We start from the raw sequence: 288,358 nt of genomic DNA on the forward strand, positions 1-288,358 counted from the left end.
AGGGACCTAGGGATTATGGTGGATGAAAGACTAGATATGAGTAAACAGAGTGCCCTTGTAGCCAAGAAGCCTAAGGACATATTGGGATGCATTAGGAGGAGCATTTTGAGATCTAGAGAAGTTGTTGTTCCCCTCTATTCGGCACTGGTGAGGCCATCTCTGGAGTATTGCATCCAGTTTTGGGCACCCCAGTATAGAAAGGATATGGATGTGCTGAAACAGGTTCAGCGGAAGGCAACAAAAATGATTAAGGAGCTGGAGCACGTGACCTATGAGGAGAGGCTGAGAGATTTGGGCTTGTTTAGTTTGCAGAAAAGAAGACTGAGGGGTGATTTAATAGCAGCCTTCACCTTACTGAAGAGAAGCTCTAAAGAGGATGGAGAGAAACTGTTCTCAGTGGTGACAGATGGCAGAACAAGGAGCAATGGTCTGAAGTTACAGGAGAGAAGAAGGTTGGATATTAGGAAAAAACTACTTCACCAGGAGGGCTCTGTAGCGAAACAATGAAGTTGCACACAGTGTTCCCTGCTCTTAGACGGGGCACTAGACAGATCCACATGTTGGGTGTGTGCCTAGAGGAGCCAAGCCAGAGGCAGTACCTGGACTTTATTCAGACTCAGGAGATAAAGGCTCTTTACTAGCTACTAGTGGAAGCACTGGAATGCTTTGCCTAGAGAGGTGGTAGAATCTCCATCCCCAGAGGTTTTTAAGTCCCTGCTTAACAAAGTCCTGGCTGGGATGACTTAGTTGGGATTGATCCTGCTGGAAGCAGGGGGCTGGATTTGATGACCTCCTGAGGTCCCTTCCATCCCCTTGATTCTACGATTCTATGATCATCTTTACCAATGACACTAAGCAGTTCCTGTCTGCTACTCAGAAAGTGTGGTTTACAGGGTACACTGAGGCACATTTGATTGCATGAGGCTTATTATATTGTTATAAAAATACTGGAATACCACATTTTAGCTACATGGCTACAGTCATGACACCAGCTCAAAGCAGCACTAGCCTCTGTAAGACTGAATGAGTCTCTGCATGTGCCTTAGCATGGCCGTCTGTGTGCACATGATTTGTTGTGTGTCTGAATGCACGACTCTCCGTATGTGCAGGCACAATTTTGTGCACATTTGTGTGAATATCTTTCTATATGTGAGTGGGTGGGAGAAAGACACAAGAAAAGAGGTACTGACTTGTTTTGCTGGTTTTCTGGTGCAATTATTGTTGAGTTTCTGAGATCTTAATGGAAGAAAGCACATTGTGCCAATGAAAATAAACAGCCATGTGGCAGTTTGCAACCAATACCCTTCATGTTCAAAAGCTGGAGGAAAGATTATTTTAACAAAGCAATTTTTCCAGGTTACCAATGTGTGCAAGCAAGATACTAAAAGGTGACTATGAAACTGTCAAAATAATGAAACCTTTCGTAGATGGAAAATGGTAAAAGCAAAATTATAAAGGGCTAAATTTTGGCGGCCTTCTTGGGTTTTCCTTGAGAGAGAGAGTCAGAGAAAAGGAAAAAAGAAGGGAATGAAATTCAGTTTTCTTACTGCAGTGGGTGAGAGTCACAGAGACATTAAAGTCAAACTTTACTGAACAAGCTGACTGTCGCAGAATTTATTAGTATGGCACTCGATGAAAGCCTTGATAGCCGTGACACCTCAGTCTCTGGTTTTCTGTCACGGTGCCTACATGCAAACTGTCTGTGACAGAGGAGACTGGATGCAAAACTGTTGTTTCATGGCACTAAAGGGGAGGGCATAAATGTCACAATGGATGCTTCAAAGCAACTTAAAGTAAATCTTCAGAAAACAGTGGCTAATCTGGCTACCGATGAAGCACCATCTATGACAGAATATAAAAGTTGTGGTTACGTAGCATTAATAAACTGCGTAAATGGATCAGGTTAGTGCCTGGCTAGTTTCTTCCCACTTCTGTGCTGGTCCTCAACATACATTTGCACATTGTACCTCCATTTGGTATACAACAAAATTTATGTAGTACATTACATTTTGCCTATACCTGGAAATACAATCAACATTCCTAGCAGCTAAAAGAAGAATTCCTTCAACCTGCTTGGTGATTCTGTGTTGTACACCGATGTGGGCTTGCTGTCAGGAGAGTTATTGGCCTTTCATTTGGCATAGGCACATTTAAATCCCTCAGAAAAAGTTACAGTATTGACTGTGGCATATTGATGGGACAGTCTGGGGGCAGGAAGGTGTTGGTTTGGGCAGTAGGGGTGGGTTTTTGTTTGTTTGCTGGTTTATTTACATTTGATGCCAGGCTCTTGCTTCTCTTTCATTGTAACGTAGAGCCATGTTTGGATCAAGCTTTTCCCGGGCATAAAAAGCAAACCATAAACACTAAGATGTTTCATGATCTTGCAGAAATGATCATTATAAAAAATATCCTAAAACAATTAAACTATTCTAAAGCAAACAAAAATGCTTCAGGTTTGCAGTTTGCAAAAGTGTTCTGAAAATTTCCTGTAGTTTCCCCTTTTTAAATAGAAAAACATTTTAAAATGGTCAAAATCAAAATGAAACATGTCAGTTCTGGTAAAATGGAGAGCTTCATTCAATCCAGAATATTTCCTGGTTTCAGTATCTGAAGAATTAGTTAGTAGCGGAAATTAACTGTCTAAGGCTTTGTCTACAAACTGATGAAACATCTGGTGTAGACAATGCTTTGGTAGATGGAGTTCTCCCACCAACATAGATGATGCCTCCTACGGAGCATATCTTCACGAAACTACAGCAGGTCATACACCAGTGCAGCTACAATACTGCAAATGTAGTTTTAAAACATACTACTTCAAAATGTTCTCCTGAAAGATGATTTTGGCATGACTACAGTTAGCATTATACAATATGCTGCTTGTGTTTAAAGCAGACTGCTTTAGCATACAGTAATATGACATTGTAAAGCAGAAAGTCTCATGTGTGACTCAGTTGCAGAGTAGTTTGCCAATGCAGACCTATTCAGCATATAGCTTGGCTGCTGAATAGGTTGCAAAAGACATAGCAGGGATTGTGATGGGTTCCATTCAGAATCTTTGTTGTTTTCACGTAGAGTCACAAGACTTTCACTGCAAGCCTTTCATAGAGCTGTATCAGAATCAAGTTGCACATGCATTGAATTCCTCTGGGTTTGGGGGACGATATTTAACTTGGCTCTTTCAGCTATTCTATTTTTTTTAAAGGGGACAGTAATACTTCCACTAATAACAATGGTGGGTTGTATTAATAATCCACTTTGTGATCCTGGGACCTCTTGGTGCCAGTGGACAGGGGCACAGGAGTACATAAAGATTTCAGAGCTCCCCTGGGAATGGGATCTCCATACTAGGTCATCAAAGAATGCCATGTAATGTCTCCAGTGAAAGTCAGCATCACACAGGTCATTTGAATTAATAGGAGATATGTGTACAGAAAATATGTGAAATGAGCTATTCTGTGTATTTGCTGAAAAATATGGTCTTAACCCTTGTAGTTAAGGACAGGTGTCTGAAAGGTACAATGCTTTCTGGCAAACTCTTCCAGACAGGAAATGGGAGACACTTAATTTCCCAGGGGATCACTATGTATTATCTGTCCTCCAATAGAAGCCTATTAGCATAGTGAGTCAAATGCTAATAAACAGCTTCAGTAGATAATTTCAGAGATAGTCTGTAGCTTCATTAAAAAAACAGTCCTGTAGCACCTTAAAGACTAACAATTTTATTTATAATTATATATGTTATTATTTTAGTTATATTTTGTTATATTTATAATTATATATAATTGTCCATAATCTGAAGAACTGGGTCTTCCCCATGAAAACTCATTACCTAACATATAAAATTGTTAGTGTTTAAGGTGCTGCAAGACTGCTTGCTTAATTTTATATATTAGGTAATGAGCTTTCGTGGGTAAGACTCACTTCACAAGATCTGATGAAATCGGTCTCACCCAGCAAAGCTCACTACCTAATACATGAAATTTTTAGTCTGTAAGGTACTACAGGGCAGATTGGGTAGACTTTTCAAGGTCATTAACAAGAGGTGGACAACAGGGAGAGGGAAGCTTGTTTAAGGGGATGATAAAAGACCCAGTCTGGCATATATGGTGGTCAAGGTAGATGCCCTAGCATCCCTCAGTGAAGAAGTGAACTGGATGTGGTTTGGCTTTACATAAAAAGGGATCACAGCCAGATGCAGCTGAAAATGCTAGAGAAAATGTTAGGTAGAATAAACTTCTTTAGAAAAAGAACAAGGTATTAGTTAAGTATAAACTATAAAGATCACATTTGGATTTTGTTGTCTATATGACCCTTTGTTTCCAATAGTTCTCTTTTCTGTCAGAAGACTCTCTGCCTTTTGTTAAAGAAACATATGTGCCCTTTCTCTGTAAGCACACCAGAGGATGGTGCACTAAACAGAGCAGGGATCCTGAGTTAATTTTACTACACTGGTGGGCATTGTTCCTATGGGAGCAGACAACCTGAGAGTTTGGCCAGTGTTTAGTGGACCAGAGGCTACGCATTCCAGAGGGATGCTTGGAGGACTCAGGAGTTGTGTTCCTACTGCTAACCTGTATAGAGAGAGTAAGGCTGGCAAAGACCTAGAAAGCCGCACTTTTTTATGAGTTGGGTGAAGTCCAGGAGCTGACCCTCAGCAGGCACAGACAAGATTGCTTCATATTATGGGCTGTTGGTAGTAAGATACATCACTACCCTGTGTATTCCTGGGAGGCACAAACTCACCACATTTATGGGAGGATTTTAGTTTGTTCTGACTAGCAGTGTATTTTCCAGGTGGGTAGCATTGCTACATTGAAAAATGTCTTCATTTGTAACATGACCTGCCCTTTTTGGCTCTTTCTCTGCACCCAAGTGGCTGGGGGATCCTGAGGGCACAGGGATGTAAGTAACACCTCTCTTTGCAGGCATGGGTCAGTATAGAGCATGGTTTCCCAAACTGGGGGGTGTGCTCCCCTGGTGGGGGATATGAAGAAATTGGGAGGGGGGCGGGGCATGAGGCAACCCAGCCCTCCCCCATCATTCCCCCCCCCTTGTTTCTGGCCCTCTGTTATGTGGTGACCTGGCACAGCCACTATAAAAAAACAGGCAGCCGGCAAAGATCCATGTGGGAAGGTGAGTGTGAGTTGCAGGGGGGAGGAGGGAGGGGTTAGACAGGGGGCTAGGGGTGCCTGACTCAAGTAAGGGGGATGGGGAAGGGGTAAGAGTGAGGAGCTGGGGGTGCCTGGCTTTGTGGGAGGGAAGGGGCTGGGTCGGGCTGCTTGAAGGGCTTGTGGGGCTCAGGTGGCCAGCCGGCTTGTAGGATTCACGGGGCTTGGGAGGCTGGCCCCGGCATCGCAGGGGTCAGGTGGTTTGGGTGGGAGGCTGGACCTAGTAGTGTGGGGCTTGGGGTGGCAGGTGGGCAGCTGGCCCCAGCAATGTGGGGCTCGGGTGGCTCAGGCTTGTGGGCAGCAGCTGGCCCAGGCAGTGTGGGGCTGGGGAGGGTGGCTGGCCCCAGCAGCTGACATGCAAGCAGGTGGCTGGCCCCGGTGGTGCAGAACTCAGGCAGGCAGCTCTAGCAGTGCACTTCTGAGGCAGGTGGGTGGCTGTCGCGGGCAGTTCTGGTGGCTGGCATGGGGCTCAGGCAGCTGGCCAGCTGGGGCTGCACCAGGCACCCACAAGGGATCAAGAAAAATGATTTGTGCTTATTTTTAATGTTAAATAACATTTTTATATCAAACTTTTGTGAGTATTTCAAATTACAAATTGAATTTTTGTTAAAGGGGGGTTGGATGATGGCAAAGAAGAGATGGGGGCGTGAGGGTTTCTCAAAAATCAAAAGATGGAGTGTGATGCCATAAAGTTTGGGAACCACTGGTGTAGAGGGATGACTCACTGCCACAGTGCCTCCTACTGGTCACACAGGGAATTAGCTCTGTCCATTGGAGGACACTGCCTTCTGGCTGGTTTGTTGCCCGTTGTCACTGTGCTCTGCTCTCTCCAACAAGGCGCTGTGGACCCATGTCATGCTCTGGACATCAACATCTTCTTCAGGGCACTGCCTTCCAGTGGTGCCCATTGTTCCATTCTCGCCCCCTCCAGGGCTCTCATCAGTCCTCAGGCAATGCACCTGCCACTATAACCAACTGCAGTCCCAGAGTCTAACCCCTTGCCTCAGGGGCAAGCTGCCGCCTGTAAAGGCCACATTCTGGGACCTGGTGCGGTGCAAGGGGGAAGGGACTCTGTGGTGGCAGACTGGTCCTGCTCTCCTTCACTCTCCTTAACTGCCCTCAGTGTTCCATGGGCCCCTCCACTCGGACCCTTGCACCTTCGTGGCCCTTGTCTCAAGGCCACAGCCTGGCAGATATCAGCCTGGAGCCTTCCTCTCTCTCTCTGCTCCCCTGAGCCTGCCTATCTCTGTTCTGCCCAAGATGCTAATCCCTCACTGGTCAGGATCCAACTGCCCTCTGTTCTATTGAGCAGTTCCTTATATAAGGGCTGCCCCAGCAAGCAGCCCTTTGATTGGGTCCCTATAAGACTCTCTCTGACAGGAAGGATTTGTGCATCCTTCCTCTGGCCTGCTTTCAACCAGCATCACCCTTTGCCAGAGTGGAGCAGCTGCCCCATTACAGACAGGCTTGCACTTGAGCTTGGAAAATTTAGTTTACATTATTTTTAAAGGCCTTACTGGCAAGGGCACCATTTTGGGCAGGTCATGGGGAGCGAAGGGGGCAACAGCCATGCATACGGAGGCACTGCTTGGTATTCGTCCCATTCCCCTGACAGTCAGGGAGGGAAAGGAAAGTACACAGCTTGTGCACATGCCCTCACTCCTGGACAGTGAGGGGAGGGGGCAAAGGAGTCATTCATAAAATCTGTGCACTTTCCCCTCACTCCCCAATCGTCAGGGGAACAGGAGGAAGAGCAAGCAGTTTCCCAGTGCACATGGCTACTGCCCACCCGGCCCTCCTGAAGTGGTGCACTTGCTTACTGGGAAGCATGAGCAGTCAGAACTTTTATATGAGGAGAATAAGTTAAAACTTCAACCCGCAGAAATATTCCAACCTAACAGATGACTGATTTGTTATCTGATCCCAGAGTAAGCACTTAACAGCCTTTCTCAGAACTGAAACTACCAGCTGCTTCCATTTCACTGGTGGTTTATGACATAGAAGGAAACATAAAGGATGCTACAAAATAGAGTTTGGGTCATTTAAGTGATATAAGCCACAGACACAAATGGAAGGAAGTGATTTCTTGATGTTTTGGAAGATGTAGTTCATCTCCTTCATATCTTGCTGAAATTACTGTTTGTTCTTTCTTAGTATCTTTAGATGTGACTTTGCATCTTCTGCTTTCATATGGCAAGGATTCAAGACTATAACATCCTAGCACAACGCTGTTTTCACTGCTGTTAAGTACTTGATTTTACATATCTTTCTCTCAGGGCACTTTACAAAACTTGTTTAATTAAGCCTCACAGAACACCTATAAGGTAGGAAGTATTGTTACAATGTAGGCAGGGAGCGTAATTTAACTCTTCTGAGTCCTTATATACCATGCTGATCTGGAATTCTGTCATCAATGCTTTAAATAAACTTACTGATGCTTTCAAACCTGTGTGTGCTTGTCCGAGTAAGGATTTAATCCTCTGTGTTCAGCCTGTACCTAGTCACAGAGGGGTACCCATGTTAGTCTGTAGCTTCACAAAAAACAAGCATTCATGTAGCACCTGAAAGACTAACAGATTTTATTTATTAAGTAATGAGTTTTTGTGGGTAAGACCCACTTCTTCTGATTGGAGTAGATAATAAGAATCTAGTGCTTATATAGCAGGGGGAAGGGGGAAGGAAGTAAGTAAAAAAAGGGAGGGGGTGTCAACTTTCATTAATAGGACCAGTAGAAGATAGGCTTAACATAGATCTCAATTATCTTATGTATTACAAGGGCAATTTCCCCACCTTTGATATTCTCAGGAATGGCGCCCATCACTCTTAATTTACTTCTTCCACTGGTTCAATCTGAAGAAGTGGGTCTTACCCACAAACGCTCATTACCAAATAAATCTTAGTCTTTAAGGTGCTACATGGCTATAAAATGGCATTGTGATAAACAAGAGCATAGTCCAACTTCTCTTCTCACAAACACTCCTGCGAGTCTATTGAGGCCAATGAGTCTCAGATGCAGAAACGAAACTTTCTTAGGTACCAAGTATTATACATCATCATCATCAACAATAACCGTAGGCTCAGTGCCCATTGGTGTGTGATGCATCCCTCACTATTTCCTTCCATTCTTCCCTGTCCAGCACAGAGTGGCTTAGTTTCTGTAGACTAGCTCTGCACCAGTCTACTATATCATCTACCCATTCTCTGTGGGGTCTGCCTCTCCTATTCGAACAGTCCGTTATGCTGAATAAGCAGTCTTGATTTTTCATTCGTTGTTCATTCTGCAGATATCCTCAAATAGCTGTAACTTCTGTTTTGTAATCTTCTGCAGTAGCTCCTCTTTCAGCTGTATCTTCCTATATAATTCCTTGTTGATGACCTTGTGTCCATCCTATACTCAGGATATTTCTAAAACAAATATTATACAGTCATGTAGTATTTAATAGTAGCCAAAGCGGTAGTTGGAAGCTGGAGCTCAAAGATACTTTTTTTCAAGGACTCGACAGAATTACAACAAGGTGGCAGTTAGTAACTTGCCGATATCTTGGCAAGAAAAATAGTGTGGTTTATGATTAGCCTTTCACTATGCCAGACACAAAATGAATCCATTAAGTACAGTTATCCATCTACTCTGACATCCACAACACAGCAAAGTTCATCACAGACAGGACAGGGAATGAAAAAGTGTTGTGTCACATTAAAGCAGAAGAATGTAATTGCTATGTGCTCCCAGGCAATAAATAATAATACATTGAAAGTCAACAGCATTTTCCCTGCCACCTACCTCAAAAGGAACACTCTGATATAGTTAGTAGCATACGCATTATACAGATGGGTACACTGAGTCACAGGGTGGCAAACTGCTTTGGCCAAGGTCACAGTGAATAAGTAGCAAAATTTGGCATAGAACCAAAGAACATTACTCCCGCATGGAACATTCACTGACTTCCCAGGTCATCCTGCATATGGAGATCTACAGTGTCAGGACCAAAGTCTATATTCTACTATCTTGAGCTATGTCACTTGCTGTTAACAATATTCTTTACACATTCATGGAGAGTGGAAGGCTGCTCCATTTGGTTAGACTGGGGATGTTTATCCATAAATAGATCAAGTTTTGCTACATAAATCAGCTATGTACCCACCAAGTGTGTTAGCAAGTTGATTGGTTAAGTTACTTTTGCCATATCTGTGGTATTATCTCAAGCAAGGACTTTCAGAGCATGACATTCTAATGCTGCACAGATTGGTTGGCTGAGGCTTAGATTTCATTTCTAAGTGGGTTGTTATCAATGACATTTGGTCAGCTTAAGTGGCTGTAGTGAAGTGGTAGACACTAGAAGCCAAGTTGACGTCCAGGCTGATGTTTGGAGATTCAAGCAACACAAGGCAGCAAACCAGGTAAAGAAATTAAATGGAAATGAATCTGAGAATCAAGATATTTATCCAAAAACAATGATGTTTAGTAACCATAACTGCTGAATGTCAAATGTGTATTATAAACTAGAATCTGTTGTGTATATACTGATAGAATCTCTTCTCCACCCCTTTAAAATCTTTTGTCCATTTATTCATTCTTGTCATATTATATCATGGTAGTTTTCCGCATCTTCTATTTGAATATTGCCATTGTGAGGGTTGAGATGTGGAATCATAACTGAACCATTTCCCTTGTTTCCAGCCAAGGATGAAACGAATCCAGAGCCACTAAATGGACTTTGGGAATTGTTTAGGGATAGACGTGGAAGGACTCTGATCTAAAACTGAGGGCAGATAAACTGGCAGCTCCCCATTCTATAAATGAATCCATGAGTTGGAAAATGAATATATTCCCTGTATGCAGTGTTGCTCCCGGGATATTTGCCCCAACCTTCAGAAGAGCTCTGTGTAAACTCAAGTCTTGCCATTCTTATCTACAGAAGTTGCTCCAGTGGAAGATGTTACCTCGCCAACATTTTGTCTCGTGTTTTCTCTAATTACACCCCCATGAGGGTCGTTGGTTCAGTCCCCTACCCTCTTGGCAGGGCCAAACACCAACCTTTTTTTTTAAATGCCCTAAACAGGGCCCCTGAAGGATTGAACTCACCATGCTGGTTTTAGCAGGCCCATGTGCAAACCACTGAATGATCTCTCTGCCTCTCACATCCTGCTGCTTTGATTTTGCACAGCCACGCTAGGTGTGCAAAATTGAACTTTTGGAAGATCAACCCTGACTGAATTAATTTCCTGGTAAGTGTAGATGTCAGGGTGTGTCAACATGGGCACAAATCTTCGAAATAGCCATGCTAATGGCCATTTCAAAGATTACTAATGAGGCACTGAATTGAATATTCAGCGCCTCATTAAATTTAGGATGCTTCCGGACGTGGCACGGCTACACGGGGGTCCTTTTCGAAAGGACCCCACACCTTTCGAAATCTCCTTATCCCGCTCACTGATCAGAATAAGGGGATTTTGAAAGGTGTGGGGTCCTTTTGAAAAGGACTCCCATGGAGCCGCGCTGAGCCATGCACTTTCAAAAGTGGTGCTTTCAAAGCGCTGCATCTGGAAGCATCCTAATGCTAATGAGGCACTGAATAGTCAGTTCAGCGCCTCATTAGTAATCTTCTAAATATGGCTAGTTCATAGATTTGTGCCCATGTAGACACAGCCTCAGTGTTCCCTGTAAGCTGAGGGGAAATCTATGACATATGTGATTACCAATGAGGGACTGCCTGGTTCCTACTTTGCAACTTTAGATGTCTTACAATACCCTGTTTATAGCAACTTGCACCTGGGATACTCCCAACAGCCTTCCTGCATGCAGGTTACACCTTGGCCGTTTCTACACATGCCACTTTCTTTGAAAGTGGCATGCTAATAAACGACCCAAAATATGCTAATAAGGCACAGATGCAAATTCCCCATGCCTCATTAGCATAAGGTCACATGATTTGGAGTCCAGAAGACTTTCTTCCGGACTCCAAAATACCATTTAGAAGCGCAGCCCCCGGGGAAGGAGGGGTCTTCTGGAGGGAAGTCCTTCTTCTGGAGGCCCCTTCTTCGTGAAAATTTTTGGGAAGAAGGGGCCTCTGGAAGGAGGACTTCCTTTTGGAAGACCCCCACCCAGGGGCCATGCTTCTGAACGGCATTTTGGAGTCTGGAAGAACATCTTCTGGACTCCATATCACGTGACCATATGCTAATAAGGCATAGGGAATTTGCATCCACACCTCATTAGCATATTTCGCTCTGGAAGTGGACTGTGTATAAACGGCCTCTCAGTCCTGAACTTTTGCATAGAGATATGTCTTTTACTGATGACCCTCCTTTAAGGGAACAATATAAAACAATTTAGCACCTTAAATGGAGTTACCCAAACACTTTAACCCACTAGATTAGATAAAATAATAAATTTTATTAATTACACAGAGGTAGATATTAAATAAGTGCAAGCAATGAAGTGTAAAAGTCAGAAATGGTTACTGGAAAATGCTTTCTAGTGTTTAATGCTATTTTTACACAGCAGCATTATTTTGAAATAAACTATTCTGAAAGAAATAATAGTGCTCAGCTATTTCAAAATAGAGTGTCTGCACACAATAAAGATTATTTTGAAGTAGAGCCTTTGGAACCACTATGGCTTATTTCAAAATTGGCTCTATTCCTTGTCTGCACAGTCCCTATTTCAAAATAGTTATTTCAAAATAGGCGCTATTCCTCCTGGAATGAGTTTTATCTATTTCAAAATAAGCCAATCACCATTTCAAAAGTATTTCAAAATAGCGGTTGAATGGCGTAGATGCTAGCAAATTTATTTTGAAATAATGGCTCTTATTGGCTACGTCTACATTAGCCCAAATCTTTGAAATGACCATTACTAATGAGGTGCTAAAGTACATATTCATCGCCTCATTAGCATGCCGCCAGACGCGGCACTTCAAAATTGCCACAGCTCGCTGCCACATGGCTCGTCCAAATGGGGCTCCTTTTCGAAAGGACCCTGGGAACTTCGAAATCCCCTTATTCCTGTCATCAGATAGGAATAAACTTTTCCATGCTAATGAACTTTTCCACTGGAAAAGTACCATTAGCACTAAACTGAAAGTCTGATCAATCATGCTTTTAGAAGCATTTGGTGAGAAAATTTGCTTTAAATCTAATATTGTTTGTTAAGTTAGTGTATGTCAAAGTTACTGTATGTCATAACTTTGACATACATTAACCTAACAAACAATATTAGATTTGAAGCAAATTCTCTCACAAGCGAATGGCCATTTCAAAGATTACTAATGAAGTACTGAAGTACATATTCAGCGCCTCATTAGCATGCCGCTGGCCGTGGCACTTCGAAATTGCCGCAGCTCACTGCCGCACAGCTCATCCAGACGGGTCTCCTTTTCGAAAGGATGCTGGGAACTTCGAAATCCCCTTATTCCTATCAGCAAATAGTAATAAGGGGATTTTGAAATTCCTGGGGTCCTTTCAAAAAGGAGCCCCGTCTGGACAAGCCGCGCAGCAGTGAGCTGAGGCAATTTCAAAGTGCTGCGGCTGGCAGCATGCTAATGAGGTGCTGAATATGTACTTAAGTGCCTCATTAGTAATCTTCAAAATGGCCATTTGCATGGTCATTTCAAAGATTTGGGTTAGTGTAGACATGGCCATTTTGAAATAACTTTGCTCTAACATACATAAACTTTGACATCCACTAACTTAACAAACAATATTAAATTTAAGCAAATTTTCTCACCAAAATGCTTCTAAAAGCATGATTGATCACACTTTCAGTTTAGTGCTAATGGTACTTTTCCAGAGGGAAACTATTTTGACACTTTTCAGACTAGCTTGAATCATGAAGTATCAGACTTTGAAGCCATGATATGATGATGTATAGATAAACTACTTTATACCACTTTTATGTGTGTTTGTGGGGTGGTTACTGTATCAGGGTTTTGTTGACAAACTGGTGGAACATCCACACACAAATGTGTTTTGTCAACAGTATGTCCACAAAAGTTGGCACTTCTGCCAACAACCTTCTGCCTCCCCCAGATGAGGAAAAGCACCTTTTGTTGACAAAAATCTGTGTGGATGCTCTAGTAGAAACCTTCTCTTGACAGACAGGGCATTGAGAACAATGAGCAGACCAATCTGCTGTGCTTCTGAGGCCCTGTTTTGTCAAGAGAGCATCTGGGCAGTCCAGCCACTCTGTCAACAGAGCAGAGTGCTCTTCCAGTTGGCTTTTGTGTATGGCTGCACTCCGTCATCAGCAGTTTTATTAGGAAATCTCTTCTGACAGTGATGTCTGTCAGTAGTAGTAGGCATCCTTCAGTCTGCATAGACGATGGATCGCGCCCTTTATAGTTTCAATTGAGGACTTCATTTACAGCGTCTACTGTGACTATGAAGACCCACATGAGAGTGACAGTCCCTGCTGCATCTCTTGCAGATGTGGTGGGTGTCTGGCAAGTCCTTAGTCCTCGTCTGCTAGCTGTCTGATCCTCATCTCGCCCTTCTGAAGGCCCTTGTTTAATCCCTGCTTCCATCTGCTGCGGTCGTCTGCTAGTTCTTCCCAGTTGTCCAGCTCGATGTCTACCTCTCTGAGGTCTCTCTTGCAGACATCTTTGTAGCGCAACTGGGGGCGGCCGGGAGGTCTTTTGCCAGAGGCTAGCTCACCGTACAGGATGTCTTTTGGAATCCTTCCATCATTCATCCTGTGGATGTGGCTAAGCCAGCAGAGCCAACGCTGCCTGAGGAGGGTTTGCTCCAAGCTCAGGCTGAGACCCAAGAAGCTGTACCGCTCTAAACCTGCTGGAAGGCCCCGCATTGACACCAGAAAGACGGCAAACTCGGAGAAAGCTGAAAAGTTCAGAGAGACCCTCCAGGAAAATCTGCTCAGTGGCCCTGGGGGCGCTGATGTGACATCCGAATGGCAACATCTGAGGGATACAGTTTACAACATGGTCTTGTCGGTGTTTGGAAGAAGAGCTAGAAACACGAACAACTGGTTCGAAGCTAACTCCAACGAGATGATTCCAGTCATTGAAAAGAAGTGCACTGAGCTCCTGGAGTACAAACGCTCACCGAGCCAGAGTACCCAGCAAGCACTTAGAGCGGCCAGAAGAACAGTACAGCAGACAGCCAGTTGCTGTGCCAACAACCACTGGCTCCAGCTATGCAGCAGCATCTAGACCTGTGCTGACTTTGGTAATCTCAGAAGAATGTACGAGGGTATGAAAAAGGCATTAGGACACACCCAGAACAAGATGGCACCTCTGAAATCCAAATCTGGTGAAGTCATTGCTGAGAAAGCCAATCAGATGGAGCGCTGGGTTGAGCACTACTCCGAGCTGTACTCATGCGAGAATGTTGTGGTTGACGCAGCCCTCGATGCCGTCGAGCTCCTACCAGTAATGGACGAACTGGATCAAGAACCAAATGTGGATGAACTGAAGAGAGCCATCGACAGCATTGCAGCAGGAAAGGCCCCTGGTCAGGATGGTATACCACCAGGGGTAATCAAGTGTGCCATGGACACACTCCTGGAACCCCTACATGAGCTACTGTGCCTGTGCTGGAAAGAGGGTGAGGTTCCACAGGATGTCTGTCAACAGATTTCTATAGTGTAGCTGTAGCCATGTGATGAAGGTAGCTGACTTTGGAGTCTGATACAAAACCCAGGCAGGTAGAAAGATTTCATTTACTTTGGATCATGTCCACTATTTGCTGCATTTGTTTCTGAGCATAGATTAGATATGATAGATATGTGAACATACACATTCATTGGTCATTAGACCAATATCTTTTACTGGCTCACCTTCTGTCAAGATTAAACATTGCTCCCCTTCAAAAATGTGTCTCTTTTGCCAACACAATTTGGTCCAGCAAAAGATATTTCCTCACCCGCCTTGTCTCTCTAGGTCCCTGAGACAGGTACAGCTACAACAACTCTGCATTCTCTGGAAAACATAAGCTTTTAATTGAAAAACCTAAAAACCAAAAGGGCCGAAACATTCATTTTTGTGGATGACAGTGTCAGAATTTTCAGCAGAAAGGAAAAGCCATTTTCTGATCAGACCTACTGTTACCTTTTGGTGCACTCTCTTAAGAATATATCTTCCTTAATAAGCATGTTTTCTTTTTTTTCTGCATTGTGTACTCTTTGCTGTCCTGAAATCAGAGCACAGAGCTCAGTGGATGGGGAGCTAACTCGGAAGTCGTGTATGGGACAGTAGCAGCAAGTTGTTTCATACATCAAGGGAAGGATAGTTATACTGGCCTTCAAGAGAGGTCGCAAGCACAGAGTCAGGACAAAATGATGCCCTGATCTTGGTTCTGGACTCTAAGCAAAACTGAAATATAAACAGTAATAGTGTTGATAGTGTGTTCAGCCATTACGATTTATATTTTAATAACATCTAGAAATCTGAACTGATATTAAGACCCCACTCTACTAGACTCGATCCAGACACAACATGAGAAAAAGTTCCTTCTTCAAATAGCTTAAAAGCTAAAGGCCGAGGAAGATGTGGAGAAGTCACCTAGTCAAAGTCACAGGTCAGTGGCAGAGCTGCCATTAGAATGAAGCTCTCCAGACCGTGTTTTATCCTTTGATGTATACTACCTCTTTTGGTCCACCTCTTACCTCATAAATTAGACCTTATTTTCTGCCAGACTGCTAAGAACTTTGAATAAGAAGCTGACCTTGCCTTATTTTGTAAGTAGTTTGTGGTGGTGTTCTCTAAAGCACAAGGCATTGCCACACTATTTGCAGTGAACCCAATATACAATTTGTTTGATTTAGTGAGATCCCTCTGGGATTAATATAGATGCACTTCTGATACTTTCACGTCCAAGAACAGTAAACAGCACTCAATGCGCTGGCAGGGGGCCCTCAAATAGCACAGACGAAGAGTAAGGTCACACATAAGAGAGAAGAGGTCACTACATTATTGTTCTATTCTTCATTTTATTGATGGAGCCCTGAATTGCTAGGGAAAGCACGAGGTTTTTCAAGCTGTGATTATTTCTTTCAGCTCAAGTAGGCTTTATTTGGCTCCCAAAGCCAGCTTGTTCAAAATGTCAGTGTCAGCTGACTGCTAACAATGATTTGCATCTACATTCATTTTAAATTAAAGTAAATAGTTTGGTTTTATCCATGCTATTGTCTGACCAGCTGCCTCAATGAAAAGAAATATGGGAAAAAAATACTGCCATCAAAAATACAACCAAGGAATGTGCATATGTTTATGAACAATTTAGGCACAGTAGATCTGCTTGCCCCATGGTGATTTTTCATTCCACTTTTTCTAGAAACAGGACAGGTCCAAATTTAAAAAAAAAAAAAAAAAAAAGAAACAGAAATTGAAATTTCCACTTAATCCAAAGCTATCACTCCCTGCTCTGGTTCATAGCTATGAAGATACCTGCTTCATCCATGCTTTATGGAAAAACAAAATGTGTTTTCTGAAAGAGACATGGATTACGCAACTAACTCATCTAGTTCACCTTGCTCCTAATCTTGCAGATATCGCTCAGGAAAAAATGGCACAGATAGCAGATTCTGACCAGGCAGATTCTTGTATTGGCACCAGTGCCATAATGAACAGGCAACAAGCAGTTCTATGGCATCTTAGAGACTAACAAATGTATTACGTTATGAGTTTTCATGGGTGAAACCCACTTCCTTGATCCATAGGATATCTACTGTCCTCGCTTAGGTAAAGTTTCTACTGAAGCCAAAGGGAGTTTTGCTCAGGAAAGGACTTCAGGATTGAACTCCTGATGCAAAGCCTATTTAAGTTAATGAAAAGATGCTTACTGTTCTTAGTGGGTGCTGGATCAGGCCCTTGGGAGCATAACAGCTCTTATTCGGTAGGGTTTTCAAGCATGTGGCTTCAGTGGAATTACTCAGGGACTCAGTTTTAAGTGTATACTAAAGCAACTGGCTGAACTTGAAATCCTATCTGCATTAGAAATTATGCCCAAAAATTTCCAGTGATTGCAGTGGGGTAAGGACTTCAGCCAATCTGTCCTGAATCCAAATCTGCAATGCCTGATACGGTGGCAAAAATCCAATTGATTTTAGGGGAAGCAGGGTCTGGAATGTCTCATCTGTCTGTTATCAGATCTTGGCGTTTTGCTCCATTTACTGTATTTTCCATAAGATTACAGATTCCACAAATGGCAGCATAAAAGAAAGCAATAAAATCTAGGATTAATATAGAAGAGCACATCATTGTAACCAAACTGGAGGCCAGACACATATATAAACACATAAATATCCCTCTTTTTTCATTCCCATTTTGCATATGAGATTTCCTTTTCCAGGTGCACACTCCTATTGGCAGGTATTTAGAAAATAGCAATTAACAATATAATGAGATGGAATGAAGGGAAACAAATAGGATGACAACACAACAAACAAATCAGGACAGGGTTGGGGGTCATAGGCAGCTAAATAAAATGAATACTCAAATATCAGGACTGTCTCTATAAAAAGAGAAAGAGATTGTTTATTAAAGCTGTTTTCTTGTACATCTGTTTCTGTATTGTGTGCTCTATGCTTTTGTAGGGGCTGTCCCTATAAAACTGGGACATCTAGTCATGGCAGAAACAAAGAGAGTATGTGTGAGAAGAAAAAAGAAAGCAAAAAAAACCTGCGTGGATGAAAATGGAAAGAGTAAGGAGATCAGCTTACATGTGCTAGTTTATTTTCCTTAAGAAATATAAAATCCGAGATACACATAAATGCTGCTTTCTCCTATAACTGGAAGGTGGAGAGAGTGGAAATAATGTCCAAAGATAGGGGAAAGGTTTTTTGTTTTTTGGGTTTTTTTCCCGTCCTAATGAGAATCTGGTAAACGTATCATAAGCAGACATGTTCTTAAAAGGGTTAAACCAGTTTAAGGGATGAAGGAGCTAATGGTGGACCTGTCCTCACACTTTGGTCCTCAAGTAATCCTATTAAATGAACAAAATTTACTACACATCTATCTTCAGAGATTTTATCAGCACTGAAAGCTTTTAAAGTCAATATGTGATTCAATAAACCTTGTTCAACAATGTGGTAAAATATAACGGACAGTGAAGCCATTAAAAGACCTCCTAAATTAATGTATTTGCTCTACAGCCATTTCCTGAACAGAAAAAAGAAATCCCCTATAATATAAATGAAGGAAGGAACAGATAAAGGATAAGATTTTCAGACTGCTGGGGCTGCAGTTTTAAAAGGTCAAAGATATAATGCATAGTCTTATGTCAGTACAGGCACCTGGCCCTGACGACCTATCAAGTCCTACATTTCTATTTTTATATTCAAATTAATAGTGTTCTCCAGAACTCTAGTGATCACAAGTAATTCCACCTTTATCTCACTCTGGCTACATCTACACTAGGACACTATGTCAAAGAAGCCTATTTCGAAGTACGAACATCGAAATAGGTTACTTCGATGATTATCGTCAACACGTCCTCCAGGGCTGGCAACATCGACGTTCAACGTCGAAGTAGCTCTGGGGAACATCGAAAAGAGCCGCCCTGGAAGGAAAGACGGAGCATCCACACACACAAGATCCCTCTTTCGAAATAAGGGGCCAGGAAAGCCCACAGACTGGGTCACAGAGCACACTAGCCCTTCCGGGGCAGCTGCAAGCCACTCCCTTAAAGGGCTCCTCCCAGACACACTTGGCCTTCACCGCACGAGCAGCCCTGCGTTGGTGATACAAGCCTCGCAGACCTCGAGCCCACAGACATGGATGTCCAGCAGCAGCTGGAAGCCCTACAAGCCGCCTCCCATGGAGCAGGCGCCCTTCTAGATGCTGCCTGGGCAGCCACCCAGCAGCTTCTGGAATGGGAGCCCGCACCAGGAGATGCCCCCGACCATCGGGCCCTCCTCACCACCCCCCCCCGCCAGGTGCCTCGACAACTCTGAAGCTACCCCTCCAGCACCGAGTGGTGGGAGCACCTGGTTATGGGGGAATGGAATGATGGAATGTTGACCAGTGGCTGCGGAACTTCCACATGAGCCGGCAGACCTTCATGGTGCTCTGCCAGTGGCTCACCCCCGCGCTCTGGCACCACGACACCTGGATGCGGTGCGCCCTCCCTGTCGAGAAGAGAGTTGCAATAGCTGTCTGGAAGCTGGACACTCCAGACAGCTACCGCTCTGTGGGACAGCAGTTTGGAGTGGGGAAGGCCACAGTCGGGGCTGTCCTCATGGAGGTAAGGAGGCCTGGGGCTGAACCCCCTGGGGAGGGGGGCCTGGGTGAGGGGGGCCTGGGAAGGGGGCCTGGTGAGGGGGTCACACTCTGCAAACCCTCACAGGCACCCATGTTCCCTCCCCACAGGTGGTGCATGAACTCAATGCCCTGCTGCTGAAGAGGGTCATCCGAGTTGGGGACCTGGACGCGGCCATAGAGGGATTTGCCACCGTGGGATTCCCCAACTGTTTTGGAGCCCTTGATGGGACCCACATCCCCATCTGCGCCCCAGACCACAGTGGTGGCCGCTACATCAACAGGAAGGGCTACCACTCTGTGGTCCTGCAGGCCATGGTTGACAGCCATGGCTGCTACCAGGACATCTATGTGGGCTGGCCCAGCTCTGCCCACGATGCCTGCGTTTTCCAGAATTTGGGACTATGCCTCCGACTGCAGGCAGGGACCTTCATCCCCCAGAGGGAGATCCCTCTGGGGGAAACCACCACTGTACCCCTCTGCCTTGTCGGGGATGCGGCATACCCCCTCCAGCCCTGGCTTATGCGGCCCTATACAGGCCACCTCACTGATAGCCAGGAGTGCACAACGCCCGACTCAAGCATGCCTGACAAGTGGTCGAGCGAGCCTTCGGGCGCCTGAAAGGCGCTGGTGTTGCTTCCTGGCACGCCTAGACCTGGGCCTCCCAAACATCCCCCAGGTTGTGGGGGCCTGCTGCACACTCCACAACCTGGTGGAAAGCAAGGGGAAGCCTTTGTGCAGGGCTGGGCACAGGAGGCCGCAAGAGCCTACCCCCAGCCAGCTGCCACCCCGAGCCGCCAGGCCTACCAGGATGGGGTCTGGGTCTGGGAGGCCCTAAGGGAGTACTTTGACCAGGGGGCCCAGTGAGCAACCCCCCAGCCATCCCTGCACCCCGCCCCAGCGCCTACACCCCACCCTCATCAAAAGCACACAGGACACAGGTTTTTGGAAAAACAAAACTATCATTATTTACAGGAACAAAAATGTCGCCTCTTTTTGGCATATAATATTAGCAAATAAAACAGATTCAATTAAAATAATAACTATATACAAGTGGGAACATCACTAATAAACTATGTACAGGGGGGTCAACTATAAATAACTATATACAGGGTGGGGACAACTATGTACAGGGGGGAGACGTGGGCAGGCCACACATCGGGCCATCATTCTGGGGCGGCGGTGGAAGGGCGCGAGCCCTGCCACGTTCGGCTGGCTGGTCCCCCTCTCAGCCGAGGTCCCCGGTGAGGCCGGCTGGGGGCCAGGAGGATGGGGAGGTACGGCCGAGGAGGGTCCTCAGCCCCGGATGGCTCCTGCCCTGAGGAGATGATGGGTGGGGCAGCAGGCAGGGCAGCAGGTGGGGCAGCAAGAAGGACATCAGCAGGTGGGACAGCAGGCGGGATATCGGGGGGGCAGTTGGGCCACCAGCTCCTCAAAGGTGTTGGCCAACCAGTTGAAGGTGGCCATAAACTCCCGCCAGGCTTCCCAGCACCAGGTGGCCTCCCGCTGCTCAAATTGGAGCCTCCACTCCATGAGGTCCGCCTGGCGCCGGAGGGCCGCAGCCACCTCGGGGTCATAGTGGTGCAGCGGTGGCCCCAGCGGGGGTGGGCCCGTCCCGGGGCAGGCGGTGACCCTGGGCGTTGGTGTTCCGGTGGTCTCAGAGGGCTTTCTGGGACCCCAGATGGTGCGGCTGCAGAAATAGGGGAAAAGGGGGAAGGGAGGCCGTGAGTACCCAGCCTTGACCCGTGGCCCACCCCTCCAACCCCCCAAGGACCTGTGTCCCCCCATCCATCCCCCATTGGTGCATGCAGCGATCCTGTGGGTGGCCCCTTCTAGTGGTCTGCCCCTCTCCCCTCCCACCAGGGGTGGGGCACAGAACTGTCCATGGGTGGAGGTGCTGCTGGGCACTGGTGGCTGTGGCACCGTCCCTGTGCCATGGTGTGGCCGGGCCATGGCAGGCTGGGGTGTTGTGGGGAATTGTGGGGACCCCGGTCAAGTGGTGCCCCCGCCCCATGCTCAGGGGGTCTGTGCCCTGTGGGGTACGTACCTGACGGTGCACTGCCAGGATCAGGAGTTGCCCATCTAGCAGACACCCAGCTGGATTTGTGGGATGGGATGTCCAGCATGAGCTCCCCCTCCTCGCTGGACCACTTGGTGGCTGGGGTGGAGGATCCTGGCTCTAGCCCTGGGGGGGCAGGGCTGGCCTTCGGTCCTGACCCTGGCTCAGAGGCCGGCTGGGGCTCATCAGCCATGGTGTCAAGGGTGGCTGGGGGGTCGGAGGTGCCCCGGGGGCCTAGGATGGCCCTGAGCTCCCAGTAATAGGGGCAAGCAGCAGGGGCAGCCCCAGACTGGCTGGCCAAGTCCTGGGCCCAGGCGTAACCCTGTCGCAACTCCTTGACCTTACTCCTGACGTGGTCAGGAGTGCGGATAGGGTGACCCCGGGCAGCCAGGCCCTCGGCCAGCTGGGTGAACGCCTCTGCGTTCCGCTGCTTGCTCCCCATGACATGCAGCACCTCCTCCTCACTCCAGAGCCCCAACAGGTCATGAAGCTCAGGGTCACTCCAGGAGGGGCCTCCCTTCCTACCCCGCCGGCTGGAGGCCTGGGATGGCCCAGAGGGGTAGCTCTGGGGGGCGCTCGGGAGGCTGACTGGCTGCCATGGTGTCCCCCTGGGCTGTGCAGGGACACCTCGTGGCACGGCTGCTGTGTACATGCTGCCAGCTTCCTGCTACAGGGTTTCTGGGTCCCTGCGGCTTTAAGAACCAGTGGGTGCAGAGATCATAGAGCCCCGCAGGGGCTGGCCAGCACGTCTCAACCCCTCAGCTGATTGCCGCCATGGCGGACCCCACTATTTCGAAGTAGCAGGACGTGGATTGTCTACACACACCCTACTTCGACATTCAACGTCTTCTGATGGGAATAGCGATTTTGACATCTCGCCACTTAACATCGATTTGAACGTGAATATAGCACACGGCCTGTGTAGACGCGATGCATGCTATTTCGACATTGTGCTGGCTACCTCGAAATAGCCGGCTAGTGTAGATGCAGCCTCTGTGTATTTGCAGCAGAGTTGAACAGACTGAGTCATGCTAAATGAACCCTCTCATCTGATCCTCCCCAAACTCTGGGGAACAGCTGACTCAGGTTGTTTTTTTTTTTGTGTATGTGTCTAAGGCCCAGCACTCTGCTCACAGACAAAGGGTGTCAACCCATCACCTGAAAGAAGAAGCAGGTTAGAGCTGAAGTTTGGTTAGGCCTCTCTGCACTAGTGACCTTCCACATTTGATTATATAGAATGAAGAGTTGAGAGCCTGTTTTTTTTTTTTCCACTGATGTTCATGATTGGGCTCTAGCTACTATCGAGATATGAAGGGCACAATTGCGACAGAGAAAACGTGGGTCTCCATTCTGCTCTCTGGAGAACCGGTCGATCAATGGACATTCAGTAGCTAGCGTTGTCAGTTAGCATGGTTGTGTGTTCTCCCCATGTGCTTTCCCAGTGCTGCGCAGATAACTGTTTCACCAGACTTCAGACAGTATGGGTTGAACCTCTCTAATTCAGCATTCTCTCATCCACCAGCATCCATAATTTGTCATGATTTTAGTTAGCTGGACAATCACTTATCCTGGGTGTGGCCATGTTTCCTGCCATTCCATAAAGGTTGTTTGCAGCCACCACTCCTGGCTCTCAGGCTATGTTTACACTAGCCCAAAACTTCAACATGGCCATGCAAATGGCCACGTCGAAGTTTACTAATGAAGTGCTGAAATACATATTCAGCACCTCATTAGCATGCGGGCTGCCGCGGCACTTCAAAATTGACGTGGCTCGCCACCACGCGGCTCGTCCAGACGCGGCGCCTTTTCAAAAGGACCCCGCCTACTTCAAAGTCCCCTTATTCCCATCTGCTCATAGGAATAAGGGGACTTCGAAGTAGCCGGGGTCCTTTCGAAAAGGAACCCCATCTAGATGAGCTGCACGGCGGTGAGCCACGTCAATTTCGAAGTGCTGCGGCCGCCCGCATGCTAATGAGGCGCTGAATATGTATTTCGGCGCTTCATTAGTAAACTTCGAAATGGCCATTTGCATGGCCATTTCGAAGTTTTGGGCTAGCGCAGACACAGCCTCAGTGTTCTGTGCTGTTACTTAGCTGTAATTTACCCCTAAATGTCTCTGAGAGCCCAGTAAGCAGTGGAGGTGTTGGTAATGTGCTAGAAAATATAGACCTCCCGTGGACTGGCAAATTCTCTTGTTTGGCATCAGTCAGGTCCTGAGGGCACACAATGAGAGGTTCAATCTGTATTATCCAGAAAGACCACCGACTCAGTTTGATGGTGAAAGCGCTTGACCAAGCTTATTATCAAAGTAGCCTAGTGTTAAACAAGAGCTATGGACTGAAACATACATAAAGATGGATGCCAAACTGTCGGGCAGTTCTTGTCATCACCACTCTGCTGGAGTTATCCCCAGCTGGCTGGGGTGGCAGGAGGAGGCCCAGGGCCCTGGCCCGGGTCCATCACTCTTCCTAGGATGGATGGTACTGACTGCTCCTGAATACTGTACTGACAAGAGAGCAAGCTGACAAGAAAGTCATACGATCAGCTCACTGCCCCAGATTCATGACTGCAGGCGACACTCTGGATCCACTGTGTCTGAGCTTCCTCCACTGTCCTTTTGCACCTGTTCACCTGTGTGTGTTTGCTTGTGTAAATGTATGAGTTCAGAAGGGAATGAGTGCATGTGGGTGTGTGCTTGAAAACTCGTTCCCCTGATGTTGAATTTTTTTCATGGTCATTTTTGCATATAACCTTGAATCTTACCTTTGATCTTCCTCTTGTTCTCGCCCCACATGACAGTTCACCGAAGATGATTATTTTGGGAAGATATTTGTCACTCATTCTTCTCACATGACCAAGCCATCGTAGTCTTTTGCTGTTGAGGATCACAGTGGCATTCAATAAAATGCATATGACTGTAACTCTGTGGTGGTCTCCAGTGAAAATAAGGTAGCAGTTTTAATTACCAGCAGTACAGAACTGATATAAGCATGCATTTATTTTTTGACTGGAACTGTAGTTGGGTGTAGTAACCCACAGCTACCTTAGAATTTTATTAGAAGAGTGTCCTGTATCTCAAATTCCAATGGGATTGGCACCCAACATCTCATCACTAGCAGCTGAAGAGTTTATAGTTACAAAAAAAGAAGTCAGGCACAGCGTAGGAAAGAGATGCAAAGTACTTGCCTTGGGTTACACAGTAGGTCAGTGATAGACAGGAATAGCAACCGAGTCTGGCTCCCTATCTACTAGAACGCACTGCATCTCTTCTTGAGGTCTCCTGTATTTGTCTCACAAAAAAGTAGGGAGGAATGAGGCCAATGACATAGAAAAGAGGGCTTGTTCTGCCCCAATCCATGTTAATAGTTACATTTAGCAGGCATGGTTAATAAAATGACTATTAATGATACCAATAAGTTTCCATCTTGTGGCAGGAATAAAAATAAGGTATTAAAATGCTTGGAAACTTGCAGTCCCTTTTGATGGGCAGATCTCCTGGGCTTCGCTCATATGATGATGCATTTTCGTCCTTGGCTTGTTCTCTTTAGGACATTTTTCCCTTCTGTTTCAAGGCACTTGATTCTCTGTTGATTTATCTCTATTTTAAGGTCCCTTATCTCTTTCCCTTTCTATTTCTGCTTTCAGAATCTCTATCTTTCTTTTCTTTGGGGGTCTATTTCTCTATGTTCTTTCTCTCATTTTCCATGTCTGACACTGTAATTCCCGCCTCTCTACCAACCTTAAACAAACAATGTGATAGAGTGAACAGTACTGGAAAATGTTTCCATTCTTCCATTGAATGGAAAAGTGACCTACAAATAGATGAACAAAAATAAAGCAGATGTGGTTTTATATGCTAAATGCCCCTTATAGCAAAAGGCACAAAGCACTAGGGGTGAGCACAAAACACAGATTAAACTAACCTCGTTCTCCTATATGTGGTCCCTTGAAAGTATGCACAAGTATTTATTTGCCTTTACGGCTGGATCTAAATGGAGCTCTGCCCAGTGCTGCTGCCTGCAGAGCTATGCAAAATGAGCTTCTCAGGATTTCAAATGGCTACCTATTTGCATACTCCTGAATCTCATTACCATAGCCACATGAGAGTTTGGCACCGGCAGACAGCGTTGCCAGCACTGCAGAGGCCATGTGGATGTGCCTCTGCTGGCTAAACCCCCCTTCTGTCACCAGTCCCCTATGCCTGAAACTTCCTGGATTTTTTTTATCAGATAGACAAAACAGACTTTGATGAACCCCTCATGCTTTATGGAAAATGGGTTATGAATATAAATACACATAACTCAAAGATGCTTTGGACAAAACAGCTCTTGTGGTATATTGTTTTATTGTTAGAATCTACAGAATCTCTGTCGTGTGTGTGTGTGTGTAGTTAGAAGTATGGAATGTATATCTGTTTATAGTTGCAAATGTATTCAAGAGAATCATTAATGGTGTTTCTGAGACTATGGGGACTGGGCAGTCAACCTGATGCTTGCAAATGGCTTTGTCCTGTAGGTCTGGACAGTGTTTGGTCTAGACAGATATATGAACATACCATCTGGTGTAGGTCTCCATTCTGGAATTCAGGTTGTTGTTTTTTTCTGTCCGAGGGAAGGGGAATGCTAAAACAAAGAGTTCCTGCCCGGGGGAAAGTCCATAGAAGCAATGGGAATCTTTCAGCTTCTTTGTATCCAGCCTGCCTTGGAAATTGCCTGACACACCATAAGAGAGAGAAGGAACTTCACAATGAACTGGAGACCTGGTCAGGATCAGAACATTTCTGACTTGAAGCTTTCACCTGATATAAGAACATGTAACTAAATTTTTAGTGGACTGAAACTAGCGATGCATTTCCTTTTATTTTAATGCAATTCTTGTGTTTATGATAAAGCCCAGTTTAAGTGCTTATCTTCTAGGGAGGGCTACCACCGCGCGTATCTCCCTTTCATGGATAAAGAGGGCTTACCTAATGAGCTTCTCCTGTGCAAATCTTTTGCACAGACAGAGAGATTTATTTGGGGGTTTGATACCTTTTGGGTGTTGATTTTCTGGTGCTGTGGCCTAGAACTGCAATTTCCCAGACAGGTGGTAAATCAGTGTCTGCACTGCTCCACAGAGAGCAGTAATCCCAATTCTGTGCCTTGGCAGAGGGAGAGCAGAGGATTCAGCCCAGCAGTACAAGGTGATGGTGAGCCCCAGAGAGCAAGAAGGAGGGTATCATTGGCATGATCAGCATGTGGGGGAACACCACAAGGAGTGCAACACCCCTGTGACTGCACCCCATCACATAGATGCCTTCATTACTGTTTCCTTGTGCCATGGAAAGCAAAAAAAATAGTTTGTCAAAAGTCAGTTTTATGTCAAAAGCAATTTAAATTGAACAGTTACAACCAGCCCCCAAACTGTGTTTAGTTCTGCTCCTCCTTAAGGGAAGACACTCATAGCTATTTAAGCAACTAGATGTCCAGGCCTCAGATAGACACTCAGATGTATCACTGTTCAGATCAGAGTAAGCAACCCCTGGCACACATGCCAAGAGTGGCATGTGAGCTGATTTTCATCAGCACATGAAGCGAGAGCTCAGCCATGCCCCTCGTCCCCCATACAGATGGAAGCTTGCTGAAAACAATGCCACCTATGAATTAACAAAAGACCAGCTAATGCTACCAACTATTACCTAAATGGCACAGCTCTGCATCTTAAGTTATTTATTAATAAAGTTGTTGATAAGTAGGACTATTAGTGATTTTAAAAAGTATCACCTGTATTGTGACCATACATAGAGGTCAAAAGGTCAGATTTCAGCACCCCACCTTGGAAAGCTGGTAGATGAATGTGAGATGTAGGAAGAAATGTGGCATGGTTTTAAAACTGCATTATAATCCTACTACTAGCAGTAGGCATCCTTCAGTCGTGTACCTCGGTGAGATAAAGAACATACTCACTTGATCTTGTGGCACCTGTGCTTCTGGATGAGGAGACCCACTCAAGAGACACAATCTCTATCACATTTAAAGATGATGTTTCATCCCTTTGGGATTTGCCTGCTGGGATCTCTTTTCTTCTCTGCTCAGCTGGAATATTCCCTTTGATAACGCCAAAGACCTTTGTTGAAGTCTTGTTTTCAAAGGCTGCAGCCTTGAGTGTGATCTTCCCAGTTTATTCACATCCATTTCCAATTTCTCTGAGGTTTTGCATGCATCCTTGAAACATCCTGCAGGTCTTCCTCCAGATGCCAATTCACAGTTGAGAATGTCCATTGGGTCGTGTCCTTCATTCATTCGGCACACATGCCTGAGCCAGGGGAGATATCTTGGTTGAAGGAGTATTTCAGACGTACCAGCCTGCCTGAGAAACTCAAAGATCTGACTACGGCAATTCTCTCCTTTGCTGAAAGGGTATAGGTCATAATGAAACTACACTATAAGGGCTACCATTTTTTCCTTGTTTTCTATCAGCCATTTGGTGAACCAAGAGCAAAGATTTGTTCCCAATTCTGTTGCTTGCGTAACCACCTTTTTGAGCCAAATTTCAGCAGCTTTATTTAGAAATGGGAAAGTTGACAAGAATTCATATTTCGCCTTTCTGTCACTGAAGCCATTGATGTCATAGTTCTGACACACGTAAGGAGTGATGGATAAAGTATGAAAGAGCCTCTGCTGGTTTGCAAATAAGGACAAGTAAACCAGATCAGATTCCATAAGGGCTAATCGGATCCTTAGCCCTGAAACTCACACTGAACCTTTACCCAAGTTCAAATATTTTCCAATAGCTCATTTCGCCATTTTTTCTTTTTTTCTGTACCTCAACATTTCTTGGTAGCCCAAGCCAACGCTGCTTGCTTGACTCCCTTGAACAGTCCCACTGAAAATCACTCACATGAATATGGTCTACAAAACTGAATTGCAGAAACATGAGAGGGGTGTTGCAGAGGGAATTTGTAAGAGGGAGTCCCAGTGACATCAGCCAGTATGCTTAGGAAGGGTCCCATCACCTATGCCACAACTTCTCCTGTCTCCTCCACCTGTATCTGTAGTCAGACAGATCACCTGACCCTGGATACCTCTATCCAGATCCTAGTGTGACTTTTCAGAGACTGTGGGCTGCCTGTCCCACTTATAGAAAACCATGGTGGGGGTATCCAATATGAAAGGTGCCTGTGGGTGGAATGTCTCAGGAAGCAGGTGAGAGAGCTACAGGAGGTGGTGGCTAGGCTGAGGAGCATCTGTGCCTACAAGGAATTCCTTGGGAGTATTCTGTGGAGACTTCCATGCCTGGGGAAGTTACAGAAGACTGCTGACATGCCGCTGTGGGGGAGAAGGAGATTGTTCTCTCACAGGGAATTTGCTGGCAGCTGTTCACCTATGGCATCAGTCATGGCATCCCTGCTTCCAGCCCTCCCATCATGGTGCTGTGGAACCATTACACTGTCCTCGCCAAAATAGAGGAGGAACCACCCCTTAGATAGAGGAAGAGAAGCCATGCACTCCACAGCAGGGAGGCCTGAAGCCACCACTCCCAAGAGGAAACGCAGGGTAATGGTGGTTGGAGACTCTCTTCTGATGAGGACAGAAACACCCATCTGTCACCCTGACATGGCATCCCATGTGATATGCTGCCGGCCAGGAGCCCATATCTGAGAGCTTATGGAGGGATTATCAAGGATCATCTTGCACTCTGATTACTAGGCAATGCTACACATCCATGTGGGCAAATGATACTGCAAGATATAGCCCTGAGCAGATCAGAAGTGGCTACAGGGATCTGGGAGTACAGGTGAAGGAGTATGTAGCTCAGACAGTGTTACCTTTGATCCTTCAGGTAAAGGACAGAGAGAGATAGATGCATCCTTGAGGTGAATGCCTGTTAGCAAAGATGGTGTCCCCAGAAGGGTTTTGGCTTCCTTGAGCACAGGATGCTGTTCCAGGAAGAAGGATTGCTAAGTAAAGATGGGGTCCACCTATGAAGGAAGGGGAAGAGACTATTTGCATACAGATTGGCTAACCTAGTGAAGAAGGCTTTAAATTAGCTTTGACAGGGGCAAGTAACCACAGCCCACAGGCAAATCGTAAACATGCAGATCTGGGAGATTGGTCAGAAACCAGGTGGGAGCAAGGTTGTAATAATATGGATAAAAGCAGAGACAAGACAGAATGGGTGGGGGGGGCAAAATCAAATCAGGATCTTTGTTGTCTCTATACTAATTCAAGAAGTTGGGGAAGAACCTGGAAAAAATTGAAATGCTAGTAAATAAACACAACTATGACATTGTCGGCATCACAGAGACTTGGTGGGATAATACAAATGATTGGAACTTTGGTCTAAAAGAAAGGAGAAAGAGAGGAGGTGTTTCTTCATGTGTACTAAAAATGTATACACTTGGACTGAGGATGAGAAGGACATAGGAGACAGACTTCTTGAGAGTCTTTAGGTAAGAATAAAAGGGATAAAAAAAGGCGATGTCATGCTAGGAGTAGTAATACACACTAATTAACTAGGAAGCAGAGGTGGCTGAGGCTTTCCTATTCAACAACTAACAAAATCATCCAAAATACAGGACTTGGCAGTGTTGGAGGACTTCAATTATCCAGACATCTGTTGGGAAAATAACACCAGGACACAGATTATTAGAATGTTATATTTCAGAAGATGGAAAAAGCTGTTAGGGAATCCTGGTGTAGATTTCATTACAAAACAATAGGGAAGAACTGGCTGAGAATTCGAAAGTGGCAGGCACCATGGGTGAAAGAGATGGTGAAATGATGGAGTCCATGACGCTAAGGAATGGTAGGAACGAAAACAGCAGAATAAAGACAATGAATTTCAGGAAGTGATAGCCACCCTGAGAAGACTGATCTGCAGAAGCCATGTGGGACAAGAAAGTATGAAAGGTCAGCAGATGTACTGGAAGGAGCAAGAAACCCAGTAAAAACACACAACTGAGGGAGTGGAGCTAGTGGTGGAGAGGGTGGGGCTGTTTCCGCTTCCAGAGGTAAATAAAAAGCAGAGCTCACAATGCTCACTACCTGGAGAAATGCTTTCCCAAATTCTCAGGGCTTTCAGGGGGTGCTGTGCAGTCCTTTCCCTAAGGGGTTTGACTCAGCTGAGGAACAGAAGGACCTAGACAGCGATGCTGGCTACCTTTTCAAATTCCTGGGGCTTTCAGAGTGTATGTTCAGGGTGAGGGGTGGGGTGGCATCTTGGGATATCTGGGAAAGAGGCAGCAGAGCTCACAGTGCTGACTAGATAGACTACCTACCTGTGAGTGATAGAAAGCCTCCTTGGAGCATCTCTGGAACCCAATAAAGTCAACAATACTTCTGCCTGGTACACAAACACTCAATTTCAACCTAGAAGGGGTGAGGGGTCAGCAAAAGTTGTTCATTGGGCTGGAGTAATTATTTCAAGGTACAGCCCTCTTATCCCACATTCTCAAGCTTGGCGGTGTGACCTCTCAGGATTTTCTTCTGAAAAAAAGGGCTTTTTTCTCAAAAAAAAAAAAGCAAACAGTGTAGACAAACCCTAAGACAGATGATAATAGCAGGGGTGAGAATTGTTTACACCCTCTTCCTAGCTTGTACTCTACATGGCAGACTAAAGTTATAGGGGATTTTGAAGCAAATATTTGTTTGGCAAATACCTCAGGCTAGTGCAACAAGTATAGAAAGTCAGAGCCTGTGTCTGTGGAATAGAGTCATTACCATTATTTGTTCATCATTATCCTTGATTAGGTGGGATAGCTCTGAATTTTAGTCCTGTGGTTTTAGTGCTTAGAAACAGCTGCAAAATATGGCTGTATTTCATAGGAGACTCCTGGAAAAACTCAACCTTTGGCAGAGAACAGAACTGCCTTCAATAGAAACCAGAGGAAGCACTCATTAATGATAATGTGAGCTCTGAATGTGTTTTTACTTTTTCTTTCCTCCTTGTTGCCTGCTGCCTGGTGGCTCTAAATTGATCTCCAGATGGTTTTCCATGTTAATTCTTATCAGGATTCAGATGTAAGCTAGAAGAGTGCAGAACATTGTCAGGGATTCTTCCCAGCTAATAATGTGGAAACTTTAGCTTGTTCAGAATTGGCGCGTAAAGTAATGGTTTGAAGGTCCACCTCTTGATTTTATCCTGTTATAAAATATAATCAAATCCTTATAAACATTGTCACAGTGTATGAACAAATTAAATCAGTCAACTAATATTGTGAGCTGGATGCCACTGTGAGAATGTGGTGTAAGAACCAGAAAAGAACAGAAAGGAAGCATAGTTTTGGAATCAAGACCTGAGCTAAAGGGAAGAGAAGGTGCTCAAGAGGTATGGGACTGCCTTGGGACTTGAGGGACCTTGGTTTGATTTCTCACTCTGCGATATAGACTTCCTGTAGAATCTAGGAAAAGTCTTTTAGATTCTCTGTGAGTGAAATCCCCATCTGTAAAATGGGCACAACAGCACTTCCCTGTTTCACAAGAGTGTAGTAGACTTAGTACATGGAATATCTGAAGCTGGCAACCTTCTCTGCTTATTGTCTTCATTTTGTAGATGGAAGCACTGAAATACAGGTCTCCTCCAAGAGATGTCCTGGTGGCTGCTCTCCTCCAGGTCCAGGTGCATTCCTGTGTCTTCAATTACAGATTCTTTCAGAAATTCCCATACGAGCCATGCACATGTGTAACTGCCCACAAACAAACTTGAACCTGGGTCCCTTGAAGCTTCATGCAGGTGCCTCGGCAGCTTGCACTAAAGGCTAGCTTGCTCTCAGCTTAGGCTGTAGAGGACACTTATTCTCTGTGAAGTGGTCTAGGTGCCACTACGTGGGACAGTGAACCACACATAGGCATGTGGGTTACATATACACGCTGACACACAATGCTGACACCAATGAGCCTCAAGCCTAGTCTCCCAAATTTTTACAAGCAGTGTAAAAAGTCACAAGGTCTCCCCTATGTTGTGTGGGTTACACACACAGTGCCTGTCTTGTGAACTGTCAGTGGCTGAACAGCATGTGTGCCGCCCAGACATCTCAATTTCTTCCGCTTCCTCCTGAGAAGAATTGCCTCCAAACTCTTCTAAAGACATAAAAGCATTAAATAACGGCTGGCTTTCTCCCCTCTCAGGGGCATACGTCTGCCAAAAGATCCCAGACAAATTTGGCTCTGTTAGTTCCAGCCATCCATGGCTCAGCACATGCAATTTTCCTGGCACCTCCGTCCCTAACGGCTCTTTGGCATCTGCACACCCAGTTGCTGGGACTTAGAGCTGTCTGTTGGTTGCCCATCAGAACCCAGTACCTACATGTGCTATGGCACCAATGCCACAAACCGCTCCTGCAAAGCGACACACAAGACTTCAGCAACGATTCTGTGCCTGTAACTTCAGCTAAGGACCTGAGCAATGCCAGGTACATCTGCTAGTCCAGTCCATATAGGTTCTTTTATTGTGCTCTTCATTGTAGTATCTGAGCGCCTTCCAATAGTGCATCAAGCAACGTACTACAGAGCTGTAATGTGTTGGTCGTTCTCTCATCCTCTAATACGGGGGAGAAGTGTCTGCACTGTAGTGTCTTGCTTTGGCAGGTTTATTACGGCATGAGGATGCTGGGGAAGTTTAATCTACATGGTTCTATGTATTTATGTTACAAAATGTGAAGTCGAAGAATGAGCCTTGAAGCTGGAGAAGATGGTACTGAGCTTTCTGATTGTCCTTAATTCCAGAGAAAGCTCATTCCACAAATTCAGATCAGCCCCTGAGAAAGTTTTATCTCCTTCCCTTATTGTAGAGGGTTCCATTATGCTTGGCTGACATCACTGAGCCTGGGGTTTCACCCACAGAAATGGAGGGTCAAATAGTGACAAAAAATAGAATCCAGGAATGCTCACCTAGGCCCATCTGTAGTGAAAACTGTCACATGGACTATGGGGTCTTACAGCTTACAGCCGGCCAAATAACAAACTTTTGTCCTTCCGAAAGTAAAATTACTAGTATTATTGGGAAAACTCTGGGAAAATTAAAGAAATGATTCATGATCTGGACAACAGTTCTCACTGAAGAAACTTGGAGCTTTTAGGTAGTCTTCACAGATTTGGAAATAATAAGACAACCAGTTTTCTTCAAAAAATATTACTTGGGATTTTCAAACAGCTGTCTACTCACTCATCTATTGAAAAGAAAGTTCATTGCTCTCCTGGGAAAGGATGTGGGGATGGAGTTGAAACCAAAAATGTTTTCAAATGCTTCATTTTTAAGTTTACTATAACTCTCGTAAGAGAGCAGAGACTCTTAAATCCATTAGCTTTCACACTGTGTAAACATATATTCTGACTTTTCCTCTGGGCAGTTCCTCATTTCAGTTCTAGTTTTAAATTATAGATATTCTGCAAAGAACAAATAATCATATAACAGAGCCACTGTATAGCATGGCAATTAAGTCACTATAAAGGCAAACTCCACCTGAAGATGCGATTGTATTTGTGAAAGCAAAATTTCTTGAGGCTACTGATAGTGACGAAAACATGGCAATAGGTCCAGCTTTTCAGTACTAACATATGAGAGCTCATAATTGCGCAATAAATATTTATCTGATTTATTGATCCACGTTTCCTTCACGTATTTATTTTTCTTATCTCTTGGATTTTATTGAAGGCAATTTTTTTATAACAGAAGGCGGGGAAAGCTACTGGGGAAAGGCAGTTCTAGATTTGATTTTGATGAATAGTGAAGAGCTGTTGAGAATGCGGAAGTGAGGGCAACTTGGGCAAAGGTGATCTGACAAGTGTGGAGTTCGTGATTTTACAGAATGGCAGGAGAGAGAAAAAAATAGAATAAAGATAGTAGATTCAAATAAGGACGACTATAGCGAATTCAGAAGCTGCTTCTAAACAAGCAAGTTCTTTCTAAAGATCCAGTGGAGCATCTACACGCAAAAAGCATTCTTTTGAAAGTAAATTGAAAAAAAATGAGGTGCTCCTTTTGAAATCACTCTTCCTTTCCAGTTTCAGGGTGCATGCCCCCTTTTGAAAGAAAATGTGTGTAGATGCTCTGCAAGCCCTTTTTTTCGAAAGAGCAGTTCTCATGGGGGTTGATATTTTGATCCCTGGCCCATTCTTCCGAAAGAGCAGAGGGGCTGTGTGGACACTCTTTCGAAAGAGCAGATCACTCTTTTGATCTGCTTTCTTATGTGCGGGAGCACTCTCTCTAAAGAAGGTATTTCAGAAGAGATCTACTAGAAGGGCTTCTTTTGAAAGATTTCTGTAGCGTAGACATAGCCAGGGAGTTGGTAGATAAGATTCTACAGAAGCAAGTTGAAGGAAAAAAGGTGTTCAAGAGTTGGCAGTTTTTCATAGAGACATTAATTAAAGGCACAAGACCAAACTAGCCCATTCTGTAGGAAAGATAGGCAATAGATCATGATGGCTTAGTCAGGAGAGCTTCAGTGATCTGCAGCTCCATAAAGAATCCTACAAAAAGTGGAAACTAGGTCAAAGGACGAATATTAATAAATAACAGTACATAGGATGAAAATCAGGAAGGCCATAGCACAAAATGAAATTTAACTAACTAGAGACATAAAGGGTAACAAGGAACATTCTGCAGATGCCTTAGAAACAAGAGGAAGACCCAGGACAGGCTACTCTTACTCAGTATAGTGATGGCAGTGGATGGGAAGAGGAGAAACAACAAAAAAATGTTGAAATAGCAGAAGTGTCAATTGCCTTTTTTGTTTCAGTTTTCACAAAAAAAAACGGTTGGCAGCGGTTGCACATCAAACATGCTGAATGCCAGTGGAAATTATGTATGATAAGAGGTTAAAATAAGGAAAGAAAATAATTAAACATGACTGAGATGAATTAGATGTCTTCAGATCATCAGGACTTCTGAAATTCGTCCTAGAATACTCAATGAACTGACTGAGGAGGTTTCTCCGCAATAAGCTGTTATCTCCAAAAAGGTCATAGCAGTGAAGATACGAGAGATGCCCGAGGTCTGAAACAGGGAGAGTATTGTGCCCATATATAAAAAGGTAAATAAGGCCAAAGTGTGGAATTACAGACAGGTAACTTTAATTTCAGTACCCCAAAAAATAATGGAGCAAATTATTAAGCAACCAATCTGCAAACACCTAGAACAGGGGGGTCAGCAAACTTTTCGAAACAGAGTTCTGAAATTTGACCTTTTGATTTGTATGTATGGCCTGAGTGCAGTCATACTTTTTAAAGCCACTACTAGTCCTACTTAGAACAGTTTCATTAATAAATAAAGATGCAGAGCTTTACCGATCAGTGCAGGGGTTGGCCACAATATAGCACTGATTTTTGCAAACCCTCAGCTTTCAGAAAGGAGAATCAGGCTCTGCTCACCTTCCACACGTTAGCTTGAAATCGTTGGTTGGGGGGTGGATTCTTACTTGCCTCCTGGATTTTATTTCCTTATTTTGAATGAAATCCCATTTAATTCTATGTAGCCTTTTATATAAGGTGTTTGTTTTCAGGGTGGAAACAAATTAGTGGCACATTTGGTTCAAAGCAGTGAGATTTGAAGAACATCCCACTCCTGCCACTGCCAGAATTTCCCTTTAAATGCATGCCTGGAGCAGGCACATACAACAGAGTCCAGTTTTCCAGCCCGGTGGGGTGGGGAGCCAGAGAGCAGGCAGGGTCTGTGGGGTGTAGAGAGGGTTGCGAGGGCTGCTTTGTGCACCTGCCAGACAGGGCATTGCTGTGGGGGCAGGGTGCACTCCCAGCCTCCAGGCCCTCAACCCCCTCAAAAAACATGTGCAAGGGAGCCTGCTCCCTCAGGGTTGCAGGCTGCATGCTGGGGAGACTGAAAGCAGATCATCCACTGGGGTTTCTCACTGGCTGTAGTCCGAGGGCAGGGGTGAGTCCAGGCTGCTCACCTGGGCTCGCTATCTCTGGGTGGGCTTGGGGAGTGGAGAGCTGTGTCCAAGGGGTGCATGCTGTGGGGGGAGGGGCTGCACATGGGGGACCAGGGGCCCTCGACAGGAAGAGGCCATGCCAAGGAATCAGCATCTATCTGAGGGACATGCAGGGCCTGGGTCTGATGGTCCTCTGAGGCTTTGCTCTCCAGGGGCTGGGGAGGCAGCTTAAGCTGGGAAGTGTGGGGCAGGGCTCTGAAGCCAACAGTCCGCAGTCCTGATGCTGCTGGGTCTCTGAAACTGGCAGCCCACATGTAGGATTAGGGGCTGCAGCAGCTGCAGACCCATTTTATCAGGGTTGGAGGAGCATGAGGCAGAGAAAGGAAGTAGCATAAGAGGTCAGACAGAGCTACTGAGAATTCCCCCCTCCCCAATGTCAAGGGGATCCCCTGCCCCCACACCCCACCTGACCGTGAGGAGCAGAGCACTGACAAAAGTCTGGCCTGTAATGATTGGACTGAAGTCGCACAGAAAGGGGGAAAGCTGGGACCACGAAGCTTGGCCCCAGCCCCACCTCCCATCCCATCCCAGCCTTGGGAGCAGACTCCAGGAGTCCTGACCTCCAAGTTCCCTCCCCTACTCACTGCCTTCCCTAATTCCCTCTCTCTAAACCTCTGTAGGTTATAGGAAAGAGGGGATTTCGAAGCATGTGGGGTCATTTTGAAAAGGACCCTGTGCAGACGAGCCGTGCGCGATCAAAAGCAGCACTTTCGAAGTGCCACGGCCACCATTATGCAAATGAGGTGCTGCATATTTATTGCAGTACCTCATTAGCATATCCTGAAGTGTCTCATTAGCATCCCCCTTTCAAAAGGGGAAGGGCTAGTGTAGACATAGCCAGGATGTGACCGACTGACCAGACCCCTCCCTTTCTCCTCGTGGCCAACATCCTCAGCTGGTGCATTGTGGGCTTTCCTGGGGTGCCAACTCAGCCAGTGGCTGGGGGGGAGGAATGAGTCTGCCAGGAAGGCTCTTGGCGAGCTAAGCACTCCAGCTGGAAACTGGCTGTTCAGAGAGCAATGGGGGAGGGCCTTGCCCCACCAGGGACATATGAAGATACAGATTTGGGGGATACAGAATAACAATGGAGATGGGGGAGAATGCGCAAAGCAAGCAGAGACCAGCAAGAGGAGAACATGTAAAGAACAAATAGATGGGCAGGGAACCAAGGTCCAAGAGGGATACTCAGTGATTAGAGCAATGGCTTAGTAAACCCGACTTATGAGCTCAATGCTTGAGAAGGCCTTTCAAGGGTCAGGAGCAGGTTAGATTAAAAAAAAAGAAAAAAGTTAGAGATGGTGGTAGGTCCTGCTGTGAGTGCAGGAGACTGGGCTTCATGACCTCTCAAGGTCTCTTTCTGCTCTATGAGATATGTATAGTGGAGACAACATAGAACTGACTTGTTCATCTGTGTCTAATGTCTACCACTGGACCCCCAAATATACTCGTTGCTGGTAAGTGGTGAGAGGGATCGATCCAACAGAAGGGCCCACCAATACAGATGGGTGACAGAAAATGTGGGACGATTTGCCCATTTTTCAAAAAGAGCTAGGACACCTTCTGGCTGTCTTAAATACAGGCTTGTCCCTCTGATAAGGGGGTATCTAGTCACCCTTCATTTGAACAATACAGAAACAGAATCATAAGGGGGTTCAGTTTACCTATCATGGAAAGATGAAGGGGTGAGTCAAAGATGCTAGTCTAGATACTTCAGTCCCATTATTTGGTCCTGTAAGTCCCTTTAACTGTTTCTGGCTTTGTTAGAGGATTGGATGAGTAGGCAAACAAACAAACTGTAAGTCCCTTTAACTGTTTCTGGCTTTGTTAGAGGATTGGATGAGTAGGCAAACAAACAAACAAATCAAATACCCACTGCCCTCCTCTCTTGTAACTGGCAACATCTCACAAATGTTATCTACTTTAACTCAGAATATTTTGTATTTATAAAGAAATCCCCTGAATCTTTAGGGTTCTCTGAAATCAGATTAACCCAGCCTAAAGTCTATCCACTATAACTCCAAGATCCTTTTCCTGATCTGTCATAGCTAAATTTGACCCCATCATGTTGTATGTGTAATTTGGGTTATTTTTTCCAATGTGCATTACCTTACACTTACCCACATTAAATTTCATTTGCCATTTTGCTGCCCAATCACTCAGTTTGCTGAGATCTTTTTGTAGTTCTTCACAATCCCTTTTGGTTTTGACTGTCCTGAACAACTTGGTGTCATCTGCAAACTTTGCCACCTCACTGCTTACCTCATTTTCTAGATCGTTGATGAACAAGTTGAACAGGATCGGTCCCAGGACTGACCCCTGGAGAACAGCACTAGTTACCCCCCTCCATTGTGAAAATTTACCATTTATTCCAACCCTTTGTTTTCTGTCTTTTAACCAATTCCCAATCCATGAAAGGATCTTTCCTCCTATCCCATGACCGCCTAATTTACATAAAAGCCTTTGGTGTGGGACCGTGTCAAAGGCTTTCTGGAAATCTAGGTATATTATGTCCACTGGGTGTCCCTTGTCCGCATGTTTATTAACCCCTTCAAAGAATTCTAATAGATTAGACAGACACGACTTCCCTCTGCAGAAACCATGCTGACTTTTGCCCAACAATTTGTGCTCTTCTACGTGCCTTGCAATTTTCTTCTTTACTATTGTTTCTATTAATTTTCCTGGTACTGATGTTAGACTTATCAGTCTATAATTGCTAGGGTCTCCTCTAGAGCCTTTTTTAAATATTGGCGTTATATTGGCCGTCTTCCAGTCATTGGGTACCGAAGCAGATTTAAAGGATAGGTTACTAACCACTGTTAATAACTCCGCAATTTCACATTTGAGTTCTTTCAGAACCCTTGGGTGAATACCGTCTGGTCCTGGAGACTTGTTACTATTCAGCTTATCAATTAACTCCAAAACCTCCTCTAATGTCACTTCAATCTGGGAGAGTTCCTCAGATTTGTCACCTAAAAAGGCTGGCTCAGATTTAGGAACCTCTGTAACATCCTCAGCCGTGAAGACTGAAGCAAAGAAATCATTTAATCGCTCTGCAATGGCACTGTCTTCCTTGATCGCTCCTTTCATATCTTTATCGTCCAAGGGCCCCATTGCTTTTTTAGCGGGCTTCCTGCTTCTAATGTATTTAAAAAACATTTTACTATCATTTTTTGAATTTTTGGCTAGCTGTTCCTCAAACTCTTTTTTGGCTTTTCTTACTACATTATGACACTTAATTTGGGAGTGTTTGTGTTCCTTTCTATTTTCCTCACTAGGATTTGACTTCCACTTTTTAAAAGCTGCCCTTTTCTCTCTCACTGCCTTTTTAACATGGCTGTTAAGCCATGGTGGTTCTTTGTTAGGTCTCTTACTGTGTTTTTTTATTTGGGGTATACATTTAAGTTGGGCCTCTAGTATGGTGTCTTTAAACAGTTTCCATGCAGCTTCCAGGGATTTTAGTTTAGTTACTCTACCTTTTAGCTTCTGTTTAACTAGCTTCCTCATTTTAGTGTAATTCCCCTTTTTGAAATTAAATGTCGGAGTGTTTGACCGTTGCGGTGTTCTTCCCAACACAGGAATATTAAAAGTTATTATATTGTGGTCACTATTTCCAAGCGGTCCAGTAACAGTTACCGCTTGGACCAGATCCTGCATTCCAGTCAGGACTAGATCGAGAATTGACTCTCCCCTTGTGGGTTCCTGTACTAGCTGCTCCAAGAAGCAGTCATTTAAGGCATCAAGAAATTTAATCGCTGAATCCCATCCTGAGGTGACATGTACCCAATCAATATGGGGATAATTGAAATCTCCTATTATTACTGTGTTTTTTATTTTGATAGCCTCTCTAATCTCCCTTAACATTTCAGCATCACTATCACTGTCCTGGTTAGGTGGTCAGTAATATATTCCTAATGCCATATTCATATTAGAGGAATGAATTGCTATCCATAATGATTCTATGGAACATTTTGATTCCTTTAGGATTTTTGCTTCATTTGATTCTATATTATCCTTCACATATAGTACCACTCCGCCACCCGCACGACCTGTTCTGTCTTTCCGATATAATTTATATGCCGGTATGATAGTGTCCCACTGATTGTCCTCATTCCACCATGTTTCTGTGATGCCTATTATGTCAACTTCCTCCTTTGATATGAGGTACTCCAGTTCACCCATCTTATTAGACAGACTCCTAGCATTAGTGTAAAAGCACTTTAAAAAACTACCACTATTTATATGTCCACCTTTCACAGACGCCTTGGATTTTTTATATGCGATTGTTTCACATCTGATCTTGCCCATATATTATTTCCCACGTTCCCTATCTGACTAACTTCTAGGGAATCCCTATCTATGGAGCCTCGTGTAAGAGAAGTCTCCGTCCAATCCAGGTGCTCCCCCGCACCAATCGGCTTTCCCCCACCTCTTAGTTTAAAAACTGCTCTATGACCTTTTTAATGTTTAATGCCAGCAGTCTGGATCCACCTTGATTTAAGTGGAGCTCATCATGCCTGTATAGGCTCTCCCTACCCCAAAAGTGTCCCCAGTTCCTAATAAATCTAAACCCCTCTTCCCTACACCATTGTCTCATCCACGCATTGAGACTCTGAAGTTCTGCCTGTCCATCTGGCCCTGCGTGTGGAACTGGAAGCATTTCAGAGAATGTCACCATAGATGTTCTGGATTTCAGTCTCTTTCCTAGTAACCTAAATTTGGCCTCCAGAACATCTCTTCTACCCTTCCCTATGTCACTCCTGGCTGGGGAACCATAATAATGACCATACTGGCATAGAACAATGGTCTTTCTAGCCCAGGTACCTGTCTTTCAACAGTGCCCAATGCCAGCTGCTTCAAAGGGAATCATCAAGTGAACCTTCCTCTGTCACTTTTTCCCAGCCTCAAGCAAACAGAAGCTTGTTTGAACCTTCAGGACTCCACCCAGATCAAATTCCTGATTTCACCACCACTTTTTCATGCACGCCCTACCCAGGTTTTTGATGACAATGGAGTCTCAGAGCTCTGGATCTAAAAGGGCTGCCTGAGCTATCTGACCCAGGTATGATAACTTAAGGGCTGTCGCTCACTCATAAATCTCTGTCATCACTAGCCAGGGCAGATAGGGAACCACAGTGTGAGTGTAACAAATATCAGATGCGTGTTAGTGAACAAGGAGGAGTCCTGTGGCAATTTCAAGGCTAACAGATTTATCGGGACATAAGCTTTCATGGGCAAAAGCCTTCATGCATCTGACAAAGTTGGTTTTAGCTCATGAAAGATTATACCCAAATAAATCTGTTGGTCCAGGGGCCATCAACCCCCAACATGTGTGCCATGTGTGACATGTGAGCCAATTTGCTTCAGCACATGAGGCAGGAGCTCAGCCCCACCCCTCTTCCCCCATGTAGCCGGGAACTTGCTTGAAGCCTGCGGATTAACAGAAGAGCAGCTAATGCTACCAACCACCACCTAAAAGTTAAAGCTCTGCCTTCTAATTTATTTATTAATGAAGCTGTTGTAAGTAGGACTAGTCTTGTTCTTCTTGGTGGTCGCTCAATAGCAAGTAGGACATCTTCATGTCACTCTCTTATTTGACGTTACAAAGTATCACCAGCACTCTGACCGTACATAGAGGGCAAAATGTCAAATGTCAACACTTCTAATGCAACAGTATTCCTGGTTGTTTTGTGTGAGTGCAGGTTTCATAAGATTAACCCTGCCCACTTTTATGGAAAATCTGTAGCTCTTTTTTCCTGGAGCTGCCCATCTCACCCCACACCCTGGCACCTTTGCTGTCTTCCACAGGAAATACAAAGAGTCTCTATTTTCACGCTGAGATTGCTGGATACCTTCTTTTGTCACTTTCTTAGGAATGAAAGCTAACGATTATGCAAGAAACTGTTCCCCTTCAGCGCGGACTCTTACGCTCATTATCTTTTCAGAAAGGAGACATATGCAGGCTGCTGCCATTTGCCTCCCAGAATATACGCATGACAACTCTATCTGAGCTAGTTAAGTATTCTAGAGGAATGTGTGTTTCCTGTTATTCGGGGATTTTTCACCGAGCTGTATTTTGCATGTAGGCTTTCTCTTCTCCCTCCTGCTGTGATGCAAAACAAAAGTTGTTTGTTGACTCTTGTTGCTTACAGGGAAATTGCCAGGGTCTGGCATGAAAACCTCAAATAATGCTAGATTTTGGGGAGAAGTACTGGCAATATCTTAAACTGGAAGAGGAATCAGCAGACAGAAAGCCTAAAGCTACTGGTAAATCACCTGAGACTAGCTAGGGATTCATTCTGTTGCACACTGTCCTATTGTTAACAAGCAGCCCTGGGGCATCTTAGGGTATGCCTACACAGCAAAGTTATTTTGAAAGAGTATCTACAGAAAGCAGCCACTATTTCGAATGCCCTATAACAGATGCCTTATTCTGAAATTGGTAAACCTCATTGTATAAGGAATAGGTATTTCAAAATAGGGGCTGTGTAGACAGGGAATAGAGCCTGTTTCAAAAACAAGCCATAGTGCATCTGATGGCTGTATTTCAAAATAGGCTGTATTGTGCGTAGATGCTCTTTTCGAAATATCTGGGTGCTATTTTGAAATGCATCTTGTGTGTAGCTGTGCTATTTTGGAGTAAGGTATTATAGAAAATCTCTTCTGGAAGATCTTATTCTAGAATAATGCTGCTGTGCAGACATAGCCTTAGAGAGTAACACATTTCTTATTTATTACCCACTAAATCTCATGATGTAATACATTTGTTAGTCTCTAAGTTACCACAGGACTCCTTGTTATTTGTGAAACTAGACACTAACATGGCTTCCACTCTGAGAATGTTTTTTGGGATTTTTATATCAACTAATCACCATCATATCCAAACCACTATGGTCTCTGGCAGCAGAAAAGATTGGAGGACTTTCACTCCAAAACACAGGGCCTTACAACTTCAGCTGAAGATGAATCTCTATGAGCTGTTAGTGATATGGACTATGTGACAGTCATACACATGAGCCTTAGTGTTTCATTTATCTTCTCACTCCAGCATTCCCATGTCAGCTTTAATTAGTTTTTAAGTAACCTCAGTCTAAGCTCAGTCAGCTGTTGCATGCAGCAAACTTAGCTTTAAGGAATAAGGTGGGAGAGGGGAAGCAATCTCCTTTACCAGAGTCATTTCTTAATATTTGTTCAAGCGTCAGTCAGAACATTGCTGCAAAACAGAATGAATAAGAGCATCATGTTCTTTTGAAAGGTTGGTTTAAAGGGTTTTGAACTGAGTCTAGCATATATGTCTCTCAGGGGCCTCTTTGATTTCTACATTGTTCTCCTGATCACACTGTGCGTTGCCAGAATGAGATTTGTTCCACTGTGTTTGCCTTCTTTTTCTTATTGGGCCCAGGGTGTAGGCAGAAAATCTGTCAGAGAGGAAAGGCTGCATATAAATGTTATTGTTTATATGATGGCCCTCGATATTATATCCCCACATGTCTGGAATATTGATCACAGAGCTGAAATTAGCAATTAAAAGCATAATTTCTTTTGCCGCAGATTTTTGACTAATTTTATGCAAGAGACAGCCCAGGAATGACAGAAGGACAATATTTTTTTTTCAGAAGCCACACCAATGTAATTGTTAAACATATGGCCACATGCCATGCAGTGGGGACAGGCAATATATTAACTGAGGAAGGAACAGGAGTATGATGCAGTTTTGATAATAAGGAAGTCTGACTTCTCAGTGAGTCCATTTTCCTTCCCTCTCTCATTATATTCATATTCCTTACCCTCTGTGTTTGTTATTTAGCTATGTCAGGATTGATCACCACTCTGACACTCCGGCTACGTTTACACTAGCACCCCCCGGCTCCAAATCTGTGACCCTTTCAAGCAGAAGCCTACAGGAGTGAGGTATTTTTAAGGTCTTTTACAGGCCCTCGCCTTCTAAGCATAGAGTCTGTATCTGCACTAGCACCCTGATTTCGAAAGGGGGATGCTAATAAGACACTTCCAGATATGTTAATGAGGTGCTACAATGAATATGCAGCACCTCATTAGCATAATGGCAACCATGGCACTTCAAAAGTGCCACTTTTGATCATGCGTGGCTCGTCTACATGGGGGGGGGTCCTTTTCAAAAGGACCCCGCACACTTCAAAATCCCCTTATTGCTATAACAAAATAGGAATAAGGAGATTTCAAAGTGTGAGGGGTCCTTCTGAAAATGACCCTGTGTAGACAAGCCATGCACAATCAAAAGCAACACTTTCAAAGTGCTGTGGCTGCTATTATGCTAATGAGACACTGCATATTCATTGCGGCACCTCATTAGCATATCTGGAAGTGTCTCATTAGCATTCCCCTTTTGAAAGGGGGGTGCTAGTGTAGACACAGACTCCATGTTTAGAAGGTGAGGGCCTGTAAAAGACCTTAAAAATACCTCACTTCTGTAGGTTTCTGCTTGAAAGGGTCTCGGATTCCCTGACCCTGGGAAGTATCTACCACCACCCAGCTTGGAAAACCTTTCTTTAAAACCCAGGAAGACACACTTGGGATGTCTCCCTGTGGGGTAACTCCAAGCTCTTAACCCTTCTTTAGGAGACAGCTTGAAAACAAAGAGGAATAAATAAAGCTAGTGATAGCAGAACTTTCAGTCTTCAGCATGCATATACACAGACCTTTCTCGAGGACAAGGGAATAAAATCATTGCATTAAAAAAGTGATTTATTCACAAAACAAAGATCTACGTGATAAAGAATGCTTGGTTACTAGGTATTACAGAGCAACTTTAAAAAAAAAAGTAAGTTAAAGCACAGAGAATTCCTTCCCTGGGATTTAGATTAAAAGTTACAACATAAAGGAGCAACCGAGGGGTATGGGGAGCATCAGTCAACCAGTGAAGTCCCACACCAAACCCAAAATAAATAATAAGCTGATCACATTTGACTAGACATTTCCTTTCAACCTACATATCTGTATGCCCAGATCTCCTTGGACTGGATATGTTCTGAATTCCTTGAGCCTGCTCAGGATTAAACATCTCTGGGTCTCTCTCCTCCAGCCACGCAAAAGAAACACCCCTCAGCAGGTAACTGCTTCAATTAAAAAAATCCCCCTATCTCTTCCCATTGGCTCACCTGGCTGCTTGCCAGCAGAGAACCCAGTCTCTGTGGATTTCACTCTTTACATAGGGTGACCATCCATCCTATTTTCACTGGGACAGTACCCTACTTTAGGCATGCGTCCTGCCTTTTTATTAACAGAAAAGTGCATTGTCCCATATATTCACTCCCCAGCTGAGCTGCCCTTTTCCCAAGCTGCAGCTGCAAGTAAAATCAATCAGAAGCTAGCCAGACAGCACATGCAGCATGTACTGATCTCCCAGCACAGGCAGTTGCAGGGGAGGGAGCCAAGGGCCCTGCCATAGAGGTAAGACAGAGGATCTTGCAGGGGTCATAGTGTGCTTTGTCCCCTCGTCTAAGATTTTAAGGGGGACCTGGTGCCCCAGCAGTGCTGGGCAGCCCCTCCATGGGGCAGAGGCCCCAGCAGCCTGGGAGACCACTGTGGGAATGTAGCCCAATCCAGTAGGATAGCTGCCTCCACAGCTAGGGAGCCCCCACAGCTGGGGAGCTCTCCCCGGAGGAGGCTGCAGTGTTGCCAAAACTCCAAGGCATGGGGCAGCCCCAAAGCTCTCCTGCAGGGTGGCAGCCCCATTGCTGGCGCCGGAGGTGTGAGGCATCTGAGGAGGTCCCCAGCATGGCAGCAGCCTCATTCTGGGGCCCCAGAGGCATGGGGCAACCTGGGAGTCCCCCTGCAAGGCTGCAACCCCATTCCTGCCCCCTCCCCAGGGTGGCAGCCCCCACAGGACAGCCACTGCTGGAGCCAGGGAGCATCCCTGCAACATTCCTGGAACCTGGCAGCCTGGGCAGCTGGCAAACACCCCTCCCTCTGCAGGGCAACCACCCCTGCAACTGGGGAGCTCTCCTGTGGGGCGGCAGCTCCTCTCCAATGCCCTGTGGCAGGGGGCAGGCAGGGAGCTGCACTTGCTTGGCAGCCACAGCCAGGGAGCCACCCCCACCCCATATTTAGCACAGGGAAATATGGTCACCCTTCCCTTATAGGCACTGATTCATGAAAAGCTATCAAGAGCTAAATCAGCTTTTGACACATAGAGATCCTGAGAAATGCTGATTTCAAGGCATAGACTGGAGAGTGTTATATTCAACTGCTTTAGACCAGAGTTTCCCAACCTATGGGTCCGGACCCAAACATAGGTTGCTATTACATTTGAAAAGGGTTGCCAGCTGGGCTGGGCGGCTGCCCAGGTGGCTCCTAAGGAGCCATCGATATTGAAATGGTACTCAACTTCTTAATTGGCTTAACAGTCATCAGGCAATTAAACCAGTCAATTAACTATAGTACCATAACAGCCATGCAGGGCAGGGACCTGCGCACTTGCATGTGAAAACAGTATATGGCAGAGAGCTAGGGAGCCAAAGGAGCAGCACTCAGCTCAGGTGTGATAGGTGGGGTGGGGTTGGCAGGCTTAAGCCTGGGACTGGGGGCTCAGAGCCTGTCAGGGCTCCATGCTCCTGCCAGTTTCCAGTCAGGCATCCCCCTCCACCTAGCTGGGGTTCCTTGGCTGGCACTGCCAGTCCAGTGCTTCATGGGTTGGAGCTCCCCCAGCAACTGGCAGGGATTCCTGCAGCTGGTGGTTCCGTCCAGGGTGCCACGCTGCATACAGCTTCCAGCTGTAGGGGTCAGGGTTCCCTCCTGCAGCTGGCCAGGGTTTCTGTGGCTGGCGCTGGCAGCTGGGGCTCCGCTGTCCCAGATGGCTTCTGGCCATAGTGGTCCAGGGTCCCTGTGCTTTCCCTAGCCCCCTTCAGCCCCTGAGTGACTCCCAGCCCCTGAATGTGACTCCCTTAGCCTCCTCTAGCCCTCTCCAGTCCCTGAGGCTAAGTCTACACTAGCCCCAAACTTCGAAATGGCCACGCAAATGGCCATTTCGAAGTTTACTAATGAAGCACTGAAATGCATATTCAGCACTTCATTAGCATGCGGATGGCCGCGGCACTTCGAAATTGATGCGGCTTGCTGCCATGCGGCTCGTCCCAACAGGGCTCCTTTTCGAAAGGACCCCGCCTACTTCGAAGTCCCCTTATTCCTATGAGCAGATGGGAATAAGGGGACTGCAAAGTAGGCGGGGTCCTTTCGAAAAGGAGCCCCATCGGGACGAGCCACGCGGCGGCCGCGTCAATTTTGAAGTCCCGCAGCCTCCCGCATGCTAATGAAGCGCTGAATATGCATTTCAGCGCTTCATTAGTAAACTTGGAAATGGCCATTTGAGTGGCCATTTCGAAGTTTGGGGCTAGTGTAGACACAGCCTGAGTGTGATTCTCCTAGCCCCCTCCAGCCCCGAGTGACTTCTAGCCTCTCAATGTGACTCCCCTAGTCCCTACTAGCCCCCGAGTGTCACTCTCCTACCCCCTGATTGTGGGGTTTAAGCTGGGGAGAGCAGTTTGGGAATGCGGTGTCTATCCACCACCACCACTCTGATTAACTATAGTAAATGTGGTGTTATTTTATTGATATATTTCCCGTTTTCTAAGAAATACCTATTCTGGATATATAAACATGAGGGGACACAATTTTATATTCTTGCCTCAGGCGCAAAATTAGCTAGTTACAGCAGTGTCCCTTCCCCCACCATTTTTGAATTGCCCTGAGTCACCAGGTCTTCCTGAATTGTCAGCCTGGGTCCCATCTAGGAAAGGTTGGGAACCACTGCATTAGACAGATACTGGAAACTTGATTTTATGTGCTGATTCTAAAAATAGGAATTCTAACTCAATAGACAGTGGAGGAGGGGTCAATTGTAGAGAAGGCGATTGTAGGTAACATTTAAAAAGTCAAAATTAGTTGGCATGAAACATTTTGATTTTATAAAAACGGTTCATCCGACCTGAAACCATTTCTCCAAAAAATCTTGTTTTGCAGAAAATCTTGATTTTTTTTCTTGTTTTGTTTGGTTTTACTCCAGGTTTGGCATGGTGAAAAAAAAAAAAATCAGCATTGCAGAATTTCCCATGAAGCAGATCTAATAGTAGGTATTAACAGGCAGGTGAGATATTTTAACACCGAACGAGATGTTTCTTTAAATCTTTGCACTGGTGGAAATAAACGAGACTAAACAGGTGTACACACGTATGCCATAGTTTCATCCTTGGCAACTCTGTAATTGATTTCTCGATAAATGATATCTTACTTAGGCTGTGGGATTTTTTTAATTCTTTGTTGCTCAACCTTCCTAAAACAGTACAGAACTGAATAACTGTGTGGTATTTCATGTACATCTAATGGAAAAAAGACAGATGAAAATAAGATGGTAGGGCCTGCACTCTTTTAGAACTCATTTCCTATTATGTTTTTCAAGAGTAATTAACATAGCACAGCAAATAAATGAAAATGGCTTGAAATCACTCACTTTTATGATGATGCGATGCCTTTAATATTTTTCAGTAGTTTCTATTAACAGGGGGCCTCATTAGAATGTTTAGAATATTATATTGTGCACTGCACTTGCATTTGCTCATTATTGATGTTCCCCTGAAATTTGTCAAATGCCTGTAATTTCATTACACCCCGCCTCTTCCCTAAACACCTTAATTGGTTGCTCTGTTGAGTTATTTCCTCAGGTGACATCGCTGTGGGAAAGATTAAGGAATACCAGAACAAATCTTTAAAAAAAGCCCCCAACATTTTCTTAGTGACTCAAAGACTCAAATACCAGGACTTCTGTGCCCAGTAAAAATAATTGAAATATGGAGATACACATATCTCATAGAACTGGAAGGGACCTAAAGAGGTCATTGAGTCCACTCCTCTGCCCTCACAGCAGGATCTGCATTATCCCTGACATTTTTTAACTTGCCCTAGGCTCTTCAAAGGCCCCCTCAAGGTTTGAATTTACAGCCTTCAGTTTACAAGGCCAATGCACTAATCACTGAGCTACCCCACTCCTCTAACAATCTTAACAATCATGCACCATAGGAGGCCTGGATAAGGGTTTTTTTAGGAATATGATGGTGATTTTTCAATCTGAAAAAAATGCCAAAAGTAAATAACCCTGTGAACTTAAATCATTCCCTCTTGACTGAGTTTTTGACTTGGCCCGAATGGAGTGATAGAAACCAACTTGTAGATACCAGTTCTATAAAGACAATAATTGGGACTACAATGCAAGCATTTAATGATTTAAATTTAGCTCAATGAAGCCAAAACCATCTGGTGCAAAGGACACTTTGGCAGCTTGAGTTAAGTGTGAATGTTGCTCTTGTTGCTGTTATGGTCCAATAACAAAGAGATAATACACATCCAAACCCATTAAAACAGCATTTGCAGTCTATCTTCCAACCAAAGTTGGACCAATAATAAGGGGCAGAGATGCTGAATTGTAATTGCACAGCCTTGTCCAACAGAGACCTTGTAAACCAATTGCCACTTGTGAACTTGCAAACATTTTTGCTACATGAATCATTTGAAAGAGCATTCACTCGTGATATCTTTTCATTTCTGTGATAATATCATGCCTGTCTATTTTGCTTGTCAGGTGCCTAATTCCCACCAGGGCAACACAGTTCAGCTCAAACTGGAATATCACCAAATCTTCCCACTGTTTTTAGGCCTGCAATTGACCAGATTTTTTTTTTAATTTAAAGTTGCGCAATGATTGAGGCGGAAAATGGGTTGAAATTTTCGTTTTCCAGGTGGGACTGGGGTAAATACCAGGCGAAAAGCTTTTCTTGATGAATTCCAGATTACCAGTGACAATGTCTACACTAGTGAGTTTTGTCAACAAAACTCTGGTTTTGTCAACAAACCTCATGGAGTGTCCACACAAAAAATGTGTTCTGTCGACAATATGACATATTGTCTACAGAACTCTGCACTTTTGCTGACAGATTTCTCCCTCTTCGCTATGAATTAGAACAACTTTCTCAACAGAATTTGTCGACAAAACAGCTATGTGGATGCACCAGGGGGCCCTCCATTGACAGACAGGACTTCCAGGTCACTGGCCACTCTCTGTTGACAGAGGAGATCAAGACAGTGACCCCTTTCATGTATGGCCATGATCTGTCAACAGAAGTTTCGATGGAAGATGTCTTCCAACAGTAACTTCTGTCATCAGATTTCTGTAGTGTAGACAGAGCCAATAAGCAGTCCTATAGCACTGTAGAGATTAACAAATGTATTAGGTCATGATCTTTTGGGAGTAAGACCTAATACATTTGTTAATCTCTAAAAGCAAAGATATTTTGCAATAACAACCACTATTTCAAAATAAATTTGCGAGTGTCTACACAGCAAAATCACTATTTTGAAACAATTTTGAAATAGTAGACAGATTATTTTGAATTCTCTAAATCTCGTTCTATGGTCGTGTCTACACTAGCCCCAAACTTTGAAATGGCCACGCAAATGGCCATTTTGAAGTTTACTAATGAAGTGCTGAAATGCATATTCAGCGCTTCATTTTGCATGCGGGAGGCCGCGGCACTTGGATATAGATGTGCCTCGCCGCTGCGCGGCTTGTCCTGATGGGGCTCCTCTTTGAAAGGACCCTGCCTACTTCAAAGTCCCCTTATTCCCATGAGCTCATGAGAATAAGGGGACTTCGAAGTAGGCGGGGTCCTTTCGAAAAGGAGCCCCATTGGGAAGAGCCAAGCAGCGGCGAGGCGCGTCTATTACCAAGTGCCGCAGCCTCCCGCATGCTAATGAAGCACTGAATATGCATTTCAGCACTTCATTAGTAAACTTTGAAATGGCCATTTGCGTGGCCATTTCGAAGTTTGGGGCTAGTGTAGACGTAGCCTATGAGGAATAGCGCCTAGGGGCTGTATAGACAAGAAATAGGGGCTATTTCAAAATAAACTATGGTGCTTCCAGGAGCTTTAAGCTGCAATAGGTTCTATTGTGTCTAGATATTCTGTTTTGAAATGGCTGAGTGATATTTCAATGTACACTTTGTGTGTATATGATCTATTTTGATAGTTTACTCCAAAATATTGCTACTATGTAGACATAGCCTCAGGTGCTACAGGACTGTGTGCTATTTGTGAAGCTGCAGGCTAACATGGCTACATCTCTGAGATGATTTACCAATGGGAGTGAGGCATGTTACAAACAAAGCAAGTTCCTGTGAGGTTTCCCAATGAGTTTGCAGATTAAAACAGTTTAAACATACCTTCCGTGTCTACACAGCACTCCCCTTCTGGAACAGAATGCAAATGAGCAAAATCAAAAATGCAGACGAAATGCAGATACACATATCTTTCACCTCATTTGCATATTATCGCATGACTGCACTTCCAGAAAAGACTTTTCTGGAAGCAAAAACAGTCATGTGGATGGGTTTCCTTCAGAAAAAAAAAATTGTTTTTTTTTAAATAACCTTTCTTCCACATTCATTTCTTCTGGAAGGGGAGTACTGTGTAGATGAGGTTAGTACATCTACACAGCAGCAGTCTTATTCCAAAATAAACTATGCCAGACGAGCTACTCCGAAATAGCTTATGTCAGAGTAACATGGCTACACACAAAAATCCATTTCAAAATAACACTTAACTTACAAACAAGCCAGGTTGCTCACTGTGATGGCCCTGTCATATTTACAACTCCACTAATACTTGTATTATGCACCAGCTTTCTCACCCTTGATTTTATATTTGCTTTAAAATCATTGATGAAAATATTAAATAGCATCCAGCCTGACTAATCTCCATAGAATCCCTCTGGAAGCACACCCGTTTGATAAAGGTTCCCACTTTATTATTACGTTTTGAGATCCATCTTATGAGACGTTCTTAGCTATTCAATGTATTTTCTTCTGTAGATGTTGAATAATGCTATTTTTAACCAGATTGACATGTATTACTAACTCATAGTCCTTGCAAACATTTAAGTATATTACAATCAGTGGTGAAAAAAGTACTCCAAAAAAGTTACCTACGTAAACATACTGCTACTTTGAAAAAAAATTAACCAAGTAAATTGAAAGTATCCTTCTGGAAAACTACTTGAGTAAAAGTACAAACATGTTGCTGCTTAATTGTATTCAAGTATAGAGAAGTAAAAGTAGCTGTTATGTGGAAATCTATGTTTAACCACCTGAGTTATCATAGGGAACCATAATTTTTCATGTATATATTATACACACAGATACTTATAGTTATGCATGTATAAGCATACACACACGTAATCATACTGTACAATCATAGAACACTAAAACTGGAAGGGACCTGACGAGGTCATCCAGTCTCATGCCCTCACAACAGGATTAAGCACCATCTGTATCATTCCTGTTGGATATTTATCCAGCCTGTTCTTAAATATCTCCAATTATGGAGATTTTACCACCAATGTAGGTAATTTATTTCAATACTTAATCATCCTGACAGTTAGGAATTCTTTTCCTAATGTCCAACCTAAACCTCCCTTGCTGCAATGTAAGCCCATTGCTTCTTATTTTGTCATCAGAAGTTAAGGACAATAATCTATCTCCTTTCACCTTGTAACACTCTTCAGGTACTTGAAAGCTGTTATCATGTCCCTTCTCAGCCTTCTGTTAACAAACCCAGTTCTTTTAATTTTCTCCATAGGTCATCTTTTCTAGAACTTTAATTGTTTTAGTTGCTCTTCTCTGGACCCTCTCCCATTTCTCCACATCTTTCCTAAAATGTGAGACCTGGAACTAGACTTCAGCGGAGGCTTAATCAGAGCAGAGTAGAGCAGACAAATTACTTTTCATGTTATGGTCATGTAGCAAGGCTGTGGCCTTCCCCTGACTCAGGGGCAGAGGAGGCCACTCAGAGACCCTGTGGGCGGGCCCAGAGTTGAAACACTTGTGGTCTGCCCCTCAGAGGGCAGTGCCTAGAACCAGAAGGGCCAGTGGCAGGGCTCAAGGCCCATTAAAGGCCAGGCCTCCAAGCAGGGCGGAGGGCCCTGACTAGGCTCCTGGGCACCAGGAGTGGGGGACCCGCTGCAGACCAGCCTGCCGGTGAGAGTTGCCCCCCAGCTGCTCAGGACAGCCCGGGCAGCCACAGATAAGCCTGCCCTTGGGTTACTACCCCAACTTCCTGGATCCACCGGGGCTCTCGCACTGGTGGAGGGCCCCCCCGCCGAGGATCTGCCAGGACCAGAGAGACTGCCCAGGGCTAGTTACCTGGAGGTTCCAGGAAAACCAGATCCTGGAGTCCTGTCTGATGCCCACAGCGCTGAGACCCCCGACCATCTGCAGCCCACGATCCTGCCACCGGTGGGCTACCCGAACGACGTAAAGATGTCCGACTGGTCAGAGCCACTGAGGGCGGCCTACCCAGATCAAAACTACCATCCTGGATCAGCAGACCAAGCCGACTGGGACCCCCTTGCTTCTCCGAAGCCACCCTGTTTAGGGGCTAGCAACTGCCCCCCCACTCCCTGGACTGAGGGCTGGGCTCACCAAACTGCCTGCTTATGTGCAGCTCTGCCCTGAACCAACGGCTGGGCTTCCAAACTGTTTGTGTGACTGCTGCCATGCCCTGGATTGAGGGCTGGGCTCCCAAGCACTTCGCTTGCCTCCAGCCATCTCTTAAAGGGGACAAAACCCAGGGTCAGCCGGACACGGAGGGATGAGCTGTGTTGGCCCGCGTCACCCAGAGGGGGCACTGCCGTGGGCTGAGGTCACTAGAGGTCACAACACTCCTGTTCTTGTATCCCAGAATCATGATTGCTTTTTCAGCAACAGCGTCATGCTGTTGACTCATACTCAGCTTGTGGTCCACTATGATTCCTAGATCCCTTTCTGCAGTACCCTATCCGATGGAGTCCCTTCCCATTTTGTACGCGCAAAACTGAGTGTTCCTCCCGAAGTGCAGTATTTTGAATTTGTCCTCATTGAACTTCATCCTATTTTCCCCAGATCATTTTTCCAGTTTGTCCAAATCATTTTGAATTCTGGCATGAGGCACCAAAGTACCTGCAACCCCTTCCAGCTTGTTATCATCTGCAAACTTGATAAACTCTATGCCATTGTCTGAATAACTGATGAATACGTTTAACAGAACTGCCCCCAAAACTGACCCCTGTGAAACCCCACTTGTTATTCCCTTCCAGCATGACTGAACCATTAATAAATACTCTCTGTAAACAGTTATCAGACCAGTTACGCACCCACGTGTGTGTGTGTGTGTGTGTGTGTGTGTGTGTGTGTGTATTATATACATCTACTATACATTTATATTTCAAATCTGGAATTTAAATATAGTTGGAGCCTTCATTTATAAAGCTAACACATGACCAAATTAAATACAGGAGTCACACTACAGAAATTACAAATTACTAGGGGGTGCACCTGGGGCCATCAAGGATAGGGACTGCTCTGGCCCAGCTGGAGCACCTCACCCTATGGCACACCCCAGCTGCTGTGGACAGGGGTGGCTCCAGCCAGGGCGGGGGTGCTTCCAGGCTGGGCTCCTGTGGATGGGGTTGCTCTGGCTGCATTGGTGTGTGCCCTCCTCCCACAGTGATGCCACAGGCAGGGATGTTCCTAGTGCATCATGAGCAGGGGCACCCCATCCCCATCCCCCATTTAATCAGTTAGCTGGTTAAACTTCGTGTTTGACCGATTAACCAGTTGAATGGGATTTTCCACCCCTAGTTTTGCGGGAGGTAGGATGCTGGAGCAGTCTGGGAGTGGGGTGTCTGGGAGGGTGCAGGAGGTGAGCTGGGGGTGGGGTGTCTGGCCAGTGGGGAGTGTGGAGGAACAAGGGATAGCTCAGGAGCAGTCTTGGAGTGGGAGAAATGGGTGGGAGTGGGGTACAGGAGCTGACTGGGGCTAGGAAAACTGGACAGCGGGGAGAGGCGGGAGAGAGGGATGAGGATGCAAGAACTGGTCATGAGGGTAGTGGGAGAGCAACTGCAATTTCAGCTAATTAGTCAACTTAGGTATCTTGTTACCTCCTAGTTTCCCTGCCACAATCATTCACAATGTTAGCAGGCTAAAACAGGTGCATTTAGGAAACATTGGTTCCATTTGCATCTGACAGTGGGCTGCTCATATTTAGTATGGCATTAAGCCCTGATCCTGGAAGCATTTACTCATGTAAATTCCTTTACGTGGCTAACTAGCCCCTCTGAATTCAGCTCAGATGTTTCAAGATACTTGTTCATATTTATTTTTGCAGTCTTGGGACCCTATAGGGTATCCTCCACACTCACAAGTCAACTCTGGCATCACTTTTCACGTCCAAATCCCTTAACCATTTTTAACATCTTCAGCAGAGGCTTTTTTAAAAGTTGCTAATTTCATCATTAGTGATTTTTCTTGTGATGCACATCTGAAAATAATTAAAGACCAAGACTGCAAGGTAATGTCAGAACGATTAGTATATGCAGAATAGTAATAGGGCAAGCTAAGTAAAAGAAATTGAACAATAATGAAGCTGAAAGGTCACCCTCATCTCATTAAAGTTCATGCAGCCTGTTACCAGTCAATTTTTTAATATGTAAGATGAAATTGATGAGCTGAATAGCACGCTTGCTTGTCTTTTTCCATCCATGAAAAAAATATATCTCAGACTAGTGTCAGATAAAAATAACAATTTGCGTAAAGCCATTGTGAAACATATGGTTTGAAAACAAGATTTTAATTTTGAATCACAATGAAAAAGTAATACTTTATGGCACAATTTTACAGCAGATGTATGATTTCCCCCATACACTTTCTGACAAGGAGAGTTAACTCTGCTAAACTCCTTATATTATGCATGGGAGGAAATAATTTCCAGGCATGAATAAACAAACAACTTATTTTATACTTTCAAGTAGTTAAAAAGAATTAATTAGATCCTCCAATTTTATCACTGCAAACATTTTCTTCATTTGACAACTTTACAACAATGTAAAGTACCTGTGTGAACAGATAAATATTGTTTTTTTTTCATTTAAGCCTCTCCTTCCCCACGATGTTTTAATTACATAATTAATTAGATAAATTAAACTGTTTCTCTGCGAACCATTCGGCAGAAGTTTGTGATTTATACTAGTGCACTTTGCTATTTATGCATAAAACTGATTTTGGTCATAAAATTATACAGGAGGGATTTTTTGAATGGGGTTTCCCTGAAAGGCTTGAAAAATATAATGCATGATAATTGTAAATTATTTGTAAATAATGGTAAATTGCTGTATTCTCCAGGGCTATAGCTGAAATCTTCCAGCAATATGTCTTGACAAGCAATTTGTGCCCAATCCTCTAAGTTGGCCAACCTCTCAGTGAACCTGCAGTTTCATCCACACTACAGATGGAACAGTGATACAGCTATGGTGCTACCTGCTCTGGAGATTCTTGTTAGACTAATGAAATTCTTTTCCCCCATTGGAGTAGCTGATCCATCCTTTGTAGCAAGGGAGATCAGTAAGTAAGTAAGTGATCGAGGGTAGATGCTAAATATATTTGTGTTTACATATATCTGGTTAGGAAGTGATCTGATTACCTTGTAGTACTACAGTACCATTCCTGTCTTAAGGTTTCATCACTGGATTCTAGTTCCTCAATTATCAAATACATAATGCTACAGTAACTAATAGTGTTATCTGCATTATTTTCATCTTAATTATCTATACTGTAATGCAGGGGCGTGAAAGTGGGAAGCATGTGAAATTTCAAAAGGGGGACAGGCATAGAGAGATTGTTCTCCCTCCCTCCATGGCCTCCACTGGCTTCCCGGACCTCCCCTGACTCCTGCCTCTCCTGCCTGCCCAGCTCCCTCCCCTCCTGTCTGGCAGAGCCACAGGCAAGCAGAGCTGGCTGGCTGGCCGGCAGTGTGTGAGCAGCTGCAGCCGTTGCTCCATGTGCACCCTGCGCTCACTGCTTGCACACAAAATGCCATGCCTCCCAGGGAAGCCAAGCAGGGGGTACCAGAAGACTGTTGCTGAGCAACCCCTGACCAGCACCAGAGGCAGTGAGGGAGGAGAGTGAGCCATGTGTAAGTGAGCTCCACTACTCCGTTCTTGCCTCGCATTCCTCTGCCCTGCCCACACTGTTGGTCCCCCCAAGACCGGGGAGGAAGCCTTGAACTTTGCAGCCAACTTTGCAACTTTTCCGCAGCTCTCATTCCCTATTACTGCTCGTTTACTTACGTTACACTGATGACATCTTTATAGATTGGATTCACAGTAAACAGACTCCAGAAGAATTCCATAGAGATTTTAACAACATGCATCCTACCCTTAATCTCAGCCTTGACCATTCCATATAAGACATCCATTTCCTGGACACCACAGTACAAATCAGTGATGGCCAGATCAATAACACTCTCTACCAGAAACCCACTGGCTGCTACACTTACCTACATGCCTCCAGCTTCCATCCAGTACACACCACACAACCCATCATTTATAGTCAAGCCCTTAGATACAATAGCATCTGCTCTGATCCTATTGACAGAGACAAAAATCTTTAAGATCACTACCAAGCATTCGTGAAACTTAATTACCCACTGGGAGAAGTGAGGGGGGGGAAACATATTGACAGGGCCAGACGAATACCCAGAAACCAGATACTTCAAGATAGGCCCAAGAAGGTCAATAGCAGAACACCCCTTGTCATTACCTATAGCTCTCACAGCTCAAACCTCTGCAACGCATCATTAAACACCTACAAATTATACTAGAACATGATGCTACACTCCAGGAAGCCCTAGGTGAGAGGCCTGTCCTTTCCTATAGACAACCTCCTAAACTAATGAAAATTCTCACTGGCAATGGCTGATCATACCACAAAAACATTAATCCTGGAACTTTTCCTTGGAACAAACCCTGTTGCCAAATTTTTCACCCATATTTATTCTGGAGATACCATCACGGGACCTACCCACATTAATTACAAGATCAGGGGCTCATTCTCCTGTACCTCAACCAATGTTATGTATGTCTTCACGTGCCAACAATGCCCCTCTACTATGTACATCAGACAAATTGGGCAAACACTTTGAGAAAGAATGAAAGGGCACAGAGCAGACTTTAGGATCTGCATACACATCTGTCAGTGAATACTTCAATGGAGCAGGCCATTCTGTTAAAAACCTGAGAATGTGTCCTGCAACAAAGAGACTTTAACAACAAATTACAAAGGGAGAAGTGTGAACTGGGGCTCATACTCAAATTCGATACATTAACATTTATTCTCAATAGAGATAGCAATTATCTCATGCATTATAAGGACTGTTTCCCTTCCTTTGGTATCAATAATGATCTCAAGCAAGACACTTAACATCTTGTACCTCTCACCCTGCTTTCAGTTGTATGTATCTGATTTGTCAGTTTTTATTTGAATTTCTTTTTTGGACCTCTGTGCTATGTAACTGTCAGTCTGTACTGGAAATGTTATAGATCTGAAGAAGTGGGTCTGCCCATGAAAGCTCATCACCTAATAAATTATTTTTTAGTCTTTAAAGTGCTATATGACGTTTTGTTTTGTTTTGTTTTGTTAGAATAGACTAACATGGCTACCTCTCTGTTACTGGGCTTCTCTGGATGCCCTGTGAATGCCGGAGGGTGCAGATGCAAGCACTGGGCATGGTGGGAATGTGAAAGGGGTGTGTAGAGGCTAAGGCAGCAACCGGCAGGGGTGAGCCCCGGTTATGACAGGGGAGTGTGTGAGGAACCCCAGCCAACCCCTTGTTTTTGAAAGGCAGGAGCAGGGGTTCACCCTGTGCTTCAGTTAGGCAGAGTGCTACCTCTCTTAGGAGACTTGTCTGTAGTGCGAGCCCTGCTAACCATGACACCCATAACTTCCTAGTGCTGGCGTGTGCAAAGTGGGGAGGTGTGAAATTTCATAAGGGGTGGCAGTGCAATCAAACTCCCTCCCTTGCAGCCTCTGCTGGCTCCTTCACCCTCTGCTGCCTCCCTCACCCCAATGGCCACCATGGGAGCACAACATAACACTTCCAGGAGGCCTCCACTCACTTCCAGGGCTGTTGGGGGTCCCCTGCTAATGTCAGGGACAAAAAAGTGGGGCCCAATGCAAAAAGTTTGCTCACTCCTATTATAATGAAAAGCCTTAAAAGTTTGAAAAGCTAATTGCCTTATGTGAATGGATGAAGCTAATTTACTCATGTATGTAAAGAAAATAGAAGATTAATTTAAAACTTAAACACTCTACATTACCTATTCTTCTATTATGACAATTGCTCTCAAGAAGCTTATCAGCTTGCTAGAGCACTACAATGTCCTTGGCCTCATCCTTTTCATCTCAGGTCTGCTTAAACTTTGACATAAGCCTTGAGACTGAGGTCTCCAGGTTTACTCTGGTTTATCCTGAAAATCTCATGGAAGAATTGGAACAAACTCTACCTGTAGAATAGTAACAGAGACATGCAAGGCACTACATTTAGCTGTTTGGAATGGAGATCCATCAACTACATGAAAAAACTCACCCAGAATCAAACAGACATCATCTACATGTAGAAGACCTAGTGGACAGACTTTACAAATCAGCCACCTCTCCATCTCCCATGTAGAAACTGACCAAAGAACTTTGCTCATATCTCTTTGTATATTGATCTCTTGACCACTTCAGCTCTCTTCTGTTTTCCTTTTATTATTAAAACTTTAATTTTAGTTACTAAAGCTGCGTCTACACGTGCACGCTACTTCGAAGTAGCGGCACCAACTTCGACGTTAGGCGGCGAGACGTTGAAGTCGCTAACCTCATGAGGAGATAGGAACAGCGCCCTACTTCGACGTTCAACGTCGAAGTAGGGACCGTGTAGACGATCCGCGTCCCGCAACGTCGAAATTGCTGGGTCCTCCATGGCGGCCATCAGCTGGGGGGTTGAGAGATGCTCTCTCTCCAGCCCCTGCGGGGCTCTATGGTCACCGTGGGCAGCAGCCCTTAGCCCAGGGCTTCTGGCTGCTTCTGCGGCAGCTGGGGATCTATGCTGCAGGCACAGGGTCTGCAACCAGTTGTCAGCTCTGTGTATCTTGTGTTGTTTAGTGCAACTGTGTCTGGGAGGGGCCCTTTAAGGGAGCGGCTGGCTGTTGAGTCCGCCCTGTGACCCTGTCTGCAGCTGTGCCTGGCATCCCTATTTCGATGTGTGCTACTTTGACGTGTAGACGTTCCCTCGCTGCGCCTATTTCGATGTTGGGCTGAGCAACGTCGAAGTTGAACATCGACGTTGCCGGCCCTGGAGGACGTGTAGACGTTATTCATCGAAATAAGCTATTTCGATGTTGGCTGCACGTGTAGACGTAGCCTAAGTGATTAGCATGTATGTGATCATCAGGTAAGAGCTGAAACTCATATTGACTTGGGGATCACTGTGGGCCTTTGGAACTGGTGGACCTAACATATGGTACGTCTCGTACTCTGTTACTACTCACTTTATGAGACTTAGGTGGGCATCAAGAGCTGGGATTCTCAAAGGAGACTGGCATAGGATTCTTGGTATCCCGTGTGCCATTGCAGAAGCTGTGATTCTACCATCTTGATAAACCTAATCAAAGAATAAAACATCAGTTTTGAGGGTTGTCTGTCTTATTCCTTGCAGGTTTCCTTGAGAACAGTATCCTCACTGCGGCTCATTCAGGTACCAGTCAAAATAATATAGAAAGAAAACATCAAAACAAATGACTTGCTTCTAATTTGGCTGAAATTATTTGTTGAATTGTACCCGAATTTGTGAATAGTTTGTTACCCAAAATTTACATTTTTGGCAAATTTACTCTTCAACCACAACATTTTGCCTATCTTGACTCAAAATACACAAACACAAATAAACCATGTTAGGATGTAAGAGGCTCTATATACCCCCGTCACCCTTTGCGGGGATAAGAAAAGAAAAACCAAGAGGGGGCAACAGCTAATGGTCCATCTGCACTGGGGAGAAAGTTGTGTGCCTGTCAGCTAACACATGGTAAAAAACATGTAAACTCCTAGTGAAGACAAGACAGCTGTTTTCAAACATGCGAGTTGATCACATTAAACACTGGGGGGGAGAGCATTAGGTTAGTTACCTTGCTATTAGCTAACATGCGGTCAAAACACATTTTTATTTTCCTAACAAAGGCCTCAGAGGTACAAATGAGGAGGAAGAATTCAGGGAAGACAGGGAGTCAGGGCAGGCTGGTAATGCTGAATATTGGCATGACAGCAAATGAACTGGGAGAAATGGCGGGAGAGTCAAATAGCTGTTGAAAGAGTCCGGCATGTTGGATTGCCTGCTGATGGACTGGTGCTTATCTGGATGGAGAATAGACAATGGCATCAAGGAGGCTTAGACAGAAGGAACAACTGCAGTCCATCAGATGTGAAAAGGGGGCCACAGAGTCTAAAGCCAGAAGCAATAGGAGAGACCAAGGTGCACTTACGCCTGAGCCTTTGCAATGGTAGGGAAATAATTATGTGAGACCTACCTAGACATTACTGGCAAATACAATCACCTACTCTCCAGGATTGTGCTGGAGTTGCCAAGCATTAAAAATGAATCTTTAATTAAAAGGTATGTCATGTGAAGAAACCTCCGGGAATAAGCCCAACCAAAACTGGCAACACTACAGGCAAATGACCCACACCCATACACTGCAGAAGAAGTCAAAAAAACACCATGCTGATCAGACATGGGGGGAAATTCCTTCCCCATGCTTACCTACAGTGGTCAGTGACAGCCTGAGCATGTGAGCAAAAGTCAGCCAGCCAAGAAGCTGAGCAAAGGAATGGTTTGTGTCACCTCAGACCACTGGCCCACCCACTACAGTACTGGGAAGGTGTGTCAGGGGATGAGTCACTTGATGATTCCCTGTTCTGTTCATTTCCTCTGGGGCACCTGGAAGACAGGATACTGGACTAGATGGAACTTTGGTCTGACCCAGTACGGCCATTCTTATGGTCCATCTCAAGCCATCCCAGATGTCCCAGAGGAAGGAGATTTTAAAAAGTACATGGGGAATAGTGGGGTTGAGGAGGGAATCTCTTAACCCCTGCATTGACTGGCTGAAATCCTAAGGACAGTGAATCTTTGGGCTTCTATGCCTTGCCTCCAACCATCCCAAGCAATGCAGGGGTATGATGCAGCATGGCCTATCTCATTTCTTCCCTCATATGTTACCAGCCATTCTGCCACCATTGCTTAAACATAATCCTTAATGTAACATATTGCCTTTCCACCAGGTTTTACTGCCTTCCTAACATTGTGAGCAACATATAATTGCATTTACTGGAATATCTAGAAGGAAATTCTGTCCCAGATGTTCATTACAGACTCACTAGGTATTTCATTTTGCCAGACTCTAATTGAAAATGGGATAATTCATACAGGCACTGAGCAATGCACACAGTGACATCAAGGGTGTGCGAGTTGGTAGTTTGTAAAATAATTTGCTGGCATATTTTTACAGCCGGTTATATCTAGTAATAGTAAAATGTGCTAGCAATTATTTTGCAGAAGATGGCACTAGATATAACCTAGTTCTCTTTTCGTCATGTAACTTGACATAATTTTCACATCACATTGGAAAGTCACTGACAGATCTCTCTTAATGCAGGAAATTCTCTGGGGCAAATCATCAACTGGTGTGAATTGCCACAGTTCTATTCAGGTCAGCAGAGCTATTACAATTTATACTATCTGGCAATTGTCCCCCAGATTTCTGCCCCTGATTTTTTTTTAATCACAAAAGAGATATCAGCAGTAAAGAACAGACCCTCCCCCCCTTACATAATCCTTGTACTTCTATTGGTAAAGATTTCTTTTCTGCTAAATTCTTTCATCTTATAACTGCATTTTTTGGTATTTTAGGTGGTTGAAATGTTGCCTCTGTTGTTGCAGTAAAGTTTGGCATAGGAACAATGTAAAGCCTTTAATGCAAATCATACTGATTTCCTCAAATTCACAGCAAAGCCATTTAAACTTCATAGTGAGTTCTTTTTTAATTTCCATGTACCTCTTCCTATCTCAACTTAGTATAACACCAGCAGAAACAACATTCATTTTGTCCTTGTTTCTTGCTCTACCGAGCATAGGAGGCAGCAAGGACGAAGCCAACCAACTACGAAACTTTTGAGAAAAGCAACATTTATATTTTGTAAAAGCAACAAGGGGTCCTGTGGCACCTTACAGACCAACAGAAATGTATGAACATAGGCTTTCGTGGGCAAAGACCCACTTCGTTAGATGCAGGTGACCTGCATCTGACGAAGTGGGTCTTTGCCCACGAAAGTTTATGCTCATACATTTCTGTTGGTCTGTAAGGTGCCACAGGACTCCTCATTGCTTTTGCAGATCCTGACTAAAACAGCTACCCCTCTGATACTTATATTTTGACGAGTACAACCAAAGGGTTATTTGATTTCTTCATTGATGTTAACAAATAATTGTTTGAAGTAACTACATTCCGGGACTGCGATCCTGCCCCCATTTAAGGAGCAGCACCCCTCAAGGGAAAACATGCATAATGCCAAATATAAGCAAAACCAGTCTGGCATTGGTGGAGCCTAACAGAGTTAGGAACACAAAGTTCATAGTGACTTAGGTACTTAACTTCTATGAGCCCTTTAAAAAAAAACCTTACACCTCAGTTTCTAACTCCCACTCTTTACCCTGAAGCAGACAAGGAGCCCACACACAGTATATGACAAAAGCAGTTTCTCCGCTCTTTATGTTCACACCTCCACATTAGCAACTGACAATGGGCCACACTCTCCTGACTGAACTGACTTGATTTCTCCTCTCTTGGGCTGCGTCTACACGTGCACGCTACTTCGAAGTAGCGGCAGTAACTTCGAAATAGCGCCCGTCACGTCTACACGTGTTGGGCGCTATTTCGAAGTTGAAATCGACGTTAGGCGGCGAGACGTCGAAGTCGCTAACCCCATGAGCGGATGGGAATAGCGCCCTACTTCGACGTTCAACATCGAAGTAGGGACGTGTAGACGATCCGCGTCCCGCAACATCGAAATAGCGGGGTCCTCCATGGCGGCCATCAGCTGGGGGGTTGAGAGATACTCTCTCTCCAGCCCTTGCGGGGCTCTGTGGTCACCGTGGGCAGCAGCCCTTAGCCCAGGGCTTCTGGCTGCTGCTGCTGCAGCTGGGGGTCCGTGCTGCATATACAGGGTCTGCAACTAGTTGTTGGCTCTGTGTATCTTGCACTGTTTAATGAAAGTGTGTCTGGGAGGGGCCCTTTAAGGGAGCGACTTGCTGTTGAGTCCGCCCCGTGACCCTGTCTGCAGCTGTGCCTGGCTCCCTTATTTCGATGTGTGCTACTTTGGCGTGTAGACGTTCCCTCGCTGTGCCTATTTCGATGTTGGGCTGAGCAACGTCGAAGTTGAACATCGACGTTGCCAGCCCTGGAGGACGTGTAGACGTTATTCATCGAAATAGCCTATTTCGATGTCGCAACATCGAAATAAGCTATTTCGAAGTTGGGTGCACGTGTAAACGTAGCCTTGATGTTCACAACTCCACATTAACTGCCAATAATGAGCCACATCCAACCTCACTGAATAGACCTTGTCAGCTCTGGCCCTTCCCTTTTACTGAGACTCCATCTTTAAATACTTCTCTGAAGGCCCAGCCCCCACCCACTCATGCATCTGACAAAGTGGGTCTTTGCCTGCAAAATCTTATGCTCCAAAATATCTGTTAGTCTATAAGGTGCTACAGGACTTGTTGTTTTTGAAGAGACAGACTTACTTGGCTACCCCTCTGATACTACACACAGTACAGAAGCTCTCAAATCTTGTTTCCACAGGGCACCAAGTATAAACCATAACCCCACAGTCCTCTACAACCAGAGAAAACTGGTGGGATTAACTCTATAGTACCCATTGGAAGAATTTGCATGAGCTACTTTAGCATGATGTGAGGTCAACATAACTACCAGGATGGTGTTGCAGTTTCAGAGAAGATTCTTCAACAGCTTCAGTGATCTTAGCCCAGGCCAAGTAATATTACAAGTTCATTTCCATCTGTACTGTCTATATCCTTACATCAGATGTATTCTTTTCAGGGTTTGTTTTTTAAAGGAATTATTTTGACCATGATAATGTCCTTGACAAGGGGTTCATCCCATCAAGTTCCATCCCCTTTTCAAAATGTTGCAATAAAGTCTCACCTTAGAGGCTCATTAGTCAGAGAAGCCTGGCTTGTCAAATGCAGAAGAGAGAGAAATGAGATGTCTGGCTGATTCAAGCTCCCTTTGCCAGAACTGGCATAACAAGCCTACTAATGTGTCTCCTTCAATAGCTTGGGGTTTGGAGGCAGTTGTTACTTTCTGCTCAGTGATCAGGCTATCTTTGTGCTAAGAGGCTGATAAGATCTTTTTGGTGGATAAATAAAGATGTCCTATTTTTAGATTCTGACTGTGTAGCTTGTCTTTCTCTGTAGAATAAGCTTTTTCTCCTTTGTCCAAGGCCAATTTATTGTCAAATGTCCCTACACTACTGAGATATTTTCTTTCCACACAGCACACTTTGATGATCAGCTCACCTGTCTGAATTTTGGTTCTTATTCTTTTCCCTATGGCTAAATTAACAAGGGCCATTTGGAAAGCCCCACAGTACTGGAATCTCCTGAAGCCAAGCCATGTCAGGCTAGAGGAACAAAGGATTAAAACATCTAACTTCTGGTTTAGGCACCTAAACACCAGAATCAGGCTTCCTTGGGATTCACAGTGCTCCTGCTCAGCTGTCTTCAGAGCTGGTCCAGGAGGGTTCAGTCAGTGGGCAGGGACCAAGGTGACAAGCTAAGAATGGGGTCTGGCTCATGGGTGGTTGGGCAGCTGGCAGTACGTTGACAGAAGGACCAGCTGGTGGATGTGAGGCCCTGAAGGCCTAGGGCTCAAGGCAACCACATTGTTTACCTTGCCCTAAGGTTGGCCCTGAATACCTCAGAACCTCAGGTGCCTAAACTCACTTGGTATCAAGACTGCCACAGCAGAAGCTCCCTAGGTGCCTATGATTGGGTCTTTGAAAGAGGGGCACAGTCTAAAGAAAGAAAAGAATTCTGCCATCTAACTCTCCTGTAGGACCTGATTCCGTGAGCACACTCAGCCCTCACCCAAGGGATTGTGCCCCTACAGATGAGCTTACATAAAATGGTGGAGAAGGAGCTTCTTTATAACCTTAGCCCTGTGGCCATGGCACTCATACGGACATGGGGAAACCCATATTCAATTCTCCTCATCCCCACCATTCCCTGAGAAGGAAGTGGGATTTGAACTAGGTGAGTACCCTAGTCAGAGGACTATCACATTTCCTGACAGGAGGGTGCTCAAACATTGCTGTTGAAGCTGTTCCACTTTGGATAAATAAGTTTAAAAAATTGGAGCAAGGGCCCTGGATGCTGGATCTGCACGTGGGGAAGTTCTCTTGCCATTGTTCTCTTGGACCAAATGGAAATATTTGTTCCTGAATTATTTAATTAAAACAACACCTTGTACATTGTGTGCCCATCGGAGAGTGTCAGAGGTGCTCACTCCAGATTCGTTGGCTGCGTAGTTTTATTTTTGTGGTTTTGATTTTATAATCTGAAAAATCATTCTTTCATTTCAGCTCCCAGTAGGCAAGGAGCAGCACTAGGCAATGTCTGAGTGTCTTCTCTGCTTGCATTCCTGAGTAAACATCTCCTTGATCAATTTGTCATTTTGCTGATGGACATCTCATACACCCAGGTATTTATAGCATTCATTATCGGCATCATGCCAAAGGAAGCTTTCCTTTGCTGGAAGGGTTTTTATTAGTATTATTTTGTTCCCTCCCCGATGCCACACTGCTAATATGCTCTGTGATACCAGCTGTATGTGTAAAACTAGAATTAAGCTTCAGGATGACGTAATAGCTATCAGTGTGCTTACCACCAGAAACTCAGTCCCAAACATCCAGAACTAAAGAATGAGCCATTATAGCTGGACCTCAGACCACAATGTTTAAAACAGCACAGCACCCACAACTGGAGGCCAGGAAAATAAAGATAAGTCTCCTTGTCCATAGGACCGCTGCTGGAAAACAGGGCTCATGGGATTCCACTACTGGGCCACAAGAAATCTGATGATGTTCAATAAGGACAAGTGCAGAGTCCTGCACTTGGGCAGGATGAATCCCAAGCATTGTTACAAGCTGGGGTATGACTGGCTTAGTAGTAGTTCTGCAGAAAAGGACCTGGGAGTTGTAGTGGATGAGAAGCTGGACATGAGTCAACAGTGTCCTGTTGTAGCCAAGGAGGCTAATGGCGTATTAGGTTGCATCAAGAGGAGCGTTGCCAGTAGATCCAGAGAAGTGATTATTCCTCTTTATTCAGCTTTGGTGAGGCCGCATCTGGAGTATAGTGTCCAGTTCTGGGCCCCCAATTATAGGAAGGATGTGGACACACTGGAGAAGGTCCAGTGGAGGGTGACCAAAATAATTAGGGCGATGGAGCATATGACCTATGAAGAAAGGTTGAGGGAATTGGGTCTGTTTTGTCTGCAGAAGAGAAGACTGAGGGGGGACTTGATAACAGCCTTCAAATTACTGAAGGGAGGTTGCAAAGAGGCTGGAGAGAGGCTGTTCATAGTGGTCATGGATGGCAGAACACAGAACCATGGTCTCAAGTTGAAGTTGGGAAGGTCCAGGTTGAACATTAGGAAAAACTTTTTCACTAGGAGGGTGGTGAAGCATTGGAATGGTCTACCCAGGGAAGTAGTGGAGTCTCCATCCCCGGAGGTGTTTAAGTCCCGCCTTGACAAAGCCCTGGCTGGGCAGATCTGATGGGCAGGGGGCTGGACTTGATGGCTTTTTAGGTTTCTTCCAGCTCTATTGTTCTATGATTCTATGACTGTACTGCCTCAGTTTACCAGGGATTTACCCACATTCTAGGGAGCTACATTGGCACTTTCACAATCTAGCCTGAGTAAGTGACAGCACATAATTACACAGGCTTAGGAGCAGATTGGTTGCTTCTGTTTTGCTCTGCTGGGGAAGCTTTCTTCTCTTCCAGGCCTTTTAACGGTGCAGCTTGGGTGCAATGGCTGGTGCTTCAAAGGTGGTATAATGGAAGATCTGCTCATCTCCTACCCCTGTTTTTAGGTGGAGAGTAACAGCTGTTTATTGCCCTCCTTTCCACCCATGCTGCAACACAACCATTTCATAAAGACTGGTAGGGGGAAATCTGTGGGTGACTGTATTCATAGCTCACGAATGTTGGGTAGATTACTATTAAGCTCAAAGTGAGGTATAACTAAAAAGTATTGCAATTCTTTATTTTCAGCTCAAAAGAAGATGCCCATTTTAGCTTTATGAGAGACACCTTGCTGGGGAAGTAAAGGCAAGTCCCACATTGGTCTTTGCCTACGTTATCCTATTAGACTTCCTGCATCTTGTTTATGCTGCTGCAAGACTGTGAATCAATGGCTGGGAGTTGGATTTATAACTCTTCTGGCATTTCACTGGGTGGGAAGCCATTGGGTTGGCAAGCCCATGAATTTAAATTACAAACCAGCTGGGCCAAATTCCATAAAATACAGGCAATATAACACATTTTGTGCTTCAGGGGCAGTTATTGCTGTCTGTAAAGTTATAGCCTTTCAGGGGTGGAGGGAGGACAATGGTAGCTATTTCCAGTTTCTACTCTGTTCCCTGTTATGCATATTACTCTACAGATGCTGGCAGAAATGCTTTGCAAATTCAAGCTGACAGTGACTGTCAATGGATAACTTTATTCTTTTCACACAGGTCCCATTAAAAGCTTGCAAGAGTCTGACACAGTGGGGAAGCATTTCAGTATGAAGCCTCCCTTAGATCCATTTGCAAAGCTCAGTTTTCAGAGAGTATGGCCAATGCATTATGGGAAAATAAGGCTACCCAGAACACAGCGCTTTCTTTCAAAATGTTCGAATACTCTTTGATGCAGAGTGAGTGCCACCGCAAATAAACAACAAAAGCCACCCCAGTCTTCTCAGCTGAATCACCTTATTCCCACCACAAACCCACCATCTACCTACTTTTAAAGTGTGAGATAATCTCTTTTCATCTTACTGTAATAATCAACTCAGTACAAAAGAGTCAGATGCAACCGTGGGGATACAGGTATGTATAGATGGAGTTGGTGGTAGACATGCCCTGAAATATAATATGCATAGCATCTTTTTCCTTTCCCCCACGCCCCTTTCTCTTCTTTTCTGTTCAGACTGTGTGCTCTTCAGGAGAGGGACAGTCTATTATGTATCTTTATAGTGCCCACATAATAGTGCCCTGATTCTGGACAGAGAATGGAGAAAATGGGGACAGAGAACATTACGTGTTATCCTTTCCCTGATGTCATCTATGGGAGGGGAGAAGAGGGTTGCTATTGACTATAGACAAATTCTCCCCCATCTCTCTGTTTGCAGATGACATTCTATTACAAGGTCCCTCGCCCCTTCCTAAAATTTGCTAAAGTATCTTCAGATTTGATACATGAAGGGAATTATTCTGGTTTCTGGATGAATTGCAGAAAGTCAGTCGAGATTCTTGATAATATAAATAAATCTTTGGAAGATTACAACTACAACTGATACCTGAGAATTTCAGACACTTGCAGATCCGGTTGTCCCTAAAGGAATCAGACCTGATTTATTTTAACATTAGCCTTATCTGCTTATTCCCATCTCTCTCTTTTCTCCATTCTGATTGGACAATTTCATGTCACTAAGATGAATTCTTCCTGTTTTCGTATATTTTCCAAAGCTTCCCCATTAATACCCCAGATCAGATCTCTCCGTACTGACAGATTTTTTAGTCTATCTCTGTGCTATAAAATCCCACAAGCAAATTTGAAATGCCGACTTTGTTTTGTATGACAAGAGATCCTTTCCTTACAGATGCAAGTTAGGGCAATTTCTGTTGCCATAAAATTAAGTCTTCTGTACTACAGAAGACCATAATCACTCCAACTCCACACTAGTCAAGGTCAGTAGCAGTCTCTTGTTCTCCCCACAGGGAATATAGTTATAAACCTTAACCAGGATAGACTTACAACAGAATGGTTATTTTATCTAGCATAAGGTGTTAAAGCTTTGCAACGCACACTTAAATAGAGCTCCCCTTTGGGCTTCTAAATATATTTATAGACATTAATTATTTTTATACAAAATGTTTTCCATGTGACTTTCTGAACCTAGACTGCTTCAAGACTTCAAGATTCTTTACCACTGAAGTATAGTTAAAAAGAGACATGTTGTCTATCCCATATTTTTTCCAGATATATTACAGGGATGATATAGATGGTGCTTGGTCCTGCTGTCAGAGCAGGGAACTGGATCTGATGACTCTTGAGGTCTCTTCCAGTTCTAGTATCCTATGATAAATTACTACAGACATAAAACAGGAAGTTAGGAACAAGGAAGGGAGGATTTTGGTGCCTGCAGATATATTTTATTTGCATTGCTGTGGACACAATACTGAAGAAAACAATTCACTGGTTGCATAACCTTGAGCAATACAGCTGTCCTTTGTATATTGGTTAACTTTGTGGTGGTTATCCTTAAAGTATTAAACTTTTATTATTTCACTATTATAAAGCCTAATAAGTTGTACTCACAGATTCAAAGAAATATAAGGATGGAAGGGCCCTTATGAAGCCATCTTGTCCAGTTCCCTGTGCTGAGGCTGGACCAAGTGACACTAGAACAGCACTGAGAACAAGAAGAAGTCCTGTGACAACTTACAGACCAACAGATATTTTGGAGCATAAGCTTTTGTGGGCACAGACCTGTTTCATCAGACGCATGAGTTGTGGGGGTTGGTTCAGAGGAATATTTAAAGAGGGGGGTCCCACTAAAAGGGAGGGCCAGAGCTGACAGGGTCTACTCAGACAACGTGGAAATGGCCCATTATCAGTAGTATGTATCAAAAGAGGAATAAACAAGTCAGATCAGATGGGGTGATGTGGTCCTGTGGGGCAAAAAGGAAAAAGAAAAACTGCTGTAGGGGTTAAGATTTTTACTTTTCCACAGTAACCAGACCCCACTCTGTGAGAGGAAATTAGGGGGTCATCTGCACCTCTTTAAAGTTGTTACCTTGTCACTTAGAGACAATTTACCCTGAAGACTCCTTTGTTTTGGTCATCATGTACCTTTGTTGGGTAAACTGAAGTCAACAGAGCTGGTGTTTGCAGACAGATCTCAGGATAACTTGGCTGAGACTTTGGTATGTTAAAGAAGACAATTAATTACCAAACTATCTAAACAAACTGTATAAAAAGGCCTGAAAACTGATTCTCAGGGCTCCCACTTCTCTGGAAGCTGGCAGCCTGCATATATGCAAATAAACTTTCCTTTTGGATCTCTCTCTTGCCTCACTGCTTTGACCTCCAGCCTCGGACCTTTGGGGAACAGTGTACCCCAGGGAAAACTGGCTTCCCCGACAGTCCATTGACAGAGGTCAACATGGAGATATTAACACCTAGGTCAGAGAAGCTGCTTTTGTAAGGGGCCAGCCACTCCTAGTCTCTGTTTAATCCTTGGTTGATGGAGTCAAATTTGCAAATAAATTGCAGCTCAGAGATTTCTTTCTTCACTCATGCATCTGATGAAGCGGGTCTTTGCCCATGAAAGCTTATGCTCTGAAATATCTGTTAGTCTATAAGGTGCCACAGGACTTCTTGTTGTTCTCAAAGATACAGGCTAACTCGGCTACCTCTCTGATACTATAACAGCACTGGATGAGCTAGGTTATTGATAGTGCTTCATGGGTGGCCTTCCTTCACCTCAGTATACTGCAAGACTCTCATAAGCAAGAAGGTCACCCTGGATAAGATAGTTTTTCTAACTGCACTTGCACACCTAGAATTGACACTGATTGAACCATAGCAGAGCTTTGATTGGATGCAGAGGGAGTATATGGTTCTCACAGTCAAAGTTGTGTGCAATCAGCAGGCACTGCACTTTAAGTGTCCCTGTTTTATGGGCCTGCCACTGTAGGAACAGTGGTAGGGGAAAAAACCCTGTGTTGAAATGCACCATAGCAGTCTGGCAACCCTGTGCATGGGCAAAGGTAAACACAATGTCTCCAGGACCATTGGGGTGCAGATTGTCCACCACTGCCCTAGGCCATTCCTAACACATGTTCATCCAGGTGTTCTTGAAAACCTCCAATGACAGGGAACCTCAACTTCTCTTGGAAGTCAAGTCCGGTAATAAATTATCCCTATACTTTGAAAGTTTCTTCCTAATATCTAACCTACATCTCCTCATGGACAATTAAGACCTGCCTCTCTTGCCTTCTACCTTCAGTGGACATGGAGCCATGATCACAGTCCTCACTATAACGGACATTCATGTGTCTGAAGATTTACCAGGTTGCCATTCAGACTTATTTCTTGAGACTAAACATGCTGAATTTTATTTTTTAAATGTAGTTTTCTAGGGAAACATCAGTGTAACCAACATATTAGCTGTTATTAAAATATGGTGGAGCTCTAGTACACCGAAGGCCAGAGTCCATTAATCCGGGAGAAATTACAGTGTGTCAGAGACACAGCAGTAATTAATCAGGGTGCAGTGTACAGACTTATGTAAAGAGCCTGCAGTGACGCTTTAAGGTGGCTAGCACTAAACATGCATTTAATTTAGATTAGAAAATGTATGTTGGTCAAATAACTATAAAGCAGTTATTACAAATCTATCTGTGCCAACTCTTATTATTTATGATTTCTATTACAGCAGTAACCAGAGCACTCAGCCTGGATTTCATTATAGACAGCATAGGACAAACATATACAAATAATTCCCCACCCCATGGAGTTAATTATCTATGTCACAGGTGCATATATAACACTAGTTAATCATCAGGTTCAAAAATCATTTTATTTGTATGCAGCCTTATTGTAGCCAGGCTGGTGCCAGGATATGAGAGAGACAAGCGGGGCAACCAACAGAATTTACAGACCCCAGGATAACATAAGGGTGGTAGGACACGGGTTTGAGAAGGAGCGAGGCTTTAGGCAGAAGGATCAGAAATGGTGGCTAAACTCAGACAGCCAGCCCTTCAGCACTTTAAAGGGGCCGAGGCGCTGGCTTGCTCCCTCTTCTGTGGCAGTGGTGGCAACAGCAGCTGGGATCCCTTGGCCCTTTTAAATTGTTGGGCCCTGTGGCAGCTGACCCTCCCCTCTCCACCATCCCATTTGTGGTCCTGGAGACAAAGCAAAAGTGGTCATACATTTTATTGCACCAACTTCTGAAAGTGAAAAAGACCTGGAAAAGAGCTTAATAGGGATTAAAAGATTGCCTTCTTCACCAACAGAAGTTGGTCGAATAAAAGATATTACCTTACCCACCTTGTCCCTCTCTGGGATTATTTTAACATTCAACAGCTCTTTTAACTAGAAAGGTATTACAGTACATTTGTCACTCAAATTGTTTCTCTTGGTAATAGTGAACATTTTTACGTAGCCTTGGTCCTCAACCTGCTTTACAAGTTTTAGTTAACTAAACCTCAGAATCTCTGAAAATTACTGCAAGGAAGGGAAGTATTGGTTTTCTCATTATATACATAAAGAACGAGCTTCAATCCATCCTTTAAGAGGGAATCACAAGAGGAGCATCAGAACTCCTGGGTCCTAGACCTCTGAATTAAGCATCAGACCATGTCTTTCTGATATCAAAGGGCTGCTGCCAAAGCAGTAGAGCTCTTGGTTGACATTTTACCACATCGTCAGTTGATCATCAGCTGCAGTCTCCTGGTTTGTGCTTCAGCTCTTAAATCAGTCTGCAATATATACAGATCAGGAGGGGACCTGTGGGAAGCCCATAATTATGATCATACATCTGCTGACTATGACAAGTTTCAGAAAGGCAGCCTCGTTAGTGTGTTTCAGAAAAAATAACAAGGAGTCTGATGGCACCTTAAAGACTCACACATTTATTAGGGCATAGGCTTTTGTGAGTTGTACCTCATTTTGTCAAATGTATGAAGTGGGATTCTTACTCTTTCTGCTGAAGGTCTGACTCTGGCCAATCCCTGATAAAAGATATGGAACCAGATGAACCCTGGGTTTAATCTTCTTTGGCAGTTACAATGATTGGAATGTAAGAGTATAAGAGAGGTAAGATGGGTGTAGGGTGCGAGAAGACTTTGTAACGGTCGAGAGTGCAGTCCGACCCCTCTGTGAATCCTCAGGAGAATCTAAACAGACCAGTCTGTGCAAGCTGAAAAGCTGCAAAATAACTGCCATGGGAACTGCTGCAGAAGAAGGGGCGCTTGCCAAGACTTCAAGGCTATGCTGGCAGTAGGCCACAAGAGATAGTGATAAGAAATGCATAGGCAATTTTAGGCAATCTTATGTTAATGAGTTCAGCTTTATCAGCTAGTGTTAGGAGGCCTGTTACAGAGCCGCTCCCCGAGTGATGCTCCGACGCATCGGGTTTTCCCCCACTGGTGACTGCAGCGTCTCCGGGGCTCCCGTCACGGGTGTCACGCGCTTTCAATAAACCAAATATAGCATTCGCCTTCTGGGTGCAGCCTCGTTTCTGGGGAACCCGAGCCTGGTTGGCTTCAGTGGGGGTTTATGTGCTACTCTGGCTGCTGAGCTGGCAGACCCTAGTTCCTCCACTGGACTTCCTCCTGTCTCGCTGCAAGTCAGTCTCAAACTGAGTCAGGCTCCTTGCTTTTCTAGTCCCTCCAGACATGGCGTTGGTTCAAGTAAAGTGGGGCGGAGCTAGCTGGGCCCAGAGGTTCTTTTTAACCTCTGGGATGCCAAGTCTTTCTTTCTCCTCTCCCTCACAGGCACTTGTAGATGAGATCCTGTTGCAAGAATATCTAACTTCTGACACTTGTTACAACAGAGCACACTGGAGAGTCCCAATCTTTCTCATCTCCAGCAGTGGCTCCAGGGAACTGATGGTATCATACCAATGGCTGTAAGAGAAAGGAGAATCAAACACCAGATATTCAGAGATTTGATTGCTTCTTGGGACACATATGAGGGTGCTCTTTACTAATTAGCAATATTGCACCTGGATCTGTCACAAACACACTGCCTGTACTTTAAAAGTGATATGGACATTTGACCGTAGGGGGCTGTCTGTAGCAGAGGCTGCCCACCTAAGGAGGAAGATTGTTTCTATAAACCATCAACCGACTTACAATTAAGGGTCATTATGACACAATGCTGGGTGAGCCAAATCGGTTTGAACAGAGTGGACTACACTCGAAGAAGCAGCCTGAAAGTCTCAGACTGACAAAAATCTCTGGGTTTATTAGGAGCATCTAATTTGTTTCTCTTCTCATCTTGCCCTGTAAGAGGCAAGCCCATCTGACTGAGCTTGTAAGGAGGTGTAAAATTAGATAAAACAAAACATATATTCAGGCTGTTTATTTTATAACCCCCCCGCCCCTCTGTTCGTGTGTTCCAACTGTGAAATACAAATATTTTGTTATCAGAAGGACATGGGTCACCAGCTCCACAAAGGAGGAAATGCAGATTCCCAAAACCCACTGTTGAAGCAAAAGACTTCTCTGTGTTTAGGCAGCTAACATTCAGCTTTATTGAATTCAATAAGGCAACATATGAGCCAAACTGGACACCGGTAAAACCAGGTCCAACAAGGCTCCTTGGTACAGCTAACCCCAGTATTTTATACCCTTACACAAACAAAGCCCAGTGTTGGAGGCAATTAGTTAGAGAATCGTAAATCACTTCTCAAAGAGAAACCGTTATCAGCAAAGAGAAACAGGTACTGGGGAGCTGGAGACTTAACTCCAAACAGCCTATTAACGCATTCCATAGAGCTCATCCTCCCTGCTGTTCCCAAGCAGGTCAGGGAAAGTACAAGTTCTTGTGTACGTGCAGAAGTAGGGGATGTGAAATGGCTTCTTATACAATATGGTTTCCACACCACCCATTGGTATACACAGATAACTGTCCTGAGAGAAGAGTTGTGACATTCCCCTTTGAGCTCTGACCCCATACAGGATTCACTCAGAAAGAAACAGAGGTGCATTTAATCCTATAACCCTGGCACTTACACTCTGTATTAGACTGAGAGGTTCATTATTAAATATTTGTTCCCTAGCTAGGTACTGATAGACTGGGATCAAGTTACTGTGCATTCATTTCTGGCAGGCAATGGTCTGCAATCTGTGGTGTGCACCTTTTTAGGGAGGTAATGTAGGACTGGGCCTATGAGGGGTGGGAGGAAGAGTCACCCAGCCCATTCTGGCCCAAACTCTGCCTCAGCCCCAGTACCAATTGAAGCTCAATTTCTATCCCCAACTGTGGACCCATTCCTGGCCATGGCCTCAACTACAGCTTCATCCTCTTCTTGGCCTTCACCTCCCATCCCAGACCATGCTCAGCTCCCAGCCCTGCCAACCAACCACAGCTCCTGGGGCAGAGAGGGAGGGGCAGACACAGATTATATTTCCGATAAGGGGGCATATAGAAAACATTTGAGGATCACTACTGTGTGGTATGTTTTCTAAACCTTTATTCGTTATTGTGATTCTGCTCTGAACTCTCCCCAATATGTCAATATCCTCCTTGATTTGTGGCCACCAGAACAGGACACAGTTTTTCAGCAATTGTTATGCCAGTGTTAGATGCAGAGGTAAAATATTGCCTCCACTCCTACTTCCCCTGTTTATCATGTAATGTGCTGTGACCACAGCGTTACACCAAAGCTCGTGGCCAACTCATCATCCCCTCACATGGTTTTCAGAGTTACAGCTTCCAGGATAGAGTCCCCCTGTGCTTGTAAGCTTGGCCTATATTCTTCCTTCTCAGATGTATATATTTCCCAGCCCCATGGTACTCATCCATGTGAGGACAAATTATATTGCAAGGTATGCCCCTGAACAGATCAGAAATGAATATAGGGCTTTGGAGTTACAGATGGTGTTGGGAGTGCAGGTGGTGGTCTCTTTTATCCTTTCCGTCAAAGGTATAGGTGCAGGCTGAGACAGATGCATCCTTGAGGTGAATGCTGGACTGTGAAGATAGTGTTTTTGGTAGAGCTTTGGCTTTCTTGCCACAAGATTCTGTTCCAGGAAGAAAGACTGCTCAGAAGAGATGTAGTTCACCCATTGAGGAAGGGCGAGAGAGAGTATTTGGATAGACGCTGGCTAACCTAGTAAGGAAGGCTTTAAACTAGGTTTGACGGGGCAGGTGAGCAAAGATAATAGGTAAGTCATAAACATGAAGTGATGGGGAAAGGGTCAGAAATTGGGAAGAGCATGGGCTGTAATAGCAGGGATCAAGGAGAGACAAAATGGACTTGGGGGGAATCAAATCAGTTTCTTAGTTATCTGTAAACTAATGTAAGAAATATGGAGACTAAGTAGGAAAAACTTGAAATGCAAATAAATAAATATAACTATGATGTCACTGACATCACAGAGAGTTGGGATAATACACGTGACTGGGATATTGGCACAGAAGGGTGCAGTTTCTCAGGAAAGAAGGGTAGAGTGAAAAAGGGAGGAGATGTCACCTTATATTGAAATGTATACACTTGGAATGAGGTAAAATAGACATAGGAGACAAACTGACTGAGAGTTTATGAATATGGTTAAAAAGATTAAAACATGAGTGATGTCATGATAGGGGGTGTACTACAGACCACTTTGCCAGGAAGTAGAGGCGGGTGATGCGTTAAAAAAAATCATCCAAAGCATAAGACTTGGTGGCCATGAAGGACTTCAACTATTCACATATCTGTTGGGAAAATAACACAGCAGAGCACAGATTATCCAACAAGTTCTTGGGAAAGATTGAAGAATTTTATTTATTTTTTTTTTATTTCAGAAGGTGGAGAAAGTTATTATCGGGGAGTTTGTTGCATATTTGATTTTAGCTTATGTGGAGAAACAGAAAAGTCGATTTTGTGCTGCCTTGGACAGACAAATATAGAAGAAAATTTCCAATGACCCAGTCCCAGTTAAAGGGAGAAGGGGGAAAAGAAGTAGCAGTTCCTTATTAAAACAGGTGAGATACAATTCTGCAAGGTAAACAAGCACTCATATAGCACTTTAAAGACTAACAAAATTATTTATTAGTTGATGAGCTTTCATGGAGTAGACCCGCTTCTTTCTACAAGGAGATATGCCAGAAAATATTGAAAGTTGAACATGTGTGACACCTTTCAGGAACACTCAGTACTTTGCAGATCTACAGAGTATGGAATATGTTAACCAGGAGTAGCAGAAGTTCCATAGAACACTCATAAATATATTTTAAGATTCCGTGATTCCATGGAAGGCTGCTGGTAGACAATCACCTGATAATCAGCAGAAGGCGCATTTTAATTATTTTAAGTAGGTGAGATATGTCCAGTCACCTGACAGATAAGATTTCAGATAAAGGATCACAATTTACAATCAATTTGTGGAGGAGTTTTATGGCTTCACCTGACATCTAATTATTTCCATTTTCCAAAGCCGCAATTCAGAAAGTGATGGATGCCATCTGGAGAAGAAGAATGCTTTTAGCAGGATCACACTAAAAGCATGTACAAAATGACTAAGCAGCTAATGGAAGAGCTAAATTCAGTTATTCCAGTAGTAGCTTAAGGTTGTTTGCCATCAGGCATGAGCTGGGGACAGAGGGATTTGAATGTACTTTCTACAGAGGTGATGCTGAAATAGCATCCTGCCATTGCGCATGGCATCACAAAATGTGTATAAGGAATGAGGATATTCCACCAGCCAGGGCAGGACATGATGGTTCAGTGCATTTGCAGTGTGAAGTGGAGCAAAGCAGCTTGCAGAAAAACTTACTGTCACTTTCACAGGTAGCCACATTTCCAGTATTCTAAGAGGCCTGTTCCAGAACCCACTGAAGTTCTTTCATCAACAACCATGGACTCAGAACCCATTGGTGTCTGATGCCTGTCTCACTATTTCCTTCCATCTTTCCTTGTTCAATGCACAGTAGCTTAGTTTCTGTAGACTAGCTCTGACCAATCTGCTACATCATCTATTCATTCTCTGTGGGGTCTGCCTCTCCTATTTGAACCACCCATTATGCCGAATACCAGGGTCATGATTTTGCATTCATCATTCATTCTGCAAATATGCCCAAATAGCTGTAACTTGAGTTGCATAACTTTCTGCAGTAGAAAAAAGCAGTCATGTAGCACTTTAAAGACTAACAAGATAATTTATTAAAGCTCATTACCTAATAAATTATTTTGTTAGTTTTTGAAGTGCTACATGACGGCTTTTTTGGTTTTGATAGAATACAGACTAACACAGCTATCTCTCTGTCACTTCTCTGCAGTAGGTTCTCTTTTGGCTGTATCTTGCTATATAATTCCTCATTGGTGACCTTCTGCATCCATCCTATTCTCAGGATCATTCTATAACACTCCTCTTGAATGCCAATACTCTTCTCTTAGAATCTTTCGTTGTCACCCCTGTCTCACAATTGTACATCATGCTGCCGAATACACACATTTTCAAAATTCTCAGCTTTGCTCCTACGCTAATTGTTTTGCTTTTCCAGATCATATCCATCACCTTCAAACTCGCTCTTGCTTTCGCTGTTCTAGTTGTTATTTCCTTCTTATAATCTATATCATATGTTGTGTTGCTCCCTGGATATGTGAACTTCTCTACATTCTCTAGTTCAATCTTATCTACATGGATCTTCCTTCCTACTTCCTTATCTCCAAATACCATTGTTTTTGTTTTAGCAATATTCATAATCAGGCCATACCGCTTCCCTTCCTCATTTAGCACTTGCACCATTTTCACTAGCTTCGCTTCATATTCCTCAATGATGTCTATTATCTGCGAACCTCAAGTTGTTAATTCTTTTCCTGTGCACAAATATCTCTTCCAACTCTAAAGGAGTTCTTCCTTGCTCTTGTCCATTGCTCTCTCTATGAGCTTGATGAAGATACTCGGCAATATTGGATCTCCATGTCTCATACCTCTACTCATTCTAAACCAGCTTCTCAACTCTCCACATGTTCTCAGTGCTGTCTCTGCATTGCCACTGATATCCTTCAACAACTGTATGAGTCTGCTTTCCACTCCATACAACTCTAATACTGCCCAAGTAACTTTCTGATCTAAACTGTCAAATGCCTCCTGAAAATCGACAAAGCAAGTGTAGATGTTCTTATTCTTTTGTCAAGCTTTCTCCGCTATTAATCTTAGTGCCAATATCTGCTGAATGGTAAAAACTTTCTAACTTTCCTGAATCCTGCTTTCTCATCCACTATATGTTCTTCTTTCTGTGATCTGAGTCTTTCTGTCAGTATCATCATCAACACCTTGCCTAGATAACTCACTAGGACAATCATTCTGTAGTTCTTGCACTCCAATGCACTTCCTTTCCTGTGTATTGTCTCTAGCAAGGACTTTGTCCATTCCTTAAGTGCTTTCCCTTCTTTTCCTGCTATATTACATAGTTGGTGTATTTCCTGAATCACACTTTCTGCACCATATTTAATCATCCCTCCCATGATCTTATTGTTTCATAGGTTCTGCTTCTGGAAGGCGGACAGTTAGGGTAAGAAAAGGGGTCTCCTTCACTGTCTTTCCCACTAGCATCCCTACTGAATATGGCAGCATTCATTCTATGTGTGCTTGATGTGATTTACATGTCTAAAGCTGCGTCTACACGTGCACGCTACTTCGAAGTAGCGGCACCAACTTCGAAATAGCGCCCGTCGCGTCTACACGCGTCGGGCACTATTTCGAAGTTAACTTCGACGTTAGGCGGTGAGACGTCGAAGTCGCTAACCTCATGAGGGGATCGGAATAGCGCCCTACTTTGACGTTCAACGTCAAAGTAGGTACCGTGTAGATGATCCGCGTCCCGCAACGTCGAAATTGCCGGGTCCTCCATGGCGGCCATCAGCTGGGGGGTTGAGAGATGCTCTCTCTCCAGCCCCTGCGGGGCTCTATGGTCACCGTGGGCAGCAGCCCTTAGCCCAGGGCTTCTGGCTGCTGCTGCCGCAGCTGGGGATCCATGCTGCATGCACAGGGTCTGCAACCAGTTGTCGGCTCTGTGGATCTTGTGTTGTTTAGTGCAACTGTGTCTGGAAGGGGCCCTTTAAGGGAGCGGCTTGCTGTTGAGTCCGCCCTGTGATCCTGTCTGCAGCTGTGCCTGGCACCCTTATTTCGATGTGTGCTACTTTGGCGTGTAGACGTACCCTCGCAGCGCCTATTTCGATGTGGTGCCGCTCAACGTCGAAGTTGAACATCGACGTTGCCAGCCCTGGAGGACGTGTAGACGTTATTCATCGAAATAGCCTATTTCGATGGTGCTACATCGAAATAAGCTATTTCGATGTTGGCTTCACATGTAGACGTAGCCTAAATGATTCTTCATGCACTAAATGAGCTGAGTTCTCCTGCAATGCATTGTAGATACTAGCCTTGGTTGTTTACTCAACAGTGTCTCAATTTTAATTGCTTAATTAATTTCCAGACAGGTTTATCACCCATGTTTTCCTTTTATTTCAGTTTTTTCTTCTATGCTTGCTCAACTGAGTAAAATCTCACAACATTTTGTATACACATAACAGCAAAGGAAATGGCATCAGAGGGTTGCCACCCCTACCCCAGTCACTGTCTTGTAAATCAATCCTTACGCCACGTGGGATGGTGCAATGTGGTTCAGCATAGAAATTTTAAAAAGCACTGTAATCTGGAATGCTTACAACATAGCAGAAGGAAGGGGAAGCTGGGGGACCATGATGGGATTTGTACACACGCTTCGTTGAAGAGTCGTGCTGGGTTTAGCATGGAACTTAGTGTTGGGAATAAACGTTGGGAAACAGAATCCCAAGGCCACCCACTTGTGGCTTAATCAGTTTTTGCCTTTATTTATACAATTTCACACAGAACTATTCTTACTTATAGTGCCTGGATATGTATTTATGCCAGACAAATAACAACCAACTGGAGAAGATTGGCATATGGCCCCTTATTACCACATTTCAAGGCACCAGAAATTCTTTCTTCCTTCCATGGTAGCCACCATCTTGACTGTTCCCTTGGTTTGGTCCTCCAATGACATCCTTCAGTTTCTTGTCCAGTGTTTCTTCAATTTGGGCCCATGTTCTCTCAGGTCTCTTATGTATTTCTACATTACAGATTACTTAACCTTTATCTAATTTGCTTTTAGCATAATAGCCCATACATTACACACATGCAGGGTAACCAGGCATCTGATTTTTGACCTAACACCCAGCCAAAAAGAACCCTCCTCAGCCCTCACAAACCCAACAGAAATGAGTGAGTGAGTGAGCAGGAGCATGAGTGACAGAGGGACAGGGGATGGTGTGAATATGGTTTGATCTCAGAGAAGTGACAGGACAAGGGTGTTTGGTTTTGTTCAGTAAGAAAGTTGGCAAACCTACAACCCATACAATCTTAATTACTCAATGTTGGCATTTTTTTCTTCTAGTATTCTTTGTTGTTTCATTTTATGTCTATCTTCCCCGAATCATCTCAGAAAACGAGCCTTGTAGTTTTTATGGGTGTGTGTGTTTTTACCTCATTTCTAACACAGTATATTGCCATTGTTTTGTCAGCAATAGCATCATTTTAAGGTCAGTATTTCTATGTAAAAGAAAAACTGGCAAAACCACCCTTCTGCCAGTGGCCATTTGTACTCACTTTCCATAATTACAACTTTTTCAGATATAACAAAGCTTATTTTTTATCATTTAACAATCCTTTGTTTTCATGTTTCAGTGTTGCAAGTCAACATAGGTTATCCCCTTCATGTATTTGGAGAAGAGAGTTTGGAAAGAGCACACAATGATTCTTTGATGTCAAGGTTTCTTATCTTCTTTAAACACAGGTTTTCCCTTGAAAGTCTAGCTTTGCTTGTGAATCATTACAATGAAAACTCATTAGAATTTTTTTCTGTCAATGCATTTTGAGGGGGTATCTGTGTTTTAGCACCTTGAGATTTATTTATTTTTAATAGTATCCCAGGAGAAGGTAGAAAGGAACTCTGAATTGTACAGCCAGCAGGGATTCTTAGTATATGTAGAAATGGTTCTCACCCTGGGTAAACCACCTGGTTAATGGTGGGTCAGGCAAGGATGACTGACTACAGCAGGCTGTCTTTTTATTCCGAGGGTATGCTACAGGTATGGTGGAACAATGGCACTGCTGCTTTAGTGCTATATTGCAGATGCTTCCTGTGTTGACAGAAAGGCTTCAGCATCGAGAGGTTGGTAGCTACATCAATAGAAGAAGTCTTCTGTCAAGGTAGCTACACCTACAGATGGGGTTAGTTTAACATAAATACAGCACAGAGGGTGTGAAATTTTTCACAGCCTCCTGGTATGTTTCAGCTGTAGACATATATATCTTATAGAGCTGGAAAGGACCTCGAGAGGTCATCAAGTCCAGTCCCCTGCACTTACAGAAGGAATTATCACCGTCCCTCACAATTTTTTTCCTTTAAATCTAACCTGCCCCAGAACCTTGAAAGGCCCCCTCGAGGGCTGGGCTCACAACCCTGGGTTTACATGTAGACCAAGCCTGAGATAAATTGGGACTAGCTTCTTTTCCACAAGTCTTCTTGGCCTCTTAGGCCACGTCTACACTAGCCCCAAACTTTGAAATGGTCACGCAAATGGCCATTTCAAAGTTTACTAATGAAGCGCTGAAATGCATATTCAGCGCTTCATTAGAATGTGGGCGGCACTTCAAAATCGATGCGGCTCGCTGCTGCAAGGCTTGTCCTGACGGGGCTCCTTTTCGAAAGGACCCCGCCTACTTCGAAGTCCCCTTATTCCCATGAGCTGATGGGAATAAGAGGACTTCGAAGTAGGCGGGGTCCTTTCGAAAAGGAGCCCCATCAGGACGAGCTGCATGGCGGTGAGGCACGTCAATTTCGAAGTGCCGTGGACACCCGCATGCTAATGAAGCGCTGAACATGCATTTCAGCGCTTCATTAGTAAACTTGGAAATGGCCATTTGCGTGGCCATTTCGAAGTTTGGGGCTAGTGTAGACGTAGCCTTAGAGTGTTAGTACCTCTGAATTAAATTACTTGCTCATGTGCAATTCCCCACAGACATGATAGGTTTGTGAATTAAGTTTCAAGCTGATTGGAGAGTAACTAATCCAAGTAGGTTGCTAGAGCCAGAGGGTGCATTATCAATTGTTGTTGTTGTTTGTAGTGCACAGTGGATCAGGAGTGCTGCAAGCATCAGATCTGAGGCCCAGTTCCTCAAAGACATTTATGCACCTAGGTCCCAGTATGAGATAAGTCCAAAGATTGTGCTCAGTACTGTCCCTGTCTCAAGGAGGCCAACAGTCAAAGATTTCAGAAGCAGGCAAAGCAGGAAACAAAGGGGAGACCCAGTGAAAGGTATAATTTATTGGCACACAGGCATCTGAATATGTAGGGGGCTGGTGGATTGGCTGGACTGGGCACTCCATACCAGGGAATGAGAAACGTGAGTGTACACAGAGCGGTTCAAAGGTGTCTGAAGGCAACTGCAGCCTGGGCAGCCCATCCATGGATCCTCTACTCCCATGGCTGGAGCAGCCCTGCCCCAGAGCCCCCCTGCTTTGGCCCAGCCCCATATTTCCCTTTACACTCCTGCTCCCCACCCATTGTCCCAATCCCCTCTACAGTACCTTCATCCCCAGCCAAAGCCTTTGTATCCCAAACTCCTGTCCCACCTGAGAGCCTGCACCTCTCAGCCAGAGCCATCACACTCCTGCTCCCCAACCTTCTGCCCCAGGCCTGAGCACCCTCCCATAGTCATTGCCCTCTTGCCCCACCCCCACCACATGAGGGTTTTTTTACATGCACCAATTCAAAGGTGAAGTGCTACACATTACTTCTATGTTGGTCAGTGTTACAAAATTCATTCCACTCAGGGTTGGGAAAAATTAAGAGGGAACACTTTTCTAGACACACCTCATTGCTGTGTTCTCCTCCTCTGGACACTGCACCGTGATTCCCTGCAGGAAAGATGGAATTCTGAGCTGACGGTCATTAGGAGTTGATGGTCCCGTCACTGAATCATCCATTCAAATGTGCTAGTTCCAGCCACTTCTTGTTAACATCTCTGGTTTCCACCCAGGCAGACCCATTTGTTTAGGTGAAATCTAGCCTTGCTTAATTCCCCCTGCCACCAGAGTAGGAATCAACCTCTGTCCACTTAATGGGTAAACTGAGTCACAGATTGTTCACAAAAGTATTAACAAAAGCTTCCCACATTTTTATGGATGGAGAACAAGGCCCTGATGTTTCCTTTTATTTCAACAGACTCACAGGAGCATCTTCCCTGATACTTTTTAGAAACATAGCCATGTCAAGCAGAACAGACCAATTTGTACAAAATCCTGCTTCCTCTGCAGCCTTTGTCATTAATAATGCAGGAGTCTACATTCCCCAGGGTGCAATGCTCCCCTTGATTAGCCTTATAAGAATCAAGCCCAAGAGTTACATACTATTTCTGCGGGCCCCAGCTCTGCATCAAACATTGATGCGATATGCACCCTGAGCCACGTAATGCAAAGCTGCAAACAAAGGGCCGAATTCTGATTCCACACTACTGGAAAGCTGGAGTAACCTCATTGTGCACAGTGGAGTCACTGGTTGTTTGCCACCTCAGAAAATGGCCTGAAGACAGCACTGTATTTTAATAAGTAGTCTTGTGTAAGATGCAGCATATTGCTCCACCAGCCTAGGAGCATCTCAAATAATTCTTCAATGGCTTCTTTCTTGGTCCCTGAATGTGGCTCACAGCAGTAGCGATTCACTCCTCCTTGCAGCGCACAGCTCCTGCTGCCCCCAAATGGGTGATTTTACATATCATGTTCCACTGTCAATTGGAAACAAAGGTGCCTGGAACTTAGTGATATATGTTAATGTACACGTATAACTCTATCCAGGTACACCTCTACTTCATACCAGCCAGCACGAGCCCTTCCAAAACAGGCTGACAACGAAATCCCATCCATTTATTTCCTTGGCTGTATTTTTTAATAAGGATTATTCAAAAAAGAGAACTCTGATTCCTCATTCTGTCAAGCAAGCACAGTGCATTCCACTCTGTCATTTCTATTTGTTTATTTTACTTATACCTGGCGAAGTTATCTGCCGTGGGTTCATAGGAATCCTATGTAACTGCAACGGCACCCCTAGTAACAATTCTATTTTCTGCTGTGTATCAGACAGATCTTGCAAGATTAAGGTTGTCACTGGTTTGCCATCACACACCCTCCATGCATCTATACATTTTGCTGAATAAATTGGTTCTTCTGGCCTCTGCTGGATGTGTCTTTCTATCAGGTTATAAATCATTCCTATGATTGTAGCTCACACTAGAGCAGAGGTCTCAAGCTCACAGCCCGTGGACCATCCCCAGCCCAGGATTACCAGTGGGAAGGGGGTGGAGCCTGTAATTTCACATGTCCCGAGCCCCACCCTTTCCTGCCAACACTTCTCCCTCCCCACGGCACCTCCTCCCCCAGGCAAGCAGGCTCGAGCACTAAGTGGGCCTGGTGTAGGCCAGCAGCAGCAGCCAGGGCTCTCTCCACTCCCCACAGTGGCTGGAGCTGCGGGGAAGGGGGGCACACATGCAGAGTGCACTTACTCAGCTTCCCTGCAACTCTCATTGCCATGGAGTGCAAGGGACAGGGGGCAACCACCAGCACCATCCCACCCATGGGACCGTCAGGTCAGGCATCTGCAGGGCCTACACTTTGAGGGAGGGGGGCCCACGGCAGCTGCCTCAACTGTCCCATCATTTGGGCTCAGGTTGGCCCAGAGGATTACCTAAGGGCCTGGCACAGGCAGCAGCAGGGCTCTCCCTCACCCCCAACACATACACTCACTCACTCACTGTGGAGGCAGGAGCCGAGACCAACGTGGAAGTCTGCTCCACTCTACCCTGCCCCACTGCCTTGCATTCCTCTCTCAGCCCGCTGTGCTCTGCTTCAAAATGGTGCAGTGGAGTGCAGTGGGCTAGGGGAGGGTTGCATGGCAGGATGGAGCAGGCTGTCGGGTCACTAGGGGGATCCCTGCCCCACCAACTGCTCAATGCCTGTCCCCTAGGGGCAGCCCTGCTAACCACTGCTGCTGCCCTGCAGTTATCCCTCTCACAGAATCATAGACTCCTAGGGCTGGAAGCCCAAAATCATCCCAGCCAGGACTTTGTCAAGTCTGGACTTAAAAACCTCTAGGGATTGAGACGCCAGAGGTTTTGAGTCCCAGCTTGACAAAGTCCCCTCCCTGCCACCAACCCCAAGACCACGCCCCTAGGGGATGGGGTGCGATGGGCAGGAAAGGACAGGGTGGTGGCAGGAAAGGGTGGGGCTTGGAGCATGGAGAAAGCTCCTCCCCCAACCTGTTGCTACTCCCAGGCTGGATTGCACACCTGCTGCCGCTGGGGATGGCACCATGGGTCATGCGTTGGAAATCCCAGTGCTAGAGGTTTCAACTGTAGTGGTTGATATGCTTTCAAAGTTTTCATTAAAAAGGAAAAGGGTGGTCATGTGCTTCAAGCCAGGGCTTAGGGCTCCTCAGACCTAAGTTCAAATTCCATCTCTGCTCCAAGTTGCCTACCTGATTGTTAACTGTGTGCTTAAATTTTGTCCCTCTGTAGATTAGAGGCAATAATATTTCTGTGTTCTCAAATTAGTCTGTGAGGTACTGAAGCAGGGACTGGCTTTTACGCTGTCTGCATAGCCCCTAGCACAATAGGGACCCAATCCTCCTTCTGCATTAACAATAATAAATAAATCAAGTACATATCCTCTGTCTATTTCTTTGGCTTTGCTATGTTTCTGCATCTGTGCTGCCCATATGACACAAAGAAGATCTTGCTGGATAAGTGTCACCTGATTGCTCTGAGAAACAAACTCCAACTCTCTGTTGTCATTACACAGAGGACAAAGGTAGTCAGTCCCTTTCTTCATAGTAACCGTATCAGCTCATATGGCAAAAGACTTTGGATAGCCTAGACTTGTTATAAGTTGTACAGTAGGCTCTGGGCAGATAATACATTCTGTCCAGATGGTGGATTCACCAGCTGAACACAGTCCCTCTGTCCACTCCTTATGAAGGCTATTAAAGTCTGCTAGTTTGATTGCTTAAACTGGTTGTTTTTTAACAGCCGTTAGAGTGACAAGGCAAAGAACAGCCCATTGGAGGTAAACATTTTGAACTGTATGTAACTGGAATCAGTGGATCCTGATCTATTTGCATATGATGCATCATGATTACACTATCTATGTGTGTGCATGCCTGAAAAAAATGAAAAGCAGAAATTAGTTCCTGTAGAGGGAGAGAGAATAATCTTGCATCCCATCACAGGTGCTCACTTGGGTTTTTCAAGTAGAGATTTAACTAATAAATTCCAAGTTGTTCTCTCTACACAGCTATTGATCAGATGCTGTATCAATGCTAAAAGACCAACTCTGGATTAAATCTGTCACTATTACACAAAATAGAATTCCTTTTCTGTACAATTTATAAACATTCTTGCCCTCTAGTGGAAACTCCAAATACAAATTCCAGTAATCCAAACTATTTCCATAAAACACAAGCAAAACTGCCAAGTTTTGCTGTGATTTGGGCTCAAAATGTGGAGATACCAAATGCTAAAATCTGGTAACTTTTTCCATACCCCTTCCTAATTTTGTTGCACTATTTTGTACCTTTTCCAATTTTAATGTATATTCTCTTTGACCTGGAGCAACCAGAACTGCATTCAGTACTCAAGGTGTGAGCAGACCATGGATTTTCATAGTGAAATTGTGTTTTCTCTCATTTTCTATCCCTTTCTTAATGATTCTTAACATTTTCTTAACTTCTGTGCCACTGATGAACATTGAAAAGATGTTTTTGGAGAGTTATCCATTAAGACTCCAAGCGCTCCTTCTTGAGTGGTAACAGCTAATTTTAACCCCATCACTTTGCATGTACAGTTAGGGCTATATTGTTCAATGTTCAATACTTTGCATTTATCTACACTGAATTTCATTTGCCAATTTGTTGTCCAGTCTCCCAGTTTTCTGAGATCTCTTTGTAATTCTTTGCAGTTAATTTTGGACTTAACTGTCTTGTGGAATGTCTGAAAACTTTGCCATCACATTGTTTGCCCCCATTTGGAAGATCATGTAAAATTCCTTACCTCTCTTAACGGGACCACTTACCATTAATTCCTACTCTCAGTTTCCTATCTTTTAATTATTTACCAATCTACAGAATGACCTACCCTCTTATCTTACTTTGCCTAATAGCCTTAGGTTTGGTTTAGCACATTGTACCTCAGCATGACTTCCTGTGTGGAGTATAAGGGGAAAAAACTAATGGAAAAGTGGCTAGTCAGGGGTCCCATTTTTCCACTGGTTTACATCCCACTGATCCTCAATTTCCTTATCAGTTCCTTGGGATCCCTGGTAGAGGTGAAAGTAACTGCACCCTTCCATCTGACTGGGCATTCTGGGACACCGAACTATCATGCAGCCTGCCCAGAACAGAGGGCAGCACAAATATATTGGGAAGTTCCCTTTGGGCCTAAAAACCCAGCTCCCAGCTCCCCAATCAGGTCTCTCTTCAGATCTGCAGTCTTTTGCTTTAACCACAAGGCAATCCACTTTGCTTTGTATAGTGTATTTTAACCTAGATGTCATATAACAAGAAAAACCCATTGGATTCCTTTTGTCTCTGTGATATAACATGCGGTTTTCAATCCCAGTCTGTTTCATTTCATTGTATGCTTTGATTCAGTAAGTTCAAAGTCTGACTCCCTCGTCCCACCTTAAACAGATAGATATGTTCAGTGTAATGGAATATCGTGTCTGTAACAACCAGCTGCTCTCTTATTTTGCCTCCCCACAGAAGCTGTATCTGATACCAACAGGGAATTTTCCATCAGCTTAATTATTTTATCACATTGCATTTTTGGTAGCAAAGGGCGGGATGGGGAACGAGACTAGGTAGGTTTATTTATTTTAATGGAGGACGGAATAGTTTGGAGAATGAATCTCTGGCGAATTTCTAATTCATCTGATTTTCTGGCTGATAAGGGCTCTTTAATTTGACCATCTGTTTATCAGTGTTTGAATATGGCTGAAGATGGGAAAGCTTTTGCGTTGTAGAACTAGAGAATGGAAGCCTCTAAATGCAAATAAAATAAACAATGCCACCTCAGCGTCGCACAGTATCGGTCTCACAAGCTGTGATTCCTGTTCAACAAGACACTGAATCACGTGTCACTTTTGTCACACGAACAGCCCTCCCCTTAATTTCAGTGGGACTGTTAGCGACTTACAGAGAGACACATAACTGTGGTGGGCAGGTCTACTGTTCACAGAGGCTTTACAGATTTAAAGTATGGTGAAAATTAAGTAATTGACAAGTTCCCAGTTCCCAGTCCTTTAGCCAGCTCTGCATGGATATCTCTCCATGAGCACAAGGATTCATTTACATGGATCCACATAAGGAGAGGAGCACAGCAGTGGAATAAACCATTTCCTTGTATTCCTGGTTGTCAGTGGGCTGTCTGGCTACATAAGGATGGCAACAAAATTGATTACGGGGCTGGAACACATGACCAAAGAGCAGTTTTCACTGTAAGCTGAGTGCTTGGATGACCACCCAAGAGAGATTCAGGTGCCGCCCAGTAGCCGAGTGCCCATAGTCACCCACAGTGGGTAGCATGTGTTTCTTTTGGAGCTTCACATCCACACATACTTTGGTGCCGCAACAAAATTTATTCCACCCTGGGAGGGAAGAAAAATAGAGTGAACACAGCTTATGCAGAGAGGTTGAGGGATTTGGGCTTATTCAGTCTACAGAAAAGTGAGGGGGAATATGATAGCAGCCTTCAACTACCTAAAGGAGAGATCGAAAGAGGATGAAGAGAGGCTGTTTCCAATGGTGACAGATGACATAAGAAAGAGCAATGGTCTCAAGTTGCAGCGACAGAGGGCTAGGTTGGATAGTAGGATGGTGGTGATGCACTGGAATGATTACCTAGGGACATGGTGGAGTCTCTATCCCTAGAGGTTTTTAAGTCCCGGCCTGACAAATCCCTGGTTGGGGATGCTTTAGTTGGAATTGGTCTGGCTTTCAGAGTGGGTTGGACTCGATGACCTCCTGAGGTCCCTTTCATCACTATGATTCTATGACTTCTATGAATGCAGGATCAAGGAAGAAGAGAGATGTCTAGCAATGGTGATAAAAATGTTTTGAGATGAGACTAGAAAAGAAATGGGGAGCTGAAGAGCCAGGTAATGTGTTTCAGAGGGAATGAGGGAAAGGCTCTAATGTCAGCAGTCTCTATATTGTGGAAAAGGACTGATGTCAGTAAAGTAAATTGAAGAGGACTTTAGAGGGACAAGTACCCAAAGTTCAACTATGGAGGATTTAAGAAACAAAAGTAGAACAATATTTGAACTGAATCTTGAAGCGAATGAAGACCATCTGGTGTTGCTTCAGGTTAGTGGTGAAGTCCCACTGTTGGACATAGAGCCGTGACACCAAAGCGGTGCCGTTACAACCATCTCATTTGATCTTTTGCCAAACAAACCACACACCCTTAACTAGCCATTTCTGGACTGAGCCCCATAATCTACATTTGCTCCTGTACTTATGGGATGGGATTAAACAAAGGCTTACAGCCTGGTCAGAACTGGAAAAGATCCCCCAGGACAGGTGATGTTTTTGAATGGTCATCAGTGGGCTACACTCCAATATGTAGGAGTGGAAGGGGCTCACTACTACTATGGCCACACTACAGAGTTTGCTGTGGTATAGCAAGTCTGGTAAAGACACTCCATGCTAACAAGAGAGCACTTTCCCATATGCATGGTAAAACCACCTCTGGATGTGGCAGTAGCAAATCTCCCACTGACATAGCTCTGGCCAGATCAGCAAGTAAGTCGGTGTGACTTGTTTACACCCCTGTTCAACATAAGGTATACTGACATAAGTGGTAGCCTATATGCCCTATGCTGCTTGAACTTCCACAGCCTTTTCAACAGTCTACAGATAAAGTTTGTTCCTAGTTCAGTTTACCATAGTGATTGTGATTATAAAAATTCTCAACACTTATGGATGATTTCTGGAAAAGGGAGAAGTGGTAGATGTGGTTTACCTAGATTTTAGTAAGGCATTTGATATGGTCTCGCATGATATTCTTATCCATAAACTAGGCAAATACAACTGAGATGGGGCCACTATAAGGTGGGTGCAAAATTGGCTAGATAACCATACTCAGAGAAGTTTTGAGCATGAGCTTTCATGAGCACAGACTCACTTCCTCAGATGCTCTGTGCTCACGAAAGCTCATGCTCAAAACTTTTCTGTTAGTCTATAAGGTGCCACAGGACCCTTCATACTCAGAGAGTAGTTATTAATGGTTCTCAATCCTGCTGGAAAGATATAAAAAGTGGGATTCTGCGGGGATCTGTTTTGGGACCGGTTCTCTTCAATATCTTCATCAACAATTTAGATATTGGCATAGAAAGTACACTTACTAAGTTTGCAGATGATATCAAGCTAGGAGGGGTTGCACCTGCTTTGGAACATAGGGTCAAAATTCAAAATGATCTGGACAAATTGGAGAAATGGTCTGAGGTAAACAGGATGAAGTTTAAAAAAGACAAACACAGAGTGCTCCACTTAGGAAGGAACAATCAGTTTCACACATACAGAATGGGAAGCAACTGTCTAGGAAGGAATATGGCAGAAAGGGATCTAGGGGTTATAGTGGACCACAAGCTAAATATGAGTCAACAGTATGATGCTGTTGCAAAAAAAGCAAACATGATTCTGGGATGCATTAACAGGTGTGTTGTGAACAAGACATAAGAAGTCATTCTTCTGCTCTACTCTGTACTGGTTAGGCCTCAGTTGGAGTACTGCATCCAGTTCTGGGCACCGCATTTCAAGAAAGATGTGGAGAAATTAGAAAGGGTCCAGAAAAGAGCAACAAGAATGATCAAAAGACTAGAGAACATGACCTACGAAGAAAAGCTGAAAGAATTGGACTTGTTTAGTTTGGAAAAGAGAAGATTAAGGGGGGACATGATAGCGGTTTTCAGGTATCTAAAAGGGTGTCATAGGGAGGAGGGAGAAAACTTGTTCTTCTTGGCCTCTGAGGATAGAACAAGAAGCACTGGGCTTAAACTGCAGCAAGGGAGGTTTAGGTTGGACATTAGGAAAAAGGTCCTAACTGTCAGCGTGGTCAAACAGTGGAATAAATTGCCTAGAGAGGTTGTGGAATCTCCATCTCCGGAGATATTTAAGAACAGGTTAAATAAGTATCTGTCAGGGATGATCTAGACAATACTTGGTTCTGCTGTGAGGGCAGGGGGCTGAACTTGATGACCTCAAGGTCCCTTCCAGTCCTAGCATTCTATGATTCTATGATAGTCATCCTTGGTATAACTCCACTAAAATCAGTGGATGTCTTTGATACTTATGTCTACAACTAATAACATCTTACAAAACAGAACAATTGAAATAAGTTGTTTATGCAGCCAGGAGAGTCTATTAGTTACATGGGTCTATGACCACGAGTAAGGATGGTCCAGTGCAACTCTGGGATTCAGGAAACCTTGGTTCAATTTACAGTTTTATCCAGACTTACGGTGTGACCTGAGACAAGTTACCTCAACTTTCTGTGCCTTAGTTCCTCATCTGTACAAAGGGCATAAGAATATAACTCACTGATGAATATGCACTGCGTGTCCTGATCTGCAGACAATATATACAGTCCTCAACTGGGGAGCTATAACAACCAAGGTTTTTTGCTCCAGAATCTTCCAGTTCAATCCTGAGTGTGTCACACAACTTTGACAACTATCACAATAGCACTTCCCAACCACACAGGAGTGCTGTGAAGATAAACACATTAAAGAGTGTACCTCACTCAGATATTATGGTGAGAAGGCTGTAGAAGAACCAGAGTACACGGTATTTCATTTCCTGAAGACTGGCTATAGTGTGAGAAGACCAGTTCAGGCAGGAATGACCCTACTGAATCACACTGGTAACCTATGATCCATTTAGCCCAATATCCTGTCAACAACAGTGATCAGAACCAGATATGTTAGAAGAAGGTGCAAGAACCTGACATTAGGCAGTATTGGGATAACCCACTCCCAAAAAATGTTTTCTTGGATATTTACAGATTAGGTTCTACATTCAGGAAGGACAGTTTATTTCCTTTTAAAAGCCCATGTGTCAAATGTCATAATGGCTTGCTAAGGCCAGAGAGAGGGGAAAGAAACCCAAACAAATTGGGTTTATTCAGATTCTGGAGCACTTTCAAATATAACATCAAGGCTACGCCTACACTAGCATACTATGTTGAAGTAGCCTATTTTGTAGTTAGGACATCGAAATAGGCTACTTCGACGTCTATCGTCTACACGTCTTCCAGGGCTGGTGCCATCGACGTTCAACGTCGAAGTAGCGACAGGGAACATTGAAAGGAGCCGTCCTGGAAGGAAATGCAGAGTGTCCACACACACAAGCGCTCCCTGTCAAAATAAGGAGCCAGCAAATCCCCAAGCTGCTCCCTTAAAGGGCCCCTCCCAGACACACTTGCCCTGCATGGCACAAGATCCACAGAGCTGTCAACTGGTTGCAGACCCTGTGCATGCAGCACAGACCCCCAGCTGCAACAGCAGTATCCAGAAGCCCTGGGCTATGGGCTGCTGCATGTGGTGACCATAGAGCCCCATAGGGGCTGGACAGAGCATCTCTCTACCCCTCAGCTGATGGCTGCCATGAAGGACCCCACTATTTTGAAGTAGCAAAACACAGATCGTCTACACACACCCTACTTCGACGTTAAGCGTTGAAGTAGGGCGCTATTCCCATCTTAGGATGGGAATAGCAATTTCGACGTCTTACCGCCTAACGTCGATTTCAATGTCGAAATAGCATATTGCGCATGTAGATGTGACGCGTGCTATTTCGACGTTGTGCTGGCTACTTCGAAGTAGCCGGCTAGTGTAGACGCACCCCAAGGGAGGTAAAGATTTGTCAGATAAAAAGTGTTTTCTAGAATCAACACAATTCTGTCCAATCAAAAGTAAAAAGTTTATTGCTGGTTTAATTACATTTCAAAGAAGTATTGTCACAGGCTTGATGATGTGCTGTATTTGACATATACTTCATACCCATGGATGACGGCTTGATGATATAAAGTTTGAGGTTATTATCAGAAACACAGTGGGGAAGGTGGCATTTTGGTCTGGCTTGGGAGTAGGGGGAGTATCACTTTGTCCACTTCAATAGAAGGTCTAGAAGTGGACATAACAGGGAGACAAAATGATATCTCCTTTGTCAAGAGCAACCCCGACGTCTGCAGAGCTGTGCAAAATGTTTCATATATAAAACAGAAAATGTGCACTAGGACATTTTATTGAATGAAAGGATAAGACACAAATCACTCTTCACTTTGATCATTTTGCCTGGTGTTTGGCTCTTCAGAGAAAGCCATATTTGTAATACCGTGAGATAGATCTTCATCCAACAGACAATCCATGCATGCAAGTGGTGATTGCACAGGGAAGATGGAAACAAAGGTCAAAGCATAAAATCCGTTAGTTACACCTCTCTTTCTTCTTTTGAGTTGCCCTCAGTGGATCAGCAATACTGACATTAATATAGCGATGTTGAGCTAGATACAAAAGGGAAACTAGAAGGATGCAGTATTGTCTGTAAGTAGCTTAAATACCATTGTCTTGAATCAATAGCTTCCAAGGCACCGGAGTGGTCAGTGTAAGGTTGCCAATCCTCCAGGATTATCCTGAAGTCTCCAGGATCTGAAGATTAATTTTTTATGAAAGATGATGTCATGTGATGGAACCTCCAGGAATACCTCCAACCAAAACTGGCATGCATAGCTCAAAACTATGAGGATGGAAGGGATGTCATGAGACTGGCTAAAAGGAGGTGGTTGCAGATTTTGGTGAGAGTAGGATCAGCTAAGGGATGGGACAGAAACCCAAGCTGAGTGTGTTAGACGTGGGGAAGTCAATTCAATAGATTTAAATAGCCTCTCCCCTGAGTTCAGACATGAAGGAGAAAAATGAGAGACTCCTGATGGTAGTTGAGGACACCGTGGAGTAATGGGTAGCTTAGTTTAAGGATGGAACAAAAAAAAGCATGAAGTCACGTGAAGTTGTTGAAAGAGTGAAGCAAGGAGTGGGTGAAAGCTGGAAAGTGAATAATTGGGGGGAAATTGGCTGGCTGGATTGAAAATGGAAGGCAAGCAGGTAGCTACAGTGATAGTGACCGGAAAGAAAAGTTTAGAAGGGGAAAGATCCTGAGAGATCTTATCAGTTTTCTCCTTGAAGTATTAAGTAAGGTCCTGGCCAAAAAGACGTTTGATCAGGGTTATGTCTTTAAATAGGGCAAGACAGATGACAGAGGCTTCTGTACAATCTAATGGGTCCCCTGCAATTTTTACTCCCTCAAAAGTACAGTATAGGAGTAGAACAGATTTTATCCCCTCCTTTCTTCCTCATGCTAAGGGCCAGAGCTCATTGGAAAATGGAATTTCCATTCTGCAGAACAGTCTGGCATTTAGAAATTTGTTTGCATTCCAAAATGGAATGATAACTCAACATCCCATGATTTTTGTGCAATAAAATTTCTAAAAATGAATTTGCAATCATCAAAACATTTCATTTTCATTATGCTACATTAGATTCTAACAGCCTATTAAATGATAAATATAATATGTGAGATACAAATAAAACCAAAACCAAATAAAACTATAAAGTCAACAAAAATTATTTATCTTATCTAAAAAGAACTTTTCAACCTGACTGAAATGAAACTAGAAAGCTGAAACAATTATTTTCAATATTTCCCATTGAACATTTAGTTGAAAGCAAAATACTCCTGCAAAATATTTTAATTTCAACAATTCCATATTTTTCAGTGGAACTTCTATCAATTCTATGTTTTCAATCGGTCCTACAGTGCAGTCATTTATTCCCCAAGAAACCCCACTGAAATTAATATATTACACCATGTAGCAGCTTGGCATGACCTTAATGAGAATCATAATAGTCACACACAAGCAATGCATTTGTTTTTTTTTTCTAGCAAATACTAGCCTCTCTTTTTAGTAAAACATGTTTGCCATTATTTTTCATACTATTTGTACCAGGTCTTCTCCAGCATAAATGTGCCTGCATACAGGAAAGTCAATCAAGTTCTACTTATTAAATTAAAATAACGGGTATTACCACCAACTGACTTCCACTCTATGTTCTATATTGGTTTTTAGAAATCAGAAGCTTATAAAATCCTAAACAAGACTTGCGATCTCACTGACTCTATACTATTTTTAGTTTAGAGGGGTAAATCATAGTATATAAACTTACAATTAAAAAAAATGTTAAGCAATTACAAGGAAGCATCTTCTGCTCTCAATCTAGGAAATAAATATCTGTCATGACATTCTCGATACAATTTTTGAAGGTAAAGATCTGTGGACTTCATTCAAAAACAAGCTGATATTCTTCTATAGGAATTAATGCCCCATAAATTTGTTAGTCTTTAAGGTGCCACAGGACTGTTTGTTTTTTGTGACACTACAGACTAATATTCCCATATTAAGATGAATAAGTTCATAAATCCACAGAGCTCATCTGTTTGGTCCTCTCTCCCACCTTTGATATAGTTGATCTTCCTTGTGATGTTGTGTTTTTCAGTGAGATTATAACAGTGGATACTAGTCAACTGAAAAAAATTCAGATCTGGGATTTGGAAACAATAAATCTTTCCCATCATAAAAATAGTTGTTGTTTTTTTCCTGTCTGAGCCACCTGCTCCACATAAAATAAAATCTTAGGCTATTACTATGCAGAAGAAAACTTCTGAATACAATGAAAAAAAGCCATTTCATTTACTAGTAAAAACAAACAAGGGTGTAATTATATGTGGTTTTACAGGTCACATCAGTAAAATTACTGGGAAAGCTGACTCCAGTGCACATGGCACCAAAACTGTCATGTGGTTTTACCTGGAAACAGTTATTATTTTATTGTTCCACTTGAGTTAACTTTACAGAAGTCTCTATCACAAGTACGCACAAAACCGAAACTGAGTGAACTTGTAAGGTACACAATCAATGGAAAAGCAGTAAGCATTACAAACACCAGTGACAGTTCTACTGACCATCAAGAGATGTGTATGTAAACTGAATTCAGCTATGGCTTGATCCTTAACTCATTGATGCAAAGAGGAGACATATTAGATTCTACAGGCTTTGGATCAGTCCAATAGACAACAAAGAGTCTTTCAAATTAATAATAAATTAGATTTTTGCTGACCTCAGTATTGTATCTGTTGGAGAACAGTAAAACACTCACTAGGATTTCATCAAGAAATGCTAAATTTTCATTAAACAAAGATTCACAAGAATTAAGACAGGTGTACCAGCTGTCAGAAACTGTTCTTATTTGGAGAATTTCGTAAAATAGTCCTTTCTTTAAATGATAAAACAAATGCTAGTTGTAATATTAGCTACAAAAGCAGTCTTTTTCTCTGAGCCTAATGTCACTCAATAGGTCATTGTCAGAAACAAGATTAGAATCCAACATGACACTGTTTGACCAGATGCCAGCTCATGCAAAAGCTCCTTGGTCTCACTGACAATGCACAGATGGAAACCATTCTCTCTCATCTCAGTTTAGGACTGTTAAAATAGATATTAAATTTCTTAGAACCTGTTTACTCTTCAGACTATATAGTTGATCTGCTTGTAGTATGTTCTGTGTATCATTCTCACTTAGAACATCTGTATCCCATTATATAAATGTACAATGAATGTTTGCATGATAAACCTGTGTAAATTATCAAACAAACAAAAAAAATAATACAAAGGGCTAGTCCTGGACTCCAGAAGGCCCATTTAAACCAAACAAGCCATTGTGAAACATCAAAAAACTCTTTGTTCGCCTCCCCCAACACACACATCCAGGAAGAGAAGATGGCCCTAAAATTTCTCTCATAAGTTTGACCATTGGGGAAAGGGAATAAAAATTCTTGACGAAAAGGAACTGTATCACTGTGCTGCTTAGAATTTGGAGACAATAATATTTCTAAGCGTAAGCAAGGGATCCCCATGCTGCTTGATCTGGGTTAGTTCTAAAAGGTATAGAAAACTTGCATATCACAACAGCTTCTATTATCTTTTGGATCATAGGACTGTAACTCATTTCTGTGTGGATGTTTGCTTGCTTTGACTAGGCAGATAACTCATTTTCTTTTAGCTGATATATCTTTAGCTTCTTGGCTATCTATGTCATCTTTGGTGAGAAGTCCAGGGTGCAATTTGCCTGGGAAAAGTGACTGGTCTTCTAGAACTGGAAGTAATGTGAATATTGTTGTTGGGTTGGTTTTGGGTGTTTGTGCATGTGCACAAGGGACCATCTATCATAAAGACAAATTTGTCTGGGCAGCAAGATACACATGGTTTGAGTATTATAGCACATGAAGAGCTCACCCGTTTTACATGGGTGGTGAAATCTAAGGACAGAACCCACAACCTTCTTCATATGGCCTGCCTGGAGGTTGACTTTCATGAGCTACTTCTGACAGCTAGACACCCAGCTCTCAACTCTGCTCCACATTGTAAATGTTGCCTGCAATACACTTTCTGAGCCTCCGATTTCTTATTAGTACTTCTGGAGCAATGAAGATTTAAGGTGATCTGTACATAGCTGTGGGCAACAGAGTGGCTCTATTGTGTCCATTGAACACATGGGAACAATAAGTCTTATAAAGGTAATATGACTCCCTCCAAACCCAGAACTACCATTTATCTGAGAAGGAAGACCAACTTTCAAGTACTGAAAAGGATGTGTTACAAGAAGGAGGGAGAAAAATTATTCTCTTTTGCCTCTGAAAATAACACAAGAAGCATTGGGTTTAAACTGTAGCAAGGAAGGTTTAGACTGGACCTTGTGAAAAATTTCTTGATGGTCAAGGTGTTTAATTGCTAAAATAAATTGCCTAGTGTGGTTGTAGAATCTCCCTCATCAGAGATATTTAAGAACAGGTTAGATAAATACCTAACAGTGATGATATAGATGGGGCTAGGCCCTGCCATGAGATCAGGGAACTGGACTTGATGCTTCCTTGAGGTCCCGCCCAGTTCTAGTGTTCTGTGATTCTACGTGGGCTGCTCAGGTTGTTAAATGTTGCACTGTGAAATGTTTGCTGCTTTTATGTAAGCGCACACACAAACTGCATTCTTGTCTGCATCAGGGCTATCCCAGTAACTGCATACTATTGCCTGGAGTAGAGAATTTAATTAGGAATATTGTTTTGGGTGTTGGCTTGCCCATGTTACCCAAGAATTTCTAAATTTACCAACCACCCCGGACTACAGGTATTAAGAGCTGAAAGTGCTCATTGTCTTGAGGCAGGTCTCAGGACCTGCAGCAATCCCACATACACTGTGAGCAGTACCAAGCAGAAAAAATTTATTGCAATCAGCAATAAAAATCATCCACAGTCAGATACCTAAGGCGATGAACACATAAATGGATTCAATAACCCCTGCCTTCGGTCAGTAACATAAGTGCCGCCTAAGTATACAATTACAAAACCTAGTATCGCACCATACTCAGGCTCCCTACTGAAGACTTGAGGAGCTGAAGGATCAGCCTCAGTCTGTTAGTGGTAAGACAGTATTATAGCAGAGGACATAGAAAGCTTTAAAGAGGTATTACTGCTAGTGAACAGAAAAGATAAAAAAAAGAGTGTGAGGAAGAAAATGCTTTCTTTGAGGAAGACTCTTTACTTTGAGGAAGGAGAATGCCCCCAAATGCTGTGCACCATGAGGTGCTCTAGGGCTTCTTGCATCACGTTAGCCATGCCCCCTAAACCAGACTTCCCCACCTTCAGATTTTGAGGGACTGCACATTTGATTGGCAGATTAACTTAAGACACCCCCTTTGAATATGAATGAGATATCACTTTATGTCCTCAAATTCCTAAATTCCTAAAATGAGCATCTGTGGCTAGAGTGCTGAGCAGTGCCACATGATGTTCCCTGCCTCTACTTCATAGTAAAACAAGACATCCAACCTGACATGGCCATTTAATTTTTAGCACCTTCAGATAGCACACAAGATAATGTCATTGCATCACAGAGTGTGAGGAGACCACAGGAGGTTCATCAAGTCCAGCTCCCTGCGCAAAGAGATGGCAGAGATATTGCATTCTCTGTCAGCACACTGACCCCTTTGTGGTTAGACTAACCTAGTTAGAAGGACTAGAGATTTCTACATACTGTGGGCAAGTCAGCCTCATTCCTGAGCTCCAGACTCCTTGCTCTACTTAGCATCCCACAGGCAGCCCATGTCCCATGCAGTCTAGCTGTAGTTTGCCCCAATGTCCCTGGGCTGAAGGGTTCTCCCCACCACCCCCTGGTTGTCTGGGAAAAGGGAGGTCCCAGACGCTCTTCATACAAACTCTTCCCTTCCCTTGCTGTCTCTGGCACCTCTGAAGTTCTTCCTCAGATCTCTAACTCACTCTCTCCTTGCCACTCCAGCCTCTTCTTCCCTTCTTCCCCACAGTCCTGGGAGGGGAGGCCTAGAGCAGCCTCAAGTGGGCTTACCTGGTTCTAACTGATTTGTAGCAGCCCCTCCTTGGCTGCTTTTCCAGCTCAGCTGTTCCTCTCTGCCCTGAGGTAACATCTGTTCCTTTGCCAGGTGTTGCCTCTCTTTCATGGAGCTAGCTTTCTGGCCTGACCCTGTCACAATAGTCACACCTATCTGAATATAAAAAAAGGTGCCAAAGCTAACTTCTTATAGACCTTACAAAACTTCTTACAGACCTTCTTACAAAGCTGATTTCTATAGTGGCCTGTAGGTCCGTGCATTACAGCAAGAACAGAATAAAACAGTGAAGGATTTAGAGAATAGATAGGACTGACTATAGGCTTGCAAGCTATAAATGAAATATACTGTGGTAGCTCTGAAATTGCCAGTGGGCCCGTCTGTGCTTTGTACAGGTTGTTCTGTCCTCCTGGATGTTAATGGTTTCATAGTAACTGTTTTGCTATTGCAAAATGTGCATATCTCATTGCCAAACTCAAATAGACTTACACATTATATGTACAATCACACATGGAAATCTGGCCTACAACTAGTAATTTCAGGTGCCTTAATTTTTGAGGGTCCAGCCAGAGGCTGCTTAATAGATGCTGATTTTCAGAGGGCTGGTTCTCAGCACTGTCTAGCAAGCTGGGCTCTTTAGGTTGGTCAAGATGAACATTCCCAAATGGATACTGCAGTGTTCTTGCAGTAGAGTTGTGGCTCACTGGTCTATGGCGTCTCCCATAATGAACCCAGAGTTGTGCGGCTCTCCTGATGCACCCTGTAGCTGAGTCAAAGGGATTGCAGGCAATAGGGTGGAATGGGCTCTGGAACATCATCTGCAATATCAGAATTGCTAACCCTTGGGATTTTATCACCAGTGACGGGATTTCACAAGGTTCTCAAGCTCATCTCCTGAAGACGCAAAAAGCTGCAGCTCACCCTTGGCATACACCCTGCCACAAGCCCGTAATGTCTCTCTTATTTGTGTTCTCACAAAGAGCCCAGGAGCTCAGGGAAACTGCTCCCTCTTCCTCCATGAGAACTTCAGGAAGGATTGTGCCCCTGCTCTTCAAACTCTGCCCTGTAGCACCCAGACTTGGAATGGTGTTGGGGTGTGTGGAAACCCCTGGACTTACCCGCCTCCAACCTGGGAAAGGAGAGATGAGAGGGATACTACCGCAGACCCTCGTCCTGGAAGACAAGGGGGATATGTGTGAAGATCCCTAGAAGGAGTATAGGTGAGATAGGGCAGAAGGAGGCTGAATTTGGAGGAGGGGGAGTAATGGGGGTGGAGCTGAGCTGATGGTGAGGGCTGTCAGTTCTACACAGTTTAGGGAAGGGGTAAAGTAGCCTGCATTTTGACAGGGATTAGACTAGATAACCCTGGCAGTCCCTTCTAACCCTATGATACTATTCTATGACACTGCAGGAGAGTGATTAAGCTATTTGGACAATAAATTATGCGATGTTTAAAAAACATATATCTCTATCTCTGCATTACAATGTAACATTTTGCAAATAAAGAAGAATCATTTAAAATTTTACTTCAAATATTCTGCTATCAAGTTGATTATTTATGAAAAGGAATACGCAGGGGTGTTTACAATTATTGCATTGAAATACAGAAAGCTCTGGAAGTGGATTGAGGTTGTATAGGGCTTCTGTCATGCAAAGACCTTTGCCTCTCACATAAATGTTTATTGCAAAGCAATTGGAAAACTTGATACATAGTGATACTAGTGATAATGTGCTTTACTGAATCGCTTAAATTATTTTCTGCAGCCCTTGGGCTGGTCTTCAGAGACAACTGACAAATCTTGCAGAAGAAAATTTGTGAGATTAAAAGAAAATCCCTGAAGAGGTTAGATACATCTTTCCACCTTAAATTTGCTCACAATATATTTTAAAGTGCTAAAAAAGGTAGCTGTGCTGTTTTTTGAAAATACATCCAGTTTTTTGAGTGTACATTAGAAGTTTATCTAGACTTACATTCTGAGGTGGGGAGAACTAATGCCAGCTTATGCCAAGGACCTTACACCTCAACTGAATGCTGATCAGTCTGGCTTACCTGTATGCTAGCATTATTACAGTACATATCGGCTATGGCTACATTAGCAAGTTTTGCTGACAAAACCCCAGCTCTGTTGACAAAACTGGTGGAATGTCCACACATAAAATCCATTGTCCTGACAAAATTTCAACAAAAGCAGACACTTCCACCAACAACCTTGTGCTTCTCCCAGATGAGGAAAAACACCTGTCGTTGATAGGTTCTGTTGACAATAAAGCTGTGTGGATGCTCAAGGAGGGGGGCCTTCTCTCAACAGACAGGGCTTCCAGGATCCTGGGCAGCCCTGTCTGCTGTGCTTCCAGGTGTCTGTTTTGTCAAGAGATCATCCAGATAGTCCAGCCACTCTGTCAATAGAGCAGAGAGCTCTTCCAATTGGCTTTTGTATGTGGTCACACTCTGCGGACAGAAGTTTTGTCGGGATATCTCTTCCGACAGTAACTTCTGGCAAAAGATCACTGTAGTGTAACCATCGCAATAAAGTACAGCAGAAGATGTTTCGTAGCTAGGCTTCATGAAATTCTTGTACAATGTCTCAGTGATTAATCTCACTTGTAAAAAAATGTGCCCTATGTTATACAGTTAGGCTGGGTCTACACTACAGAGATTTGTTGACAGACGTAGCCTTCTGTCAACAAATCCAGGGAACATCAACACTAAAAAATGTGTTCTGTCAAGAATCTGTAGACAGAATGTAGCTTGTTTCCTGGCAGACTTCTGTTGTGACTGTTCAAGGCATAGAGCCTCTGTTAACAGACTCTATCAACAAAAACTAGTGTAGATGCTTTGGGGGACTCTGTCAATAGAGAGGGCTTCCAGTTAACCAGTCAGCCCTGTTTGCAGAGCTTCTGGTTGGCTGTTCTGTCAACAGAGGGCTAGGCAGGCTGACTGCTCTCTGCCAACAGAGTGTGTCAGTAGGGAGTCTGTATTAGGTGTGGACGCATTCTGTCTTCAGACGTTCTGTCGGAAACTATCTGTCAACAGTGACGTCTGTTGACAGAACGCTGTGGTGTAGACACAGCCTTAAGGTATATCTACACAGCAAAGTTATTTCAAAATAACAGCCATTGTTTCCAAATAAGTTTGCTATCATCTACACAATGCAACTGCTACTTCAAAATAATTTTGCAATAGCAATTGGCTGATTTCAAAATAGGTTAACTTCATTCCATGAGGAATAGCACCTATTTCAAAATAACAATTTTGAAATAGGAACATTGTAGATACGGAATAGATCCTATGTTGAAATAAACCACAGTAGGTCCAATGGCCCTATTTTGAACTAACCTCTGGGGCTGTCTCTACATTAGCAAGTTCTTTTGAAAGATTTTTTGAAAAAAGGTGGGTCCTTCAAAAGAGCCCATGGACCATCTACACACAAAAAGAACTATTTCAAAAGAAAATCAAAAGAATGTGGTGCTCCTTTCAAATCACTCTCCCTTTCCTGTTTCAGGAAGAGCACCCCCTTTTGAAAGCTTCTTTTGAAAGAAAATGTGTAAACACTCTGGAGGGCTCTTCTTTCGAAAGAGCAGTCTTCATTTTTTATCCCTGGCCTGTTCTTTCGAAAGAGTGGGGGCTGTAAGGACACTCTCTTTCGAAAGAGCACATCACTTTTTCGATCCACTTTTTTTTGTGTGTGTGGACACACTCTTTCGAAAGAAGCTCTTTTTGAAGTGATCTTCTGGAAGAGCTTCTTTCGAAAGATCTCTGTAGTGTGGATGTAGCCTATGGCTGCTTCTACACGTGCCATTTCTTCTGAAAGCAACGTGGTAGTGAGAAGCCCAGAAGATGCTAATAAGGTGCAGATGTAAGTTTCCTGTTCCTCATTAGCATATGGCCACGTGATTCAAAGTCCAGAAGAAGCTCTTTCAAACTCCAAAATACATGTGCAGACACACGGCCCACAGGAATCTTCCAAAAGGAAACCCTCCTTCTGGAAGCCTCCTCTTCCTCAAGTGGATGTACACATAATATGTACAGACACACATGGTCACGCCTCATACACAGGTTGGACCCCACAAGTCAGATCCAATTTTGAAAGATCTCTGTAATATACATGTAGCCAGGGTGTATACTCTTAGGTTAAAGCAACACCATTGTATCCCAAAATAGAAACTGTGCAGCCAAACACTGAGCTTGAAATAGCAGGGTGTTTCATTCCCAGTAACCCTTGTCCGAGTTCAGGGAGTTTGAATGAATCACTTATTTCGAACTCTGGTATAGTGCCTGCACTAGGTTCAAAATAAGATGTCTTGGAATAAGTTACACAGTTTGCAAGGGACAAAGGGAAAGATAGCTCAGTGATAGCTACTTAAGGATCTGAGGCAAAGTGATTTAAAAAAAACACTGTTAGGGGTGGTGCTGAGTCCTGCTGTGAGTGCAGGGGACTGGGCTCACTAACCTCTCAAGGTCCCTTCCAGTCCTATGAGATAGGTATAGCGCCACATATTTTCCAGTAACGCAACTTGCATAACTTACTTTGAGCTAGGGCTTCAGTGTAGCCCTAGCCTGAGTGTCTGCCCACCACAAATGTTGCACCTGCTCATTATAAAACACTTACCACACTAACCTAATAACTCCACCTTCATGAGAGGGGCATTGTTTAGGTCGATGTAGCTAGGATGCTGCATTGTTTGTGTAGATACTGCACTACTTACTTTGCCGGCTGGCTGTCAGTTCACAGCTGGTCTGTCAGGGTGGGCTTCAGCTGTGAGTTCCCAACAGAGCTCACTTGGTGAGAACCAGCACTGCTGACTGATCGGCATAGAGTGGACATGAATTGCCACAGCAGTTATTTAGGGCAACTTCATTTCGTAGTGTTGATTTGCCCTCACACACATGATTAGATCATTCATTCATATAAATAAATATACTGCCCCAAAGTCTGCTTTGGTGTGATAATTAACATCTCTGGAAGATCTAGCTCCTTCTATCAGCCTCCAGAGACATGTCACATGTTCTCTTTTCTGCCCTCCACACTCCATCTATTCTTTTCTCCCTCAGGCACCTTATAAATTATTGATATACTTTTTAATATTCCTTTCATGCATAATATATGCCGCTTATGAAGAGAAGTATATTAACATGTGGTTTATGACTATTTTGTGGGCACACATCCTGATCTTAGCTGCACCCGTGTAAATCTGGAGTAAGGCCAATGAATCAATGGAATTACTCTTGACTGACACTGGTGGAACTCAGTTCAGAATCTGGTACTTTTTATATTGGAACTTCTCTCATTGTATTCTCTGTACTACTACTCAGACTCAGACTGAGAAGAGAGAGACAGTATATTTTAGAGACTGGATGAGGGGATCAGGTATTAGCTTTTTCTTTTGCTGACTTACCTTGGACAAAACTTTGATGCCAATGTTTTCCATCCCGTATGCCAAAACTGGTGTCTCTGTCTGAGCCAAGGTACTCCCCAATCTGCTTTAAAATTATCTGAGAATGATTTTTTTTTATTTCTGCAATATCTAAAAACTCCACAAGAAATCTTTGATTATTGAACCAAATTGCTGTAGGTGGAGATGTAGCCTTTCAGAATTAGTTTGATATAAGCTGCCCTACTACTTTATACTACTTACTTCTTCCACTTCCATTGAACTGCAGAAATATTTACTTATATTATTATTACTTATACTATCATAGCACCCAGGCACTCTAGTCAAGGACCAGGATCCTATTTTGCTATGGGCTGCACCTCTCAGGTTCTTGGTTTATTAACATTGATTAGATACTTGTAGACAATAGGCCAGATCTTCAGAAGAGCTACAGTTACACTACCAGGTTTTGTCAACAAAACCCCAGTTTTGTTGACAAAACTGGTGGAACATCCACAAACAAAATGTGTTTTGTTCACAGTTTTTTTGTCAGAAGTCAGCACTTTGCCCAGCAGCATTCTGCATCTCAGCCATGAGGCCATAATGCTGCTGTTGACAAAGTCTGTGGACAACAAAACTATGTGGATGCTCTGAGGGGCCTCCTCTCAACAGACAGGGCATCCAGAACAGTGAGCTGCCCTGTCTGCTGTGATTCTGGGTGCCTGTTTTGTTGAGAGAGTGGCTGGGCAGTCCAGTCACTCTGTCGACAGAAGATTTGTCCAGAAATCTTTTCTGACAGTGACTTCTGTCGGCAGATTGCTGTAGTGTAACTTTAGCCCTGAAGCAAATAGGTTTTGCTCCTTTAAACGTAAAGGAGCACTTCATATTCACACTAGCTGAGATCAGTAGCTGTACCTTCTTTAGTGTTTGTACCTAGAACATGGCCTATTGTGGATACTACCAGAAACGTTGAATCTAATTGAAAAGTGCATAAAATGCACATGTGGTGCAAACAGCTATTGCAAGGCCTTTTGTGCTATGTGAGCCTTTCATTGGGGCTGCACCGGGGGAGCTGAAGATGGACTCAGTGTGCAGGGTTATGTTACACACCATGGAAGGGGCCCTGGCGCCAACAGCTCAGGCATCCTTGGAAGTCAGGCCAGGATATACCCTGACCCAACTGGGAGTTTGCTAGGACTCATCCTCGTTACATGGGGTGTCAAGATGCAGCTGCTATTCCAACCAATCTGAGCAGCAGTCCCAAAGCTGATGCACACCAGCCATGTTCACCAGCCCTTGATTTGGGGAAGGATATTTCATCTTCACAATCCCGTGTGTCTGGTTCTGATATCATGTGGTACTGTGGACTCCATGAGGTGTGATTGAGACTATGTTAATGTCTCTTCCAGGCTGACTAGAAAAAGCAGAAGTATTTGATTTAAGACACAGCACAAGCCTGACATTTACATGATAAGAGGGAGGCCAGTATGCAATTGTGATGAACTATAATGCAAAATTGTCTATTGTTTCTGGTCATCTTCTCTATTTGTGCTCCATAATTATCAGCCCCATTCTCTATCTGTAACTTTGAGAATATGAACAAGTAACTGATTTCTCTGGATAATTATGCCCGTTCTGCATCTATCTTCCCTATAATTAGTTCAGAAAAACTTCAAGACCAGCTCTCACTTATGTTTGTAATGTACTATTGTCTTTAAAATTGCATGTTAAACCCTAACAATGGGAGGAGAGGGACCACTGGAATTCAGGAGAGATAAAAGTTTCCTAGTTCCTAATAGTTACTATTTTTGCCTTTTATTTTTACTAATACCCAGTGGCTAATTGCCCTTTCCTGTAGTTAAGAAGATGTCACGTGCACACAATGCAATAAACTGTGAGCCTATACATTCAGAAGTGTGCACAACTTCAAGAATAGGCCATGTATTCTAGTGACCTGAACATTGGACCGGTGTCAGGAGTACAGAGCCATAGAATCCTAGGGCTTTGAGAGACCTCAGGAGGTCATCGAGTCCAGCCACCTGCCCAAAGTGGGATCATACCTAACTAAATCATCCCAGCCAGGACTTTGTCAAGTTGGGGCTTAAAAACCTCTAGGGATAAAGATTCCACCACGTCTCTAGGGAATGCATGCCAGTGCTTCACCACCTTCTTAGTGAAATAATTTCTCCTAATATCCAAACCTAGACCTTCCCCACTTTAATTTGAGACTATTGCTCCTTGTTCTGCCACTCTTCGCTACTGAGAACAGCGTATCTCCATCTTCTTTAGAACCCCTTTTCAGGAAGTTGAAGGCTGTTATCAAATCACCCCTCAATCTTTCCTCTGGAAATTAAACAAGCCCAAATCCCCTAGCCTCTCTTTGTTGGCTGGGTGCTCCAGCCCCCTCTTCATTTTCGTTGCCCTTTGCTGGACCCTCTCCAATGCATGCACACCCTTTCTATACTGGGAGGCTCAGAATCGGATGCAATACTCTAGATGTGGCCTCACCAATACTGAATAAAGGGGAATAATAACTTCTCTATATCTATTGGAAATTATTTATTTCTGAAAAAAAGCACTTTTGGTTGATCCAAGAATGATTTGTGAACTTGATACAAATTTGCCAAATATTTTCAATCATCAATGTCTTTAAGAACTTAGATTCCATTCTTGAAATGGGTGGAGCAGTTGGTATGCTTAGTAAAGCATTAGCTAAGGATTTGGGTTTGCATTGTTTCTCTGGGTGTATTTATATATACCGACCACTGCCTTATATGAGCACTGCCCGATCTCGAATATATTTCCCACTACCCTGCCCAACACTCCAGAGAGGGAGGGAAGTGCTATTTTTCACATTTTACAAAAGAAAAGAAAAAAGACTAAGGCTATGGATTCAAAGTATCCATAACTTGAAATAATTTATGAAATTTGAAGTTAACCTTTTTTTACCCTGCACCCAAGTTCGAAATAAGCAGCTGTTTTGAAGTTTCTGCTAGCCCTCGTGCGACAAGGTGAATTGGAACTTCTATTTTGAGCATGGTGTTTACCTGCAGAATTGGAATTTTGGCATATGTTTGTATCCTAAAATAGCAACTATAGGCTGTGTCTACACGTTCCCCAAACTTCGAAATGGCCATGCAAATGGCCATTTCGAAGTTTACTAATGAAGCGCTGAAATGCATATTCAGCGCTTCATTAGCATGCGGGCGGCAGCCGCACTTCGAAATTGACGCTCCTTGCCGCCGCGCGGCGCGTCCAGACGGGGCTCCTTTTCGAAAGGACGCCGCCTTCTTCGAAGTCCCCTTATTCCCATGAGCTCAAGGGAATAAGGGGACTTCGAAGTAGGCAGCATCCTTTCGAAAAGGAGTCCCGTCTGGACGCGCCGCACGGTGGCAAGGAGCGTCAATTTCGAAGCGCGGCTGCCGCCCGCATGTTAATGAAGCGCTGAATATGCATTTCAGCGCTTCATTAGTAAACTTCGAAATGGTCATTTGCATGGCCATTTCGAAGTTTGGGGCACGTGTAGACACAGCCATAGTGTAGCCACAGCCTAAGTGGTTTATCCAGAGTCTTGTAGCATAGCTAGGAATTGAACTCACATTTCCCAGGCCAGAATTCTAACCACTGGATCATCCTTCATCTTTCTCTCTCACTACTAGAGTGTGTCTACACTTGCATTCCTCTTTCAAAAGAGGCATGCAAACGAGGTAAATTGAAAATGAAAATGTGTCGTAAATTTACATATTGGCACCTCATTTGCGTATTTGAATTTCAAAATACCTTCCTTTTGAAAGAAGAAAGCCAGTCTAGGCACTGCTCTTTCGAAAGTAAACCCATCTTTGAAAGAATCCTTCTTCCCTTTATTTAATGGGAAGAAAGATTCTTTCAAAGATGGGGTTTACTTTCAAAAAAGCAGTGCTTAGACTGGTTTGCTTCTTTCGAAAGAAGATATTTTAATATTAGAATATGCAAATGAGGTTCCAAATATGCAAATTATGACACACTTGCATTTTCAATTTACCTCATTTGCATAGCTCTTTCAAAAGAGGAATGCAAGTGTAGACACACCCGTAGGCTATGTCTACACTAGCCAAAAACTTTGAAATGGCCACGCAAATAGCCATTTCAAAGTTTACTAATGAAGCGCTGAAATACATATTCACTGCCTCATTAGCATGAGGGCAGCCGTGGCACTTTGAAATTGAGGCAGCTCACCGCTACACAGCTCATCTAGATGGGGCTCCTTTTGGAAAGGACCCCGGCTACTTCAAAGTCCCCTTATTCCTATGGAATTCCTAGCAATAAAGGGACTTAAAAGTAGCTTGGGTCCTTTCGAAAAGGAACCCCATCTGGACGAGCCGTGCAGCAGCGAGCCGTGTCAATTTCGAAGTGCCGTGGCTGCCCGCATGCTAATGAGGCGCTGAATATGTATTTCAGCGCTTCATTAGTAAACTTCAAAATGGTTATTTGCATGGCCATTTTAAATTTTTTGGTTAGTGTAGACACGGCCCTAGTGTCATATGCGCAATAATATGGAGAGCATTAAAAGACCCTGGCGAAAATATCCGTGACCTGAAAATAGCTGCAGTAACTATTCCATAAGGAGAGAGTGAGAAGTTTTAAGCTCCCTGACCTCTCTCTCTTCTCCTCATCCCTTCCCATCCCTTCAGGTGATGAACTGATGGCTTCAGAGGGGGAGATGCTACAACATACCCTGGCAAGAAGTGGATTCTGTTATTTACAGGGATTACAGTTTGGTTCAGTGGCTCTCAGCTAGTGGGACTGACAGCTGATGTGGGCACAAGGCACAGTAGGAGGGGGGCCCAGCTCTGTGGCATGGAAGGGGCAGGGCCAAGGATGGATAGGGTGGGGCATAGGGCATTCAGCCCTCAGGGCTATTGTGACACTGAGCCCCCCACCCTTCTCTTACAGCCATGCACAGCAGTGATGCTGCAGCACTTCAAAGAGGCCTGGAGGTCCAGCTGCCGCCTCTGCTGAAGCAAAAGGGACAGTTTGGGCCCTTTGACATGCCAGGCCTGGGGGCAACTGCCTCCTGCCCCCCTGTTGGCAGAATTGCTCTCAGCACCCCCAACATAAAAATTGCTCCAGCACCCTGGTTCCCTCCAAACAAATAAAACTGGTTCTTCTATGTCTCCTCACATCGGAGCTGCAGCGCCAGCCCCTTCCTGGTGTGGGGTAGGGGGCTGAGGTGAGGCAGACATAAAATGTTGGGGGGTGTCATCTTTCCTTTCCATAAGGCCCTGTCCATTCCATTCCATGGCCACACCTCATACCCAGGTTGGACCCCACACATCAGATCCAAGCGGTGTATGGCACTGGCTGATTGCAGCCCGTCAGAGATGTCCTGGCATGGGGACCTGGTTCAGGGGCTGGCAGAACCACCAGTGAGTGGGAAAACAGGCCGGGAGTTGTGTCCAGGCACCCTTGCTCCAACTCACCCCTCTGCTGTTGCTGAATTTAGCTCCTAACCAGTAGCCAGCACTCAGAGCTGGGCAGCTGGAAAGCAGCAGTAGCTAGTGGGATTAGGGTAAATTTTAGGGTGGCTATAACTCCCCCCCACCAAAAATAAAGCAAACATGTAGCATTGCCCCCACTTCACAGTTTTTCTCTTGATGGAAAAGTATTTTTCTTCCCAGCTTCTGTCATCTCAAAACACTGATCACCTGTATTTCTGCCTCATCAGCTCTCCATCTTTTTTTCAATATCTCATCTCAAAGCACACTTTCCTTCTCTTGCCTTTAGCTCTTGATTTCTACTATTATTGAACCATATCATTTAGCTCCAAAACATACTTAGAGATACAACTCATGATACAAACAATATGAAACTATTACATGAAACCAATCCCTACTCTGTGGCAAACTCCTGAGTAAGGGACAGTACAGCTAATAAATATTGTACAACAATAACACATAATATTTTAGACCAGATAAATGGTTTATAAAGTTATTCATGATCAAAGAATCACAAACCGAAGGAAGCACTAAAAATTGTCCCCAAATAAAAAGCTACTTAATTTGCAGTGACTAGAAATAACGGTTGCATAAAAGGAGAGTGCTTACCTCTACTTCAAGTTGATAAGACCTAGTGATATTTCTTCTTAAATCCTTGAGACTTCTCCACCTCCTTTGCCATGACAGACATACACAGTTTTCTGCTTTGGTATGCTGCCTATGTTGATGTGACAAATCTCTAATGTGTATAATGAAAGTGAAAGAACATCTGATGTGTGGATCACAGGTGACCAAGGGTCTACAATGAGTGACCTTGGAAATGAGTTCTATTTACATGTGTTCTTCAATGCATGACAAGATCTATCCTCACTTCTCTGTTTTCAGTACACCAGTTAAATACAGCCACCTGTCTCTCTGTGGTCTCTTTAATTGTTCTTACCTTGATGCCTTCTTATTTGTACTAACAACAGGGTTTGGTGTTGTGTTTTACAGCCCCAAAAGCCAGATATGATCAAAGATTTATTGTTAATTCTCACTGGGAATTTAGAAGGCATTTTCAGCTATTTTCTCGTGATTCATTTCTTTGCTTTTGCCTTTGGAAAGGGATCTTTCAAGGAAGAAATATACCCAGAAAAGGTGCTCCTCCTGGAATCAAAACTTGTATTTTTTCTAGTAAAAAGTGGTTGCTGTTTTCTGTATCTTATCTTACCCATACAGCTTAAATAACTGCTACTAATATTTAGCACTTATTGATGACAATGGAATTATTCAGATTTATACCAGGTGAGGAGCTGGCCCATACATTGTAATACATTGCCTTTTCAGAGTAATTGAAAAGCATTCACTCAGCCCTGCAGAACAATGAATGAGGCCAATTTTAGTTATGAAAGAAATTAATGGCCTGTGTCCACTCTGTCTTACATCAGTTGAAACTCTAGATCAGGAGGGGCAGAAACTTGAATCCAGATTCCATCCCCCTCCCTTGAACCTCTAATCACTATTTTCCATTCTCCAAAGACTTCCAGTCTTTTCTTTTTAATTTGAAGATTCCTAAGAAACGTCAACTGGAGGTGTGGATCCCACTGGAAATCTTACCTATAGTTTGTGGAAACCCTCCACTGGACACCATGGAACACAGGATGAAAGTGATTGCCCCTGTGCGGTGAGCAATAGCTCAGTGATTTGAGAATTAGCATCCTAAAACATCTGTTGTGAGTTCAGGTGCCATTTAGGGATCTGGGGCAAATATATTTAAAAAAATTCTCAGGGAAGCTAGTAGGTCCGGTTGTGAGGGCAGGAGACTGGACTCAATTACCTCTAAAAGTCCTTTATAGTTCTGTGAGGGCTTGTCTACACTTGACCCCAACTTCAAAGGGGGCATGTTAATCAGGGTGATGGGAGGTTACTAACGAAGCTTCAAAGTGCCAGCATGTGTAGCTGTGGGCATTTTGAAGTGCCCACACTACTTCAAAGTACTTTACTCCTCAAAATTTTGAGTGCCTGTGGCTACACGCATGCTGGCACTTTGAAAATTGATGCTTCAAAGTTGCCACGGGGGAGAATTAGCCTAATGAAGTGCTGCGTATTCATTGCAGCACTTCATGAGTAATCTCCCATCACCCTGATTAACATGCCCCCTTCGAAGTGGGGGGAAGTGTAGATCCAGCCTGAGATAGGTATATGTTTGTTTCATTTTAACCTAGACCAATAGTACCCAATAGGAATTCAGAGCTTGCCACGCTTGTAGTCACCAACTTGCCATATTCGCCATATTATATTATAAAAACTTGTTAAATAATATTAGAAAAATAAATATCATCTGGCCTTTGAATTTGCACAAAACTGTAAGATGATATAATCATCACAAACACAAATACAGCAACACGACTTGTTGTAGCAAAGAAAGGCTAGCTATGTAAAGGCTTTGAACCCCCCATAGCCGGTAACAACCACGCCCTCCCCACTCGGGATGACTGGGGGTAGCATATATGGCATTAACCATGTTTTGTTTTGTTTTTTGTCCCAGGGTAACATAATTCACCAGTAACATGTAGAGAGTCTTTCTTTGTTTAGACAGTACCCATTTTATGAATTTTGTCTCTGGATAAAAATCTAATGTCAGGGCAGCAGATGGTTTTAAGTTTGAATTATAAGTTCAATTATGATAGATTTGGCCATTTCCTGCAATACTTTTGGGCGGTCTTACAGAATTAATTTATAGCACATTTGGGGTCCATTGTTTTAAGTGACTGTTTATTTATATTACGCAGCAAGATTGTATGTAATTTCTCTCAAGGGTGGGGAATGGGATGGGATGTGAACCCACAAAATTATTGCAAATGTCAATGGACTGTATTAAATAGTGTGCCAGACAAAGATGGATATGGGGAAAAACAGTGCAAATGGTTTTCCTGGTGAGTATCTTGCAGGAAGTGAATGCAAATTCTCCTCCTCCTCCACTTATGGAGAAAAAAAGAAAAACTTTTGGAAGCTAGGAGGGGACCATTTTCTGCTGAATATCCTGTAATATCCTGCTCCTAAAGCTCAAGATCAAAGGCCCAAGTACAACAAAGATTCAGCTAGATAAGGAAATAGTAATCTGTTCGTGTGTTCTACTTCTGAGCTGAGGCTATTATGAACTTGTACCTACACAAAAAAATCCTGATGGGATTTGAAGGACTGACTCCTACCAGAGCAAGTGCTGGAGTTTGGGGTAGGGCTGGGAATAATCTCTGGTAAGCTTATTAGCATGTGTATAAGCTCTTTTATATTTTAATACATTTTCTCTGTAATGCTTTTACCTTAACAATCAATGCGCTTGCTTATAAAGAATTCTGTCCTAACTAGTGACCACTGACAATTACATATGTTTATAGCTTTCAGAGAGAAAGCAAAGCATACATGCTGGCCTGTTTACTTGTGTGGCTTGCTGGGGATATTGTAGTATAAGCAAGGGAATGGGAAAGGCTGGAAAAGTAGCCATCAGAAGGGAGTCAAATGTGGATCACTAGTCAAGAGAGTTGCTGGCTGAAAAGCCTGAAGCCTACAGTATTGATCTGGTTGCTATTATAAGAGCAGTAGAATAGCCCCAAATCAACACCTGTGTTTAACTAGAATATAAAATCTATAGGAAAGTCAAACATGTGGTGCTATTGAGAACTAGGGTCATACTGCAAAAATATACTCATTTATTTTTTATAATAATAATACTTTACATTTCAAGTGCCACACAACGAGCATTTATCCAGTTCTGTGAATGCCTTTGACCTAAATGTAAAACCACAATAAACACATTGCACACCTCATCCCGTACTCCCACTAATCAGCAGTCTGCACTTATTTGTACTAAAGTGTCATACCCAAAGGTCCTAAACAGGAGCAGGGTCCAATTACAATACCATTGTCCAGCTACAAAGCAATGCAGTCCATGTTTCATGCAGAGTTTGGATAAGGACAAAAAATGATAGACAATTGGGTGAGGATAGGGAATTGAAGGTGAATTTACTAGTAATGGAAACAAAATTGCACACCATCATTTAACTGTACACTCCCAAAGACAGAACAAAACTTTTCCAAGAGGCAGCTACAATTTTAATCCTTTTCTTATTAAGCCACATTTGCTAAGTAATAATACCAGTAGATTATATGGTACCAATGAATATTTTTTACTACTCAAATCCCTGGTGAAATCAATGGCTGAGTTCTGATCTACACAAGAAAATTAGATGAACCAAACTATATCACTCCTGTGTGCCACTGTTGTGCTTTAAATGGAAATATAACCTCAAAAGGTTCTATTTGTTCAGGGAGACTTTGGATACCAACTGCTCAAGATGATAACAGAACAATGCTCTAGTTATGCCTGTAAGTATTGTATTCTTACCATGCTGCATTTCCTTATGCAATATAAAGCAATATTACAACACAAGATTTTTCCTATGAAAAGTTCTATTAAAATCAATAATCCCAGTGCTATCCTTCTTACTGCTAAGACATTGTATTGTAAAAATAACAGGTATTTTCTCTGTGTATATAACAGAAGAAGAAAAAGGTTTTACTGACTGTTATGGAATACACACACGTAAGATTTAAGTCTGTTCTTTTATTTTCTTTAATAAATAAACGGAAGACATTCATACTTCCCAGAAAGCCATTACTAGCTGGGAGTTAAAAGCAGCAGAGGAAACCAAGAAGGCAGATTGTCACCACAGAAGAGAGGGGAAGACCACTGAAGGAGAACAGGGTAGGTTCAGGGAGGCTGTCCCCTGCCTAACGGGAAGCAAGGCTGATGGTACCTGTGGGTGATTTGAACCAAGTGGTAGAGCCTGATCTCAACTGCGGAGCAGAGTGGGCAGGAGAAGTTGATGAGATAACATATAAGATCAGAGAAAGCATGTAGTCGTCCAGGTGCAGGGGGCCTTCAGGCTAACAAGTAAATGTTTGTGTTTGATGTGGTGGAAAAGGGAAAGCTAGTGGAGGAGACACAAAAGAGGGGGTGACGTGGTGAGCACAAGAGGCCAGGAGGATGATCCGTAGCAGGAAAGTTTTGAACAGGCCTGAGTGAAGTGAAGTGAGCGTCAGGACAGCTAAGAAAAGGAGGGGGGAAATCAGAACAGAAAAGAAAAGTACCCGGACTAGGGTTTTAACAGTGGGACCAGCTCTGGGAATGCTATACAGGGAGACACTACATAAATTCATACACTCATTTGAATAAAAAGCCACAAACTACATTTTCTTGTTTTCCTTAAACATTCTGACAAGTTGAGTCGGCTTCCCGGATTGCTCTTGTGAACATTGACATGACTGGGAACTCACATGGGGAGCATTTACATGATTCTCTTGACATCTCATTTCTCTCCTCCTTCCAGCAGTGGTCCATAAACAATGCTAAGGGATTTAGATAATCCCTCTGTCAATAATTTAAGTAAAGAGCAGCCAAAGAAAACCATTTGAAGTGCACAAGAATAAGATATATTCCTTCTACAAAACCCAGGAACTGTGCACTACATCCTGGAACTCCATCTGTTGGTACCTCATCTATTGGCAGGTAAAGATCACTCCTGTCACATTATCAAACATCCTGAGAGGAGATTATTGCATAATAAATAGCTGGAGACCAGCTCATCAGCTGAACTCTCCTCCTCTAATGTATTTGTCAGACAATTTTTAATAATGAGCAAATTACAGGTTGAACTTCTGTAGTCAGTCATGCTTTTTTCTGGAGACATCCATAATCTGGCTGGACAACCACAGTCCCATAAAGTTTGTTTCCAGCCATCAGTCCTGGCTGTCACTGTTCAGTACTGTTATTTAGCTGTAACATACACCTAAATGTCTTCTAAGAGTCTGGTAAGCACTGGAAGTGTTGGTAAATCTGCTAGACAATATTGACCTCCCGTGGTCCAGCAAATTCTTTCATTCAGCACTGGTCAGGTCCTGAGGGTCCAAAACTAGAGAAGTTCAACCTGTATCAATAAAATTTGAAGTCTGTTCCTGGACAACTTTCAAGGAGATAATAGGGATAAATCAATCCCATGAATCATTAAATGTGAATTGTATTGGAGGGGTAGCAGTGTTAGTCTGGATCTGTAACAGCAACGAAGGGTCCTGTGGCACCTCATAGACTAACAGAAAAGTTTTGAGCACGAGCTTTCGTGAGCACAGACTCACTTCATCAGATGCTGGTCTTGGAAATCTGCAAGGCCAGGTATAAATAAGCCAGAGCAAGGGTGGGGATAACAAGGTTAGCTCAGTCAGCAAGGGTGAGGCTCACCACCAGCAATTGATCTGGAGGAGTGAACACCAAGGGAGGGGAAGCTGCTTCTGTATTTAGCCAGCCATTCACAGTCTTTGTTTAAGCCAGAGCTGAGTTGTTCACCCAGTTGTGTTACAGGTTCTCTCTTTTCAGTGCCCTGGCCTGCAGAATCAGTTGGAATGCCATATGTCAGTGTCAGGTATATTGAAACCTGTTAAAATTACACATTATCACTTTAACTATAAGGTGTTCTTTGAACCTGTTTGCAGGCAATGGAGCTCTGTAGGGAAGCATGAGATCTGGGCTTTGATCAGGTTGTATACGGAATGCTTATCCTAGAACATTGGGGGTTGAGTTGTGCTTCTCTGTTTCAGGAACACTCTGCTATCTCTGTTTTGGGAGTTTTGTGTCTTGGGGTTTGTAATGACTTTGGCCCTCATCAGGGCCAGCTCTTGGCAGGTGTGGGCCAATACCACTCACCTTCTGGGTCGGGCTGACCCTAGGCCTGGTCCCCTTTAAGGGCCAGCTGGAGGCAGGCGAGCAAATTGGGAGCCCAGCCCTCAGTTTGGGGCAGGGCAGCAATCACACAAGTGGTTTGGAAGCCCAGCCCTTGGATCATGGCAGGGCAGTGGTCAAACGGACAGTTGGGATCCTGGCCCTCAGTCCAGAGCAGGGTAGCAAACAAATACACCATTTGGAAGCCCAGCCCTTGCTTCAGGGCGGGGTAGCAGGTAAATAAATGGTTTGGGGAGGCCAGCCCTCAGTTCAGGGTGGGGCAGGAGTCAGGTTGCTATCCCCTAAATGGGGTGGCTTTACAGAGGCGAGGGGAATAGGGGATCGCAGGCCCTCCCACTCCACTGCGACTCAGCCGGGGGCCCTACTGATCGCTCATGCCTGAGCTTGGCAGTGGGGATCCAGACCGCAACACACCATCATTGGCTCAGGGGGAGCATTCCCCGGGCCACGTCCTACCTCTACTTCCATCGACGTGGGGTCCCAGTTGGCCTGGTCTGCCGGTCCCAGCTGGTAGGTTTTGTTGGGGTATACTGCCCTTGGTGTCTCCAGCCAGTCGGACATCTCTATGTCTTTAGGACAGTCCAGCAGTGACAGACCGTGGGCTCCAGACAGTCAGAGGACTCAGCACTGCAAGTGTCAGGCAGGACCCTGGGGCCTTGTTCTTCTGGAACCCTCACCTCAAAAAAGATATATTGGTGTTAGAAAAGGTTCAGAAAAGGGCAATTAAAATGATTAAGGGTTTGGAACGGGTCCCATATGAGGACAGGCTAGAGAGACTGGGACTTTTCAGTCTAGAAAAGAGGAGATTGAGGGGCGATATGATAGAGGTATATAAAATCATGAATGGTGTGGAGAAAGTGAATACAGAAAAGTTATTTACTTTTTCCCATAATATAAGAACTAGAGAACACCAAATGAAATTAATGGGTAGCAGGTTCAAAACTAATAAAAGAAAGTTTTTCTTCACACAGTGCACAGTCAACCTGTGGAACTCCTTGCCAGAGGACGCTGTGAAGGCCAGCACTCTAACAGAGTTTAAAAAAGAGCTCGATAAATGTTTGGAGGTTAGGTCCATAGATGGCTATTAGGAAGGGGTAAGGTATGGTGCCTCGCCTTTTGTCGAAGGTGGGAGATGGATGTCAGGAGACAAATCACTTGATCTTTGTCTTCAGTTCACCTCCTCTGGGGCACCTGGCATTGGCTACTGTCGGCAGACAGGATACTGGGCTAGATGGACCTTTGGTCTGACCCACTATGGCTGTTCTTATGTTCTTATGTTCTAACCCCCGGGTAACTAGCACCAGGCAGTCTCTCTGTTCCTGGTCGGGCCCTGGGGAAGGGGGTCCTCCACCAGCACGAGGACCCTGGCAGATCCGGGAAGTTGGGGTAGTAGCCCAACAGCAGCCTGATCTGCGGCACCCAAGCTGGTCCGGGCAGCTAGGGGGCAACTCTTGCTGGTGGGCTGGTCTGTGGCGGGTCCCCCGCTCCTGGTGCCCAGGAGTCTGGTCAGGGCCCTCCACCCTGCCTGGAGGCCCAGCCTTTAATGGGCCTCAAGCCCTGCCCCTGTCCCTTCTGCTTCTAGGTGCCACCCTCTGAGTGGCGGGGCACAGGTGTTTCGGCTCTGGGCCTGCCCACCAGTGTCTCTGAGCGGCCTCCTCCACCTCTGAGTCCAGGTGAGGTCACAGCACCTTGCTACAGGGTTCTGAATTCCAAGCAAGGTAGTATTCTGTATAAATGTTCTACACACAGAAAGTTCATAAGGTTTGCTTCCTTTATCAATGAAAGTGAGACATACGCAGCTGCCCTGTTGCCCCAGTAATAATTATTTACACTTGGATTGACAATAAACAAAAGTAATTTGATTCAGTATAAAAAGTAGGTTTTGAGTGGTTGCAAGTGATGAAAGAAGGTTAAAGTAAGGCGCTAAGCTAAAATAAAATACACCTAGTCTGTGGCTACGCTGCCCCTCCTTTTTGGAAGGGGCGTGTCAACACAGCTGATCAGAAATGCAAATGAGGTGTGAATTTAAATATCTCATGCCTCATTTACATACTCACGCAGGATCTCTATTCTGGAAGAGCTGATTTCAAAAGTCAAAACAGCCATGTAGACAGGGTTCATTCGAAAAGAAACCCCGCTTTTGAAAGCACTCATCTTCCTGAAAATACTTACGAAGAAGGGTGCTTTCAAAAGAGGGGTTTCCTTTCAAAAGAACCCCATCTACAAGGCTGTTTTGGCTTTCAAAATTAGCTCTTCTGGAATCAAGATACCATGTTAATATGCAAATGATGTGTAAGATATTTAAATTTGTGACTCCTTTGCACTTCTGATCAGCCACATTTGCAGGCCCCTTCCAAAAGGAAGGGGTAGTATAGCCACAGCCTAAGGCTATGTCTACACCAGCCCAAAACTTTGAAATGGCCATGCAAATGGCTATTTTGAAGTTTACTAATGAAGCACTGAAATACATATTCAGCGCCTCATTAGCATGTCGGCAGCCGTGGCACTTCGAAATTGACGCGGCTCACGGCTGTGCAGTTTGTCAAGACAGGACTCCTTTTCAAAAGGACCCTGGCAACTTTGAAATCCACTTCAAAGTTGCCAGGGTCCTTTCGAAAAGGAGCCTCGTCTGGACGGGCCATGCAGTGGCAAGCCACGTCAATTTGAAGTGCTGTGGCTGCCAGCATGCTTATGAAGTGCTGAATATGTATTTCAGTACTTCTTTAGTAAACTTCGAAATGACCATTTGCATGGCCATTTTGAAGTTTTGGGCTAGCGTAGACACAGCCTAAGGGTATGTCCATACAGCAGGTTTATTCTGAAATAAGATATTCCAGAATATTTATTCTGAAATAGTTTATTTTGAAATAATACTGAAACATATAAAAATGCATTTCAAAATAATGCTTAGCTATTTCTAAATACATTGTCTACACACAGAAAGCCTATTTCATAAAAGAGCCATTGGATTCATGATGACTTATTTTGAAATAGGTGCTATTCCTTGTGAACATAGGTTTAAGAATTTTGAAATAGGGCGGCCGCTATTTTAAATTTATCTGCAAATGCCTTGATGCACGTAAGTAAAGGTATTCCACCCATGGATAGAAAAAAAATAGCAGGGACACTGGTCCACTGCCTTGGCTTTGAAATCACCCTTTGTGCCAACCATTAATACCCTGATTTAGCATGCATAACCCTTAAGCAAATGGATGAGTACCCATTGATTTCATATGCTTAGAAGTCTGCTGAAGCAGAGACCTAAAAATACCTCTCTTTCTGTATCATCTGTACACCAGGAATGAAAATCACCCCAGGAGATATGAACGAACCAGAGTCATGCATTCGACCATTTCAGAAAGCTGCTTTATCAAACTGGTTCCAGAGAATTTGCAAAATCCACAATATTTTTAAAGACTTATAGGCATGCAGAATATTCCTCACATTTCTCTGAACAATGCAAAGAAGTACGTAAAGCACTTTCTGAATGTGTTTCTGACCAATCAAAATTTTACATGCTGTTTTCATGTAGTGCCAGTGAGTTAAGTGTCTATTACTATCTGGAAAAAAAGCAGCAGAAATGTAACATTTTAAAGACTAACGAATGATTTATTCGGTGATAAACTTTCATGGGACAGACCTAAATGTCACCACCAAATAAATCATTTTGTAAGTCTTTAAAGTGCTACATTTCTGCTGCTTTGTTTTGTTGGAGTACAGACTAACATGGCTACCTTTCTGTTGTTACTATCTAGGTGCCTGCAGTCAACATACATTAAAAGTTTGAGTTCAAGCTTCAATACTTAAATTTGCTATATTTAGTTTCAGTGAGATAAATAAAAAGAAAACCCCAAACAATCCACATGGGACACTAAGCGTGCGTCTACACTAGCCGGCTATTTTGAAGGAGCTGGCACAACGTTGAAATAGCACGCGTCGCGTCTACACACGCTGTGAGCTATTTCGACATTGAAATCGACGTTAGGCGGTGAGACGTCAAAATCACTATTCTTATCCAGAGATGGGAATAGAGCCCTACTTTGATGTTCAACATCGAAGGAGGGCATGTGTAGATGATCCACATCCCGCTACATCGAAATAGTGGGGTCCTCCATGGTGGCCATCAGCTGAGGGGTTGAGAGATGCTCTGTCCAGCCCTTGCAGGACTTTATGGTCACTGTGTGCAGCAGCCCTTAGCCAAGGGCTTCTGGCTGCTGCTGCTGCTGCTGCAGCTGGGGGTCCATTCTGTGTGCACAAGGTCTGCAACCAGTTGTTGGCTCTGTGGACCTCGTGCTGTGCAGGCTGAGTGTGTCTGGGAGGGGCCCTTTAAGAGAGAGGCTTGCTCTTGCCCCAGAAGGGCTAGTCCAGCCTGTGACCCCGCCTGCAGGCTTTGCTGGCCCCTTATTTCGATGGAGAGTGCTTGTGTGTGTGGACGCGCCACGTTTCCTTCCGGGGCAGCTCCTTTCGACATTCACCATTGCTACTTCGACGTTGAACATTGACGGCACCAGCCCCAGAGGACGTGTAGACAATACGCGTTGAAGTAGCCTATTTCGATGTTCGTACTTTGAAGTAGGCTACTCTCACGTAGTGTGCTAGTGTAGACATAGCCAATGTGATTTTTCATTTGAGTCTTACCATAGCATCCCTATGTAACCGGATTTGAATGCTGCTGTGAGTACATTTACTAATAGAAATAAAAATGAAAAAAAAAAAATCAAACCTTGTCCCAAATTGTCTGCCAGTTAAGTTCAGTGAAATAATTTACATGTGAATAGAAGTGGAAGATAAGAGCCATACTGGGTTAGACCAAAGGCCCTTTTTCATTTGAGTCTCACCTTTTTTTTTTCCCTTGAAGTGTAAATAAATTCCTCATTAATGCTGTTAGGTCTTCTCATATTTTCTGCCTGCCCCCTTGGAACAGATGATTAATTTAATGTTTCATTAGCATGACTTAGCGTGGTCTCATTTGCTTCTAATAGCTTTGCCTGCAAAGCCTGTCAGAGGGACACTGACAGAAGCTGAACGGATTCTTTCTTGCATAACAATGACTCCCCAGTGGCAAGGTCTCTCCATTAATAAGAGCCAGTGGAAGTCTCTACACATTTCACTCCCTTTTCAACCTCACAGGCCTGAAAATTGAATTAGAATTAGCACTCATGCTACATTGGTCTAACCTGTCACGGGTATGACCTGAGTGAGAACTTTTTTAATTAAGCAGCAAAATAACCAGACCTAACCTTTGACTCTGCAGAGCAGAACAAGCAGCAGTGGAGATGATTCTCCCAACAGTAATATGCACTGACTTCTTGCCCTTACCCCTTGTATCAGGTTATACCCCTTGTGTTGTTGTGAGTTCAATGTGCATGAGTAGTTGGAAAAGGATTCAGGAGGTCAATGCTTGGGGCATCACAGAAGATCCAGTATGTTAGCAGAATGTACTGAAGCTGCAGAAACTCTATAATTCTCAGATAAATACCCAGATGGGATTAAGAGAGTTGAGAAGTTGAAGGGACCATTCTGTAGAAGAGGAAAAACCCACTACTAGCCTGGTTCTATGTGGTTCTTGTGTTCCCTCTTATTTTTTTCCAACCATGGCTGAAATAAATTTTGTCACATGCACCAAGGGCTTTGCAGATTTGCATCACCATAGAAATGCATACTGCCAGCTGTGGGAAGATATGGGAACTCTGCTAATCAGCTGGGTGGCACCTGAATCTCTCCTGGGTGGCTGCCCAAGCACGCAGCTTACAGGGAACAATGAGCATCTTCATAAGGGAGAACCTGTCATAATCGATTGGAACGACCCCGAGTTTCCCGTTACTGTGCTGTTGCTTCACACTGTTCCAGCATAAGGACACTAAGCATCTGCACATCACTTGTTTCCAGATTTGTAAGCACTTCACAAAAGTAGCGTTCTCCCGATTTCACTGATGGGGAAAGTAAGGCACTGGGCCCTTAAGTGCTTGTTCAAAGTCATTCCACAAGTAAGTGGAAGAACCAGAAAAACACTTCAAATCTTGTTATTCCAAGATGGTATGCCCAATGTCCATGTTGCCAGCATAACAGATGTGAATAAAGATGCCTAAAGTGGGTTCTAACTTCCTGGGCCAGCAAAGTCTGGGAGTACTGAAGGGATAGGACATTCAGTCCTTAAAATGAAATGAGTACTTTCAACACTGCAGGTTCCCACTGGCCAATGTGTTAACAGTTTCAAAGGTAGTCCTGTCAAGCCTTCTGTGGCTGGAATAAAAGATATCATAGACATGGTGAGGTATCCAGTAGGCCTGAAGAAAGTGGAGAATTCTTTGAGGCACAAGGGAGCCTCCATGGAAAACAATCAACCCTTCTTCCTTAATTTCAACAATACCCAAATATCTCTGATAATTAAACAGTTATGTATTTTTAAGAGAGAAACAAAGACACCTCATTCCCATTGCTGTTGTAACCTTCCTAAAAGCTATATGTGAGGTATTAGATCACTATATTTGTCCCCTGCCCCAACTTCTCATTAAAGTATTCAAGAGCATTTTCCAGTCATTAAGATGGAAATCAAGAAAACTTTAGCAATTAGTTCAGTAGAGATCCCCACTGAAAATGGATAAGATTATACAGGTATTTAAAAAAGACAGCAGGGCCCTGGAATAAACCATACCACATTCCAAATATCTCTGAGGAGCATATTCAGAACTAAGAGGTAAAGCAAAGGCCAGGTTGTTTTAATGTTAAGAAGCCTAATTGCATTATGGACAGAGCTGGAGCAAATAATGTGGGTTATGGAACTAGAGACTTTGAGGTTTTCTCTACTAACAGAGAGAGGTTAATTTTCCCATTCATTCTTACCCACTTCCAGTTTATGTAGCATCCCTATGTAACCGGATTTGAATGGCTGCTAACTATTTACTAACAGAAATAAAAATGAAAAAAAAATCAAATATTGTCCCAAATTGTCTGCCAGTTAAGTTCAGTAAAATAATTTACATGTGAATAGAAACGGAAGATAAGAAGAGCCATACTGAGTTCTAGAGTTAATAGCACTTCCTTATTTACCAGTCATGATTTTATAGACATCTCTAATACCCCTGATAGCTGTCTCTTCCACAAACCGAAGAATCCCAGTCTTAATCTCTTATATGGAAGCTGTTCCACATTCCTACACATTTTTGTTGCATTTTTCTGAACTTTTTCCAATTCCAATATATCTTTTTTGAGATGGGCTGACCACATGTGCACACAGTAGTCGAGACATGAGTGGACAATAGATTTATATAGCGGCAATAACATATTTTCCATCCTACTATCTTCCACTTTCTTAATGATTCCCAACACTCTGCTAATTAAAAATTATTGCTTTGGGTTTTAACCCTTATACAGGGAGTTTGCAGAGTAGCCAAAGAATGTATAAATAGCTTTATCATGTACCTCTACAGGCCTAGATGCTCATGTGTACGGGGCACTGTAGAGTTACATCTTCTTGGTGACATGATACAATCCCTCCTGAGATCTGTGATGAGAAGTTGCTCTATGCTTTCATTGCAAAAAGTCACACTATTCAGTGGTTCTTGGGTGCTCCTGGAGGAAGAGGAGGAGGAGAAATAATGCATGCTTGCATGAGTCAGACAGCAAGAAAAGATGTGTGCAGTAGTTTTGTAGCCATGCCAGTCCCAGGATATTAGAGAGACAGGCTGGGTGATTTCATATTTTTTATTGGACCAACTTCTGTTGGTCAGAGACAGAAGTGTTAGAACTTACAGCTCTGAAGATGTCAAAGGCCACCTTTTTGGGTCACACCAGCTAATGAAGAATCCCTAGTGAAGGAAAACCTGATGAGGGACTGGGTGAAGCAGAGGCTACAGTGGCAAAAGGAATAACAATATTCCCTCTGCCAGGAGAGGAGTGACCCAAGAGTGGGATGTGTCAGGTTGGTCCAATGGGAGGAGAGGGAAGGAGGCTGTAGCATAGGGCCTTTCCATAGCTTCTTCCAGTGGATCACATGTTTAGGCCTGGTGGAACTTACAGATGCTCCCACCATGGTGTGAACCCTGAGGGACAGATGGATTGGTATACGGCCTTTCCTTCTGGAACAATACAACCCAATCATGCAGCCAGAGATGACAGCTAACTCTTGGTGGAGGAACACAATTTAAAGCGGGGGAGGGAAACTACAGTCTGTGGGCCAAATCAGTCCCAATGATTGCCTAGATCCAGCCTGCCAGGCTTGGGGCTCAGCCCACCCCTGCAGCTGGGAGCCCACATTGGTGCTACACCCCTGTCTTTCCTCCTTTTGTGAGCCCCCAAGTGACTAGAGTGCCAGCACTGGCTTCCCACTGCTTCCACTGGCTGGATTCTGTTCAAGCAGCCTCACTCCCACCCAGACCTCTCACCCCAGCCCCCTCCTGAACCTTTTCTCCCACCCAAATCCCACCTTCTCCCTCCTATCAGACCTTGCACCCCCATCCCACTCCCCAGCAGTCCCCACCTGCACTCTGAACCAGTGTTCTCCATAAGCTGAGCTCTTGGGCAGCCGCTCTGGAGAGATTCATGTGCCACCCAGCTGATTAGCAGATTGCCCACAGCTGACACACTTGGCAACATATGTGTCTATCGGTGGTGCACATCAGCACATGCCTTGGTGCACATAACAAAACGTATTCTGCCTTTAGACTTCACAGAAGAGTTAATCTGGCCTGGGGGAAGCCCTGAACCTCAGTCCGTCCTGCCCTGACCCATGGGGTTGGAGCCCAAGGGGAGTGTGGTGTCCCTATTAAGGGTCGCATCAATCATGGTTGGCTTTTGTTTGTCACTTTTGTGTGGCTCTGACTGAGTCTTCTGTGGCTCAGTGACCCCTGGCCCAAAAGAAGTTCACCACCCCTATTTAGAGGCTAAGGGACGGGGATGAGACATGACTGCCCAAAGTGTCACCTCTGGGACTTTGAAACTTGCCTGCTGACTTTGGCTGGATTTTTGCAGGCTGCCCTAGCAGCAATGTTCACAGGAAAGAAGCTCCATCCTTCGGGGTGCCTGGCCAGTGGGCTGGCAGGGGGAGACAGGTAAAGCCATGGCTGGGAGCTGTTTTGTAGGTGTGAGCATAGGAGCAGTGGTGGAAGAGAACACAGTCCAGGGAGTGGGGGAAGTAGGAGGGGACCACAGCACGGGATGCGTTCCTGTTGGATCACGTCCATCATTCCCAGGTGGAGAACTCAGAGAATAGAAAGTGTTGGGTTGCTAGGGGGTCAAGGGCTTGGGTGAGCTCATCTGCTGCAGCAGCACTTCAGGGAGCAGTGCCAATTAGAAGGCAGAAGTTGGGGGGGAATTGCATCCCCTGTGAATTGACTCTGGGTGCAGACAGGTTTTCTAGGGAGGCAGAGGGAGAATTTAACCCTGCAGCTGATGTGTAGTTGCAGAGCACGCACTGCCAGAGACTGTGTTCTGAGATGAGGTGGGCTGTGCCATGTAGCATGAGAGACAAGTACTCTCCCACCTTGGACGCTTTTCACTCACAGTGAAGTCAGTGGGGATACCTTAGATGTACCTGAGGTCAAAGTCAAATCTGGTAATTTTTTAATTTTCTGTTGCTATTGGGAGATGTTATGTGGAGCTTGAATTAGGAGAGCAACCTGAACTCCCAAAGGACCCTCGTTTTGAGCTTTAGCTACACAGCAAAAAACAAAACCAAAACAAAACAAAACAAAAAAACAAACAAAAAAATAAAAAAACCAAAACAAAACATCCCCTTGCTTTGTACGAGCAATAAAGACTCATGAATTATTTTATAGACGGAATGAATCATTGGCTCCCACAGCATTGTAAACAGGCAAAAATAGACTACATCTGCACTAAAAGCATCTGTCGACAGTAACGTCTGTTGACAAAGTTGCGTCGAAAGAAATTCTATCAACAGAGTGCATCTACACACAAAAGCACCAAAGCAATCCGCTCCATTGACAGAGCCCTGTCCTGCCCTCTGTCAATAGAATAGCTAACCAGAAGCTCTGCAAACAGGGCTGCCTGGTGAACTGGAAGCTCTCTCTGTCTACAAACGTGTCTACACTGCACTTCTGTTAACAAAAGCATTATTCCTCAAATTTTTGAGGGATAACACTGTGAAGACAAATGCAGAGTTCTGTTGAGACTCTGTCGACAGAACAGCTTATGCGTGTGGATGCTCCCAGAGTTATGTTGACAGAAGGTCCCTCAGGACTTGACCAGTGCTGAACCAGAAAATTTACTGGACCACAGGAGGTCAGTATTACCTCTCACATTACCAACACTTTACTGCTGCCTGGGATCTTAGAAGACATTTAGGGATATGATACAGCTACATAACAGAACGGAATACTGAGAGCCAGGTCTGGTGTCTGTAAACAAACTTTATGGCACTTCAAGAAATTAAGCTGCACCCTGGCAAATTGTCATCCAGCTAATTAAAATCAGGCCAGACCACTAATTTTGCCTGGCCAGAGAATGCTGAAGGAGAAAGGTTCAACCTATTCAGTGACATGTTAGAGTGAGCAAAGAAGACAGCAGGAAGTTCCCAGCTCTCAGGCACTATGACTAACTCTTCTGTTGGATGGGGGTGATAAGAGGAGTCTCTACCTGTACTCAGAGAAAGGTTGTTAGCATTAAATAAATAAAGGTTGGAAACAGGGTGTCGACTTACCTCAAGGCAATTTAATTCAGCTATTTAAATCACCAAGTGAATCTTTTTATTACAAAGGAGGATGCACTCTAACAATATACGCTAATTTAAGTAATGATATAGCTTAATATTTCCAGATTGATATTAATTGCACCTTTTTAGCACATTATAAAATATTGAATGATATATTGTTTATTTGCTAGATAATTACCTTTTTGCACATGTTTGTGTCAAGATGTGTTGGAGTGATAACTGGAAAGTAATTAAATACACCCCAGAATATAAAATTTATTAAGTAACATGGGTCCTTAATGCAGCATATGACCTGTTTTGTCATATCTATGAAGGTTTATGTGCAATGTTAGATGTTCCCCCCTTTCTCTCTTTATACAGAAAAATAGCCTTTACCTCAAAGTTTTTGATAGATGCTCATGGATTCACCATATTTTTTCTATTTAAATGATCTAAGAGATGATATGTCTAAACCTTAAACTTAACGTAGCATATTACATTCAGATTTCTTTTTAAACTGGTTTATTTTTGAAAAAGCAAAACATAATTTAAATAAAAATGTAATTTAAATTTAAAAAAGCATTGATTTCAATAAAAAAGTCTGATCTATTTCATTTTTATGAAGAATCAACTTTTATCCACCCTAGTTAAGAAAGCAACTTGTAGTCTTTAAAAATACAAGCCATATGTGAATTGAAAGGTAGCATAAAAGTAAGAAGAGAATCCTCCATTGTTACCACGATTATAATAGCACCTATATGCCTAAATGAAGATCAAAGCCCTGTTGTGCTAATCCAGTAAGACATGGTCCTTGCTACACACAACTTTCAGGCCTGGTCTACACTAGGGATCAAAGCTGATCAGAGACATAATTCTAGCCACGCCATTTGTGTAGCCAGAATTGATGTATCAAGATGTAACTTTCTTCCCTGGTGTAGATCAAGGAACTTTGGGCTAACAGCAGTGTCCCTGACTCTACATGTCGGTGTGGCATACCAGGGCTGATGTCCAAGCCCCAGAGAGATCAATTTTGCCATGTCTTCACACATGAGGCAAAATCGATCTCTGGAAGATTGCTCATAGTGTGCCAACCCCTCCACCTGTAGGTATAAACGTACCCTCAATCCCAATAGACAAGAAAGACTAAGGGAAACAGTCACAGAGAGGTCAGTGATAAAACTGAGGCTAGAAACCTGGTGTCTTGGCTCTCAGGTCAAAGACTTGAACACCAGATCCAACTGCTTTTCCCATAGCTTACACCCAGAAATCCATTAACTGATATATATTCCACTGATTCCCACCTTTCTGACCAATAGCACAATAGTTCCCTTCTGTGTTTGCAGGCATCAGCTTTTCCAACCACAAAGAAAATTTGGTTATAAACCATTGTTTCTGTATTAAACAGTGACAGCCAGAAGTAATAACTCAACACAATGTGCATGAACTTCACTGTGTTACCTCCAGGGTGGAAAAAGCAAACAACTATTGCGTGTTTTCTGTGCTGTGGCTGTCTGTAATGTGCGACAGACAGAGAGACTAACTGCGTTTGGCAACAGTTCAGGAAAAGGTAAACCAAGGAAACAGGACGGGCCAGGAGATTAAAGGAAAATGCTTTTCACACAACAATGTCTTATTAGATGTTCTCCACTTTTATTAGTATCTTTGTCCCATCGTCTCTTTTCCCATCTACCCAACTATCTTGGCAACAATAACAGGCTTTGACAGGTGCAAGAATAAAACCCATCTTTACAAGAAGAAAAAGCAATTGATACTTTTGAAAGTGTTTCATCAAATTCCATAGTGGAGCCTGAATGCACAAAGAGGATGGAGCAGCCCTTTGTGATCGATGCTTTTTGCACCCAGAGAAGATTTACACAGTGTTCCTTTTCACACTCAAATGTCTGTTTTCAATCTTCAGAGTGCCAGGAAAATAAAGCTATACTTATGGTCAAAAAAGAATTAGGGTCTGATAGTGCCCTGGGATTCAGCTGGTTTATGAATTTGCATCTAAGGTAATGCTTGTACTTTCATTGGTAAGTTTCCATTGGCACAGATACATAATCCAACAAGAATTAAAAAGCAGTTATTAACCATTCTGTAACAGTTTTTTTTCAGGAAGTTTTGCAAATTATGTGAATCACAAGTAGTACCCAAGGAATACATAGCATTAGAGTTCATAAATATACAATAAGCTCTTATGAACTTAGCCTCATCTCTGGCCTGCTGGGAGTTGGTATAATGGAAGCATACAGTATGTACTAACAACTAGGTCACAAGCTCTGCAGAGGTCTTCAGTTGGGACCTTCGACAGAAACACCAGTGAAGAGGCCTGAACACTTGTCAAATAGGCAGACAAGATAGTAGGAGGAGAATGTTTGTCCTCTCATACCAAACCCAAATACAGGAAGTTATCCTGGATGAATAGGCTGAAACTGTCAGGTCTTTCATCTTCACTGCTATTGCCCCTAAGAGTTACTCAGATGTACTAAATGGATCTTTAGTCTTCCCACTGTAGAAGGCTAAGGCATGACTGACATCCAAGAGGTGAAGTTGCTGCTCTTTTGAATTTCTGGCTGGTTTCAGGTAGAAAACTGGCAGGAAAAGGGCTTGGTTACTATGGAACTGTGAGACCACCTTTAAAAGGAAGGGTGGTGGGTGGGAAGAGTTGAACTTTGTCCTTGAAGAGCCCAGTTATATTCACTTTGTGTCAGTTTGCATTTATCAGAATTTAACAGATCTGAAGAAGTGGGTCTGTCTCACAAAAGCTCATTACCTAATACACTATTTGGTCAGTCATTAAAGTGCTACAGGACTGCTTTTTTTGGTTTCATGACCATATACTGTGGCTCTAACATAAGGGCCCTGATTTCTGAGGCCCTTCTAGCTGAGGTAATCACTACCAGAATGGCAAACTTCAAACGCTCATCTTTATCCACTGGACTGTCTTTAGCATCTACATTTGTAACTGCTCCCCCGTCTCTGCAGTGCTCTGATTGACTCAGCTGTCAAAGGACAAATAGCTGTGGGTCTTACTCAATAGCTTCAGAAGCAACTTCTGAGCATGCCCAATAACAGTCACACCCTATTTCTGGATATGACTGGACAATTCCAGTTGAGTTGTCCTGAGATGCATTCTGCACAGGAGTAAACACACAGAGCATTTCAGTTTGAATCCAGGTCTCCCACACATCCCTTTTCTCCCTTTCTTTCAGTCAAGCACAGTCAAATATTGCTTTTGAAACCATGTTGAAAACGTAGGTGTAGCATAAGCAGAGAGGAAACAGGGCCTAGTGATCAAAGCTGTGGAGTAGGTGGCAGGATTCCTGGATTCCAGTACTAGTTATTTCCCAGCTGGTAGCTCTAGGGGGTGGTGAGGGGTGCAGACAGAGATAGAAGCGGGGGATGCAGCTCCAAAAAGCATTGCAGTGCCACTCATTACAGTGGTCCCCCCCAACTTAGAATCTCTGAATGTCATTTTGAAGAACAGGTTGAACCTCTCTAATCCAGAACTCACTCATCTGGGAACATCCATAATCCAGCATGATTTTAGTTAGCCAGATGACCATTTATCACACATATGGTGGTCAAGTGTCCTATGGTCACATAAAGTTTGTTTACAGTCACCAGCCCTGACTGTCAGTGTTCTGCTCTGTTACTTGGATGTAATTTGCCCCTAAGTGTCTTCTAAAAGCCCAGCAAGCAGTGGAAGCATTGGTAATGTGCTAGATAATATTGACCTCCTGTGGTCCGGCAAATTCTCTCATTTAGCACCAGTCAGGTCCCAAAGTTGCCAGACAAGATAGTTACAACTTGTAGTTAATCTGTTCCTGTCATGGCGGTAGTAAATGGTCACATGGTTAAATGGCAAAGATATGTAGCTGTTTTAAAGTTTAAAGAACATTTAGAAATTGCAGCAAGTGAGCTTCTTTACATAAACTCTTTCTTTCACTTTAAGATCCATTTCGTGTCCTTGCTTTATAAAACACTCTTCGTTTTATTCCATTTTTTCTCTCTCATGCCCCCTTCCTTTCTCCCTTCACTCATGTACCTTCAGCCTTCTATTTCATCACTCATGCACCCACTGTGCAAACAATTGCACGCATGCTTAACTTTATGGCTAAAACACTGCAAATTACTTGTCATAGGCCAGTAGTCCCATTGCACTCAAATGAAAAGTTAAAGTCCTGTTTAAATGAGCACAATCAGTCCTTGGTATGAAAACCTCTTTCTCTGCAGCTCTGCCAGCAACAACAGCCTTCCTGCGTCCCTCTACGCTCTACAGGTATAGTCTCATTTGTATATATGTAGTTTCTGTCTTGCCTACAGCTCTAACTCCTTTCACTATTTGGCGGAGGAGGGGATTAGGTGTGACTGTTATTTTAGACTGGCAAACAAAGTTAGAGCACAATTTCTATTTGTAAGTGTGCAGCTTTTCCAGGCTCTTAGTCAGATGTTTTGTGAGTATTCAGTTAATGATGCCATGGAACTTTATGTGGCTGATTGACAGGTTACAATAACAACAACATAGTACTGATCATGGTTGTTTAAAAGTCCTGGTGATGAACTGGATGAAACCACTTTTCTTGTACAGGTCTTTTCCCACTAACGAGCTGAAATAGCCCATACAAAAACCTGCTTACTGCGGCATATACCCACCCATAATTTCAAACATCGTAACTAGCCTGGGAGCATGTAACACTGGTATCAATGCAATTGCTAGAATCACCAACGTAGATGAGTAGTATTAAAAAAGAATTCTTTCCACAGTAAATAGTACTGGGTGAAATACTCTGACCTGAGTCATGCAGAAGTTCAGAGCAGATGACTGTAGTGGTATTTTTTGACCTGGAAATCTACAAATAAGCCTCTCTGTGTCATGTTCTTGACTAAAATCTGATCAACAGAGCAGCTGTCTTCACGTGACTTTAACTGTCAAAATGCACGGCCTTATTCCCAGCATGACTGTCTCATAGGAAGAAACAGTAGAGGGCAACCTACTTGGCTATATAGCTGGAACTATTCTCATTTACCCCCACTGAAGATCTTTGTAAATTGTAATCCCCAGGACACGTGCAGACTCCCATGATACATTATCCCATGCATTTTAAACTACATTCTATATCCCCAGCTATACCTAAGGGCAGGTCTTCTCAATCTTACCGAGAGAGGTGGTGAAATCTCCCTAGAGGTTTTCAAGTTCCAGACTGACAAAGTCCTACCTGGGGTGATTTAGAAAGGGTTGGTTCTGCTTTGGGCAGCAGGCTGGACTCAATGACCTCCTGAGGTCTCTTTCAGCCCTATGAGTCTATGATTCTAAAATTCTATACCCATCAGGCAGCATCAACTGTCAACTTACAGCAGTGAAGATATCACAGTAAGTAGATCTAAGTACATTGACTTCAGTTACTCTAGGCTACGTCTACACGTGAAGCCTACATCGAAATAGCTTATTTCGATGTAGAGACATCGAACGTCTACACGTCCTCCAGGGCTGGCAATGTCGATGTTCAACTTTGACGTTGCGCAGCCCAACATCGAAATAGGAGCAGGAGGGAACGTCTACACACCAAAGTAGCACACATCGAAATAGGGATGCCAGGCACAGCTGCAGACAGGGTCACAGGGCGGACTAGCGCTTCCGGGGCAACAGCTAGCCGCTCCCTTAAAGGGCCCCTCCCAGACACACTCAGCCTGCACAGCACGCGGTCTGAGGAGCCATAGGCACACAGACCCCGGGCGCCGCAGTCATGGACCCCCAGCAGCAGCAGCAGCAGCAGCAGCAGCAGCCAGAGGTCCACCCAGCCCTCTCGGCAGGAGCAGGGCTTGCCCTGCTCCATGCCATGAGGGAGGCAGCTGAGCATCTCCTTGCTACACCGGAGGAGGAGCTGCCCCCAGGGCAGTAGGGCTCAACCCCCAACCCTGCAGCAACCCGCCCCCACCCCCGCCTCACACGCCGATGGCTGTGGAGCTACCCCACCAGCACCGACTGGTGAGAGCGGCTGGTGCTTGGGGAGTGGGACGACGACTGCTGGCTCAGGAACTTCAGAATGAGCCGGCAGACATCTATGGAGCTGTGCCAGTGGCTCACCCCCACACTCAGGCAATAGGACACCGCCATGCGGCGTGCCCTCACAGTGGAGAAACGGGTCGGCATCGCTGTCTGGAAGCTGGCCACTCCCGACAGCTACCGATCCGTGGGGCAGCAGTTTGGTGTCGGCAAGGCCACCGTCGGGGCTGTCCTCATGGAGGTAAGAGAACCCACGGGGGGAGGGCAGGGCAGGGGAGGGGGGCCCGGGCAGAGGAGGGCAGGGGAGGGGAGGGGAGGCCAGGGCAGGGCAGAGGAGGGGAGGGGAGGGCGGGGGAGGGCAGGGCAGGGCAGAGGAGGGCGGGGGAGGCCAGGGCAGGGCAGGGGAGGGCAGGGCAGGGCCACGCACACCCTGCTCACCCCTCATTGGTGCTGTCCCATGTGCTTTCTCTGCAGGTTGTGCGTGCCATCAACGTCATGCTCCTGCACAGGCTCGTGAGGCTGGGGGACCCAGATGCCACCATCGCGGCCTTTGCCACCCTGGGCTTCTGTCACAGTGGAGGACGATACCTGAATCGCAAGGGCTACCATTCTGTGGTCCTCCAGGCCTTGGTGGACAGCCGGGGACATTTCCCGGACATTTATGTGGGCTGGCCTGGCAGCACCCACGACGCCCGGGTTTTCCGGAACTCGGGCCTGTGCCGCCGGCTGGAGGCGGGGACCTACATCCCTCAGCGGGAGATCCCTCTGGGGGACACCACCATGCCCCTCTGCGTCATCGCAGATGCGGCCTACCCCCTCCGGCCATGGCTCATGCACCCCTACACGGGCCATCTCTCTGCTAGCCAGGAGCGCTTCAACCAGCTCCTGAACCACATGCGCCAGGTGGTGGAGCGCTCATTTGGCCGCCTGAAAGGACGCTGGAGATGTCTCCTGACCCGCCTGGATGCGGGCCCCAACAACATCCCCCTGATTTTGGGTGCCTGCTGCGCCCTGCACAATTTGGTGGAGAGCAAGGGGGAGGCCTTTTTCCAGGGCTGGGCTGTGGAGGCCGGCAGGGCCAACGTGCAGCCACCCACTGCCCCCAGTCGGCAGGTGGACCCCGAAGGGACCCGGGTCCAGGAGGCCCTGCGGGGCCACTTCGATGATGAGGCCGCGGGGTGAACTCTGCCCAGGCCCCCCTCTGCCCGCCCCTTCCTCCACCACACTCCTGCCCCAACGCCCACACCATGGAGCACCTAACCGCACCCCCCTCCCACTTTTCCTGGACAAATGACAGCACGCACTTGTGGCTGAACTTAAACTGATTTTTCTTTGAGAACTTTTTTTTTTAACTATAAATATATAAAACAAGAACAAACTATATACAACATGTGGAACCAAAGTAATATGTACAAATAAAACAATAGTAAGAAAAAAGTGTGCTCATTAATAAAAAGAAAACCAGGGAGGATAAAGGGGAGAACTATTTACATGGGGGGGACGGGGCAAAGGTGGGGGCACAAAATAATAAGTTCAAACTATATACAAGGGGGGGGGCACATCCCAGGCCCCTTGCCCCTCCAGTCTGGCACTGGGCGTGGGCGGCCAGGAGCCCCGCCGTGGCCACAGCCCTGTCCGGGGCTGGATGGGGGCGGGCCGGACCGGAAGATATGCCCGGCGAGTCTCAGCTGGCTCCAGGGTTCCCTCGGCGCTCCGGCCCTCGGCGGTGGGTGGCGGGGCAACGGCGGACGAGACGGCGACGGGCGGAGCAGCTGGTGGTGCGGCTGGTGGAGCAGGCACGTTGGGCACTGCGGAGGCCGGCGCAGCATGGGGGGCCAGGTAGTCCACCAGGCGGTTGAAAGTCTCCATGTAGGCCCCCCATGCCTCTTGGCACCAGGCCAGTGCCCGCTCCTGCAGCTGCAGGTGCTGCTCCGCGACCTCCAGCTGCCGACAGTGGATGGCCAGCAGCTGGGGGTCCGTCGCCGTTGGCTGGTGGTGGCGCGGGGTCCGCCGTCTAGCCCGCCGTGGGGCCGGTCGGTCCTCGGCCGAGGGGCTGGCCTGGAGCGATGGTCCTGGAGGGCTCTCCGGGACCACTGATGCCTCGCCGGCGCTCTCTTCCGGTCCTTCTGATGGTGCAGGTGCGGGACACAGGAGAGGAGGAGGGGAAGAAGAATGGAGACAGGCGTTAGTGTGGGCCCCGAGCTGTGGCCTTTGTCCCCCCAGCCCTGTGCTGCAGGTTCCCCATCCCCGTGCCCGGGAGATTCTGCTGTGATGGATGGGGTCCAGGGGTCCCCCTGCCCTGCACCCCGTCCCCTGGTGGGAGCGACTCTCACTTCACACCGCAGGGTCTGACAGCAGGAGAGGTTTCTTAGGCCACAGATGCCAAGTTTCTCCCAGGAGTGACAGCACCAGCTGTCGGAAGAGACAGTCCTTCCAACCCGTCCTGGGGAGAAGACCTCAAGGGGTGCCCCTCTGGGATGCAGCTTTCCCCCTCCTCAGGCTGGCTGCCTTCCAGCTCTCCCTTCCCCTAGCCTCTACCTGTGGCCCCCGCCCTCCCCCCCCAATTCCAAGCCAGCTCGGCTCCTCCCTCCTCTTTGTTCAGGGCAGAGGTGTCACCTGCCAGCTGTAGCCCCAGGATCATCCTTTGCCCCTGGGAGCTATTTGGCTCTTGTTGCTCATATCTAGCCTGAGTCTCCCTTTTGTACTCCCCCCACTCCATCACATGCTGCTGCTGCTGCTGCTGCAGGGTGTCCCACCCCCTCCTCCCGGGGGCCCCTCGAGGTTCCACTCCCCCCTGCCCTGGGGATGGGGCATGGCACTGTCGTGCGGGGTGGTGGGGGGGGCAGGGGCTGATGCACTGCTGTGAGGGCCATGGCCCTGCTGTCCTTGGGGCCATGGCCATGTGAGCATGTGGGGGGCCATGGACACATATCTATTACCCCCCGCCCCTCAAGCCCAGGGGTGTACACCAGAGGGGGGTACATACCTGTCGGTCCACTCCCACGGTCTGGAGATCCCCGGTGGGGGGAGGCCCTGCTGCTGCTCCGGGATAGCAGGAGGAGGATCTGCAGCCCGGATTCTGCAGAGGAGGATCCCCCCTCCTCCTCCTCCTCCTCCTCCTGCCGCGATGTCCCGGGGGTGGGCTCCGGGGGGGGCCCCCGGGGTGCGGGGCTTACCTCCGGGGTGTACTCCGGCTGCAGGGCCTGCTGGGGCTCGTCGGCTGAAGTATCAAGGGTGGCCGGAGGGGAGGAGGTGTGCCGGGGGCCCAGGATGTCCCTGAGCTCCCTGTAAAAGGGGCAAGTGACGGGGGCGGCCCCAGATCGGCTGGCCGCATCCCGGGCCAGGGAGTAACTCTGCCGCATCTCCTTCACCTTACTCCTGACGTGATCAGGAGTGCGGGCAGGGTGACCCCGGGCAGCCAGGCCATCGGCCAGCCGAGCGAACGCATCCGCGTTCCGCCTCTTGCTCCCCATTACCTGGAGCACCTCCTCGTCGCTCCAGAGCCCCAGCAGGTCCCGCAGCTCGGCCTCCGTCCAGGAGGGGCCCCGCTGCCGCTTGCCAGCCTGGCTGCCCGCCTGGCTGGGCTGGCTGCCCTGGCTCCCCTTGGGGGGGGTCCCCTGGGGGCGCTGGGGGGGCTGCCGGGCAGCCATCGCAGCTGGGTGGGTGGCTGTGCTGGCTGAGGAACGTGCAGGCTGGCCGCGTGTCTGGGCTGCCGCCTGCACGTTCCCTCAGCTTCCTGCACAGGAAGGGAGGGGGAGGGGACCTTTAAGGGGCCGCTCCATGCGGCCACCATTGAGCTGAGGGGCTGGAGAGAGCGTCTCTCAACCCCTCATCTGATGGCCGCCATGGAGGACCCCGCAATTTCGACGTTGCGGGACGCGCAACGACTACATGGTCCCTACTTCGACGTTGAACGTCGAAGTAGGGCGCTATTCCTATCCCCTCATGGGGTTAGTGACTTCGACATCTCGCCGCCTAACGTCGAAGTTAACTTCGAAATAGCGCCCGACGCGTGTAGCCGTGACGGGCGCTATTTCGAAGCTAGTGCCGCTACTTCGAAGTAGCGTGCACGTGTAGACACGGCTCTAATCTCCTTGCATAACATAGAGCACTGGCCCATGATAGCGTAGACTATGCCCAAGAAACAGAAGAGACTTCACATTGAAGCAGGGGAGTTCCACAGTCTGACAGAGTAAATGTTTAACTTGAAGCATCTATGTAGTCCCATTGACTCCAGTAGGACTTAATCTTGTTCTTCAAATTAAGGGCGTGCTTGAGTAGCCCCTCTGAAGTCAATAGCACTGATAACTAATGGCTTCCCAGGCTTCAGAGTTTCACCCTGCTTAACTCCGCATTTACTACACCATGCAGCAAGTGGGACATCACCAGTACAGATCGATCCTGGTGCTTCAGGAATGAAAAACTTAGGCTGCTGTCGTGTGAGCTAAACAGTACCATTCTATCAGCCAAGCCTACAGTAGGCTCCCTAATCTCTTCCTGTGGCCCAGCCACTACTAGAGAGGGGCAGGATGTCACACTGAGCATGTTACCCCCTGAAAGGAGAACTGAGATGCACAGGTGCATTGCCATATGAAACAACTGAAAGTTTTGTCTGCTGATTAAGCATGGCATGGTTCTCAAAGCTCTTTTGGGTATCCACTTTGATTAAAACATATTGGTTTATTTGTGTTTTCAGGGGTATTGCTCAAGTCAGCAAGAACACTCTTGGCAAAGGGTTTCCATTTGTTAGGCCTTCTGCAACCTTTATGTTTTCAAATTAACACTGTGGGTAGCTCTTTCTAGATTTACAACAGCATGCAGATTAAATAAAGCCAATCACTTTGCAAAATATCATTCTCCATAGTGAGAGGCTATCTGAACTGATGGCTTTCACATCTCATAAAATAGAGGGATTATTCCGCTAATCTGAAGTTTTTATAGCCCTGCAGGTTATGATGGCCAATAGAAACAAACATTTCCTGAAATACAGCAAAATATATTTTTTGGATTGAACCCCAGAAGAAGCTCTTTTTAAATGAAACAAAAAGTGGAAGATAGAAAGTAGGTGAGGGAAGATGTTGTGATGGACCAACTTTCATTGGTGGACAATGCAAGCTTTCAAGCTACAGAGAACTCTTTTTCAAGTCTGGGGAAGGAAATTAGCATGTGAACTAAGCACAAGTTGGGAAAGATTGTTAAACATACGGGGCCTGTGAAGGTGTGTTCACCCCATACTTATGCTGAAAGGTTTAACATTGATTGACAAGAAGGCTAATTAACCCAACAGGTCACAGCTGCATGAAATCAGGTGGTCAAGTAATCCCATGACTGAGGAAGCAATGAGATGGACTGAAGTTATAAGGATAAGAAAGTGGAAGCTTAGACAACTGTTGGGAAAGTCTCCTGTCACTCTTTGGGAAAGAGAAGTATCAGATAGGTGATCGTGTTAGTCTGTATCTGCAAAAACCACAAGAAGGCTTGTGGCACCTTATAGATTAATAAATGTATTGGAGCGCAAAGCTAGCTAGCTTGTTCTCCAGTACATCTGTTAGTCTATAAGGTGCCACAGGACTTCTTGTCATTTTTTAGGAAAAAGAGATGTGCTTTGGTGCCGGCAGACCATGAGCGGGTACACCAGGAAAGTAGGACAAAGCTGAGGTAAATTAGTAAGGCCTAGAAAGGAAGGGACCTTGACTGTTGGCTAGAAGTTCCTTAAACCAGAACCCAGAGCAGAGGGCTTGGGTTCCCCTGCCTGCCCTAGAGGTAGTGGCATTATGAAGCTGTGAATAGGTTTGTTGAAGGATACCTTGAAACCTTGAAAGGGGGAAATAAGTATATTGATAAAGCCAGAGAACTGAGTCACAAGAGTCACAAAGGGGCAGAAGCAGCAAGAAAGGCACTGTTGACCTCAGCAGAGAGATGGAGGATGGTGCGCAACTGCAGGAAGAGCTGTTGACCTCACAAGTTATCCCCCAGAGTGTAGAGGAGGAGGTGCTATCCTAATTTTGAGTGGTGCACCCTGTCAGCATTTGAAAGAGAATGCGGGCATGGCAGTCACTACTGATACCAGGAAGGCATGAGAAATTGTGAGACTATATGATCCAGCTGCCCCTGATATGAGGGAAGTGGGAAAAGCTGGAGAAGACATGACTGGGTGAAGGCCAAAGGGTCTAGAAAAGAATCAAGCTGTATATTTGGACAGTTCTGAAACTAATTATTTTAAAGAAGGTTTTTGAGTCTTGAAATTTGTTGACTTTCTTATAAAACATTTCAGTTTCAACTAGTCATCGTTTATGACCAAAAATATAACATAAAAAAATTTCCAATCAGCTTTACCATTTCCTCCATGTGACAAAGGGGTTAATAAACAAGCTCTTAACAGACCATGCCTATTTCTTTTCTTTACATTTAAAGAGTGATTTTGTCTTCTGCCACACATTTGGAAAGATCTAAGAGGAGGAGTTTAGTATAATGCAGCATGCTCACTTAGGCTGTGTCTACACGTGCCCCAAACTTCGAAATGGCCATGCAAATGGCCATTTCGAAGTTTACTAATGAAGCGCTGAAATGCATATTCAGTGCTTCATTAGCATGCGGGCGGCAGCGGCGCTTCAAAATTGATGCGCCTTGCAGCCGCGCGGCGCATCCAGACGGGGCTCCTTTTCGAAAGGGCCCCGCCTACTTCAAAGTCCCCTTATTCCCATGAGCTCATGGGAATAAGGGGACTTCGAAGTAGGTGGCATCCTTTCGAAAAGGAGCCCTGTCTGGACGCGACGCGCGGCGGCAAGACGCGTCAATTTCGAAGCGCCGCTGCCGCCCGCATGCTAATGAAGCACTGAATATGCATTTCAGCGCTTCATTAGTAAACTTGGAAATGGCCATTTGCATGGCCATTTCGAAGTTTGGGGCACATGTAGACACAGCCATTCAGTCCTAGCACAATGTATCCAATTTTATTAAAGCCCTCTTGCGCCAAGGATGAATTTGACTTTCACGGTTTTATTTTGAGTTCTAATATGCACAAATTCCCTAAAGTAAACAAAAATACTATTGCTCAAAGTATTAGAAATGAAGATTAATTATGTGATACATTTTTCGTCATCTCACTTTCATTTAAATCAGTATAATATGGTCAGGAGATGATTATAGAAGGAAAAAGTCTTTTAGAAGAGGGTTTCTGAACCAGGGATATGAGTACCCTTGGGGCTACACTGAGCTCTTCAGAGGGGTACAACAACTCATCTAGATATTTGCCTAGCTTTTAATCCGGCTACATAAAAAACACTATTGAAGCCAGCACAATCTAAAAGTTCCTTCAAACAATAACTAGTTTCTACTGCTTCATATGCCTTACTCTGAAATGTATCATTTATTTGATAACATGGTAGAAAGTCAGCACGTTTTCAGTAGTAATCGTCTGTGGCATTTTTGCATGTTTTTGTAAGTAGTTTTTTAAGTGTAACCTGGTGGTATGCAAAACAAAGCTGAATCCTGAAAAGTTTACAACGATAAGTCCTCCTGTAGTAATCTGGATAGGTTGAATGGCAGCTGTTTCAAGATCTCAAATTACCTTAGAACCATGTTTCTCAAATGGTGGTACGCCTACCTTTAGTGTACGCGGGAGAAGTCTGGGGGGTACTTATAATTTTAAAAGGGGGCACTTTATAAAAATAAGGCTAAAACACTATTACAGAAGATTGCAGCACAGTTTGTGTAAAGTCATAATTTAAAAAAATCCTATTAAAAAAGACATTTTTCCTTACGTGTGTCTGTGCACTGAAGCTAATTAGAACCCACAAACATTTCAGCGGGGTTTGGACTGCATGCACCAAATTTTTAAAATCTGGAGTACAGAAATGACAGATTTTAGAAGTAGGAAAGGATCCCCTTTTTCCCCTCAGTTATGTTAAAAGAGATTCTCCTCCATATCCAGTACAAGGGGCCCATGTTCTTGAAGCAGAAGGGAACCTCAGTTCTACGTCCTGTGTTTCTGTGAAGTTCAGAAAGACTCCTTAAGGGGTCATAGTGACTTCCAAAAAGTTCTGAGCTGGCCTGTGTATTTGTCACAATATATAACCTATGCGCTGTTCCTTTGAGAGAGTGGGGGGAACAAAGGATTTTCTTAGGTAATTTGTCTTTTCAAAGTTGAAAAGAAGTAAATAAAAGAGAAAATAAAAGTCGGTTGAATAGTTCTGATGATGCCTAGTTTTAATTTACAGAATATATTTATTTTGCTTGATTAAAATCAGCATTTCAGTACTTCAACACCACACAATAGGATGTTGTAATAGATGTGGAATAACTGTGACTGTCTCTACACTACAGAGAGTATCAGCGCTCTGAGATCGAACACCGGGGGTTGATTTAGCTGGCCTACTGAAGACCAGTCAAACTGCACACAGATGACTCTGCAGCTGACCCCTGTACTCTACCTTCAATGACTGGAGTAAAAGTAAGTAGATGGGAGTTTCTTCCATTAACCACCTGCAATGCTGACCCTCAGATAACTTGACTTGTTGCATATCATTCATGTAGATGGAGATGTGAACCTTCGGTCGACTTTCTGCAGTAGTGTAGACATAGGCTAAGTGACCAAGGGGTCTAGTCCACAGCCCAGGGAAGTCAGTGTCAATCTTTCCATTGAGTTTTGAATCAGCCTCTTAAAACTCAACAAGGATAGCTCTTCTGGACTGTCTCTGTAGAGAAGCAGGTTAAATTACATGTTGCTACACGATTTTGTTTATCTGCAAATCATTCACTGAGCATGATATACTGTATTAGCTGAAACCAGCAATTTCTTGTTGCTACTGTGATATAAGCTTTGGGGGCCACTCTTATCAAGGTAGCTTGGAAACCATTAGACTGCAGTGACCTGTTCATCAGAGTTTAGGGCTGCTGAATAAGGAGGAGGAGCAGATTCTCAGCTTGTGCAAATTGCCGTGACTGTACTGGAACTGTGACAATTTACCTGAGCTGAGAATCTGCCCCTGAGAGCTTACCTTAACCCTAAGCAATTGAATACTTTTCTTTCTACACATACACAAAATACAACTTCAATCATGCATGGAATTTCATGCAGAAACTCAGCTGAACCGCAGCCACACATGTGGCTCCCTGCAGAACTGCTTGCAGAATTTGGGCCAGCTGCATGGCCCATGTGTTTTCAATGACATGAAATGGCTTGGGGAGGAGGGGTTCTTTACAACTTCCAACAGTGTCTTTAAATGTTGAGGGGATCATTTTAATACAGTGTGGAAAATAACCATTTCCACATCGGTTTCCACATCCCAAATTTGGCTTAACTGGGATTTTTTTGTTATAGCTAAAGCCATAATTCTGCAAAGTGCTTAAGCACATGCTGAAATCTTAGTCACAATTAAACATATGCATAAGCACTTCAGTAAATCAGAACCTAGATATTGTTAGTTTGTCGATCGTACGGAACCCTTAGGCTGTGTCTACACGAGCTCCCAACTTTGAAGGGGGCATGGTAGGTAGGGTGTCAAGAGATTACTAATGAAGTGCTGCTGTGCATATGCAGCGCATCATTAAGTTAATTCTCCCCTGTGGCAACTTCGAAGCTGCAGACTTTGAAGTGCTGGCTTGCATGTAGCTGTGGCTAACCTGCGGGTACTTCTAAGTGCCCAGGCTACTTCCAAGTCACTTTACTCTTTGAAATCTTGAGGGATAGCTCAGTGGTTTAAGCATCAACCTGCTAGACCTGAGACTGTGACTTCAATCCTTGAGGGGGCCATTTAGGGATCTGGGACAAGCAGATTTTTTTTTTTTCAAAAAAGGGATGGTGTTTGGTCCTGCCAAGAGGGCAGGGGACTGGACTCAATGACCGCCCAAGGTCCCTTCCAATTCTATGAGATGTGTATCTCCTTACATTTTATTTATAATCTCCTAGGTCAGGGGTCTGCAACCAAAATAGCGAGAAGAACCATTTTTTTTCAAATTCAGTTACAAAATCAATACTTCAAGAGCCCGCAATGCATGTGACTACGAGACAGTCCTTAATAAATAACTCCAAAGTTTTGAACTCATTTTAGGATGAAGTCTGCCCCCCCGATGCCAGGATAAGATATTTTTTGCACAGAAGATCTAGGGCCCATCTACTCTTCATGCTTTTAAAAACATTTGTAGTATCAGGGCTCTAAACATAATTGTGTCTATAACCATGCTTACTACTCATGTAATAAGTGGCAGCAAATAGTGTTTCCCAAACACCAGAAGATTTAGGGAGCTAGCAGAGCTTATTTTCTTGGAGCTGCTTCAAATCATTAAGAGCTGTTCTGTGACAGGGTTATGGCTGCATAACCCTATGGCCAGTTCTCCTATTTAAGCCTTTTGGACACCAGAGACTGGCTCTCTGCCTTCTTAAATTGTCAGGGAGATTTCAGTGATCAATACTGGTCCCTAGACTGGTCATTGACATACACTGTCCTACAAAACAAGACAACACAGAGCTCATTGCCTTATGTACTCACAGTGATGCTCTGCATACATTTAACCAGTGGTTTTTTTTTTCTAGAAAAAAGGATGGTAGAACTCAACCCCCCCACCCCCAGCTGCCCCTCACCAGAACTCAGGCTCTGAACTGCCTCCTCCAGGCTTAACGCCCCCACACACTCCAATGTGCACCCCCTCTTGCCCCCAGGTGGCTTACCCTCCTTCAGCCCCAAATTGCCCCCAGGTTTCACCCCCCACGAACCCAGTCCTCACCCCATTCTAAATGAATGCCCTCCCCCTCCCCCACTGCCAGTCATACCCAGGCCCCTGATCTAACCCCAAACCCATCCCTTCTTCTAGAGCCAGGCACCCCCAGCCCTCCCTCTAACCCAAAAGGAGGGAGCTAGTGTAGACTCGGCCAAGGACTAGCACCCATTTCAAAATAACTATTTCAATAGATGGGCTGTGTAGACAGGGAATACAGCTTAATTTGAAATCAGCCCTAGTGCATCCAATGGCTCTATTTTGAAATAAGCTCTGTTGTATGTAGATGCTCTATTTTGCAGTAGTTGAGTGCTACTTCAAAATGCATTTTGTGTCTGCCAGTGTTATTTTGAAATAAACTATTCTGGAATAACTCTTCCAGAATAGCTTATTTCGGAATCACACTGCTGTGTAGACATACCCAGGGGCCGTCTTACATTAACCCTTGCCTTTCAGAAAGGGCATGCTAATGAGCCACGTCACATATGCTAATGAGACACTTCCATGAATATGCAGTGTCTCATTAGCATAATGGCAGCCATGCAAGTTTCAAAAGTGCCACTTTCGAAAAGCACGCGCCCTGTGTAGACAGGTTTTGGGAAGAAGGGGTTTTCAACATCCGGGGATCCTTTCAAACGACCCCTGTCTACATGAGCGGTGTGCATTTCAAAACCAGCACTCTCAAAATGCACACGTCAGCCATTATGTTAATGAGGTGCTGCATATTCATGGCAGCACCTCATTAGTGTCTGCAAAGTGGCTCATTAGCATGCCCCTTCTGAAAGGCAGGGGTTAGTGTTGCTATGGCCAGGGGGTGTAAGTTACATCAGTTCCATTGTTTCTAATTTCTTGCAACCTCGGCATCACTCTTCATTTGAAAGTTAGAGAAAGAACCGTGTTTTTATATGTTTTAAGACAAAAACCTATATGACAGAGCTGGTTGAAAAGAGTCATCTTTCAGCATGACAGTGTAATAGGGTTTCTTCATCTCGAACAAACAGCTTCTGCTGTAGAATTGTGAATTCATAATAGCTCTTATGTACAAGTATATAGGCTTCTCAGTTCTGTGCGTCACTACTGCAGGAGCAATGGATCTTCCAGGGCCAGGATCCAGAAAGTAGCTTGTGGATGCAATTGTCCAATAAACATGATGCATTCATTTCCTTGAGATACTTTTCTGATATCTTAATAAATTTCTATAACTGTTTCAAAGCAAATTGGATGACCAACATATATATGTTGCAAGTTGGGGATATATATATAGAAAGAGAGGAAGTGCCCAACTTAAAACTGGGTTGTGTTCCAAATATTAATTTGTAAGTCAGCTGTTTGGAACTGAATGCATTTTCGTTTTGAAACAATACAATGAATGGTAGTTAGGTTCCCAGTCTAGCTCACAAAACCCATAATGTAGCTGTAATACTGTGTCTTTGTAATAAAAAATTATAGAAATGGATTTTTAGTTAACCTTGAACGCATGGAGAAAGGCAGATTTAATTTTGTAAGGATGAGGAGGTAGGTGGAGATTCTGAAGGGGACTTCTGAGCCTCATTTGGCCACCACCCCAACCTGCCAGGGGCTCTGTACCAGCTCCTGTGGCCAGCCCCTTCCCCCGTTCTACCCCCGCAACCACCACCACCAGCTTCTGTGGGCATAAGGGCACCAATCTACTGGTATTGAGTTGGGTCCCATAAATCCTAAAGATGTTCCTACCTGAGGTTGCAGGTTAGCTTTTGTTTGTATGTGTGGATGTTGGAACCTGAAGAGTGCCTGTGTGTGTGTCTGTATAATTTTTTAAAGGAAATTCCCCTTCCCCTCATTGGTGGGTCTGCCAAGGCACCTGATATTATAGGAAAGCAGTGCTTGGAAACGTTCCTAAAATGCTGCTTGGTTGTTGGCTGTTGGTTGGGTTTTTGGTTTTGATTGTTTGTTTCAAAACTTCCTGTCAGGCTTGGCACTGCCCAAAAGACTGTGAAATCTGAAGAGACTCTGAAGAGGCATTTAACTGGTCACTCTACGTGTTCCATGAAAAAATAGAATCAAGAAAAAAACAGCAAGGCTTGCTTCTGCATATGCTGCTTTTGGAGGAAGGGGCAGGGTAATGAGCATCCCAGAAAATGCTAATTAGACACGTGTAAATTTCCTATGTCTCATTAGCATATGGCCATGTGATTCTGAGTCTGGATGACGCTCGTCTGGACTCCAAAATAGCTGTGTAGACATGTGGCCCAAGGGAATCCCTTGGAAAGACACCCTTCTTCTGGAAGCCTACTTCCAGAGGGAGGGTTTCCTTCTGGGGGATCCCTGCAGGCCATCTGTCTACATGGCTATTTTGGAGTCTGGAAGAGCTTCTTCTGGACTCCGAATACCATGGCCATATGCTAATGAGGAACAGGAAATTTACATCTGTGCCTCATTAGCATCTTCTGGGCTGTTCATTACCATGACTCTTCCGGAGGAAGGGACAATATAGAGAAGAGGCCTAAAAGTCAACCAACTATGAAAAGTATAAGAGGGGTAGCTGTGTTAGTCTGTATCTGCAAGAACAATGGGAAGTCCTGTGGCAAAGTGGGTCTTTGCCCACAAAAGCTTGTGCTCCAAAATATCTGTTAGTCTATAAGGTACCACAGGACTTCTTGTTGTTCCAACAATGAAACAAAATTACTCGCTGGCATAGGCAATTTATTTATGGTACAACAAACAGACAAGTGAAACTAAGATTTCCTGCAGTGATACAATATGTAACTGACAGCCACAATATACAGTTTATCAACAGAAGGTTGCGAATTTTCCGCCATCTTTTATCCTCTTGAAAGTATCCAAAACAGAGTTTTGCTGTAAACTACTGTGTTTCCCTCTGAGATTCTCAAAGACCAAAAGTTTTGAGTACTGCGGTTTTAAGGCTGTAATACAAAAATGTTACATTTCTGCCATTTACCCCTTTGTTATTATACTCTGACTTGTCATGCAGATTGTGCCCATTTGTGATATTCTGATGGATTTTGTCAAAAGAAGACTTGTCTCACATGTACAGCTCCCAAACACTGTGATGTGATTTACTTCTGCGATCTTTTCCATTGAAATACTTCAGTAAAAGATGGCTGGCCTATGGACTCTGCATGGCAGGATATTTCAGTATAGTGTGTGTGTTAAATGATACATTAGGTCCTTGATCCTGTGAAGAATTATGCACATGATTAATTTTACATACTTAGGAGCTGTCTTCTTGACTGTGGTGGGAGTTTGCAAAGCTTAGCCTGTGCTAAAAGTATTGCCAGAATCATGGCAAAAGTAGTAACCTTAAATTATAGCACAAATGCTACATTTGTAGATAATGCCCATGCACATTTTCACATCTATACTTTGATTTGTTTTCAAAAGTGGGGAGTATCTACCGCTCCTGTAAACATCAAGTAGGGTGAAAGCCTGGGTCAACTAAATGAATGGGAGTTTTGCCATTGACTTCAACTGGGTCAGGATTTCAGCCTTAGCCTATGTCTACATTACACCTCCCTTTCAGAAGGGGCATGTAAACACAGAAATTTGAAAATGCTAATGTGGGACTGATATGAATATTCAGTGCCTCATTTGCATAATGGAACCCACACACTGTGTCAGAAGTGCTTTCAAAATGCAAACTAGCTGTGTAGACAGGGTTCCTTCAAAAGGAACTGTCCCTGTGGACTGAGAGCAGGTGACAGAGACAGGGCTGTGGCTTTCCAGGAGGAAGCAACATTTTTGCAGTGATTGGAGCCCTCCTGTCACAATGGCTTAACTCTTCTAATTTGCCACAGCAGGCAACAGGGAGTCACAAAGATGCAATGCACAGCCATAAGCAGCACAGCTAACCAATCCACAGCTGAGGCAACTGTGCTTTACCCAAAGATGGCGTGATGCCACAATGCCATGAAACTAGACTGTTGGATCTCTCACACGATAGGTATTCGCTATGCTTGAAACTAGTTCTTCCCACCGAGCATATTCCCTGGAGGTCATATTGAGGTTCTTTCTGGCAATTGTCTAATTGTGGTACGCTGAGGTGCTGCCTTGATGAATTAAACATGTTTTAACAGGGCTAGATGTAGGCTTGCAGCTTAGGGAGCATATTGTGTAGTGACCCTTATCACCAGCTCCGTTGCCCACCAGGTTTTTCATGAAAGAGACCTGCATGAGACTTCTAGCAAAAGAAGGTGCTAACTGTCTCATAAAGAAGCTGTCCCTAAAAGACCTGCCATGTCAGAGGCCTTGCTTCCCAACAACTGTACTGCTTAAGCTCCAAGCATTCCTGGTATTGATGACTCCAATACAGTCAAACCTTCAGGTATTTCTAATCCTCCCAGTAACTAAAACCTGGTACCAAAGTCTTCCTCATAATCACCCAAGTATGACTGAGGTGCTACGGAATCTAAAACTCTGCAGTCAGGAAGACTTTCCTCTCACTGTCTACAATACCCAAGTTGACAACACAATCCACTCAGCCATCCCATCCCACATGATGCCTGGTACTGCCAACTTCTACTGACAAGCCCCTCCAGGCTTCTGGACAAATTCACATGGTACCAAGGAAATTCAGGCTCTCCAGGGACTACAGACCACTGAACTCTGTATCATCAAACACATCTCCCTACTCTAAGACTATGCCTAGACTGCTGAGAAATGTTGGCAAAAGATAGGCAAATTGTGCTACGCATTTGCACACCTTTTGCCAACAATTCTGTCAGGAGAGGTTTTTTCCAACATTTGGCCTCTCCACATGGGGAGAAATGTCAGAAAGAAACCTTCTGTCAAGACATCTCTTCTTCCTCGTTGAACGAAGTGTACAAGGATGCTGACAGAATGCTCCCAACCAGCAGATCTTTTCTGAGAGATCTGCAGTCTGGATGCACACTTTGTAGGCATAACTTCTGTCAACAGTTTTGTCAATAGACGCCTGCAGTCTAGACATAGCCGTAGTGAATGACAGTGGCCTACTTCCCTGAAGCCCTCTCTGCTTCCGATTTCTCAGTATAAGCCCCTCTTGTTCCTACACAGGTGAGCTTATTAGCACTATTCTGCCAGAGCTAATTCTCCCAGGCTTCAGGCTAACTGGCTGATTGGGACCACTCCGTCCAATTTAGCTCTTTCACAGCAAGTGTAGGGAAATACACCACTTTACAGCCAAATACTTGCAAGCTTTTTCCATTGGCAAGGGCTGTCTGGATTTCTCATGGATTTGAATCATGTCCTTCCCCCAGAAGTTGAATGGGTAAGACATTTGGTCTAATACATTGGACTTGATTACCTTGATTACACAGCCACCCGAACCACTACTGCTGCTGTTGCTCTGCCTTTCAGATTGGCTAGATACTTCTTCAGAGTGGGAGTTCATAAAGACTCAGAAATGCAGTTAACAAAATTTCAAGGACCATCTGATCAGATGTAAGATCACAGGCTAGTGCTATATTACTGAAGTAAGGAGCAAAAAAAGTTTGGCCAAGGTCCCACGTGATTTAAATTATTTGGCATTGCTGATTTTCCAAACTGCACTCTAACCTATAATGTACCTGAAGGCTCAGATCATCTTATCCTGTCCTGTTCCATTGGCTCCACTTGCCAGTTCATGCAATGGGGAAAGTGCAAAAAAGAGCCTTGCTTTCACTCGGTAGCGCTGTTAGCAAAGTCAGCCTCACATCACCTCAACAGATGTTTTGCTGAGATGATTAGGTGAATTCCCATCACATTTTTCAGCTGATGGCATTGTATTTCAGCTTCATTAAATGAAGTTTAAGTAGCGCAAGAAAAGCCATTCCTAGGCTATTTCATGCTCCATATAACCTTCAGTGTGCTGGGTTTTTTTTTCCCCACCAATATTGAGGAGAGAGGAGAAGAAAGGAGACTGTTGTTTTGGCATGTAGCTGGAGAGGTGCTCTACAGGCTGTCTGGTTACAGATAGCCATGTTAATAATTCGGCTGAAAGGGGAAGATACACCTAGGACTGAATCAATAAATGAACAGAACAGAGCAGTAGCTCCAAAGCCAAAGAATAGCTTTTTTACAGCACAGTGGGAGCTAGTAAGGTCGTAGTAGGTAAGGTAATCCAAAATGCAGAAGTAAGGAAGGAAGGAAATTATATAAAAAAAAAAATCACTGCATGGGGACTTCCTGCAGTTAGTTATTGTACTATTACCTTGGTAACATGTAGGCCCGTCAACAGCAATTTCAGGCCCAGGACAGATCAGTCCGTAGACCTCCAGGCATGTACAAGCCACAACTGTGCTCATGCAGTTCACCCGGTATTTGAACAGTGCTACAAAGGGTGGCTGGTGCCCAGTGAGCTGCCAGCTGTGCTTCTGGGTGCATTCTTCTGGCATAGCCAGAGTTTCCACATGCCTACCCAAGAGAATTGCCAGCTGTCTAATCATGCTAACCCAAGGACCCATCCTGAACCCCTGCCACACCGATTCCCTGAGATTATATTCATTTTCTGCCCTTTCTCTGAGGCTCCACCTCCACTCACTGCATCCCTCCCTCCACCTTTCACTCTCCCCAGCCCTTACTCACTTTCATCAGAGTGGGGCCAGGGGTTGAGATGTGAAAGGTGGGGCAGGGGACTAGGTTTTGGGAGGGAGTTTGGATGCATGAAGGGGTGTAGAGTTTGGGTTCTGGATGGGAGTTTGGGTGCAGTTTCTAGGTTGCGAAAAGGGGTGGTGTTCAAGAGGCTGTCAGTATTTTCCTGCAGCTGACAAGCGACCGAAAGCGACCACAAAATCCATCTAGCAAAGTCTTTTAGGCAAGGGTAGGGTTGGGAGTCTGCAATGAGAACTGCAGAGTTGGCAGTCAGGGTGGGGCAGTGCACAGAGTCTAGGAGACCTGGGTGATTTTAAAAAGCCAGGAGGCTCTTGGCTTCCACCACCACTACTACAGAAGCAGTAATCACCAGGGGACCACAGACCCTACAGACCTGGTTACGTGTGTCATCCTTTGGTGCTGAGTAAAACGAAAGGACAGAAGTTGCCTTAACTTTAAGGGATGTGCACAAAACAGGAGTCCGGTACCATCAGGAAAACTAGATCCACTTCTCCTGCTGCCCATAAAAAATGGACACCCAAAGAATAAAGACACATTTGTCCCTCCTCAGAGCCACAGTGCCCTTCCTCCTTGGGTTCCAAGGAACATGTCCAGGATCAAAATGAGCTTATAATTATAAACATCCCTTCATCACACACACATCCCACAGTTCCTGGAAGTCCCTGCCTTCCACTAGCCTTTATAGCAAACCCTGAATATTCAACAAAATCAGGCTATTTTACATAGGTAGAGGAGTAATTTTTTGAGCCAAGGGTCCTGTATAGAAAATGTCCCCCACACACAATTCTTACCCAACACCAATGGCATTTAATTATCTTACCTCAAAAGATGGGAAAGAGATTTGTGGATAAGCTTCTGTCTGAGGGGCTCTGCTGCAGGTTTCCTTGTACTCTCTGAGAAGTCCTTTCATCTCTTAATTCCCCAGTTCCTGGTTTCCAAACCAAGGGTGGTGCTACTTCTTCCTCCTGCCTCTTTTTCCATCTTGTCACTTTAGCTGGTAAGCTCTTTGAGGGATGTCCTGTGTCTCAGGGCTTGTCTACACTTACTCCCCTGCAGTGGTATTGTTGTACCACTGTAGTGCACAGCAGGCCTGGCCTTAGGGCAAGGCAAGCAAGGCAGTTGCCTTAGGCCCCATAGCTTCAGGAACCTGTACTCTGGCCTGATTGCCTGTGTGCTGCTTTGCGTCCCACCTACTGGCCAGGCCCCACTGTCAGCATACGTCCTTGAGCCCCACAAACTCTTTGGCCAAGTCTGGTGCTCAATGCCTAGTGAAGGCTCTCCTTACATTGACAAGAGAGTTGGTCATGTCGATGTCAGTACACCACCTCTCAGAGATGTAGTAGATCTGTTAGTGGGAGAAGCCCTGCTCTGGACATAGCACTGTCTACACCAGTGGTTTCCAGCCTGGGGCCTGCGGACCCCTGGGAGTCCATGAGGGTATTGCAGGAGGTCCATGAAAAAAAGGTAAATAAAAATGATCATAGAAAATAGAATTTTCTTTGAGGGTCTGTGAATGGTTTGGGAAGGGTGAATGGGGGTCTGCGAATGGTTTGGGAGGGGTAAATAGATGTCTGCACTAGTGAAAATATTGGGAACCACTGGTTTACACCACAGATTTGGACAGAGTAACTATGTCGCTTGAGGGTGTGAATACTCCTGAACAACATGGCTATATTGACATTAGTTTTTAGTGTGGAACAGAGCTCACTATCTCTATGCTCAGTGCCGAGCACATTTGGGACAGTAGGATGTATACTGTAAAACAATAAAAATGACAATTATGGTTGGGTGGCATGGAGAGAAAAGTGACGGATGTGACAATGAGCAAATGGAATAACAATAATATAAAATAATAAGACCTGGGAAATTCAGAAATTCATTTTCTATGTTGTTATATTTTCTTATTTCATATGGAAAGAAACAGCCAATATCCTTAGAGAGTTACATTCCAACTACATTGAAAATAACTTTTTATTGAAAAAGAAATGATTATAATGATGTACACATTTTTCAAAACGTTTAGGGACAGCATCCTAGGAGTATCAGTGGGACAGGCTGAATACTCTAGCAGGATATGTCTATCTATAATCTCAGAATGATTCTCAGAAATATCTAGGGGTAAAAAAGTGTCCATATCTGTCTGATATCTAGGACTCCCCCCACCATATCCAAAAATCGGGGGGCGGGGGAGAACAAAAAAAGTAGTCTGGAGAAGTCTAATACAAAACTGACCTATTCATTCATGAGGGAGTTGTGAAACAGAGTTAAGCCAACCTCTGAGACCTAGGGTGACTATCCATCCCGTTTTGGGCAGGACAGCCCCATATGTCGGGCATCATCCCAGTGGCAAAATAAATTGGGACAAAGGAGCTAATTGTCCCACGTTCCACTTTTTTACTAGCACAGGTGTCTAGCAGGGTAGCAGCCTAGTTCCTGGTTCCCCAAGTCATGGGGCAGCCATGAGCTGCAGCTGCCTTCCCATCAAGGTGGCAGCCCCCACAGGGCAGCCACTGGCTGACTCCCAGGCAGGGTGACCATTTGTACCATTTTGGTCGGGACAGCGTCATTCCCCCATGCCCTGTATTTGGCTGGGAGAGGTATGGTCTCCTGACTGATACCATCACACAGCACAGAATGACATACTTGACCCGATCATGAGCTGTGGTTCCCAGAACTGACACCTCCTAGGCTATGTCTACACCAGGCAAAGTAAGTTGACCGAGGATACACAATTCTAGCCATAGTAACTGTGAAGGTATAATAGACATATCTACACTTGGCTAACTTGACCATCTCTGCTGGGAAGGCTGACTGGGGAGTTTCTCCCCTCGACCTCCCTTATTCCTCATGCCTCTTGAGGAGTACAGGTGTCAACTCTGACCCCTGAGAGGTTAATTTCTCCTGTCCACACTAGATGAGTGAAATCAAAATTGAGCTGGTCAATCTTCTGGGGTAGTGTAGATGTAGCCCTAGAGAATTTAATTCCAGAAATTGATTGGAAAACCTCTCAGGAGTGGCCACCAGTTCAATGAGTGCTCTCAGCTAGAAATCATTTGGAAGCCTCACTTTAAACACCTGAGAGTCCAGCTCACCCTCAGTCCAACCTACTGAGTCTATTTTGTTATTAATTTCCCTCTGCCCACAAAGCAACGTGTAGGGCAATGGAGTCTATCATAGTTATGAGTTTCCCTTTACGATGAGATATTCCACTGTGACTAGAGTATACGGGAAGCGTGCTTTGCAGTGAAAGCTGTCCACTGATTTGGTACAGTGTACTCTGTGTTCACATTCATTTCAGACAGCGAGTATTCACAACCGCAATACATAATTCATTCAGTATCATCCAGCTACCACCACACTTGAGCTGTCTGCTCTAATATGCTCCTCTACGATATGAATCTATCCATTTCAAACTCTCAGCTTTCATTATGACTGCTTCTCCCATGTCAATATGTGTCAGACAAGAAACTCTGACCCTTGATTTTGTACTGTCTTAACTGGGACCATTCATCTTTTCTCCAGCCAACACTTCCCTTCCTTCTGCACTAAGTCATTTCTTTTGATGTTTATATCATTAATATTGCAGCCTTTTATAAACTGGCATCCAACTGCCCTTTGATTAACAACATCACTGGGATTCTGTGAGGGATTGAGAGGTGGGCCTGGAGGTGCAAAGGCTAAACAAGGCCTTTTTAGCCCCTTAGCCCCTCCCCGTTTCACCTGCAGCCGGTGCCAGGCCTTGAGGGAAAATAAAAGGAGGGAATCTGGCTCAGTTTGGGGCTGACCAGTGTAAAGAAAAGAGCTGTTTCTGCTCTCTAAAGGACCTGAGACAGAGATGCCCACTGGGTGGCCTCAGGAAGATGCAAGTCTCCAAACTGTCCCACAGACACCAAGAGAGACAACCACAAGGAAACCCCACTAAGGAGAGGGAAGCTGGACTCTTAGGGCCATCCCCCAAACTGAAGGAACAGAATTTGGTAAGCTTCTGGAAGCCGTAACCCTAGGCTCTCAGTTAACACTGGGACCTAACCAGTAGGCCACCCTGCTGCCCAGGGGTCCCAGCTACGTTTTCTCTGACATAATTCAGTCAATGCACTTCCTTATGCTCGGTTCCCAGCATTCTTGCATTTAGTTACCCTTTATCAGAGTGCTTTACAAATGGATTTATGACTTTGTGTTCTAAGTCTTAGCAAATCCCTGTTTTAAGTAACAGTGTAAAAAGAGATTTAAATTCCCGCCCACCCATCAAGTTACAAAGTATAGGAGGGAAAGAGTAGGCAATTAATAATGAAGCAGAAAAATCACTTACTAGCTCTGCACAGTTTTATCCTTGGAGCAGGGAATGTGTGTATCACAATAGCAGGAAGTTCCTAGTATCCATGAAATATTTGTTACAATCATTTATGCACTTTAACTAACAAACAACTGAAATGACAATATGGCCTCATGTGCATTGAAACAATGAACCACAGCTACACAGTTTCGCTTGGCCAAGTCACCAGCAGAATTCTGCTGGATATACAACAAAAAACAAGAGTGACCTTGTATGACCCCTTCTGCTTTCTCAATCAGGGTTTATCAACATTACCCTGGAAGATCAACCTGCTCAGGGTTAGTCTTCTGGGGTTTGATTTCACTTGTCTAGTCTGGATGCATGAAATTGAGCTCTCAGGGGTCACAGCTGACTTCTGTACTCCTCACAAGATGCAAAGAGTAAAGGAAGTTGAACTCTCCCATCAACTTTCCCCTGTATAAATAGACAACGTAGCCGAGCACAGATATGTTGATTTTAGCTATCTAATTGATGTTCTAATAGCATATCTACGGTTGATTTTCTTGGTCTAGTATAGACACAACCTCAGCCTATGAAAACTGAAATTGCAGAACTCTGTTAGATCATCACATACCTTGAAATTTATTGTGGCTTCTAGTCTAATCTAGTTTTAAAGGAGCAGGATTTCCCTCCCTGGCAAGGTAATTCCATATACTGATTGATCTATCTGTAAGGCACCTAACACATTCCTCGTTGTTTATATTATTATAAACCTACAAGCCTCAGGCCTGAACTAGCACCCTCCTGTGATAGGTGTTGTACAAACTAAACAAAAGGATGATTTCCATCCCTTCTTAATTTCATTTAATTTCCTTTCTTTATACTAAGTTATACCTTTAAGGCCTCACTTAATCATTTCTGTCACACTCTTCACAACCACAAACATTGATATTATTTTAACTTCTCTAAAAATATTTCTCATAGTTTATTGGATTATTTTTTAATTAATTAATTTTATTTGAAATGTTTTCACCAGCTTCTAGCTACAGGTTGAATCTCGCTAATCCATCACCCTCAGGCTGAGAGAATTTGCTGGACCATGGGAAGTGAATATTGTCTAGCTGCATTATCAACACTGCTTATGGGGATCTTAGAAGACATTTAGGGGTAAATTACGGGAAATAACAGCACAGAACACTGACAGCCAGGACTGCCTGCTGGAAACAAACTTATGGAACCACGGGAAACTTAACCACACCTATGATAAGTGGTTGTCCAGTGAACTAAAAATCATGCCAGATTATGGAGGTTGCCTGATGAAAGAATTCCAGATTAGAGAGGTTCAACCTATAATAAAATAGAAACAACAGTTGCATAAGTTATTTTCTTTTCATTAACATTTCTTGCACTTTTAAATTATTTATGTAAAAAGGAGATGAAAAAATATTGAAAAATCAAAATGGTAATTTTTCTGCCAGTTTTAGTTATATCCCATCTCCATTTTCCCCCACACAAACACAGGTATATTTAATTATTATGCTGATTTTCACCAGCTGAGTACAGCACACTTTGTAAGAGTGACTTTTTAAAGTTGATCATTGTATTTAGTTCTCTGTTCATGACTCTATCCCCTTGCCTCTGAATAGGTAGTAACACTCTAAAACTGCTCTAGAGATGACACTGTGCTGCTCCATGTCTAATGTATTGCAGAGATTTTTAGATCAAATGTGCTCATTTTATGAATAAATAATGTCCCTCTACTATCAGCCCAGTGTAGGCACTGAATGTCAAGCCATGTTCTTACACTTGCATACATTCATAGCTTCTCAGGCCAGAGACTGCCCTTTTGATTCTCCTCTATACTCCTATATAATACAAGCCATATAATTTTAACAACATAATTCTTTTGAATTAATCCTTTTAAAAAAACCTAGTCATGAATTAAAATATTCAGAAATACATATTTCATCAGATACTACATGTCAAATGCCATCCTCATTTACACTCGGATAACCATCAGTGTTGCCTCTAATTTCCCCCCCATGTGTGGCATAAATTTTGTTACGTACACTGAGGAATGTTCGGCTGTGCACCAACAGAAACATGTGCTGCTGGCCATAGGCATCTGGGAAGCACCTGAATCTCTCCTGAGCAGCTGCCTAAATACTCACCTTATGGGGAAGAGTAGTAACCATGCTGTCTACCCCAGAAAGGACCAGGGATAACAGTAGGCAGAATCTAGTCAGGGAATTTAAACATACCTGTTCTGCTGATGCTGCGTGGGAAGGAAAATGAATCAGCTCATACTCATGCTGTGCTGGCTGTGCAAATCTGACAGGAGGGGGAAAAGGTAAAACTTATGTCTGTCACAAAAGCAAACAGATCAAAAAATATTTCTCGGGTCTCTAGCATCTGTCAGTGTACCTCTGCTTATCATGCTTCAGTGGATTTATGTGTAGAGTTTCATGTCTGCAGAGACCAGAATTCTTACTTGCATTCGAAATATTGTCTGAAGACTAGAACTCCGTGGAACATTTATGCTGAAACATGGTATCATCTCTGTCTTCTCTACAACATGAAACCTTTGTTCAGGTTTGCTGGACAGCAGACCAGAACCATGCTGTTCTGTTTTTTTTGTTTGTTTGTTTTTTTGTTGTTTTGTGTTTTCTTTTCAGACACAGCTTAATTGGTAAACAAAATGCAACTGAATCCTGAGGGTAGTTAGTGGGTGGATCCAATCACCAAGGGATGTGGTGAATTCTTTATTATCAATTCTGAATTCTTTATCAATACTTTTCTGGAAGACATGATCTCACTCAACTACACGCTGTTACTTGTAATGCAGAAACCACCTGGTGTTACTCTGGATGTCAGATGAGATTATTACAATGGTCTCTTCTTCCTTAAAATCTAGAAAGATTTTCACAGATCAGTTTCCAGTTATGAGAGGGCTATTTGATAAACTATCCTAGATTTCCGGTTTTGATATGAGACAAAGCACTATATTTTCATGAATACAGCCAGATACATTTTAGGACAGATTCAGTGCTGTTACTAAAATCTTAGGACTTGATTCACCAATAATGTTAGACAGTAGAATTATATTGGGATAAAACTGGAAGAACACAGTGGGGAATTAAACTCCATCAAGGTTTAAAACTTAGGTTGTCTCCACCACCTTGTGATACACATTCAGCTTGTCAGAGAGTCTTGAAACCCCCTTAAACCATGAAGAAAACCCAGCCAAAGCCAAGGGATTAGCCCTGTACCAAGCAAATTTAGCTGATCACTAACCTGAACCTGCATCCTCCCTCAGTTTAAGTTAATTACTTGATCTGAACTCACACTTAATGCTCCAGTTTTCTCCTGGGGAAAGAGGGACAGCCAGATCTGTGAATGTTCTATCTGGCCTAAAGAAAGTCAGTATTCATTTCAGATGATCCCCTATCATTTAATGAATGCACAGCTGGTTGTAAACACTTATTATAGCTGCAGACTATTATTTAATTATAACAGCACTAATAAGTTACAGCCTTCATTGCAATAGGCTTCTGAGTTTGTATTCTTTGATGTTAAAAGTACTGCAGGACTTTCAGGGTTTGTCTACACAAAGTGGAAAATCAATGCTGCCGTGGTTGGTCTTCCAGGATTTGACATAGCATGCCTAGTAGGAACACACTAAATTGAACACTAAGAGCACCCCTGTTGACTGCAGTACTCCTTTCTCTTGTGGGAAAGTTTCTCCTATTGACTTCCCATAGTGAGGCCACACTGGAAATTCAACTTTAGGTATGTTGACTCCAGCTATGCAATTCTCATTGCTGGAGTTGTGTATCTTAGGTTGAATTTCTTTTGTAGTGTAGACCTGCTCACATAGTAGACAATTAACAGGCTAAATACTTAGGAATCATGTATCAGATCAGGACTGATTGAGCCCCCTAAGATTTTTTTTTCACAAGGAAATCCTCAAGTGGCATACAGTGACCATGTCATGGTACCTCCCAACCCCTAGGATAAAGCATGTGACTAGGACAAAGTTGTCAATCATAAGGCATTCTTGTGGCCTGGTGATTCTAGTATGCTGGAAGCTCTCTCCAGGATCACGGGCATTTGAGACAAAGTCGAGGAACATTTTCAGGATTGCACATCAATGGAGCAAATATGTATCATCTCAGAAGTAACTCATGCCATTGTACATCTGTCCAGAATATGCTTCTCTTCCACCTCAAGCAAAAACAAGTATCTTCTAACAGAAATAACATTCTGTCCACTTTTTCCTTTTCAAATAACAGTATCTACTGCTAAATAGGCATTTTCAGCATTGCTGTGGCTGTAGGACATGACAGAGACAAGGTAGATGATGAGATAATATCTTTTACTGAACCAACTACTGTTTATGAGACAGAAAAGTTTTTGAGCTACAAAGAGCTCTTTATCATGTTCATGACAGGTAACTGGAGTGTCACAGTTAAGTATACTGTCACTTGAAAGTTCAAGAGTTGTTCTTGGTGCTGCTGCTTGCAGGCTAGTGAGCTCCTCAGGAATGCCTGTGATCTGAGCCAATTTACAGACCACCTCAGAATGAGGTTGGGAAAGTGCTGCCCTTCTGTTTTGGGAGCAGCCTGCTTTCTTTGTCTCTGTTTTCAGCTTCTGGTGTGCTATTGTTCTGGGTTCTATGAAATATCGTTGCACTGCAACCTTCCACCAGGACTATTTATGTTTCTAACTTGTCTCTTGAGGCGCATCTACACTGGCAAGTACATTCAGAAGTGAGGTCAAAAGATGGCCGTCTTTGTAAATAATCTGCAGAGCATCTACACACACTCTGTGAACATTCAAAAGTAACTTCGAAGAACAGGGCCATTGCATTGAAATTGGTCCTCCGTTCCTGCCGTGGGAAGAACACCCCCTTTTGAAAGATTATTTCAAAAGAGAGTAAGTGTAGATGCTCTGTGGCCTGCTGTTTTGAAAGAAAGAGTCCTCCATGGTGGGATCAGCTGGCAGATGACGGTGCTGCTCACAGCACAAGCGGAGCTCTATGTCCGGCCGCACTTAAAGATGCAGGCTCCCACAAAGCCTCAGGCAGGAAGCTGAGAGCATGCAGGCAGCAGGGAGTCCACATTGCCGCACAGACTGCTGCCAGCCACAACACCCCAGGTGCAACAGCATGCGCCTCAGCACCTTGGCCAGCACCCAAGACCCCTGCCCACATCAGGGCCCTGCAAGATGTTGGGGAGTCCTCCCAGAAAGGGAACCAGGCACTGAAGCTCCAGGCTCCCTCGTGGACTGATGCTGAGTTGTGGGACTGCCTCACCCTCTGGGAAAATGAGGATGTCCTGCACTAGATGGGGGTTCAGCGCTGGAATGCGGTAGCATTTGAGCGCCTCACCAAGGGCCTCACCGGCTGGGATCACCTCACTCACAACTTGGACCAGGTGAGGTCCAAGGTAAAGGAGCTGCACCAGGGCTACTGCAGAGCCCACAACACAGCTGATTGGTCGGGTGCAGTGCCCACCAGCTGCCCCTACTTTAAAGCACTAGAACGCCTCCTTGGGTCCAAAGAGGCAGGAACCTGGCCATGGTCCTTGACATAGTGGACCCTGAAATTGACCTGGAGCTCAAGACGGAGACCAAGGGGGAGGACTGCCCAGGACCAGAGGCTGGCACCAGGCTCCCGGAGAGGCTCCAGGCCATAAATGATAAAGAGGGCTTATCAACGTCCTGTCTGGCCCATTCAGCCTGTCCCTCCCCCTGATTGTGCCTCACCTGAGGAGGGACCCAGAGATATTTCTGTGCATAGCAGTGGTCGTGGGTCTTGGGGAGGGGGCACACAGTCCTGCCTGGGGTGGCCACAGCCCACCCACACAGCCGTCAGCCCCAGAGCGTAGGCAGGCAAGATGGCCCTATTGGCCCAGTCTCAGAGGGCCAATGTGTGGCACTCAGCACCATGCAGCTGGGACAAAATCATGGGCCGCCTGGCCACAGAGGGACCAAGGGAGGCTGAAGAGAGCTAGCGCTCCCAGCACCCATATGGGGAACCCTGGGATGTGGGCCCACAGGATGGGGTGGGGAGGGAAGGGGCCGTTCATGGTGGCCTTTGCTAGGGACTAATGGACAATTCCTCTCTCCCTTATGTTTCCACAGCTCCAGCAGCCAGCAGCCAGACCAGCCCCGCGACCGTCCTGGGAAGCCCAGCCACAAAGGGCGAGGGTTGCAGCCCAGACCCCAACCAGGTACAGTGCAGGGCCATGGCTGGGCCATCCACTGGTGCCACCATGGCAAGGAAGAGAAGGCAGGGGATGCAGCACACTTGGCGTCCCTGTGGGACTTGATGGGTGTGCTGCAGGAGTGGCTCTCCAAAGAGCAGCAGGCCGGGGACTGGGTGGTGGCCAGCCTGGACACCCTGACCCTGATGTGGCTGGCCACGTGGCCTTGGCCGCTGCCTCACCATGTCCCACTTCTGCACCCCCCTGCCCCTGCCCCTACCCTACAGTCCCCCATGCCCCCGTTGCTCACATGTCCCCTTCCCTCCCCCTGTAGTTTTCCCCCACCCCAATCCCCCATTCCACTATCCCTCCCACAGCAGCACACCCACATGAGCCCGTCCTGCTCCCACCCCACCTCTCCCCAGTCAGCCTCATGCTCCTGACACACATGTTACTGGCCAGGGGAGGCTGGCTGGAAACCTTACCCCCCACTTCCCCCGTGCTGACCCCAGCGAGGACATCTCAGCCATTCCACTATCTTCCCATGCCATAGGCTCTGGCCTGGCCCAGACAGGGCCCCTGGGCACAGGGAGGAAGGGGAAGGTGCAGGTGATGGGGATTGCGGCCATCGAGCTCCCTTGAGGGTTAAGGCCCCCACTTTGAACCTGGCCCCTTGGGGCCCACAGGGCTCCCATCTGGGGCTGCTACACCCCTGTAAATAGTTCCCACTGGTCCTCTGTTTACTGTTCCCCCTCCTGCCTGTAAATAGTTCCCTCAATCATGGAGGGGCACAGTTAACATTCAGTAAAAAGTTTATAGTTCAGTTTTACCCTATGACCCCCATACATGTGTGGTGCTGGGTGTGCATGTGTGCAGGGTGCTGGTGGGGTGTGTGTGTGCAGGGTGGGGGGGGTCACTGCAGCCCCTGCTTGAAGAACTGGTGCAGGGCCTCCCATAATTGAACCCCATCCTGCTGGGCTTGGCGGCACGGGGTGGCAGGGGTCTCTTCATACCCGCGCCCCACCTCATCAGCCCATCCCTGCATTAAGAGATCGTGTTGTACCTCCACCAGGTTGTGCAGGGTGCAGCAGGCCCCAACCACCACCGGGACGTTGGAAAGGCCCACATCCAGCCTGGCATGGAGGCATCTACAACCCCCTTTCAGGCAGATGAACTCCAGTTCTACTGTATTTCGGGCTCTGTTCAGCCACTCATTAAAAATGCTCTGGCTAGTCTGTGTGTACCCTGTGTGTGGCCTCATCATCCAGGCCTTCAGGGAGTAGGCCACTTCCACCTTGATGCAGAGTGACATCATTGTGTCCTTGATGGTGAGCTCCCATAAGAGATGAAGGTGCCCTCAGCTATGCGGTGTCCCAGTCCTGGGTTCTGGAACACTCCAGCGCTGTGGGTGCAGCCAGACCAGCCCATGCAGGTGTCATGGAAGCGACAGTTGGCTTCAATGCACACCTGCAGCCCTTGTGGTTTACATAGGCCCTGCAGCTGTGCTCCAGGGCCCGGATGGCAATGTGGGTGCCGTCCAGGGTACCGAAGCAGTTCAGGAAGCCCAACTCCTCGAAGCCCCAGATGGCGTCATATAGGTCCCCGACACAGACCAGCTGCCTCAGGAGCACCTTGTTGCTGGCTTGGAAGACCTGAAGGGCATGAGGGCTCATGGGTGTGGGGTGAGGTGTGGCTTGCCCGCCTGTGCCCATCCTGTCCCCTGTGTGCTCACCTGTCCCCATCCCCACCCCAGTCCCCTGCCTGCCCACCCATCCCCGTCCCTGCCTCCACTCCTGGTGGGGGCTGCCCCCTCAGGTCTCCATGGTGTCCCTTGCCAGGGTGCCCCCTCTGCATGGCTTGCATCATTGACAACAGCCCTGATGGTGGCTCTGCCCACCCTGAACTGGTGTCTGATGGCTCAGTGACTGTCCGGGGTGGCCAGCTTCCAGAAGGCGATGGCCTCTCATTTGTGGAGTGTGAGTGCCAGCCTCAGGCATGTGTTACGGTGCTGGAGGGCTGGAGCAAGCCAGTGGCATAGCTCTAGGAATGTCCCCTTGGTCATGATGAAGTTCTTTAGCCACTGGTCATTGCTCCTGTCCTCCAGCACCAGCCAGTCCCACCAGTTGCTGCTTGTGGAGAAGCCCCGCATGTGGCGGATGACCCAGGGGACCGGGTGGGGATGTCGTGCCATGAGGACGGCCTCCGTGAGGGTAGCTACTAGGATGGCCACCTGGAACCGCTGGTGTACAGCAGCCAGGACTGCAGCCAGTGCGCAGGCCACAGCTTCAATGGGGTTGGGGGGCTGCTTGGGGTCCATGGGGGCCCAGGATGCCTCCTCTGTTCCCTCTCCCTAAGTACCTGGGGATGGGTAGCTGGCACTTGGCATGTGCAGGCCGGGGCATGTGGGGTGGGGGCACCCTTTAAAGGAATGGCTCATCCACCATGTGACCCTGCCCGCGGGACTTCTGACCCTGTTCTTTCGAAAAAGCGCCCTGGAATGTGCGGACATGCTCTCTCAAAAGTGCACTGGGGGCCTTTCGAAAGGATGGGTTGAACCTTCAGTGCCTGTTTCTCTGTGTGGGCGCTCCATTTGGAAAGGCAATCTTTTGATGTTCTATTTCAAAAGCCTTCCTTTCGAAATGGAGCTGTAGCGTAGACGCACCCTAGGTGTTGTGTGACCATAATACGATATTACACCTTCTGTGCTAGTCTCAGTCAATTAGATTCAGATAATCAGACAGAAGCTGCTTTTTCCACCAGGCATACTTGAGCACTATTAAATCTTGGGAACAACAAGATGATCTTATTTTGGCTATTCTTGCCTTCTGAGAGTGTTCTGTGAAGAAATAGCACAATATTCTCTCTCAGTACGTCTCCCTGTACACAGCAACCCAGGACGGTGCCTTCCTGCCTCTTGCTATCTTCAGTTACACTAAGCTGCCCAAAGCCACACATGCTCAGTGTAATGCTGTGTACATCAGGGAGGAATTAAAGGGACAGACACTTACCACTGAGCAGTTAAACTGCCTATAATCTTAACACAGTTTTACCAGATAGGTTACATGCAGAGACCTTTTATAGGTCTGGCTTGGATTTCAAGCTTAGGTAACAGAATCAAATGTACTCACCATCTGAGGGAAGATAAAAAGCAAACAAGCAAAATGCCAGATGCAGGAAACAGATGCATTTTTACACAAAGTGCAGAACAAAGGGATCAAGTCATAGCTACCAAAAAAAATGTTATTTAAAAACACCATAGAATCTCTATGTTTTGCATCTATAATAGTGAATCTGTTCAAGGGCAGCTAATGGTCTTTGGCGAGGGGGTAACTCAATAATGTCAGAGACTTAATGGGGTTCCTAGTGTTAGCAAATTAAGAGCTCAGTAATTAGTAGAGCTTGGAGAAAGTACCCATGATGATCACCGAAAAGATTTTCTGCAACAGTGCCGTCTCCCTAGATGAAGGTGAGAATACAGTTTAAGTTTTATCTCCTTATTAAATAACATCATCTCTGGAAGCCTGAAGTCTTGCAGAGTCCCAAAACATATGGTGTAGAGACCTTTGTACAGAATATCATTTCCAGCATGTGTCAAGATCCCAGACAATGACAGCTGCCATGCTGGCTGAGTTCCAGTATAGCTATACTATTATCTTCTCCTAGACTGAGTCAAATGTAAGGTTCACAGCCAACTTCTTAAAGTTCTAAGGCAGCGTGTGATCTGTAATAAGGTGCCCAGCTTCTGTCCTCCAATTTTCTCAGATGTTTTGCAAAACTGGCATTAAAACTATGAGGCCAGTACAGGTGGAAATGGCTGAACTTGCCAAAGATTCCTGAGAATGCAGGTCCCATAGAGATGAAAAGCACCATACAGTCATGATGGATTAATCTGGCCCATCAGAACCATCCCTGAGCAACCAGGGAAGATTTATTCTTTTACATTGCTGTATAGGGATGGAGCGATTGACTTGTGTCTTAGGCCATGTCTACATAACAGATTTCTGGTGCATTTCTCCCCATAAAACTCTGGCACAGAAACCCAGAATGGATTGGGGCTGCACAAACTGCGGGAAAGGTACCCACAATGCACTGCTGACACAGTTAAACTTAGCAAAGGTAATGGAGACACACTATGTCAACTTTCTGGACATATGTGGATACTCACCGTTGACTTTATAAACTCTAGCAATAAAAAGTCAGCTTTAATAAATTCAGCTTTTTTCATAGTGTAGACATAGCCTTAGCTATGTCAGTCTGGGGTGTGAAGAGGTGTGACTCTGACCACCAAAATTGTTCCAATAGAAGCCTCCAGTGCGCATGCAGCTATATTGACAATGCTATACTTTTATGGGTCTAGCTTGTTTCATTCATAAGGTGTTGTTTTGTTGTACTGGTCCAAACTGCGCCACATGAGGAGTGCTTTGTCTGTTGGCCATACTGGAATTCCTATACTGATGAAAACAACAAGAAGCCCTGTAGCACCTTATAGACTAGCAGATAGTTTGGAGCATAAGCTTTCGTGGGTAAAGACCTGCTTCGTCAGATGCTTCAGTGGGGGCATTCTAGAGGAGGGTTTAAAGAGGGAGTCTCAGTCAAGGGAAGAGCCAGAGTTGACAAGGTCTTTTCAGTCAGGAATGATGTGGCCCGTTATCAGTAGCTAATGGGAGGTGTGAACATCAAGAGCGGAGAAACTGCTTTTGCAATTGGCCAGCCACTCTCAGTCTGTGTTCAGTCCTTGGCTGATGGTGTCAAATTTACAAATGAATTGCATCTCTGTAGTTTCTCTTTGGAGTTTATTTTTGAAGTTTTTTGTTGTAGGACTGCTACTTTTAAATATGTTACTGAGTGTCCAGGGAGACTGAAGTGTTCTCCTACAGGTTTTTGGATGTTACAGTTCCTGAGCACTTGTAATGTCTATACAGTCATAAAGTGTAGCCCTGAGATTTGAAATGCCACCCATCCTGCGGGAAAGGGACTCTTCCACAAATTTCAGAAAATCAGTTATTAACCAGAATTGACCCAACAGAACAGAATATGTCCTATGGTCCAAGTGGAATTTTAAAACTACAAAACAGAAGTAAATCATGTCGATGAATATCAGTATCAGTTACAAACTAGAATTTGAAGTTTTTCATCATTAGTTTCAAAGTAGAATAATGAACTTCAAACTACCATTTCTGCAAGTACCTAAAGTCACATTTCAGTCATGCCGTACAAGACAATTATGGAATGAACACTACAAGTATTTTACTCGATAATAACCAAAGCCATGTTGTTCCTGTATTAGTACTTTTTAGAGGGAAGCATCATATTCCCTTTCTAATCTATGGCTTTACTCACGTATTTTTATTCTCAGCTTCCTTCATCTAAGCTTGGCCACCTATGGCGAAGACTTGGACTGGAGTGATACTGGGTAACATCCCTTTATCACTTTTTCTGTGCATTATGTTATTTCTCTTTTGGTTAAGGTAGAAGAGTGTGACTTGGGGAAGTCCCACTGGTGGGGTGGTATCAAAGTGGGCAACTGCCCCATGCCCAGTGATGGTGGTGGGACACCCAGGCCCTTTTAATTGCCACAAGAGCCTCCAGATTTACACTCTGGGAGTGGTGCTGAAGGGCTGGCAGGGAAAGTATACCTCCATCCCTCACTCTTCTGCCAGAGGCCCCTCCTGTTTTGGGAGTGGGGAGATGGGTCTTCTCCCCTTGCCCAGGAACCCAGCAATTATATCAGCCCCACTCTGACTAGATGGAGCTAGGTTTAGTTCTGGAAACTTTTACAGACCTTCTGTGTCATCTTGTAACAAGCAGCCCTGTGTCACCTTAGAGACTAACAAATTTATTAGGTCATGAGCTTATCTGCCATATCTCATATACCACACTTACCACTTTCCCTCTTCCTCATCTTTGCCCATGAAAGCTTCTTACCTAATACATTTGTTTGTTTATGATGTGCCACAGGACTGCTTATTATTTGTGAATCTACAGACCAACATGGCTACCCCTCTGAGGCTATGTCTCCACTGAAACAAAACTTAAAAATGGCCATTCTAATGGCCATTTCGAAGATTACTAATAAGGAGCTGAAATGTGTATTCAACACCTCATTAGCATGCCGCCAGCTGTGGTTCTTCGAAATTGTTGCGTTTTGCTGCTGCATGGCTTGTCCAGACAGGGGTCCTTTTCAAAAGGACCCTGGGAACTTTGAAATCGCCTTATTCCTATCAGCAGATAGGAGTAAGAGGATTTCGAAGCCCAGACGAGCTGCATGGCAGCGAAATGTGACAATTTTGAAGAGCCGTGGCTGGCGGCATGCTTATGAGGCGCTGAATATGCATTTCAGCGCCTCATTAATAATCTTCAAAATGGCCATTAGCATGGCTATTTTGAAGATTTGTTCCAGTGTAGACACAGCCTGAGACTATGTATCATCTTCTGTGAGTCACTGAAGCCCATGTTTTCAAAAGAGCTCGGTACGTATTCTCTTTCTCTGTTCCCCAGCTGTAAAAGTGGCGGCAATAACACACTTTGTCCAGCTTCTCTGTTCAGATTTGGACAATGATTGTCTTTACTGTGGGTATATACAGCATACATTGCAATGGGGCCCTGATTTAATCTGGGGCCTCAAGTCACAGTTGTGCTCACAATAATCAATTACTTTTTTTTTTTGTTCTTGGGGTATGGGGTAGCAGATCAGTGTCCTGAATCTATGACTGACATTTTCTGGCTGACATGATAAATATATCAAAAGTTAGAAGCTCAAAAAAATACCTTACCTCAACTTCAGAAGTGGTATTAGCTTCAACCTGTTACAATGGATGACACGATAAACAGAATAATGGAACAAATGAACCATTAAATCTGCATGGAAATGTATTCAAGTATTCTAGGATCATCAAAGGAACTCAAAAGCAGTGTTCAATATTGTGTAAAATTTCTCTATTGAAATACCTTTACTATTGTCTGCCCCCTATTACTTATGCAGCCTTATCAAGAGCCAGTTTTCAACAAGGCATATGAATTCTGGAAACAATGTGGTGTTCTAGCTCTCTTCATCAACTAAATCAGAGCAGATTTTTAGATTAGAATGAAGTTTTAAAAGAGTTGCACTTAAGCTATGTCTATACTAGACATAGAAAGTCAACCATGGAGATGCAATTTTAGCTATGCAAATTGTGTAGCTAAAACCAATGTATCTGCACTTGACTAACCTGTCCGTCTTTACAGAAGAAGGTTGATGGGAGAGTTTCTCTCTTTGACCTCCCTGACTCCTCACATCTCATGAGGAGTACAAGGGTAAACCGTGACCCCCTGAGAACTCAATTTTGTGCATGTGTGAAATCAAACCCCAGAAGATTGACCCTGAATGGGTCAATCTTCCATGGTAGTGTAGATAAGCCCCTAGACAAAGCTATTAAGTAAGGATTTTCATATAGGAGCCAAATCCCAAACTGGTGTTAATCAGTGCAACTCAGTTGATTCCAACTGAGGACCAGGCTTTTGTTTCAATGCAGAGTTATTAAATTCAAAACCATAAATGTAGCTGCAACTAGGGTTGCCAATTTTGGCTGGACATATTCCTGGTGGTTTCATCATATGACATAGAATCTTAACATAAGAGCATGCATAGTACCCAGAGAGCAGTGTTCCCTGTGGCCAGTGAGGCCAAGATTCAATGCCACCTATCTGATTGGCACAGTATCCACAGATAGGTTTTGTTTCTACTGCTGGTGTACCTTCACACATGCCTCAGTGAACGTACAAATATTCTGCACATGGATAGAAAAAATCCACACATGGCGAGCAAAGATTAGAATGAACATTGCCTGAGAGTAAGGAAGTTTTACGTAATATCCAACCTAAACCTTCCTTCTTGTAATTTAAGCTCATTGCTTCCCGTCCTACCATCAGAGGTTGAAAAGAACAATTTTTCTCCCTCCTCCTTGTAAGAACCCTTCGGTACTTGAAAATTGTTGTGTCTCCTCTTAGTCTTATCTTTTCCAGACTAAACAAACCCATTTCTTTCAATCATGTTTTTTAAAGCTTTAATCATTTTTGTTGCTCTTCTTTGGACTTAATTTTCAATTTGTCCACATCTCTCCAGATATGTGGCATAGAGAACTGGTCGCAATACTACAGTTGAGGCCTAATCAGAATGGAATAGAGAGGAAGAATTATTTCTCATGTCTTACAAAACTCCTGCTAGCACATCCCAGAATGATGTTTGCTTTTTTTGCAACAACTTTACACTGTTGGCTCATATTGAACAAGGAGTCCAATATGACCTCTCTGGTCTCTTTCTGCAGTATTCCTTCCTAGACAGTCATTTCCCATTTTGTACGCATGAAACTGATTATTCCTTTCTAGGCAGAGTACTTTGCATTTGTCCTTACTGGTTTTCATCCTATTTACCTCAGATCATTCATACAGTTTGTCCAGATTATTTTGAATTATAATTCTATCCTCCAAAACACTCACAATCTTTCCCAGCTTGGTCATAAGTGCACTCTCTATGCCATTGCCTAAATAACTGATGAGGATATTGAACAGAATTGTACCCTGCACTTATCCCCACAGGATACCACTTTTTATGCTATTTCAACATGTTTGTGAACTGTAATAACTGCTGCATGGGAATGGCTTTCCAATCAGTCGTGCACCTACTTTTCAGTATCTTCTTCTAGATTAAAACAAAAAGCAGTCAAGTAGCACTTTAAAGACTAGCAAAATAGTTTAATAGCTTTCGTGGGACAGACCCACTACTTGACTGCTTTTTGTTTTGATAGTGTATAGACTAGCATGGCTTCCTCTCTGTTACTATTCTTCTAGATTGTATTTACCTATTTTGTTTAGAAGAAGGTCATGCAAGTAATTAACACTTTATATTGTATATGGGATGTAGGGTGGCATTTGCAAAGCTATTTATGGGGCCCAGTGCCTGCTTACTTAAGGACCCAAGGTGTGCTCTGGCTACCTGTGTGTGACATTCTTGTCCCAGTGAAATCACTAGCAAGAATGCAAGTGACATCAGAAGGGCCACAATTTCACCTCAAGTGGACATGGAAATTTTTAATCTCCCTTAGTCCTCTGTGTAGGTACATATAGTCCACATTGTAATACTGGACTGCCATTTTAGATTCAGAGATCATATGTAGACAAATCCATTGCGCAAATCTTTCAAAGTCACTTCCAAAATTCATCACGAGAAACTTTGCTATTTTTTGCTTGAAATCCCTAGCAACAGCTCTGATTTGTTATATCTACTGACAAAAACACCTGTTAATTTGACGCTATTTCCTGATGTTAATTCAAAATCTATTACTACCAGTAAAAGCATAATCAGCAATAAGAAAAACAGTTGCATCCACTCGCTAGCTTTTATGTTATCATTTGTGCTTGCTTATGATACTGCTATGTCTCCAACATACCATTCTCTTTCGTAATTTAGCCCCCTCAAAAATATGATTCAGTGACTCTAATGGAAATCACATCAACACGGTCTATACTATAATACTCTTTGCCACTCTATGAACTAACCATTTAACAATGAAATCCCAATCAATGCTATGTCTGCTATCAGTGCTATTGCTGATACCCCCAGATGGGAAGTCATGGTACTGGGATTTATGTTCTAACCTAGCTGGATAATAAGAATCAAAATCAGGAAGTATAGGAAGCTTTTTCTGACCTCAGTCTAATGATGCTGAGGAAATTAAATAGCAGAGAAGCAACTGTTTTGCCATTTCAGCTTTCAGAAACGGATACCTGTTCTTGAAATGTTCAAAGAGCTGCAACCATATTTAATGTTTTCTTTTTTGGAAATTGTTTGACAGAGGGATTTTTAAAAAGGATGTAATGGGTTTAGGAGCACAAATGTCACTGGAAGACTCGTGCTACTGAATCCCTGTGAGGAAGGTAGGTGTGTTCCATAAGGATATTTCGTCTATATCCCAAACTAATGAAGAGTTAAGTTACTGGAGGAGAATTTCATCATACTCCTGCTCTAGGTAGAAATAACTGTAAGACCAATGTTGGCAAGCTGTTAAGTCTTAACAGGTCTAACAACACAGACATGGGAGTAACAACCATAGGGTGTTCTCTTAGGGTTGATCGTGATTAACTGGTTGATCCTGGGGACTCTCCCAGTTGATCATGGTCTCTGTTGGTACAGCAGGGCTGCCACTGAGGCAGCCTTGTTCCCTGCCTACCACTGCTGCACACCACTCCCTGAAGTGGCCAGCATTGCCCTATAGTACCAAGGAGAGGGATGGAGATCACAGCACACCTTACAATGTTAGGTTCATGGAGTTTAGTCTCCTTATCCTAACAAAGAGAAGGTTAGAGAGTAATTTGATTATGGTCCATAGGTATCAACACTGGGAACAAATATTTAAAAGTGGTCTCTTTAATCTACCGGAAACAGGTATAACACAATGCAATGACTGGAAGTTGAAGCTAGACACATTCATGCTAGAAATAAAGTATACACTTTTAATGGTGTGTGTAATGAACTGTTGGAACAATTTACCAAGGTTTGTGGTATTCCACCATTAACAATTTTAAAATCATGACTGGATTTTTTTTCCTAAAAGATCTGCTCAAGGAATTATTTTGGGGCCTGTGTTACACAGGTGGTCAGATGAGATGATCGCAATGGTCTCTTCTAGTTTCTTCTGGTTAGATGCACGTAGTGAAGATTCCAGAGGCAGCTCTAAATACATAGGCTCATGAAAGGGTGGAGTTCTGATCAATAGGAAGGACAGAGATACTGATGTCAATTCAGTAAGGCAGGATGTGGCCCACTTCCAGCAGCTGACATGGAGGTGTGAACACCAAGAAAGGAGAAGTAAAAAAAATCAACAGGGCCAGACGAATACCCAGAGACCAGCTACTCCAAGATCGGCCCAAAAAAGCAAAGAACAGAACACCACTGGTAATCACCTACAGCCCCCAGATCAGACCACTGCAACGAATTATTAAAGGCCTACAACCTATCCTTAATCAGGATGCCACACTCCAGAAAGCCCTGGGTGACATGCCTGTTCTCTCCTACAGACAACCTCCCAACCTCATGAGGATCCTCACTAACAGCCACAGTCTATAGCCCAGGAATACCAGTCCCGGAACCTTTCCCTGCAACAAAGCCCGCTGCCAGCTTTGTCCACATATCTTCTCAGGAAATACCATCACTGGACCTAACCAGGTTACTCACAGAATCATGGGCACTTTCTCATGCTCCTGTACTAACATCATACATGCCGTCATGTGCCAACAATGCCCAGGTGCTTTGTATATTGAACAGACTTCTAACTCCCTTAGACAAAGGGTCAATGGGCACAAAACAGACATCAAAACACTCCAGATCCACAAACCAGTTAGTCAACATTTTAATGGAATGGGGCATTCTGTCAATGACCTAAAGGTATGTGTGTTACTGAAAAGGAATTATCGCACTGTTCTGGAAAGAGAAACAGCCGAACTGGCTTTTATATTGAAATTTGGCACATTAACACATGGTTTAAATCATGATAGGAACTTTCTGAGTCACTATAGGGGCTCGTCTGCATACTTGGCTCAATCTAATTCTTGACTTTCCCCCCGACCCCTCCACTCTCTGATTTGCTCACCTTGATTATCTTTTTCTGATTTGTCCTCCTTGCTTACTGTTTTTGGTTCTCTGTGGCTTAAATATTGAGTCTGTTCTGGTCTGGCTATGTTCTGAAGAAGTGGGTCTGTCCCACGAAAGCTCATCTAATAAACTACTTTGCTAATCTTTAAAGTGCTACTTGACTGCTTTTTGTTTTGATAGTGTATAGACTAGCACGGCTTCCTCTCTGTTACTATTTAACCTGGGACTTAATGGAGATCTCAATTATCTTATGCATTACAAGGGCAATTTCCCCACCTTTAATATTTGCAGGAATGGAACCCATCCTACTTATTTTTTCTTCTTCTATTGGTCCTATTAATGACATATGACTCTTCCCTTCCCTCCTCTCTTTTATTCCACTTCTTCCTTCTCCTTTTCCCTGCTGTTTAAATGCTGGATTCTTATTTTCACTCAAGATCTGATGATGTGGGTCTTACCCACGAGAGCTCATTACCTAATAAATGCAATGGTTAGTCTTCAAGGTGCTGCAGGACTGCTTCTTCTCCTTAGTTGTTTAGCTAAAACATGAAATAATTAAATTGAGCTATAGAATATTAAAAGCAGCCTAGGCTATAAATATACATGAAAGCAAAAAGCCAGTGTCCGGGCCATCTTCAAACCTTGTCATCCCAAAGATCTGAACATGGACCCTTCATTTCCAAGCATAAGAGCCAGTACCTCTGTAGCTAAAGGCTTCATTCTAGCAGCAGAGACCTGTAACAGACTCAGCCTCTTGGACTAGCATCTAGAGGGAACTTGCACATGAACTGTGAGCAGTGTGTGTCATACTTACTCAGGCTAAGGAGTTCATTCAGGATCCCCAGTAGTTGAAACCCAGGATGAAATCCTGTCTGGCAGAAGGCACAGAGTCTTGAGCACCCCGTCCTTAGCACTGCGCAGACTGTGGCATGTCCTCCTCCCCTCTCAGTGCTCAGTGGTTCTCTGGTGGCATTGCAAAGGGGCTCGGTGCTCTGGCTGTACTAGCAGCAGTGGCAGCTTGGAGCTGAAGGCCCCTTTGAAGCTCCAGGCCTTGGTGCAACTGCCACCCTTGCCCATCCTGTCAGTGGGCCTGTCCAGGGACTAACAGCAAGAGACTCTTCCCCTTGCTATAAAGGTATACCTTTACGAGCACACTCGTGTCTTCATTGGATCATGTACTGGACTCATTACCCATTGAACAGTCGGGTACAAAGTGATGTGAAAAAGAGCACAGTTGATTCATATTTTGTACAGCTGAATGCCGCTTAGCAATTGCAAGGCAGAAAAAAAAAATCTGTTATATATATCACAGCCCCTCCCGCTCCATGTTTCCTTTAACAGAATCGAGCAATTTGCAGGCACGGGTGAGAAGATTGGAAACTCCTCTTTTAGAATGTTCAGCACCTAATTGGAATTCTTCCTCACTCCAAGCTGGGGTATTAATGTCCTATTTTGTACTTAATGTGCTTCATTATTTGCTACGTGTGCACATACATTTTTACAAATAAACTTGATATATCTGTAAGTGCAGAGTGCAACTATTTCTAATTAGTTTGATCAAAGATCACACATTCATTGCTGAGTAATGGGAATTAGGCTAATAAAAATTCTATTGCTTCTGACAGGGCGAAAAAATGCCTGCAGAGAGCTCAGCCCCCCCATGCAGCCTTTTGCAGGCCCATTTACATACAAAGAAGATATTTATAATGTCACATAAATGTCACAGGGTAGGAGCTTATAATATTATTTTCAAAGAAACTGTAACATTTTTGCTGGTACATCAAGTTCTTTTAGCAGTTGGTTTACCCTGGTGCTTTTATGATTAGAAGTTCTGTAGCACCTAGGGAATGTCCATTCAATCTGTGGCAGCAAGTACCCCAGATCAGGCTCAGAGTCTTGGGCTCATGCTGCCATGCTAAAAATAGATGTTCAGCTGTTGCAACTGGATCTTGATAGCCTGGGGAAGGGATTGGGTGTCAGAGCCCAAGCTCTGGCCTGAGGTATACCTTCAAATGCATATCAATACCTCGTTCTAGAGAGATATTTACCTAATTGTACTAGGCACTGTATAATCACATAGTGGAGACAGTCACAAAGGGATAGTCATGTCAATCTGTAGCTTCACAAAACAAAGCAAGCAGTCCTGCAGCACCTTAAAGACTAACAATTGTATTTGTTAGGAAATGAGCTGTGGTGGGTAAGACCCACTTCTTCAGGTTTCTGAAGTAGATGAAGTGGGTCTTACTCACCAAAGCTCATTTTCTAATACATAGACTTGTTAATCTTTAAGTTGCTATAGGGTGGCTTATAGTGGAGGCAGTTCCTGCTGAGAAGGGTTTGTAATTAAAGCAGGTTAGAAAATGGACTTTCTGTCCTGTGAAAAAAATCCAGATTTTGATATTCCCAAAGTTCCTGAATTAGGAAAAAAAGCCAACATTCTTTTTTTTTTTTATATCTAATGAAACAACGTTTTAAAGAATTCAAGGGTCACTATGAATGTTTTCTTTCCATAAATGTCAAATGTTTAAACTGAAATTCTGCCCCATTTTTTCTCATGTTTAAATATAAAATAAATTTCTTTATAAAAATCTGTTTAAAAATTAAAAAATCAAACTTTAATTCCAAAGATGTCAAAATGGGACATTTCAAAAATTTTTCAACTCTTTTCATTTTTTAAATAAAATTCATGTAAATCAATTTGATTTTGTGAATCTTTTTTTATCAGAATAGCATTTTTTCCAGGGGAAAAATGTTTAAAGAAAAACTTTCCAATCAGGTCTAAGTAGACAAGACAGATAACAGCTGGAGGGAAAGAGGGATAATAAGATGTGCTTATTGTCACACAGTTGTCGAACCACAGTAGATATGACATTAGACTGGGTATGACTAATTTCTATTTTCCTCCAAACCAACCAAACTCATTGAGTAATCCACCTACATCTGACAAACACCTGAAGGGTGTCTCTCTTTTTAACATGGTGGCAACAGTTGAATGCCTTGTCATGATGATAGTGTCAAGAAGCTGAACTGAATTCAATCAGACAATCTCCAACCAGCCCTGTTATTTACCCAGATTTACAATGTGATTGGAAATCCTCAGAAGGAAAGCATTGTGTAGCATGCTTGCACCACAACCAGAAAGACCATACAGGCAACTGTCCCACCGAATAGCGCCCTAATAACTGGGCTACTGGCTTGTCCCACACCCCAACTAAACACCTTTCGCAAGGGACTTTTGGCTAATACTGCAGCCCCACTGAGTTCCCAATGAACTGTCTGTTCTAGGCTCTCACACACAAACACAAACATGGAAAGGTCTCATTTTACCCTGAGGCAGAACAAAACCAAATGACACTTTCTAAAGTGTTATCCTCTGTTTGTTTACTAAATAGAATTCCTACTGCATTGATAATCTGTTTTGCACTGTACAGAGAAGAAACTGGTAGACTTGGTATAAAAGTGAAAGGAAATTTTTCTTCTTAATTTTATTTCTCTCTCTCCCCACCCCATCCTGCGAGTGTGTGCGTGAATAATTTTGTAATAAAATGATTTTAAACAAAGCCATATCCTCGGCTGATGCTAATTGACACAGAGTCTTTGATTTCTGTGGCAAATTGACAATTGTATCTGTGCATAACTTACAAATTAATGATGTTCCGGAGTTGCTTTGAAACTCTCATATCATGGAATTCCTGAGGGTGGATGGGAATCTACCCTATTTGCTGATCAGAGATGTAGTATGCTTGTGCCATAACAAAAAAAGCAGTCCTGTAGCACTCTAAAGACTAATAAATTATATTGTTAGGTGATGAGCTTTCATGGGATAGAGGCACTTCTTCAGAGCTGGAAAATCCTGACAAATGTTAACTGAAAAAAATCATTTTAACAGAAAGATAGAAAAAATGAAACAAAATCTGGCAAATCAGCTAGATAGGACAGAAGCAGGGGTGGAGTAAAGGGAAGAAACAGTTTCTGCAAGTGGGTATTAAGTTAAGTGGGCTGCTTGGGATCACTACAAATATCAAAGGTGGGGAAGCTCTCATTGTAATGCATAAGGCTATTGATATCTTTATAGAGTCCAGGGTGAAATGTATAAAACTTGAGAATGAACTCCAATTTACATGTCTTCTTCTGGAATTTGGTGTTGAAGTCTGTTTATTTTAGAATGGAGACTTTTAAGTTTTGAATGCTATGACCTGCTGATTGAAACACTCATTGTCAGGTTTATGTGTATTCAGATTCCTAATGTCTGATTTGTGTCCATTTATTCTTTGTCAAAGTGATTGTCCAGTCTGTGTAATACACATAGCAGAGGGACATTGCTGGCACATGATGGCATATATCACATTGGTGCAAATGCACAAATATGAGCCCCTGATTGTGTAACTGATGTGGTTAGATCCACAAGTGGTGTCTCCGGTGTAGATGTGCAAACAGAGCTGGCAACAGAGTTTATTTCAAGGAAAAGTTCCAGGATTAGTATTTCTGTGATGTGGTACGTAGTTGCTAGGGAGAATTTTCCTGAGGTTAAGTAGTTGTCTGAAGGAAAGAATGGGTCTGTCACACTTTTTTTTTCTATCTTTCTGTTGAATTTCCTTTGTCTCAGTTACCATTTATGAGGATTTTTGAGATTTGAAGAAGTGGGTCTGCCCTAGGAAAGCTCATCAGCTAGTAAATTATATTGTTAGTCCTTTAGGAGCTACAGAATGGCTTTTTTTGTTTTGTGAAGATACAGACTAACATGGCTACCTCTGTGTGACTATTCACCAGGGTTGTGCCAGACCAGCAAGAATAGTCAGTCATTAAACCTCGATGACTGCCTATTCAGCTTGAAACACTTGCAAGAGTAAATTGATGGAGCCGGGACAAACTAGACCAGGGGTCATCAACTCCCTGGCATGAATGCCAAGAGTGGCAAGTGAGCCGAATTTCATCAGCACTTAAGGTGAGAGCTCAGCCCCGCCCCTCTTTCCTCATGCATCTAGGAGCTTGCTCAAAGCCATGCCGCCTGTGGATTAACAAAAGATCAGCTAATGCTACCAACCACCATCTAAACTGTAAAGCTCTGCGCTTTCATTTATTTCTTAATGAGGCTGTTATAAGTAGGACTAATAATGACTTTTAAAAGTATCACCAACTCTCAGACCATACAGAGGCCGCGTCTACATGTGCACGCTACTTCGAAGTAGCAGTGCCAACTTCGAAATAGCGCCTGTCATGGCTACACGTGCTGGGCACTATTTCGAAGTTGAAATCGACGTTAGGCGGTGAGATGTCGAAGTCGCTAACCCCATGAGGGGATGGGAATAGCGCCCTACTTCGAAGTTGAACGTCAAAGTAGGGCACATGTAGATGATCCACGTCCCGCAACATCGAAATAGTGGGGTCCGCCATGGTGGCCATCAGCTGAGGGGTTGAGAGACACTCTCGCTCCAGCCCCTGTGGGGCTCTATGGTCACCGTATGAAGCAGCCCTTAGCCCAGGGCTTCTGGCTGCTGCTGTGGCAGCTGGGGATCCATGCTGCAGGCACAGGGTCTGCAACCAGTTGTCGGCTGTGTGGATCTTGTGTTGTTTAGTGCAACTGTGTCTGGGAGGGGCCCTTTAAGGGAGCGGCTTGCTGTTGAGTCTGCCCTGTGACCCTGTCTGCAGCTGTTCCTGGCACCCTTATTTCTATGCGTGCTACTTTGGCGTGTAGACGTTCCCTCACAGGTCCTATTTCGATGTGGTGCTGCCCAACATCGAAGTTGAACGTCAACATTGCCAGCCCTGGAGGACGTGTAGATGTTATTCATCGAAATAAGCTATTTCGATGTAGTGTGCACGTGTAGACATAGCCAGAGAGGTCAAAAGGTCAAATTACAGCAATCCACCTTGGAAAAGTTGCTGACCCCTGAACTAGTCTCTCCAACTCCTTTGCAAGGATGAGGGAATGTTAAGTCTCCAGAATAAAGGAACCTGACGGTGATAGGGGGACATATCAATGTTGAGGCTCAGGCAGTTTTGGGTGACAGAGAGGGGTATGTTTTTGTAGCAGGAGTTTCCTCTGTAACTGAGGGACCAATGACAGAGAAAGAGAGAGAGAGAGAGAGAGAGATAGGCAGTGACAGAGAGAGAGAGATTCTGAAGAGAAGTCATGAGCTGCAGGAGAGGGATTCTGGCTATTCCAGAGGGCTCTGTGCAGGATGAGGAAACATTTACTGCTGTGTTTATTATTTGTCTAAATCTCTGTATTGGTTGTATTGAGAATCATAAGCAACGTCTGTGTTTCCATTGCTTTTTCTCTCCTGGGCATCATAAAAGTTTTACTGTAAATCCAGAGCCCTGACATGGCCGAGACTCAAATATGGCTTGTACTTAGGCAACATAGCGCCTGAGAGGTCCGCTGTAGTCCTGCGGGCTAAGCCATTGAAGTCCGGGGTCCCAGATCTCAGAAAGCTATACCTTGTAAATGTGTCCTGGATCCCAAATCAGGGGCACTTCCTGGACTTTGGCCATCTGCAGAAGGCTAAAAGCACACTTGGGTCCTGGGGAGAAGGACACAAAACACAACAGCCTGGGAAATGTCCATTCAGAGGGGGGAGCACCCCCATGACCATGTATGTGTCTGACAAATTTAATGAAGCTACAAAGCTTTACACCAGCTGAATATCCACCCTGCAGTTCTCAGTATTTAAATGGTAGGAGATTGGCAAACAACTGAACAGGCTAAAGCAGGATGCAGTATCACTCACGATTGGTCCATTTACCAGAGCTGGTGGAGGGGCCATATTTAACAGTCAGTGTGGCCCAGTGTAAGGGGCTGCAATGGCACTGAAATGTATCCAGTCTCTCTCTCTGGAGACAGAGCAGTGGTGTTGCAGTGCTCCTTGTTACAGTGGCCCTATCAAACTGGGAGTCTGGGGCATCCTGCCTCTCTTTGCAGAAAATGGACTCCACATATTGAGCCTTGTGGCACCATCAGCTCATTGCCAACACTTCCACGGCTTACCGGGCACCTAGAAGACATTTAGGAGTAAATTACAGCTAAATAGCAGGACAGAACACTGACAGCCGGGACTGGTGGCTGTAAACAAACTTTATGGGACCACAAGAAACTTGATTAGAGGTTCAACATGTACAATCCGAGCTGGGGTTCCAGTGTCAGAGAGAGCAAGTCCCTCAAAACCTGAGACTGTGTGGACAGCTTGCTTAGGCATAACGCATATTGGGGCTGATTCCAGTCAGACTTAAGTCAACAGAGTTACTCCTGAGTTACTGACTAGTTGTTAGCCGATGGTCGGGTAAGATACCACTTATGCCCTTATTTTCATCCGAGTCTTTAACTGCTAGAACAGACAGCCCCTTCACAGAGGGCAGCCCGGGCAGGCTGACGGATGCCCCAAGGTCCTAACACCCAAGTCTTTAACTGCTAGGACAAGAAAGTCCCTTCGCAGCGGGCAGCCAGGCGTGGCTGACGGGTGCCCCAGAGAGTCTGTTCTGTGGAGGTGGCAAGACTCAGTGCTCAGCTCTCATCACTCTGTTACTAATGACCAGGATAATTACAGCTGAAAAGCAGGTGGCTTCTTTGTTTTGTGTTCGGCTTGCACAGTAACAGGGAGAATCAGGTTACAGCTTAACCAGTTACTTATTTATTGACTAAGGAGACTTAACTCTTATGGTTACAAGATATATACTTTGTTGCCAACTTACAAGATTTATACTTTGTTACAAAGATTACAAGGTTTACACTTTGTTCTTTAGTTGTCAATAGCTAGCATGTAACAATACATAGATCTATTATTGAATGTGCACAAAGAAAACAAAAGGAAAGCAATACACTTGACGGGTCTTATTCTCACCCCTGCATTACCAACGTGGCGTGGCCAGCGTTTCACTCAATCCCTCGGGAAGAAGCAATAAATAATGAGGACCTCAGGAGGCAACGACCCTCCTGACCGGCAGGTTGAGGCAATTGGAGCTCAATTGGAGGGGCTGCCGGACCCTTACTTTATACCCATTGGGTCACATACGCTTCTTTGTTATCCAAAAGGGTGCCAATTGAATGAACTCATCTCAAGACACTGGTTCTCACAGGGCTGGTTCACACCTGTGGGGTGGAGATAATTTTAGGGCATTCTTTCTTTATGGGCTGGAGATTTTTCCTCCATCTGGGACGTTTGTGTAGGGGAATCAACTGATAGTAATTAACCAAGGGCAGTCTGAGGACTGGCTGTTTATTAGCCCATTGTCTCTTACTCCAGAGCTTCAAGACTGTGGCTGAGATAAGCACATCTGCACTCTCGGGCATGCCAGGACTGAATTGTTTCTTTTAACCCTTTGGTGCTCTGAAGCACCCAGAAGAGACAAGATGGAGTAGAGAAAAGGGGGCGGGTTCTGTCTGGCTACACTAGTGTAAGGGTCATGCCTACAAACTTCAAACTCAGTCATGGGATTGCTTTATACTCTTTCATCTGTGAAAAATCAAAAGCTCTGTCTGAGCAATGTATCAACAGACCCAAAGGTCGTGAATCAAACAGCGTTTCAGGAGTCACTAGTAGTTGAATAGGCTTCACAATCAGTGATACTCAAAGCCTGGGTGAATTAAAACAAAAATGAAATGTATTTCTCTGCTTTATGGAGACTAGTTTTAGTTTCTGCTTTTGAATCCCTGCTAAAGACCCACTGACTTCCTTGGGGGCATGATGGGGGGCAGAATGCACTAATTTCCTGTGATGACAGTCACAAAATGCCATGATGGAAGTGAAAGCAAATAAGTGTGCATGGAAATGATCAGAAGGAGAGATATGGGTTGCTATGTATGGCGAGTCAAGCTATCTGTCGTAATCAAGAGAGTCATTGCTATAGGACAAGGGCAGGCTGTTACCCATGACCTTGTTTTGCTCCCCAAAACACTTGGGCTGGGTCTACATGTGCCCCTTCCTTTTGAAAGGGGCATGTTAATGAGCAGGTTCGAAATATGCTAATGAGGTGCTGCATATTCATTAGCATAATGGAGGCCGCATCGATTCTAAAGTGCGGCTTTTCGAATTGCGCGCCGCCTGTGGAGACAGGACCTTCCGAAAGGACCCCCCCATTTTCGAAAGCCCTTCTTCTGATCACAAATAGGAAGAAGGGCTTTCGAAAACTGGTAGGGGTCCTTTCAGAAGGTCCCATCTCCACGGGCTGCACGCGATTCGAAAAGCCGCACTTTCGAATCGCCACGGTGGCCATTATGCTAATGAGGTGCTGCATATTCATTGCAGCGCCTCATTAACATATTTCAAACATGCCCCTCCCTCCCAATTTTTTCTGAAATGACACCACTGGGAGCAAAGAATGGAAAAATCCCTTGCCATAAAGCAGCCTGGATTTCACATGTCTGAAAACAGGAACAAACGTTCAAGAGCAAATATGACAACTCAAGCAAGGGACAGGATAGACCAGGGCTCAGCAATGCCTGGCATGGGTGCCAAGTGTGTCACGTGAGCCGATTTTCATTGGCACGTGAGGCGAGACCTCAGTCCCTCCCCTCTTCCCCCATGCAGCCGGGAGCTTGTTGTGGATTAACAAAAGACCAGGTAATGCTACCAACCAGCATCTAAGCAGTAAACTTCTGCATCTTTGTTTATTAATGAAATTGTCGTAAATAGGACTGTTAAGCTGCGTCTACACGTGCACGCTACTTCGAAGTAGCGGCAGTAACTTCGAAATAGCGCCCGTCACGTCTACACGTGTTGGGCGCTATTTCGAAGTTGAAATCGACGTTAGGCGGCGAGACGTCGAATTCGCTAACCCCATGAGGGGATGGGAATAGCGCCCTACTTCGACGTTCAACATCGAAGTAGGGACGTGTAGACGATCCGCGTCCCGCAACATCGAAATAGCGGGGTCCTCCATGGCGGCCATCAGCTGGGGGGTTGAGAGATACTCTCTCTCCAGCCCTTGCGGGGCTCTGTGGTCACCGTGGGCAGCAGCCCTTAGCCCAGGGCTTCTGGCTGCTGCTGCTGCAGCTGGGGGTCCGTGCTGCATATACAGGGTCTGCAACTAGTTGTTGGCTCTGTGTATCTTGCACTGTTTAATGAAAGTGTGTCTGGGAGGGGCCCTTTAAGGGAGCGACTTGCTGTTGAGTCCGCCCCGTGACCCTGTCTGCAGCTGTGCCTGGCTCCCTTATTTCGATGTGTGCTACTTTGGCGTGTAGACGTTCCCTCGCTGTGCCTATTTCGATGTTGGGCTGAGCAACGTCGAAGTTGAACATCGACGTTGCCAGCCCTGGAGGACGTGTAGACGTTATTCATCGAAATAGCCTATTTCGATGTCGCAACATCGAAATAAACTATTTCGAAGTTGGGTGCACGTGTAGACGTAGCCTTAGTGACTTTAAAAAGTATCACTGGCCCTCGAACCGTCCACAGAAGTCAAGCGGCCAAATTTCAGCACTCCACGTTGAAACTGCTGACTCCTGGAATAGACTCTGAATAGAGCAGGTTCCAATCAAAGCCAGTAGAAACTGCCTTAGGTCTAATTAACCTGCGTCTTGCCCTTCGTACAATCGTTTACATGTGTATGAAATGTTACCATGTGGCTCTATTAGTGTTTTACACCCATGCTGTCCAGTGGCCTGAAAGAAGTGACTGGATTTACAGCAGCATAACTGTGTGCAGAGTCTGATCCAGGCACTGCAGTCAATGTTTCAGTCCTTTGAGGCCGCGTCTACACATGCACGCTACTTCGAAGTAGCGGTGCCAACTTCGAAATAGCGCCCATCACGGCTACATGTGCTGGGCACTATTTCGAAGTTGAAATCGACATTAGGCGGCGAGACATCGAAGTTGCTAACCCCATGACGGGATGGGAATAGCGCCCTACTTTGAAGTTGAACGTCGAAGTAGGGCACGTGTAGACGATCCGCGTCCCACAACATCGAAATAGCGGGGTTCTCCATGGTGGCCATCAGCTAAGGGGTTGAGAGACGCTCTCGCTCCAGCCCCTGTGGGGCTCTATGGTCACCGTATGAAGCAGCCCTTAGCCCAGGGCTTCTGGCTGCTGCTGCAGCAGCTGGGGGTCCATGCTGCAGGCACAGGGTCTGCAACCAGTTGTCGGCTCTGTGGATCTTGTGTTGTTTTGGGCAACTGTGTCTGGGAGGGGCCCTTTAAGGGAGCGACTTGCTGTTGAGTCCGCCCTGTGACCCTGTCTGCAGCTGTTCCTGGCACCCTTATTTCGATGTGTGCTATTTTGGCGTGTAGACGTTCCCTCACAGCGCCTATTTCGATGTGGTGCTGCCCAGCGTCGAAGTTGAATGTTGATGTTGCCAGCCCTGGAGGACGTGTAGACGTTATTCACCGAAAAAGACTATTTCGATGTCGCTACATCGAAATAAGCTATTTCAATGTAGTGTGCACGTGTAGACGTAGCCTGAATGATTTAGAGTTATAAATATTGCAATAAAGCAGAACACCATAAGAAAGGCATGTGACACCAATATTGCATTAGACGGAGTTCTTGCCACACTGTAGAAGACACTAATCTGATCAACACTTGGATGGGATATTTCCTGAAATTGATTTGCCTGCTGCAGGAAGTTGTGCTAAGGCAGAGTGCTTTCTCCTTCATCCTTATTGAATCAGTGTCCCACAATGATGTCACAGAGCACTGTACTACACAATGAGTTGCTTTTTTAGATACGCATAAGACAAAATCCCCAACTCCTCGTGGTCCCTTGAAGTTTCATGATGCTTCTCCAGAGTGAGAGGCATGATTCAGAGGGATTCCAGTTTGGGGTGGCAGGGCACTATCTTGGCCCCTGGCATAGCGTAGAACATCTGCAAAGGGAAATTTTGCTGCAGCAGGCAAGATGCTGGGGAAAGACCTGATGCTTCCAGATGTCCCTTCATTGCATCCTGCAGTGCACTCTCTTCTGCCAGGTTGGTGGTGGCCAGTTGCAATGGTGCCAGCAATGCTAGCTTTGCAGCTTCTGGGGATGCCCCTAAGACAGGAGGATTCCTTGGATGCTCCTTTAGGGCCCATGGTGCTGATGCCAAAGCAGAGCTTTTGGATTGCATCCAACAGTATTTACTGCTCTAGGCTGTTGCATGTTTTGGCTGTGGATATCCCTGGACCATTTCTGCTGATGCAGCCATAAATTTTGTGTTCACACAGGGCTCTGACGATAAAAGTTGGCAGGCAGCTGTGGGAAACCAGGGCACGGATCCTCCACCTGCCCTGGGTTGGACGTCCTGGGGGGCAGGGACAGGGCATGTGGTTGATCCAGTGCAGCTCCACACAACAGCCTGCTCAGCTCTGACAGTGGACCAAGCTACAGCTCCAAGACATGCTGTAGTAGACTTGGGTTGCGGAGAGCCTTGTGAGCAGCTGTGGGGAGCCTGGATGCCTCCCAACCTACCCTGGGTGGGGAGGATGAGGAGCAGGGAAACTGGCCTAGGTGCTGCTCAGATCCCAACTCAGGGCAGGTGGAGGACCCACCATGACTCCCCACAGCTGCCAGTATGGCTCTTACCTGATCCAGCTCCACCTGCAGGGGGAAAGAAGGGAGCTTGGAGCAACAGCTTGGCCATGGTAAGCCCCTGGTAGGCAGCTGTGGAGAGCCATGGTACACCCTCCACCAGCCCTGGGCTGGGGGCCCAAGATGCCCCTGAGCAGCTCCATGGGTCAAGCCCCTCCTTCCCAGCCAGGCCAGTGTGGAATTTAGCCAGGGAATCAGAGGAAATGGCGGCAAACCCTTTGCCTCCCTATGTCAGGTGCTGAGAATAGCCCCGGACTGTGTCCCACCAACCCAGGATCCCTCCTTCGTCAAGGACAGGTGGGTCTGCAACTCTGTATGGAGCCACCAGAGCTGCCCATGCAGCTCTCCCTGACTGAGCTCTGGAGTGGCAAGTGCCTGGGAGCCCCAGTGCAGCTCCCAGTATAGAGCCCTAGAAATCCATGGATATCAGCAATTTGTGGCTCATGGATTGGGTGCCAACATGCATTGGTGTCTCTGTGCATGGCTCTAGTTGTAGGCTTGGAAATGCTGTCTGCACCCAGTGGCACATTATAGACTAACAGATATATTGGAGCAAAGATCCACTTCATCAGATGCATGTATACAAGATTTTTCATGAGGCTGATGGATTTCCATTTCATATGGCTAAATTCAGTGCCTTGACTGGTGACAAGTATCAGAGTCAGAGCAGGGGCAATGGCCTAGGCTCTGCTCAGATCCCAACTCAGGGCAGGTGGAGGATCCACCATGACTTCGTCGAGGCAGGGTTTTTGCCCACCAAAGCTTATGCTCCAATATCTGTTAGTCTATAAGATGCCATATAACTTATTGTTGTTTTTGCAGATACAGACTAACACAGCTACCCCTCTGATACTTATCTGTACCCTATCACATTTCAGAGGTGGAGAAATGATTTGGTTTATGTTGTGCTTAGAATGCTTTGTAAGGCTTTATGTCATAGAGTGGAAGGCCAGAAGGCACAGTTACATCATCTAGTCTAATCTTCTGTGTACCACAGGGCATTACCTTTCACTCAAATACCCCCATGCTGAACCGATGGCTCCAATTTCACTGAAGTAGTTAAGTCTTCAAGAATCACCCAGAGGAGGGGAACAGGTGACGTGGAGCTCTACCCATGCCATGTGCCCCTGGGATGGCACAGAATTGCTTGGGTGCATACACCCATAATCCTTGCAGGCAATCAAAATCTCATGTTGCAGCAACAGTAGAAACTTCCTGATCTTTTTTGATAGCGCTCCTGAATCTAAAGTATATTGTAAACTAGACAAGAGAAATCATAGCGTGCCAAAGGGAATTACATGGATCCTTTGCACACAGAATGCAATAGAAAGATTACATCCAAAAAGTTGTATTGAAGCCATTCAAGGCTGAATACACTTAGAAGTGACCTTTTATTGAACTCCTGAGTAGGATTTGCTGCCATTCTCCTTTGCTTTCCAGAAACATTCATTTGAATTTTCAGTCAGCGTTTATCATCTAAGCACAAATAACCTTTAAAAAATTGAGCAAATTTAATTACAGTAGGGTCTCAACAGTCATGAGGGTTCTGTGTTGAGAAACCTTGCGAATGTTGAATTTCGCAAATGTGGGGGCTCAGAGCCCTGGGGAAGTGGCGGCTGCTGGTGCTCCTGTCTGGGGCTCTGGGGGAAGTGGCCACTCATGGTCACTTGCTAATACTTGAATTCATGAACCTTAGGTTTGTGAATGTTGAGAACCTACTGTCATTCAAAATGTTCACTTTTTTTGACCAAAAACAATTTAAGAAGTCCACTAAAACATTGGGGGTTTGTTAGGAATGTTTAGTTTGGTTTCTGATCTTTGCAAACCAAAAATGTTTACTAAAAAAATTGAGTGAATCTCTGCTTCTGTCGGTTCCAGTAACATGATTCAAGGCTGTAACAAATGGGATACATTTAGTAGTTTGAGTAGCAAGTTTTAGCACAGTGGTAATTACTTATTCCATGAGGAAAGCAGATGTAATGTGGTGTTCTAAAATAATTTCAGGCTTGTCATAATACAGAGAGCAGTTATTTCTATTAATGGGTTGCAGCTACTCTGTGGTAATATGCATTAGACTGAAACCTCATAAGCAAAATGATATAAGATGCTGATACCACCCTTATTTATATAGTACAAATGACTTAAATGTTCTGTGGTAATCATCCAAAACATCAATGATGAGAAAAGCTTGAAAGGGTTAGATTTCAGCTCCAGTTGAGATACATCTCAAAATGTTAACCTATGCAGGATCTCCCAAGTCTGGAAAACAGGGAGTTTTGCAAGAACCAGTCTTGTGAAATTCATACCTCTGAGCACTCACTTCTAGGGGGTAAAAACTAACTCTCCCCATGCTCTTCACAACACTAGTTGAGGAGCAGGAGGAGCTCCCTGTCTGTTTTTAGCTGGGCTCTCCAAACTCCAGCCCGGGTTAATTTTCCCCTGAACATATCTTTACCATGCTTCCACCGCCCAGAAGGGGCCTACGTCCTTATTGTGTTTTAACCCAACCAGTTCCCACCTCCACCTCGCCCCAGAATCTTCACACCCATGCTGGCAAACCAGAAGACATGGTTGACCCCTCACTTCCATGGGCAGAGGTGAGATCTGTGCTTGGGGATGGCTGCTGATCTGTGATGATGACTTTCATAAACTGGTTTTGCAGCTGAGACACTGGAATGGGGCTCCCAAGACCTGACTTTGATTCCTGGCATTCTTCTTTGATCTTAGGCAGTCAGTTAGGCCTACATTTTAGACAGCATTTAGGGTTTGCTTTGCTCAGCATTGGCAGGCCTAGACACTAGATCCACGGGGGAACTTAGGTATTGCACCTCATAACTTTAGGAAACCTTCCATGTTCCAATCCTCTTCCAGTCTCATTTGGGACAAGGACTTGAACTAAGGCTTTGCCCCTCCCAGAGGAGTACCCCAGCCATTGGTTTATAAGGGACTGTAGGCTGGAGAACTCAATCTCTCCTGCTGAAGCTGTTACACTTTGTATAAATAAATAAATATTGATAGGTCCAGGGACTGGCACTCAAGCCAATACCTTCTCAGGTGGGTGTCCAAATCACTGGGTTAGAGAGTCTCTTGCCTTCTTTCTCTGTGTCAGTTCCCCATTTTGCAAAATAGTGATAAATATCCACCCCCATCTTGTCTATATAGACTGCAAGTGTAACCCACACACCTACTGGGTGTGGTTCACTGCCCTAGGTAGTGGCACCTAGACCACTTATAGGTCTAGGAATGAATGAATCTCCTCTACAGCCTTAGCTGAAAGGCAGTTGAATTTTAGATTAAACTGTAGAGGTTCATGCACTAAGCTCCAGGGGTCCCAGCTTCAGTACCATGGGGTGGTATTACACAAGCTCTCTAAGGCCAGGCCTGCTTCTTACTATTTATATATAAAGCTGTTGGTACATTAAGGCCCTGTCCCCTATCGGGCATCCCATTATTTTATTTTGTTCATTATTAATATTAGCAAAACCTATGTTCTATTTCTGTCCCACTGCATCATGCAACAGCTTTACTTGTGTTAGGTTGATACTTTTAGCTAAGTTCTCAGGTGAACGTTTCCTAGCTCTATAGTACAGTTCACTTTGAGTTACTAGAGGTTTCAGAACTGGGTGGAAGTTCTTTATTTTCCCCAAAATTCCATGCATCACCTTACAAAATATATTGTGGCATGGTTTAGAACAGCACTATTACTCTGTTTGGGGGTCACTGCTACCAAGTACAGGATGTGTCGCTTGCATTTGTCCTTCCCTGCCTAGATGAAATATAGTCTTGTGGAAGTTAAGCCCTGAGGTTTTAGAGTGTAAGTACATTTCAATTCAGAAATCCAACTTCTAAGCTCTCAGCATGATACAAATAGCTTAAAAGCCCAGGGACACAACTTTTAGAAACAGTGACTAAAGTAAAGTTTTCTATTCATTGGAGAATCAGCGAAACATGTGACAGAAAAACATTCTTCACAGCTTAGAAATTGCTTCCATCAGGTTCAGCCGACAGATTAGTTTGGAAAGGTTGTTTTCAGGACATAAATAGATTTGTCAGGAACTATTCCAATCCCCTGCTGTGTTTTTCCTCTTACTCCTGCCCAGGCTGGTCTCTGACAAGGATACCTTTGGGAAAACAGACTTCCATTTTTTATGATTCAGAGTTTTCTGACTCTCGAATGGGCATGACTGAAAAGCCTATCTGATTGCAAAGGGGCTTTGAACCTGACTTCAAGTCCTATTGCTCTCTATTATAAAAATAAAATAAAGGAAAAAAGGAGGTGGACCCATAGGATTTAATAACACTCCAGACCTCTGCACACTGAATTTGACACACAATTTCCATTAAGTCAGAGCCAGAGTTGTGTTCCTCATTCATCCTTTGTCTTTCTGAAGATTTCACTTGAGATGTTTAAACAATGATCGGGGGAGCTTCTACTGAATAAATAATTTGAGCCTGGGGTTTCCTATATGAAATTTAGCAACTGATGTTTTTTCACAGTTTGTAGCTGAGACACGTGGACAAATGAAGTTGCACTGGGACTGGTACTAGAGATCAAGTTAGCATCTCTTTTGGTGGTTGTACTGCACTTTTAGAGGATATATCGATGATCTGAAATTGCAGAAGAGAGGAGTAGGCTGGATATTAGGAAAAATTACTTCATCAGGAGGGTGGTGAAGCACTGGAATGCGTTACCTAGAGAGGTGGTGCATTCTCCATCCCTAGAGGTTTTTAAGTCCTGGCTTGACAAGGTCCTGGATGGGATGACTTAGCTGGGGTTGATCCTGCTTGAAGCTGGGGACTGGACTTGATGACCTCCTGAGGTCCTGTCCGGCCCTAGGATTCTAAGATTCTACAACAGCATAGCAGACATATTTCATAGAACTGTGTTAGCCGGTGGCCGGGTAATGTGTGGTGAGATACTCCCCTGGGTCCTAAACAACACAGTTTTTTTACTGTTAGAGCAGGAAGCTGCTAGCACTCCTACGGCCGGGCTGTAGTAACCAAACCGTTAAAGTTCTTTTTGTTGTGCCAGCTGTGTTGTAGTGACAAAAGGATAACCGGGTCAGGCTTAGAGCTTAACTAGTTACAAGTTTATTTAAGCTACAGTTATAAGCGTGTGGTTACAAAAGGCTATTATTTACTTCTTATATGCTAGCAAAGTACAGGTGTTAACAAGTTACGGTTACAATCCAATACAAAGATATCTGTTACCATCTAACACAATGATATCTTGACACAACAACGTCTAGTTACAGAGCTCTAATTCTTTAGCTGTGCACAAAAAAAGTCGGAGACCTAGCATGGGTGTATCTTACCCTCTCTGCGTCTCTCGATACCAGCGTAGCCAAGCCGGATCGGTCACTCAATTCCACGGAAAGACGAATACGAGGTTGGGCGTCACCAGTTGTGGACCTCGGGAGGCAATCACCTGACCCGACCAGCAGGTAGTTGGTGGAATGCACTCAAAGTTAGAGTTCTGCTGGACCCATCTTTTATACCCCTTTTGGGTTACGTATTCTCTTTCTTATCTATGGTGCCAGATCATACTGGTCTGTCTTTGTGACGCCAGTTTGTTACAAGGGCATTTCTTACTTAATTTGCACTTGTAAGACAGGAGATAAGCAACTTAGGAGTACAGGACATTCTTTTTGTGTGGGCGGGGGACTTCCCCTTCTGGGGTTTTTCTGTGTGTGCATCATATCCATCAATGCCAGCTGGGGTGATTTCTTGAGGGTCCCCCCCCTCTCTTGTTGACAGTTTGGCCTGTTAGCCTTCTATCTGTACTTTCTGTTTCTCAGGGTCACGATGAGCTAGCACATCTGGGCCTCAATGAGGGCATCAAAGACTGTGCTGTCAGCAGCCGTTTCCGTGCCCTGTGTGCTCCTCAGTGGTGGGGGGGGCAGCGAGCAAGCTGGCTTGTAAGGGGGAGACTTTGTCTGGCTACAAGCTGGAAGGGACCTTGCAAGGTCATTGAGTCAAGTCTCCTGCACTCACAGCAGAACCTATCACCATCCCTGACAGATTATATTTATTTATTTATTAACTATTTTTTAATTTAACATTCCCCAGCCCTGTGAAAGGCCCCCTCAAGGATTGAACTCATAACCCTGGGTTGATAAGGCCAATGCTGGGATACTCGAATAGAAATTTCAGGGAAGGGTAAGCATAGTGTTATGCCATTCTTAAATTGCTCTCAATTCCTTCTTTATTTTCTTTCCAAACAAGTGCCTACCAAAATTCCACTCCCTTTTCACAACACATTAACAAAGTGATGCATCTGAAATCAGACTATTTCTACAAGCACACCAGTTGAAACATGCCGTGTGGATAAACACTAGAAGGGCACATTTTCTCTGATTCACTGATCTGTTCTCACAGCACCAATAACCTTTCCAAAAGTTAAAGCATGCTGACCAGTCTTGCCCTTTGTATAACAGCTGTCTGCAGTCCATTCAGATCCAAGGCTGAGATGTTATACATTGAATCAGATATGTAACCACTTGCTGATTACTGTGCAGAAATAAGTAGTCTAACTCTGTCGAAAGAGAAGTCTATTGCTACCTCCTAGCTGGTTATTGGTCTTATAATCCTCAAAAAATGATTGACAAACATGTAATTACACATCAGTTGGATATGAGAGTATACACTGGTACAATTTACCCACCACAGGATCAAAAGAAGGTATCAGTTTAAGACAGTATTCAACTCTTATCTAAACCTTTTTTCATGCCTTTGGTTTGTGGCTTTTATTATCTTACTGTATTCTAGTTCAGTTTGACTCCCTTGCACCATTTTACTGTTTTGCAGCTTTATACAAGAATATGTGAATTTACTAATCATCTGTAAATCTAACTGTAGGTTTTCACTGTGTATATGGCTATTATATTTTCTGTGAACGGACATGAAACACAAAATTCATTTTGAATGGCTTTGCTTTTAACTTAAGGAAAACAAAAGAATCACAAAGCTCCAGCTCCCAGAAGAGAGCGAAGTGTGTGTGCCTCCTCTGTAACATGCTACCTCTAATCTCAATGCAAAGAGGCTGCCCCAACTGACTGTATAACTCCTGGAAATTTGAAGGCACAGCAATACATGAACACAGAACTGTAACAGTTCCACAGCTGCACATAAGGGCTATGTCTACACTACAGTGATCTGTTAACAGAAGCTACTGTTGGAAGATATCTTCCAACAAAACTTCTGTTGGCAGAGTGCGGCCATACATAAAAATGGATCGCTCTATCCATCTGCTCTGCTGACAGAGAGTTGCCAGACTGCCCAACTGCTTTCTTGACAAAATGACCAACCAGAAGCACAGCAGAGAGGGCTGCCCCATGACCTGGAAGCCCTGTCTGTCAACAGAGGGCCCCCCCAGCACATCCACATGGCTTTTTTGTTGATAGATTCTGTCAAGAAAGGTGTTCTGGTTCATGGGGGAGAGGCAGAAGGCTTTTGATGAAAGTGTCAAGTTCTGTTGAGAGAATGTTGACAGAACACATTTTTAGTGTGGATGCTCTGCAAGTTTTGTTGACAAAAACATTCTAGTGTAGACATAGCCATGAAGAACTAACTGGTGGTCTAAGTAACCAAATGGTGACTGAGAGCTGAGGAGCTGAGACTCGCCATTCTCAATAGCATTATAGATTTCTCTTGAGGGGAAAATAGAGAGCAGAGTGTGATCATCAAATTATTGGTTGCAGAGCCCATAACGCAATCTCTACAAGAAAGTTCATGTCAGTATTGAATGGAGGGGACTCTACCTATGAGTGATTATGACAGAGAAATACCTGTCTATCGTCAGCTACCTCTACACTAAGAGATAAATTTTGAATTTAAGGCAGTTAGCTCAATTGTACCAAGTGACTGTCTGCACGGTAAATACCCTTAGCTGGATTTAGGGAGTACTAATGTCAATATCATAATATTGTCAGAACCAGGTGGGTATAGCATCAAGTTTGAATTTAACAGTTCAAATGAAGGCTAGTGTGGAAGTGCCATGTCTTTGAATCAAATTCATTAGCCTCCAGAGGCTGACTGGCAGGGCTGTACCTGGCTCCTGGCTCCCTGACACTTGTGGGAGCTGGGAAATTGACCAGAGCAGCAGCCCTGGTCAATTTCCCAGCTTCTGCAAGTGGCAGGGACCTGGATAACTCACCCTGCTGCTGCACTTGGATCCCAGCTCCCTGCCCCTCTTGGGATCAGGAAAACGGACCAACACAGCACCTGGCTCCCTGCTGCACCTGGCTCCCAACTCCCCCATGCAGCAGCGCTGGTCAGTTTCCCAGCTGCCCCAAGCTACAGGGATCCGGGAACCAGACAGCAGAGTGAGTGCTGACAGCAGTGAGAGTGCAGCAGGGACCAGGGGGAGGGCACAGAATGCGGGACTGAGGGAACTGTGGGGTTGGTTCCCACAATGCACTGCTAAAGCAGTCAATGTTTGGCCACTCTAGTGTAGTAACACTAACTCGACTTTGTGTGAACTTTAGGATATGCAAAATCAAATTTACATGCCCAGAATTATAAAACTGATTTTAATAAAATTGAGTTTTTCCGGTAGTGTAACTGTAGCCATCATCTCTCTCTGTGTCTTTCCAGACAGAAATGATGAGGGCTTTGATGTGGCTGCACCATCCACTCCAGCAAATCAGATAAGTGGGTTAGCAGCACCTTGTGATTTTGCATTTACACCAGAATGTTGTCTCTGGCACTAGTAGAGAGGGTGCAGCATTTAGACCACTCCATACAAAGAACATGGTCTAATTTCACCCATAATACAGGCAGTTAGTGCCCACAGAGGAATTAACAAGGCATATTGGCTACATTGCTTAGCCAGGTGGTCCCAGTCAAAGGTTCCAATACAGCAACGTTCCTAAACCTTCCTTCCTCTTCCCTCACATATGAGGCCAGCTACACTCTAACATACCATTGCAGGCCCATATGTGAGAAAGGGTGCAGGGGGTGCAAAGGGTGTGAATGCCCCACTCCATGAAGTTTTCTCTCCCTCCTTGCTGTGCTATGCTGTGCCGGGAAAGCCTGCAAGGCATGATGGGGAACCCTAGGCACCATGGGAGCTCTAATTCCTTGGCCAGTTCCCTGCCTGGAGAGCTGACCCCAGAGCAGGGAAAGGACTACATTTTCCAGCAGGCCCTTGGCCACTAGCAACTGGAAAAACAATATTCCCTCCTCCTTTCGCTTACCATATTACAGCAAGTTGACAGAAGGTAACTGGTATAAAACCTTTATTACTGTATAAATCATTTTACCCATCACTGCTTCCACTCAATTTTTTCATTATGCGCCCTCATTACACAACTATTTGAACTCCTTTATATTTAAAAAATTGCAGTCCACATTTACAAAAAAAGCATCACCCCCTGGAAATTCCTGCTTTAAGGACTAGCTCTGGCTCTATCATATGTTCTGATATCTGTCTCTGTCTCTTTAATTACTAAGGAGTTGTGCTTGAAAAGAAGAACTTGGTTTCTGAAGGTCCCTCCTCCCTGTTCCCCTAATTCCCTGTTCAGGAGACCTCATTTGGTTTTAAGCTACCTCAGCATGGCTCCAAGCTTTGTAAAACTAAACAAATCATGGCAATGCCCCTGGCTGTAGCAGGCTTTTGAAAGATGCCACTGTTGTTATGGGGGAGGGTGTTGCCCTAGAAAAGAACAGTAAGTTATACTGGCAATGTTTTCTTATTTTTTACCTCTCTTATTCCCCCTTTTTTTTCAGAGCTCTTCTATTAACATGTCACCAAAGCAACAATACTCAGGTGCTTTTCAACAACTAACGAAACCACACTGCCTTTAAAAAACACCCTTTGCTGACGGCATCATCTGCTTTGCTTACACAGCAAAGGGCGGATTCTGGTGGCATGCTGATAAACCCCAATCATAAAACTAATGCTCACGAGGGAAAAGAACATGTCCAGAAGAAGATTCAGTTGACTCAATAGACAAAGTCAACCTGACCTCTGAAATACAGGCACTTTGGAGTTTTGTTTAAGAGGAGGCACACTGAGGCTGTGAACTAACCACAGCATGAAAATCACATATATACAACAATTTCAGAACCTTCAGCATAGCTGCTTTCAAATTTGCCTGCTGCAGCATAAGACAATTACAGCAACACATTAGATTGTGACTTGACCCATGTAGCAAGGCACAGTAAGAACTCCTCTTGCAATATATTTGGATGTTGGAGTGGGGTATAGAGGCATGATTAGGTCTATGGGCCCCTGCCTCCCTCCCTGGAGCAGGTAGGTGGTAAGCAGAAAGACTCCTGGTTCCACTGTCCATTGCTGATAAGCCAACAATGAGGGGTAGTCATTCATAGCAGAACTAGGCCATCCATAAATGGCTCCTCTCTGGGAGCATGAAGGAAGCAGGAGAGCAAATTTTGGCCCTAAGTTATATGTCTTTGGGTTCAATAGTGAGCTTCCTTACAAGCCCATGTTGTGCTGACAGACCCAGATCATCTGCCGGTGCAATTGAACCTGAGGCCTCAGAACGTGAGCCTTTACCACATGCGCTAGTAGCCAGCAGGCTTTTACCTCATGTTATAGAGGCTCATGCATCCTCCTACAGCCAACCCAGCAGACAGCAGGACCAACTCCTCTTTCTTCACTAGTCAGCCCCAAACTGAGCTAGGTTTCCCTGCTTTTATTCTCCCTCCAGGCCTGGTATTGGCTGCAGGTGAAATGGGGTGGGACTAACTGGGCAAAAAGGCCTTGTTTAGCCCCTGCACTTCCAGGCCTTCCTCTCACTCCCTCACACCTTGTTTTTCCTTCACTTTAAAGGATGCCAGGAATCTCTGAATTGCTGAGCCCAAAGCATAAGAGACTGAAGGCCAATGGGATTACTCATACTGGGTGTAGCAGGGCATGCTCTATCCCCGTTCTCTGATGATCCAAAATCCTGTCAGACAGTTGCACACAGTGTGAATTTATGAATAGTCCCATCACCAACATAGCCTTGAGCAGCAAAGGGTTTACAGTGTTTCTGACCCTTTCCTGCAGGACCAGATGGGAATGGAGATTTCCTGTCCTTGAAATCTCCAGGTATACTCAGCTCTTCTCACTCATGTCCCTCCCCTCACTTCCTTCCTCTTTCTCTTTTCTACACACTTAGCTGATGTCTTATTCATTCCTCAGCCACCAGCCTCCTCATCTAATTAGCTGCTTATCCGTAATGAACCTTCTCCAGGCAAACTGCTTAGTATCAGAGTGCAGGTCCACTTATTTGTACCCAGGACTCTGTCATACTGATCTGACCAAAGGTACATCTAGCTCAGTGTTGTCTCTTGTGACATTGACCAATGCCAGGTGCTTTAGAAGGAATGAACAGAAAAGGGTAATTATTGAGTGATACACCCACTCTTGTCCATTCCAGGCCATTTATCAAGTTCAGATGGCTTGTTAAATGCCATTGTAAATTGGAGATCAAGAGCCTGAACCTTATTCACATGAGTCAACCTGTTGACTTTCGTCAGACTACTGATGTTAGTCAACTTTTTCAGAGGGTCTGAGCCATGACTCATCCTTATCCATCAAGAAGTTTGGAATGAGGATACACTCTGTTTCTCAAGAAGAGGAACCAAAATAATAGTGCTTTAAACAAAACACAAGTAAAACTTAAGTCTTTCCCCATGATTTAAAGGAACTCCAGAGACCAGCCAAACCGAATTGTTAAATGCTTGCTTCCTGAATTTTGAACAGAAAATAAGGATTTCTCTTTTCACATCCTTAATAATTTATGTGATGGCTTTCTCTCATGGAGAATCCATTGCTGTAATGAGAAATAATGGAAGAAATCAAAGGCATTGGGTCATCTCTGAGATTATCATCTATAATTCATTATTCACTATTCTCCCAGGACTCATGCATACTGTATCTTTTGTTTAGCTTCACTACTGCATCTCCTCTTATAGGGAAAAGACATATTAAAATATAATCCATACCAAAGTACAGCTCTATGTATATTTCAGTAATTTAAACTGTAGTGACAACAGTGATTAAAAAATGTAAGTGTCACGTCCAAATGTTAATCATGCTTTTATTTCTTTTGTGATGTTTCCTTTCTCTTCTACTTTCCTTGCCTGTCTTTTTGTTCCAGTTATTATTTGTATTCCAATAGCTCCAAATGACGCTGATGCTGTTGGGCTGAGCATGGTGTGGTCATACTAAGGGATAATCCCTGCCCCCTGGCCCCCTGATTTAAAGAGGCAAAGCGTGGGAAGTGGAGATGCAAAGACAGAAGAGTTTGAAGTTGATGAGAGTGGGTTCTTACAATTCTCTCGTTGCTCTTACTGTGCACTCTTTGAAGTACAAGGCTCATTGATGGAATGGGAGCAGAGTTAGTCTAAAATTGACCACGTGAAAAATCTGACCCTTGGGCTCAGTTCTACTGTCATTCACATAAGTGGGAGTTTTGTCCTTGAACTTTGCTTTAAGGTGCTTCAAATGGGGATAATAATAGCTAGCTAATGCTAACATAGCTCACCTGCTCTTCACGAGCCAAATGTTCTACTAGCACAGAAGGTGAGAGATATCAGAGAAGAGTTAGGCTGCATCTACATTTGCACTTTTGTCAGTAAAACTTATGTCACTCAAGAGTGTGAAAATGAGTTAGCAGAAAAAAATTACAACAGAAGCACTTGTTTGGACAGCGCTGGATCAGCAGTGGTTGCTCTCCCATCGACATAGCTATAGCCACTCACTGAAGTTGGTTTAGATATTTGTCTCCCACTGGCACAGAGTGAGCTAAACAAGTGATCATACAGCAGCACGAATGCACTGGTACAGCTGTACCATTATAAACTTGCCTGTGTAGATATAGCCCCAGCTACAATAGGCCAATGGAGAGACACGGACCAACAAGTTCTAAAAGTTGGCATAGGAGTTATACGTGTCTACGGCTTTCGTGCCTTTTAGGGTATAACTCCACTGCACACTAAGCCCAGGTTTGAACCCAAACTCCCCTTTTTGTCCCCACACAGCTCAGTCAAATTCCCATCAACAAGCCTCAGGACTCAGGTTGTAGGACCTTGCCAGTGGACGTGGGTCAGAGCCCAAGTCCTGCTGTGGGTCCTGTTGTCCTTTTGCAGTGTGGTTGTGGGTCCAGCTTCAGACTCACGTGAGAAGATCTGCATAGGGCGGTATGGAGGCCATCAGCATGACTGTGAGATGCTGATTCCCCAGTAGAAAACCTAGGTTTAGAGCGTAGTGTGGAAGCTCGAGCACAAGCTTGGAAATAGTGATTTCATGAACCTGGGTCTCAGAGACCCTTAGCATCCTTTGCCCCATTGGATAACCAAACAGAATTAGCAGCAGTAAACATGTGCATCTGGGAAGACACAGGGAATTGCACCCCATCCTATCAGACACAGATTTGATCATGGTGATACACATCTGTGACTTCTAGGCTTAAGGACTGCAGTTCATTCTACACAGGAATAAAGCCTAAAACTTCATAGACACCTCGCTCTGCATGCATGACCTTAAAGCCCCATTCTCTGCTCTGTCTAAGAACTGCAACTTTTAAATACAAAATTTCAAGTGGTTTTGTTTGTTTGTTTTTGGTTTTGAATCTTAGTCCAAGACTTGATGACCAAGTCTTTACAAGCTGGAGGAAAGCTCTATCTTACCATATATTGACAAGTGAAGAATGGGTGAAAGGATTTAACCTAAACTCACAAAAAATCCTCTTGTGGCTGAGAACCATGTTGGAAAGGTGGGTTCTTAAAGGAGATAGCTTTGGAAAGTAATAAGTTACACAGGAGGGACTTACAAAGAATTTTCCAAATCCCTACCAGGCAGCTTCTATACTAGAAAAGTAAGTAAAATATGAACTGTGTTGAAATCAAACTCACTGGCTTTTCACTTCAATACAAACTTTTTCTCCCAAGTTTGCTACATAGTTAAAATCCTTATTGAAATCCTCCAAGGAAGGCATTTAATAATAAAGGATTACAGATAAACACTTCACAAAGAAACATCATAAACTACAGCATACAGCATGTGGACAGTACCATGGTACTTGAGGAGGCATAAAATTTTGACAGCCCTGAAATCAGGTTTGAGATATGTTTTGAAAGGGAAACATATCTTGATTAAAAGTGATGCTGCACCTTTACATTTCAAACGTAGGGAAGGTGGTTGAGCATCTTCCAAGCATTATTGATTTTCCCAGCAAAATTTCTGTAGGGAGAAAAAAATTCTATTTCACCAATAAAGAAAAAGCTCTGGCAGAAAATAATGAGAACAGACTTCCATTTGCATAGTTAGGGTTATCAAAGGACACTACAGTGGTGTCTAGGCCTTTTTTCATCAGCGGGGCAGATGGCAATTTTTTTACACGTTCTGGGGGGCTGAACACAAGTCAAGGAGCAGGAGCTGGGACCGTCGTCCAGACTGCACCACCAGGGCCAGAACCAGAGATGGACTTCGAGGCAGCAGAGTGGTCCAGCAAGGAGGGGGAGCTGGTCATCGACCTCCCCTCCTGCATCTCTAGCCGGGCATCCACCCGATGGGTGTCCTCTGACATCAGTGGCGGACCCTCAGGTACATACGCCACATGGCACACTCCCCCAGGTCATGGGTTGGGGACACCATACGTGATGAGGGATGCCCCACAGCCCTCAGAGACCCCAGCCCACCTGGGCCCAGCCGGACCACAGCCCCAGGATGGTAGTACGGCCACCAGTGCCTGTCAGCACCCACTCCCACAGAGAGCACTGCACCCAGTGGGAGGGCAGACCACACAAAGGGGTTGCCCACAGGGTCACTGCAGCCATGATCGGGGGACAGGGGATGTGGACGCAGTGACCCCAGGGAGACAAGGGACATGGGCCATGGGGTCGGGGTTGGTACTCACGGTCTTTTTCTCCCGTCCTCCCTGTTTCCTCAGCTGCACCATCTGAGGGCCAGGAGAGTCTTGCTGTGTCCATGGTCCTGGACAGCCCCCTATAGGCAATGGACTGCCCGGAGTGACTGCCCGGAGGTACCAACAGCTGCGGGATGGGCCTGCTCTTGGCGGAGCCAGAGGCAGCCAGCCAAGGGCCCCCACATCACTGCCTCCATCCGGCACCAGGTGGAACTGGTGGAGGGGTGCCTCTGTGTCAGGAAGGGGGAGGCCACCTGGCACTGGGCAACCTGGGGGGACTTTATGGCCACCTTCAGGGTCATTGCAGGCTTGTATAGGAAGCTCCTGGCCCGACTGCCCCCTGCTGCTGCCCCCCAACTGTTCTCCCTGCTGCCCCTCCTGCCAGCCTCCTGGGAGAAGATCCTGCTGGGCCCAACCGCCGGCCTGAAGCTGATCCCTGGAGGTACCTCCCAGTACTCCCTGCCCCCATCCACCCTCATCAGGGACCCTGATGTCCCTGAGTGGGACCCAGAGCTGGTGGGGGTCACAGCCCTCCACCTCTGCCCTGGAGTGATGGCCCAATGCCTGGGTGACCTAGGTCCCCCACTCCTCCATGACCAGTTGTTCCCACCACTTGGAGCTGTTGGAGTGGCTCCAGATTTGCGGGGGGGAGCCATGATGGCCCAGTGGTCTCTGGCATCTCCTTCTGCCCCAGGGGGGTGGGTCCCCTGCCAGGAGCTGCTGGGTGGCCACCAGGGCTGTGGCTAGCAGGACACCCACTGCACTGGTGGCAGCCATCAGGGTGTCGAGTTGCTGCTGGTCGGTGTCCATTCCTGTGAGCGCTGTGTCTGCAGGGCTTGTGGCAATGCCACAGGCCTCTTGCTGTGCAGGCTGTGTGTGTTTGGGAGGGGCCCTTTAAAGGAGTGGCTTGCTGCAGCCCTGGAAGGGCTTGTCTGCCCTGCAACCCAGTCCTCCCTTTCCTGGCCCCTTCTTTTGAAAGAGGCCGCTGGTATGTGTAGCCACTCTCCTTCCATGTCCAAGGCGGCCCCTTTCGATGTGCCACATGGCTCTTTTGACAGCGCTTGTCGATGGCACCAGCCCCAGCCTGTGTGTAGATGCTACACGTTGAAGAAGCATCTTTCAAGCCTCTCTCTTTCAGAAGATGCTCTTTCGAAGTAGTGCTCTACTGCAGACGTAGCTTTAGAGGCACAAATCTCAGCGTCAAAATTCTTAGTGACTTTGGAATCCAAAGATATGTCTACACGGCAGCTGGGAGTATGAAGACCAATGCTAGGTGTACTGCAGCTCCATAGTTCTCAACCTATGGTATATGTACCCTTTCAAGTGTGCAGAAGTCTTCCAGGGTATATATCAGCTCATCTAGAGATTTGCCTCATTTTACAGCAGACTACAGGAAAAGCCCTGTCAAAATGAGTGGAAAGTAAAATTTCACACAGATAATGATTTGTTGATGCTGCTCTATATACTCCATGCTGAAATGTCAGTTGAGTACTTAAATTCCAATTGATTTATTTTACAATTATATGGTCAAATGAGAATGTAAGTTTTTCGACGGCACTGTGCTGTGGCACTTTAGTATTTTCATGTTTGATTTTGTAAGCAAGTCATTTTTAAATAAGATCAAACTTGAGGTTAAGCAAGATAAATCAGACACCTGAAAGGGGTCCAATAGTCTGGAAAGGTCACAAGCCACTGGTCTAACTCAAAATTGAAATTCAGATGCTACAGAATGAGTTTCAGCTCAAAGTGCTCCAACCTGTCTGACTACCCCCATCCCAGCCCAACATGTACTTAGGTAGAGTGCAGTAGAGAGTCAGTATTTGCGAACCTAAGATTCATGAATTCAAGTATTTCTGAGCGGCCGTGAGCTGCCACTTCCCTGGGGCTCCAAGCAGAGAGCCCCAGCAGCCACAGCTTCCCCCAAGGCCCTGGTCAGGGAGGCCCAGCAGTCACATCTTCCCCCACGGCCCCGGGCAGGGACCCCAACAGCCACAGCTTTCCCAGGGCCCTGGTGAGGAGCCCAGGCAGCCGTGGCTTCCCTTGGGCCCGAGAAGGAGTGCCAGCAGCTGTGGCTTCCCTGAGGTCTGGGGAGGAGCGCCAGCGGCCGTGGCTTCCCCAGGACTCTGGGCAGGGAGCACCAGCACCCGCAGCTTCCTCTGGGGCTCCGGGCCCCTGTATTTGTGAAATTCAGCATTTGTTAGAGTTCTTAACATGGAACCCTTGCAAATGTTGAGATGCTGCTGTAATAGTCAATGCCATAGCCCATACCAGCATCCTTTCTTCTATTTTTACCAAGCTAACTAGAGTACATCTACACAAGGCATCATTTAGCTGTCCTTCCACCATTTGCAATGTCAACAGACCCTCAATGTCATGGAAAGTCCCCTTGCAGTTGACAGTGCTCAGCATTTTGTACAAGGACTGCACAGCTCCCAAAGTCGTAAAATACATCCATCTAATAGAACAGAACAATCCACATGGGATTGACTGTGGACATAGATAAAAGATGTACTTTATATTTTACCAGCAGGTAGAATATCATTGTTGAAACGCAATTTCCAGAGGTTAAGGTGAGAAGGGACCATTAGGTGATCTAATCTAGCTGACAGTGTGCCCTTGTAGAAAAGAAGCCTAATGAAATACGGGGGTGCTTAGTAACAGAGAGATAGCTGTGCTAGTTGATATACTAGCAAAACAAAAAAGCAGTCCAGTAGCACTTCAAAGACTAACAAAATAATTTTTAGGTGATGAGCTTTCATGGGACACACCCACTTCTTCAGACCATAGCCATAGCAGAACAGACTCAATATTTAAGGCACAGAGAACAAAAACTAGTAATCAAGGTTGACAAATCAGACAAATATTATTGAGGTGAGCAAATCAGAGAGCAGGGGGAAGAAGTGGGGTGGGTGGGGAGTCAAGAATTAGATAAAGCAAGTACATAAAAGAGCCCTATAATGAGCTAGAAAATTGCTATCTCAGTTCAAACCGCGTGTTAATGTGTCAAATTTGCACATATAAGAGAGTTCAGCAGCCTCGCTTTCCAAACTGCTATGAAAAGTCCTCTTCAGTAAAACACAGACTTTCAGGTCATTAACAGAATGGCCCACTCCATTAAATTCTGGCTGACAGATTTGTGAATCAGGTGTGTTTTTAGGCCTGTTTCATCCCCATTAAGTCTTTGTCTAAGCGAGTTTGAAGTCTGTCCAATATACAAAGCATCTGGGCATTGTTGGCACATGATGGCATATATGATGTTAATTGAGGAACATGAGAATGTGACCATGATTGTGTGAATAACCTGGTTTGGTCCAGTGATGGTGTCTGGAGATATGATACTCCAGATGCTGCCTCACCATTCCCAACACATTTCTTGACACATCATTAAAATCCAACCCATCAGAGTGTTCCAATTCTGTTCCTTGTTGTGCTGTACCTTCTTTATGTTTGTTTGGATACTGGCATTCCAGATGCTGATCCAGGAGGGTACTTTGCTCACTTGCATTAAAACATAGAACAAATATTTCTTGATTTTGACACATTTCCTATCTACTTGTGCCAATTGCTTACACCAGTAAATCCAAGGTGTTTGGGGACACTTTGTTGGCCAGTTTAGGTTGTATCACTCTTGCAACGTTTGAACTTAATGCACACTAATTCATACATTGACTAGATAAAGCATATTTTATATATATATATATATATATATATGTGCTAGCCCATGTATGTTAGTCAACACAATGATTAATGATCTGCCCTGGTACATCTGTGCTTGATGCCTAATTTGTATTTGCATGGCTTCAGCTTCCAGCCTTAGGTTCTTGTTATGTATCCCCAGGTGGCTCATTCATGCCCCAATCTCTGTGCCCACCAAAGAGAGAAAGGGGGTCCCTCATTCCCATGTGCACTCCACGCAGATTAAGGTTCACAACGTAGGGGCCATCAGAGAGTTGTTCTCCTTCACCCATGATGACATCAGGAATCAGTCTGGCACAATTTATCTGCAACCTGGACTAAGTAGGAAGCAAGCACAGACTGTGACTCTGGATCATATTTCACTCTCTCCTTAGCAAATTGATCCGTACAAAAATGTGTTGTCCTTTATTCAGGGAAGATTGAAGGGTGCTGACCTATCCCCAGACTTATAACAAGGGCTATTGCTAGAACTGGCAGTAGCTTACTTGCTGGAAAAAGAATGAAGGGGAAGTTAAAATACTATGTACTCTATTTAATTATTTAGTATGTATTTGTTAATTCAATCAACATATTTGGCAATGGAGAAGTCAATGATATGAAGACAATCCCTGTCTAAGAAGTTTAAAAATCTAGAGTACAGAAGAATAATTAACACTGGTATCAGTTACCTTCAATATATGTGTATGGCCAACAAGTTCATGGACAGATGGTGATATCGTGACCCTTACTTAATGACAGCCCAAACTGAAATACCATTAATGGGCTTGATTTCAAGGCGGATGGGTAAGGTGCCTGATTTTCAAGGTATGAAAATTATGGTCTAATTTATTTGATCAAAGTGTGACCTCTTTACCTTACATAATCAGTTGCAATTAATGAACCCTGCTTGAATTTCCTACACTGAGTACTGATCACTCATAGCATAGCATGCATTTTAGCCATAAAGAAAAGAACAGCCAACAAATTAGCGAATAAATTCATACCACAAAGAATTTTGTTTACAAAGTATGATCTGACATTCAGCAAGCAGGAAAAAGATGATTAAATTTAGCACATCAAGTATTAACTCTGAGTTATTTACATGGGCGTCCCTCAAAGTTTAAATAGTTTGACTGGATTCTCGGTGTTAATGACAAACTAATGACTTTGTCAGGATGATGTACTGCAGCAAACTATCCAGGAACTGCTAAACATGGGTACCTGTCAACTTGCCATCATCCTCATAATAAGCTACCCTTCTCCCAAACAAATTGGTTATATCACATTTAAATGAGAGTTTGTCAACAAGATCAAGACCTGTTCTACGTTGTTATGGCATCCCAAGTGAAGAGATGGGCAAATTCCAAGCAAGATTCTCTTCCCAGTGTGTTATATCCCAACCCAATCAGGGGAATAAGGAAGCAAAACTGTGTCCAATTATTCTCCTGAATAACCTGTTCATGAGTGGGAAGGGCAGGCTCCAGATGCATGGGTGAGCAGGGACAGAACCTCTCTTTGCCCCACCCCTTGCTTCAGCCCAAAGAGTTGAGCTGGTGCAGAGGGGAAGTACTCCACTAGAGGTTTGAATCTTTCTAATCTGGCACCCTTAGGACCTGACTGGTGCCATACAAGAGAATTTGCCAGACCATGGGAGGTCAGCATTGTCGATCAGCATTATCAGCACTTCCTCTGCTTACTGGGCTCTTAGAAGATAAATAACAGCACAAAACCCTGAAAGCCAGGACCGGTGACTGTAAACAGTTTATGGGACTGTAGGAAACTTGGCAATGTCCATGATAAGCGGTCGTCCAGCTAAGTGAAATAATGCTGGATTACAGATGTTGCTGGGTGACGGAGTTCCAGATTAGAGAGGTTCAACCTGTAACAGAATAGGCCAGCTGTAGATTGCTCATCCACCTGGTGCAAAGATGTGCAGCACAGGGGATCAGAAAGAGAGATACATGTCAGAGACTAATGGTTACTTTCCTGGACTGCTCCTGGTAAAATTCATCTCTGCATGCTTGTTTCTCGGGGTTTGAGGAGAGCTCATCTTCTCACACTCATTAAGAAATAAAAGGAGATCAAAGACATTCCTGTACCCAAAGCCAGTCAAAATGCATAACAGCAAAGGCTTCATCTACCCAGGCAGCTTCTGTTGACACAACTGGGCTTTTGTTTTCAAAACTTGCCAAGCATCTACACAGTTAAAGCTCTCTGTCCACAGTTTGTTGACAAAACTCAATTGTTCAGTCAGGACTGTTATCCCTGTTCCTGATCAGTGTTTTGTTGACAGAGGACTCAGGTAGACACTTCTGTTGACAGAGGGGGCTTTCAGTTTCCCAGGCAGCCCTGTTTGCAGAGCTTCTGGTGAGTCATTCTCTACAGAAAAGGCAGGACAAGCTGGCTGCTCTCTGTTTCAGAACAGCTTGCTCTTTTAATCTGCTTTTGTGTGTAGACGCAATCTGTAGACAGTGGTACTGCTGCGGTTTCTCTGTCGACAGTGACCTCTGTCAACAGGGGCTGCCCATGTAGAAATGGCCAAAATGTTCCTGCTGGAAAAGGCAAATTAGCTGAGGTTATGATTTTCTACTGGAAAGTGCATATTTTTGATTTTCCAGTCAGGCCAATCAATTAACATTTAGAAACAAGACGTCATTCTTAGTTTCAAAATGACGAATGAAGCCACACTACTGGGCGTGAGCTGAGCATGTGACTCAGTTTATCAAGTCCACCTATTAGACCAGAAATCTGAACCAGCTGAGCTGAAGATTATGATTTCTTGACGTCTACATTTACAAATCATGCTCTTGTCACTTGAGATTTTTATTTGTACTTTGGAATTGGCCATTACTTCCTGGTGGTCAATTTTCTCATAATCTATATACCTGTTCTTTGTACATACATCCCAGTTCCTCTAAGTTTATTAATCCATTCACCTTGTTTGGCTAACTGTGACTTTCCTTCTGCTTGGAGCAGTCATCAGTTCTGATTACATAGTCTAAAGACACCTCTTCCATTTTCATTTGTCCTGTGCCATTGTGACATATGTTGCAATGAGTATTCCATGACCCTGAAATACCAGGTAAACAAAAGCTCTTTTTAACCCAACCTTGCAGTACACTAAAAGGCTTGTCTCACGTGGTTTCTTCAAGCACCAGTGCCCTCACGTCTCTTCTAGTGTCAAGCGTTGAAGTTGAAATCAATACTTCTTCAGGCTTCTGGAGTATTTCAAAGACACTAAAAAGAAAGTTCCCTTTCACAAAAGGCAAATTTCACTTTGCAAGGCCCTGGCTAGTGTGTACACTTTACAGGACTCTCTGCTGGAAGGAATCACACTTCCTCATTCATCTCTCACTGGAGCTCTCTCTGGCTATGTCTACACTACCCCCAAACTTCGAAATCGAAGTTTACTAATGAAGTGCTGAAATACATATTCAGCACCTCATTAGCATGCGGGCGGCTGCGGCACTTCGAAATTGATGCAACTCGCCACCGCGCGGCTCGTCCCGACAGGGCTCCTTTTCAAAAGGACCCCGGCTACTTCGAAGTTCCCTTATTCCTATGAGCAGATGGGAATAAGGGGACTTCGAAGTAGGCGGGGTCCTTTCGAAAAGGAGCCCCATCGGGATGAGCCACGCAGCGGCGAGCCGCGTCAATTTCGAAGTGCCGCGCCCGCCCGCATGCTAATGAGGCGCTGAATATGTATTTCAGCGCTTTATTAGTAAACTTCGAAATGGCCATTTGCATGGCCATTTTGAAGTCTGGGGCTAGTGTAGACATGGCCTCTGTGATCATAGAGTCATAGACTACTAATACTGGAAAGGCCCTTGATAGGCCATCAATACCAATCCCCTGCACTCACAGCAGGACCAAGCACCACCTAGATCATCCCTGATGAATGTTCGCCAAACCTGCTCTTAAATATCATCAGAGATGGAGATTCCATAACCTCCTTAGTCAAAGACGTAGGCTGCAATTTTTCAGTCACACCCAAGGGAATTAGACACTCATTTCTCATTGCCTTCCAGTGGACATTGGCTGTTACTATTTTTAGGTATTTTTTTGAAAATCTCAGCCTCTGGTGACCTTATTAACTGATCATTAGTCTAATCCTAAGGTTTTATTGGTTTGGTTGTAGTCCTCGCTCAGGCAAAACTCCCATAGACTTTGGGAATCCAGCATTGTTTACCACAATGGGTGCTGGACAAAACTTTCCAACGTCAGTGGAGAGAAAGCCAGTTAAGTACCAACAGAGCTGGATCCTATGAAGTTCTGCACATTTACTGAGAGGGGCTGTGCACTCCTGATTTCCATGGACTTCACTGAGAGCTGAGGATGCCCAGTATCTCTAAGGAGGCACACAGCACTGTGGGGATCTCCCCCCATGAGGCAGCCATGAACCAGAATAGAGAGCAATAGAGAAGAGCTCTGTGAGAATGGATGTAGAGAAGTTGGAGGGCATTGAAAGGTATCTGGGCATGAGAGAGGATGAAAGGGAATAAAACAGATCAGGAAACTGAGCAAATGTGTAGTGAATTTTGATTTTAAACAACTTAATACAGACGGCTCAATGAACCGTGAAACGGCCACTGCTACCTTCCCAGCAGGGGGGTGAGCTGCTGAGCTCAGGGGCATCAGAGACTGATATTTTGGATAGAGAGCGGAGTCTGTTATTTATGTCCCGGTCAGACACTTGTGGCTGGCCTGCACCAGCTGACTCAGGCTAAAGAGCCATTTAATTGCAAGGTAGACCAGGGAATCAGGCTGAGACTCTCCCACTTTGCAGGATCTTAGAACTTAGGCTCAGACTGAGACTACACATCTGCACTGCAGTTAAACAGCCCCTAAGTCCCACCCCCATAACTCAAGTCAGCTGGCATGGGTAGATTATGCTCCACAAGGAGTACAAGGGTTAGGTAGTAGTAATTATATTGGTCCCTTGCCCAAGGGTTATTTTCACCCATTACTTTGTACCTGTGTGAACAAGATAACTGGGAAGGAAGGTTAATAGGTTTCTAATAGCCTTAGATCTTGGGTAACATACTTAAAATAGTCTTATGTGACATTTCCTCAGGATGATATATGAATCTCATTTGGAGGTTGCCATTTTCAGAGGACTCAAAGACTGTTTGGCACCCAAATGTCTTTTAATTTGGGCACCCAAATCCCTTAGACTCCTTTGAAAATGTCAGCCTTTCATTTTGTCATCCTTAACTTGTCATCTTCTGCCCAGTTACAAAGCTCTTAGAGAATCTTCACTTGGCTTTGAGTGTATCCAGGAAGTAGCTGAACACACTGAACCTTTTCCAATCTCAATTCAGACAATTTTCCTCACCTGCTTAATGCATTATAGGTTTCCAGTCCAGGTACTTTATATATCACTAACCAAGCATTCAACATGTCCCCCTCTAGCATCTGATCCACTGGTGGATAGGTCCTACCATCAGTGTACTAAGGTATTCCTTTATTCGAACGGCAGGAGGCTGTGCTGCGGATTGGAAGGCCTGGGTTTGAATGCTAGTGATGACCTATAGCACAGCTCACAACACATCACCCACCTAAGCTCTGGATAGCTCAGTGGTATAAGCATTGGCCTTGGGTTCTGAGCTCAATCCTTCAGGTGGTCATTGAGGAGTTTCGAGCAACTGGATAAAAAAGAAAAAAAATGTCTGGTATGGATGGTGCTTGGCCCTGCTGGGGAAGCAGGGGACTGGACTTGATGACCTCTGGTGGTCCCTTCCAGCTCTATGAATACTATGCTGGCACACCCTGTTGAGGTGGCTGCCACAATGAAATATGGGTTGAACCTCTCTAGTCTGGCACTTTCAGGACCTGATCAGTGCCGAATAAGAGAACTTGCCAGACCACCGGAGGTCAATATTGTCTATCACATTACCAATACTTCCAGTGCTTACTGGGCTCTTAGAAGACATTCAGGGGATAAATTCGATATAAATAACAGCATAGAACACTGAGAGCCAGGACTGGTGGCTGTAAACAAACTTTATGGGACCACGGGAAACTTCGCCAAACCCATGACAAGTGGTCATCCAGCTAACTGAAATCTCGCCAGATTATGGATGTTGCTGGACAAGAGGTTGCTGGACTAGAGAAGTGCAACATGTAGCTATCAATAATGTCAGGTTAGCATTTAACACCAATGTATTAAAATAAGTTTTACTTGCACAGACAGGAAAATTAATGTGGACTATGAGCGCAGCATCCCACATAGAGTCTTAAAACTGGCATCACTCTGTATGATGATTCCAATTCCTCGAACTAGTCAGACTCATTTTGCTTCTGCCAGATGAGCAATAACATCTGTCTATCAGCTGTAGAGAAATTATGCACTTGTTTTCAGGTAAGGATTTTATGGGCTCCGTGTACTGAGTTAATATGACAAGCATCTTACAGCTTCAAGTAGCATAATGAATTGCAGGAGGCGACTGCATTAGTTTTAAAAGACTTTTTACTGAGCTTGTGCTTGAGTCATTGGCAAGTCAATATGGAAAGAACCATAGCACAGAAATTAATGTACTGTACATTGTATTAGTCTCTTTCATTAACGTCGGAAATTAATTGTGACATGCACAAAAGGAACTCAGGATAGTGCTATTTCATTCGTACCATTAGGAAATAATGGGATCTAAGGAAATCTATCACAATATTATGGCTTTGGGTGACTGTGTTATATAACTGTACCAGGGGACGTTTGGGGGTGAAATGCAGCAGAACTCCTCTATTGATCTCAGGTTCTTAGACAGGCCCAGTTACTGTGGTATCTGAGAACTCAGTCTTTTTGCTTCTTGCTTCATAATGGTGTTAGGAGCATAAAGTGTTCTCACCCCCACTTTACAGACAAGGAAGAGTGTCATAGACAGGCTACATGACTTGCCCTCTGGTAGAGAAAGGATTTAAACCCACAGCTCTCAAACCCAAGCCAGGGCTCTATGTACTGGATTATACTCAACCAAGGGGGCAGTTTACATGGGGCCCGGTATTTCAAAGTGGCCTGGAGCTCCAGATGCCACTATTGACTAAGTAGCACCAGCGTTGGCCAGAGCTCCAGACCTTTTTAAAATGCCATGACAGTGGTACTCCACCACTCTGATGGTGGAACAGCAACACGGTCTGAGCAGCACTGAAGGCTGACTGCCCTAGGCCACACCCCTTATGCCCTTGGTCCCACCTCTTCTGGGGGTGGAGATCCATGCTCCCCTCCTACCTTGCTCCAGGACTCATGGTGCCTGTTGGCCCTGCTGTGCTGAACCACTCTTCCTTTCTTTGGCAAGAGGTGATAAGATTCCATCCCTGGTGCTGTTGAAATCTGCCCAAAGTCACAGGGCTGCTAAAAAGCACAGGAAGAGGGAAGTGTCATTTCTCTGCCACAGAGGTCAAATTGCACTCTCTGTTTTACAGGTGTTACTGTAGAGCAAGTCTAGGGACTTGAAGGGACTTATTCTGGAATTCAAGTGCTGCATCTTGAGAGCAAAATTTCCTACAGAGCTGGGGAAATTGTAGAGCATCTGGCAATAACACATACCTACAAACAAATAAGCAGGGGCTTGTGCAAAGGGGCAGCTTTTCTTGTAACCAAACCAGCTCATTCACACCTATTTTTACCCTTCCCACTGGCCATACCCACTCTCCTCATTATTTTCTTTTTACTCTATCATTAACCACTCTCTCTCTTGTATTTTATACTTTTGCATGCTTCCCAAATCCCAGCCTCACATAGTGCCAGCAAATCTGTGTGGTCAGACAAGCTTGTCAATTTCATTTTGTACTGAAGGAAAAATGTGGGAACTGCTTAACCATGCTTGAGGCTGGTGATTGAATATTATAACAGAGAATGAAATAGACAGAATGATCACGCTACAGGAAAAGGGATGTAGGTGAGAGAAAGCTGTAGATGTGCAGGGCCAGATTCTCAGCAGGTGTAGATCAGCATAGATCCAATCCAAGTCACTGCAATTACAGCCCATGCATTTTAATCTCCTAAAGCCAGTCCCAACTTCAGATTTCACCAGCTCTTTCCACACAGCTCAGTTATCTTGTCTCTTTCATTTTGTTTTAACCAGCTTCCACTCTAGTTTGATTTTTACATCTAAAATGGAACTGACAAGGCAATGAGTGCACAGCAAAGGGATTGCAACACCCCATGAAATCACCTAGGTTTGGGAAGTTAATTCTCAAGAAGATTCCTGGCAAGAACCAGCACCACCTTAGGGCTGGAAGCTCTATGAGATGTACATATACAGTTCATTGATTAGAAGGCCAGTGAATGAGAAAGGAACAAACTTTATTAAAGCGAATGGGACAGCATCACTGATGAGCTTTAAATCACAACCTCTCATAAACAATGCTCAGGGCTGCAAAAAGAAAAAAAAACCTACTCTCCAAAATCAGTGCTCAGAAACCTTTATCACCTCATGGCACACTTTAGCACTTGTTATAATGTCATGGCACACACTCTCTCTCCATATGTATAAAACCAATCCCCTTCCCTTCCCCCAGAGCCAGGCACCCCCAGCATCCACCCCCTGCTCTAACTCTATGCCAGTAACTCACTGCTACCACTGGCACATGCTTCCCGCACCAAGCTGTACGGCATGTGCACAGAGTGGTCAAAGGCTTTCCTGGCACACGGCTCTGAGACACACTAAGTGCCACTTTGTGGCACACAAGTGTGCCACAGAACACGGGTTGTGGAGCACTACCATAGTTAGCAAAGTTCAACTAACCTCAGTCTATATAGACAGTGGTAGGTCAATGGAAGAATTCTACCTACCACTCGTCTGGAAGATGAATTGCCTATGCTGAGTCCTTGCAACCCCACAGATGCACTCCAACCTCTCAGTTACAGATGTGCCAGATACAGTTCGTAAAGGGATTTTAAATGTATACTCGGGACAAAACCACACTGATCGTTTTATTTGATTTGCAGTGTCAGGTGGGAAGCCAAGGCTGCAATATTTCTACATCAGCCACTGTGTTTTATATGCAGGAAGAACAGATACACTCCTTGGTATTTCGCCAGTCATTCCAGGGAAAGTTATTAAAAACTGGGGATACGATGGAGCAGGATGTCAGTTAACAGGGCTACACTACTTAACAGCAGAGCATGCGGGACACCTCCTACCATGGTGTGAAGCAACATGGATCCATTAGTGTCTGTTACGACACTTCTGTGGTCCCCTCTACTGTCGTGTAACATTTCATGTAAGTTATATTCACACCACCAGGCTACAAAAAGGGAAACTGAGGCACAAAGCAGAGTAAATCACTTGTCCCCTGAAACTGGTTGATCCTATAGCCGAACCCACATCTCATGAGTCCTAGTCCATTAGCCTAGTCACTTACCTGATGTGTTTGCAGCATATTAGAATGTCTAAGGATCTGGCCTTGCATTCTTTTGTTGTTCCTTCTTTTCTGGTCTCTCCACCACCAGCTGTGCAACCCCTGCACCCATCACTCCAAGATATAAGTGTAGTACCCAGAGGCCCTCAGACCTCATCTGGGGTGAGTGCAGTCACTACTCTACAGCCTTAGGAGTGAGCCAGCTGGCCTTTAGCTTGTGGTAGAGTGCAGGGCTTTAGACCCTATTCTCATAGGTTCTATACCCAGTGCTGGCAATGCAGGTTTGTCAGTGTTACATAAGAGAGAAAAGTAGGCCCCCTGCTGAATTAACTCCATCTGAAATTTACCAGATGGGGTCAGTATTTCCTCCTGTGTGTCAATTTCCTTTTAATTTGACTTTTCACAAAATTACCCACCACAGTATGATGGCTATTTGGAGGTCAAGTACAATGTCCTTTGTTACTCAAAATCCAGACTGCTGCAGTAACTTTAACGGTTTCTAAACCCTCCCCATGTGAAGCCAGGAACTTTTGAAAAGAAAACAGCAAGGTGAGGCATGACTGGCTGTGTCTAATTTATTTTCAAATGATGATTTTCCAGTATGATCCAAAGTTACTTCTGGGTATTTTTTTTAGTATTGTATAAGAATGGTGCAAAAATTCCTCCATTTCAGACACTTATTATACCTTTCTTATAGGCATCAAAAACTGAATTGAATTTTTCCTCACTATAGAATAATAAATTTTGAACTGCCAGCAGGAGTGTAGAAGACCTTGGTAATTTGTCTCATAATGTGTAGTATTTCACCTTTCCCTTCCCACACTGTTTTTCTCTTGTAAAAAAAGAAATGCCTGAAGTATCGTGGTGCCTTCAAATCTTCCCTGTGCTCCAGCTTTGACTTTCTTTCACAATTAAGACCGCTGAAACCAGTGCGACCAAAATTAAAGCAATTCACAACAAACTAATTGAGAGCTGAAGCACAGGACATAGCCAAATGGAAATATTAGCACTTTAAGCTATTGTTCCATCCAATATATGCTGTTTGTTTCAGGTGCTAAGGGACGTTTTTATCAAGGAACATTGTCTTTCCGTTGACTTAAACTCCTTAGGGTCCCATCCTGTTTCCATTGAAACTGACTGTCTGATTTCCATACAAAGTATAGAAGCCATTCCAGGACAATATCTAAGCATGTCCGTAATGTTCAGTGGATGAATTGTCTTACTGCCATCAGTAGGGCCCTCAATGAGGCAGGAGTGTTGCAGGGAAAAAATAATGTATCATCATAACTAAAGATGGTGTGACAATACCTGTACTTAAGTGGACAGAGTGCAGGTTATTTAGACAATCTCCACATTCACATTTCATCGAGCTGGTGTGTGCCATTATGGAGCATTAATTTTCTTTTAATGTAAGCGAGTCCTAAATTTTAGAACACATTTGGGATTAAGCTTTGTAAGCAAACATATGCACATTAAAAAGTATTGATTGAATTAATCACAGAAAGCTTTGGGTGAGATTTCCAAAGGGGAAGGTCACCATGTATGGAGCCCCTGAATAACTGCACTGCCCCAGCATGCTGATAGGAAATAGATGACAATGCAGATCCTCAAATGAGTGACAGATGTTCTCATGGAGTATTATACTTGCTGCTGTGGTGCTGCCTCATGGCCACGTTTGAGGATTAGCTTCCCTCAGGTTTGATGCCCTTTCTCTCACTCCCTGGCCCCTCTCTTCTTCTCTGTGCCACTTGGGATGCTTTCTTTTCATGACTTGAGTGACAATGTGAGAGATTTTCTTAATGGTTTGCATGAGTACTGTATATGTCTCAGTTTTCCCTGTGTGCTGCGTGTTTAACAAGGCAGTGGGAGACGGGAGCTCCTGTGTAGGGCCAGGTCTGTCCTCACCTGGCAGCCTGGATCCAAGTCCACAGCATGGACATTGTGGAAATTAGCAACTGGAGACCTGCAGGCCCAGCCGCTCTTGGCAGCCAGTGAGTTTCAGTCAGTGGAACATCAAAGGGCAGAAGGGACAGCCCAGGTGATTTGGGTTGCTCAGGAGGAAAGACAAAGGATGGAGGAAGGACAGCAGGAAAGGAGATAGAGGGTCTTTGACTGAGGAAGCCATGTCTGGAGTAGGGCCAAAGAGCAGCTTGAGCCCAACGGGATGCTGAACAGACCCAGATGGGTGGTGCCGAGAGTTTCTAGGCTCAAGATAAATAACTTATTGTGCTGAATTCCAGGCCTGAAGAAGTGGGTCTGTCCTACCTAATATATTTATCTGATTAGTCTTTAAACTGCTACAGGCCTGCTTTTTGGTTTCCTGTGCTGTGTTCCAGCTGGACAACAAAGCATTCTGTTTTACACCAGCTGAGAGAAATTTTTCACTATTTCCTTTGGATGTGGAATCCCTGGGGCAGTCCAGAGCATGTGGCTCCCTAAGGGGCCTCACAGGTCTTCTGAAGGCTCTGAGGGATGTTCCCGGAGTCAGCAGAGCTCTGAGTTTAACTCGTGAGAGAGATTGTGACTCCCAAGAAGGGTGGCCACCCTGAGGTGGGTTCTTCCCAAGGACCATATGGAGCAAGAGTGTGTGTCCTATCATAGGTGCTGACTTCTCATCTTGAGGGGGTGCTTGACTCCCCCCCCCACAGCTCTTTGTTCCATCCCCTCTACCCCTTCCTCCAGACCCCACCCTTCCCTGGCTCCTCCATCACACTCCTGGAACATGACCACCACTTATCAGCTGTTCACAATGGGAAGGAGAGGTGGGGAGTGAGTGAGAGGAGTTGGTAAGCCTGGGCCACTGGCACCTGAGAGGCATGGGGGAGGAAGCAGAAGGGGGAGCTTGGCACCAGTGGGGGCTCTGTACCCACTAATATTTCCTTGTGGGTGCTCCAGCTCTGGAGCACCCTTGGAGTTGGCACCTATGGGACCTGTGAATCTGCAACACCTTGGCTGCTCTCGCTATGTGGCTTAGCCTTTCAGCCAGATCCTCACGTGTTTTTCCATTCTGAGCTTGGGGAAGTTATTAAAGTCTCATGAGATGAACCATCCCAGACAGTCTACAAATCCACTGTCCTGACAATAGCTGGTAGAAGAACCTGGACCCTCCCCCTACTCTGGGTTCCACCTCAATGACCTTCTAATGAGCTGCTAGCATCTGCACCATTGTAAACTTGCTAGTGTTTCCCTGAGCTTTTCCTGCACCTTCCTCCCTAGGTTTCCTGTCTTCTCTCCATAATGCCTAAGGAGTGGCTGCAGGATCCCTCACTACAACCCTTTCCTTCTTCTAGCTTTCATACTATCCCTACCTGTTCCTTTCCTGCTAGACTCATTTCTGAGATCCCACAGGACATCTAAACTCCCTCAGTTGTCACCTGTTGAGTTAAATGACCCCTTTTTAGCCTCATTAACCCGTTGGAGGCTAGCAGTGTTCACCCCTCACATCACAGATGTACAAAATTCTAGCCTTATACCTGCCTCTGCAGATGTTCCTCTGACCAGATTATTGGGAAACAGATACAAGGCTCTTTCCATTCTTTGATGTCTTCCTGCCCTCATGTGCAGGAGAGGACAAAGCAACCCCAGAGAGGCTCTTCTGTTCTTCTTCCAGCTTGCCCACATTACCTGTAGTTAACACAGAAAAGTCAGATGGTGCTTTAAAGGTGCTTGAACAGCTACCCAGCATTTGCTACAATCTGACCCTAAGAGTGGCATTTACTGGATGTATTATCGGAATTTAGAGAATGTGCATTAAAAAGACTATGAAGATCATTTCATGACACTTTTCCTTTCTCCCCATCACTCATTTTCCTCCAGTTAGCCACTTCCCATTACAAGTGTCTGATACAGTATCCACCTCTTGAACAGAGTCATTTTGACTGCCACAGACATCTTTCTGCTGTCATTTCACCATGAGGGTCAACACCATAATTGCATTTGGGTAGTGAGAGGAGAAGAAAAAAGTCCCTCTAAAGTACAGAAATTTCAGGCTAACTGGAAAGAGATTAGAGGGCCTCTCAGGACTACAGATTAATGGGTTCAATTAGGCAGGAGAAAGAAATTTAAGCAAAACCAAAGTGGTTTGTTTTATGAGCTGTTTTCTCTGCTGGGTGAGCCTGGATTTTTATGTGACACGGGATACAAAATACAGCTTCGTCACAAGAAACTTAACATAACGTTATTTCATGGGCTATAGATAATGCAAGGTTACAAGGGAGGACACTGGATTATGGATTTGTAATGTACCCCAGAACAACAAAAAGCTGCCTGATGAGATGCACTAGTGCAACAAATAATATAGCTGATTGTGGAAGCAGAACTTCTCATCTCGGTAATGACCACTGACATTTCAGTTTCCTCTATCCTTTTAACACACTGGAAGGGGACTTGATGTGAAGAGAGATTTGCTGTAGGAACCTGAGTCTCACAACGTATCGAGCCTTGGGCCTTTATGCCTGGTCTTCATCTTCTGGTGGTGGGCAGAACCTGACAAATGGATGTTTCAGGAATGAACTTCTCACCCCATTTATTGCTTTGAAGAAGGAGGGTAGGGCACTGCTTAATGGTAATAATTCCAAACATGCTTCTCCTTCAGGTCAAAAGGGCTCCTTGTTTTCCTGTGTTACTAAAAAGGGGGAAAGCTGAGGTGGATGACAAGTTCGTTACACATTACAGTAAGAGGGCAGCATTTTGAACACCCTGGCAGTTCCTGAAACATTAAAAGAGTAACTGTTGTAGGTACTGCAATAGACAAAGAAAATTCTTTGGTGAAATGGAAGAGGAATACCTAATAAATCCATACTGTCTTTGAAAACATTTGTTTTGGTTGCAGGACAGAAATGTAGCAACAGCTAGTACCCAGAAGTCAGTTAGCACACAAAGGCTGTGTCTACACTAGTGCCAAACTCCGAAGGGAGCAAGGTGTGGGGACATTATTAATGAAGTACTGCGGTGCATATGCAGCACTTCATTAAGGTAATTCTCCCCCACGGCAACTTCAAAGTGTTGAACTTCGAAGAGCCGGCTTGTGTGTAGCTGTGGATAACCTGCTGGTACTTCGAAGTGCCTGAGCTACTTTGAAGTACCTTCACTCCTCAAAATTTTGGATTCTATTGTGCTGCGGACATTACAAATCCATAACCCAGTGTCCCCCCTTGTAACCTTGCATTTTCTGTAGCCCATGAAATAATTTTGTATTAGGTTTCTTATGACAAAATTCTGAGGAGTAAAGGCACTTCGAAGTAGCCCAGGCACTTCGAAGTACCAGCAGGTTATGCGCAGCTACACTCAAGCCAGCTCTTCAAAGTTCAACACTTTGAAGTTGCTGTAGGGGAAAATTACCTTAATGAAGTGCTGCATATGAACCGCAGCACTTCATTAATAATTTCCCGACACCCTGCTTCCCATGCTCCCTTCGAAGTTGGGAGCTAGTGTAGACACAGCCAAAGCTCAGCAACACTCCTCTTTTCATAACCAGATGCCTCTGTGTCTCCCACAGGCATGTTAATATTAAAATGATTCCCTAGTGTAATGATTTTATGATGTACAAACAATTGTCCTAGATCTTCGTCTGGCACAGGTGATAGACAGGAGTGCGTATTAAATTCAAACTTCCCTTTTTTAAAACTGGCACAGTGATTGTTACAGTTCTGGGTCCAATTACCCTGCTGTCCAGCACACTCACCATCTGACGTGTTTTCATGTCAGTGGCAGGCTGCTGCAGAAAGGGCAGGAAGCTGTATTTCTAGCACTGCCTGCAATGCCAAAGATGATATTTTCCTCACACGCTCATACCAGATGATGCCAGAAGTAGTGGGCACTTGACTTGCACAATATTCCTTCCACAAAACTGATCCTATCTCCAGCTGGAACAACAGCCTTCCTGGGCCACTGGACAAGGCCTGAAAAGGAGAGGACATGCCGCACCTCAGAGGGCAGAAGGAGTGTGGCTGGGGTCAGCCAGCTCTCAGCACCATCCGGACCACGTGCACCGCTCCCCCCTACACTGCTGCCTGGATTACATTGTGCAGTATTCCAGCAGTGATTTAAAGGCCCCAGGTTCCAGCCGACTCTACGGCTTCCGCAGTGGTGGTTGGGAGCTCCAGGCCCTTTTATATCAGTAGGCCCCAAGACAGCATCTCCCTTTGTTCCCTGTCCTATCGGGAGGTGTGTCTCTCTCCTCTTCAGTGGAAAACAGCAATATATGCAGCAGGGAGAGTCTTGAACTCTCAGTATACTGACTGGGAAGAGCAAGGTGTTACAGTAAAAGCCTGGTTATCTGGCACCCAGATAACCAGCATGCCAAGAGACTGGTTGCCCAGGCATGGCCAGCTGACCACTGCCTTGCCAAGAGGGGGACGGATGCCCACTTGCCCTGGCAGGGGTGCACAGCAGGGCCTGTTGCTGGCTCCAGCTCAAATAAAAGAGGCATTTTATTATCTGAGAGAGCTAGCTCCCCAGGGATCCTGGGTAATAAAGCTTGTACTGTTCACTCCTATTATGTCTCAGCTAATCTCCAGGCCCAAGATGGGAGGCACTGTACAGAAAAGGAAGCAGTCTCTGCTCCAAAGAGCTTACAGTATGAAGGTCAGAGGGAAAAGTGAGGCACAGACAGGGATTCAGGAAGAGAAGAGGAGGAAGAAAATGCAGGTCTCCCAAGTTTAGATAGATTACACAGTCTTCATAGTTAATGGCAGCTATGGACTGTATGTGGAATAAGCCCAGCAGTGATGGACGTTCCATGGAGAACTTTTGTAAAGCCTTGCTGCTTGTCTTTGTCAACTTACACCAAGGTCTAAGCAGCCCGAGGGTTGCTTGTCGTAGCAGGGGACTGAAGTCAATAATTGAGAAGTTCCCTTCCCCTTCTACCTGCAGGTCCAAGGTCCCATGTAGGTGTGCGTCACACACTGCGCTTAGCACATCTTTGCATACTTCTGGGAGCCAGCCCACCACTTCTCAAGGGGCCTGACACTGATCTCACAAAAGGGAAATAAAAATAAAACCCAACGTTGTCAGTGACAGTTAAAAGCAGCCAACATTTGCCCGTCTGGTGGTCCATAACTAATGATGAAAGGTAAGATGCATCAGCAGTGTTGTGGTTTAATAGAAAGCCTGGTGGTATTCAGTGCTTCTCTTTAAGTCCTAGCGCTCAGATGTACGTGAGTAGGCGAGATGCTCAACTCTCCTTTTAAAAACAGACATACGTGTGTCTAGCCTCTGTGGCTGTAGAGAAAACTTTGAAAATGTGAATTCTAAATCCTACAACATCAGAAGGCAAATGTAAAACATGATTTTAAGTCAAACTCACAAGTTTTAGGAAAAACAGTGAGAAGTCCTGTGGCACCTTATAGACTAACAGATTTTTTGGAGCATAAGCTTTCGTGTGCCAAGACCCTGATGCTCTTTGTTTTTGCCGTTACAGACTAACACAGCTATCCCTCTGATAAGTTTTAGGGGCTTTCTGGGGAATCACAGAACACCTGTGACTGATGAACCTTCCATGAATGGACACAGGTGAGTTAACTTTGCACACCCCCACTCAATAATTTACTCCTCACCCTTTCTGAAACCAAGCTCACAAATGCCCTGTCAAAGACCATTACCCTTAGCGCTGACTGGATTGTGTGTGTGTGTGTGTGTGTGTGTGTGTGTGTGTGTGAGAGAGAGAGAGAGAGAGAGAAAGAGAGAGAGAGAGAGAGACAGAATATGTTGTTTTTGACTTGTTTATTTATTCACAAAATCACATTGAGTTAAATGAAATTTTGTTGAGAAAAAAATTTGAAAAAGTTACAGAAATTAAGAAAAATCTTCTTTCAATTGTATTTGGCTTGAAAAGTTTTGATTCTTTTCCATTTCAAAATGTGTTTGGTTTTAAATCATTTGGCTGTATAGAAAAGCAAGAACGCTTTGAGTTTATCAGAATGAATGTTTCAGTGGACTCAAAACCCTTTTTCCTGGTGTTTTCTTATGCAGTATTTTCAGCATGTTTTAATCATAATGTGGGACAGCATTAAAAAAATCAATTTTCTTCAGGGATAGAAAAGCCTTTTTCCAGCCATTGCATTACATTATCCTAAGATACATACCCTTCTTCTTTACTTTTCGGGATATTTTGAGTTGGTTCCAAGTGGCTGAACCCCTTTACTGCAGCTTAAAGTTAGAGCAGTTCAGTCAATGAAATTTCCATTCTGCAGAGAATTCTGACATTCTGAACATTTCTTTCCATCCTCAAACCGGGTAAGAAAATTCAACTTTCAAAATTTACAATGGAACAAAAATTCCAACATACAGAACTTCATTTAGGAAACATCAAAACCACTTTAGCAAATATTTTGTTGCATTAATATTAAAACATGATAATAGGACATATTAAAAATGAAACATATTAATGTGAAATAGGAAATATAACTTTAAACATTTTTAACATTTCAAAATGAAAAGCTAAAGGAAGAATGAGAAAAATTGAAATAAAATATTTTATTTTAATTGTTTTAATTTTTTCCATTGAAAATTTCATTGATGTAGACATATTCCCACTAAACATGTGGATTTCAACAAAACAGAATTTTTCATCAGAAAAGTGTTCCATCAGCATTTTTCAGACAGCCCTGCCTGGTGACGTTAGCTTCCCCGTTTTGGTTATAAGTGCTACACTAGATTTCTTTATGAACCTGTGAGCATATGTGAAGTAACAGCTGGCATTTTTAAAGTAATATACTATTCTTCTAGACTCCATGGACCACTCCAGGAAGACAGGATATACTGCCATTGATTTCTGGGGTGATGTGAAAGGTATTGATCCCTATTTCTCCCATATACTAAATGGAAACAGGACTATGTTCAGAGGTTCCTTTCAGATGTAATTCTTTTGAAAGAATGAGTTTGGTATCTCTAAGAACATAAGAGTGGCTGCACTGGATCACACCAAAGGCCCAGCTAGACCAGAGTTCTGTCTTCTGACAACGGCCAACCCCAGGCACCCCAGAGGAAATAAACACCACAGGGTATCATCAAGTGATCCAGGTCCTGTTGCCCATTCCCAGCTTCTGACAAACAGAGGCTAGGGACCCCATCCCTACCCCTACTGGCTAATAGCCATTGATGGACTTCTCCTCCATGAATTTATCTAGCTCTTTTTTGAGCTCTGTTAAAGTCCTGGCTTTCACAACATCCTCTAGCAAGGAGTTCCACAGGTAGACTGTGCATTTTGTGAAAAAATTTTTGTATTGTTTTGATTTAAACCTGTTACCCATTAATTTCCTTTGGCAACCCCTGTTTCTTGTGTTAAGGGAAGGAGTAAATTGTACTTCTTTATCTACTTTCACCACACCAGTCATGAGCTTATATACCTGTATTTTACCCCCCTTAGTCATCTCTTTTCCACGCGAAGATTTCCAGTTTTATTAATCTCTCATATGTTATTATTAATCTCTTTTATTAATCTAATATGAGTATCCCCTCCATCTAGGACCATCCACTCTAACTGAGTCTAAACCATCAATGGTAATTTTACAGACACTGCCAGCCCTAAGCCCTAGGCTGAAGATAAATTTTCCTGAGCTGTTAAACAGGAGAGAAATTTTTATAAGAATTGTAGGAAAATACTTAAAGAATCTGTGCGTCTAGTAATATTAAAGCATTTGGGCTTTGTGAAGGGAAGAGAATTGGCACCACTGCTGCAGCATGAAACAACAATTCACGAAGAAACTTCAGCAGGTGCATGACACTCTTCAGCAATCCGCATTAAGTAGGCCTCTGCATTCCCACGTGGTTCAACACGTTGCCTGTTGAGATTCTATTTCAAGCAAGCACAGAAGAAAGATTTGGCGGGGAGAGGGTTTGAACTTTGGAAATATGATAGTGATTATTTTACGACTGACTTGCTAAGATGAAAGTACATCTCCACTCTGAAAAATGATGAGCTGAAAGTGGGACCATCTTAGTCAATAGTGCTACACCATAAAAAAATTCAAACCTGTAGGAAGGGCAGGTGTGAGATCAGTGCACACATTAATCTCACTGAAGACCTCAAAATAAGGTTTAGGTGAGACTTAAGTGGCCACATAGGTCTTGTCCAGAACTCTGTGCACAATGGGGTTTCATCATCTGCACATATGCATAGTTTTTTAAGGTGAGTACGACCATTGTACTTATAGCACAAGCCAAGGAATTTTACCCAATGCTTCCTGTAATTATATAGGACATAGCTAATGGCTAACTGCCTTTATTTAAAAAAAATATATCTCCTGAATCTGACTTGCATAGACTGTGTTTCCCACTGACCCTGTAAGGCCACCTAAGTTACACTAGTTATGTAACTTTATGCTACATAACTTACATTGACTTAAAGCGCTAACTATACTGCCCTATGTTCACAGGTGACTGGTGAGGTGGATTAATTAAGTCAATGGGAGAGTTTTCCCCTTTCATTTTGTACTCTTCAACAGACCCATTAAATCAATGCCACTGAATCAATTTCAGTGGCACCCATTTAGCCACCTGCTAAAAACAAGCCCATAATCTTTATGAATGGAGGAAAAAAAAAAACAAGTTTGATTTTTAGACCTCAGGTTGAGATGACAGAACTGGGAGATCAGAAAATGAAAGATCTCATTTTATTTTGACAAGGTAGAAGGTTGTTCTGGAAATGGTTGAGATACAATAAACCACGGAAGCTCAAGGTGCCATTCTCAGATAGTCACTTCCCACAATAGAAAAACATTTTGGCTGTGTCTACATGAGCCCCCTCCTTTCAGTGAGGAAATGTTAATGAGGCAGTTCAGAAGATGCCAATGAGGTGCTGCAGTGCCTCATTAGCATAATGGTGGCCACACGAGATTCAGAAGTGCCATTTTCGGAACACACGTTGCCCATGTAGATGGGGGTCTTTCAAAAGGACCCCACCAACTTCAAAAGCCCCTTCTTTATAAAACCAAATAGGTCAGGGGGTCCTTTCAAAAGGCCCCCGGCTACAAGGGTGGTGTGCGTTCCAAAAGCGGCACGTTCGAATTGCATGCATTTGCCATTATGCTAATGAGGTGCTGCATATTCATGTCAGTGCCTCATTAGCATCTTCATTAACATTTCCTCTCCAAAAGGAGGGAGCATCTGTAGACTCAGCCTTTGATATTAGGGAAGTCCTATAACCTACGTTACACAGTAGCTCAGATTGGCTCAGGCCTGCCAACAGGTGAGGGCAATTTCCCCTATTCCCGGCACTTCATAGGGCCCTACAGCTCTGGCCACCGGCACTGCTATTTTAACACTGACTGCAGCCAGAGTTCCAGGCTCCTTGGAAACAATGCGGCAGCACTGCCCCATCTGCAGACGGCCGTCAGGGACTGTGGAAGGGCCCAATGCCACAGTACAGATGGTGCTGGGGACTGAGCTCCCTAGGCTCTGCCTCTTCTGCCCTTGGCCCCACCCCTATTGAGGCACCAGGCTGGGCTCCCTCTCACCTTGCCCTGGGGCCTGCAGTACCTCTCATCACCACTGGACTGGCTTATCACAACTTCTCTGGCCTTATCATCCACAAAATACTGAAAAGGTGGGAGGGATACAGGAAGACACTGATCTGTTGACTTTTTTAATTAACTTATGGGATTATTTCTAACTTCGGGTATATTGTCATGTGTTTACCTAGCACCATTATTGAAGCAAAAAATCTATGACATTCTAACCAAATATCATATTTATTTCATTTTACTTCCCAAGAATGGGGTGAAAAGGCATGACAATTCCATCACGATCCTGTCAATGCTAACGCATATTGGTGGCATGGGGCAATTTCAGACTGCAGGGAGGGTAAACACTTAGGCCGTTCCTACACATACCACTTTCTCCAAAAGTGGCATGCTAATAGAAAGGCCTGAAAACTGTTAATGAGGTGCAGATGTAAATTCCCGGTGCCTCATTAGCATATGATCACACAATTTGGAACCAGGAAGAAGTTCTTCTGGGGTCCAAAACAGCGTGTAGAAGTGTGGCCCCTGGGGGATCTCCTGGAAGGAAGTCTTCCTTCCGAAGGAAGGGGCTTCCAGAAGGAGGACTTCCTTCCAGGAGATCCCCCAGGGACCATACCTCTACACGCTGTTTTGGAGTCCAGAAGAGCTTCTTCTGGACTCCAAATCATGTGACCATATACTAATGAGGTGCCAGGAATTTACATCTGTGCCTCACTGGCATTTTTCAGGCAGTTTATTAGCATCCCAATGTGTACAAACAGTCTTACAGACCTAGAACTTTGCAATTATTTGACTTATCTGCAATTCCCTGCACTCTGCTTGCAAAAGTCTGATTTGCCTAATCAATGTGGAAGTCCTTGTGCTCTGATTGGGTAATAATGGCTGTCACCCAGGGATTTGTGTAATGGTTATTTTGCAACCAGCAGACTGTGTATGTTGTACATAGGTTTGCTGAAACTGAGTCCTCTAACTTCTCGCTTGCATGGCTGCAGAACTTCACTGTTAACAATGGGGGTCCTGGAGTTTTATTCTTCTCACAAAAGCAGAGAAAGGGCCGCAGATGCAGGGGAGAGAAGGGAAAGAACAAGCAAACGGAAAAGGAAAATTGGTCTTAAAAACCCTCAGTTGATCTCCTGGCATGCTGCTTGCCACTGATGCCAGTGGGAGTTCTGCTGTTGACTTAATAGGAGCAAGTGTGGACTCTTCCTGAATGTCATTTAGAGCAGAGTTTCTCAGGCTGCGTCTACACTATGAGATAAAATTGATTTTAAGTCAGTTAGCCCGATTTTTCCAAGTGCCTGTCCTCACTGTAAATTCTTTAAGCTTGATTTATGGAGCACTAAAATCAATATAATATCAAAATCCTAAAATCGAAGTAACCCGACAAGTGTAGCTTTCTGTCGAATTTAAAATTCTGAAAGAAGGATAGTGAGGACATGCCACATCTTTAAATCAAATTTATTGGCCTCCAGATATGTCCCATATGTGCCCCACAATGCCCCACAGTTCTCCTCTCTGTCCTCTTCCATCTCCACTGCTCTCAGGTGCAGAGGAATTAGGCACCAGGAAGACCGTTACAATTTGGCACCTGGAAGCCTGTGACTGTAGGGTCATGATAAGCTGAAAAATCTTCTTTCTATTTCTTTGCTAGTAGCGTGGCTGTGCGGTCTGTGGTTCTGTGTACACCCCTGCTAGCTGCCTTTTTTTTCTGTGCTGCCTGGTGCCAGCTGCTACCCCCCTCCCCTGGACCATGCATCAGCTAAGCTGTGGGTGGGGGCTGTGCTTGTCTGGTAGTACAAGAAACTTCCTTTCAGCCATTTACATGTTGTCCTGACTCCCACATTCCCTCCCATCCCTCTCCCCAGAGGCACTACACAGTCTGAAACATTCCTGCACCCAGCTGCATCACACTGATGTTCCATGAACAACTCGCAGGTGTGTCACGAGTGTTTGGAAAAATAATTCAAAGTTTTACAATAAGTAACCATTTTACGGTGATCACAGTGATGGAAAATACTGAAACATCATTTTATTTCTGCATCTCATGAGAGTGGTAGTAGTCTGGCAAACAAAGCAAGGTTGACTAACGTTAGCCTCCCCTCTCCTCTGATCTTCCTCTACGTATACAACAGTATAGCAACTAGCAACTATGTGCAGAACATGTGCATATTTTTGGTTATTAAAACCAGGTACAATACTACATCTTCATTGCTATGATACCTTGTTAAATTACTTCATTTTGTTTTTGCTGTAAATGTTGCCGGGTTTTTGTGTTTTTTTGTTTTTGAAGAAAATTATTATAGGTGTTCCGCATAAAAACATTATTGTTTGGCATTCTATGGTCTCAAAAAGTTAAAGAAACACTGATTTAGAGCACCCTTGGAATTACTGTAAACAATGCTGGGTGGCAGGAAGGCAACCCAGGCTAGAATCAGAGAAGCACAAATAGTAGTTCTACATGCAGCTATGCAGCACAAGATTGAGGACGTATCAACATTGATATCTTTTCTGACATGGGAAAAAATCCCACTGAAATTCCACCACATGCAGCACCAGAGATAGATTATGTTCCCCAGCAATGTTTTGATTGCCCACTCTCCAGGTAGGCAATGAGATCTCTTCTGCACTGATTATGGAAACTTTCATTATATATTTCAGCACAACTCTCCTGAGGGTGCTGAACTACATTCAAAACATGGTAACACAGCAGGGGTTTAGTGAAATTGCATAATCCCTCTTGTATTCAAAGCTGCATAGATTTTCTTCAAATTCTATTTTAAGTCTGATCTACAGTTCAATGATTTTGATAATTAATAAGCTTCCATGCTTCTATGCAACCCCATCACTGCCTGCTGCATGACAAGTTTATTTATGACTGGATACTTTAATCTGTCTGCCTTGATTAAACTCTATTTCTTTATTTGATAGGATGGCTTTTGCCGTGTGATCGCTCAGAATTTTCATATCAAATCTCTTTTGTTTTCCCATCCTTCTCTCCTGCTACTGATGCAATCAATTCTGTCTGACCTCTTTCAGTATGTGCTGTTTACTGTAGGTGGGGAAAGAGGTGTAGGTCACAGCACCAGAAAAAATGAAACAAATTGAAAAAGAGCTGGCCCACAAATCAACTGCAGGTTGAACATCTCTAATCTGGCACACTTTCATCTGGTAACATCCATAATTAGGCATGATTTTAGTTACCCAGATGACCACTCACCATGGATGTGGCCAAGTGTCCCTTGGTCCCATTAACTTTATTTACAGCCCCCAGTCCTGGCTGTCAGTGTCCTGTGCTGTTATTTAGCTGTAATTTCCCCCCTAAATATCTTATAAGAGCCCTGTAAGCACTGGAAGAGTTGGCGATGTGCTAGATAGCATTGATCTCCCATGGCCCAGCAAATTCTCTCATCAGACTGAAGCCAGACAAAAGTCTCCCCCTTACAAGCCAGCTTGCTTGCTGCCCCCCCACCCCACTGAGGTGCCTCACAAGCACACAGAGCACGGAAACAGCTGCTGACAGCACAGTCTTTGATGTCTCTCACTGAGGCCCAGATGTGCTAGTTCATCGTGACCCTGAGAAACAGAAAGTACAGATAGAGGGCTAACAGGCCAAACTGTCAACAAGAGGCTGGGCGGGGGGCGGGAAACTCAGGAAATCACCCCAGCTGGCATTGATGAATTTGATGAACACACACATATCATCCCAGAAGAGGAAGTCTCTGCCCCCACAAAAGAATGTCCTGTACTCCCAAATTGCTTATCTCCTGTCTTACAAGTGCAAATTAAGTAAGAATTGCCCTTGTAAAAACTGGCGTCACAAAAGACAGACCGGTACGATCTGGCACCGTAGATAAGAAAGAGAATACGTAACCTAAAAGGGGGTATAAAGGCAGGCCCAGCAGAACTCTAACTCTGAGTGCATTCCACCCAACTACCTGCTGGTCGGGTCAGGTGATTGCCTCCTGAGGTCCGCAGCTGGGGACGCCCAACCTCGTATTCGTCTTTCCGCGGAATTGAGTGACCGATCCGGCTTGGCTACGCTGGTATCGAGAGATGCAAGGAGGGTAAGATACACCCATGCAAGGTCTCCTGTTTTTGGTGCGCACAGTTAAAGAATTAGAGCTCTGTAACTAGATGTTGTTGTATCAAGATATCATTGTGTTAGATGGTAACAGATATCTTTGTTTTGGATTGTAACATAACCTGTTAACACCTGTACTTTGCTAGCATATAAGAAGTAGACAATAGCCTTTTGTAACCTCATGCTTATAACTGTAGCTTAAATAAACTTGTAACTAGTTAAGATCTAAGCCTGACTGCTGTTGCTCTTTGTCACTGCAACACAGCCGGCACAATAAAAAGAACTTTAACCGTTTGGTTACCACAGCCTGGCCATAGGTGAGAGTGCTAGGAGCTCCCTGCTCTAACAGTAAAAAAATGGGTTGTTTAGGACCCAGGGGAATACCTCACCGCACATTACCCGGCCACCGGCTAACACAGACAGAGTTCAGGTCCCAAGGATGGTGAACAAAAGAGGTTCAATCTGTAGAAAGAATAAATGTTCACTTCCTGTACAATTTCTTCATGGAGTTGTGTGTTCCTTTAAATAGCTGCCTCAACCCACTTCAGGGGTACTTGTATTTCAGGGGTGAACTAAAGATCTTAATAGTTTCTGCATCAGTTGTACATGGTATAATCAAATTCAAAATCATCTTTATTTATGGATGGGAACTTGGAAGCATATACGTGACAGCAGTTAAATCATTACAAATTATAGTTTGGTCATTTATTCAGGTTAAAGAAAACACTGCTGTAGTTCCAGCTAATCAAGAGATTTGACTACAGTGTATTTGCCATTGACCCAGTGCCAGCCTGTAAGCTTGAATCTAAATGAAAGATTATCCATCATTTTGGAACCATCTGAACAGATGGCAGAACATTACCACTGTGTGGCAGTTCACCACAACAGAGGGAATGTATGACTGAGGACAGGGGCAAAGGCCCACAAGCGCACTTACACTCTGATTGTGCACAGCAAAGATACAAGATGCTGTCAGCGATACACAAAAAGGGTCCCAAGCCCTGGCAAAGTGTGACCTGTACTGCAGAGCAAACCCAGTTAGGTTGCTGCAGACATGAATAAATCACAGGCCCCTGCTCCTTACAGAGAGAAGTATGTCTGCCACAGGCACGATAAGATGACAACTTTGACTGCACTCGAGTGCAGCACAGCTTCATAGTGCCCTATGGTGGTGGAATGACTTAATTGCACTTTGGGTTTAACTGATGGCAGCAGCAGGTAAGTGACCATCCAGTGAGTGAGACACAGAAGAAGGAAATGTTCGGAGGTCTCACTGGGCTTGGCCATGATTCATCAAGTGAGGTCTTGGACAGCCCACATTGAGCTGAGGTCAATTTTTTGCTCTGAGCCAACTTCCTGTTTGGCAGGTCACTGGACCTCTGGACCTCAAAGGCTTATTTTATCATCCTCCATGGTCCTTGCACAGTAAAGGGGTGGGAACACAAAGAAGTCAGGTTTATGGGTGTGCTAGACAATGATGGACAATTCCCCCACCTTTGATAGGCACAGGAATGGCACCCCTCCCACTTAACAGGTCCTGTTAATGATAGGTGACTTCCCTCCTTCTCTTTTTTCCTTTTTCTCCTTCTTCCTCTTTGCCACCCACTATATATGTATGTATGTGTGCGTGTGTGTATATGTATATGCCCTGTATTCTCATTTTTGCTCCAAAACCTGAGGTGGTTGTATCCCACAAAAGCTCATTCTCTAATAAATAAAATTGTTAGCCTTTATGGTGCTACATGATTGCTTGTTTTGTTTCTGTTTTGTGAAGCTGCCGACTGATAAGGCTACCTCTCTGAGGCTAACACAACAATGGTTAATGTTCCCTTAAAGATATGTTCCTGTGGGGCCATTGGGAGTAAACACAGCCTCCAGTGAGAGCTGAATGTGTCTCACAATCTGCCATCAGCCAGCTGCCCACTGTGTTGCTGCTGAGATGCTGAAGTGAGAGGCGGGGTGAGAGAAGCTGAAAGAAAGAGAAATCCAGTGATACCAAGGAAGAGAGGGACAAGCTAACAGAATGGTAGAGATCATTAGGAAAGGCAAACACCATAATAGTGCCATTATATAAATTCAAGATACATTCCAGACCCAGAATACAGCAGACAGTTTGGATCACTCCATCTTGAAAAAAATTGTACTAGAAATGTACAAGATACAGCAAAAGGGCAACACAAATGATTCGGGGTCTGGAACTACTTTGGTATAAGGAGAGATAAAAAGACACTATTCAGCTTGGAAAGAAGGTGACTAGGAAGGATATGATAGAAAACTATAAAGTCATGAATGGCGTGGAGAAAGTGAATGAGAAAATGTCATAAGCCCTTCACAAAAATACAAGAACCAGGGGTGATCAACCAACATAATAAATAGGAAGATTTAAAACAAAGCTACATGTACTGTTTCTTTACACGACACACAGACAACCTGTGGAACTCATGATGAGATGCTGGAAGGTCAAAAGTATGAGTAAGTTCCAAAAAAAAAAAAAAATCGTGAGTTCATAGAGGACAGGTCCATCAGTGGCTATTAGCAAAGCCAGGCAGGGATGCAACCCTGATGCACCTCTAACTGCTAGAAGCTGAGAGTGAACAATGGGATGGATCACTCAATAATTGCGATGGTCTGTTTAATCCACCTGAAGCTTCTGGCACGGGCCATGTCAGAAGACTGGATAATGGGATATATGCATCATTGCTATGACCAGTGTGACAGAAACTCCACACCATTGAGATAACTTTTTTTGGCACAAGGCATGTCTGGTATGGTATCTGCTGAAAACTGATAATTGTCTTATCAATATTGTCCTGTTAAAATATGTGTGGCAATAGTGTATGCATTGTCCTGTATGGAAGAAAGGGGAGACAAAGTTCAAACTGGTGGGAAAAACAGCAGGCGACATCCTTCCACTCTGTTGTGTGAAGCTCAGCTGGAAATGTTTTTCAGGAGTGGGACTGGAACAGAAAAGGAGGCACATATACACCAAGGCATCTCCCCTCCCCCTCTCCTCCTTGCCTGTCTCTTGCACTGAAAGTACATGAAGCAACAAAGAAAATATTTCTCCAATACTAGGAGAATGGGTCTTGGCTTTAGAAGTTTGGTCAGTAAGATTTCTGAAATCATGTGGTGAGAAAACTATCTTTGAATTTAAGATACTTTGTTACATTAAGTACCAGTGGTGGTTTATCTTTATTTGCTCTTGTAACCATTTTGGACTATCAAAAATCTATCAAAGAGGGGGTGTTTAAACTGCAGTATTGGGAAAACACTATTTGGAGTTCCAAGTTGTGTGCATAAAATTTCTACTAAAGAAATAAGGGCTTTATTTATATTTTTGTGGCCCAGAAGAGGGACGGGCTGTACAGGACATATGTCTCTGAGGGAAAATCTAAGACTGGGGGTGTACTGAGGTCACCCTGAAATATAACCAAGGCTGATAAGAACCAGAATATAGACCAAGTGTGGTAGGCAAGCTGCAGTGATACACAGATACTCAGGATGTGATTTGAAGGCTGTTTGTAAGCAACCCAAGGGAAGTCCTCTAGCAAGGCACTGGGGCCACCCAAGGCTTCAGAGAAGGGGTGACACAGTTGCTCATTATTATGGCTTGTATGCTGGTATATCACATGGAGTGTGGCCATTCTTATGAACTGTAAAACTAAATGTGAATAGTGAAAAAGCAGAATCTTGTTCCCATGTAAAGCTGACTGCAGGAGTGGAACCAAAGTGAAGAGGAGTTTGAAATACTCAGCACTTCACAAGATCAGATGCCAAGCATGTAAGCCACAGCTTTTTCAAACTCCCACACTGCGCCCAATTCAGAGCAGATAGGAGTGTGCTACAATTTCAGCTAGCGACCCGTAACTCCCGTTGTAGTAGCTCAAGTTTGCAAGTTCATTGCGAATATCACAGCAGAATGTAGGTTTTGCAGGATGCCATCCATAATTCCTATTCCTTACCTCATGTTTACACAACGTGTAGAAAGGATTGCCTCAACAAAAAGCCAAATCAAAAGCCAAAAACCCTCTCCTGCCCTGCCCCGCCCCCCATTTCTTTAGGAATAATAATGCAAATAAAATGTAGAACTTTTAAGCATCAAAGTGCTTTGCAAACTTTGACTAATTAGCATTGAGTAAAGGTGCACACAGTGCTTTTATGTTTATTTAATGGATTAAGAGTTTTTCCCCCATGCATAGTAATTAACATAATGTTACAAATGCACTTTAACTATGTGTAAAAATAGAATAAATATTTTTGCAATGTTTTGATTTAAATGAGGATTTAATGAAGCTTATTAAGACATACCATATGTTGTGCATATGATAGTGCACCTCCTCTTGAGGGTTTAAACTTTATTTGACACGGGCAGCTCAGTATGTAATTGACTCAAAATTACATTTGAAATGAATTATTATTAAACGTACACCAACGTTCTAACAATGGGTAGACATTTTGAGGGCACACAATGAGCTGAAAGGATGACTAACACTTTCAAACAGCATTGGGCAGCTGGCAGGACTGGGCATCCCAAATGATTTGGAGTTTTTGCTATGCCTCCTAGTGGGAGCAGTGTTGCTCAGAATGTGGTTGGAGGAACATGGAAAGATACCCTAAGCTGCATTATGTTCCAGCTCGGATAGAACCAGGCACTACACACTACGCAACATGGGCAGCGCGTGGAGGTGCAGCTAGAGAAGGCAAGCCCCAGCCCGTCCCAGCCCCTTGCACTCAGGAGGTACAACCCATCTACTGTCTAAGGCCCCACTCTTTCTGAAATCTTCCCTCCTCCCTTTCCTCTCCAGTGGAACCAAGACATGGCCAATGAGCTGGACTGCATGCTGTGGCCTTAGCCCTGTCAAGGGACCTGGGCTGTCACACTGTGGCCACAGCCTTCTTGGGATGGTGGGGATTTTAGGCAATTTTGGGAAGGCAATGCCTCCCTTGCCTACATTACTCACCACTCATGCTGTCAGTTAGTTGCATAATGTAATGTTAATGGTTCGTAAAGTCAGAATCAGGGCCACCGACTGGGGGCAGAGGAGCTTAATGGGCATCTGTCCTGGGGCTCAACTATTTAAAAGGGTCGGGGGCTCCCAGCCACCTTGGCAATGGCAGCATCTGGAGCCCCAGGCTCTTTAAATCACTGCCAGAGACCCCAGCATTATGTGTCCTGTGGCCGTGGTGGTGCTGAAGGTCTGGCTGGGGCAAGTTAGCCCCCAGCTCCTCCCCTTCTACCTGAGGATCACCCCTTCTAGGAGGCAGATCGAGCTCCCCCAGAGTTTAGTGAAGTTTTTTTGTCAGCCTTGAACAGAATAGACCATTAAATACGATGTCCTATACTATGCAGGCCATAGAAACTTGCCTAATTGCTGATGTACTGAGGACAGTAACTTGTGTCTGACTAGAGCATTTTTGCTAAAAAGATATTGATTGAAAAGCTACAAGAGATGATAAATCCCTTGGTATTTTGTTCCAAACACTAATCATTCTCACAAGCAAAAAGGTACAAATAATAATAATAAATGGAAATATACATTGCATGGAACTGGAAGAGATCTTGGGAGGTCACTGCATGAAGTCACCTGCCTTCTTGGCAGGACCAAGCACCATTCCCCACAGATTTTTTTTTAACTTATTTGCCTCAGACCACTAAATGGCTACCTCAAGGACTGAGCTTCCAACTGTGGGTTTAGCAAGCCAATGCTCAAACCATGGAGCTATCCCATCCTCGACCTTATGCCCCTATTTAGGCTGTAAACGCTTCAGAATATAAAGGCTACATCTACACTAGACTGCTATGTCGAAGTAGCTTATTTCAGAGTAGTAACACTCAAATAAGCTACTTTGATGCATAACATCCACACATCCTCTGGGGCTGGTGCTGTCGACGTTCAGTGTTGACATAGCGATGTGCAACATCAAAAAGGGCCCCTCAGGAGAGCGTCTACACACGAAAGTGGCCCTGTTCGAAATAAGGGGCCAGGAAAGCCTGTGCATCGGGTCACAGGGCACACTAGCCCTTCCGGGGCAACAGCAAGCCGCTTCCTTAAAGGGCCCCTCCCAGACACAGTTGGCCTGCACAGAGCGAGGTCTACAGAGCTGACACCAAGGTTGCAGAACCCATGCATGCAGCTATGGACCCCCAGCAGCAGCAGCAGCCAAAGCCCTCAGGGCTGTCACCGAGGCAAGGGCCGCCCTGCTTGGTGCTGTGCAGGAGGCCACCCAGAACCTCCTTGAAGGTGAGCCCTCTTTGGGGGATGAAGGGGCTGCCCCAGAACACCACTGGGCCCTCCTGCCCCCCACCCCACCCCCACCCCACCCCCACCAGGTGCTCAGCTGGCTATGAAGATATCCCACAATCATGGAGTGGTGGGAGCATCTGGTCCTGGAGAAGTGGGACGATGACCACTGGCTCTGGAATTTCCAAATGAGCTGGCAGACATTTCTTGAGCTCTGCCAGTGGCTCACCCCTGCCCTGAGGCACCACGACACGCGTATGCGGTGTGCCCTCACCATCAAGAAATGGGTTGGCATTGCTGTCTGGAAGCTTGACACTCCAAATAGCTTCCGATCCATAGGACACCAGTTTGGTGTGCACAAGGCCACTGTTGGTGCCATTGTCATGGAGGTAAGGAGCCCCAGGAGGGGACCCCGGTAGGTGGGAGGCCAGGAAAGGGGGTCAGGGGAGGGAGAATTCCAGGGGGGAGCCCAGGGAGGTGGCAGTCCAGGAGGGGACCCCAAGGGGGTGGGGAGCCAGGGGAGGAGGAGCTCGAGGCGGGAGGGTCCAGACACACCATGCACACCCTCACGGATGCCCATGTCCTCTTTATGCCAGATGTGGTCAGGAGTGTGGGCTGGGTGACCCCGGGTGGCCACGCCCTTGGCCAGCCAGGTAAATGCTTCTGCATTCCACCACTTGCTCCCCATTACCTGTAGCACCTCCTCCTCAGCCCAGAGCCCCAGCAGGTCTCAGAGCTTGGCATCTGTCTGGGAGGGGCTCCACCACCTCTTCCCCCTGACCAGCTGGACGACTGGGAGCCCTGGATCCCCTTGAGGTGAGTGCCCTGGTGTGTGCTTCATGGTGGATTGGAACTTCTGGCGGGTGTGCAGGGTGAGTGCGTGTGTGTGCTGCTGTCTGCATGCTCTCAGCTTCCTGCCACACGTTATCCGGGTCAGTGGTGCTTTACGAGCTGCTGGTCTTGGCGACCATAGAGCCCTGCAGGGGTTGCACAGCATGTCTCAACCCCTGAGCTGATTGCTGCCATGGACGACCCCGTTATTTCAAAGTAGCGGGATATGGATCATCTATACAAACCCTACTTCGACGTTAAACATCGAAGTAGGGCACTATTCCCATCTTCTGATGGGGATAGCAATTTTGATGGCTCGCCACCTAATGTCGATTTCAACTTTGAAGTAGCGCACGTCATGTGTAGACACGAAGTGCACTATTTCGAAGTTGGGCCAGCTACTTCAAAATAGTTGGCTAGTGTAGACATGGCTAAACTGTCTTTTCTAATACACATCTTGCTCTCACTCTGGGATACCTTATGCTGAGTAAGATTTCCCCTTGGATGCCTATAACTGATGATTGCGAAGGTGAGAAATTAGGCCAATTCTGGCAAGAAACACTCTCTGGCAGTGCATGCACGTGACATCTCTGGGTAAGTCCACACAGAAAAGTTATTTTGAAATAAAAGCTGTGGTTTCAAAATAAGTTTCCCAGCATCTACACAACACAACTGCTACTTTGAAATGACTTCAAAATAGAAGTTGGATTATTTTGAAATTGGTAAACTTCATTTTACAAGGAATAGAGCCTGTTTTGAAATAGTTATTTTGAATTAGGGGCTGTGTAAACAAGGGTTACACCTACACTGCCCATTCTTTTCAGAAGGGGCATGCAAATATGGGTGATCAGAAATGCAAATGAGGCATGGATTTAAATATCTCATGCCTTATTTGCATACTCAGGTGGGATCTCGATTCCAGAAGAACTGATTTTGAAAACCAAAGCAGCCTTGTAGATGGGGTTCATTCGAAAGGAAACCACACTTTCAAAACACCCTTCTTCCTTTTCTTTTTCAGAATGAAGGGTGTTTGTGTGCTCCCAAGTGTTTGTCTCCCAAGAATTACTTATTATTCTCCAGTGGCAGGATTGATGATATTGTTCAAGTGGCTTCAAATGACATTTGCATGTTGTCCAGGTTCCACATGGGTACAGCAGCATTGGAACAACCATTGCACAGTATACAAGGAGCTTTGTCTTGGGATAGATATCCCGGTTCTCAAAGACCCTTTGTCTCAAGCTGGCCAAAGCATAACTTGCATGGCACAGATAAAGCTGGATTTCCACATCAATGCTGACTTTAGCCGAAATATGACTTTCAAGGTATATGAAATGTTCCACATTTTCTATCAGTTCTCCATTGACTGGAATAGAAGTTACATAAGATTATGCCATTGGCAAGGGTTGGTGGAGCACCTTGTTCTTTTCAATGTTTAGTGTGAGGCCAAGATTCTTCTGTGCTTCAGCAAAGGCACTTAAGGTGGTCTCAAGGGCAGTGAGAGAAAGCTCAGCAACCATGTTGTCATCTGCATACTGGAGATCCATGATCAAGCTGGTGGAGGTCTTGCTTTCAGCCTTCTGTCTACCAAGACTGAAAAGCTTCCTGTTCATTCTATAGACAATCTTCATGCCATCTGGAAGCTTGCCATCAATGAGGTGAAGGGTCACAGTGATGAAGCTGCTGAACAGTGATGGGGCAATGACGCAGCCTTGTTTGATTCCCATTTTGACCTCGGAGAGGTCACTTTGGGATCCCTTGTTGCTCAATATGGTACTAGTACTATATAAGATAGATTACACAAGTGAATCTATTTTTTAAAGAACATAATCAAACTGCTCCTAGCTGACAGCTGCTCTATTTTTGCTACAAAAAATGTAATGAAATTTCCCTTTGTGTAAAGATTTCCACCTCCACTAAGCTCTCTGTTATATTCCACATCATGTGGCTAAAGACATAATGCCTTGTGATCCCCACTGTATTTATTTCTCATTATTTTCAGCACAATCACATGCTATTTAGCTGCAGTGGATCATTATTTTGTCAAATTGTGACCAACATATGCACTGAACTGATTTTGCTTGAAAACCCACGCAATGTATTAGTTGTCCCTGAAAACCTCACGCCAAGCAGAATATTCCTTGTAGCTTTACATATGGGAAATGAGATGCTTGTAGTCATGTGCTGCAATCTGCAGTAAAATCCTACCCATGAACATTGTCTGGTACTTGGCTTACATAAAAAATATCTTTTTTTTCCTATTTTGTGCTTGACTTTCCATTACAGAGAGTTTCACTTCTAAAAACATTGGAAATAGAGGTTATGTCTACATTAGAAGCACCTGTCTACACAATTTACTGTCAGAAGAGATGCTTCTGTCAACAGATTGTGTCTACATATAAAAGCAGATCGATATTTTGATCCCCCCTGTTGACAAATGGGCTCCCGGAGCATCTACAGGTCTTTTTTTTCGTTGACAATTTCTGTCAATAAAGTGCATTTTATGTGTAGATGCTCCATGAGTTTTATGTACAAAACCCCTGTTTTGTCTACAAAACTCTCTAGTATAGACATAGCCACTGTGGCCAGACAGTGCTGGACAACATCCTGCACTGACTGGAACCTTGTTCTCTTAGGCCTTGCCCACACTACCAAGTTTAGTCACCAAAAATTGTCTTTTGGTGACATAATAGTGAGGGTGCACACACTGTGATGTGTCTTTTGTTGTGAAAAACACTCAGTTTCAGCAACAAAAACTTCCATTTCTACAAGACCCTTTTCTTTTTCATATTCCTTTTCTTTATTGTCAACAAAAAGCCAGTGTAGGCATAGCTTCTTGTTTTGTCAACAGAATTGGCTTCTGCCAGTATCCCACAATCCCTTTCCTGATCACTCTGCTCAGTGATTTGATCTCTGCCGAACTGCACGGCATGCACTTGTTGCCTTTCAAAGCTCCAGGACGTATCTGACGGCTGAGTGTGCTGCTGCCTTTGCAGAACAAAGAGCAAATCGTCTGAATACTACTTTTCTGCCCTGCACTAGGAAACCAATGGCAGGCAGACCGCTGTTGTGGGAGAGCTGGGAGACTGACTTCTGCACTGCTTTGATATTTCCAGCACAGAGAGCTCACAAAGCTACTCATGATGCCTCTCCTAGCAGCTCACAAGGCTGTGGGAGAACGTGTGGGGGGAAGCCCAAGATGCACAGCAATCATCTTTGCCTTCCCATAATGCTGCAGTGTGGGCTACTTACCTACATTACCCATTTCTCATGCTGCCAATGAAGATGCCCCCAGTGCGGACATGAGCTGTCAACAGTAGAAACAAGAGTGAACTCCCTTTGTGCATCTTTGCTTTGTGAGCTTTTGGTTGTCAACATAAGTTTTGGCAACAAAACTTACACCAGAAACAAAGGTTGGTAGCATAGACAAGCTAGTAGCTGGAGTGAGGCCCACAAGGACAGTAAATAACTAAATGATTCATATGCATGTGGAAGAGTATTTATCAGGCCATTTCTTCTAGGAAATTCCTAGTCTCTGCACCTTGACCCATTTCTACCTTGCACTATTGTGGGTGAGATGCTTGCACCGAAAACCGAAGTGAAAGTTGCCTAGACTAGAGGAAGATGGACTCCTCCCACTAGAGCTAGGTGAGGTTTACAATAAATGCAGTTGATCACATGGCTGTTCAGTTTATCAACTGGATACCCCATTTCTACATCCACGCTGTGCTCATTAACAAACATAAAGAGCTGTGTGGAAAAATATTTTCCTGAGCTATATACATTTTGTGAATATTGAAGTTTTTTCCTTTCCCCAAATTGGGACTTTTAAAATATTTTGCTTCAATTTTGAAATTCATTATTTTCTAAATTTTAAATAAAAGTAATGAAAATTTCAAAAGTCAAATTGAGCAAAACAAATTTCTCATTTAAAAAATATCAAGACTTGTTTTATTTCATTTTCTTTTAAATCAGACTTATCAAAATTAATCCACTTCCCATTAAATGTTTCAGTTTTGACAAATTGTCATTTCCAACATGACTTAAATTAGAAAATTCCCAACCAGTTCTATTAAGTATATATACCCCTACACAACAGCTGTGGATCTCAATGTAAATTTCAAATGTGCTTACAAAAGAGGAATAATTATATCTGTCTTTGTATATATGTAATTGCATGAGTCACATTTAATCAAATCAGAATAGTTAGAATGATTATTTCCTGTCTCTGTCTGTATTGACTCTCGATCCTATTGCAAGCCAGTCATGCATTCATCAACACAGGCTCATAACCTTAATTAATAATTGAGCTGTCTGCAAGTATAATTAACTTATTAATCCTTTATATTGTAGTCAGAAACAGGAACAGTAGTATACAGGTTAATTTGGTTTTCTTAAGTGGAATGATAAAAAGAGGAAAATATTGGTACTGTTAACAAGAAATCCACATGTTTAATTACAGATTATTTTTATTTTATATCCGCCTGCTGTTCTCTCGATATATTATTAATAGAGCCTCTGAATGTTTTGCAGCAGAGAGCCATGCTGGTTTCACAAAAGTCTGATAATTAAAACTGAGAGCTGTATTTTTCTTCCTTTGGAAATAAGAATCTGGAAGTAACTTTAACCAGCCACTTTATTCATATTCTTGGAAAACCAAAACCACCATTTTCATTATTTCTTTTGACTATAATGGTCATAGCCCATAAATAACCATGTAAGTAATTTAAGTGTAGTCACTGCTGAGGAAACCTGCCATATTCCTAGACCTGCAGACTGAAGACTTTCTCTCTACATAACAAGTACAGTCTGTGCAGTGGCTGTGGAAATTTCCTGTCATGTCCCTTGTAACCGTGCCTTCCTCCTGTCTTTTAAGACTGCCAGTGAGAGTGGTGTTAGTCATTGCTTTTTTATATATAGTACCATAAACATGAATGGCATCTTACACGAAAAATAAAGACAGGTTCTTCAACCTGCAGACTGTTGGCTTCTGACTTAGGAAAAAATATAGAACAAATTCAAGCTTCAATATGTTTTTTTTATCTTCTACACCATTAATGTCACTTTCACTACTGCCTTTGACTTAGCTAGGAGAAAGATGTCATGTCCAAATGGAAATGAAACCATTGGTAATGCGTAACTATTGGTGTACACCTCCAGGTCCAGCCATAGACATAACCTCTCAGGCTCAAAGAGTGATCATACTGGATGCATGAAATGTGGGTCTTGGACACAGGATGAGACAAATAAACTATAAATCATCCCAAAAATATATGGAGGGGGTAAGGAGGTAGTTTATCCACTTGACTAACTGGGCCAGAAAGGGCCCTGATGTTTGAAGAGAAAGAAAGACTAAGGCTGAAAGATGTGTGGTGCAAGGGATGGGATGCTGAATATCGGCTACAAAAAGAGACAAGGCTGTTAGTGAAAAAACAGATGTCAGGACCGACAGCTGTCATGGGCCCTGGGGCAGGGTGGGAGGGGCTGCCGGCTCCATGCCTTTGGAAGGGGTGTGGCCTAGGGCAGTCAGCCGTTAGCACAGCTCAGTACCCCCCTACCAGCTGTGTGGCATGGCAGAACAGTGAGCCACAGAACTTCAAAGAGGCCCAGGGCAGCTGCCACCTTTGCACCGGTCTATCACCAGGCCTGAAAGCAGACAATAAGAGGCAGAATTATTATTTGTAGGGTGGTGGGTCCAATCAAAGGCTAGCACACTGTAGTGCAAGGTGCTGTGCAAACACAGAATAGCAGTGGGCAGCCTACTGGTAGGAACAAGGGGAAATTAAACCAGCTTCTATAGTCCTACGGCACATATGCCGTGTTCCTTTCAAATCTAGGGGGAAAGGTGACAGGAAGGAGGAGGGGGTTCAATAGGAATAGCCAGAAGGCACAGTGATTAAGCTAATGATTACCTTACTTCTAGCACTCTAGGCACTTCCATTTAGCAGAGTCCTGTGTATTTTATAGCTATAAAATTTGTACATAATCAGCAGATATTTATTTTCCTCTCAAAAACTCTTAAATCAGCCTTTTGTTGAGTACAACGTGTGTTTCTTTGACTCATTAGTGCTCATTAACCCACATCTCCCCTCTGTGTACAGTAAGCAAGAATCATTCAGCAATAAAGATGGTCCCAAGGCAGAAGTAACTTACGTCCTAGCAAGCTACACAAACTTTAAGATGTATGTTCTTTTACTCAGTAAAAATGCACATTAACTGAAGGTCTCAGAGGTATTATGAGTAGTGGCTACTTTTGGTAAATAGGTGTTTATGACTGAACAAAATGCTCCTGGACAGGCCAAGTTGTCAACTGACATTTTTGGTCTCAGGGGAAGTCTGTTATTTCTGAAGAAACTGAATTTAAGTGCTGATATTAAGGTAAAATCCAAAGCTGACATGCATTTCCATGAGTGAATTGCAAATGCTTGCAACTATAAAGATCCAAGACAAACTTGTTGACCTTGCTTAAAGCTACATATTTAAAGACACATTGAGAAAATTAATGGGTTATCTAAACATGAAATTTGTACCATTTGGACTATTAATGTGGTACGATGCCCCTAGTGTAGATAACATTATACGTGTTTGAAAATGCTTGTACTGGTTGAACCTCTCTAATCCGGAACTCTCTCATCCAGCAACATCTGTAATCCAGCATGATTTTAGTTAGCTGGATAATTATGTATCGTGGGTGTGGCCAAGTTTCCCATGGTCCCACAAAGTTTGTTTACAGCTATTCTGAGTGTTTTGTGCTGTTATTTAGCTCTGTTTTACCCTCAAATGTCTTCTAAGAGCCTGGTAAGGATTGGAAGTGCCGATAATGTGCTAAACAATATTGACCTCCCATGGACCAGTAAAGTCTCTTGTTCAGCACTAGTCAGGTCTCAAGGATGCTGGACGAGAGAGGTTTAATCTATACTCCAAATTGGGTTGACTGTGCCTGGTTGCATGGGTGAGCTGTGCTTCCAGGAATACTGGCGTAAATCAAGGATAATTATTTTAGAAATTCCCGCGTCACCTTATAGACTAACCAATACTTTGAAGAATAAGCTTTTGTGGGCAAAGGCCTGCTTCACCAGTGGCATCTGATGAAGCGGGTGTTTGCCCACAAAAGCTTGTGCTCCAAAATATCTATTAGTCTATAAGGTGCCACAGGACTTCTTGATGTTTTTGAAGACACAGACTAACTTGGCTACCTCTCTGATATTTTAGAAAGTGAAATTCCAACTCATTAAAACACATTTAGATGATGAGTCAGACAGTAGAGGTGTGTATATTCATATTGACTTCAGCTGGATCTGTACTGAATTACACCAAATGAGGACACTGTATGTTCCAGATACAACTGGACTGAAGACATGACTCCCTGTTCTTGAGCTTGTTCTCTTTCAGACTGTCCTGGCATGGTTTAGAAGAGTGCATATTAGGGGTGGCTTGCTATGTGATAAGCCATCAAGAGGAAGAACCTTCCCCACTCTCCACTATATTTTTTCCATATATCATTCAGAATTACTAGTGAGAGAATATGAGGACATGTTCTGAGTACGTTCTTATATGAGGAGATTTTGTAGGTGTTTTTATTCCAAAAAATGTTTACAATGGTAAGAATTGATAATATGCCTGTTCATTACTTGGAATGAACTGGATAAACGTCAGTACTTGTTTGTGTAACAACTTCTAATGATTCCTTTCATAATCAGTGCAGATTGCTTTTTCTCTAAATTGTATGGGATTTTTTAAAAAATCTTTTCTACTTGATATATTTATGGTGCTGGCCTCCAATAGGTAGCCCAGAGGCACTGAGACCACTGACAATGACAGCAAAGTGTGTGCTGCAGCCTTAGCTAACAGCTAGTTGGCTTTTAGTTCATGCAGTAGAGGTAGATGGTTTTAGCTCCTATGGTTGTAGGTTCAATTCCACTTGCCAGCAAGCATGATTAGTCAGCTTCACAAGCCTGGGTTCATCTGGGATACGAACCCATAGATCCCAAGGCTGCTCCTAAAGCACTCTGGACCCTGGGCTACCAATACAAAAGGTGTAGGCTTTCTTGAGAAGCAGTACAGGCCACAGTGACATCCTGGTCTCCTATTCTGGAGGCTCCTATTAACTGGGAACGGCAAACCCTGGCCTCTGGGAGCTGCAAGGAGCCCTGCCCATGGACAGTTAATATAAACAAAATGTCTTGCAGCCTGCCACTGCTGAAGGTTGCTGACCCTGTTCTACACTAACAGACAAGTGAATTGGTTTGGGGTTTCAACAAGAGCTGGCCCTTCATCCACTAGCACCACATACATTAAAATCATTGCCTGAGGCAGTGGGTTTTTTTCTTTTGGTTGGTTTTTTTTTTTGTTTTTTTGTTTGTTTGTTTGTTTTGGCCAGTACTTCGTACCAGCACCTCGGCAGCCCCAGCTGTGGGGTTGACTGGGGAGGTGGGCAGGAAGCCGACTGAGTATCGGCTCCTCTTTTTGTTTGAAAAAAAAAAGCACTGCCTCTGGGTATTTTGGTAGCAACAGTTCTTTCTACATGCTAGAAATAGTGACAATAAAATATTCAGCCAGATACACTTAGAAAGGTTTTAGGGGATAGCGCCAGCTGAATTACCAACATGCCCATAAAGTATTAATCAGATAATGAAAATGTAAAAATTATTTACCACTGTGCTGTGTTCTGACACGGACTGTGTTCTCTCCACCATTAGTGAGAACGACATGCATTTCAATACAGGCAGACATATCTTTGGATCTTATCTTCATTTTCATGTGCCAAACTCTAACTTACTATCAGGGGTTTTCTTTTAGATTGCAAGCGTGCAGGGAAGAAGAGAAAACAAACCCCCAGAGCTGTGATTAGATTACATGGTTACTTCAAATGGTGATATTTTGCTTCTTCGGAATGGGAACAATGTGTTTCTTGAGCAAAGGCTAGGAAAGCGTAATCAACACGGGTTTCTTTGGAAAGCTCCTGAGCATATTTATTCTTACAGAGAAAAAATGAAAGGGAGATAGTGCTTGATTTAGGTTGGCCAGTGTCAAAGTGAAGAACTGCGTGAATCAGAGAACCTGAACTTGCTTCAGGCTAATTACTATGCCTCACAGACAAGACAAACAAAGAGCTGTTCCCAAAGAACAGCACAGTAGATTTCTGATACTGTGTCAGGAGAAGTGCCACTACATCATTCATTCAACAGGGGGAATTGGTTTCCAGAACAAACTTTTACATTTAAGAGAAGAAAAAAATTCCCAACGCTTGTATGAGGAAACCAGATAGAAAACAAATTCTTTTGACAGATTACGGAGTGGAGTCGTCATGAGAGACAGTAGCAACCCAGGTGCTGTCATAACAGAACATGATAAAATTCTCACTAAGTTGTAAGAGCTGATGCTTCCAGATTGCATTATATTTTACAGTTCAGTCTATTTGTGGGCTGACACAAAAAGGCATGTAAAATTCTTATGCCATACTCTTCTCCCTCTATATTCAAGAGGGTCACTCCCATGGATTGTGTGCTACTGTGTGAAAGACACTGATTATCTGAGCACTTCCCTCCAGGGAGAATTTAGTTGAATAATTTCGTTTGTTTCTCACTTGTGATAAGCAGTGGTTTGAATGCACAGGATTCTTAAAATATGGATGTACCCACTCCTGCTTGTTGGCTGCAAAGTTGCTAAGGCAACTGCCTCAATTTAAACCCTTTCAGATGCTGGGTAGGTCCCATCCTTATCAATTTGTTGTGTTAGGGAATAGACAAGCCAATCCTAAGGCACTCAAAAGATCCAACCCTCTGATGATATGAAAAATTAAGGGCTAGATCCTTAGCTAGAGTGAATTCACATAGCTCCATTGCAAATCAATAAACCTACACAAAAATATACCAGCTGACAGTGTGATGCTCAGACGGTTCTATCTAAACTATTGATATACTGTCACTAATATTAATGGGCAAAAGAATCAAAACATTGGGATTATCTATTGTCATGGTTTCCCACAAAGTTTGCTCCAAAGGCAAACACAAGGGAGCTGAGATTTTGTGGTGTTACTAATTTCTGGCTGCAGAGCCTCTTCGTTTAGCCACACCCTGCACCCAAGAGTAGGCTTGGTTGTTGCTGGGAGACCATAACCATGTGAGTCAGCATGCACAAAAGGCTGTCTGCGGGGACTGAGAGCTAGAAATCAAATGCTTTTCCAACTTCCTCTGTTCAGATGGGAGTATATGTAGAGTAGCACACAGTAGTGGTTTTGGCCATATGGCCCGCCAAGGGGAATGGGGCCACAAAGGAGGTAGTTGTGTCTTGACCTGGTGATTCAAAAGGACCTGGGGCTCCAACTGCCACTGCTGCTACCACAGGAGTACCACAGCCGTGGGCATTTTTATTGCAATTGAAGCGCTGAGGGTTGTCTGGGGTGTGGGCAAGGGCTGCTGCAGCATGCTTCAGGTGGTGGTGAGGGATGGCTGCCCCCAGCCCAGCCCCATCCACCTAAGGCTCCTCCCCTTGCAGGAGAACAGATTTGCCACCCCTCCACCCCTTGCCATGGAGGATACATGACAGCATTAGAGGGAAGAGGAATTTGCATCCCATTCCTACAGAGAAAACATGGACCTTGGGTCTGGATGGAGTAAGGTGCATTCCCATCTATACGCTCCCTGGTGCAGTGGCCTCAGAGCAGGCAAAAGCACAGGAGCTGGGATTAGGAGTAAAGGCGGTGTTGCCCCAACCGCTGGCTTCATGTCTTTTCCAACATATGCAGGGTTGACGTTTGCTTCACTGGCTGGCAGAACCTCTGCTATACATGTTGTTCCAGCAGCCCTGGGCACAAAAGGAGAAGAGGAAGGACCTTAACTCTAATACCACACCTCCTCAGGCTAGGTCTGGACTGTGGTTGCTATTTCGGGATACCAGTGTATCCCAAAACAGCAACCCCCTCAGAAGAGCATGGCAGTATTCCATTCTGCTACCCCTTGCTGTGAGAGTGGGAGCAGAAACCTCAAAATAAGGTAACTCGAAAAAAATTATTCATTTGTATTTTGAGTTAGGGAGACGGTCTAGATGTAGCCTCACTGGTCAGCACAACAGATCCAATTTACAGAGGAATCATAAATTTAGAGACTAACAGGGCATTTGCCTCTTCCCAGCCCACAGGGAGGAATTATAATTGATGTGTGACTGATGCACAGAACCTGCCAGGACTGTTCCAGGGTGGCTCAACTTTTATGTCACCTCATACTCATGGCTGTGCTTCAGTCCAGAATCATGCAGATTTGTACATACGCTTCATATGAGTGAATCAGTTATTCTCCAAAACCATCTGCAAGCCCAGTAGTGTTTTGTCAATGGTTTGTATTCTAACCTGTTGTCAGAGTACGTTAATGAGGGCCAGGCCACCTACACTTTAACAGGAGTGCCTTGAGTTAGACATACCTCAAAAGACAACAACACAGGACTGGATGATCCTTTCAGATGAATTAAATTAATATGATGTGTGAAGGCCTGATTTATGGAAGCTGATGGCAAAACTCCCATGAAATTACCATGGAAATAACTAGGAGCAGTAAGTGCATTATTTTTCAGGGATAGTCTCCCACTGCATACACTGAACGTTATTTGTTCACTCATTAAACCATTCCCAATTATTTGCCCATTGGGATACACTATTGCAAGAGTTGTCACACAGGTCTGAATCCTGCTACCTGCTCCATCCCCTCTGTGCTTCTCAGTGTGGAAAGCTGGCTGAAAGAGTAAGCTTGTGATTCTGCAGAGAAGCATGACTGGGTGATGTAAAGTCTTCCTGGCGAAAGGCCACCCTAGTCCTAGGGTCCCCTGCATAGGGGGTGGTCAGAGGCATGATAAGGATAGGTTGGGGTAGGGATTGTTACTTCTGTGCTAGGAGACAATATTGCCTCTGTGGTAGATCTTTGTAGGTGCTTATAGGGCCCTCATCCCTGCTGTCTCAAAGCACCTCACAAACATTCATGGATTTTATCTTTACTCCAGCCTTGAAAAGTAAGCGTCTAGATGGACAGGAGCAGCAAAAGTCTTAAAGCTTGGTGCCCCACTGCCCAAATCACTGCTTTACCCAGTGGACTAAAACATTACTCTGTGCTGGAGAAGTTGCTCCACTTCATGTAAGTGGTGAAATATTAATGGGACCAAAGCGAATCCCTCAGCATGATTTCCATCCGGTACTAGAAGCTGGTTTGCTGTATGCCACTAAGTTCCTGAACCCCTGGGCTACTGACTTTTCAAGGGTCTTGCTCTGAAATTCCCCCACAGGTCAGAAAAATAAAAAACATTCACCAAAACTAACAGATTTCTGTGGAAATGTTTTAAGATGGAAAGCTGTGACCAGCTGTGTTATGGAATCAACTGGGTGGTAAAGGATGGTATTTTCACCTTGAGCTTGATAACTCCTAGGCTGTGTCTACACTTGCACTTCTCTTTTGAAAGAGAAAAGCAAATGAGGGAAATTGAAAATGCAAATGAGGCACTGATTTACATACCTTGTGCTTCATTTGCATAATCTCTTTTCAGAAGAGATACTTTCAGAAGAAAGAAAAAACAGTGTAGATGAGGCTCTTTCAAAAATAAACCCCGTCTTTGAAAGAACCCTTCTTCCTGAAACAAAGTAAGAAGAAGGGTTCTTTCAAAGATGGGGTTTATTTTCAAAAGAGCCCTGTCTACACTGCTTTTTTCTTTCAAAAGAATCTCTTCCAAAATGAGATTACGCAAATGAAGCATGAGGTATGTAAATCAGTGCATCATCTGCATTTTTGATTTCCCTCATTTGCATCCCTCTTTTGAAAGAAGAATGCAAGTGTAAATACAGCCCTAATGATGAGGAGAAGAATTCAGTTTCTAGCCCTTTTATTTTGACATGCTGTCAAGTGGCACTAAAAAAAGAAAAATGCCTGTGCCAAAGCTTGGAGTAAGCTTTCTAACTTTTACAGTAAATGCTGACAGTTCAGTGATGTTAGTCCTTTTCCTTGGTGTAAAGAGAAGTGAAGTTCTGAATTTTTTAGCTATAAATCAAAGTGGTGAGTGGTGTGAGTTTTTTGTTTTGTTTTGTTTTGTTTTAAGTTGAACTAACATGTGAGGAAACAAAAAGATACTGAGAGCTGTGAAAACAAGGAGAATGTAGCCACTTACCCTGTAACAGCAATTTAGACTAGGAAACTGCCCTCTCATCAGTTTCAGAAGACTGCTTGGCAGTACATGGGATGTGCAGGGTTCCACAGGTGGTATACTAAATTACATCAAATGCCTTCTACCTTTATCAAAGTTAAGTAGAAGGTCAAAATCATTAGTGATCTCTTTCCTCTGAGCGAAAGATGGAATGTGTAGAATAGAAACAACAAGACAAAAGAAGCCTGTGTTGAGAAGACTTTAGTGAGTCCAAGATCTTGAAGATGCAGAGAAATGGAAGTGACTGAAATAACTGATTGCTTCTCAGTTAAAAAAAAACGTATATATGGAGAGTCAGAATACATGTCATAACCATTTATGGTGTCTGTTTCTACGTGAAAATTTTACTCTTTTTACAAGTATATAAAAGCTTCCAGCATTGAGCTGCTTGGCACATATGTAAAAATAAGCTGCACAAAACTTCAAATTGTGACATGGACACGTCCCTCCTTCAAGTCCATTGGCAGAGTTATAATGCAAACCATGGGAAGCCTCCTGGCCACAGCAACTGTGCTAGCAGTCATTTGCCTCAGTTTCCTCTCATAATTCCTCAAATAGACTCCATACTGCCTTTATCAGTCCAGTAATGTCCATTCTCACAGAGTTTAATTTATGGTCCAAGAATAAAACTGGATTTGTCAACTCCTGCTTTCTGCAGGTCTTCCATGCATTGTCAGACCACTCTCAGCCCAAGCTGAAGGGTATGTTTTCTTACTCCCATGGAGTCTTCTCTGTTTCTGTACAAAACCATTCTGATTTTTTTGCAGGAGTTGAGATACTGGTTTCTGTAAGGTGTCATGTAACTTGAATTTGATCGAGCTTTTTTTCAAAATAGAGTATTTTGTTCATTCCCTGAAAATAAGTTTTTTCTGGGGGGGTCAATAAAATATCTCCATAATGTTTTCAATAAGAATGTTAAGATGTTTTGCAACATACAACATTCCAGAAAGAAGCTATTAAATTCTCTGAAGGGGCCTTTTTTCATATAATACTGTCAAGGTTTTCAACCACTCTAGATACAGAATTGCCAGCACTGGTCTTTTGAAACTCTCCAAGTTGTGCCTGGGATCTTCTGGAGGGTGCTTCAAAGAAGCTTTAAATAGCTGCAGAAGGCTTTCCATAGTATGGACCAACCATTAGGGGCCCTCCAGTTAGTCCTTGTTGCTTTTACCCTCTTTAAGAGCTCCAATCCATCTCTCATACTGCATAACACCGGGAATTCAAAGAGACTGAAATGAGCACTTCCTCCTTGTACTCTGTTAAAAGCAGAAGAGCAACTCAGATCTGTTTCTGCCTGCCTTGGGGAATTGGGCTTCCTTGTTTCGTTCCTTCTTAATCTCCTCACCCTGCCCTGCCCTGCCTAGTGAATAGTCTCAGAGTCGTAGGTGTGTTAGTCCGTCTTTTTGCAAAACAAAGCAAGCAGTCCTGTAGCACCTGAAAGACTAACTAAATTATTTATTAGGTAATGAGCTTTCATAGGAAAGACCCACTTCTTCAGGTTCTGGAGCAGAATTGAGAGGAAAACTGAGGAATCAGCTAAATATAAAAATAAAAAAGAGGAAGGGGTGGGGAGAGGAAACAGGGGCAGAGAGAGAGAGAGAGAGAAAAAAACTGCCATTCTGGGAAGTGTCTGCTAAGTGGGAAATCTGAAGTGGATTTTTCCCATGAAAGCTCAACACCAAATAATAATATGGTGAGTCTTTAAGGTGCTACAGGACTGCTTGCTTTGTTCTGATTAACAAATCCGCTCGACAAATCTCAGACACCATTGTACAGTAACCCTTGGCAAACATTAGCTTTGGTAGCACTTCTAGATCCTTGCATAGCACTAATTACTTGCTGCACATGATGAAACTGGATTTTCCTTTTTGCCCTCTCCCCTCTTCCATGGAAAAATGAACAAAAAAAGAAGAAAAAAACCTCTGACTGTTTTTTTCTCTGACTTTGGAGTGAGATTTTTCAGAAGCACTCAGCATTGACGTAACTACATACACTGACAACAAGTCTCCACTGAATTCCATGGGAACATTATGCTAATTATAAATCCCAACCTGAAAAACATTTATGCCATGTATAATCTTTTAAACTGTGCTCCTTTATTCCCTTGTTAGCATTCTACTCTTAGGGCTCATAAGTCATGTGGAAGCCTCAGTGTAAGAGCTCCTGATCTGAGAGCTCTAGGGAATAGCAAACATTCTACCAGTGGTTCAAAAAAAAAAAAAGGAAGTTGGAGTACAGAAATACAGAGGAAAATAATGTGAATTTTGCTAATAGCACATGCTGATTTTTAAACTAAGGGTCAATTCAATGTCAAAACAGCAAAAGCCTCTAACTTCCCTTCATTACCAGATTGCATGTTTTAAAGCAGCAGTGTGTCTGGGTAGTTTTATTTAATAAAATGTCATTTGCTTTTTAGCAATTTGTTTCTGATATGGGCAAAAATAATTACCCAGGGGAACAGTTGTACTGATTTTTCTCACTGGCAAAGTTTTGGAAGTCTGGTAGGAGGAGAATTGCAATTACATTGGAAAGAAGCTAAAGATTTTCTTCAGGGTTGTGTGACTATGGAAAGAATAACCAGGGTGTGGTGTTTTGTAGTTTTCAGGAAGTGTGATGAAATGAGTACAAAACCAGAAAATTTAGATTTTAACAAGATATTTTTCCTTTGGAATTCAGAGCAGATGAATGCTTAGTAGGCTGCATATGTTAGCTGCATATGTTCTATAACCTGTTGTGTTCTGTGGTTAATGGTACAATTTTATTTACTGTACCTGTACTTTCACATCTTTACTTAGTAGGGTTTCCAATAAGTACTATAGCAATAAGTTATTTCCAGCACATAATATACAACATTGGAACACTTAGTGATGGACAGAGAACTACAGGGCCATAGGAGGTGGTCATCCTAACTGGGATTCCTTTGTTGTGTTTGACAGTCATATCAGCAGTCACCAAATGAGAGAAGAACCTTCTTATGATGGTCAGAAGACAAAAACAGCACAACTTTGTCCCTGATTCGGAGACGTAACAGTCTAAATAGACAAGGCAGGCAGAGGACATGAGGGGAGTCAGGCACTGTGGTTTGCACAAGACAGGGCACCTGCAGAGACTAGATGATAACTCAGGTCTCCTGACAGTCCTTTGCCCTTGCCACCAGACTATGCTGCATCTGTGGCTCAGCATATACAGCATTTAGCATAAAATATAGTTTACAGCAGGATAAGCTCACAGTCTCAGACACCAACCATGCAACTGGACCTCTGCCCCCACAGGGATGCAAAGAAATCAAGAGGGCTCCACACAGGAGCTGAGTCCATCCATTTGGGTCAGGTTGCAGGATCCAGACCTGAAATATCATTTGAGCTGCTGTCTGATGCCATCAGTGTTCATTTTAATTCTGCAATATTGTGCAGCACCTAGCTACGGAACTGAGCTACCTCTCTCAGAGCCTTTGGCAAATCCCAGTTGAGTGTCTGTCAGAATCCTTAGCGTTCTAAATTAAAAAACAAACAAACAAACAAACAAACAAACTATCCCACAGACACTTAGGAACCCAAGCCTTACTGAAAGTCAACAGGACTTTGGAGCCTGAGTCACTTCAAATGGAGTTTGGTGACCTAAGTCGCTTAAGGTACCTCAGAGACATTTAGGCAACTTGCACTGAAAAAAAATGGACATTAGCACCTGAAAACCTTTACTATATAGACCAGGAATACTTCACAAGATCCCCATCCTCCTGTTAGAAACATTTGATTTGCAGAGGATGAATTTCGTAACCTGTGACAAACTCTCTAGCTTTATTTCATCTTGACAGGCAACACTAAGTCTAAAGGACCATATTTCTGTCCACACAATATTTCACCCAAGCAGTACAACAATATATAAAAATCTGAATGGTCATATTTCTTTACTCTATGAATGCCCATAAAGTCACCAGATGTTGTGAGGCACATGCTGGATTTTAATTGCGACATTTAAACTCAAAGAGCACACTCCGCAATAGTACAATGCTTTCTATTTATTTCCAGCTGTAAAGGGAGGAAGTATCTTGCCTCACGTTCCAGAAAATAAAAGGGAAAGAGATAGAAATGGTTACTGGAGGGATGATGAGGAGTAATAGCAGGATGAAACTGAGGCATTCCCAGGCTTTCAGAGCCTGAAGAATGCCTTTCCCAAGGGAATTCAGACAGGAAATTCCTCATAATAAAGGAGGCTCTAACAGATTCCTCCAAGACAAAAAGTAGTTCAGATGCAGGTGTCTAGTTAAGGACCTGTGTTAGCAAGAGTGGAGAAGATTAACCATAATGTTAGTCAAATACCTACACTTTGGCTGTGTCTAGCTTAGACCCCAACTTCAAAGGGGACATGTTAATGAGGGTGTTGGGAGATTACTAATGAAATGCTGCGGTGCATATGAAGCACTTCCTTAGGCTAAATCTCCCCCACGGCAACTTCAAAGTGTTAAGCTTCAAAGTGCCAGCTTGCGTGTAGCCATGGGTGAGCTGCAGGTACTTCAAAGTGACCGCGCTACTTCAGAGTCCCTTTACGCCTCAAAATACATTACACATGCTGTACACAAAATTTTGAGGTGTAAAGGGAGTCCGAAGTAGCACAGGCTCTTTGAAGTACCCACAGCTGATCCACAGCCACATGCAAGCCGGCACTTCGAAATTTTACACTTCAAAGCTGCCTCAGGGGAGATTTAGCCTAATGAAGTGCTGCATATGAACCGCAGTACTTCATTAGTAATCTCTCCTCACCTTGATTACCTTGCCCCCTTCCAAAGTTGAGGGCTAGTCTAGACACAGCCTTTGAGCGCTGTATTATTACAATCTTATTGTCAAAGCAATAAAGATCTTCTATTTATAGGATATGTCTGGGTGTTTTGTATAATCATGAGCATAGATAGGTTTTGACTCAGCATTTTTGGGAAAACACCCAAAAAGGCACCCTTAGAGCACAAGGTGTCTATTGAGTTCAAGCTCCAAACAACTTAAAAAACAAAACAAACAAACAAACAAAAACTTATTTCCAGGATAATTGTTTAAGGCTATGGTCCTACAAAATACCAAAATATGATAAAATAAATCACTACCGGTGTGCTCAAAGTTGAGCATAACCCCAGGATCCTCAGAGTATATCCAGTTTAGCAATGAAGTATTTTGAGTTTAAAAAGAGTTGATATAATTGAACTTTCACTTAACTAAGTAATATTTGACTCAGTGCTCATCTCAAAGGCAAGCTCTGAATCCCACTGTCGCAACAACAACAACAACAAAAAAGCAACTATTGCTGCTGCCTCCATTAGGAGATTATTCTACAAATCCAAACGAGGCACACCACATAATCTGACTCTCACTGGAGATGTTAAATGGTTACCTCTATTAATTTATGCAATCAAAATTTAAACCTCTTGGGTAAACTAAGTGAAACACATTTGAAATAATCAATATTTAAAATAAAAGGCTCAATCTTTTTGTTTTGTTTTGTTTTGTTTCTGCAATATTTCCTGAAATTTATGCTACAAAGTTGCAGGCATAGTGACGGAGTGTACCTTTTCTGGTCTGCAGTTGTAAAGATTTTGCATCTTGTATCCCTCGCCCCTCCTTTTTTTCTTTCACAGAGACAAGTTACTTGAACTCGATTATCGATCAACACCAACTCTGAAGGGCTATTTCACAGAGCAATTTATTAAAACACTGAGAATGGTATCAAACATATGCCTCTCCTGTAACAGCCTAGGAAGATCCATGACATTGTATTATTAATTGTATACGAAAAGAAATCTAAAGCCATAAGCACTGCTTGTCTTTGTTTGCAAGTAAGTCTTCTTTCTCTGAGATTACCAGTCCCTTTTTGTTTGCTTGCATTTGTTATTCCTAAACCCCGTGAAGAATAAAAATTAATACTATTGCTAACCCAATGACAAATACTATTTAACATTTATATTGAAGTAGGAGCTGGTAGCCTGGCCCAGATCAGCACCCCATTGAGCTACATAAATATGTAAGGTGCAAATATACAAGGTGGGATTTTCAAAAGTATCTCAGTGATTTAGGAGCACAAATCCCATTGATTTGGGGTCTTCAGTTACTTAAGCGCTTTTGAAAGTTCCATCCAGGTAAATGATTGTAGTACAAGAGTATGAGCATCATTAACTATAGCAGCGTTCTGCACTGCTGTACAGTTGATCTAAGGTTTTGGGATTGTGTTATTTAACCTTCTAATGATTATTTTATTTACAGAATAAGCAGAACAGTGAAATGACTTGTCCCATTCCACTGCCAGTGCATATCACCACAGCTCCACTGATTTCTTCTCGTGTTTCTGATCTTCTTGCTGCTAAACAAGTGTGGTTCTTTACACATGAGAGTTGTCCCACTGACCACTAATAGGCTAAGAGTCACTTATCTATGTGGCTGCAGGTCTGAGGTCTAAGGCAGTATGTCTGTAACCTCTCAAGGGTTTGTCTACATGGGCAAGTCTACAGTGCATTAGCTTGCCACTCAGTAAAGTCCCCTGTGGACAGTGCTACAACCCATAGTGAACTTTGACATACTTTTCTTTCAAGCAGAAATACATCCAAGAATGCTACAGAGCTTTCAATGCCCTGCATCAGTAGTCACATGGGACATTACTGTATCTCATACTGGTGCACGGTAAATTCACATCATTGAATCAGGGCCATTATGTAATGGGTGACTCAACTAATAGCCATAAACTTCCTTATTTGTTTCCACAAATGGCCCTTTCCAGACCATAACAGGACATAAAGTTCCAATATTCCAACTCATCCTATTTAAAGAATGTATATCTCACATGCTATAACCTTTTCTTATGTGTTTTATGACAAAAATGGATCTGAATGGATTATGCTGCAGTAGCAAATATGAAGCATTTTCTCGCTGTGGCAGGCATATCTTTCCTTCCTTCTCCACACCTCTTCATTTCTCTCTCCCTCTGGTATTGTTTCTTCACTTTAACTCAGCAGCTGATGCTGTAGAACTTTGTGCTGTCATTTGGGATGCAGTTTATAAGAAAGACCCAAAACAATTTTATATTGTATTCTATTTGGGGACAGAAACAATTGGTTTTTAACAAGACACAATGCACCCCGGAATTATATCATCCATGCTAGTGTGTAAGGTTAATACTATAAATTAATACGGCCAGTCATGCTGAGTTTATTATTTCAGGAACTTACAAGACAGTAAATAAAGTCTAGTCTAAAACTTTAGTTCCTTCTCTCTTTCAATGGAAAGGATTATACAAATCAGGGTTCCCTGGGATAAATGGCGAGGACAATAAAGCTATTTGGCAGTTGACTAATTACTGTAAAAGGCAAGCTCCCAAGCTGGAACATTATGTTCTAATGAAAGAGATTTTCATGCATATGTTCCTGAAAAACATAATGAGACCTAGCGGAGTCTCATTTAGCCCCTCTGATTCTAAAGATTAGAAGAACAGAAGCTGTGATTAGACTCATTGATACAGACAATGCAACATGGAAAAATGTAGGCCATGCTGAGGTTTCAGAGAAGTCAGCAATGACTGTGGATAAGCAGGAATGGAATCCTCCCCCACCTCATCCATCTTCTAGGCCCCATTTTTCCTCCCTGCATTGCATCTGTCTGTAGTGCTTTCTGCAAGTGGGTGACTGGGTAGTGGAAGAATTTGATAAGAGGAAGGCTCCACCCCCTGCAAAGCTCTAGCCAGGAGAGTTGAACTGGTGCAGTGGGGCAAGAAAGGAAGGGCATATGACTGTTTTAGTCACACCTCCTTGCCGAGGCTGTCACAGTTGGTGCTCTTACAGTCAGGAGAAATATAGCACCTACCTGCAATCACCTGTTCCCATCATCCTCTGATGTAACAAGGTAATCCACCCTCTTCTAAAAGTAGAATTAAAAGTAAGTAACGTCTTTTGCTGTTGTACACACAAAAGAAATAAAATGTTGGTGGTTAGCTCCAGTTAAATCAGTCCTTTCATGAAGTTTGATTGGTTTCCATGGAAACAATGGCATAGTTCATTTAGTACCAGGGCCCATGTGTGAACAAAATAAAAGCAGGATGATGTGGATAGCATCTTTTCCACTGGTGAGATGGCAAAGAGATGTAGTGTACCATAATACTGGTGATTAGGTGTGCATCTTAACATTTATTGGTATCAGCACAAGTGAGACCAAAACCTTTTGGGCAAAAACCTCCAAATGAAGAGGGATGGGATGATCAGACAAGCAGTGAGTAGAACAATGTGCAGTGTTTGTTGTGTGGATTCCTTGTAAACATCCACAATACTTTGATGTCTAATTCCAAGAGATTCTGAGTACCTGCAACTTGTATAGGAGTCAAGATGTGGCCAATATTAAGTAATGATAACATAATAACTTGCATTTTTATAATGGCTTTCATCAAAAAGGATCCCCGCTACACTTTCCAAAATCTGAACATTGATTCTAAATCTGATGCAAATTAGGAGCAATGCCATTGAAGCCAATGGAGTGCCACCACTCCAAGGGTGAAGTGAACTGAGTACTATTCTTTCAAGAAACATTTCATTCCCATGTAGAGTGGTACAGCAGAGCCAAGGAACAGCAGAATAAGCAAGTACATGATATGAAAGTTTGAAAAGAGATGTGTATTTATGTGGCGGGTGTGTGGGATACAGGCTGAAGATCATGCACAATTGAAAGTATAGGGGGCAGTTAGCTAAAAAGAATGAAATTAGTAGATTTATTCAGACATCTTTGATTATAAATCCTGAAGACAAGTATCAGTTTGCTGGTGTGTTCAGGAAGCACCAGAGGATTCCAATAATAATGAAACTAGCTGTAGGAGGAAACTTTTGTGGACTAAGGGATTGGAAACCATGCATCTTGAACTCATCCTCACATCTTACTAGAGACTCATTTTCCCTGAGTTTTTGCCAGCTTCATTTTGAAATTTTGTTCCCAATGTGTAAATGTAACCACCCACAGGCAGACTTGAACCTTAGACTTCTGGCGCTTAGTGCACAAGCCTCCAGTTTGTGCTAAAAGCTTGCTAGTTCTCAGCTCAGGCTGTAGAGGTGATTCATTCTTTCACTCTTTAAGTGCTGTAGGTGCCACTACATGGCACAGTGACCCATACCCAATAGGCATGAGGGTTACAAAAAGATATGATACATTTTTTTCAGAGTAGCCTTATTTGGGCATCAACAGATGGAGCCACTGCGGTTGGCATTCTTAACCAATGTAAAAACAACAGATTTATTAGTATCTAAGGTGCTACAAGACTCCTCATTTTTATTACAGAAACAGATTAACACAGATCTCCCTCTGAGACTGAACCAATGTAGCTAACTTTAGTGGAAATACTTATTCTCACCCATGGTGCTGTTCTTTTTATGAACCTAAGAATATCAGCAGAAAAGAATAGTTTCTGCCTAATTTCAAGACTATGAAATGTGGTTAGGCGGCACCGTTGTGCCAGCTGTTGTTACCAGTAGGAAGGGACATGTTCGAACAGAATCTAGGGAACCTCTTTTCAAATACTTTGATTAGCCCAAGCCACCACTTAAAGTTAATGAAAATGCAAATTCAGATCTGAAAAAGTGGGTCTGTCCCATGAAAGCTCATCACCTAATAAATTATATTGTTAGTCTTTAAGGTGCTATAGGACTGCTAATTTGTTTCGTGAAGATACAGACTAACATGGCTACCTCTCTGAGACTGTAAATCCCTTGGTTGCCTTTACAGGTGCCAATCATTCATTAGCTTTTAATGGGTTTTCTGCCAGTTTCTCTAAGGTTGTTTTGCCTTCTCCCCCCTCCCCCTTCACCAGTGGAATAAAAGTGGGAGGGACAGTAAAAAAATACATTAGAAATTTCTCATTAGAAAGTCCATGGGTCAGAAGGCACATGATAAATGTACATAAAAGAGTGAATGGCGGTGAAGCAGTGGAATGCGTTGCCTAGAGAGATGGTGTATTCTCCATCCCTAGAGGTTTTCAAGTCCTGGCTTGACAAGGTCCTGGCTGGGATGACTTAGATGGGGTTGACCCTGACTGAAGCAGGGGTCTGGACTAGATGACCTCCTCAGGTGCCTTCTAGCCCTATGATTCTATGATTTTATGAATAATAATGAGATGAAGGATCAAGAGCGTCTCTTCTTCTGTTGTGTAACACAAGAGCAAAGAGCCACCAAATAAACCTGAAAGAGGGCAACTCCAAAACTAATCAGAGAAAATATTTTTCATACAGTGCATATACTATGGAACTTACTGATCAGAATAAGTATTTTTTTCAGCTATGGAAGTGAGTTTTATCCGGAAAGCTCATGACTTATTAAATCTGTTAATCTCTAAATTGCCACAGGACTTCTTGTCCTTTGTGAAGTTACAGACCAACACAGCTTCCCTCTGAGACTGTTCAGACCAAGGATTTAGCAAGACTAAACAAGTGATTGGACATTTATTTGGCTCGTTACCTTAATGGTAGTTTCAAGACAAGCCAGCCCCACTGACCACAATGTCAATTCTCAAATACATATATTACATACATTAGGCATTTGTTAATTAACATAACTTTTATTGGCAATCTGGGCACCAGAATCAACTTATTCGATTAGTGACTTTGCGTCAGTATTGATAGCTTATGGATCTGTTCCACAATCAAACAAAGCATGTTACTACAGATGCAGCAAGCGGTGTGTATGAAGCAGATGAGACTGGCACTGTATGCATCTTAAAGTAATATAAATCCTCTAAAATTTAGCTAGCTGAAATTACAAGGCCAGAGGGTTTCAGAATGGCTGGTTAATAAATGACACTGAAAAGATAATGTTAATAGAGCCAAGAATATAGAAAAAACACTAATACAGTTCATTCCCCTGACTAAGGGTGGCCTGAAAGCTGGTAAATATAAAAAGCAGGGCTCCAATTTGCAGCAAGCTTCCACAGCTGAAGAGGAATGAGTGGGATTTCCTTTAAGAACACATCAGTGCTTCATTTAACTCTGTCTTGGGGGTCATAGCAGAGCAACAGGGATGTGGGTCATCCCTTACAAGCTAAGCACATTGCTTCCGTACTGCTTCCTGCTCCTATTAGCCCAGGGTGCACAAGAACAGTTTAAAAATTTCACCACACTTACAGGCTTAAAAGGGAAGTGTCATTCAAACAGCACCAGTGTCACTGCTTGGGGAATATTGTTCTAATCTCTGGCTTTGCATGGCCATTGGCAAATCACCATGTGTGCATTAGAAGCTAAGCATGGTTGCTTCCTTTTCAGCATGAATGTTTGGATGTGATTTTATTTACAACTGCGGGGTCTGAGAGAAAGAACAGACTTTGGCCATTTTTATTTAAGTGCCAGAAGTATTTCAAAGTAGTAACCAATGTAAAGGAGAATAGGAAATAAAGGAAACTCTAAATGGGTCCAAAACAGCCCTCTTCTGATTCTACAGCATTGGGGCAAAAAAAAAAATCTGTATTCAATCTCACTGTAAAATAGTGTAACTTTTTGAAAACACCTGAGCAGATTTCACTGGTAGCGTAAGCTGGAGCAAAGCCCTGACTGCAAGTTGAGTTGTACTAACAATAAGTTTGATGGCAGATATACATCTCCTCTTAAACTTCTATCTGAAGAATTATACATAAACATATATTTTGCATCTCTCAATTTTGGCCTCCTGAGGTCCCTTCCAGCCCTATGATTCTATGATTTTATGAATAATAATGAGATGAAGGATCAAGAATAAGGGCTAGATTATGTTGTTAGGCAAAGACCTGAGCCAATGACAGTGCATCAACTGTACTATCTGAGGAATTTTACTGGAAGACATTGTACCTCAGAGACATGCCCATAGCCAGCATGTTTGCTGGTGGTACCAAGGATCTGCTCATTCCTCATGTCTCCTCATTGAGGAAGAGAATAAGTGGCAAATAATTCTGCTTCCACCAGTGGACCCAGATCAAAGGTCCTGGAAGTTTAAATAGGGGAAGCTGGTATACGCAGTTGTTTAATTATAAGGAAAATTTCAGAACTGCAATTCACGTTGCATTTGCCATGTTCTGTTGGTCTTCAAAACCCTAAGGCTACGTCTACACTAGCACACTACGTCAAAGTAGCTTATTTCAAAGTAAGAACATCGAAATAGGCTACTTCAACGCATATCGTCTACACATCCTCCAGGGCTGGTGCCGTCGATGTCCAACATTGAAGTAGCAATGGGGAACGTCAAAAGGAGCCGCCCCGGAAGGAAATGCAGAGCGTCCACACACACAAGCAGTATTCATTGAAATAAGGGGCCAGCAAAGACTGTGGACAGGGTCACTGGCTGGACTAGCCCTTCTAGGGCAAGAACAACTGCTCCCTTAAAAAGCCCTTCCCAGAAACACTCAGCCTGCACAGCACGAGGTCCACAGAGCCGACAACCAGTTGCAGACCCTGTGCACACAGCATGTACCCCCAGCTGCAGCAGCAGCAGCAGCCAGAAGCCCTGAGGCTAAGAGTTGCTGCACGCGGCGACCATAGAGCCCTGAAGGGGCTGGACAGAGCATCTCTCAACCACTCAGCTGATGGCTGGCATGGAGGACCCCGCTATTTCGACGTAGTGGGACGCGGATCTTGAATGTCGAAGTAGGGTGCTATTCCCATCTTCACATAGGAATAGCTATTTTGACATCTCGCCACCTGACGTTGATTTCAACGTCGAAATAGCGCACTGCGCGTATAGGCGTGACGCGTGCTATTTTGACATTTTGCCAGCTACTTCGAAGTAGCTGGCTAGTGTAGACACACCCTAAAAGTCTCTTTTTATTATTTTCCCTTTCTGTCCTTTTTTTATTTCACCCCATATTTATTCCACTCACGGAACACTAGTAAAGAAAAACAAACACAAAAACAAAATACAGCTCATCCACTCACCGCCCAAAAAACAAGCAAAATTCCTAAGAGAAAGTGAGGAGAAAGAACTGTACTTAACCTGCAAATAAGGTGAAACATTAGGCTGCATCTACACTAGCAAATACTTTCAAAAGACTTTTCGAAAGAAGGAGCCTCTGTCAAAAAATCCCATGGAGCATTTATACTCAAAAGTAAGCCTTTCAAAAGTAAATTGGAAGAATACTGCACTTCTTTCAAAATCACTCTTCCTTTCCTGTTTCAGGAAGAGTGCCTCCTTTTGAAAGCTTTCTTCAAAAGAAAACATACGTAGATGCTGTGCAGGGCCCTTCTTTCAAAAGAACAGTCTTTATTTTTGATTCCTGGCCCATTATTTCAAAAGAGCGCGGGGGTGTGCAGATGACCTCTTTCAAAAGAGTAGATCACTCTTTTGGTCCACTCTTTTGTGTGTGGACACACTCTTTTGAAAGAAGTTCTTTTGGAAGAGATCTTCTGGAAGAGCTTCTTTCAAAAGATCTCTGTAGTGTAGATGTAGCTTTTGTGTTTGGTTGTGTTATTTTGAAGTAAGTTATCTTATTTTGAAATAGGGCATTTGTGCAGACATTGCCTCCAAGACCATCTCTTGTATCAATCCCAACCTACACTTTATTTATGGGTTGTCACCTGACCAACTTCTACTTGCTAATTCAGTCAGAGTATTTAAAATGCCTTTCATCCTGGCCACCCCTTCTCCAAGAATGGTGGAAGAAAAGGTGCCTCCAACTCTTGCTTCAAACCCAATTAGACTTTCTCTTTCTACTTCTCCACCTGCCATGTCTTTCCTCTGTTCTGTTTCTAGTCTCTTTGCTAATAAGCTAATTAGCTCATTAGCTTCCCAGTCAGACCTGATCTGCTCTAATAATCAGCAACTTCTCTCCTTAATAAGACACTCCATGGGGCCTAGTTGGTTCAATAGCTACCAGAGTTCTGGCTCAGGTGTTCATTTCCCAGCACTGTGTCACAGGTGATTATAAACCAGGGGTTCTCAACCCCCCCTTTTCTTTTTGGCTGAGACACCCTTTGAAAATATTACCAGCTCTGACAATTCCCCCCCAAAATAGATGACTTTTGCCCTATACCATGACATCCTTACTCCTGGCCTGCTGCTGGGGACAGTACTCTGGGCTTGTGCTGGGAGCAGTAGTGCCTTCAGAGCTGGGAGTCCTGGCCACCAGCAGCTACTTCACAGCTACCAAGCTCTGGAGGGCTCAGGCCATCAGCCCCATGTATGACACAGTCAGAACTCAGGCATGCACAGGGCTGAGAAGCTTTCAGACTCCCTTATTAGCACAGATATATAACACAGTTCATTCTTAGCATTTTTATACTAAAAGTATGACATATGTGTATCTGGGTAATCAGTGAAAGGGAAGGATTTCAGTATGCCTTTAATAAATTTGGAAGACTCATCCTGAAATAAAAATTTCATACTCTCCCTCTATTTTTAAATTAGGGTGGATTTTTTTAGAATTATTGTCCCATTTGGCCCTATGATTAAATGTATTTTATACAAAAAGGGAATATAAACATAAAATTGGTTTGTAATCACACACACACACATGCAGAGAGAAGATGCACTGAGTAGTGGCCTATCATTTATAAAAAATATATAGTTTAACATTTTCTGATCAATTTTTGTCAGCCTAATTCACAGTAAATCATCTATACGAGTTTTCTAGTAAACTTCAGTCCTAGAATCATAAAATTATTTGCTTCTTTTCCCAGAGTGTAAAAGTTTATTCAGCTCAGCAATGTTTCCTGAAAAATGTAATAGATAAATGTCTCCATCTAGAGCATCTTTAGCAAAAATATAACTAATTCTGTGTATCATAAACTTAGATGTCTGCAATTCAACAATTTCTTAATACCCATTTCCAAATCAGAACACAAGGTAAACTTTGTCGTATCATTAAATCCACTGTCACAGAAATTAGACTTTATTCTGCTCTTGCCATTGTTTGGTTTACATGGTGAGAGATAAGAATGCTCACTGGAGAACAATGCTTTATTATTTCAGAGCTATTTCAGCTACCTTGCAGTGTTATGCCTGGTCTGAGCTTCCACTTGGAAAAATCTGGCACTCAGGCTGGGAACATGCCGTCCTGTGCCTGTCACCATTCTGCTAATGTGAGGCACATGATGCTACTGGCTACCCAAAGAAATGGGAAGGGCTGGAACCCTAACTCTCTTCTTCACCTGCTGCTTTGCCACTCTCCCATCACCACAGGATTTTGAAGAGAAAGTGCCTGAAAGATGAGTGCATGAGGTTGATTAAAATGGGGGAGTCATTGGATTGGGAGAATACCATGCTCACTGGGGCTGCAGCTTGGCCGAGTGGCCCAAAGGGTGTGACATCTGCAGACTTCTTTAGCTGCAGTGGATAACCACAACTTCTGTAGTGCCACATCCTACATTGCTGCAAGCTGCTGGACCCAGATATGGTCTCTTCCACCTTGGCTACCAGAACTGTCTTTGTGCGCTTCAGAGAGCGCTCCCTAAATTGCCATCAGCTTCCACACTTCCAGTTTTTCTTACCACCTCCCAAGGCTGTTTACGTGGGCATGGCTGCTGTTGTATAATCACAGCTACTTGGAGCCACAGGAGAGACCTGCATGTGCCATGACAGCCAGAGAGGAAAAGAACCACCCAAGAAGTACTGCAGTTTGAATCTCTCAAGGGTCCTGCCTCTCCTAGTCTCCCCAGTTGCTGTCGGTACTAGAAACACAATCTAGCGCTAATTTAAAACAAGGAAGGAAAAATAACAGTGAGGAATAACTGAAGGGTATGGGGAGCAATGGGGTCACTGGAATAGAAATTGGGTTTCACAGAAAACCTATGTGCACCATTGGATGGGTATAAGTGATCAGTGATGCTGTTTAGACAACTTATTTCATGTCTTCCTTGTTCATAGCAGGGGAGTCATTTGGAAGAGGGGATAAGAGGGGACAGCACCCCCCTCACACACTCCAAGAACCCTGCCACTCCAGGACATTAGTTCCTGCCTCCCCTCTACCCAGCAGTTTGGGGAATGTAGGACACTTTATTTACGCATCTCTGGGTCTGCTGTTTTTCTGAGGTTCCCCTCTAACCTCCCACCTGTCCCCAGCCACACTTATTGAAAAGCTAATTCCCTTTACTGATTCCTCCCCCTGCCCTTGGGCTGGCTATCTGCTCTGTCAACTTGGAATGCTTCACTGTAAGAGCAGCAAAGCTAAAGAATGACCACCTGCTGGGACCTTTCCCTGCTGTCAAGTAGCGAATATGCCATCACACCACAAACACTGCTTAAATTACCCCTAAAACGTTCCTGTTTTTCACAACTCACCAGTTTTGAGGGGGAATGACCCTATCTCAGGGTAGGACATCTATTCTTCCATTTAGTTCCTCTTCACACTTGTCAGAGGCACTCTTTCCCTTTAAAATGAGCTGGGCCAGATTACCAGGTAGGGCCCAAACTGCCACATACAAATGGTGACTCCTCAGCAAGATAGCAAATGCAATTTGAAATCTAAGGGCTTTTTCCCAGAACAACTTTGCTTCTGGTTACTGTGAAGAAACAACAAATCCTTGCCCTCAGCAGCCAGCCATTTTATAGCTGGATGTCTCCTGTACTATCCTTCTCTTCCAACTGGTAAGTAATCTCAGCTCCTGTTTACTTTTTAATATTTCTGAGGGTAGCAGAGTCTCTCACACTGGAGTACCTTCAATGAGTGTCATGGAAGGGATGTTTATACTTTCAAATCCTTACAGAAATGATAGGATTAGAACCTCCTTACAATCAACTCTTACAGAAACACCAGGATTAGAGCCTCCTTACAATCCTTTGCATTTACTCATTACCAGGGGTGAGAGTAACAAATTTCTTACAGGTAGCATACTATCAAAACCTATCTTCCCCAGCCCTGGGGGGGCACTGCAGTGACACAGTGTCTGTAAGAAAAGTAAGTATTGGAAGGAGCAGAAGGGGTTCAGAGCAGAAGGATGGGCTCTGGGGCACTGTTTCCTCTAAGATTTTTCATCCAGGAGTGGTGTGAGTATTGTCTTGTGCATCAATATTGAAGTCATGTGTGGTTATTCACGTGTGTGCCACCATGGCAACACACCCATCAGTTACTAATGGAGATGTTTTTAAAGCAGGCATGTGCTTATGTGCATGCGTCCACAGACACAGACACACACACACACAGGGAAGTGGGGAGCCCAGCACAGACATACATCTAGAGAGAAGGGGGAGCCCAACCCCCCCCACAGAGAAGCAGGAAGCCCAGATACACACTCTTACACATACACACAGCCCAGAGGGAAGGGGGAAGCCCTCTACATACACACAGGGAGGGCAGAGCCCACACACACATACACTGCTGAGGGAAGGTGGAGTCCAGACACAGAGAGAGAGAGAGAAGACACAGAGAGAGAGGCAGAGAGAGGGAGAGCGTGCACACACACACACACACACACACACACAGATTCAGAGGTAAGTGGGGGAGCTCAGCCACCCCCACCCCCACACACAGAAGGAGGAGAGTCTGACCACACACACAAATACACACACACAGAGGGAAGGGAAGATTCCGGCCACACGCATGACAGCAGGAGTCAAAATAGAGAATTCCCCCCAGGCCCGCCCTACAAGGTTATCCCTTTTGAACTGCTGCATGGAGCAGTTCCCAGAGGCTGGAGTGGTGTTGTGTCCCTCTGCCACTCCACCAGCTTGGGAGGGGGTCTGAGGGCTAACTGCCCCCAGCCTCTCCCCTTCTGGTTTCAGCCTTGCCCCAGGTCCCCTTTCACCTTGCCCTGACAGCCCCACTCCTCCCACAAAAACCTGAAATGAAGCCTCTGGCTCATACATGTGTGTATCGATACAACGCTTCTCTCTCAGTTAAATCAGAGAGTTATATTTTACCCATACCTCAGGAGGAATTTCACATGATACACAGTGGGAGCAGATGACCGGGCCTGACCTGGCAAACTCTCAGCAGAGCATCTTTGCACTGATGTGGGTTGTTTTCTTTAGATGCACGGGGTAGCTGCAGTCTGAACAGACTTTGATAATGATGTAATTATTCTGAGATGCAAACACGCTGATAGCTGGGGAAAATAAAGACCCTGTGTTTCTTCTTCCAGACAGATCACAACCTACGTGCTTTGTTTTTGCCTCTAAAATTAGTCTGAAAGTGAGGAGTCAGGTTTCAGCATCTGTTCCTTCTGTTCTCCCTATGAGCAATTGTCCTGAGTTAACACCCCCTTGGATTCTGTTGCCCCACTCAACGTGCTGATTTGAGGGTTAGCCAGAGACTTGGCTTCAGAGGAACTGTTCATTTGTTGCTCCAGAGCCCACTGATGTCAATGGAATGATTCCTATTGACCACACTGGCCGTTGGATCAGACTTCCGAAAGAGGAAGTTGCTGTGATTTCGTTTACTAAAAGGGAAAGGAAATATATATGTGTCTGGCGGCCTGCACTTCCTAGGGTGTGTGCATTCCTGCTGGGGGAACACATGTGAGTACATCATTTAGACTCTGACTGCACAGTAAATGGCATTCCTTGCCATATTCTTCAAGGTGTTAAATACTTCCAGCTGCCACTGATCCAATCAGTGGGAACTCTGGCTGTAGATCACAGGAAGAGGATCTCGACTGTTTATGAGGTTGTCTTGCACGTCACCTGTGCACCATGGAAGTGTTCTGTTTTTCTGCACCTTCCAGAAGTTGCTCAGCAACTTGCAGGATCAGGCTCTATGAAGACAAACTCCATTGACCATGCTCTTAGTGCATCAATAGTTTGCACATGACCAATTCTGGCACCAACCTGCTGTTGGAGGCGAGATACTGGGAGACATGGACAGTTGGTCTGAGTCAGTGAAGTTATTCTTTTGCTCAACTGCCTTAATATTACTGTGGCGTAGCCTGTGATTGCTGGTGAGAATAGTTCTTAGCTTAGGAGGTTGTCTATAGGAAAGGACAGGCCTGTCACCTAGGACCTTCCTGAGAGTAGCATCCTGATCTAGAATAGGTTGCAGGTTTTTAATGATGCATTGCAGGGGTGTGACTTGGGAGCTATAGGTGATGACAAGTGATGTTCTGTTATTGATCTTCTGGGGCCTGTCCTGAAGCAGCTGGTTTCTAGGTATTTGTCTGGCCCTGTCAATTTGTTTTTTAACTTCTGTCAATGGGTAAGAAGTTTTATGAATGCTTGGTAGGTACATAAGTTTAGCAGTCAGTGGATTTCTGGTAGAGAGTCATGCCGACGTGGCCATCAGTGATTTGTACTGTGGTATCAAGGAAATATAGTTCTCATGTGGAATAGTCGTGTAGAATAGTCAAGGCTGAGATTGATGGTAGGATAACTACCTACATGCCACAAGCTTCCATCCAGCACACTGTACATGATTCATCATTTACAGTCTAGCCCTTAGATACAATCGCATGTGCTCTGATGCTACTGACAGAGACTGAAAACTACAAGACATCTACTCAGCATACCTGAGAATTTGTGTCCAAGAGCAAAAAGAATTTAGAAACAGAATAAAGCAAGAAATTTGTGAACTGGAATTCATATTCAAAGTTGACACATTAACACGTGGTATGAACAGAGACATCAATTATCTCACACATTAAAAGGACTGCTTCCTTTCCTTTGATGCTCATAATTATCTCAGGCAGGACAATTAATATCCCCTACACTCACTCCTCATCCCTCTCCTTCAGTCCTGTGTATTTGATTTGTCGGTTTTTATCACTTTTTTTTTTTGGTCCTCTATACTTATAAATGTAACTCTGTATTGGGAATGAGATTGATCTGATGAAGTGAGTCTGTCCCATGAAAGCTCATCACAGAACAAATCATTGTATTAGTCTTTATAGTACTACATTTTTTCTGTTTTGTTTTGTTGGAGTATAGACTAGCATTGCATCCTCTCTGTTACTATATTGAAATAAGGTATTCTGAAAAATCTCTTCCAGAATAGCTTATTCCAAAATAATGCTTCTGTATAGACACAGTCCATGGCTGATCATCCACTACTTTACCTTTCACCGGCACAAAGGGCATTTTCAAAAATGCATCTTACAGATTCCATGTTACAGTAACATCAACATTCTGGTGCCTACACTCTAGCACAATATAGTAAGCTATGTTCTTATCCTGGCAGTATCCATGGAAATCAGAAGGTAGAAGCTTTGAAGTGGCTCTGTCTATGACAAGGAGCACCCACACACAATGGCTATGGCTACCCTAGTGAATTTTGCAGACAAAACCCCGGTTTTGTAGACAAAACTGGTGGAACATCCACACGCAAATTGTGTTTTGTCAACAGTCTGTCAACAAAAATCAGCACTTCCACTGACAACTTGCCTCTCCCAGCTGAGGAAAAGCACTTTTTGTCAACAGGTTCTGTTGATGAAAGCTGTGTGGATGCTCTGGAGGGGCCTTCTCTTGACAGACAGAGCATCCAGGACAATGGGCCACCCTGTGTGCTGTGCTTCCGGGTGCCTGTTTTGTTGAGAGAGTGTCCTGGCAGTCCAGCTGCGCTGTCGACCGAACAGAATGCTTTTCCAATTGGCTTCTGTGTATGGCTGTACTCTGTCAACAGAAGTGCTGTCAGGAAATCTCTTCCGACAGTGACTTCTGTCGACAGATTGCTGAAGTGTAACCAAAGCCAACAAGAAGCACGTGAAACTGAACAGAGTTTTAAATATTAGCCCTTCAACCAATAAAGCTTTTAAATTCAATAAGGAATAATACAATTCTTCATCCATTTCATAAAGGAAATACGTCTCCTCAGCAGTAGATTCCATCAGCGTTTATTTAATAAAACAGAGAGATGTCCATAGCGATGGGATTGGAAATCATGATTTGTTGGAGGTGTTTTATAAGAAGCATGGAGGATACAAGTTTTGCTTTCCAAGGGCTTGTTAGCACAGTCCACAGATAGAGAAGATAATCACACTTCAGTGGACTTTCTGATGAAGTTAAAGAGATTTCTTTAAACTAACTCTGATAATATAATACCAGTAATACATTTTTCAGAGGAAAATTGTCACAGGAATGAGAGAGGAGTCACCTTGATAGAAAGCACCATTTAATATTTATGCAGTTTGAAGGTACCCATCACACAAAAGCACACTAATATATTGGTTTTAAAAGCATCCACTTTAAAAAGTTTTTTTAATAAGACCTTTGATGTTGTACAAAAATCTCAAATTATTTTCTGTGCTCCTGATTGTGCAGGTTGCTGAGCACCACCCAAACTGTGTTCAGTTCTCTCAGTTTTAGTGGGAAGAAATTAGGATGTGTGGCACCTTGCAGGTTGGGGTCTCATAAGTTAAGGACTGCTTAATAATTAGACCTTCTAGAACTACTGCACAGATTGCTGCTCTGCAAGCTGTCTGCTATCATTACATTGATATACATTACTTTTCCATTTCAAACTACACAATGATCATCCATACAATGAAATGCATAATTAGGAACATAAGGCTAATTTCTGCTGAGGCCCGAAGCTAGACTTCTGTTTAGTGATATAAAAATATTATATTACACACACATATTGGGCGTTTTAAGTCTCAGCTCCATCTTGCCTCTTTGCCACTGAAAAGACCTGATTACCTTAGAGTCAGCTGGTGATTAAATACTGACCTCTTGTAAATATATTTCAGAAGGATGCAAGCCAATCAAAGTTACTTACAAGTACACAAAGGAAACACTGAGATCCAAAGAAAAAGGAGAAATGAGAATGAAAAGTTGAAAAAACTTACTGAAAATTATAATGAAGGGAATGATTGACGTATTTCAATTTAAATACTAAGAAGCTACCTACAGAAGGCTGTAATACATAGTTCTATCCATTAGTGGTACTTATGTAGCCCATCTGATTTCCCATGCAATCTGATTGGTCTTTGATATATTTATGCTCACAACACACCTGTAAGGTAGAAACAACAAGGATTCCAGTGGTTCCTGAAGGAATTTATTTGGGCATATTTATCTGACAATGTGGGTTCCAGCCCATGAAAGCTCATGCCCAAATAAATGTATAACGTGCCACAGGACTTTTCATTGTTTCTGTTCTTCAGTGTTTTTGCTGAAACAGATTAATATGGCTACCCCCTGTGAGAAAGGGGAGTGCTGTTACCTCCAGTTTGTAGATAGACAATGCAGAGGAAGGCTTCAGGCTAGATCCCCAAAGGGGAGTTAGATTCAACACTGCAATACCTAAGTTGCCCAGCTGCCCAGTGGGGTCCTAAGCTGTCCCGTAACTACCTCAGGCTCCATATACGATGTACAGAAGATGTTGGGGATACGCAAAAAGGGAGTCACAGAAAGCATCAAGCTGAGAGGAATCTGCCTATCCAAGCCAGTAGGAAACGCTGAGAAGAGGGATGAAGACCAAGTTCCAAACTCTAGACGGACTTAGGTGTCTCACTCTGGGCAGAGGGGAGGTGCTTCTCTCTGCGTGGGATTCACAGGTATGAATCCTCTTCTGTAGGTGGGAATTTATCCTACAAGGAAAAGGGCTGGTGATTACTCCCATGGGTTCAGGCACTCAGCCCAAAGGTAGGTGACCTGGGTTCAAATCCTAACTCTGCCTGCTTGGAGGAGGGACTTGAATCCAAGAGTCTCTCTTCCCAGGGGAGTGACCTGGCCCAGGTGTTCTGGAGCAGGCCTATCTCAGTGTCTCCTATTGAAACCTCTGTTGCACAGTGTATTAAACTCTTAACTTGTCAATGGGGCAGGGATGGGCATTCAGATATTCCTGGAGAGCATTCTAGCCATGGGGCAATGTTCATTCTACCTCCCTCCCTGGTCCACTGACACCTTCTGCTCCATGCCCTTCACAGGACTGGCAGCCTCTGAACATACCAACTAGAGCAGGCCACAAAGGTGAGGTAGGTGGGGAATTTCTGCTGCTGGCTGAACCACTCATTGGCATATTTTATATATGCCCACCAACAGTATCATCAGGTCCAGCTATTGGTGAGCAGGGCCCTGAGAGTTTTAGCTTTAGACTTAAGCACCAAAACCTCTTTGTGGATCTTGCCCTACATGACTTACTCAAGATCATCAGAAGTCTGTGGCAAACCAGATTGGAATTATTGTCTTTCAAAATTTTGGCCCTAATCCATCTTGCTTCCCTAATTAGCACTAACTCAGAACCTCGGAGCATTAAAACAGTGATGCAATAAAAGCCACTTTACCTGCCAGCCTCCAAGCAAAAAAAATCTTTCCTATGCTTTTGTTGTCATTCAAAACTCATCCTTAGCCCTCTCACAAATCCCTATCACATTAGATATCTTTTGGGGCATGAGCCAAACACCATTAGATTAAGCTCATTTCTGTTACAAGTATTGTATGAGAAACAAGAGACATTATTTGGTTTGCTGAATATTATCTTGCTTAGCAACACAACAGTGAGCATTAATCCCTGCTGAGGCTACCGTGATATGTCAGAATAATATTTATTTTTTTAAGTAGCATTTTATAATCATTTAACTAGTAAATCATTGCAACTCTCCTTTGAGGCTAGAAAGTATTTCATGGAATATTGTATTGCATATTTTTTCTTATAAATTATCTACTGGCAGAGGAACAGTGAACCAGAGAGATTAAGGATAGGATCCTGCTGTGAGATTCTCTTCTAAGCATTCAATCTTGCACGATTAGGCCTTAAATCAGGTGGATCCAAGGCCACAGAATAGTCAATGGCAGACCTAGGGTCAGCTCCCTAGAATTCCTCATGTTTAGATCAATACTGACTGCTAGATAAATCTGCCTCAGCTGATGCTATACCATGATCTGTGACAAATAAGGAAGAAGCCATAATTTTGGCCATAGTTATGTGAACGTAGTAGATTGGATTCATCCAGGAATAGCCCACTCAATGTTCTTTGCCATTGATGGTGTTTTTAACACTGGCACACCTCAGTGCTTCTTACTCTCTGCCCATGAGACATGATAGCTTAGTCTCCTGATGGCTGTAATGCTTTGGTCCAATGATTGTCAGGTTTCATACACAGCTGCTGGGTGGTATTGATGACCTTTGAAAAACAGGAGGTCAGACAAAGTTATCTAGGGTCCCTTCTGCCCTCAAATTCTATGACTTCAAGGCAGACTGTGATTGAAATAATGGCGTATGCTTAAAAGAGTGTCTTATAATACTTAAAAGCACAGTCAAGTTCTTGACCCGCCAAAAGCAGGTGTACCTGTGAGGTGAGGAAACTGACATGAGATACTTGCTAATATGTTCTTTTCCACATGTAAAGTTTTTGTAACAGAAGTCATATGTTAGCTTTATGCTACAGGGCTTTCCCCCACTATCGAGGAGCAGTTGTTGCACTCTGGTTGGAAGGGGTTAAAGTGGGCTGATAGGAGCCTGTGCAGGACCCTATCCAATCAGAAGGAAGCTTAGAAGAAGCTAATCACATGGCAGCTTGCTGGAACAACTCTCTATATAAAGAGGTGTTCAGCAGAGCAATGTCAGTTGAGTCCTGACCAGGAAGGGTGCGGGAAGCAGGGAAGAAGCACCTGGATAGAGAAGTGCTGAAAGGCTCAGAAGAGCAGGAGAGAGGCTCCAGCCTGACACCTGCCAGGCTACTGGGCTTCTTAGAAAGACCCTGAGAGTGCTAGAGGTCATGAAGAAGTGGCCCATGGAGAGACAAGCAATAAAGGGGAGAGAAGAAGGGCATGTCAAGGCTGCCATGAGAGGGTCCCTAGGTGGGGATCCAGAGTAGTGACCAGACTTGGGTTCTGTGCCCTTCCCCCTTGTACTACACCTTGCCACCAAGGATGGTGACCAATACAATCACAGTTTGCCCCTGAGGTGAGGGGCTAAATGAGGGGTCAGCAACCTGAAATTCGACCTTTTTACCTTCATGTATGGTCCAAGTGCCAGTGATACTTTTTGAAGTCACTAATAGTCCTACTTACAACAGTTTCATTAATAAATAAATTCAAATGCAGAGCTTTACCTTTTAGGTGGTGGCTGGTAGCATTAGCTGGTCTTTTGTTAGTTGACAGGCATCAAGGCTTTGATCAAGCTCCCAGCTGCATGGGGAGGAAGGGTAAGGCTGAGCTTTCACCTCACATGCCAATGAAAATCAGCTCATGTGCCACTCTTGGCACACATGCCGGGGGTTGCAGACCCCAGGGCCAGACCCTGGCTTCAGTTGGCCACAGTGGAAGGTCTAGAGACTGAAGATTGCTAATATCACTGAAAGGGGGCAACAGACTGAGCAGTGGGTACTGTCAGAGGGAAATGTCCTAAAGAGGACACTGTGATCCAGGAAGTGATGTGGAGAGAGCAGAGTGATGACGGGTAATACAGTGGCTGGGAGAGGGCACCCTGCTGAGGATCAAGCTAATCCCCACCATAACCACCAAAAGGCACTACAGCAGTGAGTCTAAGCCCATTACTCTCCCAAATAAATTTAAATGCTCTATAAATACATTGCCCTGGTGATAATCTAAGGTGCTTCTCAGGACTGGAGCAGCGCCCTAGCATTTAGCACCTCCAGGAACAAATGGCCCCATAAGAGTTTGGCCATTAAATTCAAGGGAATGGGGGCAAGTCCAGAATTATCATTAGTATCAGGGAAATGGTTATGTAAGATTGTTTTAATGACAATGAATAACTTCATAGGGTTGTATTAGTGACACATGCTTCAGATTAGATACTCCCAGTATGGAAAAGGCACACACACACAATTTCACAGTAACAATAGTTGTTTCATCTGATTATAATTTTCTTCTCAGTGACACTAACAGCACTGACACTTCTGTTTAACGAGGCCATAATTGCACTGTATTTCATATGAAATTACAATGTTCCCTGTAATATCAAGGGTGGTGTATTTACACACTAAATAATTCAAATGGTAAATATTAAGACTCAAATATTAAGGCCGCAATGTACCTCTGTGAGTCAGTCCTCTAACAATGCTGCCAATACTGAGCCAATTAAATATAACTTTTTGTTTTTGTTTTTGTTATTTCCCATATTAGAGCTCACTTTTCAACATCGGCTGCACAAATTTAAAAGTAATAATAAAAAAAATACATTTGTTTTTTCTTCACCCTATAACTGTCCCAGCCTGAGTGGATGCATTTCTAGGATCAGAACCTTCGTCACTTGAAACGCCATTTACGGTACCTACCAATTGGATCCCACTTTCACTGAAACCAATGAAAATACTCCTGTTGGGTTAAGTGAAACCTGGAATGGGACCTGTTCTCTTCCAAGGTGAAGTCCAGACCAGTGAGGGGCTGTGACCTCCCTGCCCTGCAACGTGGGGTACCTTATAATGCCTTGCTGCAGTACCTCGCACCCTTCCCAAACAGTGTGCTGAACTAGGTGATTAAAATACCTATTTCAGTCCCCAATGTGGTCAATAATTGGCATATATATAACTTCATCCACACAAGTCATCCCTTTCGCCTGATAGGGGTTACTCAGGTGAATGAAGTTAAGCACTTCTGTAGCCTCACTTGCAAGGTTAAAGGGCTGAATGCAAAGCCCACTAAAATCAGTGAGAATCCTTCAATAATCATCAGCAGACTTTGGAGCTGTTCTAAAATGGTAAGGCAATGGTGAGCAACCTGTGGCCACAGGGCCCTGGCTACCATCCTACCCAACACATCTCCCATGACCCAGGGCACCAAAGTCAAGCACTTTCTAGTCCCTTCTGATGACTTTCAGAAGAGCTGCAAATCACTTGATTTGCACTCAGCCCCCCACTTCTTCCCCTTCCTTCCAGACCTGGAACACCATGAACAGCAGATTTGCTATATTCCAGGTCTCGGGCAGGGGGAGGAGGAGGAGGAACAAGGACAGAGCATAAGCCAGGCAATATGTGTGTTCCAGAAATCCTCCGAGGGTAGGGGAGAGCAGGTAAGTGCAGGGCTACAGTTCCCCTATGCATGAGAGGCACCATGGGAGAGGGGCTAGATGGGAGTGAGGCACAGGGCCACAAGCAGAGCCCTAGTGTGTTGCAGGCTGCTGTGGCCCTGTGAGGTGAAGGAGGGCCACTCATGGGGCCCATGCACTATTGGTGGTTCCCCATCCCTGGGCTAAAGCATAACTTAAGCACAGATCCTCGCAAATATTTAGGCACTTAGCTGGCCTTTTTTGTCTATGGTCAAACACCTGTTTGAAAAGAGATACCTAAATGGATGACAATACTGGATAAGTTCATTCATCCAATCCTAACGTTTACTTTTATTTTGGTTTATTGTTAAGGATGTGAATTTCTTTTAGCGCTAAAGTTTTTAGCCATCTGCTCATGTCTTTATTACTTTTGGAACTGTACATTTATCATAGAAATTATAAACTAAAAATATAGTGAGAAAAATCAGAAACTTACTAGGTAAATTTGTGGAAGGGTCATCAATAATTCAAGGTATGAGCTTCCAGGATTCTTAGGAAGAATTTATTTTTGCATAAATGACTAAAATGTATATGGATTTATCACAAATCAAAATATCTTGGGTTACAATAATTAAGTACAAATTTAAAGGGGGGGAGACATGAAATAAAATTAACAGGCGACTCTAAAACAAAGGGTTAAGAATTCAAACAGAAGGGAAGAAAGCTGCAAATTTAAATAATGAGAATCAATAAAATAATCATTGTATGGGAATACGTGCAACTTGACTTAATTCGATACATACCTCAGCATCTTGTACATTAGCAGAATTTGCAAGCAAAGTAACATTACTAATTAACCTCTTACTAATGCATTGATGAGTTAACAACAAATGAATAGGAGGTCTGATGTGGACAAGTTGTGAGGACATTGTTCAGATGCTTTTAGGCAACATTCCAAACTACTGAGTCTGCAAAAATGGGGCCAAATCCTGTGAGACATTAATCTACTGATTCAGGACTTGAGGCTACTTACAAATCAGCACCTGCTGGAATTGGTCTTTAGTTTTGCAGACTCAAGAAGAATCAATGAGAGTTGAGGGCACACAGAACATTGCAAGATTGGTCATCAGACTAGAGGCCTTATGGTAATGAGTTCTTCTCATACGTCCAACTGGATGAAAAGTTTTAGCTGAAGTGTTTATTCATCAAAAAGTACAGTTTTGGTAAACCCTGGAACCATTTGCTAAATACGGTAGTCTAAATAATTTCCCCTCCTCCTAAATGCTATTCACAAAATGACCAGAGGAGGAGTTGCCACCCGTACAGTTTTCAGACCAGCTGAGGCCTCCACAACATTCTGTGTTTTGGGGCCCTAGGAAACATTACCATTTATATGACCCTTTCTCACCTACTGCTAGCAATTTGTGGCCCCAGGGATTAATCATTAATGATTAGCTTCTATGACGAGGTAACAGGCTCTATGGACATCGAGAAGTCAGTGGATGTGATATCCCTTTACTTCAGCAAAGCTTTTGATACGGTCTCCCACAACTTTCTTGTCCATAAGTTAAGGAAATATGGATTGGATCTTTGGACTATAAAATGGATAGAAAGCTGGCTTCTGTGGGTAGTGGTCAATGGGTCAATATCTGGATAAGGTCTGTTTCAAACAGAGTGCCACAAGGCTTGGTTCTGGGGCTGGTATTGTTCAACATCTTTATTAATAACCTGGATGAGGGACTGGATTGCACCCTCAGCAAGTTTGCGAATAACACAAAACTAGGGGGAGAGGTAGAAACATTGGAGGGAAGAGACAGAATCCAGAGTGACCTGGATAAATTGGAGGACTGGGCCAAAAGAAATCTGATGCAGTTCAACAAGGAGAAGTGTAGAGTCCTGCACGTTGGGTGGAAGAATCCCAAGCATTGTTATTGGCTGGGGACTGACTGGCTCAGCAGCAGTATAATGGAAAGGGACCTAGGGGTTATGGTGGGTGAAAGGCTGGATATGAGTACACAGTGTGCCCTTGTAACCAAGAAGGCTAACGGCATACTAGGGTGCATTAGGAGGAGCATTTCTAGCAGATCTAGAGAAGTAGTTATTTCCCTCTATTTGGCACTGGTGAGGCCACATCTGGAATACTGTGTCCAGTTTTGGGCCCCCTCATATAAAAAGGATGTGGATTTGCTGGAGCAGGTTCAGTGCAGGGCAACAAAAATGATTAAGAAGCTGGAGCACAAGACCTGTGGGAATAGGCTGAGGGATTTGGGCTTGTTTAGTTTGCAGAAGAGAAGACTTAGGAGTGATTTAATAGCAGCCTTCAGTTTCCTGAAGGGGAGCTGTAAAGAGGAGGGTGAGAAACTGTTCTCAGTGGTGACAGATGGGAGGACAAGGAGCAATGGACTGAAGTTAAAGAGGGAGAGGTGTAGGTTGGATATTAGGAAAAACTACTTCACCAGGAGAGTGGTGAAGCATTGGAATGTGTTGCCTAGAGAGGTGGGGGCTTCTCCGTCCCTCGATGTTTTGAAGTCCTACCTTGACAAGGTCCTGGCTGGGATGACTTAGTGGAGGCTGATCCTGCTTGAAGCGGGGGACTGGACTAGATGACCTCCTGAGGTCCCTTCCAGCCCTAGGATTTTGTGATTCTGTGAATCAATGGGCCCCCCAGCCCTGCTTCTTCAGCCAGGGACACAAGCCTACATCCTCTTGCCCCCAGCTGCCATCAGAAGAACTGCAAGAACTGCATGTGTCATTACCCTTCCCAACTCCCACCAGAGGAAAAGCCAACACATTGTCTCTTGATTAAAATATGTTTTTCGTATGCCCAATGCAGGCTCCAGAGCAGGGTCACTTGGCTTGGAACATACCAAAAGTGTCTTTCAATCAAGAACTAGCACTATAGGGGGCAGGGGTGAGGAGGAGGGCCATTTGGTCCAAGCCTCAGGAGACAAAAGAGCCTCAAATTTTGACATTTTTCTACCAAGCCATTTCCATTTATTATACACCTTCCAGTCATGCCAGACACAACAAAAGAAGCTACATATCCCTTAAAAAAAGAGAGAGATTTAAATCATTGTGTACTCTGAGCCTTTGCCAATTTTTCAGTCAGATCCAAGTTTTCATCTGCACAACTGGAGACTGGAGCGGCTTCTGTGATTAGTGATTCTACACTATGAAATGCTGTTTACAGCCTTTGAATAGTTTACAGGTTTTGAAAGTTGTAATTAAATCTCTTTCTATAAAGTGATTTTGCTTGGTCTGAGGGTGAGTTTAACCTTTAGATTATATGTTTCTATTGGCATATGAGATTTTTATATTCCCTTTTTTTCTTCTGTCTTTGTATATAATACACATATCAGACTTAGTTATAAGCTACCTCTTTGTAAAGTTTTAGGTTCACCGTTAAAGAAATATTTGTTACAATATTTTTATTCTGGTTGTTTAAGAAACTTAATAATAATTCTGGTACTTGCCCCCTGTCCATATGCATAAAAGTATACCTGTTATTAGAGGAATTTCATAAGAGGAAAATGTTAGCAGAAGAAATTTCAAGACTGAAATAAGGTCAAAGGCCCACACTAAATAACATCCCAGACCATTATTATATAATATTCATTGTGAAGTATATGCAATTCAAACTTTGTATAACAAATTGCCTTTTGTGAATTAATTTATTGTGTGTTACTGTATTTTAAAAGAACACCTTTATAAAATTGAAGCACAGATTTGAAATGGTGCAAGTAAGAGACAGCAAAAGCAACAGACTGAACCATCAATTAAACGTATAAAGCCAAGAACATAATTTATTGTAGAAAAGACACCTCAGCCATTAATGGTGACCACCCTGACAATGACACTTTTGAGTTCTGATGATGAAAACTTGGTACCCACAAATGACATTTCAAAGCCACTGCCTCAACATGAGGAAGTCATTAAACAAGACACAGAAAAGCCAACAGTAGTGATAGGTGCAGAATCTATGCTTGTTTTAGAGACTGTGCAGGCAGAAAATGAGGACTTTGGAGATGTTGCACAGCAAGAGCAAGAGCTTATGACTAGCACAGGACACAGTGTAACAACAGTGGCATCAGAACCTGATACTGAACTTCTTGATAAGAACAAAGTTGTTTATATTTAGTCATTTCTCAGAGTTAGTTGTTTTCAGATTCCAAGTAATATGTAGAAGGATGCTGAAAATCATGCTTTTCCTACTTATCTGCTGACAAAAACTCTTCCAAATGGAGAGATCTACATAGGAGACTGACTCTGCTGGAGCATGGAAAAGCAGATTCTGTATTGTGTACCCTGTTTCATCTTTAACAGTAGTACTTCAAATGCATCAGTACTGCCCAATCCATCCAGCTGGAGCATCAGTAGGGGTTGGAGGAAGTGGAAAGACCAAATACCTGCATATGAAGCTTCAATATCACATACAGATAACTAAGTTACATGGAAATCAGCTAGTAGAACAGCAGTAGCTAACAGCTCAATTGAAAACTTGTTCCAGAGTGAAATATACACAGAAATAGGTAACTGGAAAAAACTCCTTAAGCACATATTGAATAACAGTCTTTTTTTCTTCCGAACAACGATTGGCTTTGTTTGGTTCCAGTCAACGTATTGGTGAGTCTACAAACAGAAACTTTCCAGGTCTGTTTATGCTTCTTAGCAAGTATGACCCACTTTTATCAGGTCATGTTAAGTGTGTTTGTGAATCACAAGCAAGCAGAAAATGCATACAAGTCCATTATTTGTCTACCAGAATACAAAATGAGTTTATTGCGCTATGTGGGACATTCATGCAAATAACAATTCTGGAAGAGATACAGCTTACAAAGTACTTTCCAATTATTATTGATACAGCTCCAGACTGTTCTGATAAAGAACACTACCTTGATTGTTTGATATGTTAAAATTGCTAGACGTTCAAAGGTTTCCATTGAAGAGCAATTCATTTTGTTCAATAAATTTAATGAAAAAATTGAAATAGAAATCACCACTCATATAGTAGAAATTCTGGAATGCTTCAAATTAAATTTCAAAGCCTGCGTTGGCCAAGCCTATGACAGTAGATCCAATATGGCTGCAAATTACAACAGAGTCCTTCTTGAGTAAAATCCACACTGCATTTTCCCTAGTTGTGGCAACCACGCACTAAATCTTGTCGGCACTGTTTGCCCTGAATCATGCAAGGAACCAATCAGATAATTTAGAACAATCCAACAATTGTACAACCTCTTCAGTAGCAGTCTTCAAAAATGGAAAATTCTGTAGTAGCATCTGCCTGTTTCCCTTCACAAGCATGTTGACGAGATGGTCATCATGAATTGATGGCCTTAAACCAGTTGCACAGCATTTGGACTTTGTGAGAAAGGCTTTAAGTGAGGTTGAATCTCTTACTCTCACAGCACAGTCTTGCACTGAGCTTATCAATTCAGAAATATATATCCAAATTTTAATGCATTTTAATGTAGTCCACAAAAATGAAGCTGCATGCAGTGCTACGTTAGATTCATGATCAATGGGACACAATCCTTTCTGAGTCCAAATCAGTAGCACAAGGTATTGACGTTTCATATGAGTTTTCACCAGTTGCAGCCTAGCATCTCAGTATGATGCAGAGAAGTACGATCACGTGAATGTGGGTTTTTTGTTTTTGTTTTTTGTTATTATTGACCCCATCAAATCTGACATTACACATTAATTTGAGTCACTTTGACAAATGTTTACCCTTTTTGGATTCCTTTGGGAGTTCAGAGAACTAAGTGACAAAGATCTATTACAGGCATCAGAATAGTTTCAACAAAGGTACAACAATGAAATTTCAAGAGATCTCTGCAACAAGATCATCTTCCTGAAATGTATACATTCCACCAACTTTAAATTGGGCTGCAAGCCAAAAGAACTGCTTCAGGAAATATTCACTCTCAGACTGTCAACTGTATTTCCGAATATCACAATTGCATTATGTATTTTCTTCAGTCTCTCTGCATCAGTGGCTTCAGGTGAATGCACATTCAACAGTTTCCCTGCATCAGTGGCTTCAGGAGAATTCACATTCAACTTGTTAACATAAGTAAAGAACCATCATCGTTCTACAATGGGACAAGAGCATTTGAATAGGCTCAAAATACTCAACATTAACAGTAATGTTGCATGGAAAGTAGATTTTGCTTCAATTGAAAATGAGTTTGCAGACAACAAAGCCAGAAAAGCATTCCTAAAATGAAGAGTTTTGCTTGCACTGGAAATTTACAATTAAAGTTACATTTTTAATGTACATGCTATTGGTATAACTCCTTAATTGTTAATAAATAAATGTCTGAAGTGTTCTTTTTTGTATATTCTTTTGGTTTTAGTATGACCCTGTGGATGAGAAGTCGGGTATGTCAGGCGTCTGGGGCTGGGGCTGGGTTGGGGCCTCTAAACTCAAGATGGCCTTGGCCTCTGTCAATCTGTGAGAGGGTCTGACCAAGAGAAGTTTTTTGGCAAAGCTACTTCAGCAGTGACTGGGACCCCCGAGCCTTTTTAAATGGGTGGGTCCCCAGGAAATTGTTCCCTTTGCTCCTCCCCTTTCTCTGCCATCTCTGGGCCTGGATCCTTTGGTTTAATGACTTACTTTTTACATCAGACTGGGTGCGTCTACACTAGCCGGCTACTTTGAAGTAGCTGGCACAATGTTGAAATAGTACACATCGCATCTACACGCATCATGTGCTATTTCAATGTTGAAATCGACGTTAGGTGGTGAGATGTCAAAATCGCTATTCCTGTCCGAAGATCCGCGTCTTGCTGCATAGAAATAGAGGGGTCCTCCATGGCGGCCATCAGCTGAGGAGTTGAGAGATGCTCTATCCAGCCCCTGCGGGGCTCTATGGTTGCTGCGTGCAGCAGCCCTTAGCCCAGGGCTTCTGGCTGCTGCTGCTGCTGCTGGTGCTGCTGGGGATCCATGCTGCATGCACGGGGTCTGCAACTGGTTTTCAGCTCTGTGGATCTCATGCTGTGCAGGCTGAGTGTGTCTGGGAGGGGCCCTTTAAGGGAGCGGCTTGGGGCTTTGCTGGCCCCTTATTTCGACAGGGAGAGCTTGTGTGTGTGGACGTTCCGCATTTCCTTCTGGGGCGGCTCCATTTGATGTTCTCCATCGCTACATCAACATTGAACATCAAAGGCACCAGCCCTGGTGGACATCTAGACGATATGCTTTGAAGTAGCCTATTTCGATGTTCTTATGTCGAAATAGGCTACTTCAATATAGTATGCTAGTGTATATGTAGCCACTGTGAGAAGCTGAGGCCAGGGGAGTGGGTACAAGAGAGAAAAGCAGGGCTGTGTTGAATTGGCAAACAGACAGAGTGGGAGCAGCTGGGGAGGAGACTTCCCTATATTAGTTAGGGCCATCTGGTCCCACTTCAGACTGCCTATAAAAACCCTTTGCTCAGTGGGAGGGTCAGGTGATTGAGGAGAGCATAAGAGGTGAGTGGAGAGAAGCAAGAGTAGTTTTTCTAGGAACAGCAGAGGAGGGAGGTGTTTTCAGCTGGGGGACCCCTGTCCAGGTGGCCTTGAGATTTGACATGAGGCCGAAAAGAACTAATCACCCAGGGGGATCCAATCCAGGAGGAGCAACATGTTGCTGCTGCCACTACCTGGAGGAGGTACAGGGGGCAGATCATCTGGGGAAGTGGCCCAGAGAGAAGAACTGCAGTGTCCACGGCAAGGAGAGCCCTTCCCTACCAGTAGCAGCCACATAGGGTGCCTGGGCCAGAGCCTGGAACAACTGGGCGGGGCCCAAGTTCCCCCGAACCACGATCCCTCCCCTACCCCGTCCCAGTAAGGGCAACAGTGTCCCTGCCGTGGGGCCAGTGGACTGAATAGAGGCCTGGAGCCCTAGAACAATGTTAACCTTACCACACAGATGCAGACTTTAAGGCCAGAAGGGACCCTCATAATCATCTAATCTGACCTCCTGCATATCCCAGGCTACAGAACCTCACCCACCCATTTTTGCAATTTGCCCATGACCTCTGGCTGAATTACTGAAGTCCTCAAATCTTGATTTAAAGACTTCAAGTTGCAGAGAAGCCACCATTTGTTCTAATTCAAACAAGTAAGCAATGAATGGTTCAGAGGAAGGTGAACAAACACAAATCTCTTCCAGTATGACCTGTGTGAAAATTCCTCCTTAGCTCCCGAAATTATGACCATTTAGCGTCAAGCACATGGGCAAGACCCAACAGCCAGACACCTACAAAGTAATGCTCTGTAGCACCCTTCCTATCCAATCTTATTGACTGTGAAGCACAGAATCATTGTTATGTGTATTGCAGTGCCTAGGAACCTCAGGCATAGATTAGATCCCCACCATGCTGGGTGCTGTAAGATACAGAACAAAGAGGTGGCCCCAGCTCCAGAAAGTTTATAAATCAAATATTTAGTTTCCAAATAACTCCTTGTCCTGACTGACTCTGACTGCACAGGGCATGTTTCTCAAAGGCTAGTATGGTAACAAAAAGGAGGAAAGGAAATCTGTTTAATTAGAAATGACTTGCATTTTGATGAACTGTATTCAACAATTTTTAAATTTAATTGAGAGCATTTTGAAACATATTCTAAGAGGGAACAATCCACTCTTTGTAGGCTGATTTTTTTCACTTTTGGTTTTTAGTTGATGAACAGGTTTTAAAGCACATAGTTATTATTTCAATCCATCTGATAGAGATGGTAAGATTAGAGATGGTAGCAGACACTGAAATCTGTCTTTTTTACATACCCAGAGTTAATTGAAAATAAGACTGACCTGTTATCTGCCACAAAAGGTGTCATGTGGAAATGAGACAAGGTCCACATATTTGACAAACACACTTACGTGTGTGAATGGTTTGGGGTTAATTAAAATGCTGTTGAACCTTTGATGCCTGCCACAATGGTGTTCTCTTTCCCATTCCTGTCATTGGAGACTTCTATACCTTTATATTAAAATATTGTACAATTAAAAGCCTTGGCTTTTTCTCAAAAGAAACAAAGTCTAAGCTCTGGTTAGGTGAATGAAATAGCAGACCTCAAGGGGCTTGTCTACATTACCACCTTCCTTCGTCTAAACACCTTGGCACTTCATTTTGCAAATTCCCCCCTGCAGCAACTTCGAAGTTTTAAATTTGGACGTACTGGCAAGCGTCTAGCTGCGGCGCTCCCGCCAGTACTTTGAAATTGCCCCAGCACATTGAAGTACCAGCAGGAGCGCCGCGGCTAGACGTGTGCCAGTACGTCCACGTTTAAAACTTCAAAGTTGCCCCGGGGGGGAATTTGCTTAATAGTGCTGCCTCTGCACGGCAGCACTTCATTAGTAAACTCCCAACATCCTAATTACCATCCTTCCTTCGAAGGAAGGTGGTAGTGTAGACACAGCCAGGGTGTTTAGACCAAGGACAAATCAAGAAGTGCTAATAGTTAGTCAAACATACTTGTCAAGAAACTAAGATCTGAATTTTAGGTCTTGTTAACTACATGCAAAGCCTGATATTGGGCCCAATTGTGGCTGTTAGTCCCTGCCGAGCAAGAGGGAGGGGAAGGATGCTCTGGAGAGATACTAGCTGCCCGGGGGTTCAATCCATCTCAAATTATGGAAAAAGGTAGGATTATCCTCTTCTGATTCACCCACATTGGTCCACAGAGCTGATTGCAGCCACACCATCCCTCAGCCTTGCCTTCCTCACCCATTTTGGGACCAGCTAGGACTCATTAAGTTTTTAGCAGGGG

The 288,358-nt window shown here is 44.1% G+C and overlaps 2 long non-coding RNA genes across 2 annotated transcripts; one reads left to right on the forward strand and one right to left on the reverse strand.

Annotated features, from left to right (window-relative positions):
• Positions 1-20,770: 20,770 nt before the first annotated feature.
• Positions 20,771-113,546, reverse strand: LOC142011936 (uncharacterized). Its single transcript, XR_012645219.1, has 3 exons — positions 113,414-113,546; positions 24,204-24,315; positions 20,771-21,071 (listed from the first exon to the last, which is right to left on the reverse strand). It is a non-coding gene; the product is annotated as an uncharacterized LOC142011936 (long non-coding RNA).
• A 20,932-nt stretch (positions 113,547-134,478) lies between these two features.
• Positions 134,479-165,193, forward strand: LOC142012213 (uncharacterized). Its single transcript, XR_012645286.1, has 4 exons — positions 134,479-134,509; positions 144,560-144,686; positions 163,935-164,023; positions 165,069-165,193. It is a non-coding gene; the product is annotated as an uncharacterized LOC142012213 (long non-coding RNA).
• The last annotated feature ends 123,165 nt before the right edge of the window (positions 165,194-288,358 follow it).

The sequence above is a fragment of the Carettochelys insculpta genome, chromosome 4, assembly GCF_033958435.1.
Source record: "Carettochelys insculpta isolate YL-2023 chromosome 4, ASM3395843v1, whole genome shotgun sequence".
In the NCBI taxonomy this organism is placed as follows: Eukaryota; Metazoa; Chordata; order Testudines; family Carettochelyidae; genus Carettochelys; species Carettochelys insculpta.